At 48.9% G+C, this 229,040-nt stretch overlaps 13 protein-coding genes across 21 annotated transcripts; 8 read left to right on the top strand and 5 right to left on the bottom strand.

Moving 5' to 3' along the window:
• The first annotated feature begins 5,687 nt into the window (after window positions 1–5,687).
• ANKRD52 (ankyrin repeat domain 52) lies at window positions 5,688–21,198 on the top strand. Its single transcript, XM_044228422.1, has 28 exons — window positions 5,688–5,779; window positions 6,107–6,190; window positions 6,663–6,741; window positions 6,942–7,012; window positions 8,291–8,491; window positions 9,035–9,122; window positions 9,265–9,407; window positions 9,706–9,918; window positions 10,172–10,250; window positions 10,556–10,670; window positions 10,795–10,877; window positions 10,984–11,101; window positions 11,307–11,375; window positions 11,558–11,698; window positions 11,775–11,855; window positions 13,246–13,357; window positions 13,550–13,621; window positions 13,912–14,113; window positions 14,380–14,467; window positions 14,544–14,661; window positions 15,261–15,480; window positions 15,685–15,772; window positions 15,880–15,963; window positions 16,074–16,219; window positions 16,439–16,521; window positions 16,734–16,816; window positions 17,000–17,091; window positions 17,523–21,198. Exons 1-28 carry the CDS (start codon window positions 5,753–5,755, stop codon window positions 17,771–17,773), a joined length of 3,231 nt encoding a protein of 1,076 aa, XP_044084357.1. The 5' UTR covers window positions 5,688–5,752; the 3' UTR covers window positions 17,774–21,198.
• A 2,018-nt stretch (window positions 21,199–23,216) lies between these two features.
• On the bottom strand, window positions 23,217–29,477 carry SLC39A5 (solute carrier family 39 member 5). Of its 4 annotated transcripts, none has more exons than XM_044228424.1 (12): window positions 29,398–29,477; window positions 28,626–28,693; window positions 27,970–28,324; window positions 26,879–27,062; window positions 25,703–25,865; window positions 25,356–25,525; window positions 25,012–25,152; window positions 24,544–24,640; window positions 24,298–24,468; window positions 24,096–24,176; window positions 23,761–23,951; window positions 23,217–23,469 (listed from the first exon to the last, which is right to left on the bottom strand). In XM_044228424.1, the coding sequence occupies exons 3-12, from the start codon at window positions 28,251–28,253 to the stop codon at window positions 23,326–23,328; spliced, it is 1,626 nt and encodes a 541-aa protein (XP_044084359.1). In that variant the 5' UTR covers window positions 28,254–28,324; window positions 28,626–28,693; window positions 29,398–29,477; the 3' UTR covers window positions 23,217–23,325. The 4 variants fall into 4 exon arrangements, with proteins under 4 accessions (XP_044084359.1, XP_044084361.1, XP_044084362.1 ...); XM_044228426.1 differs by having other exon boundaries at window positions 23,851–23,951; XM_044228427.1 differs by lacking the exon at window positions 23,761–23,951.
• A 182-nt stretch (window positions 29,478–29,659) lies between these two features.
• NABP2 (nucleic acid binding protein 2) lies at window positions 29,660–34,004 on the bottom strand. Of its 2 annotated transcripts, none has more exons than XM_044228420.1 (7): window positions 33,705–34,004; window positions 33,525–33,626; window positions 33,033–33,171; window positions 32,828–32,899; window positions 32,571–32,652; window positions 32,403–32,466; window positions 29,660–30,222 (listed from the first exon to the last, which is right to left on the bottom strand). In XM_044228420.1, the coding sequence occupies exons 2-7, from the start codon at window positions 33,601–33,603 to the stop codon at window positions 30,023–30,025; spliced, it is 636 nt and encodes a 211-aa protein (XP_044084355.1). In that variant the 5' UTR covers window positions 33,604–33,626; window positions 33,705–34,004; the 3' UTR covers window positions 29,660–30,022. The 2 variants fall into 2 exon arrangements, with proteins under 2 accessions (XP_044084355.1, XP_044084356.1); XM_044228421.1 differs by having other exon boundaries at window positions 33,525–33,614.
• Window positions 34,005–38,622: 4,618 nt separating this feature from the next.
• LOC122891019 (translation initiation factor IF-2-like) lies at window positions 38,623–44,202 on the bottom strand. The gene is made up of 3 exons (XM_044226411.1): window positions 44,091–44,202; window positions 43,753–43,975; window positions 38,623–39,184 (listed from the first exon to the last, which is right to left on the bottom strand). Exons 1-3 carry the CDS (start codon window positions 44,200–44,202, stop codon window positions 38,788–38,790), a joined length of 732 nt encoding a protein of 243 aa, XP_044082346.1. The 3' UTR covers window positions 38,623–38,787.
• An 8,334-nt stretch (window positions 44,203–52,536) lies between these two features.
• Window positions 52,537–53,553, top strand: LOC122891287 (sperm mitochondrial-associated cysteine-rich protein-like). The gene has a single exon (XM_044226832.1). The coding sequence runs from the start codon at window positions 53,053–53,055 to the stop codon at window positions 53,551–53,553; it is 501 nt and encodes a 166-aa protein (XP_044082767.1). The 5' UTR covers window positions 52,537–53,052.
• A 6,524-nt stretch (window positions 53,554–60,077) lies between these two features.
• MFSD5 (major facilitator superfamily domain containing 5) lies at window positions 60,078–62,437 on the top strand. The gene is made up of 2 exons (XM_044226433.1): window positions 60,078–60,232; window positions 60,825–62,437. Exon 2 carries the CDS (start codon window positions 60,843–60,845, stop codon window positions 62,193–62,195), a length of 1,353 nt encoding a protein of 450 aa, XP_044082368.1. The 5' UTR covers window positions 60,078–60,232; window positions 60,825–60,842; the 3' UTR covers window positions 62,196–62,437.
• Window positions 62,438–68,403: 5,966 nt separating this feature from the next.
• On the top strand, window positions 68,404–92,706 carry ESPL1 (extra spindle pole bodies like 1, separase). 2 transcript variants are annotated; one of them, XM_044226893.1, is made up of 31 exons: window positions 68,404–68,526; window positions 69,027–69,119; window positions 69,286–70,344; window positions 70,632–70,736; window positions 70,897–71,017; window positions 74,485–74,621; window positions 75,524–75,717; window positions 76,232–76,471; window positions 76,693–76,837; window positions 76,935–77,073; window positions 77,277–77,416; window positions 79,661–79,795; window positions 81,560–81,679; window positions 82,166–82,337; window positions 82,743–82,871; window positions 83,005–83,161; window positions 83,665–83,774; window positions 85,211–86,202; window positions 86,619–86,955; window positions 87,167–87,328; window positions 87,981–88,194; window positions 88,296–88,486; window positions 89,247–89,374; window positions 89,510–89,632; window positions 90,555–90,710; window positions 90,820–90,990; window positions 91,116–91,220; window positions 91,384–91,499; window positions 91,667–91,750; window positions 91,918–92,082; window positions 92,343–92,706. In XM_044226893.1, the coding sequence occupies exons 2-31, from the start codon at window positions 69,039–69,041 to the stop codon at window positions 92,542–92,544; spliced, it is 6,330 nt and encodes a 2,109-aa protein (XP_044082828.1). In that variant the 5' UTR covers window positions 68,404–68,526; window positions 69,027–69,038; the 3' UTR covers window positions 92,545–92,706. The 2 variants fall into 2 exon arrangements, with proteins under 2 accessions (XP_044082828.1, XP_044082827.1); XM_044226892.1 differs by having other exon boundaries at window positions 68,404–68,538.
• Window positions 92,707–93,694: 988 nt separating this feature from the next.
• Window positions 93,695–97,280, top strand: PFDN5 (prefoldin subunit 5). Its single transcript, XM_044229110.1, has 6 exons — window positions 93,695–93,816; window positions 94,021–94,123; window positions 94,414–94,445; window positions 95,386–95,460; window positions 95,578–95,683; window positions 97,074–97,280. Exons 1-6 carry the CDS (start codon window positions 93,745–93,747, stop codon window positions 97,148–97,150), a joined length of 465 nt encoding a protein of 154 aa, XP_044085045.1. The 5' UTR covers window positions 93,695–93,744; the 3' UTR covers window positions 97,151–97,280.
• A 79-nt stretch (window positions 97,281–97,359) lies between these two features.
• Window positions 97,360–104,368, top strand: MYG1 (MYG1 exonuclease). Its single transcript, XM_044229109.1, has 7 exons — window positions 97,360–97,790; window positions 97,933–98,045; window positions 101,266–101,425; window positions 103,291–103,443; window positions 103,589–103,711; window positions 103,826–104,007; window positions 104,152–104,368. The coding sequence occupies exons 1-7, from the start codon at window positions 97,569–97,571 to the stop codon at window positions 104,348–104,350; spliced, it is 1,152 nt and encodes a 383-aa protein (XP_044085044.1). The 5' UTR covers window positions 97,360–97,568; the 3' UTR covers window positions 104,351–104,368.
• Window positions 104,369–104,644: 276 nt separating this feature from the next.
• Window positions 104,645–119,854, bottom strand: AAAS (aladin WD repeat nucleoporin). 3 transcript variants are annotated; one of them, XM_044229107.1, is made up of 16 exons: window positions 119,752–119,854; window positions 118,814–118,941; window positions 115,616–115,671; window positions 115,208–115,299; window positions 114,964–115,010; window positions 114,632–114,730; window positions 114,212–114,355; window positions 106,854–106,974; window positions 106,385–106,509; window positions 106,127–106,187; window positions 105,903–105,993; window positions 105,620–105,713; window positions 105,440–105,507; window positions 105,218–105,299; window positions 105,033–105,117; window positions 104,645–104,898 (listed from the first exon to the last, which is right to left on the bottom strand). In XM_044229107.1, the coding sequence occupies exons 3-16, from the start codon at window positions 115,662–115,664 to the stop codon at window positions 104,674–104,676; spliced, it is 1,383 nt and encodes a 460-aa protein (XP_044085042.1). In that variant the 5' UTR covers window positions 115,665–115,671; window positions 118,814–118,941; window positions 119,752–119,854; the 3' UTR covers window positions 104,645–104,673. The 3 variants fall into 3 exon arrangements, with proteins under 3 accessions (XP_044085042.1, XP_044085040.1, XP_044085041.1); XM_044229105.1 differs by having other exon boundaries at window positions 119,590–119,850; XM_044229106.1 differs by lacking the exon at window positions 119,752–119,854 and adding an exon at window positions 119,445–119,574.
• Window positions 119,855–125,614: 5,760 nt separating this feature from the next.
• Window positions 125,615–132,642, bottom strand: SP7 (Sp7 transcription factor). Its single transcript, XM_044228475.1, has 4 exons — window positions 132,452–132,642; window positions 131,946–132,188; window positions 131,420–131,447; window positions 125,615–126,889 (listed from the first exon to the last, which is right to left on the bottom strand). Exons 1-4 carry the CDS (start codon window positions 132,640–132,642, stop codon window positions 125,615–125,617), a joined length of 1,737 nt encoding a protein of 578 aa, XP_044084410.1.
• Window positions 132,643–171,448: 38,806 nt separating this feature from the next.
• On the top strand, window positions 171,449–214,201 carry SP1 (Sp1 transcription factor). Its single transcript, XM_044228883.1, has 6 exons — window positions 171,449–171,550; window positions 172,607–172,761; window positions 173,080–174,595; window positions 207,682–207,850; window positions 210,573–210,772; window positions 212,115–214,201. The coding sequence occupies exons 1-6, from the start codon at window positions 171,544–171,546 to the stop codon at window positions 212,426–212,428; spliced, it is 2,361 nt and encodes a 786-aa protein (XP_044084818.1). The 5' UTR covers window positions 171,449–171,543; the 3' UTR covers window positions 212,429–214,201.
• An 8,691-nt stretch (window positions 214,202–222,892) lies between these two features.
• AMHR2 (anti-Mullerian hormone receptor type 2) lies at window positions 222,893–228,767 on the top strand. 2 transcript variants are annotated; one of them, XM_044227300.1, is made up of 11 exons: window positions 222,893–223,094; window positions 223,390–223,572; window positions 223,815–224,006; window positions 224,273–224,344; window positions 224,531–224,655; window positions 224,770–225,000; window positions 226,563–226,677; window positions 226,820–226,992; window positions 227,195–227,342; window positions 227,509–227,645; window positions 228,558–228,767. In XM_044227300.1, the coding sequence occupies exons 1-11, from the start codon at window positions 223,022–223,024 to the stop codon at window positions 228,765–228,767; spliced, it is 1,659 nt and encodes a 552-aa protein (XP_044083235.1). In that variant the 5' UTR covers window positions 222,893–223,021. The 2 variants fall into 2 exon arrangements, with proteins under 2 accessions (XP_044083235.1, XP_044083236.1); XM_044227301.1 differs by lacking the exons at window positions 227,195–227,342; window positions 227,509–227,645.
• The last annotated feature ends 273 nt before the right edge of the window (window positions 228,768–229,040 follow it).

The raw sequence follows: 229,040 nt of genomic DNA, 5'->3' as shown, positions 1-229,040 counted from the left end.
TCTTTTGATATTGATAGAAAGAAGGGGGGAGGGGAAGAAAAATATTTAATTTTAGGGGAGAAAACCCTCTTTGTCGGGAAGTGTGCACCTGAAGGGTGCGACCTCAGGGCGGGAACCCAGGCAAAGAAATATCACTGTACTGCTTTCCATCCTGATACAAGTAGGGAAAACAATGCTCCTGATAAAAGTGGGAAAAACAAAAGGAAAATAAAAAGAGGGAGATTGGATCTAGATGGGTGCAAAAGTAATTGAAATTCTCCACACATTTTAAGAATGGCGCTGCCTAAGGTGCCTGGGCAATTCTGTTGGAAGAGGGTCTGCCCTCCTCTTAGGTCATGATCCCAGGGTCCTGGGATAGAGACCCTCCAGGAGTCAGACTACCTGCTGAGCAGGGAGTGTGCTTTTCCCTCTACCCCTGTGTGTGATCCCTCTCTATCTCTCAAGTAAATAAATAAAATCTTATTTTTTAAAAAAGATTTTATTTATTTATTTGTCAGAGAGAGAAAGAGAGAGAGCACGCACAAGCAGACAGAGGTGGAGAGAGAAGCAGGCTCCCTGTGGAGGAAGGAACCTGATGTGGGACTCGATCCCAGGATCGTGGGATCATGACCTGAACTGAATATAGCAGCTTAACCGACTGAGACAACCAGGCATCCTGAAAATCTTATTTTTTAAAAGACTTTATTTTTATTTTATTCATTAGAAACAGAGAGGCCGTGGGAGAAGCAGCCTCCCTGAGGCTGGCTGCTGAGCCGGGAGCCTGATGGATCCCCCTAGGACTCCATCCTAGGACCCTGGGATCATGACCTGAGCCCAAGGCAGATGTTTAACTGACTAGGCCACCCAGGCTTGCCAAACAAATAAAATATTTTTTTAAGATTTTATTTGACAGAGATCACAAGTAGGCAGAGAGACAGGCAGAGAGAGGGGAGGAGGCAGACTCCTGGCTGAGCAGAGAGCCCGATGTGGGGCTTGATCCTAGGACCCTGGGACCATGACCTGAGCCAAAGGCAGAGGCTTTAACCCACTAAGCCACCCAGGCGCCCCTAAACAAATAAAATCTTTAAAAAAAAGAAAAAAAGAAAAGAAAAGAATGGTGGTGCTTGGTTATGAACCCTTTCTCTGTTTTTGTTCTAAACCTTTGGTCACATTTCCACACTCAGGAAAGTTTTGTCTAAAATAATGTGTAGAAAGGGGAAGAAGGATGAAGTAATTAAAGACTATGTCTCATTTGGGGTCTAACTGATGTGGAAGAGAGACAGCTTCTCTAGAAACAGGGGCCTGGAAACAGAAATCCTCCATCTCCCCACTAATGAGATTGGCATTAATTTTGGGATTTCCATTGGATATGGATTAATTTTTTTTAAGATTTTATTTTTTAGGGATGCCTGGGTGGCTCAGTTGGTTAAGCCTCTGCCTTCTGCTCAGGTCATGATCCCAGGGTTGTGGGATTGAGTCCCACATCAGCCTCCCTGCTCAGCGGGTAGCCTGCTTCTCCCTCTGCCTGCTGCTCCCCTGCTGGTGCGCGCTCTCTCTCTCTCTCTCTGACAAATAAATAAAGTATTTTTTTAAAAAAAGATTTTATTTATTTTTTTAAAAGATTTTTTATTTATTTATTTGACAGACAGAGATCACAAGTAGGCAGAGGCAGGCTGAGAGAGGAGAAAGCAGAATCCCCGCAGAGCAGAGAGCCTGATGCGGGGCTCGATCCCAGGACCCTGAGACCATGACCCGAGCCAAAGGCAGAGGCCTAACCCACTGAGCCACCCAGGTGCCCCAAAAAGATTTTATTTTTTAAAGTAATCTCTACACTGAACCTGGGGCTCGAACTCACAACCCTGAATCCTCCATCAACTGAACCAGTCAGGTGGCCCTGGATTGCTTTTAAATTTTGAGCCTATTTTATTTGAGAGAGAGAGCACCGAATCCTAACCACTAGACCACCAGGGAAGTTGAGCCTATTTTATTTGAATGCCAAAGACCAAGAACCCTCCCTTGAACTCTGGCTTACATTTAACATTTTTTTTTAAAGATTTTATTTATTTGACAGAGAGAAATCACAAGTAGATGGAGAGGCAGGCAGAGAGAGAGAGGGAAACAGGCTCCCTGCTGAGCAGAGAGCCCGATGCGGGACTCGATCCCAGGACCCTGAGATCATGACCCAAGCCGAAGGCAGCGGCTTAACCCACTGAGCCACCCAGGCGCCCCTTACATTTAACATTTTTAAGGAAGGCGTTTTATGGAGAACGCTTGGGTGGTTAAGCATCTGCTTCAGAATCAAGTCCTTGCTGGGCTCCTTGCTCAGTGGGGAGACTGCTCCCCACTCTGCCTGCCACTCTCCCCTGCTTGTGCTTGCATTCTCTCTCTCTGACAAATAAATAAAATCTTTAAAAAAAATTTTTTTTAAAAGGAAGGCATTTTCATCCTTATTTTATATTTATATTATATATACATGAAGCCCCAAATTGGAGAATGATCTTACCTCTTTTTCTCTCCTAACGTTTCTTCTTTTTCCCTCAGCACCCCTACCCCCACCACCAGGATACAGTCAGTATCACTTTCCAGTTCAAAGATGGTAATCTGGAGCCACTCTCAGTGGGCATGTGACCTTGAGGAACAGATTTACTCTTTCCAGCCTTGCTTTCTTGTCCAGACCCACTCCCTCTGACTAAGGGCTTACACATGTGAGACAGCTGCTTAGAGTGAGGAGAAAGGTTCTGGCTGGATAAAAGACAGAAATTAACCGGGATACATGACTGAACTGTGACCTCATTAACACTATGCCTTAACCGAGTTAACTGCTGCAGAATCCCCAAGGTACAATAGGCCTGCCGAGCCAATTTGCTTGTTGTCCCCCTACTAATTAGATTAGCTAATTACTGCCATTTAAACTTTCCTAGTTCATTCCTCGTACTTGAACAACCAATTTCCTTCCATTTCCCTGTCACTCTACATCAATAACTTCCTTCAGGTACTAACCCAAAATACATCTACTCGAGGAAGACCATCTTTCGACTGAACCCATCCCTGAAAATTACTCCAAACACACGATGCCATGTAAAATAGCATGTATCCTATATTCTCTAGTAGTTTCGTATGTATATGTATGCTCTTCAAAGTTCCACAAAAATAGACACTATTACTTCTAAGTTTCTACTTCCAAGCCAGTTAGTATAGTGCTGTACTGTGCATTCTATAATGGTTGAGTCCTCAATCAGCATTTGTTAAAAGAATGAAAACTGAGGCTTAAAAATAGGCAGATATCTGCCTAGAGTTATCCAAATGTGAATTCAGTAGTTGAATCATAGGACTGTCTTCTTAGAAGGGCTTTGCAACTACTCCCAGCCTAAATACCACTCCCACCACCCCACCCCTTTGCCTCTCCCTGAACCTTGGAAGTATCTGTATTACCTACATTATATCCCTTTTTTCCCCTACTGAGAAATCCTCTTTCTGTGCTCTGAATAATATTAAAAATAACTCCTTAGCTCTTCCTTCTTCTTCCAGCTGCCCAAAGTACCCGGCTGGTAACCTCACTTGTTCACCTCTACTCCCACACCAGAACCAGGCACGTGACCTCAGCTCAACCCCTGACTCCAATTCCTCAGGTTACCAGGAGCTATTTCAGGCAATGAAGGCCATGTAGTCCGCTCCTCCCCATCCTCTGGGTCATATCCTAGCTCAGCCCTTCCTGGAAGGTCCAGTAGTCAAGTCAACATGTCCTAACACCCATATCCATCTGATCCCCAGCTTCCTTTAGTTTCTACTTCTTCAGCCTCATCTTTCTCCTCCTCATCAAATGTTAAGTGTCTGTTCCTGCTCTGTTAAAGCTACAAAGAATAATGTATATGCTTGCCTTTGGAGAGCTCAAAATCCTTTTTTCATAGAAAACAAAACAAAAAAACCCAAAGTAATGCATAGTCCCGTGTTGGAAGACTGCCTAAGGAGTTTAAAATCCATTCTGAAATGTTGGACACTTGTATGTCAAACATGTAAGGTGAGGGGCGCCCGGGTGGCTCAGTCATTGAGTGTCTGCCTTCAGCTCAGGTTGTGATTTCAGAGTCCTGGGATCCAGCCCTGCATCAGGTTCCCTGCTCAGCAGGCAGCCTGCCTCTTCCTCTCCCACTCCCCCCACTTGTGTTCATTCTCTCACTGGGTCTCTCTCTGTCAAATAAATAAATAAAATCTTTAAAAAAAAAAACAAAAAACAAAAAACATTAAGGTGAAATGAGCCACAAAGGTAGGCAGTTTAAACCTGACCGCTACAGGGTGCCTGGGTGGTTCAGTCTGTTGGACATCTGCCATGTTCAAAAATTATTAAAGATATGTAGTGGGGCGCCTGGGTGGCTCAGTGGGCTAAAGCCTCTGCCTTCGGCTCAGGTCATCATCAGGTCATGATCCCAGGGTCCTGGGTTCGAGCCCCACATCGGGCTCTCTGCTCAGCAGGGAGCCTGCTTCCCTTCCTCTCTCTCTACCTGCCTCTCTGCCTACTTGTGATCTCTGTCTGTCAAATAAATAAATAAAAATCTTAAAAAAAAAAAAAAAGATATGTAGTGATGGGTATTTTCCCCTCTCATTCCTCATTCCCTGTTCCCTAGTTTCTCTCTCCAGGAATAATCACAGATATCAGTGTCTTGTGTATCTTTCTGGTGGGAATCAAGACACCAAAGGCAACGAAGGGCATAGATTGTTAGAGAGCAAAGAAGAGCTTTTATTATATCTGTACCTTGATAGGGGGCCAACTTGCTATACTTCTTCCTAAATGTGTTCCCTCTTAGAACACTCATAGTGAGTTGCTGAGCTCTAAGGATCCTGGATCACCTTTTATCAACTCCAGCAATTTTTCGATATCCAGTTTTCTTCCCTCTTCCTTTTCTGGGCTGGGATGACCTCCATCTAGATCTTGCCTGATTGGCTGCTCTCTGGCCTCGCCAATGGAGAAGGGAAAGCACCCCACCCTTTTCTGGGGAGAAGCCATTGAGCCTCTTAAAGTGTAGCCATCCTACCACCTTAACCTGGCCATGAAGTTAATTAGTAATTCGGGAAGTGCCCCTTGTGTCGGCCTTGGAGGCCTTCTTCAGCTGCCAGCTGTCCCAGCCTCTCTGTGGGGATTTTCTGCAGCTGGAGAATCTTTTTTGGGATTTCTCTCAGCAGTTTGAGCACTTTCGCTATTTCCTGTCTACCCAACTCATGTCACCGCCAGTGGAGATACACGCCTTCCTTCTCTCTGGGGCTATTGCCATATACAACCCCCGGGTCTCCACGCCCCTGTTTCCCCAAGTGTGTGGCGGATTTGGGGGTATGTAATCGCAGACGGGAGGAATTAGCTCCGGCGGAGGCATTGTGGTGGGCTGGGTGGTGGGAGGCCCCGCAGGGCCAAGGCCCGCGTTGTCGCTTGGGGTCTTGTGAGAAACTCGCCGAGCCTCCAGACTGGAGCAGAGAGCACGGCGCAGCAGGCTTGGGGAGCCGGGGAACCAGCGCGCGAGGTGGGGGGCGCCGGGGCCGTTCCGGGCGCCAGGACAGGGCGGAGGGCGCCAGGCCTGGGGCCGCCAGCGCGGCTAGAGCGCCGCGGCCCGGCCCAGGACGGCCGCCAGGGAGCGCTGCGGGCTCCCGCTCGCCCGCCCCCCGGTAGGCGGGGCCGCGCTCTCCCCGCAGCCGCCGCCGCAGCCGCCGCCTGGGCCGCCCCGTGTCCCCGGTGGAGCCGCCGCCGCCGCCGCCGGGAGCTCGATGCGGACGGAGCCCGGGCCGGGCCATGGGGATCCTCAGCATCACGGACCAGGTCAGCCCTCCTGTTCTTGCCCGCTTCCTCCTTCCAGGGTCCGGCGCCGCCGCCACGCGAGCCCGGGGATGTGCGGCCTAGGCTGGGCCCGAGCCCCGGGCTCCCGCTGCTCCCGCCCCGCCCCACGCCGTGCTCCCCTCAACCGAGCCGGTGTCCTTGGGGGTCTGGCGACCGGCCAACATGCCGCGGGAGTGTCCTCTGCAGCCAGGACCCCAGAGCGGAGCCCCTCCAGCGACGCCCCTCATCAAGCCAGGTGTCCCCCCTCCCCGCCCCCCACCGCTGGTTCCGTTCCGGCCCGCTTTCTCTGAACGCCGGTTCTTCCTGCAGCCGCCCCTGGTCCAGGCCATCTTTAGCCGAGATGTGGAGGAAGTGCGTTCCCTCCTCTCGCAGAAGGAGAACATCAATGTACTGGTGAGCTGGGATCAGGGAGGATGGGGAGCCAGTAATCTGGGCCCTGGTGTTCTGGACCCCTCCCAACCAGTGGGGCGGCTCCGTGGCTCCTTGGCTTGGAAGAGGCCACAGCTCTTTCTACCCAGGGATGGGCGCCTGCTCTACATTTGGAGATGGAGAGCAGGTCAGGCTTGAAGCATAGAACAGTGGAGCTGAGGATGCCCAGAAACGGTGTTCTTTTCTGAACCATCAGTATCTGCAGCGCCCCCACCCCTCCTGGAAGAAGGAGCCTGCCTTACAGCCCCCTTGGCCCTGACCCCCTGACTCCCTGACTCCACCCTCCCTAGGTGCTTGTTTTGACCTAGGATAGGGATTTAGGAGCCTGCAGAACCTAGGGGAAGAGGTGGGGAAAGGCCTGGAGCTCTAAGACTTGGGTTGGGGTCCTTGATAGTTCACCCTCCGGCACAGCTGCTGCTCTTTTCTGCCTTCCCAGGACCAAGAGAGGCGGACCCCATTGCATGCTGCTGCCTATGTAGGCGATGTCCCCATCCTCCAGTTGCTACTGATGTCAGGTGAAAGTGGGGAGCTGGAAGGTGTGGCACCTAGGGAGGGGACCTGAGGGAAGAGCCTCCCCCCGCCCATCCAAGAATTGTTCTCTGGTACTTGTTCTGGGAGAGGCTTCATCTCTATCCATATTCCTTAGCCTGATTACTGGCTTCCTTTCCTACTTGCTGTCCACTTCCCACCAAAAGAGGAAATTATATCCCCACAGGTGCTAATGTCAATGCTAAGGACACACTGTGGCTGACCCCTCTTCATCGTGCTGCTGCTTCCCGAAATGAGGTATTGGCCTCCTCTGCCCTTTCACCCTTTCAGAGAGGATGAGTTGGTTAAAGGTAGAAGTAAAGGATCGGAGAGCCTCAGCTGTCTGCTTACAAGCTGGTCTACCCCTAGGTCAGGAGACTAGACCTTGGCCCCTCCTTCCTACCCCTAGAACTGGCTGGTAAGGGGGGCTGAATGTTGCCAGCTGATGTGACGTCAGGGGAGAGCTTAACACTGGGCTGGCAGACTGCAGGGGGCCCTGCTGCCAGGCCTGAGTGACTCATCCTTCCCTGGGGGGCCACCTTGGAGTCTGATACCCCTCTGGGCACTGAGATTTCTTACCTTGTGATGGAGGGATTGAGGGTAGTGATCTGTTGCATCCCTGCCTCTCAAGCAGCATGAAAGTTGACAGCACAGAGGTCAAATGTGCCTCATCAATTGGGTCCAGCAACCCTGAAGAGAACGGGTGGCGTGTGGGGGAGGGGGTAAGGAGACCTCTCCCTTGGTTCCATGGTCAGTTCCCTGGCTCCAACTACCAGGGGAGAGACTAAGACCAAAGGGAATGGGGGACCAATGGGAATGCGGTGGGTTGTGATTAAGAGGGACCCTTTAGCCTAAGTTTTAGAGAGGAACCGGCATCTGTTTGCTTACTGAGGTAACGGAAATTATTTTGGTGCCTGTGGAAGGACTGAAGGAGGGTATTTGGGGCAGCGTAGCAGGAGTGTGTATTTTTTCTAGTGAAAAGTGTGAGGGATTGGGATTCTCTGTATATATGGATTTGCTTGGTCGTAGCTATATGTGTGGGTGAAGATTTTCAGGGTCTGGGTTAGGGAGTGATACCAGGTGGCTTGAGGAAGAGGAGGGGACTTCAGCAAGGTAGGGAAGATTTTAAACTCTCAGAAGATGGAGGGTGCCTGGCTGGCTCAGTGGGTTAAAGCCTCTGCCCTCGGCTCAGGTCATGATCCCAGGGTCCTGGGATCGAGCCCCGCATCTGGCTGTCTGCTCAGCGGGGAGCCTCTTCCTCCCCTCTCTCTCTGCCTGCCTCTCTGCCTACTTGTGATCTCTGTCAAATAAATAAATAAAATCTTAAAAAAAAAAAAAAAAAAGATCCAGAAGATGGGAAGTAGAGGTTGAGAGGCTACGTATGTTGGAAAAATGAGAAGAGACTCTGTGCTGGGGGATGAGGGTTATGGGGGGATTCCATGGGGCCACATGTGCCATGCTGATCTGTTCTTCCCTCCATTTGTTTTACCTTCTACTTCCCCTCTCTCTTCTCTCCTATCCCCTGCTCCTTTACAGAAGGTGCTGGGACTGCTGCTGGCACATTCAGCAGATGTGAATGCCCGGGACAAGCTGTGGCAAACACCACTGCATGTGGCTGCTGCCAACCGGGCCACGAAGTGTGCTGAGGCTCTGGCACCCCTGTTGAGTAGCCTCAACGTGGCCGACAGGAGTGGGCGCAGTGCCCTGCACCATGCAGTGCATAGTGGGCATCTGGAGGTAAGGACTGCTCCAATCCATACCCAGCTGAGCCCCGTCCCATTCTGTCCCGGCCCTCCCTTCCCTTCCCACCCCACTTACCTTCCTCTGCTTCTGGGCCATCAGGTCTGGGGAACAGCAGCCTGGATAGACACTTGGGCTTGAGCACCAAATGAATGGTTGGGTTAGATTGAAATTCTTGACTTGGATTTAAGTCCAAGGTAAACTCTCTAAAGTTGGATGGAAAATGTTTATATACATGCCTCTTTCTGAAAAGTGAGTGTCCCTGTTTTTCGAAATGTTTTAGAAGATTTTTCAGAAGAATTTAAGAACCGGCAGATCATAGGAAGACACTCCCTCAAATTTCCCTCAAACTTCCAAATATGTATGGGCTCTCCTTCTTAGTATCTGCTTCCTCTGTTCCCTTTAGTTCTCCAGATTGTTCTGTTCAAGAACAAAGACATTTGGCTGCCTCAGCCTTTTCAGGAACTGAGGCTTCTGCCCTTAGGTACATTGAAAGCATGAACCTGGCTCTGAGCAGGTGTCTTTCATATCCTCATACAGACGGTGAACCTGCTCCTGAACAAGGGAGCCAGCCTGAATGTCTGTGACAAAAAGGAGCGGCAGCCTCTGCACTGGGCAGCTTTTCTGGGTGAGAAAGGGTTCATGGAAAGAGGAGGAATTTGACATTTAGGATTGCTAAGGCAGGGATGGGGATTGCAGCCTTTGGAGAGAGGCACTTGGGGGTCTTAGTTCACCCTCCACACCCTTGAGAGCCTCCCCTTTCTTTCTAGGGCATTTGGAGGTCCTAAAACTGCTGGTGGCACGGGGAGCGGACCTCAGCTGTAAGGACCGCAAGGGCTATGGGCTGCTCCACACAGCTGCGGCCAGCGGCCAGATTGAAGTGGTGAAGTACCTGCTCCGGATGGGGGCTGAGGTCAGGGTGCTGAGCCCGGGAGGCTGGGTGCTAAGGACAGGGAGTTGGGCGTCAGAGTCTGTGTGTAGAGACGTAAGGTGCTGGGATTGTTGGAGTGGTTGGGGGAGGTCAGCAGGATACAGTGAAATGCAGTGAATAGCGCTTGCTGTAAGGAATAGGCTCGGTCTTTTGAGTCAGGACCCTGAGGTGTCTTGGGAGGTTGTTGGAATTCTGGGGTTCTCTAGGCTATCTGTGCTGGCTTCCATTTTATTTAAACTGATACTTCCCTGTGCCCTTATCTGTACCCCTGGAAATCCAGATCGACGAGCCCAACGCTTTTGGAAACACAGCTTTGCACATCGCCTGCTACCTGGGCCAGGATGCTGTGGCCATTGAGCTGGTGAATGCAGGAGCCAATGTCAACCAGCCGAATGACAAGGGCTTCACGCCACTGCACGTGGCTGCAGTCTCTACCAATGGCGCTCTCTGCTTGGAGCTGTTGGTCAATAATGGGGCTGATGTCAACTACCAGGTGCCTGAAGGGATGATGCCATAGCCTGGCTCTGGGAGTGCTGGGAGAGGAATCTGGCTCTGGGGGTCCTGACCATATCTTCCCCTGTGAATCGTCACTTGCCTCCTAGGTTGATCAGACCTTGCCAGGAGAGTGTGGGCTGAGCAGATGTCCACAAGACTAGTCCATCCTCAGAGATGTGTCCTTTTGAAAGGGGAATGGGGCCTTCTCAGTGCCTTGTGCTGAAAACAAAAAAATTGCCATATTTTCACAGAGCAAGGAAGGGAAAAGTCCTCTGCACATGGCTGCCATCCATGGTCGTTTCACCCGCTCCCAGATCCTCATCCAGAATGGTATGAACTTGGGAGACTTTGTGCTCTCTTCTCCCACTTCCCCAGAGAACTCATCCCTAGAAACCCCTTTGTTTCTTCATTCCACCTCCCACACCCCCTTCCAGCCAGGATGAGCACCTGGAGCTCTGAGCAAGGCATCTGTGGAAATGGCCCTGGTCTGCCTGCCCTTAAGGCTTACAAACAAGCTAACACCTGTGGAAGGCTTGGCCTGGGACACGGCATGCACCAAGCACTCACATGGTAGCTTGGTGGTGTGAGTGGCCTGGAGCCTAAGGTCAGCCTGAGTTTGTGTGCTTCCTTCTCAGGCAGCGAGATTGATTGTGCCGACAAATTTGGGAACACGCCACTGCACGTGGCTGCTCGCTATGGACACGAGCTGCTCATCAGCACCCTCATGACCAATGGCGCGGATACCGCCCGGTGAGTTGGGGTCCTTTAGATCTGTACAGGCTTCTCCTGGGCTAGTGGGAGGGGACCTACAGAAAGGAGGTCTATAACCAGTCTCTCCTGGACCTAAGGACCGAGTCCCTCAATTTCTCCCCAGGCGCGGCATTCACGACATGTTCCCTCTGCACTTAGCTGTTCTCTTTGGATTCTCTGACTGTTGTCGTAAGCTTCTTTCCTCAGGTATGTGCTGACTGGTTGGGGGGTTGGGCAGGTGTGTAGGTGGGTGCAGGCCTCTCCCTCTAGTCAGGGCCCTCAGATGGGATCCGTGGCTGTTCCGGCCCTGCAGGTCAGCTGTATAGCATTGTATCTTCACTCAGCAATGAGCACGTGCTTTCAGCTGGGTTTGACATCAATACGCCTGACAACCTTGGCCGCACCTGTCTTCATGCTGCTGCTTCTGGAGGGTGAGTTCTCTTCTGTCTCCCAGGCACTGAGATCTGGGCAAGGGTGTGGGCCCTTCTCTGCTGCCCAGATGTGTCCCCCGTCACAGTGCGAGCAGTCACAGCAGAAAGAACTGTCTGCGGCGCCATCCTTTCTCAGCCTCTCCCTGTGCCTGTGGCTTCTCTGTGAGCCTCTCGCTCTCTTAACCCTCATCCTCTTTCCTTTTAGGAACGTTGAATGTCTTAATTTGCTGTTGAGCAGTGGAGCTGACTTGAGGAGGAGAGACAAATTTGGAAGGTGTGTCGATACGCAGCAGTAGATGTGGGGAATGTCAGCTAAGAGAGACGGACGATGGAGGGAGTGGTAGGGGCTTGGAGACTAAGTGGGGAGAGTACTACAGAGCAGCTGCAGGCTGCTCCTCTGGTTGCCTTTGGGTCTGCCCTCGGCTCTTTCACCCACCTTCCCTGCCTTCTCCACAGGACCCCACTGCACTACGCAGCCGCCAACGGCAGCTACCAGTGTGCAGTCACGCTGGTGACGGCTGGTGCGGGCGTCAATGAGGCCGACTGTAAAGGCTGCTCTCCGCTCCACTATGCCGCTGCCTCTGACACCTACCGGAGGTGAGAGTCCCACTTTGGCCTTCTCAGCTCCACTCGTCTCCCTGAGCCTCCCCTGACTTCACTATCTGTACCCCAGAGCGGAACCTCACTCATCTTCCAGCCACGATGCTGAAGAGGACGAGCCACTGAAGGAGTCCCGCAGGAAGGAGGCCTTCTTGTGAGTAGTTGAGCAGAGCCCCTGGATGTGCTGTCCCAGTGGCCTTGGCTGTGGCCCAGCTGCACTCCCACCCACTCTGGACCCAGCCACCTCACTTCCGCTGCTGGCAGCTGGGCCGCCTGCAGTACGTTGGGTGCACTCTGAACCCAGTCCTAGACTAAGTATTGTGGGTACAAACCAAAGTAGGAGACCTAGTTCCTTCCCTCAGGGAATGGGTGGTCTTCCTGAGAGAATCATATGAGCTAAACACACCAAATCACTTATCTATTCCGGAAGAATTGAGGATTTACTTATTAGGTACTAAGTACTGTGATAGGTACAAGGATAAAAGATGAATTACTCTTGGGGTGCCTGGGTGGTTCAGTCAGTTAAGCATCCGACTTGATTTTGGCTCAGGTCAGGATCTCAAGGTTATGAGATTGAGCCCCCGTTGGACTCCGAGCAGGGCTTAGAGCCTGCTTGAGAATCTCTCTCTCCCTCTCCCACTGCTCCTTCCTGCATCTTACTCTCCAAAACAAACAAACAAACAAAAAATCCTCAAATTTCTACCCTTTGAAAACGAATAAGCTGTTGGGAAATAAAAATGAAAGGGCATTTACACATTCTAATGTTAGATATGAACAATAGGGAGAATAGTGCAGCGCATGTGGAAACTCCAGACTATTTTTATAGTCTTTCTGTAAATCTATGAGTGTTCTGAAATGAAAGGGTTGTTTTTCTTTAAAGAAGGATACTCCAATCCAAGAAACTCAACTGTGCGACTTTTGACAACTTAACTTCTCCGTGCCTCAATTTCCTTAACTATGGTAGGAATAAGAATAAGACCATGAGAGCATGATGCACACTAAGCGATTTCATACATTTGAAGTGCTTAGAACAGTGCTTGACATGTAGAAAGTGCTGATTATTATTATTGCTGCTAGTACTTCTAAGCTGATCCTCTAAGAAGGGTGCCAAGGGAGTACAGAGGAAGAGGCACCTCACTGGGAAGGTTGGGGAAGGCCTCACAAAGGGGAGGAGGCTAGGAGCAAGCTTGGGATGAGTAGGACTTCTTCAGAGAGGTTGGAAGGAGAAGGCATTCCAGACAGGAGGTCAGCGTGTGTGGAGGTGGGTGGAAAGTATTGGTAACTAATAACTATGCTCTAGGTTCTCCAGGAGAGTGTTCCAGGGATAAAGGAAGGCACCGAAGCCAGAGTAGGGCTGATGTGAAAGAGGTGGTGGGTCTGGAGCCAGGGTCGAATGGGCAGGAGTTGGCCTCTGTGGAGCAGAGGACGGGTGTTGGGCAGCTTGGCCTGGAGGGGCTCCCTTGCCCCTCTCCTCTGCACTTTGCACAACTGGGCCCTCCCCTGCTGGGCCTGTCCCTGCCTCACAGTGTGCCCCTGTCCCCCAGCTGTCTGGAGTTCTTACTGGATAACGGTGCAGACCCCTCCCTGCGGGACAGGCAGGGCTACACAGCTGTGCACTATGCAGCCGCCTACGGCAACAGACAGAACCTCGAACTGGTATGTGCGGGGTCTGGCGAGGGGTAGAGGAGAGGGGCAGGGCACACCATCATCTTTGTGGATTCTGAAACTGAGGGGTGGTTGACTCAGATGTGGTCTCTAGGCCAGGGCCTTCGGGGGTCACTGTGGGGGTGGAGGGATAACATCTTAGAAATTCAAGAACCTCTGCCCCTACTTTCCTGTCCATTGCAGCTCTTAGAAATGTCCTTTAACTGCCTGGAGGATGTGGAGAGCACCATTCCAGTCAGCCCTTTGCACTTAGCTGTGAGTCTGCAGTCCTTTCCCCCTGTCTTCTTTGTCCCTCCCTGCCCCAGACCCACACACAGGCATGAGCACTTGGGAATCTGTCCTAGCTTCTGCCTTCTTGTGGGGATGTGGCAAGCAGGCAGTGGTCTGGGGAGGGCTGGGCATGGTACAAATCGAGAGTCTGAGGGGCCCAAGCTCGTGGCGGGGACTGCTGCCTGGAGTTTCCCCATGGGGCCCAAGAGCAGAGTGGGGACAGTGTCCCGAGCTGTATCCATCGGTTACCCGCACCCCCCCACTGCCCCACCCAGGCCTACAACGGTCACTGTGAAGCCCTGAAGACACTGGCCGAGACGCTGGTGAATCTGGATGTAAGGGACCACAAGGGCCGGACCGCGCTCTTCCTGGCCACCGAGCGGGGCTCCACCGAGTGTGTGGAGGTACTTACGGCCCACGGCGCCTCCGCACTTGTCAGGGAGCGCAGACGCAAGTGGACGCCCCTGCACGCTGCTGGTGAGGACGCCGTTCAGGTGCTTCCATCCCCTTGCTGGAGGTCATGGAGACGGGTCCCAGACCCTTCCTGAACGGGCCTAGGGTTGGGAGTGGAGCAGGGCGAGGAGAATGGAAACTTCAAGTTCTGATTCGTGGCTTCCTGTTCCCCTAAGACTTCGGCCTGCCTCTCCAGGTCTTCCCTTAATCTCCACCCTTGAGTCCTTTCTGCTCGACCTGGCTGCCTCCTTCCCCTTGACTGTGCCTTGACCCAGACCCTTTTCTCCTAGCTGCCTCTGGCCACACTGACTCCCTGCACTTGCTGATCGACAGTGGGGAACGAGCTGACATCACAGATGTCATGGATGCCTATGGACAGTGAGTGTGGGCCAGGGGCAGGGTGCAGCTTTTCATGTCCCTACGGGCCCTCACCTTTCTCCTGCCCCCTCTGTAGAACCCCACTGATGCTGGCCATCATGAATGGCCATGTGGATTGTGTCCATCTGCTGCTAGAGAAAGGATCCACAGCTGATGCTGCTGACCTCCGGGGCCGCACCGCCCTCCACCGTGGGGTGAGTGACCTCCTGGGTGGGGCTGCTCACTGACAGTCCTGGACTTGGGAACACAGGACCCATCAGCAGTAGGACAGCAGACTGTCTAGCAGGTGGGCCAGTATTTTGTGCCCAGAGTCTTAATTGGGCCTTACTGTGTTTGCTCCAGGAGGAGTACCTGACATTCGTAGCAGGTCTCCCCGATTCCCTTGTTTTGTTATCTCATACAGCCACATGCTTGCTACCCAGTCCATGCCCCAGGAACCCCAGCCCTGGTGCTGGGCCCCTGGCTAATGATGCCACCATCTCAGGCCTTCTCCACCATCAGTTGGCCTAAAGCTGTCTCCTCCTCAACCCAGGGGATGCTTCGATCCCTTCATCTTCCAACACTGCCATTTGTCCCCTACTCCAGAGTGCCAGAATTAACTCTTGCCATTCTGCTTGTCTGTTGGCATAGAGAGGAGGGAGGCAGGAGATGCTGACACCTAACATTTAGAGTTGGCGCAAAGACAACGATGGGCATCCTAGAAGTGGTTCTCATTCCGGGGCGAGCTCTGGCGACTGGCTGTGAGGCAGGGAATGGCCCTGTGCCCTCCCTCACACCGTTATGTCGCCCACAGGCAGTGACCGGCTGTGAGGACTGCCTGGCCGCCCTGCTGGACCACGACGCGTTTGTGCTGTGCCGAGACTTCAAGGGCCGCACCCCCATTCACCTGGCCTCAGCCTGCGGCCACACCGCCGTGCTACGGACACTGCTGCAGGCTGCCCTTTCCACAGACCCCCTGGATGCTGGCGTGGATTACAGTGGATACTCGCCCATGCACTGGGCCTCCTACACTGGTGCGGGCCTGCGGTCTTGGCGGGTGCGGGAGTCGGGGTACAGCATGGGGGAGGGCAGAACAGAACAGAGACTGAGGCCCTGTGGAGTTGAGGGAGGGACCCAGGTTAAGCTGCATCTGGAAGTGGGATGTCCCAAGATGGCACCGGACAGAGGTGGTCTTCGTCCCTCTCCACCCTCCACTGCTCTTCCTTTCTCCTGCTCAGGACATGAAGATTGTCTGGAGTTGTTACTTGAACACAGCCCGTTTTCATACCTGGAGGGAAACCCCTTCACTCCTTTGCACTGTGCAGTGTAAGTCCTTTCCTGCACCTCCACCCTGCTCGGGGGTCTGGGACTGGGGCTTAGGACAAGCATTCCGTTTTCCTTGTCCTTCCTACTGACCCTTCCTCCTCCCCCAGAATTAATAACCAGGACAGCACCACAGAGATGCTGCTGGGAGCTCTGGGTGCCAAGATTGTGAACAGCCGAGATGCCAAAGGACGGTGAGTGGTGGAAGGCTTAGAGAAAAGGCTCGATTGCCTCTGGCCTCTTTCTGCTCAGGCGAACGAGCTTTCCCTTTTCTCTCTGCCCTGACACCCCCCACTCCCCGCAGGACCCCTCTTCACGCCGCTGCCTTCGCGGACAACATATCTGGGCTCCGGATGCTCCTGCAGCATCAAGCCGAGGTGAACGCCACTGACCACACCGGCCGCACCGCGCTCATGACGGCGGCCGAGAACGGCCAGACCGCTGCTGTGGGTGTGTAGGGGCTGTGTGTGGGAGGGGGAGCTCTCCTTGTGTTTCTGCAAGATGGGGCAGCCCTGCCTGTGTCATGCCTCAGGAAGCAGGAGGCATGTCTCTGGGTAGTTCATTCTCTGCAGATGGCATGCAGAGTGGATGCAGATGGGAGGACCAGGAGCCGGGAGGGCTCCTGCTCCGGAGAAAAGGCGTCAGTTCTCTGCCCTCTTTCTCTTGCAGAATTTCTGCTGTATCGAGGGAAGGCAGACCTTACTGTGCTGGATGAGAACAAGAACACTGCCCTCCACTTGGCTTGTAGCAAGGTATGGCCTGGATCAGGGATGGCGAGGGCTATGTAAGGGGCAGGGCTTGACGAGGGGCAGGGGGGGGGTTAGTGGGAGAGTCGGCCCACCTCGGGGGCAGACTGGAACGGCCATCAGGATTGTCCAGCCTGCATAGCTCTTTGTCCTCCCACTACCCAACTCCTGCTCTGCAGCCTGCCTGCTTCCACTCCATCTCTGTTCCTCTCCCTCAGGGCCATGAGAAATGTGCCCTCATGATCCTGGCAGAAACCCAAGACCTTGGCCTTATCAATGCTACCAACAGTGCGCTGCAGATGTGAGTGCCCGGGGAAGGGGGCTCCTGGCTGGGGGAGGCAGGTGGGTGAAGAAAGAGCCACCCGCCTTCCAGGGGCTCTCTGGAACTCCCGGTATTTGTTCAGCACTCGGGATACTCTGGCTGGATGAGGAAGGGCAGCATGGTACCCTACTGATTTCTTGCTCCTTTTTCCTTTCTTCCAAGGCCACTCCACATTGCTGCCCGGAACGGTCTTGCTTCTGTGGTGCAGGCCCTGCTGAGTCGTGGGGCCACAGTGCTGGCTGTGGATGAAGAAGGTGAGTGGGGTCCCGAGCCCCCCGCCTCTCCTGGGTTTGGGGTCAAGGACACTCTTCAGGAGGTGACTTCTTAACCTTAACCTATAAACTGGGGTGTCTTTTTTCCCCCAGGGGAACTCTTCAGAGCAGGGACGCAATACCAATATGCTAGAGTCTCTGAGGGCAGTCTGACAAAACTAGGCAGACCCAGCACTGTCCTCAGGAAGACCTCCCACACACCTCAGCCTCCCAGCCTTGTGTCCCCCCACCTTGACAGTCTGCCTGTCAGCCCCCCGGACCCTCATTGGCCTTGAATTCTGATGGTTCTGGGTGCTTGCCTGCCTTGGCTCCCCTCCACAGATGAGAGCAGGAGAGCTCAGGGCCTGGGGGAAGATGGGTGAGGCTCTGGGGCTGCAGGACCCAGGCCTCAGTTCTCCCCCTCTGCCCTGCAGGTCACACCCCAGCGCTGGCCTGCGCCCCCAACAAAGATGTGGCAGACTGCCTGGCCTTGATCCTCTCCACCATGAAGCCTTTCCCACCCAAGGACGCCGTCAGTCCTTTCAGCTTCAGCCTGCTCAAGAACTGCGGCATCGCAGCAGCCAAGACGGTGGGTGGCTGCGGCGCCCTGCCCCACGGGGCCTCCTGCCCCTACAGCCAGGAGCGGCACGGCGCCATTGGCTTAGATGGCTGCTACTCGGAGTAGCCCCCCTTCGGTGTCCCTCCCCCTGCCGGTGGCTTGATATCTTATTCTATTTATTTAGAAAAAGTCTATACATTTAGGGCACTTTAAAGGAGAACACGACTGGGTGGGGGGGACAGAATGGGGGGAAGAAGCACTGGGGAGCAGCTGCTCACCCCTTTGCCACACCATCCTGGCCTGGCAGGGGTCTGGGACCGACAGGGAGCACCCCAGGCCCTTGGCACCCCCAGGGCAACCCCTTCTGCCAAGTGTCCCCAAATGATTGCTAAATGCCTGGCTACCCTCTCTTTTACCCCATCTCTCGGTTTCCCCTTTCTGCTGCCAACTCCCCCTTCCCTTCCCTTCCCTCTGTCTCTCCTCTCTGGGTCCCCCTGCCCCTACTGCCAGGCAGATCCCTCCTCCTCTTCCATACCCATCACTGCCTCCCTGCTCGGCTGGCCCCTCCACCCCCGCAGCAGTGAGAAGCCTTAATTTCTGGTACTGTGTGAGCACTCTGGGGGTGTCCCCCTCCCCCTTCAGGGGCAGCTAGTGGATGAGGGGGGAGGGTATTTAGCACTGGGGCCTGGAGCTTTTCCCCATTTCTGTACCCTGTCACCCCTAAAGTTCAAATGCAAAACACTTGAAGCAGCAACTACTGTACCTGGGCCCCAATCCTGCACTCTCCCCTGGCTCCTCATATGCAAATCAAGGGCTGGCTCTGCCCCCACAGCCTGCTCCTCCTTGACTCCCTGCCTCGCTGGCCTGGCCCCCTAACCACGCACTTTAACCTTGCTTCTTTCTTTTCACTTCTTTTGGGAGGGCAGAGCCTGTGGCCATTCCCGCCCTGGCTCCCCCTCCCTTAACTTTGAGGCTTGTCATGAATTTTTAAGTAAGCATTTTATCCTTTAGGGAAAGAAACAAATTAATTTCCTGCCCATTTCAAAACCACAGCCCTAGTATGTCCTGTGTGTTTCAGGCATGTGTTTGCATGTGTGGGGAGGAAAGGACCCTGTTCTTCCTCCTGTGCCCCCCAAACCCCATAGTTCCTCTGTGCCCGCACCTTCCGTTATGTCCAAGAGTACCCACCGCCCCCAGTCACTCCTGATCTGAAGCCAAAGATGGTGGGAGGGGCAGGGCAGACTAGGGACCGTGGCGACTCGGGACCGGCTTCCCCTCCAGTGTGAGGATGAAGCTCTGATCTAGGGAGCGATAAATACCTGCTGAGGCTTGGTCCCTGCCCTCCTGGCCTTGGGGAGAGATGGGATTGAGCGAGGGGCCGCACTGAGAAGATTCCCAAAAGTCGCACCCCAAAAGCCAAACTGGGCCGGAGTGAGGAGGGGGCAGTTTTCTCTCTAAATGTAGCATTGAATTTGGCCCTGGTCCCTTCCAACGCCCTGTCCATCCATCTCCCAGCTAAGCCTCCTGGACAGTTGGACCCACTCCTACAGCCCAGTGTTCCCTTCCTCACACTCAATACCTCAGCCAGGGGCCAAGACACAGAACTTGAATAGAGGTCATGCCCCCTCCACTCCCACAGTGCACCCTTGCCCAGTTTGGCTGCCATCAGTATTGTCCCCTGAGAACTGGACAGGCTTCGTTTACACAGTACAGGGTTCCCCACTCCCGCCCCACCGCCACCCAGGGGATCCCTCAGTTTCCTTCCCCCACCCACGCTTGCTTTGTTCACAACCTCACCCACTTTTCAGTCGTGTCCCCTGCAAGTCTTGCTGCCCTCGCCAAGGGGGTCCTGAGGGGAGAGGGGGGCATCCCAGGGACCCCTCCCTCCCTAGCAGATACCCTTAACCATACCTCATGCTGGTTCCCTGAAGCCTGGGGTGTTTGTCCAAGTCCTTATTCTTTTTGTCATGGTCTCTATTCCCTCTCTCTGTGTCTTGCTTCCCCCAAACCTCAGTTCCTAAACCATTTCAAAGCTTCCAAATGACCATTATTGGTGAGAAGGATTGTGCAGCTTTTAGTTTTTAGTTTTGTTTTCAAAGCCAAAGGGCCTTGCGACGCCCCTCTTGCCCACCTCCCTTTCACACCCTGCCCTCCCCAATACGACAATCAATGTGACCTCTCTTAAGGGCTGCAGCCCCCCACCCCCAACCCTGCTGGTTCTGCAAAGCTTGCCCCTAACTTCAACTCTCTCTCCTCAAATCTTCCCATTCCACCCCCTCCCTCTCATTTTGGTGCTGGGAATTAGGTGACTGGGGGGGGGGGATAGGGGGGCAGGGAGTGGGCAGAGAGATGGGCCCTCCAGAGAAGACTCTGGGGGTATCAGTGGGGTATCAGTCGTGTTCTCCTTTATCAATGTTTGGCGACGACAGGAAGAATCTGAGTATTTATCAGGAGCCCCATTGTTTTGCTAGATGAGATTTCTGGCTGCTTCCTCTTCCCCCCCCCCGCTGCCCCTTCAGCACACCGTCAGCAGTGCTCGGGCAGGTCGTGGGGAGTCCCCTGCCCCTCCTCGTGCGGCTGTGAGGGGGCAGGTCGTGGGGAGTCCCCTGCCCCTCCTCGCACGGCTGTGAGGAGGCAGGCGTGGAGGATGAGCAGCCCCCTCTCCTTATGCCAAAGGAAATCCCACACCCCACCCCGGGCTCCCCAGCCCCTAGTGTTTTTTGAAGTGTTTTGACCATTCTCATGGCCACTGCATATTTATTTTAATGTTAAGATTTTTTTTTTTAAACCTCTTTGACTTAAACGGGTGTGGAGAAGTAAAACAGGCAGAATGCCCCCCAATCTTAAGGGGGTAGGGTGGGGAGGAAACAGCTCCTTCCCTTCGCCCTCCCTCTTCCCTCCCCCTCTCCCCACCGCAGCTCTAAAGCACTTGCTTCAAGTAATAAGCACTTTTGAGAAAAGGCCTATTTTAAGTGAGGACCCTGGGAGCAGCCCCAGGTCCCAGCAAAGGAGACAGAGCGAGGGCTACATAGGAGACAGGGAAACAGGCTTGTGAATCAGAGGGCGAGTTGAAAAGAGCCAGTTTTTAGTTTCTGATTTTTGGGGAGATGTTTCTGATTGGGCGGTGGCTTTGGTAGGGTTGTGTACTATCCTTCAGAAAAACAAATGGCACAAACTGTGGGTCCCAGGATGGGCCAACAGACCCGGGTCACTGCCACTGTCCAACTGAGACTGACGGGCCACCTCCCCCGCCGTGGCCCCCTGAGCCATAGGACTGCTGAAAACCACTGAATGTACAGCCCAGGTTGGGGTGGGGAGCAGCCCCTGGGGGAGGGGGCTTCTCCTTCTGTTTGGTGCTGTGGGGGGTGGGAGAGATGAGATGAGGGACTGCCACCCCACTTAGACATGTGTTTCTTGGGGTGGAGGGGCTGAGGAGGGCCTACCTCCCTCTCCAACCCCAGCATGGCCCCTCTTCCTTCCTCATCCCTATCCGTTTTGACTGTAAGTCCAGCTCACCTTTGCCTTCAATATGTAACCAAAGGAAAACTCAATACTGTTTCCACCGCTGTCTGCCCACCCGAGCACCTTCTTACTCCCCGAACCTAGAAGGGGAGGAGAGGCTGGGGGCGGGGTGGGGGGCGTGGGGCCAGAGTGAATGGTTCTGCAGCTGTATCCCTGGAAGCCTCCACTGGGGTCTTGGAAGGGGCCCCGCGAGCTGAGGGCAGGGCCTGGCTGGTGGGCCTGGGAGCAGGCCTGCTCCATCTGTGCACAGGAGTGTTTCTTCCTCTGAATGACTCCAGTGACTGCGCTCCAGCAGGGAGGCCCCTTCCTCCTTCCCTCTCTGCCATTCCTCCCCCTCTCCCCACACCCCGTGTTCATCCCCACCTCCCTTCCCACCGCAAAGGAAAATAGCCTTACAGACCCTAGCCCAGAAGCCCTCCTCCTGGGGCAAACCAGTATAGGGGCCCCATCCCGCCTAGTTTGAACCCTACCTTTTAAGAAGGAGGGATAAGGAGCAAAGCAGCCCCTTCCCCTCTAATTGTGGTGGCTCCAGGCCTCCGTGACCTTGACCCAGGTCGGGCAAGGGCGGAGGCAAGGAATCTTTGAGGACCAAGCCCAGTGGTCTGGGAAGAGGGAGGTGGAGAGGGAAGGGCCTGACTTGGGGACTCCCTCCTCCCGACCCAACCCTAGAGAAGCGACCAAATCCCAGAGATGGGAGGAAGCTGGGGTGGGGAGGGTCTGTTCTATGAATTACTTGAAGGTACTGACTCCGAGGCTGCTGTTGCCCACTTAGGTGTGAGGGGGACACTGTCACTGCATTTGGGAGGGCAGAGGGTGGCGGGTGACGAGAGCATCTGCCCTTGGCCCTCGCTCGCTCCTGCTAGGCCCTTTCCCTGGGGAGCCTGGCTTTGCCCCCCAGGGAAGACGGGGAGAGCCTTCCCCTCCCATCTCCATCCCTCACTCTGGGCACCCTCTCCAATTGCACTAAAGTAGCTGTTGTGCCAGTCTTATCCCCACACCAGGGTGGGGGTCTCTGCTTCCAGTCCTTTCTCCCCCGACTGCCTCCGCTCCTGTCCCGGACAATCTCCTTGTTCCCCTGTATTCCTGGATAGCTCAGCTTTGTATGTGTGTGTTTCGGGGGGTGGGGGTGGGTTCCGGCTGGAGTGGGTTTGGTAGGGATTTGGGAAGGGCTGGGGCAAGATGGAGGACAGAGTCTCCTACCCCCTTCCTCAACTCCAAGCCACAGAAGCCTGGGAGGGAGGGTGCCTACTCTCGCTGCCACGTGTCTTGCAGATGTGCCAAAATGGGGGTGGGGGGAGGGGAGGGGAGGGGAGGGTGCCTGGCAGAGTGGCCCCCAGGGTGGCTCTCTCAAAGCAATACAGTTCCTCCGGCCTGGGGGACGGCAAGACAGGGGAGAGGGTTGGGTTGGGGACCTGGGGGTTCCCTGTGTACAGCTGTGTATATTCAGGGGTGTTCTCTGTCTGGTACCCGCCGTGGGCGTCTCTGTGTGTGTGAACCCCCCTCCCCCGTGCCCTGCATGACCTGTGATGCTGCAGACACCACCATCCTGTGTGCAGGGGTGTGTTGGGGGCACCGAGGGGCATGTTCCATGTCCTGTCACCCCTCCACCCCGTGACCCATGTACTCGGTTGTAGGAAGTAAAGAGAACTGAGCACAATTCACTGGATTCTAGTTGAATCTTTCTCTAAGCAATTTTCCCGTTCCCGCCCTTGTACCCTGTCCCAGATCCGCCTGTGGTGCTAGTGTTGGGGTCGGGGGTGTTTAATGCTGGTGGGCAGCAATAAAGGGCAGGTCTGCCCAGATGCCTGTATCCCCAGGGTGCTGAGGGCAGCAGGAAAAAGTGGGGACCTTGCGGTGCATTTGCCCCACCCCTCCCCCTCCCCCCTGGGCTAAAGCACAATGCTCTCCCTGCAGATGGACGCACCCTGTCCCCTCCAGGCCCTGCTCCTGTCCTTTTGCCCCGCCCCCACCTGCTTTGAGCCCTCCTCCCACCACATCCTGGTTTTCTATGCTGTTTTGGTGCAAGTACAACTGTCGTAGTCATGGCTTTGGGATGGGTTCTGTTTATTAAAATCCTGTTGCTCCTACTGGCCCTGTGTCCCGCCTCCATTCCTGTGGTTGGGGGGAAGGAAGGGCAACCTTTCCGCTGGTCCCCTTCAGCCATCAGAGACAGGGGGCCGCAGCTGCTCCTCCAGCAGGGCTATGGTGACCATGAGGCCGCCCCCCAGCAGCAGCCCCATACCCTGCAGTAGCACATGGAGCATAGGGAGGGGCTCGGGAGGTCGAAGCAGGGCTGGTAGCTGAAAGAAAGGAAGAACATCAGGATCCTGGCCTGGTCTCTACCCCCCACCCCGAAGCAGGAGAGGGAGGTGTTGGAAAGTACCGGAAAGTACCGGCAGTCCCTCCAAACTCCTCCAGGCCCTTGTTTCTCAGGCTCCACCGGACCTAGGGTCCAGCACCCTTTCAGGTGGCTGAGGCCAGGGGGATAGGGGACAGTGGAGGTGGAGGGACTAGGGACCGGCACCCCCCTCCCTGCCAAGCCCACCTCCCTGCTGCCCTTGCTTTTCTCTGCACCGCCCCACACCTCTCACCATGTCCACAAGGGCCACATAGAGGAAGACCCCAGCAGTGACCCCAAACACCCAGGGAGTGAGGGGGACAGGGCCCAAACTGAGCCCCACCCCCAGGGCTGCACCCCCTAGTCCCAGAGCTCCAGACACCAGGCTCAGCAGCAGCAGCCGCCGGAAGGACAGGCCTGCCTGGAGCAGCATTGCGAAGTCACCTGTGGGGACGGGGGTGGTGTGGGAATAAGCCAGGGCTGCCCCTCAGCCTCGTCACCTGCCAGGCTCCCAGCTTCCCCCTCTCCCCCTCTCGGAGGCCTCTCCTTTGTGGAGTCCACCCCACCCCACTTCACTGCCATTCCTACCCAGTTCATGGGGGAGCTCGTGGCAGAAGACGGCCAGGGTGGTGCTGAGGCCACTGGAGAAGCCATCGGAGAAGGCAGCACCTGGGATTGGCAGGGTTGGAGTCATCAGTCTGGGGAACAGCACAGCCACCGGGCCTCCTCTCCCCTAGTTCCTGGGTGCCCTCTCCTGGGCTCTGCCTCCCTCCTTCCCCTCCCCTCGCACCTATGGCCAGCCCATCAGTGAGGTTGTGCAGACCGTCTCCCAGGAGGACCATCCACGTGATGTGGGCACCACCGCCACCCTGGTGCCCATGACTGTGGCCTTGGTGCCCAGCGGGGGCTGGGGCCGGTAGGGGCTGGCTGGCTTGCTCACTGCGGCCCTGAGCTTCTGGCTCTGCAGGAAGGACAAGGGCAGTGCGGGTGGCTGCAGGTGAGAGCGGGGAGCCTGCTCTTCATTTTCTCTGCTTACCTGGAGCTGCCTGTAGGGACTGAAGGGCCATCCCACTGCCATCCTCCAGGTCCAGGGTCGGTACCCTGAGATCCTTTCTTTTTTGCCTGCAGCATCTCTGAAATGGGAGGGTATCCCTCCTGGTGGGGGAGGCGGCAGAGCCAGGGGCTAAGGAGAGGCCGGGCTGCTCACTGGGAAAATGATACCTGGGCTCACCTCTAGCACTTGGGGGTGTTTTTTTGGCCTCTCCACTCTCTTTCAGGGTTGGCACCTCCCTGTTTCTTGTTGACTTTAACTTGGGAGAGGAGGGGCCCTTTGGCCAGAAATCCTGGGTTTGTGCTGAGGGGCCCCAACCCACCCCATTAGCTGTCAGGTCCTGCACCCTCAGGCAAATGTCAAGAGCTCCAGGAGCACCCTCGGCGCCTCACCTGGCTGGTGTTGGCCAGAATTCTGGGTTTGGTGGAAGGAGGAGAAAAGAGTATCACTCACTGGCCTGAGCCCTCGACGCCGCAAAAGCCCTAGCATGTTTTCCAGCACAAAGAGCAGGAGGAGACCTCCAAGTACTGACAGTCCCGGTCCCAGGTCCTCCTCTGGTTGTCCGCTAGGTCCAGCATGCTGCCCCCCTTGTGCCTGCCAGAGAGGGGGGTCAGGGCAGACCCCAGAAGCCGGTGCACCTACAACATCTCCCTCTCGTGTGAGGGAGGCTGCAAGCCTTCATTCATTTTCTATCAGAAGACAGCTGTGGGCTGCAGCCTGGGGCTGGGGAGTGGAGTGTGGGAGCTGACAGGAAGGGGGAGGGAAGCCCTTGGGTACCTGGAGGGGGCTTCACGTACATGTGGCAGCAGGTGGAGCAGCGCGTCCCCACAAAGTGTGCCCACGGCCAGGGCCCCCAGGAAGCCTAGCAGGGGCCGCAACAGACGTGGTCCCAGGAGCCGCAGCAGGAGCAGGGAGAGGGGGGCAGGGAGGCTGAGCAGCAGGACTGCCAGGGCACTATGAACCAGGGCTAGGGAGAATCAGGGACTGAAGTTAGGCTAGGGGTAGAGGGAGGGCCTCAGAAGCAAGGTGGGGCAGGGATACCCTGCAAGGGGAGGCAGCACCCCCAGTGAACCCCCTTGCTTGGCTAAGGGGCCACTCTGTGCCAGGATTCAAGGAGCCCTGCCACCCACTCTCACTCACTGACCAGACAGAAGATCCCCTGGGGGAGTTGGGGTTGGGGTCTGGACGCAGACACGACTGTCGATCTGATAAAGCAGAGCTGGACACAGCAGAGCAAACTGATGAGGGGTCAGAGGAGCAGCGGGGCTCAGGCCAAAATTGACCAGCAGCTGGGAGCCATTCAGACACTAGGGGAGTTGAGTTGGAGGTCACACACTGGGGCACCGCTGAGAACGGTGACTCAGATCTTTAATGTCTGTCCTTCCATTGCATGGACTCCTGGGTCTCTCCAGGGTCCCCTTTGCTCACACCGGCAGGTGCATCAGGGAGTAGGGATAGTTCTGTATGATCAGTATGTGTTAACTATTAGTGAATATCCAGTCCAGTGCAGATGTTCAATTCAGTACAGATTGGGTGCTAATAAATAATGCCACCATCTCCCTCCCTCCCAAGCCCCTGATGACTTCGTTGATTTGGTGATGGAGTTGGTTGGATGGCTAGAGCCCTCTGTTGCAGAATCTTAGGAGGGCAAGAACTTGAAATGCCATCCAACCTTCCTTGCAACAGCCCTGTCACATGTTCATACAGCCTTGGCTTGAATGCCCCCTATGATAGGGTGCTCACCCTCACCAGGCCTGCTTCAGAGTTAGCTTTCGCTGCCCTCTGGTGTGTGTAAAACAAGCTCACTTTCTGACTGAAGACAGCCTTCCTCTCCCTGCAGGTTTCCTCTCCAGAGAGCCAGCCCCAAATTCTACCCTGGGCTGTTTCTCTGGATTCTCTGCTTTGCCAGTGTGGTCCCTAAGCCAGGTCTGGGAGATTTTGGTGTGGGCTCATGTGTGCTGAGCCCAGAGGAACCGTATTTCACTATTGGAATAACATACCCTAAGATCACACCTGGATTGGTTTTTTTTTTTAATTAACTGTATTATATTACTCTTAAGGGGCACCTGGGTGGCTCAGTCTGTTAAGTGTCTGCCTTTGGCTCAGGTTATGATCCTAGAGTCCTGGGATCAAGCCCTGCGTAGGGTTCCTTGCTCACCGGTGAGTCTGCTTCTCTCTCCCCCTGCCCCTGCTCTCTGTCTCTTGTGCACGCACTCTCTCTAATAAATAAGTAAAATCTTTTTAAAAATAACTCTTTAAACCTTTTAGGCCATCTAAAGCCCATGGTCCTTACCCTGTACCTAGAGATCACCAGACTTACATCCTCATTCAGATGGTCAGCCAGTGAATGGTCCAACAACAGAAGCCTGTGAAAGAGGTCCAGGCCCGAGGGTGCTGGCCCACGGGGGGATGCTGGGACCTTTGGCTTCTCTGGGTCACCCCATCCCGAGGGACCCAGAGGCAGCCCTGCCCAGACATCCACACTCAGCTCAGGGTCCTGTGATCTGGAACGGATGAGATAGCAAGTCAGACTAGCTCATGTTCTTTAAGAAACTGCCCTTCAGGGGTGCCTGGGTGGTGTAGTTTGTTAAGCATTGGACTCTTGGTTTCAGCTCAGGTCATGGATCTCAGTGTCACGAAATCGAGCTCTGAAATCAAGCCCTTAGTTGGGCTCTGAGCTCAGCGTGGAGTCTACTTAAGACTCTCTCTGCCCCCTCCCCCAGTTCTCTGTCTCTCAAATAAATAAATAAATCTTTAAAAAAGAAGAAAGAGGGGTGCCTGGGTGGCTCAATGGGTTAAGCCTCTGCCTTTGGCTCAGGTCATGATCTCAAGGTCCTGGGATCGAGCCCCGCATCAGGCTCTCTGCTCAGCAGGGAGCTTGCTTTCCCCTCTCTCTCTGTTTGCCTCTCTGCCCACTTGTGATCTGTGTCTCTCTCTGTCAAATAAATAAATAAAATCTTTAAAAAATTTTTTTAAAAAGGAAGAAAGACACTCCCCCTTGAGGATCATAGGGTGCTTAAGGGGAAAACGAGGGTACAGCCACTAGCTGGAGTTCCTGGGACCCAGAAGCCGTGGAATGTCAGTTCTAGGAGGATCTGAGAATTGTTGATTTATAGGAGGCCCCCACCTCACATCTGAAAATGCTACAGATTGGGAACCAAGTCAGCCTGGAGACACTGAGCACTGGGACTAAGAGCAAGGAGTTGAAGGACCCAGGATTTGGAAGAGGGGAGAATTAAAAGGTAGTAGAGGCAAAGGGGACCATGAAGGAATACAGAGAGTCAGATTTTGAAAAATTTGTAATTCCAGGAATCTGATTTTAGGAAGCCAGAGCTAGGCAACTGGAGACTGATGCAAGCCCTGGGAAGAGCGGGGGATGTGGCATTTTGGGGTGGGGGAAGGGGTTAGTACCTGTGCGTGGAATTGTCTCCAGCTGGAGGTGCAACCCGACCAGCTGGAGGCCCATGGTGTCCCAACCGAAGGGCCTGAACTCGGCCTAGCCCCAGGCTGTGGAGAAGCCGTGCTAGGCCCCCCGAGGTCAGTGTCCCGTTCTCTCCATACAGGCCGAACAGCTGGGCCAGGTAATGGTTCTGCTCCTGCTCAGCAGGGCCCAGGTTGGGGGCTGAGCCCCCTACCCAGCCCAAGGTCATCCACATACACAGGCCAGCCACCAGATAACTCCTTGGGGGCCCCATTATTGGGGAGAATGGGCTAGAGGCTCTGCTTCGGGCTTCTATTCCCCTTGGAACATCCTGAGGACTGTGACCTGGAAGAATGAGGAGGAAAGGCCTGGGCTTCTGCTCTGCTGTCCAGCTCAGGCCTGGGGATTCCTCACTCCCTGTACCGTCCTGCCTAGAACCTAGCTGCAGCCCCCATTCTAGCCTCCTTTCTCCCTCTCCATTGCCTCCTTCTGGAGCAGCCTCTTATTTGCCAATTCCCAGAACACCTTTCTTGACCCAGAGCGCCTGCTTCACCTGATCCAGAGCTGACGGCCCATCCTGTCCCCAAAACCCCACCCTTCAATCCTGCCCCACCTCTCCATCTCCCCTCAAACCACAGGGCCTCACCCTCGTTAGCAGTGTGAGAGCCGTCACCTCTGGTCCTGGGCAGGCCTTACTGTGGACGTTAAATGTTCCTGAGTCGGGAAGGGGAGCGGGCCTCAGCCTCCAGGCGGTCAGGTGGAATCGAGGCCACGTCAGATGGAAGGCTGGGATGGACACCCCCCCTCCCGACTCCTAGCCCACCTGCCTTGGGGCGGGGTCTGGGAGGGGAGGAGCCAGTGTGGGAAGGCTCACGTCAGAGAGGAGTTAATGGTTCACTGGTCTCTGGGGTGGGGGTCAAAGGTCAGTCTTAGCTGGGCCCCCGAGTAGGGAGGGGCCACCCTCTGCCCCTGGAAAAGCCACGTGGCTAAGAAAAACCCGAGCCTGGCATTTTCTTCTAAATAATTCACCCCACTAACCCCCTTGGTACCATTTCAGCTTTTCCCCCTACATATCCTCTCACCACACCCCACCTTACATCTGGTACTGGGAGTCCTTCATTTCCAACCCCATTCCCCACATTCCCTGGGAAAGTGGGATCCGGGTGTTCCTTGGCTGCTAAGGGGGTAAAGAGGCAGATAAGTGCAACCCCAGGGGCATGGGGAAGAAAGCATACTTAGCAACTCCTTGTCCCAGCAGAGTAAAAGCCAGAGCTCTGGGAATCAGTTATCAAGAAGGGGGACGCTCTGGTGGAAAGAGGGAAGAAATAACTGGGCTCCCCTCAGATGTCTGACCTGGCTTAAGATCAGGGGAGCAGTCTGATTAGGGCAATTGCCTAGGGGGTTAAGGTTGGCGTTACCTGACAGCAGGATTGGAAGGAGGCCCAGAAGAAGGGGGACACAGCCTTCTTGGTTCCAGCTGTGGGGGGGGTAAGCAGGCAGGCGGGCAAGGGTCACCTGCAGGGGGGGGCAGGGGAGGGAACTACCTTAAAGGGGCAGGCCCGCTTTGCCTAGACCTCCTTACCTGTAACCTGTCTTCCTCCCACCTCCTAGGGATAGCCCATTTTGCCAAAGATCTGACTGCTAACCTCTTCATTTTCCCACAAAGAACAAAGGAGTCAGTACAGAGTGGTAACGTTTATTAGGAAGGAGGGATTCAATTTGTCTTCCACATCACACATACCAGAAACAGACTGTGACTTGTTTCTAAGAGGAAGGAGGGTGGGCAGGGGGCCTTGAATCCCAGGTGATAGGCTCGATCCCAGGACCTTGAGATCATGACCTGAGCCAAAGCTGGGCAAGGCAGGGAGTATGGGCTTAGGGTGGGTAAGTCCGCTGCTCATCACACCCCTCTAGTGAAAGTTAGTGGCTAAAATACTACTACCTACCCACCCCACCCCACCAAAGCCAGCACCCTAGAAGAAGGCTGGGTGCTCAAGACGCTGGGGTTCTGGTGGGTGGTGGGAAGGGAGGAAGAAAGTCTTGCTATCTCTTGCTGCTCCTCCGGGTTTCTTTGCCGTTACTGACAGGGCTGCTGGAGGGGCCAGGAGGGCCGGCAGGTGTGTGGTTGGGCTGGCTTCGGGTAATTCGGGTGCTGGGGGGATGCGAGGGTGTGTGAGGGGGGTGTGGGCCACCACCAGGACCTGGTGGGGCACTCAGTCCATTCCCGTTCTGGTTCTCGGAGGCTAGCAGTGGGAGAAGGGGAAGAAATACAGGAATTAGAGAACTAAGGAGAGCGGTGTGTCCCCGAGGCCCTGCTGCAGGTCCCAGAGAGGAACCCAGTCTTCATCAAGCACAGCTATGCACTCCTGCCCGATAGGACCAAGCAAGTGGAGGTTGTATGAATGGAGCCCCAGAGAAGTTGCTATGTGAGCCCCAGTGTGATATTTTTCTCTTTTATTCGTCTATGTATCAGGGAGGTCAGACCCAGAATTCGCTGTTTAGTTCTAGATTCAACGACCTCTGACAAGAATGCCCCTTTATCAAAAGTCTTTGTAAAACCAGAGAAGCACGGGTAGGGAAAGGGCCCGAAGTTTCTGTGTTAAAATATGAGAAGAATCTTAAAAATAAATAAAAGTGGTGGGTATCACAAAATATAGCTAAGGGTGAGCAAAACAATTATTATTCACTCCCCCCCAAATAATAAGTAACATTTTTGTGGGTAGCTTACATGTCTGATGGGAGCCAGGTGTGTGAGATGATTTCCCTGAGCGCCTGCAAAAGTGCATCTTACTAACCTTGCCACACCCACAGTGTGACTCTATGTTCCAATATCTCCTTCATAAACTACAGGCTCCTAAAGGCAGGCGCTGTGTTTTATTCCTGGCTTTCTCCTCTAGACATGCTTGTTAAGTGAAGACACAGGCCCGCCTCTCATATGTAGAGGGCACGATGACCCCTAATTGGGACAAAAGTCATAGGCTAGCGGTTCTCCAACCATATCCTTGCTGAGACCCGGTTGCTCCACACCAAGACAGCCGAAACAGAAAAATATAATGCCTTTTGCTCAATACACAAAAAATGTTAGAAGAGGATATAGAAAGCTTTTCTGTTAAGTTTTTATGCCATCCACATTTTTTTGTTTTTTTGTTAAGCCTTTTTTACCTGTCAGGTCACAAGTGAATAAACATCTGGCAGGTATGTATGAGGGGCCAAGAGGCTAACATGTATCTTATTTAAAATACTTTTTACAAATTACAGAGTTAGGGAGACCTGGAAATAAATAACAGTCATATTTCCCATTGAAAACATGGACGCTGGGACGCCTGGGTGGCTCAGTTGGTTAAGTGTCAGGCCTTCAGCTCAGGTTGTAATTCCCAGGGTCCTGGGATTGAGTCCCACATTGGACTTCTTGATGGCAGGAAGCCTGCTTTTCCCCCTGCCTGCTGCCCCCTACCTTGCCCTTCCCACCCCCCCCACCTCTGCTGCCGGCTTGTGCTCTCTCCCTCTGCCCTCTGATAAAGAAAGAAAATCTTTAAAAAAAAAAAGAAAAGAAAGAAAGAAAACATGGATGCTGATTTTTGTGGTGGAATTAAATGTTATTTCACGATGTGTCCAAGGAACCCCCTGACCCTGGTGGTTCTGACGAAAACAATTCTGAGAACTATATCAACTGGGGATATAGGCACAGACTGAGGAAGGGCAGAAGCAACCCCGAAGCCTCGTGTCATACGCAGAAACCTAAGGCACCGATCAGAGGTAAGAGAGAGCCAAATCCCAGGGAGTGCTGGGTCAGCTGGGAAAGGACCCAGATGGAGAAAAAGAGCAGTAAAAATCCAGTTCCTAAGGAAAAGTGAAGGGATGAAGGAGATGATGTTGGTGAGTGATTCTAATCAAAAGCAAGAAATGAAAAAGCAGGGCTTGAAGTATAGGAGATGAAAGAATCTTAACACTGAGGTCCGAGGCGTACAAGAAAGGTCTTTAGTTTCAAGAAGAGTGATGACCCTAAAAGGAAACTCCTTGGTGCTCTAAAGCTGTACAGTGTGGACTCCATGTTAAGTCCTCTGCATCCATGTCAGAACGGTGGAATGAACTGAAAGGGCAAGGGGAAAAGGGCAAGGACCCGCCAAAGAAGCAGAAAGAAACAAGCTCCAAGGAAGGAGTGCAATATTTGCTGAGATACTGTTCTCACTGATGTCCCTGACTGTTAGTGGCACAAGAGTCCCAGAGCTCTAGCAGTGACAGAAACAGGTCCCCAAATCTTTTCCCCACAAGGACTTGCAAAAGAACTGGGAGGAAGGACTGGCTGGAAGGGAACACACTGAGAGAAAAGAAATTGGGAAAAGGGATGAAGGCAGTTCATCTTTCCAGGCTGGGGAGAGAAGAGGAGCTAAAAGAACCAGCGTCTGGGAGGAAAGAGGTGTACCTGGAGAAACGGCAGGGGGTCCGGTGGTAGGCTGGGGGGCCGGAGGGCTGCTATCGTTCTGCACCTGAAAGTACAAATTAAATACTCAGACCTTGCCCTCCACCCCCGCCCCCCATGCTCCTGGGACTGACATGCCCTCCTTCCCTGCCTCAAGGCCATGGAACTCACCGCCTTGTTGGGTGCCTGCTGGGCGCTGTACTCTGGGTTTGGCTCACTGAAGTTAGGAACCTCAGAATATACCATACAGAATCTGCAAGGGGAGAAATTGACTAAAGCCTCGGACCTAGTCTCTGGGCCACTGCTGGAGGCCTCAGAAAGGTCCAGATATGCAACATGGACTCTATAACCATATGCTGCCTCCATGCAAAGCTTAAACTTACCCCCCTGACCTGGTGCTTCTACATCTCAATCCCCAAGACACTTACTCTCCAATCTTCTGAAGATCACCCCCACGTCCAGTGTATAGTGTCAGACAACCTTTGAACACTGAAGCATACCTGTGAGGGCACAAAAAAGTAAGATTCGGAATACTCATAAGAGTTACAAGGGCTGTTAACTCTTAACTCCCCCCCCCACCCCCCTGCCTTAGCTGTTACTGCCTGTGGATAACCAGGAGTAACCAGGAATTACCCTTTGGTGAGCCGAATTATGTCTCCAGGCTGGATCAGGTTACCCACGTCGTCCCAGACAGAGATATTGATGCTGCCTGTTTTGTCTGCCACTTTGCAGGTCCGAACCTCGTGCCCGTCCTTTGTTTTGGTCACTCGACCTGCAGGGAACACATAAATGGTGGGGCGGGTGGGAGGAATAGATGATCAGAGGGATGAGATCTAGATACTGGTGGGGTGAGGGGGGTAGTGGAGGGACAGTACCATGGAGAGGGGCGCTAGTGGAAAGAGGCCCGAGTGGTGCTGGAGGCTTGGATCTGGAGAGTTCCATCTACCCTACACGCAACTAACTCTCCAGGCCAGGATCTAGGAGAGGTTAGGTGTGAGCAATTTCTTGGGGTGCGCCCTGACATCCCAGTAGCTAGTTAAGTGCGGAGATGATGTTCCCCCCCTCCGGCCCCTCCCCCCAACCCAGAGAGACAGCGCAGGGCGTCCACCATCCCAGAATAGCCACCTGTCTCCAGCACAATGAAGATGAGGTTCAGATTCTTGAGCCCGGGCTTGATATCCTTCACGAAGGTCTCCGTCGTCATGCTGTCCGAGCCTTCGCACCACACTAGAAGGAGTAAAGGGGAATGAAGGCTCAAGGCTTGGAGACTTCGCCCCCATGCTCCACTTCCCAAGGCCTACCTACCACACTAGGCTGGGGTCAGGCAGCCGCAAATCCTCTAATTCTTCTAAAAGTTTAGAAACGAACTTCCCCAAGAGCCTCCAACTTCAAGATCAGAATTTGAGGGTCTCTGGATAAGCTGCTTCGAGGCCGGAAGGCCCCGTCCCGGGATGCTCTTTCAGTCTCAATCCCCGACGTCGGGGAGCTGACGGAGACGGGGTAGGGAAACTGGTGCAGATCCAAGGAATGCAACCTTACTCGCCAAACCTTCCCGAACCCTCATCCGGACAACCCAGGACTGGGTCCATCCCCTCCTCCCCCCAGCCACCGCCGCCCACCACCCACCCAGCCAGCGGGCCGGACCGCTCACGCCGCAGAGCCGCCCGCAGGGGGAGCCACAGGCCCCGCTGCCGCCGGATGCAGCCCGATGGAACGCGGGAGTGAGAACATTCCCGGAAGTTTCCGGCTGGCCTCCCTCCGGCCAATCAGCACTGACCCGACGCGCCCCGCCCCGCCGCCGGCCCCCCACTCAGCCAATCGGGACCCAAGATTCACGCGCCGCGAAAGGGGCGTATTTTACGTATTAAAGGAGCCCCGCAGATGGTTGGCGCCTCAGGAAAGATTGGCCAGCAGGGGGCGCCTGGGGTCCAATTTTTCTTACTTGACTGAAAGACTATGCTTAGTCTCCATGACTTTATTTCTAAAACGTGGCCCTGGAAAAAGTACCAGGGGTTTTGGAATACGGTGGACAAAAGTCTGAAACAGGCTCAGCACTTCACTTATTTTATCGACAGTTCTTAAATATGCAATGCCGGTTTGCAGACAAGAAAACGTAAGTTATATAAAAAGCAGTGCTTAGCACATAGCAGGCACAGTTTTTTCTCCCACTGCTATAACCCTCATCTTTATTCCTGACTTGGGGTCCCCATCTTTAATGCGCTACATAGCCTGCTTCGTCAGGGTTTTGGAAAAAGTAGCATTCACACCAGAGGCTGACTCACCCTTTTTGGAAGAATGGAACCCAGGGCACAGAGAACAGCATTTACATTAGTCCCTTTCAGAGTGCACAACCATTTGTTTACCGACTATCCATAACAAATACTATTTAAGATTTTCTTTTAAATTTATTTGAGAGAGAGAGAGGGATCACAAGTAGGCAGAGAGGCAGGCAGAGGGAGAGGAGGAAGCAGGCTACCCGCCAAGCAGAGTCCGATGAGGGGCTCAATCGGAGGACCCTGAGATTATGACCTGGGCCGAAGGCAGAGGCTTAACCCACTGAGCCACCCAGGCGCCCCCTTAACAAATACTATTTAATATCAGATTAGCCTAACGGGTCATGTAATTGTAATGTCTTGGCTTGATTATTTCCTTACCTTCTGGAGCGCTTTAGGCTCCGCTTTGACTTTCCTCGGATCCCAGGTTCTCTCCCCCCAACACCCCCAACTACGGTATTGTATCCTAAGGAAATCAGAGCATAACATAGGAAGAGGGACATCTTATCTCCCCTTCCCTTAGGTGTTTCATGGAACTCTAGTCGTGTCCGGAGAGCCAACGTAGATACAGCAGGAGGGCGGCTAGCAGAGAGGCAGGCAACCCGTTGGGCACCCCCCCACTAACAGGGCCATTAGCACTCAGGGTCTTGCATGGGCACCCCTCCCGAGCCTCTACCACCCCAGCAATGATGAGTTTGGCCAACGAGGGACTGTGGAGGGAGGAACAGCTTACTGCTATGCACCCCTCCTTTCCCCCCTCCTGCCACCTTCTGGATAGAGCTGGAGGATAAGTGGCTCCGAATTCCTCATGCTAAATTCTCCTTTTCTTCCAAAACCTTCCCTCAAAAAGGTGAAGAGGGGGCATTTCAAAGGAAGAAGCCCCACCCTGAGGGTAAGTCCTAACTTTGGAGTCCCACCTGAAGGACAATGGGGAGAGGGGGTCTCTGGAGGGGGCAACAGAAGAGAGAAGAGAGGTGTGAATGAGGGATGGGGCCCAAAGCCGGGGTGTAAAGAAGGAGCCGGGCAGGATGGGGGCTGGGACTGGGTAGGGGGCCAGGAGAGGGGGGTGCAGCCTGGGCCCCAGTGGCGGCGGCTTGCCCAGCCCCCCCCCCCCCCCCCCCCCCCCCCCCCCCCCGCCAGAGAGGTTTCCTGTTGCAATCAAAGCCCCGTTTGTGTAGGCCTGGAGCTGGAGCCCGAGCCTGAGCAGTGGAGACCAGGGAGGGGAGGGGAAGGAGGCAGTGGGTTGGGGTTTTTTCCTGGAGGAGGCCTTGCCCGCCGCCTGCCCGCCACCCTTACCCGCCTGTTCTGCTGGCCTCCTCTCCCAGCGTCTGGGTTCTCTCTGTGTCTGTGCCTTTTGGCCCGTGTAGTTCTCTGTCACCTCGCTTAGGTCCCTGAGTCTGTCTTTTTTCAGTTTCTTTTAAGTAGAACTCTTTTTCTTCCTGTGCCAGCCTGCCCTCAGTTTCTCCATGTGACTTAGTGCAGTGCAGCCTGGGCTCCTTGCCCCAGGAACACTGTCACCAAGTTCAGAGGATAAACAGGGCTAGGTCCTCTACACCACAGACATCTCCTCAAGCAGGGAAGAGGGCAAGGCTTCCCTTCCCTCCCATCCCACTCTGTTCCCTGTAGTCTTGACAAAGCAAATAGAACACATTAGTGTTCATGAACACAGAGATACAGAGAGACGCAGACCCCAGGGTTTCATACACCCGTGTGAGCACTACACTGGGACAAGCGTGTGCGCGCGCACACACACACACACACACCCCTCTGCTTTTCCATGCACACAGGCCTGTGCTTGCCTCCACAGCACATGCCCCCCTCCCTTCCCCCTCCCCCTCCCACTTCTGAGATGCCTGCCTTACCCACTCAGGCCCCTGGAGAACCCCAAGAGGTGGAGCAAGATTTCCCTTCTCAATGTGGATGTCTCTAAGGTGCTAGGGACCCAGCAGTAGGATCCAGGAGGCAGCCTCAGGGAGAAGTTCCAGACTCCTTCATGCACCACCCTCCCTCCCATAGACTAAGAGAGAGAGAGGGCGAAGAGAGAGACACAGACTCAAGGTGAGTGTGACTTTGGCATCCTACTTAGGCCTCCAACCCCTCTCCACTGGGTGGCCCTAGGCAAAAAGGGACAATGGGGCAGAGAAATGAGAGACTATGCCCTTTCACCCCTCAGCTGCTCTCCCACTTTGTGAGGTCTCCCAGACCCCAGAATCCCTTCCTCTCCCCTTTGCCTCCCTCTCATTTGCCACTGGGCCCTGCATGCCCCACTCCCATGCAGGCTGTCTGGACCCAAGCCTTCCCCTCCTCTCCACCCCACCAGCACCTCTCTGCCCAGGCCTGTCCCCCCCCACCCCCCTGCTGCCAGCCACACCCTCCCCAACTACCTGCCCTGATTTTGGCTCCTCCCCTTGGATTTCTCCTTTCAGTCCCCCTCCCCCCTTTCAGTGCAGCCTTGCTGGGATAGAGCCCAGTGTGACCCATCCCCTTGCTTTGACCTCGCTTTGATCCCTGACCTTGATCTCAGTGTGTCCAGGGCACAGGAGAACTTCCTTGGGGACTTGGCCATGCTCTCAGCATTCCCCCACTACCATTCTTTTTCTCCTCTCCCTCCTTACTCCTTGCTCCCTTAGTGGCCTCTCCCAGAACCTAGGGAAACCAAGTCCCAAGGCACTGAGTTGTAGGATTCTCAGTTCTCTGTGTGATGGGTGGTTTCTTCCTCCCTCCTCAGGCCCTGGGACAGATTCATGGGGTGTAAATGAGGCAGGGGAAGCCCAGCTGAGGTTTCCAAAAAGGGGGCTTTGTGCTCTCTTGTTCACCTGTATACCACCCAAATATCCCCTTTTGGTCTACAGACGTGCCACCAGCAGGCCTCAGCAACCAGACACACCGTCAACAGCCCTATTAAATGTGGCCTCCTCACACTGATTCTGTTGTGTGCACTGGAATCTATGTATGAGCAGAGAGTCTCGAGGACAGGCTGTGCCTAGACAACTGTATATGGTCTACACACACGTGTGCACTCACACTCACAAACACACACATTCACACACCTTCTCCAGATGAGCACACTCTTTCCACTATAGCTGCCAGCCCATCTAGACACCCCTTCACACAAACACACAACCCTCCATGTGCACCCCTCCTGAAGGCAGGGCCCTTTCTCTCCCACCTCTCTCTCCCTGACCTTGCGGGGCTATAAAGGATGTCTTTATCTTTCTGTCTTTTTTTTTTTTTTTTCTTCTCCGTCTCTGGACCTCTGGTTTTCTGCCCTTCTCTGTGCCTCTCCTTCCATCACTGCCCCTTCTTTCCAGGTGAGGGTTCTCTACACCTGCTCACATGCGGCCCCTTTACCCCCCCCCTCCCTGGCAGAACACAGCCACCCAGCCCTCCAGCCCCTGGGCACCCACGCCTGTCATGGCTTGGTCAAGAAGACCCACTACGAAGTGGGAGGCAAGAGGATCCAGAAGGAAGAGGAGAGGCCTGACGCTTGTCTGCTGTCAGCACTCAAAGGCTTATCCCAAAGAGGGCAGGCCTGAGGGACAAGTAGGGATCTGCACAGCATGTGGGCACCACGCCAGAGCTAGAGGGAGGGGAGGAGTCCAGAACCCACATGGCTGGAGGAGAGGATGCTTCTGGAACACCCCCTTACCTCCCTGGATTACTTATGGTATAAGGGCCACCTTCTCTGCAGCTGTTTCCACCATCCCCACCACCAAGAGGAGAGTTCCCTGACCCCACACATCTTTGGGCACCTGGCACTATTTCATTTCCTTTCTGTGCTGTCTGCCTCTAAGCTGCCTCACCAGCTTCACCCCTTGATCACAGTCAGCTGATTGGCCTTCCAGACTCCTCCACCCACAAGCTGTTCCCCCACTGTACCCACCACAGCGAGCCTCACACTTCCCCAGACACACCCCTGGCTGCCCATAAAAAATATTCTCCACCACCAGTTGACTCAGGAGGCAACATTCTAGGCTTTGGGGGCAGGAGAACTCTCATTTGCAAACAATGTCATTTGTTGCACATCCAAACCCCCTCCCACAACCCCTGTCCCCTACTCCTTTAGATCAAACCCCCAACCCTGCCCGCCTTGCTAACTGGGGTGCCAATGTTTTCTAGCTCCCACCTCTAAATGTCCTCCAGTTTCCCCCTGCCCTCATCCCCCAAGGTCCCTGAGACTCACACAGAGAGGCCATCTCCTTGGGGAGGTCAGGCTGGCCCAGGCCCCGGAAGCTAGGACTCAGCATCTCGAAAGGTGGAGACCCCCTGAGAGCCCCTGGGAAGGCGAAGGGGAAGCCAGCCCCGGGGTAGCCAGATCCAGGCCCCAGGCCACCAGCTGCAAAGAGTCGTTCCTTATTGGTGGCCATCGCTGTGGTGAGGGAGGCTGAGTCCCCTGGGGTCTGCAATGGGCGGGGGAGGTCTTCAGCCACAGCCCCCGCCCATGCCCACTGCCCCAGCCTGGGAGGCTCCGTGCCCGCCCTTCCTGGCCTGCCCACTGGGTCTCCAAGAGTCCTGGGGAGAAAGAGAGGAAAAGGAAGGATAAGAGAATGATCACCAGAAGGTTCCAAGCCCCCTGGCCCTCTCTCACTTGGAGCCTTTTCCCTCCATGCTTCTAAGGTTTGCACCACCCTAGCTCTACCCCAGTGTAGAAGGCAGGGCAGGATCTTATGCAGGTTGAGGAAAAAAATTCTCCAGGGAAGGGTAAACTAGTTCAGGTCTTAGGAATCCCGGCAGAGAGGACCCCTAAGCTGACACGTGACTGTGAAGCTCAAGAGCGAGCCCTAGACCCTTGATTTAACCTTCACATCAATCCTGGGAGGTAGGAATTAGGATTCCCATTTCATAGAGGAGGAAACTGAAGTTGAGTCACTGGCCTAAGATCACGAGGCTGTAAGTGGTAGAGCCAGGATTCAAACCCTCCTGTTGTGAGTTCAAGCCCCATGTTGGGTATAGAGCTTATTTTAAAAAATTTAAAAGAATAAAAAGAATTGGGGGCGCCTGGGTGGCTCAGTGGGTTAAAGCCTCTGCCTTCGGCTCAGGTCATGATCCCAGGGTCCTGGGATCGAGCCCCACATCGGGCTCTCTGCTCAGCGGAGAGCCTGCTTCCTCCTCTCTCTGCCTGCTTCTCTGCCTACTTGTAATCTCTCTCTGTCAAATAAATAAATAAAATCTTTAAAAAAAAAAAAAGAATAAAAAGAATTGGGCTCTCTGCTCAGCAGGGAGCATGCTTCCTCCTCTCTCTGCTTGCCTCTCCACTTACTTGTGATCTCTCTGTCAAATAAATTTTTAAAATCTTTAAAAAAAAAAAAAAAAGAAGAAGAAGAAGAAAGACTAAAACTAAACTCTCTACCACTCTGGGGAAAGCAAACACATTTCTGTTGTAAGTTTGGGGCCCTACATCTCTCTGGAAAGGAGTAGTGGTCCAGTGATTAGGAACCCTGATTCTGGAGCTGGGCTACCAGCATTGATCCCCACTACTCACTAGCTGGACTTTGAGTATGTTACTTAATCTCCCCTTGCTGAATTTTAGTTTCCTCATTTGTCAGTTAGGAATAATAGGGCCTACTTCATAAGGTTGTTGTAAGGATTAAATGACTTTACATATGTAAAGCGCTTAGAATAATCTAGGGCACATATTAAATACCATGTGTCTCATGTCATTTCTCTTTGTACCTTCTCTTCCTTCATACCTCTCTTGTATTTAGCATTTCCTTCTGTCCCCATCTTCCTCAATACTCCCTCTTCCAGTTCCCCCTCTCCCAGTTTGATCTCTATCTCCATTATCCCTCACTCCTTAACCTGTCTTGCCTACTCTCCTTCAAAACCACAGATGTTGATGGAAGCCCCACTGAGTGCTAGGTATGAGGCCAGGGAGCAGCTCCTTTCCTTGTCCTCACCTTACTTTACTTCCCCAACTCCTTTTCTCTGTCTTCTCTGAGCCTTCTCCTTCTAGGAAGCCCTCCCTACATCCTCCCCTCCCTCAAGTGTGGCCGGGGGCCCCAGTAGATGTTTAACCTGAGCCCAGGGGAGGGACAAAGGAAGGAAGGAGAGAGGAAATGGGAATCCAAGGACTGGGCAGGTAGGTGGTTTCTCTCCTGCTGCTCTGACAAAGGAAAGTTTGATTTTCCCAGGAGCCCCAGAATTGCCCACTCTAGGGGAGTTAGGGGGAAGGAGAGTCACCCAGCCTGGGTACCTCCTCTACCAGCCAGAACCATAATGGATTGTGGTGCAGAAAGACTGAGAATGAAACACATACAGATCATGGGGTGGGCAGGCCCAGAGGTAGGTGATAGGCATTTCTGCATCTCTTTTCATCAGTCTTTGCTTCTAGGACCAGTATCTCTACATCTTTGTACCTCTGCTTCCCTCCCTTCCTTCCCTCCCTTCCTTCCTTCCTTCTCTCCTTCCTTTCTTCCTTCCTTCCTTCCCTTCTTTCTTTTCTATCTCTCATCTACCTTGGCCTTCAAACTCCTGAGGGCAAACTCTCTTGTGGAAGTTACAGAAACTTAGACCCTAACACCACCACCCTTCACTCACTCCTGATGCAAGAAGCAACCCTTGCTCCTCAAGAAGCATCACCCATATCCCCAGTGCCCTCAGACTCCTCAGCCCAGTGTCTCCCCAGGCCTAAAAGGCTGACCCCCAAACCCCTAGGGTCCTCCTCCTTTTCCTTCCCCTATTCCCTCAAGTCCTCATCCCTGCTTAAGCCCAGGTGGAGCCAGGAGTCCGGGCCCCAGAGGCCCCTGGGCCATAGCTCAACAGGCTGGGCCACATTCCAGGTGGATTAACCCCTAGGATGCCAAGGGTGAGAAGCTACAAGAGCCCCCCCATCTTCTTCAGACTGCCTTCCACTGGGCCCCAGCTCTGGCTCCAGCACTCACTGTCCTTGCTTCTCACTTACGGGTGGGAAACGGAGACCTGAGTGTGGGGCAGGAGGACGTCGGTGTCCCAGAGAGGGATGCTCAGACTCCTGGTCCTTACTGAGGAATGAAGCTGTAATGAGGGAAGGATACCCCAGCTCACCTTGGGCTTCCACCTATTTTGCCTCAGAGAAGGGACTTGAGAGTTGCGTGGAGAGGGGAAGGACACAGAGAATCATCCATTTCTGAGCCCTGGTTCCTCTGCCCTGGCTGGGAAGGGAAGGGAACCAGAGGGTCTTAGGTTCTGGGTGGAGGAAGGGACCAAGGGACTGAGGACAGTGGTACAGAGAGTAAAAGGAAATCCTGCACTAGGGACCCAGAAGCGTTGGTTCTTTGGGGAACCTGTGGAAGGAAGAGAACCCTTCTCTCTTCCCAAGATGCCACCTCAGATGGAGGCGGGGCTGACTAGGGTACCGGGGGCCCTTACAAAGCTGCTTCTCTTAGGGCTGAGGTGGAGTTGAGGGAGGGCATGGATGAAGGGGGCTGCCGGATGAGGGGGAGCAAGTCTCCCTGCCGCCCTGCCCGCTCTAGAGCTCGGAACAAAGCTGCTCTTGTCGGCTGCTCTCCACCCGCTGCCCCCCTCCCCCCTGTATAAACACGACCACCTTTTTCCATGACCCCATCCCCAGCCTGGGCAGAGAACCCAGGCATCCTCTGCTCTAGCCTGGGCCCCCAGCCTGCTCCCCAGGAGGCAGCGGTGGCCTGGGTTTCCCTGGCCCTGTGCCACCCTTGGGGGAGTCCAGACCCTTGAGTCTCCACCTCTCATCCCCAGGTGCCCTCCCTCCACCTCACTGGCCCCAGGGAGGGGCAGTGCCCAGGAGGCAGGCAGGCGGGCAATGCCAGTGGAATGTGTGTGGGCAATGGAGGGCACGGGCAGGGTGGGGCAGAGGGGGGAACTGGAGGTGCCAGTTAGGTGGCTTTCTGAGCCAGGGATGGGGGTGTGCCGGGGTGGGGGGGGGTGTGCCCTGTCCTGCCTACCAGGCTTTAAGCTACAGTGTGCATGTGTGTGTACGGGAGCATGTGTGTGGGGTGTGTGTGTGTGTGTGTGTGTATGTGTGTCTATTTGGGATACCCATGCTCCAGGCACCCTGCACGTACTACCTCGTGCCCCCCACCCCTTTCCTCTCTCTTCTTGCCTCAAGGATATGGGACACTGCCTGTGGTCCTCAACCCAAACTCGGCATCAGAAGAGTGATATTAAGGGCAGGAGCCTCAGACCTGAGGTCTGGAATTGCACCTATCCTGCACATGGGCCTGGAAGGGGCACAGTCATCTCAGCTTTTCCCCCTACAGACCCCTCCTTAGCCTCCCCTGCCCCCCCCCCCCCAGCCAAGCACAAGTACTCTTACCCTCTGGCCACCTGCAAAGCTGCCCTCCTACATACTGGGTCAGGTTGAGGGGACTGGGCTGTCACTGCTGAAGACAGAAAGGCATGTCAATGGGGCTCCCAGACTAGGACTCCTAGGTCCCTGGCCCAGTCTTGCTGCTCTTCCTTTGTTCCCTTTGGGCTCCCCTCCTGAATACTCCTGAGTAGCCCCCATCCTTGGCTGGAGGGAGCAAAGACTCACAGCCTGCTTTGGGACAAGTGACAGGGAATATAGAAGTGCAGTTTAAGGAACCTTCTCAGACTCCTATCCTATCCACTTGTCTCTGCAAACTCCAGGACCCAAAAGGCTCGGAGCACTTGCCTCTGGATGTCTCCTTGCCCTTTGGATGTCCCAGCTGGGCCATTCCACTAGGAAAGGAGGAACCTGGACCAGTTTGGACCAGAAGTTCACCCGTCAGACTCTCCTGGGGAAGCCTGAGGGAGGGCTAGGGAGGTCCTTCCACACAGAAGGGAACCCTGTCTTCCCTCGCGCTCCAAAGCGCAAAAGTAGGCTAGAAACCCCCTGGCTGAAGACTGTTCCCCAAGCGCTCTCCCCAAATGAAGTCTCGCTGAAGCCCAACCCAGCCCCAGTCGGTCTAAATCTTCCCTATTCCCTCCCGCATCGGGGCTGACCCCCAAGCTGGGCAGGAAGCCCCTCCAGGGCTGCGGACTGCCAGAGCAGCGGAGGCAGGGACTGAGCGGCGTAGCTGCCCTGCGCTCCCGCCCCCAGCCCACCTCGGCGGGGACCCAGGCGTCCGCGGGCGGCGGCGAGCCTGCTTCCCCGCCTGACTCACCTGGAGGGGAGGGAGGGGGAAGGGAGGCCGGAGACGCCCCGAGGTCCCGGCGTCGGGCGGTCGCGGGGATGCGGCGTCGCAGTGTCAGGGGCTCGCTGCAATGGGGGGCTTTGGGGGGGCACGGGCTCTAGGCTGGGACTGTCCCGGGGCCTCTCCGAGCCCGCCCGCCCACGTGACCGCCCCAAAATATCCGACACATTTTCTCCCAAACCGCACACTGACTCTGCAGGCGGGGACACGGAAAATATTTTCTTTCTTTTTCTCCCTCCCCACCCCCCCACCTCCCTCCCAGCCTGGCTCCCTCCTCCCCCTCCCGCCCTCGCTCCTCCCTCCCCTGCCGCCTGCCCCTGCCCGGCTCCCTCCTCGGTGCCCTGGGGCTGGGGGGCGGGAGTGGGTGGGAGGGGGGTTGGGCGGGGCAGCCCCGGACGCCTGGGTCTCTGCCCCTCCCATTTGCTGGGCTTCCGTGGCTCCATCCCCAGGAGGCTGGGCAAGGCTGGCAGAAGAGGTCAGTGTCCTGGGCCCATGATGCCACCCTTTCTCTCTGGCACTTTTCCCCTTCCTGCCATTTAGGGGGACTGGTTGGGTTCTCTGGCCCGGCTGTGTGGTTCAGTGAAGCCAATGTCTGCTACCTCCCGAAGGGAGACGATGGGAGCTTTATCTCCCGGGGTGGAGTGATGGGGCTGCGGGGTACGAAGCAAATGCCACTGTCTTTACCCTTTGCTCAGCCTTCACCTGCAGGTCAAGGTAGTCTCTACTTCCCCTAGCCTATCCCAGGTCGTCTTTTGGTGCCAGGAGCAAACTGGTTTACCTAGTGGGATTTTGGGCGGCGGGGGCTGCTGAGGCACGGGAGGGGTTCTGGAAGACCTCCTCCTCTCACCCTGCCTTGAGTAAGCCCAGGATTTAGGGTCCCTGGGTCCCTGGCTGCCAATGTTGTCCCCACCTTGGATCTGGAAAGGGAGAGATTGGTGAGGAGGGCAGGAGGAACTGTAGCTGGGAGTGGGAGGAGCCTGGGGCTGGGTGTGAGGGAAAAAGCCTAAGCAGAGGGTGTGTGTCGGCCTTAACCAGCGCCTGCTTGCCTGGTAGATGCGCCACGAATGTTGTTGACTCTGTGTGTGTGTGTGTGTGTGTGTGTGTGTGTGTGTGTGTCTGACTTCAGCATGACCACCAAAGAGTCTCAGGCCAACAGTGGGAACCCAGGGGTTTGTCTCCATTCTACTGCAGACAGAGTGAGAGAAAAGGAGGGGTCTGAAATCCAGGCTCTGTGCATGGACCCCAAACACTTCCATAGGCACGAGGGGTGGGAGTGAGAAAGGAGAGAAGGGGAGCAGTAATAGGGGCTGAGCTGGGCTGGAGGGACGCACCCGAAGGATCCTCCCCCAGCAACAGTCCCTGGGTGGCCAGCACTGGGGACGTGGGCTCCTGATCACATCATCACATTTTCCATACAGAAATTGCTCTGTCCTCACTGCCACCCCGGGGGACAGGTGTCCTTCCTCCTAGGAAAGGCCACTTTTGGTAGCCAGAGGGGGAAAGAAGGGGCGTGCTGTGGCTCTCTCAGGAGAACAGGAGACGTCAATGGGGGGGCAGACAAGGCCCTCCCTTTCACTCCAGGGGTGGAAAGAACTGGGAATAGGTACTCCAGGGTCCCGTCCCCAGGTGGCCTGGCTGCTGTTGACTTTGCTTGGTTACCCTGGGAGCAGCACTCAGCAGCGTGGGAGGGGCGAGTGTCAGGGAGTTGGACCCAGGCATCCAGGCTGGGGTGGGATGGCGCCGGCCTGTGTGGCAGGGATACTGCCAGGAGGCTACGGAGTTAACCCCTCCTGTCCTGATGCTGGCGGCTGTCTGAAGAAGGGCGGGCCCAAGTGCGGTTTGTGAATGTGGCCCCAATTCCCCCTCCCTGTCCCAACACATCTGTACTTGGTTTACAGTGAATGAGTCTCCTGTCCTCATGACCTGGCAAGGGCACCGCTCCCTCCTTGGCCCTTGGCCGGGCATCCTCACACAGAACCAGGCACCACCCCCATGACACTCTTCCTGCTGGGAATCTCCTCTCCCAACTCTTCCCCATTCTCCCTCTTAAAGGGGCTCAGAGGCTGGTCCCAGAGGCCAAGAGCTAGGGCTCTAGAACTGTGCAGCTGGGGTAGCAGCTGGGGACCAGGAAGCTAAAGGGGGCAGGGGGTACCAAACCCTTGTGGTGGCCTGGAAAGGGTCAGCATGTCTAAAATTCCATCTCATCTATCTCTGCCCTTCTCTTTGTTTTGGTTTGTCTGTCTGTCTGCCTCTGTCTTTGTCTCTGGTGGTGTTTGTCCATCCATCCGCCTTTGGTAACTGTGGCTCCTCCCTTCGGGTGGCCTGCTCCGTCCCCAGCCAAGGACTGCAGCCAGGGGGCGATGCCCGGGAAGACCCGCCCTGTGCCGGCCCCTCCCCTCGGGATTGCCGCGCCTCCGCCCCCGCCCCTCCCTGGGACCCAATGACTGGGGTCTGTTTGGAAGTCAAAACAAAAAGCCAGCAGACTGGGGATCAGGGAAGTGGAGCATTGTGAGGGGTTCGGATTCTTCTTCTCTCCGTCTTGCAATGGAACCAGGGTTCCGTCCAGGGATTTCAGCAGGAGACTTGGGAAGAGGGCCTCCTACTCTGGAAGCTGGTTTCTTCTTCCCTTCTGTTTCAAGCCTTTACTGTTTGTGGTTGCTCCACCGGGTCACCCTGGCAACTTGAAGACATTATTTCTTGGGCGCCTCAGGACCAGGCTTCCTTTGCTTCCCTCATCACAAAGACCAAAAGGAGAGATACTGAGGACAGGACATCCGACCCACCTGCCCTGACTGTTCTTGTTTGCCCCACCTCTTATTGTCATCCTCCCCTCCCCCCACCACCATGAGGACACTGAATGGGTAATTATCCCATGCCCACACTTGTGCTGGGGAGAACATCCTATGCCTCACTCAGAGGTGGCTGGCAGATGTCTGCAGGAGGTGGGGGAGCTATGTTACAGCCCCCAAGGACATCATTAAGGCACGGAAGTGCCATTGGAGCTTGGAGGCCAGGGCACCCAGGGAGAGTGTGATGAAAACATGTTTTGTACAACACGTGTCTTCTCTTTTCCCTTCCTCCCCTCTTTTCCCACCTCCTCCCTCAGACCTGCCCCGTGCCAAGGCTGGTGCCAGCCTTGTCCTGAGTGCTTGCTCAATTCCACCTCTCTTACCAGGCCTCCTCTCCTGCTTGCCAGTTTGTCGGCTTTCCTGGTGAATGACTTTGTGTGTGGAAGGCCCTTCCTGGCCCCCAGTGCTACCCAGATCGCCAGGAATAAGGCCTTGATTTTGAAACACAAGACTGGGGGACTAGCCTAAACAACTCTAGGAGTTTCTTCCCTGAACATGTATCCTTCGTTAATTTAAGAAATCTTCTTTAAGTACCCACTGTGTGCCAAGCACTCTACTAGACCCTGGGAATACCCAGAGATGGTTCCTGCCGCCGCGGGCTCAAAATCTGGTGAAGGAGTCAGATGTTTACCAAATAATCTGCAAAATTGCAAGTAATAAGTAGTGCGCAGAGGCATAAGGCACAATGAGAGGGGTAATAGGGGGACCTCCCCCCAGCTGAGGAGATCAGGAAAGGCTTCTAGGAAAAACTGACGAGTGGAGAGAAAGGAAGGCAACAAAAGAATATGTGCAAAGGGCCTGAAACAGGATACTGGCTCCCAGCCACCCTCTCCCCCGGGGAAAGAAGAGGGTCCCTCCACTCTTGTTCCCCACCTGGATTTTGATACAGTACAAGGGAGAGATGATAAGCACCTCCTAAAAGCCAAAGTGGGGCCCCGGGGACACCTGGTAACTCCTTGATTTCCTCCTCCGGAAATTTCTCCTCCTTGATTTTCCTTTCCCGGAAAGGGAAATAGAGGCACAGATAGGGAAGAGGAAACCACAGGCTTAGGCCTCAGATTATACACAGAATACAAGGCCCCACATTGCTGGCAGATCCCCCAGGGTAAGGGATTCCTGTGTTTGCCTAGCTGGAGCCTCACCAAACAGAAAAGCCTTTTCCTCCAAGCTGTTCTGCCATGCACCCTTCCCCCTCCCTGATCCAGCCCTGACCTGTCCCACTCCCAGGAATGAGTAGCAGGTCTAGTTGTCCATGTGAGGGGAGAGCTCCCGGGGTCTGTCAGTGGTCGTGTGGGCGGGTGTAGCAGTGTTTTATACAGACCCTCAATCCAGGAGTTAGAGGGTTCTCTCTGCTCTGTCCACTGGGGGGCTTCCAGTTCCTCTTGGCTAGACACCAAGGTGCCAAGGTTCTTCCTTTCTGAGGATAAGGAATTGAAGGCCCATTGGAGGAGGGAGCAGGCTCCTTTGTGGCCCTGCCTCTTCTGGAGCTGGCAAAGAGGTAATGGGACCAATGGGCTTAAATTCCAGCCCTACTCTGACCCACTTTCCTTTCTGTGCCCACATTCCCTGGAGCCAGAGTGTTGGGTGGGGCCGAACTGGCACCCCCGCACCCACACCCGGGACTTCCCCGCGATGGAAACTCCCAGAACCCTGGTGTCCTATCTCCACGGCCAACTCCCACCAACTACCTGGGATCAGTTCAGCTTCCGTTGGATCCCCCTGTCTGCCAGCTCTCCACCAGACTACAGATCCACCTGAGCTCCAGGGGCCTTGGCCAAAGATGTTGTCCCACTCTCTGGGGCTATTTTTGATATCTGGCTGCTTCTAGTAGCTTGATATCTAGTAGCTTCCTTTGAAGAAAAGGTGTGGGGCTGGGGCCAGGGAGTTGGGAAGCTATCCTTTGTTGAGCACCTACTGTGTTCCAGGCACTGTGCTAGGCATGTGCCTTAACCCACACCGCAGTCCGGAGAGGTGGCAGATATGATCCCATGTTATCATTTCACGGAAGAGGGAGCTGAGAATCAGAGAAGTTAAGCAGCTTGCCCAGATTGCACAGTTAGGAAGTGGCAAAGCTAAAATGGGAACCCAGGTCCTGGTGGTCCTGAGCGCTCTTTTTTTTTTTTTTCTTTTAAAGATTTTATTTATTTATTTGACAGAGATCACAAGTAGTCAGAGAGTCAGGCAGGGAGAGAGAGGAGGAAGCAGGCTCTCTGTGGAGTAGAGATTCCGACGTGGGACTTGATCCCAGGACCCTCCTCTTCCGCAGCTGCCCCTCTCTCCATGGGATGGGAGACTTGGGAAATTCAATGCAATCCAGTTCAGCAAACACTTATCACCTGCTTTGTTCAAGGCACTGATAGGTACCAGAAATACAGGGAAAGTCGCTGTGCTTAAGATCTGGTGGAAAAGATAGATACATGGGCTAGAAAGTATCTAACTTCTGCATCTTGATCTGAACGAGGTGGCATGGACCAGAGGGAAAAAAAGTGATACTTTATTTTCTCTTTCTAGGCAGAATATATAAATACATTACGAACAGGGTACAGATAAACTGGAACAAACCAAAAACCTATTTAACTGCCGTCCAAGTCAAGAAATATTATTTCCTGGGTGCCTGGGTGGCTCAGTTGTAAGCGTCTGCCTTTGGCTCAGGTCATGATCCCAGAGTCCTGGGATCCAGCCCGGCATTGGGCTCCTCACTCCGTGGCAAGCCTGCTTCTCCCTCTCCCACTCCCCATGCTTGTGTTCCCTCTCTCTCTGTCTCTCTCTGTGCCAGGTAAATAAGTAAAATCTTTAAAAAAGGATAAAGAAATAGTATTTCCTGCACTCCAGAAGTTCCCTGTATCCCATAATTTCTTTATTTTGTTTTAAGATTTTACTTAGTTATTTGACACAGAGAGAGAGAGATCACAAGCAGGTAGAGAGGCAGGCAGAGGGGGAGGGGAAGCAGGCTCCCTGCTGAGCAGAGAGCCCAATAGGATGCTGGGCTTGGTCCCAGGACCTAAGACCTTGAGGAGAGCCAAAGGCAGAGGCTCAACCCACAGAGCCACCCAGGCACCCCTCTTCCCATAATTTCTTTCCTCCCCTCAGAAGTAACTAACCACTATCCTGACTTTTGTGATAATCATTTCCTTGCATTTTTTAAAAGATTTTAATTAATTAATTAATTATCTTTTGAGAGAGAGAGAGCAGGGAGAGGGGCAGAGGGACAAGTGGACTCCCCACTGATCAGGTTGCCTGGCATGGGGGCATGGGGCTTGATCCCAGGACCCTGAGACCATGACCCCAGCCAAAGTCAGATGCCTAGCAACTGAGCCACCCAGGGGTCCCTTCCCTGTTTTCCCTTATAGTTTTAGCACCTATGTATGCATCCCTAAACAATATTGCTTAATCTTGTCTGTTTTTGAGGTTTATGTAAATGAAATGACACTGTATTACTCTTTTGTGTCTTCTTTTGTTCAACTTCCTGTTTATGAGACATATCCAAGTTGTTGCACATAACTCCCTTTTTATTATTACATAGTACTCAGTTGCATAAATATATCACTATTTATGTTTTTATCCTACTGTTAGTAGATGTTTGAGTTGTTTTCAGTATGCCCATCATAACTAACATGGCTAAGAACATTTTTATTTTTTTTAAAGATTTTATTTATTTATTTGACAGACAGAGATCACGTAGGTAGAGAGGCAGGCATAGAGAGAAGGGGGGAAGCAGGCTCCCTGCTGAGCAGAGAGCCTGATGTGGGGCTTGATCCCAGGACCCTGAGATCATGACCTGAGTTGAAGGCAGAGGCTTAACCCACTTAGCCACCCACGCATCCCTGCCTAAGAACATTCTTGCACGTGTTTTCCAGGGCATACATGCAAGAGTTCTTCCAGGCTATAAAACTAAGAGTCCTGGGGGACACCTGGTGGCTCAATTTGTTAAGCGTCTGCCTTTGGCTCAGGTCATGATCCCAGGATCCTGGGATCAAGTCCCACATCCAGCTCCTGGCTCAGCAGAGAGCTTGCTTCTCCCTCCTACTCTGCCTGCTGCTCTCCCTGCTTGTACGCTCCCTCTCTGTTAAATGAATGAATAAAACCTTAAAAAAAAAATCTTAAAAAAAAAAAACAACTAAGAGTCCTGGGGCACTGGCTGTCTCAAGTAGTAGAGCATACAACTCTTGATCTCAGGGTCGTGAGTTCAAGCCCCACATTGGGTGTAGAACTTACTTGAAAAGCCAAACTGGGATACCTGGGTGGCTCAGTCAGTTAAGTGTCTGCCTTCCACTCAGGTCATGATCCTGGAGTCCTGGGATCAAGCCCCACATTAGGCTTCCTGCTCAGTGGGTAGCCTGTTTCCCCCTTTCCCTCTGCTTGCTGCAATGCTTACTTGTGCTCTCTCACTCTCGCTCTCTCTGTGTCAAATAAATAAATAAATAAATAAATAAAATCTTTAAAAAAGAAAAAAGCCAAACCAAACCTTAGAGTCAAAGTGTTCCTACAGGCAATCTCTATTAGATAATGCCCAGCTGTTTTCCAAAGTGGTTACACCAAATACACAGGAAGAACGTTCTAATCAGGGGTCAGGAGTGAGACCAAGAAGACCCATACACTTTCTTGCCTAAAACCCTCCTTGGTTTCCCTTTTACTGGAGTAAGATCCAAGCCCCTGCGGGGGTTCCCAGGGCCTTGTGTGTTGGGGGCCCTGCCCTGTTCCCTACCTGTGCCATTAGGACTCTCCCCTTTACCCCCAGTCCCACCAGGGTTGCCACCTCTGCCCCACCCCCATCCTTCTGTTGAATGTTCTTCCACTAGATCTCTCCATGGCTCTCTCCCTCATTTCCTTCAAGTCTTTGCTAAAATATCCCTTCTTGGTGACACTTTCCTTGACCACTTAATTTAATTTAATTTTTTAAAAGATTTTATTTATTTGACAGAGAGAGAAAGAGATCACAAGTCTGGAGAGGGGAAGAGGGAGAAGGAGACTCCCCGCTGAGCAGGGAGCTTGATGCGATATAGGGCTCCATCCCAGAGAACTCTGGGATCATGACCTGAGCCAAAGGCAGATGCTTAACTGACTGAGCCACCAGGCAACGCAGACCACCAAATTTGATACTGCAACTTCCCACATTCCTTATCTCCTCCTCAGTTTTGTTTTTCTCCATAGCCCAGCCACCTGGGATGCATTCATCCTCAGATAGCTCCCCCTTGATCTGCTGGGCTTTACAGATTGTATCTCCCCAAAACTTTTTTTTTTTTTAAGATTTTATTTATTTATCGGACAGTGAGAGAGGGAACATAAGCAGGGGGAGTGGGAGAGGGAGAAGCAGGCTTTCCATCAAGCAGGGAGCCCAATTCGGGGCTTGATCCCAGGACCATAGGATCATGACCTGGGTCGAAGGTAGACGCCCAACAACTGAGCCACCTAGGCGCCCCTCCCCCCAAACTTTTAAGTGCTGTCATACCTGCCAGTTTGGGGGTTGACTAGTTGCTCCTGCCGATGGACCCATCTCTCTGAGCCCCTTGTTATCAGGGCACCCTGGCTTTCCCACAGCTATTCTCATGCTCTGAAATCAGCTCCTGTATTTGTTTATTTACTGGTTTGGTTTTGGTCCCCACCCTGCCCCACCCCTCACTTTCACCGGAGCTTTGTGAAAGAGTTAACTTAGCTGTCTTACTCACTACCTGCTACACGATAAGTCCTCAATAATACAGTCTTCCAGAGACAGCCGGGCACCCCACCCCCACACCTGGGATTTGCCCTGGCTGGAAATCCCCAGAACCTAAGCATCCTCCCTTCACTGCCAGCTCCCGCCAACATCTCTGGCTCAGTGTCTCAGACAGGCCTACTGCAGAGGCTGCTGCTGCTGCTGCTGCTGCTGCTGCTGCTTCCCTAAATCCCCTGGGAACTGTCTGGGAGTTGGAAGCAGCTGGTCTGGCTGTTGGGCCAGTGGCCATCAGGGCCAGAGCAGCACATCGGGCAGGGGTCCTTACCCAGGCAGGTGTCAAGTCCCCGAGTGTCCGGAGCTCAAAAAAAAAAACATTTTGATTGAATAAAGGGGAAGACTTCAGAGATGGGAGAACCTCACCAGGCAGAGAAGAGAAAAAGAGCACTGGAGCAGAGCAAAAGGAACAGTGGAAACAAAGGACTGGAGGCATGAAAGCAAGAGTGTCAGATTCAAGGCGTTCTGCGTTCTGAGCTGGGACTGGCCGGAGAGTTTTCCGTGGAGGGTAGCAACCTAGCAAAGCATCCCTGGGCAGGCCTTGAAGGGGAGGGCTGGCTGGGGAGGTCTGAGCTCCAAGAAGGATCAGCAAAGGCTCAGCGAGTCTTAGATTTTTAATCCTGCCCCCACCCCTGCCTCTTTTAGTCTGCCCCTCCTACTTCACCCCTGCCTTTCCCTTTACCCAGCCCCCAGCCTGGCCACTCCTGCAGCTAAATGGACTTCTCTCTCGGCCTACGCTTGGGACCTCGGAACAAGAAGCCCACCCACCAACAGCCCCCTCCACCCTCCGGGCACGGCCCACCAGCAGCAGCCTCTCCTTGCCTGTCCTGTCCCCCTTCTGCCTGTTTTTGCCCCTGCCCTAGCTGTCCTCCTCCCACCTGCTCCTGCACCGCCTATCCCTCCTATGCAGCCCCCTGCCCCTTCTGTCCAAGCCTCCCAGGCCCACCCTGTACTTGCTCCTGCTCTCCCTGCCCTGCCTGCCCTCCCTTGAATTGTCCATACAGCTCCTGCAGCCTGTGCACTGGTCCGCACTTGACTTGCGGCCACGGCTCACCTTGCCCAAATTACCCTTGCTCCAAAGGCCAAGCAGCCTGTCCCAGCTCCTGCCTGGGCTGCAGTGACAACTGTGGCTGTGGCCGAGGGGCTCCTCCAGGCTCCACTGGCCGCTGCTTCAGGGGACAACGCAGCTCTCAGAGGCACTGTCTGATAGTCTAGCTGGGCTATTGCCCGCCTTGAGAGATTTTCAGGCTCCTGGAGCCCTTTGGCCAACTGCTTCCTCTGGGCGGAGGCAGACGTTCTGGAGTGAGGATAGGGATCAGCTAAACACCTTCACCCAGGCAGGTAGAGGCAGAAGGCTGCTCAGAGACCCCGCTCAGTACCTGAGAGCGGTGCATCCACTTTGATGTTAGTTTCTGGGTATGCTCCCCTGGTTCCAGAACATCCTCTTCTGCCACTTCTGGAATGGAAATCGTGCTTCCCAGAGCTTCCGTCGTGGCCACTGAAGGTGAGCAAGTTGGCTGTTCTCTTCCTCTAGTCAACCTCTGCTGGAGATCCTTCTTGGCTCATTGTCTCTGTAGTTTTTGTGGATAAGGTGCATTCCTCCTCCAGAGGCAGGAGGGGATTCTTGGTCCAGGGGACACTTCTTGCCCCCTGGACCTCCGCCCATCTCCCTGACTGACGCAAAAGTCTCTGGATCCCTTACCTCCCACCGTGAATGGGGCAAAGAAGGTCAATGGCTCTAGGACCAGAAGAGAATGCTGAGCAGAGGGTTCCTGGCTCTTCCCTCCCCTTGGATCTCATGACATCCTTCTTGGTACTTTGCTTCTAGGAACCTGGCATTCTCTGCCTGGATGTCTTGTCTTTCAAATCTTTGAGTACTCACGCAGTCTCTTGACCTCAATCCTCCATCAATAATCGCATCTGCTACATCCATGCTCATCTGGCATGGGATAAGGGAAGCTGGGAACCCTGGACTCAGGCTCCCAGTGATCCCATCCACATAGCTAGTCAGAATCCCAGGTCCCTGGGGGTGCGGATGGGAGTTTGGAGAAGCAACCAAGAGGTATCTGCCGCAGGCCTGGGCCCTAACCTGAGAGCCCCTAAGCTCCTCTCCACATTCCTCAAGTCCTCTGACACTAGTCTGTTTCAGTGTTCTTTTTTTTTTTTAAGATTTATTTTTTTGACAGAGAGCACAAGGATGGGTAACAGCAGGCAAAGGGAGAGGAAGAAGCAGACTCTCTGCTGAGCAGGGAGCCTGACACGGGGCTTGATCCCAGGACCCTGGGATCATGACCTTAGCTGAAGGCAGAGGCTCAACTGACTGAGCCACCCAAGTGACCCCCCCTTATTTTTAAGATTTTATTTTGTTTCACAGGGCACCTGGGTGGCTCAGTCGGTTAAGCCTCTGCCTTTGGCTCTGGTCATGATCCCAGGGTCCTAGGATCAAGCCCCATGTGGGGCTTCCGGCTCAGTGAAGAGTCAGCTTCTCCCTCTCCCTCTGCCACTCCCCATGGTTGTGCTCACGCGCTCGCTCGCTCTCTCTCTGTCAAATAAATAAAAATTTTAAAAAAGATTTTATTTCGTTTCAGTATTCTCTTTCTCAGCCTCCTTTTCTGGGACCCTTTGTTCTTTCCTTTCTATCTCTGTTTAGCCTTCTGTTTACCTTTCCTCTGTCTGTCTATATCACTCCCTCCATTTCTACTTCCTTCTTTCTGTCACTGGGCCATTCTGCTTTCACCTAACTTTGTCTCTACATCAGTTTTCCCCGTTCTCTATCCCTCTATTTCGCTCTCCATTTCCCCATCTAATTAATTCATTAATTTTAAAGATTTTTTTTTAATTTGACAGAGAGAGAGAGCACAAGCAGGGAAAGTGGCAGGCAGAGGGAGAGGGAAAACCAGGCTCCCTGCTGAACAAGGAGCCTGATGTGTGACTCAGTCCCAGGACCCTGGGATCATGACCTGAGCTGAAAGCAGATGCTTAACCGACTGAGCCACCCAGGCACCCTTCTCCATCTAATTTAAAGTTTACTTAACATATATGTCTTTTTCTTTCCCCCTTCCCTGTCTCGCCCAACTCAGGATGCCGAAGTCAAGAGTTGAATGCCCCGCTCTGTTTTTCTATCCTATTCTGCTTCTGGTACATTTCATTCTCCATGTCTTTCACTTCTATTTCCCTTTCTGTCCTTGTCTCCCTCCCTGTCTTCCGGGTCTAGCTGTTTTTTGTTTTGTTTTGTTTTGTTTTTTACTTCCTTTTTTAAAAAAGATTTTATTTATTTGACAGAGAGACCACAAGGCAGAGAGTTAGAGAGGCAGGTAGAGAGGAACAGGGAGTGGGGGAAACAGGCCCCCTGCTGAGCAGAGAGCCCAATGTGGAGCTTGATCCGGGGACACTAGGATCATGACCTGAGCTGAAGGCAGAGGCTTAACCCACTGAGCCACTCAGGCGCCCCTTTTTTTTTTTTTTACTTCTTATCTCTTTTTCTGCCTCTCCATATTTGCCTTCTCTCTCCCTAGGTCCTACAGGTACCTACACACCGTGCCTGCGTCATGCCTCTCTCATTGCTGCATGAGGTCCAGGACAGTGAATCCTCCAATGTCTGTCTGTCCCACACATGTCCCAAGCACAGGTGTGGGTAAGGGCTGGACACAGCTACCAGAATAGTCCTTTCTTTTCCCATCCATGATCCAGGCAATCTATCCCTACTCAGCTTTAAGCTCAAACTTTTTAAAAATGATGCTTCTTTCACCTTATTTTTTTAAAAGATTTTATTTATCTGACAGAGAGAGACACAGCAAGAGAGGGAACACAAGCAGGGGAGTGGGAGAGAGAGAAGCAAGCTTCCTACTGAGCAGGGAGCCTGATGCAGGGCTCCATCCCAGAACCCTGGGATCATGACCTGAGCCAAAGGCAGCTGCTTAACAACTGAGCCACCCAGGTGCCCCTTCTTCCAACTTCTTATTCTGAAAATCAGCAATCATAAAGGAGAAGAACTGGGGACACCTGGCCCACTTAGTCTGTGGAGTATGCAACTCTTGATCTTGGGGTTGTAGGTTCAAGTCCCACATTAGGTATAGAGGTTACTTTTATAAAAGTCTTTGGGGGAAAAAAAAAGAATGAAGCATTTACGCTGCCTGTCCTATATAAACTATATTTCAGGGTAGCCAAATAGTTCCAAGTGGTGGAGAAAACTTCTCATTTACTAAAGAATTCCAGCTAATATAAAAGAAATATGGAATTAGAAAAATCATTTTGCAACCCTTAATGAAATAATGGATCAAAGCAAGAATTATGAATGGATGAAACCAAAGGTGACAGTTGATGGGGAGCTTTATAATGGAAGAATCAATCTGTCACCACCCGACTCCACTGATAGGTCTTACCATCACTAAAAGGGGCACAACCACCCACCGTCTAACTCCAGATGTGATGTAATCTGAAGCCCTCAGCACCACCCGTGAAAGACTCTTGCCAAACAAAGGAACAAACACACAAAAAAACTGAATGTGATTCATATCAAACCTCTAGAACTAACTTCCATTCAACAGGAAATATCAGGGATGGAGGAACAACTTAAATGACACAACGAAGAAGTGAGAAGTCACATCCAGAATGTGGAATCTTTTCAATGAAATCTGACCCAACTTCTTCAACTACTGAATGGCTGGGGGGGGAGAGATAATAATAATAAATAATAATAATAATAAAAGGACAACTATTATATGGAACACATGGACACTGTTTGGTTCCTGATTTGGACAACCCAACAGTAAAAAGACCATTTTAGAGTTGGAGTCTTTTAATTATGGATTGTATATTTACAATGCCAAGAAATCAGTATTGATTTTGTTAGATGTAAAATGGCTTTGGAGTTAGGTTATGCAAGGAAAGGGCCTTATTTCCTGGAGATACATGTTGAGGTATGAGTGAAGTGAACAGATTTAACTGTTGGATGAGTGTTACCAGCTAATATGGGCCGGCACTTTTTAGACTCATTTATCTGGATTCACTTACTTTTAGATATTTTGGCAAATAAAAAAGGACAGAAAGAAGGGAGAAGAAGGAACAAAGTGAAAAAATTAATATTATTGAATTAACCATATAGAGGTTCATAGAACTATACTCTCTACCTTTGTGTATGTTTGAACATTTTCATAATAAAAGTTTTAATGATGCTCTTCTGGTGAGCAGGGTTCCTAGTTTTCCCAGAGCATCCTCCTACCTTCCTTGAAAACCAGAACTCCTCAATACACAGACCTCAGCCCTCCTTTCTCTCTACTAGAAACATGTCCTAGAAATGGGCTATGCTCACAGGATGGTTTTTATTCCCTCTAGTCCTCTGCTGGCATATTTCTCATGTTAGGACCTTTCCCAGCTCTGCTTCTCAGTTCTGAGGGGACAGGGGAGACTTAAGACTAAATGATTTTTAATAGGTCCCACAATGTGCAAAAATAATCCAAAATAATGTAATCTAGCTGTAAGTCTCTCTCTGCCAGGTGCTTCTGAGCAAAATGTAGCTCAGCAATGGGGGAAAACTGGCCTCCCTCCTGGAGAACAGAAAGCCAGGAATGTAAAGCCGTCCTGTTCCACTTCTGCCTTCATTCAGGATGACCTCCACCCTATGTTCTCACTCACTGAATGACCTTGGGGAAATGGTTTTTGAGTCTTTGTGTTTCTAGACGAATGCATGGGAATGACTATTCCTTTCTACTCTGTAGGATTTGCCAGTTAGGAATAAAGGCACTCTAGAACTTGCAGGATATAAATCTTGGCTGTTTACTTTGTCATAAGAAAGTATTTCTTGGAGTGATTCAATCTGTTAAGCATTGGACTCTTGATCTCAGTGTCATGAGTCCAAGCCCCGTGTTGGGCTCCACACTGGGCGTGGAGCTTACTTTCAAAAAAACAACAACAAACTATTTCTCAAAATATAATCCCAGGCTCTCCCACCTCTACCCTCCAAGTCTTAGTATAGTATATCACCTGTGCAAATGAGTGAACTCATTTGATCTTCTCAGAAACCACATGAATGTGGAACTGGAAAGATCTGGGTCCCAGTTCTAACTCTGCCTCTTACCATGAGATTCTGGGCCTATTATCTAAGCTTTCCAACTATCAAGGATAATAGTACCTACCTTATGGGTTGTTGTGATAGGACATAATTAATCTATAGCAGATGGCCCAGGAAATCTTAAAACAGAGTTTAGATGCATATAAGTAACTGTTTGATGAGTGTTACCAGCTAATATGGGCCAGCGCTTTTTAGACTAATTTATATGGATTCCCTTACTCATTTATTCATCAAATATTTATTGCATGATTTTTACTTACCAATAACTTTATTATTATTATTATTTTTTAAATCTCTGCACCCATCATGGGGCTGGTATCTGCCTTCCCCCATCAAGAGTCAGGTGCCTTCCAACTAAGTGAGCCATGCAGTGCCCCCCAAATACTGTTTTAAGTACTGGGAATACAAGTGAACAAATAGATAAAAATCTGTAGGGAGAAGAGATAGTACGTAAGTAAAATATATAGTGTGCCAGATGGTGTTAAGTACTATGGAGAAGATGCAGCAAAGGGAATAGAGGCTAGAAGGACAGTAGGGAAATAACTAGTGGAGGTGGTGCTGCTGCTGTTTTAAACAGGATGGCCGAGGAAGGCCTCTCTGAGAAGGTGACATTTGAACAGAAAACTGTTGTGGGTATTTGGAAAAGAAATGAAACCTTTCAAGGCGCAGTATGCAAAGGGCTGGGAGATAGCCAATACAGATGGAGTAGAGAGTCTGGAGGCAGAACTGTAGATCAGGTCAGAGAAGTAGCGGAGGAACAGGGGACAGAGGGTTTTGTAGGTTATTATAAAGACTTTGGCTTTTATGCTTAGTGAGATGGAAAGCCATTGGAGATACTACTAAGGCTGGAGTACAGGGAAAATAACCTCTCCAAGGTAACACAGCTGGTGGTGGTAAAAGTGGGCATTCAGGAACAGGGCTGAACTTTATTAGCCTTTTTTTTTTTTTTAAAGATTTTATTTATTTATTTGACAGAGAGAGACCACAAGTAGGCAGAGTGGGGGGGGCGGGGACAGGCCCCTTGCTGAGCAGAGAGCCCCATGCGGGCTCCATCCCAGGACCCTGGGATCATGAGCCCAGCGGAAGGCAGAGGCTTAACCCGCTGAGCCACCCAGGCGCCCCTTTTTTAGACTTTTTTACTTGGGCACTGCTCTCCTGTGACAGCAGGCAAAGGAACTGGGACATGAGGAAGTCGAAGAAGTCGTGTGGCTTGTCCAAGGCCACGCCGTGGTAAGTGGCAGGGGTGGGATTTGAGCCTCAGCCCGTCCTCATGCCGGGAGTCCAAGTCCTTAACACCACACTGCCTCCCTCAGGTGTCTGGGCCATCCTGACGTCGGGCCTGAAGATCACTACAGTGAGAGAGGAGGAAAACCGCGGAGCCGGCTTGGCTTAGGGCAGCGGTGTTCCTTCGGATGCTCCAGCCAACGAGTCTGCGGGACTGCGGGCATTCTCTCTGTTGCGGAGGGAGAGAGAGAAAATGGGTCTTTATTTCGGGGCAGCCCCGCAGGTACCCGGGAGTCGAAGGAGCGGGTGTCCCGGGAAGGCAGCGGACGAGGCCAGTTTACCGCAGGCTCGGCTACTTGGGGGCCAGTCTTGGGAGCTACGGGGCGGAGAAGGGGCGGAGCTTAAACGCCTCACCCCGTCACGTGACGGGGCCATCATGGCGGCGGCCAGAGGCCTACCCGGCTCCCGGAAGCAGGCTGTGAGGGGCGGGCGCGCTGCTGGAACCCGAACCCGAGTAGGAGCCGGAGGTAGAGTGGGTAGGGCGGCCGGGCGGCCTGGAGCCGGACGTGTCCGGGGCGTCCCCGCAAACCGGGGCAGCAGGTGAGACGGGGTCTGGGCGAGGTGCGAGCAGGTGTGGCGGCGCTGGGCTGGGGCTAGGGGGCGCCGGGGGATGCCTATGACCCGGAGGAGCGGGAATCCGAGATGCACGCGCGTGACCCTGAAGCAACTCAGGAGGCCTGCGCGGGCGGGAGGGATGCCCTCGACAAATGGAAAGACTTTGAGGCCAAAAACGAGCTCTCCAGAGAGATTGGGGGTAATAGAAGTATGCAAAAGGTGTAGTGGAAGAGGACAGCACCCCTTAATTTGTGGAGCAGGGATTATGGGATTAGTGTATTAGAGGGACTCACTCTTCGCTATGCCAGGCAAGGGTGGGGCGAATACTCAATCTTCTCCGCTCTCCTCTTACCCCTCCCTGCCCCACAGTGTCCTAGGAGACCTACTCTGGCGGGCCACTCCTCCCACCCACCCGACTGGTCCCTCCGGTCTGAGCTCTAGGGGAGTGGAGTTGAGGGGTGGGGAAATGCAGTTGAGGGGGTGGGTGGGTGAAGCTGACTTCTGCTTAGACACCCAGACCCTTGACACGTGCTACTTGGGCAATGGATGTGATTACGAGCCCCCCTTCCTTCTCTAGGTCGTCCGGGGGCCCGCCATGCTGGTGACCGCCTATCTTGCTTTTGTGGTCCTCCTGGCCTCCTGCCTGGGGTTGGAACTGTCAAGATGCCGGGCAAAGCCCCCTGGAAGGGCCTGCAGCAACCCCTCCTTCCTTCGGTTTCAACTGGACTTCTATCAGGTCTACTTCCTGGCCCTGGCGGCTGACTGGCTCCAGGCCCCCTACCTCTATAAACTCTATCAGCATTACCACTTCCTGGAGGGTCAGATTGCCATCCTCTATGTCTGTGGCCTTGCCTCCACAGTCCTTTTTGGACTGGTGGCCTCCTCCCTTGTGGATTGGCTGGGTCGCAAGAAGTCTTGTGTCCTCTTCTCCCTCACTTACTCTCTGTGCTGCTTAACCAAACTCTCCTGGGATTACTTTGTGCTGCTGATGGGCCGAGCACTGGGTGGGCTGTCTACGGCCCTGCTCTTCTCGGCCTTTGAGGCCTGGTACATCCACGAACACATGGAGCGTCATGACTTCCCAGCTGAGTGGATCCCAGCTACCTTTGCCCGAGCTGCCTTCTGGAACCATGTGCTGGCTGTAGTAGCAGGTGTGGCAGCTGAAGCTGTGACCTGCTGGATGGGACTGGGGCCAGTAGCGCCCTTCGTGGCCGCCATCCCTCTCTTGGCTCTGGCTGGGGCCTTGGCCCTTCATAACTGGGGAGAGAACTATGATCGGCAGCGTGCCTTTTCAAGGACTTGTGCTGGAGGCCTCCGCTGCCTCCTGTCGGACCGCCGCGTGCTGCTGCTAGGTACCATACAGGCCCTTTTCGAGAGTGTTATCTTCATCTTTGTCTTCCTCTGGACGCCTGTGCTGGACCCACATGGGGCTCCACTGGGCATTGTCTTCTCCAGTTTCATGGCCGCCAGCCTGCTTGGCTCTTCGCTGTACCGCATCGCTACCTCCAAGAGGTACCACCTTCAGCCCATGCACCTACTGTCCCTTGCTGTCCTCATCGTTGTCTTCTCCCTTTTCATGTTGACTTTCTCCACCAGCCCAGGCCAGGAGAGTCCAGTGGAGTCCTTCATAGCCTTTCTACTTATTGAATTGGCCTGTGGGCTCTACTTTCCCAGCATGAGCTTCCTGCGGAGAAAGGTGATCCCAGAGACAGAGCAAGCTGGCGTACTCAACTGGTTCCGGGTTCCCCTGCACTTACTGGCCTGCCTGGGGCTCCTGGTTCTCCATGACAGCGATCACAAAACGGGCACTCGGAACATGTTCAGCATCTGCTCTGCCGTCATGGTGATGGCTCTGCTGGCAGTGGTGGGGCTCTTCACCGTGGTCAGGCACAATGCCGAGCTGCGGGTGCCCTCACCCACAGGGGAGCCCTATGCCCCTGAGCTCTAACCCTGTTCCAGAACAAGGGGGCTGGGAAGGACTCTTGGATCCCACCTCTCCAGGGTTGTACAGATCCCTTCGTGACTGACTTTGCAACTCTCTGGCCCCTCAGCCTGCCCTGGGGCCCCTCCTGCCAGTGCTTTGAGTTGGAGAGCACGTGGGGGATGATGGCCTAGACAGAAGAGGCCAAACATTGCCTCTGTGTTACTCCCTCTCCCCTTTCCACTTAAAAATAAACACTTTTAATCGATTGTTGATGTGATTCACTCATCCTCACCTGCACCCACTTCCATAATTCCTGGTGAGTAGGAATCTGCGGAGTTCGAGGATAGAGGCGGGCTCACCTGCAGAAGGCATTTGTATTTCTAGTCCTGTGAAGACTGTCTCCAGCTTAAACTGAGAGCTGTAGCCTCTTAGCAGAAATGAGTGGGAAGTGCCTGAGGCTCTGAGGTCTTCTAGATCTTGTCACCCTGGGAACAGGTATTGTCTCTAGTTGCCCAGCAAGACCCTTGCTCCACATCCAGAGTGAGACAGTCTCTGGAGCATGTAGGGTGAATGCCCACGCCACTGCACAGACATTCCAGGGTCTCGAGTTGCTTCTGTGACCACTGGGTGGGGCAGATCTGGGACCTGCCTGCAGAAACGAGCTTGCAGCTCAGCATGTGTATGCTACCTGCCTTCTGCCTTTTTCCAGCACCACCTGGGGCTACCAGGTCCTGTGTCCCGTATCCTTGCATGAAACCTAAGCAAAGGGCTAGCAAGGGGAGAGAACAGCGAATGGCTGAGGGACTGGGACACCCTGTCTGTACCTGATTCTTCCCCACCCAGCCTCAATGAGGGTGAGGAAGCCATCAGGGCAGGAAACAGTACCAGTTCTGTGGGCCCCTCCCTGCCTCACCTGATTTTATCTCCCTTTCCTCCTCCCACCAAAACCCAGGCTTCTCAGGGAAAGTGGAGCCAGCCTTAAGAAAGGTGGGGATAAAGGGAGGGTAGGCTCAGTGGTATGTCCTGGAATGTGCTTGAGCTGGAGATGGGGGGACCCACCCATTTTTGGAAAGGGTTTGGTGCTATTTCCCTGGGTCCCAAGCTACTTTCCAGACAGGAGGATGCAAGATGTACCAGGACCTGCAAGTTCCAACCTGTGTAGAGAGATAACATCAACTAGGGCTACAGGAATGCAGCGTGGATGTGCTTCTGCAGGGGAAAATGGGGGAGGAATGAGTGGGGGGCTCAGGTCCCTATTCAGTGAAGGGGGAAAAAAGGGGTCCCCCACCCAGACTGCAGGGAATAGAAGTTGAGGTTAAGTACAGAAAAACAGATACATTTTCCTTCCCCCATCTTGAGGCTGAGACAGAGTCCTCTTGCAAAATTCCACTTCCTCTTTCTGCCCTATTGAGCTGAACGTAGATATATTTTATAGTTATTTGTAGACTCTCCATCTCTCTCTGCCACAGTGCTGTCTCCTTGAGGACCGGAGCAAGTTATGTCTTGTTTGCCTTTGTCTATCTATACAGACACGCAGTGGGTGCTCTGCTGAGGCTGTGGTCAGTACATATCTGGAGAGGAGAGACTAGCTCACACCTTGCATTTCAAGAGCTGCCCATTTGGGAAGTCTACTAGACTAGAGTCCAGAACCTAGTTAGTGATTTGGTCTTTGGGATGACAGTAATTATTTACTAATGGAAGCATGAGGGAGCCCCCACATTCCTAGGCAATAAGGAAATAGAAGAGACAGACTAATGAGGTTCCTTTAATTTTGTCTCTGCTGAGCTTTCCGCAAAGAGGTAGGTGGTGGGTAGAGTGGGAAGGACTCTCTCTCATCAGAGGCACAGGGAATTAAGAGCTCCAAGGCATCTTTGATATTGTCCATTCAGCCTTAAATATATTTTTATTAAGCGTACGCTGTATGCCATGCAGTGTATTTCTAGGTGCTGGTAAACTTCTTTTATAAAGAACATGTAGCAAGTGAATGGCAAAGCCAAAGGTAAACTGGGCTTCTTGCTGCCTGCCTAGTGCCCCTTCTATGACAGGTATTACCTGTGTTCCCTGGGTCTTTGCCGACCTGCCCTCCCCCACACAGCCTCGCTCCCTCATCCCAAGCTCCATCCTGGGAGAAGGGCAAGAGACTGGGAGTGTTTGGCCTCCGCTATCTGGTCCACTTTTTGGTATCTGCCCTTATGGGTCAAAGGAGAGATTGATTCACCGGGCGCACTGCTTATGATGCTGTTCTGGGAGGCCGTACAGGCAAGTGGTTAAGAGCATGAAACCAGAGCCCAAACACCTGGGTTCAAGTTTGTGCCTTAATTTCCTCATCTGTAAAGCAGGGATGATAATACAGTCTCTACCCCCATAGGGCTCTTTTGAGGATTAAAAGCATTATTGTATTTAAGTGCTTAGAACAGCACTTGGCCCACAGTGTAAGCACCACATAAGTGTTTGCTTTTATATTTTATTTAAAAACTTTTTCAGTCCAGCTGAGGCTAACCAGATCTGGTTAGAAGAATGAATGGATGGACCTGTCATGAGGTATAGAACTTTCCAACTCATCCCAGTTGCTGGGTGATTCCCAGAAGTGTTTATCCTTGGTCCTGGCCCAGATAGAAGTATCAAGCTATTTGGGAGGCCTTCTGCTCTGGGGTATGTGAGCAGCTGAGTAGGGTGTCAGTATGTTCCACTTGAACTCATTTCCTCTTCCTCAAGTGGGAAGGTCAGCTTGGTGTCAGACTTGATACACACCACCATCTTTCACTAAGAGGCTCCTAATATTCTGACTTCCCATCCAGCTGGACACATGATTATTTGATTTGGAACTTTTAAGTGATCCTGAGGAGAGCAGAAACATCCCAAGGAACCAGGAGCCAATGGACAAGAAGGCAGGAGGATTGGGTCATGAGGACGGCACTGGGTTCTGAGGCCTGGAGGACTATCTCTTCCTGGAAATTCAGTCCCTGCTCAGGAAGAGGAGGGGCTTTTCCCAGCTAATGGCCATGGCTCTTTGGCTAGGTCTAGATTCTGTTCCCCATCACTGTTTCCCTGACCCCAACCCTGTGGTTCTCTCTGTCCATTTTATTATTTTCTGCCACCATTTCCTCACAGAACCACAGAATAGAATTATAAAACAAACAAAAATTTGTCTTGCTTGGGATTAGATCTAATGTTATAAAGATACTTCATGGGGCACTTAGGTGGCTCAGTTGGTTAAGCAATAGCCTTTGGCTCAGCTCATGATCCCGGGGTCCCGGGACTCGAGTCTGCTCGGGCTCCCTGCTCAGTGGGGAGTCTGCTTCTCCCTCTCCCTCTACCACATCCCCCTGTTTGTGCTTTCTCTCACTCTGTCAAATAAATAAAAATAAAATCTTTAAAAATACTTCACATTTGCGTTAAAATTTTTTAATATTTAATTTATTTATTTGATAGAGAGAGACAGAGATAGTGACAGAGAACACTAGTGGGAGGAGAGGGTGAAGCAGACTCCCCACAGATCGGGAGCCCAATGCAGGGCTCGAAGTTCCGTAAATATTAAGAGATTAATACTTAAATATTAATCTTAAGTATTAATCCAGGACCCCAGGATCACAACCTGAGCCAAAGGCAACTGCTTAACCGACTGAGCCACCCAGGCGCCTCACTTAAAAATTTTTTTTACAGGGGTGCCTGGGTGGTTTAGTGGGTTAAAGCCTCTGCCTTTGGCTCAGGTCATGATCCCAGGGTCCTGGGATCGAGCCCCACATCGGGCTTTCTGCTCAGTAGGGAGCCTGCTTCCCTTCCTCTCTCTCTCTGCCTGCCTCTCTGCCTACTTGTGATCTCTGTCTGTCAAATAAATAAATAAAATATTTTAAAAAAATGTTCGGAGTCTAATCCATAGACTTAATATTAGGATTTTTTGTTTTGTTTTGTTTTCAGTAAACTCTGTGTCCAACATGGGGCTCAAACTCATGACCCCAAGATCAAGAGTCCCATGCTATACTGACTGAGGCAGCCAGGTACCCCAGTTGGTTGTTTTGTTTTTGTTTTTATTTTTTTAAAAATTTTTAAAAGATTTTATTTATTTATTTGACAGACAGAGATCACTAGCAGGCAGAGAGATAGGCAGAGAGAGAGGGGAAAGCAGGCTCCCTGCTGAGCAGAGAGCCCGATGTGGGGCTCGATCCCAGGACCTTGGGATCATAACCTGAGCCAAAAGCAGAGGTTTTAACCCACTGAGCCACCCAGGTGCCCCATTGTTTTTGTTTTTAAATAAAAATTGAATATTGTGCACCTGGGTGGCACAGTCATTTAAGTGTATGACTCTTGGTTTCAGCTCAGTTCAATCTCAGTGTCGTGAGATAAAGTCTTGTGTTGGGTTCCACGCTCAGTGCAGAGCCTGCTTAACACTCTACCCCTCTCTCGGCCCCTCCCCCAACATGTGTGTGCTTTCTCTCTCTCTCTCTCTCCCTCTAACAAATAAATCTTTTTTGAAAATTGAATCAAAGTGTTGAATCATTCTCTTCTGCAACTTTTTTTTTTTAACAGAACAGTATATCTCATTTTTCTCTCTTTAAAACAGCTGACATCCTCAGGAAGCCTATACAGTTATTCATGTATCTCTGACACCTTTGTATGTCGGTACATACAAGACATAGTTTTTAATGGCTGCAAAGCACTGTTAGAACCTTTGGAAAGCCTTTCAAGGCTATTCTATTTGAGGACAGCAGAATCCCTGGGAAGCAGTGAGGCTTGATGTTACTATCCTCATTTGACAGATAATATATGGAACGGGTACTAGAATCCAGCCTCTCTGTCCAACCTCAAATTCAAAGTTCTTTCCACTTTCCTGTGCTCTTTATAAGCTTGGGTTTCAGGTGAGGGACTGAATTTTATGACTCAGGTTCATACTGGTCAGCATGTATCAATCTCTTATACTTAAGGAACTTCCTACTTTTTGTAAGAAGTATTAGAGGAATAAAAAAGGATAAATTCTCTGCCTTTAAGGAGTTTAGAATCAAGTAGATGTAATAAATACATAGGAAAAAAGTCCTAGAACACTCACTACACAACGTGTAAATAAGCACCAACTGCTAAGGTGTAAGCAGAAGAAATGAGTAGTGTGAAAATTAATGTGTTTATTCATAATTCACAAAGACCTCTGTTTGGTCCCTTACCCTACAAAAATTATGTATGTAATGTTTATAACATACATTTGCACTGGCACTAGTATTATCATTCCAGCATTGAGATTCTTTGGTGATGTTCTTGTTCTTGTCTTTATTTTTTAAAATAATCTTCTCTGCTCCATTCTGAGCTCCTAAAAGAGGTTGATGATGATGAAGAAAGACGATGATTGGGGTGCCCACTGGCTCAGTCAAAAGATCATGTCACTCTTGATATTGGTGTCCTGAGTTCAAGTGCCACATTGGGTGTAGGATTACATGAATAAATAAATAAATAAATAGGAAGGAAGGAAGGAAAAGAAAGGGAGGAGGGAGGGAGGGATAAAGATGAATTATCCAATAGAATTCAGGAAAAAGTGAACTGAAAGACCTGAATTTTTGAACTGAATTCTTTGGCGGAGGAAGAAAAGAAACAGCGCTAACTGAATCTGCACGTTTGGGGAAATAGTACTTACAAACGTAGGTCATTAAGCACTGTGAAATATTCCAGTGAATGAGTTTTCCTGGTTCTTCCTCCCTCCCCTCTACCCTCCATCCCCCATCAAGAGCGCTAGACCCTCCGTCTTCCTTATATGATCCAGTTGATAGAGCTGATATAAAGAGCAAGGCTGGAAGGCAGAGAGCTAGAAGTCGCCGTGGTACTCCTGTCAGTACCCTCAGAAATTTATATTTTTAAAAAATTCCAGGAAAGGCTACGCCCTATTTTCCCAGTAACCCAAAATGCGTGAATTCCAAGCAAGTTCTTTTTGTCGTCTTGCCTAGTTCTCTTCTCTTGAAATTTAAACTTTCTGAGCGCTGAAGATAAAGAAGAGCCTTAAGAAGGTACAGGGCTGGCCCTCCCGATAGCTACTAAGCGACGGATAGGTGAGATCTCTGGCTTGGCCAGAAAAAGTGGGGAAACCCCCACCCCCAAGAGGCCTTAACGCCCAAGCAGCACGACCCCGCCCCCAGCATCACGTGACAGGGCCGCACAGCGGGTAAACTACAACTCCCACAGCGCCGCGCGGCACGCCGGCGTTACAAAGCTCTCGCTGATTGGTGATTGGACATATTTGAAAGGCGGGGGCTGGCGCGGAAAACGAAGGTTGCATCTTGGATCCTTGCGGAGTACTCATACTGTCGACTGAGTCCTGGACCTGGGAAGGAAGCGACCTCTGGGGCAATAAGGCCTGAGGGACTCGTAAACGTGTGTACGTGCCAAGGTGAGGTGGGGAGGGTCTCCGGCGCTGACTTGAGGGAAAGGCGGAGGCGGCTCTGCGAGAGAAAGTTGGGAGAACTCAGGACGTCTTGGTGGGCGCAGAACTCGGTGGAGGCCTCAGGTGTGCGGCGTTGGGGTGGTGGGATGGGTAGTGAAACCTGGGATCAACCCGGAGGAAGGAAAGGCGGAAGCGTCAGTTTATAACGGGAGCCCACTGTCCTGGCATGGTGTTTTTTTTCCCCGAGAGGATTTTTCCTTTTTTTTCTTTTTTTTAAAGTAACCTTCACACCCATGGTGGGACTTTCCAAGTCACGACCCCCGAGGTAAAGAATCATATGTTCCACCAACTGAGCTGTCAGGCGGCCCCTCCCGATAGGATTTCTGATGGGATTCTTTGGCCCCCTTGTGCAGCCTTCAAGCCCTTCTCCTGTCCTCCACTTAACTCCATTTAGAATCTTCTCCGCCTTCTCTAATCCTTCTCCTTTCTCCCAGCCCTCCAACGCCATGAGGAGCTTCAAAGGAATCAACTTTGGGACCTTGCTAAGCAACCCGAAGGAGGCTGAAGAATTGCTGCCTGACTTCAAGGTAGGGGTGCTGTCTAGTTCGGATACACCTGGCTTCTCAAGATGAGCTGTTTTGGTTTTGTCTTATTTAAGAGATAGGTTAATAGGAGATCCTCTCCTGAGCAACCTCATTTCTAGTTTTCTTTCCCTATCTTGGTAGTCCCAATCATATCTTCCTCTCCTCTTAGGAGTTCCTGTCCAAGCTTCCAACTGGTTCACCTGGCTGCCGATCTGATGCCGAGAGGAGACAAGCTTGTGATGCCATCTTGAGGGCTTGCAACCAGCAGCTGATGGCCAAGCTGGCTTGCCCTCAGCACCTGGGGAGCCTGCTGGAACTGGCAGAGTTGGCTTGCAATGGCTACTTGGTGTTCACCCCTCAGCGCTCACCTCTCTACCTGGAACGAATTCTCTTCATCTTTCTGCGGAACATTGCCACACAGGGAATCCCAGACGCCACACTCCGATTCGCTCAGCCCCTCCATGCCTGTTTGGTGCAGTGCTCCCGCCAAGCTGCTCCCCAGGACTACGAGGCTGTGGCTCTGGGCAGCTTTTCTCTGCTTTGGAAGGTGGCAGAAGCCCTGGAGGAGCGGCAAGCTGCACTCTCAGCTCGGCTGAAGGCCTTGAGCTTTCTAGTGCTCTTAGAGGATGAAAGTACCCCTTGTGAGGTTCCCCACTTTGCTTCTCCAACAGCTTGTCGAGTGGTGGCTGCCCATCAGCTATTCGATGCCACTGGGCATGGTCTGAGTGAAGCAGATGCTGATTTCCTCGGTGACCTGCTCTCCAGGCATGTGATCAAAGCCTTGGTGGGCGAGGGAGCATGTTCTCCTGGTGCTCTTTCTCCCCAGAGGGCCCTCTGTCTCTTGGAACTCACCCTGGAACACTGCCGTCGCCTCTGCTGGAGCTGCCACCATACCAGGGCCACCAGGGTAGTGGAGAAGGCCCATGATTACCTAAGGAACACCAGTCTGACCACCAGCCTCCAGTTATGCCAGCTTGGAGTTCAACTGCTACAGATTGGGGAGGGAGGATCTCAGGCACTGGCCAAGCTTCTGATCAAGGCATCGGCTCTCCTGAACGACAGTGTGGAGGCCCCGTCACCCCCACTGCGGGCTTTGTATGACAGCTGCCAGTTCTTCCTCTCTGGCCTGGAGCGAGGCATCAAGAGGCGCTACAGACCTGATGCTGTTCTGGGCCTCTTTGCTTTTCTCAGAGGCTACTTCTCCCTCCTCCGGCAGCTGCAGGATGGCGTGAGTTAAAGACCTAGAGGTAGGGTGGGAATGTGGTTCTGCAGACTGGCAGTCTAAGGTCTTCGGTAATATCTGAAAGCCCTAGCTCCCTCCTTGGTAAGTCACTTTCTGGATTATGCCTAGCCCACCCACCAGCAGCCTAGTCTACGCTGGGAGGGCAGTGGCCCTTCTTATATTCCTCTTTTCTACTCCCTGAGCTGAGTCTGCTCTCTGGGACACTGGGTCAGTCTTCAGCTTGGAGCTCACACTTTACCTCAGCTGCTCAAACCAACGCCTTTCTTCCTCAGGTCTGTGGGGACGCCTCCCAGCAGCAGCAGTCTTTAGTTCAGATGCATTTTCAGGGACTTCACCTCTACACTGCGGTGGTTTATGACTTTGCACAAGGCTGTCAGGTACAGTCTGAGAATCCAAACTCCTGGACAGGTCCTGGGGTCTGGGGTTGCTTGTCTGCTTGGTAGACCTTTGAGATGGCTTTGGGCTTGGGGTGGGGTAGATGTCAGCTTAGACCCAACTCTTTCTCCTCTCATCTGCAAACCCTTGTTGTCCCTTCAGGTAGCTGATAGGGCCGACCTGGCCCAGCTAGTGGAAAGTTGCAAATCTACTGTGGTCTGGATGCTGGAGGCCTTACAGGGCCTGTCAGGCCAAGAGCTGACTGACTATCTGGGCATGACCGGTTAGTACCTGGGGTCCCAAGGCAGGGGGGGGATGGTCATCACTCACTAGGCCAACACAGGGCACTTGCTGGATGGTTCTGACTATCGTGGGGTTCCTTATGACTTAAGGAGGACTGAAAAAAAAATGTAAGCCCAAGTGAGCCTATGTTTAACAGCAGTAGAGAAGTAATGAGGCTAACTTATAATAGCGGATGTAAGTTTTTCCCCATTGACTTTGAAATATGATTTGGTGTTTCTTTCATGAAAATGTTTATACAAAAAAAAAAAGAGAGAGAAAATGTTTATACCTGATATGCAACTTTATGACCTTTCTTCTGTTTAAAAAAAAATTTTTTTTTTTTAAAGATTTTATTTGGGATGCCTGGGTGGCTCAGTGGATTAAGCCTCTGCCTTCGGCTCAGGTCATGATCCCAGGATCCTGGGATCGAGCCCCACATCAGGCTCTTGCTCAGCGGGGAGCCTCCTTCCCCCTCTCTCTCTGCCTACTTGTGATCTCTGTCTGTCAAATAAATAAATAAAATCTTTTTTTTTTTTTTAAGATTTTATTTATTTATTTGACAGACAGAGATCACAAGTAGGCAGAGAGGCAGGCAAAGAGAGAGGAAGGGAAGCAGGCTCCCTCCTGAGCAGAGAGCCCAATGCGGGGCTCAATCCCAGCACCCTGGGGTCACGACCCGAGCTGAAGGCAAAGGCTTTAACCCACTGAGCCACCCAGGCGCTCCTCTTCTGTTTAAATTTTAAAAAACGTTTGTAACTTATTATTTTTTTTAAGAACCACGTAAAAATGCTTTAAAAATTAAATGGCACAAGAAGGCCTGTAGTTGAAAGTCCCTTTCCGGGACGCCTGGGTGGCGCAGTTGGTTGGACGACTGCCTTCGGCTCAGGGCGTGATCCTGGAGTCCCGGGATCAAGTCCCACATCGGGCTCCCAGCTCCATGGGGAGTCTGCTTCGCTCTCTGACCTTCTCCTCGCTCATGCTCTCTCTCACTGTCTCTCTCTCTCAAATAAATAAATAAAATCTTTAAAAAAAAAAAAAAAAAAAAAAAAAAAAAAAAGAAAGTCCCTTTCCCACTCCTAATTCTGGTTACCAAGTTCCCCTCCACAGAGGTAACAAATATTAATTTTTTTAGGTGTCGTTTTAGAGATACCATGTATATGTAAAACAATTCGCGTATTTCTCCTCACCCTTTTGACTGAAATGTACAGACAAAAGTACTAAGATCATAAATATATGGTTTGATGGATTTTTTACAAAGTGAACATTCTTTGTAACCAACATTTAGGTCAAGTAAGAACAAGACTGGGACGCCTGAGTGGCTCAGTGGGTTAAGCCCAGGGTCTGGGATCGAGTCCCACATCGGGCTCCTTGCTCGGCAGGGAGCCTGCTTCTCCCTCTGCCTCTGCCTGCCTCTCTGTCTGCCTGTGCTCACTCGCTCTCTCTCCCTCTGTCTCTGACAAATAAATAAATAAATATCTTTAAAAAAAAAAAAGTAAGAACAAGACTTAGGGGCACCTGGGTGGCTCAGTGGATTAAAGCCTCTGCCTTCAGCTCAGGTCATGATCTCAGGGTCCTGGGATCGAGCCCCGCATCGGGCTCTCTGCTCAGCAGGGAGCCTATTTCCTCCTCCTTCTCTGCCTGCCTCTCTGTCTACTTATGATCTCTGTCTGTCAAATAAATAAATAAATAAATAAAATCTTTAAAAAAAAAAAAAGTAAGAACAAGACTTAGACCCCGGGAAGTCTGTCCTTCTGCCCCCCTTTTTGTGACCACCCCCGCCAACAGCACAGGTTAGTTTTGTCTATTTTTGTATTTTTTTTAAACATTTTATTTCTTTATTTGAGAGAGTTAGTGAGAGAGAGCACAAGTGGATGGAGAAGCAGACTTCCCGTGGAGCAGGGAGCCAGATGCTGGGCTCCATTCTAGGACTCCAGGATTATGACCTGAGCCACCCAGCTGTTCCTATTTTTGTATTTTATTATGTTTCCCCCTCATTTTACAAAAACCATGGCCTTTAAGTTATTCAAACCCAGTGAGTTCTGTCATTGGAAGATTTTGGAGAACTTTTCATATTCATACATTCAGTGGTTGAACCTACCCACTGAGATGAAAATATGATTAGGAGTCACGAAAACTACTAGAATGAAAATTCTTCCCAGAATATTAAAGACTGAATTTTTTCCCAACCATCCATGTTGACAGCCAAGAAGCTGTATAAACTCAAATCTAGGAAAATTTTATTCATTCAACAAATATCTGTTGAGTACCTACCATGTACTAAGCACTGTCCTGAGTACTTGGGTTTATCAGTAAACAAAACAAAGATCCCTCCTCATCGAGCCATATTCCAGTTGGGGGAGAATGATAATAAGCAATAGGATAATTGAATTATCAATATGTTGGGAAATGATAAGAAATATGGGGGGAAAGGAAGAGTACAGCAGGATAAGAAAGGGAATTAGGAGTGCAGGGTGGGTGAGCTGGCAAGTTACCATTTAAAATAAGGTGGTCACAGGGTCCCTGGGTGGCACAGTGGGTTAATCATCTAACTCCTGGTTTTGGCTCAGGTCCTGGTCTCACGGTCATGAGATTGAGCCCCATGTCGGGCTCCACGCTCAGTGCAGTCTGCTTGAGATTCTCTCCTCACTCTGCCCCTTCCACTCATGCTTTTTCTCTCTCTACAATAAATAAATAAATAAATCTTTTTAAAAAATCAGATAGGGGGGTGCCTGGGTGGCTCAGTGGGTTAAGCCTCTGACTTCTGCTTGGGTCATGATCCCAGGGTCCTGGGATCTAGCCCCACATGGGGCTCTCTGCTTGGCAGGGAGCCTGCTTCCCCTTCTCCCTCTGCCTGTCTCTCTGCCTACTTGTGATCTATCTCCCTCTGTGTCAAATAAATAAATAAATAATCTTTTAAAAATTATTTAAAAAAAATAGGGTAGTCAGAATAGGCCTCACTGAGAGGGTGACATGAACAAAACTTGGAGGATATGATGAAGTTGGCCATGTAGACGCCTGGGAAAGGACATCCCTGGCAGAAAAAATAGCCAGTGCCAAAGCCCTAAGGCAGGAGCTGTTCTGGTGTGTGCAAGGAATAGCAAGGAGCCTACTAGGGTGGCTTCCGTGGAAGGAGGTAAGGGACAGGCCAGAGTGTTTCCCCAAAATTGCTGCCCTTTGGGGCAAGATAAATACAAAAATTGGTATGTGAATTGAGATAGGCCCTGTGTTGGGCCCTTTTAATAAATAAGCACCCAGGCTGGTGTGGGTTTGCCTTACCAGAACGGACCTCATGGGCCTACTTGGAGCAGGAAGGCTAGAGCTGCCCCTTTCTCATCCCCCAGCAAGAGGGGTTCCTCTTTGATCTGGAAGCTGCTGAGCCGACCCCAGGTTGAGCTCCTCTCTACCATCTCTCCAACAGAAAAGCCAGTGAGAACTCTTCGGCTGCTAACTGTTCTCTCTCTTCCGCAGCCTCTTACACCAGTAACTTGGCCTATAGCTTCTACAGTCATAAGCTGTACGCCGAGGCCTGTGCCATCTCTGAGCCCTTCTGTCAGCACCTGGGCTTGGCGAAGCCAGCCACCTATCCCAAGGTGCCTCCTGAGAAGGTACGAGGGCAGGAAGGGCTGTTAATGTTGGTGACCTGAGCGACATGAAAGAGCCTGGACAGGGCATTGTCTTGTAGTAGGGACCAGTACTTGGGGCAGTGTTCCCCACTTGTACTGTTATTAATTGTACTGTTATTAATTTCTTTGCATTGTCCTACCTTTTATATTTAGCCATGTCCCAGGCTGGTGGTTCTCAACCTGGTTTCACACTAGAATCACTTGAAATTTTTCAGAGTTCCCTTGTGAGGTCCTTTAAGTAGCCAGAGTGAGACCACTGCTGGGATACCCACGAAATGATGGGTTGACTGGGATTGGTAGGTGCCATAGGGGGTGGAGGGCCTTGGGTTTCATCCTGAGTGAGGCTGAGGAGCCTCTCAAGGGTGGAAGGGAAGGCGTGATACCAGATTGGCAGTTGGAGTTTCTCCGGCATCACTGTGGTGAATGAACAGAGTGCAAGGACGATGCTGGGCCCCCGCACCCCTCTAGCGGCCCAGGCAGGGAAGGGTGGGTATCTGACCAAAGCAGCTTCCTGAGGGATGGGGAGATGTGGATGGGTACAAGAAGTCCAGGAGTAATCTGGCAAGTGACTGGCTGTGAGGGAGGGAGAGAAGTCAACAGTAGCCTGGCATTTCTGACCGAGGAGAAGGCGCTGACTTGCTGGGAGAGGGCTTACAGCAGAGGTGCAGGGCTTCAGGGCTGTGGACAGAAGTATGTGGCGGGTGTGGATTGAAGCTTCTGGTTGGGAGTCCTGGACATTTAGGGCTTGGGTGTCTTCTGCCTCTGGGCTGGGGCTGGGGCCCGAGGCCCACCTTGTGGTGTGTGTACCAGTGTGGGCACATACCCACTGTTAAAGACTCATGGGTCCCTCGCCGCAGTTTGGTCTGTTTGCTTTCTCTGGCCAGTTGCACCGGTGCTTCCGGCTACATGGAGAGAGTTTGAAGAAACTGGGTAAACAGGCCCAGGGCTGCAAGATGGTAAGTTTGTGGCTGACAGCCCTGCAGCCCTGTGGCTCCCAGCACATGGCTGAGCCAGTCACCTTCTGGGTTCGGGTCAAGATGGACGCAGCCAAAGCAGGAGACAAGGAGCTGCAGCTGAGGTGAGTGGGTGGGGGAGAGAGGCAACTGTGTTTGCTCCCTGGCTAAGGATGGCAGTTGGTATACATGGTTTCGGTCAGCCTTCCATCTGAAAAGGCACTGACTCCTGCTGTCAGTGTTACTTGTCAGGTGCCTACTATAGGCCAGCAGCTATGCTGGGTACTAGGGAAGCAGGGGCGACAGGCAGCGCTCTTTCTTTCAGGACTGGAAACTTTTTTTTCTTTTTAATATTTTATTTATTTATTTGAGAGAGAGAGAGCACAAGAGAGGAGAAGGTCAGAGGGAGAAGCAGACTCCCCATGGAGCTGGGAGCCAGATGTGGGACTTGATCCCAGGACTTTGGGATCATGACCTGAGCCACAGGCAGTTGCTTAACCAGCTGAGCCACCCAGGCACCCTCAGGACTGAAAACTTAGCAAATCTCTCTGCAAGCCAAGGCTGGGGCTCCTTGGTATGGGGCAGAGGGTCCATGTGTCATGGGCTCCCTGACCTGGTGCTGGGCCTGCTTTCTCTCAGGACTCTTCGAGACAGCCTGAGTGGCTGGGACCCGGAGACCCTGGTCTTCCTGCTGAGGGAGGAGCTGCAGGCCTATAAGGCTGTGCGAGCAAACACGGGGCAGGAGCGGTTCAATGTCATCTGTGACCTGTTGGAACTGAGCCCTGAGGAGACACCAGTGGGGGCCTGGGCTCGAGCCACCCACCTGGTGGAACTCGCTCAGGTGCTCTGCTACCACGACTTTGCCCAGCAGACCAACTGGTGAGGAAGAGTAGTTGGGGATGCCACTCCTGCTCCTTGCCCTAGGTCCTCTGACCCTCTTCAGAGGCTGTTTCCCTCGCTGTGTCCCTGAGCATCCCCTGCAGTTTGTGGCCGCAGGAGCTCCATCAGAGGGTGGGGCCGGCTGTCCTACAGAAGGCCCTTCTCAGGATGCTGGGCAGCTACCTGTCGTGGGCCCAGCTTCTGTGCCCTTCTCCCTCCAGCTCGGCCCTGGATGCTGTCCAGGAAGCCCTGCAGCTTCTGGAGTCTGTGAGGCCTGAGCCCCAGGCCAAGGATCAGCTTCTGGATGATAAGGCCCAGGCCCTGCTATGGCTCTACATCTGTACTCTGGAGGCCAAGATGCAGGAAGTAAGTGTGTATGCAGAACTTGGTCCAGGGAGAATGTGCCTCAGGCTCACACTGAGCGGACGCCTGCCCTGTTCTTTATCCTCATCTCCCCATCCAGGGTATGGAGCGGGATCGGAGAGCCCAGGCCCCTAATCACCTGGAGGAATTTGAAGTCAATGACCTGAACTATGAAGATAAACTTCAGGAAGATCGCTTCCTGTACAGTAACATCGCCTTCAACCTCGCGGCCGACGCTGGTAAGGGCTGGGAATGCAGTGTGGGGGGATAGGGTCTCCCCGATGGCTTCCCCGGAGCAGAATGGGGACCCAGAGTGCGGGAGAGGTGGGTCCATAGAGTGGGAGGGTGGGCACAGAGGGAAGAGGGTGGACTGAAGAAGGCTGCATTCTCCCCAGATAGCCCATGCTGAGAGAATGGCTGGTCCCTTTCTTCTGACTTCTAGCTCAGTCCAAATGCCTGGACCAAGCCCTGGCCCTTTGGAAGGAGGTGCTTACTAAGACACAGGCGCCTGCCGTCCGGTGTCTCCAGCAGACAGTGACCTCCCTACAGACCCTAGCAGCCCTCTATCAGCTGTCGGCAAAGGTAACCAGGCAGGGCGCTAATGTGGCCCAGAAGCCTAGCTCCTTCCCCTTCTTTGGCCTGCGAATCTGCTGAAAAGCCATGGAACACGGTGCGGGCTCTACCACCAGCCTCCCTAAGTTGAAATCCAAGCTCCATCCTTTATTAGTAACTCACCTTGGCAAGTGATTTAACTTCCTAAGCCCAGTTTCCTTATCTCTAAAACAAGGACAATAATAGTACTATACCATGGCGTCGTCTGCACTCAGTGAGATGACATGTGTTGTGCCTGAGCCAAATCGTCAAGTGTCAGCAATAACTATTGTTAATTCTTAGATAGTTTGAGACCTGTATGCTCAGAAACATACAGAGACACCAAGAGGCCCAGTTTTATACTTTTACTTCCTGACGCTCCTTGCTGGCCGCCACATTAGAGAACATCCGAAAAAGGACATGACACATAAAGGACCTTTGTTCCTGCAGCCATTAGGCCATATTTCTAGTATGAGGACTGGGGGAAGCTGTCTCAGTCCTGGACCTGAGTGTTTGCTCTATGGCATTCCTGTAATGGGAACTCAGACAAGCAGCTGAGCCCATGTCAGTCATAGTCTCTTAGGCTGTCATCATCTAGAAAATTCAGGGTAGAGACCCTAGGAAGATTAAATGAGTTGATGCACATGAACCTCTTTTTTTTGACAATTTGATATTTTTATTATGACTCTACTTTTAAAGTTTCTTTTTTTTCTTTTAAAGATTTTATTTACTTGGTAGAGACACAGCGAGAGAGGGAACACAAGCAGGGGGAGTGGGAGAGGGAGAAGCAGGCTTCCTGCCAAGCAGGGGGCTCGATCCCAGGACCCTGGTATCATGACCCATGCAAAAGGCAGAGCCCAACAACTGTGCCACCCAGGCGCCCTACTTTTGAAGTTTCGTTTCTGTTTTTTTTTCTCAAGTTTATTTTTTTTGTAATCACTATACCCAATGTGGGGCTCATATTCAGGACCCCAAGATCAAGAGTCCCATGTTCTTCCCACTGAGCAAGCTAGACACTCCTTCACATTTTTAATTTTTAAAATTTTTTTAAAATTTAAATTCAGTTAACTAACATACAGTGTATTATTAGTTTCAGAGGTAGAGTTTGATGATTCATCAGTTGTATACACCACCCAGTGCTCATTACATCACGTGCCTATCACCTGGTCCACATCCCCCCACGCTCCACCCCTTCTGCAACCTTCAGTTCGTTTCCTATAGTTAAAAGTCTCTTGTGGTTTGTCTCCCTCTCTGATTTCATCTTATCAAACTTGTTTTTTTTTTTTTTTTTAAGATTTTATTTATTTATTTGACAGAGAGAGACTACAAGTAGGCAGAGAGGCAGGCAGAGAGAGAGAGAGAGGAGGAAGCAGGCTCCCCGCTGAGCAGAGAGCCCGTTGCGGGACTCGATCCCAGGACCCTGAGATCATGACCCGAGCCGAAGGCAGCGGCTTAACCCACTGAGCCACCCAGGTGCCCTATCAAACTTGTTTTAACTGAAGTATAACAGACATAGAATACTATATTAGTTTCAGGGGCGCCTGGGTGGCTCAGTTGGTTAAGCGACTGCCTTCAGCTCAGGTCATGATCCCGGAGTCCCAGGATCGAGTCCCACATCGGGCTCCCAGCTCCATGGGAAGTTTGCTTCTCCCTCTGACCTTCTCCCCTCTCATGCTCTCTCTCACTCTCTCACTCTCAAATAAATAAATAAAATCTTTAAAAAAATAAAAAAGAATACTCTATTAGTTTCAGGGGCACAACATAGTAGTTTGGGAATGCCACACCTTACTCAGTCCTCACCACGATGAGCGTAATGACCATACAACGTTATCACATTATTGACTATTCCCTACACCATATTTTTCATCCCCGCAACTTTCTTTTTTTATAACTGGAAGTTTGTACCTCTTGATCCTCTTCACCCATCCTGCCCATCCCCCACCCCAGGTAAACCTCTCAGCACGGACCCTAGCCCAGAGTAAGCTTCCAGTAAATCCTAGCCATTGATGCTCCCTGGCACCTATGTTTTCAGACAGGAGGGTAGATGGTAGGCTCCCTCGCTGCTGTCTTCTCCCATTCCTTGAGGGTGGCTGGCAGTTGCTCTGTCTGGAGCCACACTCCATCTAGGCTCTGAGGTCAGACTGAGGTCTCCAAGGGCTGGGGAACCGAGGTCTGGTATGGTCTAGATGGAGGTTTGAGCAGGAGTGGGTAAACTTCCCGCTCCTTGATGACCAGCCCCTGCAGGCTCTGGAGGTCCTCCTGCTTGTACGGATTGTCTCCCAGAGACTGGAGGACCACGCGAAAGCCACTGCTGCCTCCTGCCACACCGCCCAGCTGCTGCTGACCCTTGGCTGTCCCCGCTATGCCCAGGTGAGTGCCCAGCCAGCCAAGCCTGGAGCTGCAGGGGAGAACCGGCCTTAGTGATGCATCTTTTCCCAAAGAAGATAAGATACCAAATGGGCATCTTCCCTGCCTTCAACCACCACACCCTGCTGGAGGATCGTAAAGTGTGGAGTGGTTGGGAGGCATCTGTGGGAAGAGGAAGCGCCTTTCCTTCTCATTGCAAAACCATTGTTCGCTAAGTCTTACAGATCCTGCCCCAGGAATAGGCCGCTAATCCTGTATTTTCCCACCACTTGCCCTGGTCGCCATTTCTCTGCTTGCTTAGGACTATGCTGACACCCAGCTGGTTTCCCTGCCCCCCCAGCTTCTCCCTTCTGCACTTTGTCTCCTAAACTTCTGCTAACATGATCTTTCTGGATCTGGTCTGTCTTTCTTTCTGCATCAGGATTTCACTGTTTTCTCCATTACCTGAAGGATGCTGTTTTAAACTCCTTGCTTGGTATCACACATCTTCTATATTCTAGCTCACTTTTCCTCACTACCACCACCCCCCACTGGAAATTAATATCTATCCACATGAGTTACTTTACAGTGTTGTACATGCCTCCTGTCTTTGGTTGTCTTAGTCCTTCCACCCTAAGTATACTTTCCCTACTCCCTTTTTTTTTTATTCAGCCATCTTCTACTTTCTTTTCAAGGCCTAGTTCAACTGTCCCCTCCTTCATGGAATATTTTATATGTCTTCTTCTTCAAGGGCAGAATCCCTTACACTCCCTGGGTCCCCATACCACTAATGACATCGTGTCCTGATTACAAAAGGTGGGCCTGCATCCCTATTGCACTGCAGGGTATTGGATTGAAAGTCCTACTTACTCCTTTTTTTTTTTTTTTTTTTAATTTAAAAAGAATTTTTTTAGTGGTGGAAGTGGCAGAGGGAGAGAGAATCTTAAGCAGGTTCCACACCCAGTGAGGGGCCCAATGCGGGTCTTGATCTCAAGATCCTGAGATCATGACCTGAGATGAAATCAAGAGTAGGATGCTTAACTGACTGAGCCATCCAGGTGCCCCTTTAATTTTTATTTTTAATTTTTTTAAAGATTTTATTTATTTATTTGACAGAGAGAGAGATCACAAGTAGGCAGAGAGGCAGGCAGAGAGCCCGATGCGGGACTCGATCCCAGGACCCTGAGATCATGACCTGAGCCAAAGACAGAGGCTTTAACCCACTGAACCACCCAGGCACCCCTAATTTTTTATTTTTAAGTAATGTCTCGTGGGGCTCGAACTCGCAACCCCCAGATCAAGAGTTGTACACTCCACCTACTGAGCCAGCCAGGCGTCCCAAGTCCTGCTTACTTCTTATTCAGCTATGTCTTTCTAGCATAGTGGTTAACCAAAAGATACTAACTGAACATTTTAGTGAATGAATAACTCTTTTTTTTTAAGATTTCATTTATTTATTTGACAGGGAGATAGATCACAAGTAGGCAGAGAGACAGGTAGAGGGGGAGGGGGAAGCAGGCTCCCCAATGAGCAGAGAACCTGATGCAGGCCTCAATCCCAGGACTCTGAGATCATGACCTGAGCCAAAGGCAGAAGCTTAACCCACTGAACCACCCAGGCGCCCCTGAATGAATCACTCTTATGTAGAGTATAATATTTGAAATAATTTCCTATTCCATCGCATGTGTTCTGCATCTCACTTGCAAGTGCTTTAACCCACTTTAATTTGAAAAGCCTGGCTGCCTCTCTTTATCAGCATGCTCACACACCCTATGATTGTTTCCTTAGCTACACCTTGAAGAGGCAGACTCAAGCCTGAAACTTCTCGATCACACCACTGACACGTACCTGCTCCTTTCGCTGACCTGTGACCTACTTCGAAGTCAACTCTACTGTGTTCACCAGAAGGTATTTCTCAGTTTCTTAATCCCCAAAGTCCCCAGGTATTGGAAGGATTTTTGGAGATTTCCCTGGAGCTAGAAAGAATATTCCTGACCTAGAGAAGCAGTGCTGTTTCCTAGCCTTGCCTTCTCCAATGAAATGTCACCAGTGCTCTTCTAGAAAAGGAGAAGAGAACGTCCTTCCCATTCTTTCCCAGTCTCCTCAGTCACACTATCTAGTCCTGTGACTGGAAACCAGGATGACAATGACCTTGGGAAGACACTGGAGCCCTAGAGTAGAAATCAACTAGGATGCCTAAGACCTGAGTTTTCTCACAAACCAACTGTGTGAACTTGGCCAAGTTTTATGTCCTGTCAGGCTACAGTTTTCTCCACATCTTTGATCATTCTCAAAAGCCAGGCCTGGCCCAGAGGATCTGCAGGGGCATTTTAAGTTCTGAATTGCTGACCTGAATTCACTCATCACTCTCCTCTGGCCCTCCTCATCTCCCAGGTGACTGAGGGTGCCTCTCTGTTGCTGTCTGTGCTTCGGGACCCTACCCTCCAGAGGTCATCCAAGGCCTGGTATTTGCTGCGTGTCCAGGCCCTGCAGCTGGTGGCATTCTACCTTAGCCTCTCGTCAGACAGCCTCTCAGCCTCCCTGAGGCAGCAGCTCTGTGCCCAAGGTGAAAAAATAGAGGGGATGATGGCCCTTTGTGATCCCCTTTGGTGGCCTGCCCATTCTCAGCTCTTCTCAAGCCCTTGTCCCCTCTGGTGTTCCACCTGTGTGAACTAGCCTACCCAGAGGTTGCCTGGGGTAGGCCTAGGGTAGCATATGAGTTTCTGTTTGCCTGTTCCCTGACTGACCGCTCTGTACCTGACTAGAATGCTGTTCTGACAAGGATTCTGAGGCCCTGTGTGGTCTGAGGGAAAGAGTTCTGTGACTGAGTCCCTCTGCTGCCTTAGGCACAGAAGGAGGAGTGGCAGCAGGCTTGGCATGTGGTAACTTAGAAGGTGAAAGTGGTAACAGTTGCTGCTGCCTCATCTCCCTTCTTGTTCCCCCACCCCCCACCACCCCTTCCCCCCAACAGGCTGGCAGACACCAGAGATTGCCCTCATCGACTCCCATAAGCTCCTCCGAAGCATTATCCTCCTCCTCATGGGCAGTGATGTGCTCTCGATTCAGAAGGCAGCTGTGGAGACGCCATTTCTGGACTCTGGTGAGTCTGAGGCAGAGAGTGAGGCCCCGTGGGCAGGAGCAGGCTAGATGGAGGGACGTTCTGCCAGTTTTGCTTCCAGAGGAGTCGGGCTGCAACTGAGTGACGACGGCCTTGTCTCTCTCCTTTGCGGCAGGTGAAAATCTGGTACAAAAATGGCAGGTTCTGACAGAGGTGCTGAGCTGCTCAGAGAAGCTGGTCTCCCACCTGGGCCGTCTGGGCAGTGTGAGCGAAGCCAAGGCTTTTTGCTTGGAGGCCCTGAAACTCACGACGAAGCTGCAGCTGCCACGTCAGTGAGTACAGGCGGGAGGAGGCCAAGTCCAGAGCCCAGGTGCCTGCACGCTGGGCCTTGGACTTCCAGACTCTTCCACATGTTAATGTGTTCTGTTTGGACGGGTTGGGAGAGTACGTTCCATGGTAAGGAAGTGGGACGTGCTGAGTTAACCAAGGCTAGACATTTTTATTTCCTATAAGATTTCTTAGGTCTTTCAGTGTGCTCATAAGCATTATAACTCAACAAAAGAGAGATCCAGTGTACGTGTCTCCCTAAATCCCTTTGCCCACAAAATCCTTTTTTTGTTTCCCTTGGGAAATCCTGTCCTTGTATGCAAGGATGACTTGGGATGCAAAAGCAGTATAGAGGGTTTTCCTCAGGGAGCCTCAAATTCAGCTGGAGGCAGGAGAGGCCTTTCAGAGGCTAGGAGACTGCCAGGGCTGTGCCTGCCAGAGAGGCCAAAAGACAGACCCTGGGAAAACAAAGGCTTACACACTGGTTGTCATCTCTTCCCCCAACAAGGTGTACCCTGTTCCTGGTGCTGAAAGCGGAACTGGAGCTGGCACGAAATGACATTGACCTCTGCCAGTCAGACCTGCAGCAAGTTCTGTTCCTGCTCGAGTCTTGCACAGGTGAGCCGCCATGCCCCCACCCCACCCCCTGCACCCATAGGTGGTGGCGAGACGGGCCCACACACTGCAACACGCCTTTGTATGTTTTAGTGTGGTGCCCTTCGAAATCGGAGTCTTACTTCCGGTTCTCTGGGCAAAGCTCCTTCTATATCACTCAGATCACTGGTTTCCCTCTTTCAGATGACTTGTCCACAACTAACCCTACCTGCCTCTAGTTTTCAGTGCTAATACATTTTGGCTACTTGCACTTACTTAGTTTTCAATTTTTCAAATTTTTTACTTTTAAGTGGGTTCTACACCCATCTTGGGGCTCGAACTCACAACCACAAGATTAAGAGTCTCATGCTACACTGACTGAGCAAGCCAGGTGCTGCTACCTATTTAAATTTAATTCACATAAAATTTAAAATTCATTTCCCTGTCACTGGCCACATTTCGTATGCTCAGTAGCCACGTGGGGCTAGTGGCTACTCTGTTGGACAGCACTAATGTAGAGGCCTCGGGAGAGCTTAAGTTAATAGTAAAATAGTCTATGGAATATTTTTTCTTTCTTTCTTTCTTTTTTTTTAAGATTTTATTTATTTATTTGACAGAGATCACAAGTAGTTAGATAAGCAGACAGAGAGAGAGGAAGGGAAGCAGGCTCCCTGCTGAGCAGAGAGTCCGATTCGGGGCTCCATCCCAGGACCCCTGGATCATGACCTGAGCTGAAGGCAGAGGCTCCAACCCACTGAGCCACCCAGGCGCCCCTGGAACATTTTTTCTTTCTTTTTTTTTTTTTTTTTTAAAGATTTTATTTATTTATTTGACAGAGAGAGATCACAAGTAGGCAGAGAGGCAGGCAGAGAAAGAGAGGAGGAAGCAGGCTCCCTGCTGAGCAGAGAGCTTGATGCGGCACTCGATCCCAGGACCCTGAGATCATGACCTGAGCCGAAGGCAGTGGCTTAACCCACTGAGCCACCCAGGCGCCCTGGAACATTTTTTCTTATCAGCCACTTTTACCTCTAGTATTTCATGGACCCACAGAAAACCTGGAAAGTCAGGTGGTCACATAGATTTTCTTTCATTTGTAAAATGAGGAAGTCGGGAAATTCAGTGTTTGGGGCCAGATTATGGGCCTAGCTAGGGGCAGGAGCCAGGACTGAGACACAGACCTCCTGGTGCCGGCCTGCTGTTCTGAGCCATGCAGCCATCTCAGCTGCAGATATGGGGGCTTTATGGGTTGTGTTAATCTTCCTTGGAATGGGAAGAAAACATTAGGGATTTTATCGAAAAAATAACAAGCTGTGTTAATAGTTAGTATGTTCATACATTAATACATACAAGTAGTAAGTCAGTCAGTAACACCTATATGAGGGAGTTGGGCCCGGGGATAGATCAGGAAGTACTCGGCAGCACCTCTCCCAGTTTTGTAATTCTGGTTGCACTCTCCCCAGAGTTTGGTGGACCAGCCCAGGGCCTGGACTCTGTGAAGAAGTTCCATCTGCAGAAGGGCAAGCAGAGGACCCGGGTCCATCGTCCACGGGAGCTTCCAGAAGAGGAGCCCTTCCTAAGAGGCCCGGCTCTGGAGTTGGTAGCCACTGTACCCAAGGAGCCTGGCCCTATAGCCCCTTCCACTAACTCTTCCCCTCAACTGAAAATGAAGCCCCAGCCCAGCCCCGGCTTCCTGACACACCTGCCCACCTGTGACTGCATGCTGTGTGCCAGCCCCATCCTCTCCGCAGTCTGTCTGCGCTGGGCATTGGTCACAGCAGGGGTGAGGCTGGCCACGGGCCATGAGGCCCAGGGTTTGGATCTGCTGCAGGTCGTGCTGGAGGGTTGCCCTGCAGCCACTGATCGCCTCACCCGAGCTCTACAAACTTCCTTGAATCACAAGGCGCACCCCTCCCCTGCCCCAAGGATCCTGGATGAGATCTTGGCTCAGGCCTACACACAGCTGGCCCTGGAGGGCCTGAGCCAGCCATCAAACAAGAGCCTGGGGAAGGTCCTGGAGTCAGGGCTGAAGTTTGTGGCAGCGCGGGTCCCCTACCTGGAGCCCTGGCGAGCCAGCCTGCTCTTGATTCGGGCCCTGGCAAAGCTGGCTGGCCTCGGTTCCTGCACTGCTCAACTCTTTGCAAGCTCCTGGGGCTGGCAGCCACCACCTGTAAAACCCTCCCCAGGCTCAGAGCCTTCAAAGCCTCGGAGCCAAAAACATTCTGGAAGAGGGCGTCAACGGGCAACCTCTTCTTCTACCCCATCCCTCCATAATACCTCTCTGAAAGGTCTGGAAGGTGGAGGGCTGCCCTGTACACCTAAGCCCCCAGGCCAGGTCAGGCCAGCAGGCCCTCGTGTCCCTTTCACTGTGTTTGAGGAAGTCCTCACTACAAAGCCTGAGGCTGAGGTTCCCAAGGCCCCGAGGGTACAACAGAGGGTCCAGACGCGCCTCAAGGTGAGATGGAACTGTGGCTGGGTGCTGGTGGTGTCAGGTGGGGTGGTTCTGGAGAGTTCTGCAGAGTAGGTGTCTGTGGAATGGCTTCCCAGGGCCTGCAGGGACCTTTAGCTCTACTGCAGCAGGATCCCTATGTCTTCCAGAGAGAGCCAGGTCTACCTTTGTTTCAGACAGAGGGAGTTGTCCTTAACACAGTGATTCCTTTCCCTTTTCATCCTTCCCCCTTCTCTTTTGTTCCCTCCTCTGTCTCCTTCTATACCCAAGAGTCCCTGCCTTTGATGGAGTGTGGTGGGTTTAAGGTGGAGAGGTTAATTTCTAATCTTCCCCCAAGGCCTCTGTGAATGTGCCTCTGCAGTGCCACCTGCTGGCAGATGTCTTGTCACTAACGCCTCCTTCCACTTTCCCACCCATCCCAGGTGAACTTCAGTGATGACAGTGACTTGGAAGACCCTGTCTCAGTTGAGGCACGGCTTGCAGAGGAGTCCAAGAGATGCAGCACTGCTTCCCGGGGCCGGGGCCGGGCGAGGAAAGGCTCAGGCTCGAAGACTGTTTCTGTGGCAGCCCCAGATAGTGGCTCCAGGCGACCTGGCTTCGGTGGCCGGAGCCGGAGGGCCAAGAAAGTGACATCAGTACATTGTGAGGAGCTGGGCTCTGAGATCATGAGGACCATCCCGGAGGAGGAAATGACTGACGACGAGATGGAAATGAGCTTTGAGATCCTCAGGGGCTCTGACGAGGAAGACTCCACCTCTGGTATTAGGGTAACGGTGGGAGGGAGAAGCTGCATGCGTTTTTGGGGGGTTGCCCCAGGACCAAAGCACAAAAAATAACGGGGGCCAAAGATAGTACAGAAATAAAGCTTTTTTTTTTTTTTTTTTTTTCCTGGCTCTGGGACTGGATTCTAGAAAGAACAAAGGGAATGGCAGAAGGAAGGAACCTTAAAAAAATCATGTTGTCTCCTCAGGTGGGAAGGCACCAGCTCCAGGACCTGGTACTGCCATAGGAGAATGTGAAGTGTTGAGACGTGATTCCAGCAAAGAGGAGCTGCCCATCCCATGCCCAGACAAGGAGAGAGACAAGGACCTTGGTCCTCGGCTCCGACTCCCCTCAGCCCCTGCATCCATTGGTGAATATGCTGACCACTTGGGTCTGCTCACTTGGAGAGGGCGAGGCTAGATCTCTCTCTCTCTCTCTCTTTTTTTTTTTTTCTATAAGGATTTTATTTATTTGAGAGCAAGAGAGAGCATGAGTAGAGGGGATGGGCAGAGGGAAAGGGAGAAGTAGACTCCCTGTTGACCAGAGAGCTCAATGCGGGGCCCCATCCAAGGACCCCGAGATCATGACCCTGAGATGACCATGACCTGAGCCGAAGGCAGACACCCAACTGACTGAGTCACCCAGGAGCCCAGCCTCTTGGTTTCTTGATATTGATGCCCTCCTAGCCTGTCCATCATTTTGTCTTTGGATCCCCACCTAGATCTGGTCACCTTTGAACCAAGGTTAAGATTCCCAGCACTCTCTCCACTAGCTGTGTGCAAGTCACTCAGCCTCTCTGAGCTTCTGTTTGCTTATCTGTAAAACAGGGTTTGGGAGGATGCAGTGAGTTGATGTAAGTTGCGTAAGTCCCACTTGGCACATTGCTCTTCGTAAATGATAGCTTTTATTTTCCAAGTGGGAGAGGAGGTTCAGGCCTTGGAAACCTGGAACTTTCGTGAAAAGTTCTACCAGCTAAGAAGTATGGGACTCATCCATAGCAAGTATCTTCCACCTTCCTCTAGGTCTGTCTACCCTGAATTCCATCTTGGACTTACTGACCACTGCTTTCCGTGGCGTTAGTCACTGCCCTCCTAGTGGGCTCTATGCTCACCTCTGCCGCTTCCTGGCTTTGTGCTTGGGCCAACGGGATCCCTATGCCACTGCCTGCCTTGTCACCGAGTCTGTGTCCATCACCTGTCGCCACCAGCTGCTCACCCACCTCCACAGGCAGCTCAGGTGAGTGGCCACAATCCCTGAGGCCCATGCTGGGGCAGACTGAAGGGAGAGTCTAGATTTTTAAAGGAGGGAGAACTCACCCCCACTTGCATTGTCCGCAGCAAGGCCCAGAAGCACCGGGGATCTCTCAAAATCGCAGACCAGCTGCAGAGGCTAAGCCTGCAGGAGAGACCTGGAGATGTCCCCCTGGCCCGCATCCAGCACCTCTTTTCCTTCCAGGCTGCAGGATCTGCTCCATTCCCTGAGCTGGAGAAGGAGAGTTTCCAGGAGCGCCTGGCTCTGATCCCCAGTGGTACAGTAGCAGGCTCCGGTGGCTCTTCTGTCCTTGTTTGCGTCTTCTCACTAAGGAGTTAGGTGGAGAACTTTAAGGCATTAGTTAACATAGATTTCTGTCACCTTTATGGAAGGACATGTCATACTTTTTCACTGAGTAGTCATTTTGTTACTCTCACCAAAGAGAACTACCCTAAATCTGGAAGTCTTTTTTTTTTCCTTTTTTTTTTGAAGATTTTATTTATTTATCTGAGAGAGTCAGAGATAGCCACAGAGAGCACAAGTGGAGGTGGGGATGGGAGAAGCAGGCTCTGAGCTGAGCAGGGAGCCCAATGAGGAACTTGATCCTAGGACAGATCCTGGGATTATGAACTCCCTTCAGCAGATGCATAACTATCTGAGCCACCCAGGCGCCCCCCTGCCCTTTTTAAAATTTAAACCTCAACTTTGAGTTACTAGCAGGTTCAGTGTCTTTCCTTAGGGGTAGGTTCAGGTGTCCGGAGACTCACTATGCTAACATGAAGCCCGTTAATGGATGATTTGAGTGCCTCCCTCTGTGTAGGAACTTCTGTTTCTGTCAGGGCCACAAAGAAGTACAAGATGTGTTCTCTGTCCACAGGGTGCTGTTAGGGCAAGGGAGAGCACCTTGAACTCTAGTGAGAAGATAAGATTTCTTGGAGCTGGAGTTGTCCTGAGTGATAGATGGGAACTGAGTGTAGAAGACAGACAGGAATTCCTTGTAAGAGCTGAAATGATGCTGGGTATGCTCTGTGTGTCAGGAGTGACCGTGTGTGTGTTGGCTCTGGCCACGCTCCAGCCTGGAACTGTGGGCGACACCCTCCTGCTGACCCGGCTGGAAAAAGGCAGTCCCCCAGTCACTGTGCAGATCCCCACTGCCCAGAACAAGGTAGGTTTGTTGGGCCAGCAAGCAAAGTTGGGCTTGGGTAGGCCTCTGGTGAAGCTACTCTGATTCTGGGGCTGGGGGATGGAGAAATGGTGAGTGTGTGGACTGGCAGAAAGCTCACAGTCCCATCTCCCAAAGCTTCCTCTGAGTTCAGCCCTGAAAGAGTTTGACGCCATCCAGAAGGAGCAGAAAGAGAACAGCAGCTGTACCGACAAGCGAGAGTGGTGGACAGGACGGCTAGAACTGGACCATAGGATGGAGGTGTGTGTCCCCGGGATGGGGTAGGGTCAGGCCTGCCCTGGGAGTGACCCTGGGGTATCAGTGTCTTCTCTTTCACGGGTCGCAGGCCAGTGCTGTGTGTTACCTCAAATCCTTTCAGGAAGTATAGGAGTAAAAAACTTTTTAATATTTTAAGAAAATAATTTTTAATTAAAAAAATTTTTTTTTAAGTTGATGTTACCTGGGGTGCCTGGGTGGCTCAGTTTGTTAAGCCCCTGCCTTCAGCTCAGGTCATGATCCCAGGGTCCTGGGATGGAGCCCCACATCAGGCTGTCTGCTGAGCAGGGAGCCTGCTTCCCCCTCTCTCTCTGCCTACTTGTGATCTCTGTCTGTCAAATAAATAAATAAAATCTTAAAAAAAAAAAATGATGTCCCCTGGGGAAGACTTTCAACAAGAGCCAAAAACCTGAAGATGTTATGGCAACAGAATGTGTAAAGATACATACAAGGAAAGGGACTTAAGCCCAAGAATCGGCTTCCTGCGTTTAGCTTTCATCACCCACCTATTTGTATTTGTCAAAACATAGTGATATGTACTAAATCATCTTACAGTCTCAGCAAATGAAAAATGTTTCTAGCTTATTGCCTTTTTTTTTTTTTAAGAGAGGAATAGAAAGAGGAGGGGGAAGGGAGAAGGAGAGAGAGAGAGAGAGAGAATCTGAAGAAAGCTTCAGGCCTAGCACAGAGCCTGACATGGGGCTCCATCGCCTGAAATCAAGAGTCAGATGCTTAACCCACTGAGCCATCGAGACATCCCTCTAGCTTATTGCCTTTTTAACTGGCAGGAAGATATATAAGGCAAATACATTAGAAAACCCATTTCCCCATGTCCAAAATGTTGGTGCCTGTGGGCGAGAAACTCAGCTCCCCTCTCTGACTGAAGGTTCTGTTCTTCCTTATTCAGGTTCTCATCACTTCCCTAGAGAAACATGTGTTGGGCTGCTGGCGGGGACTGTTGCTGCCATCCAGTGAGGACCCTGGCCCTGCCCAGGAGGCCTCCCGCCTCCAACAGCTGCTGCAGGAATGTGGTTGGAAATATCCCGACCCAACTCTGCTGAAAGTGAGTTGAGAAATCAGGGAAAGGGGAGGAAGTTGGACTTAATTCTTTCCTCTGGCCACTGAGTGGAGATGGGAGCTCTGGCCCTCATCGACCGCTCTTGCCCTTCTAGATCGTGCTAAGTGGCACCAGTACCCTCACTGCTCAGGACATTCAGACCCTGGCCTATGGGCTGTGTCCAGCGAGGCCAGAACAAGCCCAGGAGCTTCTGAGTGAGGCAGCAGCACATCTGCAGGGTCAGATAGTCCCAAGCAATAGGCACCTTGTCTTAGTGCTGGACAAGGTAAGGAGCTAGGGGCTGGAGGGGCGGTGTCTGGTGGGCGGTAGGCACCAACTCACCCCCATGCCCCTTCTGACGCTCATGTATGCCTGGATGGGGACAGTAAGCCCAGTGTGCTTTTTGCCCAGGACCTGCAAAAGCTGCCTTGGGAGAACATGCCCAGCCTCCGAGCACTGCCTGTCACTCGGCTGCCCTCCTTCCGCTTCCTGCTCAGCTACTCCATCACTAAAGAGGTGGGGTTCAGGGACTGGGGAATGGTTGTTGATTGGTGGAGATCTGGAAGACAAGAGAGGGTCTCGGGGGGACTGATGGCTTCTTCGTGGAAAGGGGTTTGGAGTTTGTGGAAGCTTGGGCCCTCTGGCCAGACCAGGATCCTGATCACCAGTATCTTCTCAGTCTGGGGCCTCATCGGTGCTAAGCCAAGGGGTAGATCCACGCAATACCTTCTATGTCCTGAACCCGCACAATAACTTGTCCAGCACAGAAGAGCAATTTCGAGCCCATTTTAGCAGGTCAGTGGGGTAAAAGTAAGAAAGGGGTGGGGGAGGGTAGAGACCACAGAAGAGGTTAACATGTCCTTTCCTGCAGAATCAAATGGTGTGACCCACCTTCTCCCTAGGATTTCCTCTGCCCTCTTTGCCAGCTGACCCCAGTTCTTAATCCTACCTTCTCCCTGCAGTGAAGCTGGCTGGAAAGGAGTGGTTGGGGAAGTGCCAACTCCAGAACAAGCGCAGGCAGCATTGACGGAACATGATTTATATATGTGAGTGCTTTAGGCGGTGAGGTGGGGAGATGGACGGGCCTGAAAGAGGGCATCACCATAGTTTGCTTTGGGGCTTTAAAGCCACTGGCTGACTCAGGACAGCCCTGGAGACATGGCAGAGGCCAGGTGCTGCTAGGTCAGACTCCTCTCACGTCCCTCTGCCTTAGCTATGCAGGGCACGGGGCTGGAGCCCGCTTCCTGGATGGACAGGCCGTCCTCCGGCTGAGCTGCCGGGCGGTGGCCTTGCTCTTCGGCTGCAGCAGCGCAGCCCTGGCTGTGCATGGAAGGCTGGAAGGGGCTGGCATCGTGCTCAAGTATATCATGGCTGGCTGGTGAGTCCTGAGTGCCCATCCTTGCTCCCACCCAGGTTCTTTCCCCCGCCCATTTTGTTCTACAACTTCCTCCTCTTCTAGTTCCATGGCATGCCTGGGTCGTTAATCTTTGTCCTCTTCTGCCCCACCTCCTGGAACCATGGACCAGGGCACTTCCCTCTGGCTCATTTCTCTTTCCTCACCCACTCCTGCCAGTCATGTCTGCCTATGCATTCTGTTTTAAAGCTCTCACTTTGTAGTTCTTCCTTCTCTTTTCCCAGTCCCCTGTTTCTGGGTAACCTCTGGGATGTGACTGACCGTGACATCGACCGGTACACAGAGGCCCTGCTACAGGGCTGGCTTGGAGCAGGCCCAGGAGCCCCCCTTCTCTACTACGTCAACCAGGCCCGCCAGGCTCCCCGACTGAAGTACCTTATTGGGGCCGCACCTGTGGCATATGGCTTGCCTGTCTGCCTGCGATGACCCCTTAAAGCTGTCCTAGCGCCAATGGAAGCCATTTGACTGTTCTACCTCCTATTGGATTTAACCCTTAGGATAAATATTTTAAGTGATTTTTCCCAGTGTTTTATATGAAGGCTTTCCCTTTGATTTAACCTTAATATAATAAAGATGTACTTAAACCTATTTTGTGTGGTTCATCTGAGAACATCTGAAGACAATTATTGCCTCCTCCCACTATGTGGTACTATAAAGTGGTGAGAAGAGCTTGCAGAGTTCAAGTGCTCTCTCTCTAATAAAATTTTTTTTAACTTTTTTTTTTTGAAATTTTATTTATTTATTTGATACAGATCACAGGTAGGCAGAGAGGCAGGCTGGGGTCAGCAGGGGCGGGGGGCAGGGGGGAGCCAACTCCTGCTGAGCAAAGAGCCCGATGCGGGGCTCCCAGAACCCTGAGATCATGACCTGAGCCAAAGGCAGAGGCTTAACCCACTGAGCCACACAGGCACCCCTCTCTAATAAAATCTTTAAAAAAAAAAAAAAAAAAAAAGGCCACTGTTCTCTCCCCACATATGCCTGTTAAACCCCTCAGGGTCGTGAACTTTAGCAGCAGATTCTGTTGTTTATGTATGGTTTTTCTCTCCCCAACCAGACTGTTAAATTCCTTGGAAGCACATTATCTTACACTCTCGTGTTATCCCTCACATCTAACACACAGTAAAACAGTTTTGATTAATAAGCCTTGTGTCGTACTTGACTGATAACGTGACTCCTTATCGTTTTCTCCACCACCAGACTTTTCCGCTGTGTGATCGCAAAGCAGCACGTTCACGATGCTACGGACCCGTGAATTTCACAGGCTTTTTCCTTGCCTGTGGTTCATTAGGACTATACCATCCGCACAGGGTAGCATACATCACTTTGCAATATTGTGGTTATGAACTGGGTATTTCTAAGATTCTTAAGCTCCCTGAGGGTAGGAGTCCTGTTTGCTCCAATTTGACTATGGTAGGTGTGGGAGGTTTTGTAAAAATAATGTGCTGCTTTCGCCAAAACAATGTAAGTCTCCCAAAAGCTCCAGCTCTTCCTTCCCTTCCCGGGCGGGGGAACCATAGAGACGTCCGGCGCAGCGAGACCTCCTGGCTCAGCCACTGAGATGCGCAGAGGGCGGCTAGAGCGTTGCTCGTCGAGCCAGCTTCCGCTCCGTTAGTCCTCCTTCCCAACATGGCGCAGTCAGTTAACATCAGCGAGCTGAACCTGCCGCAGCTAGAAATGCTCAAGAACCAGCTGGACCAGGTGGGGACGGGCGGCAGAGAGACCCCATTCCCGACTCACATGTCTTCCGCCCACGCGTCCTCCCTCGCCTCCCATTTCTCCCCTCTTTGGGAGGCTTCCCCTCTCCTCCGAAACTCCCATCTCATCCCAGGACCAGCCCCCTCCCCGGCAGTGCCTCCCTCTCTCTCCAGCCCCGACACTGACCCTATTTCCCGTCCTCTGTAGGAGGTGGAGTTCCTGTCCACGTCTATTGCCCAGCTCAAGGTGGTACAGACCAAGTATGTGGAAGCCAAGGACTGTCTGAACGTGCTGAACAAGAACAACGAGGGTATGGGGTAGGCGCGTGAAGGCAACCTGGGGGATGTGGTGAGCCGGCTACTCTCGTCCAGACTTCTAATCCAATTGCCCTTATCTGAGATGAGAAACCAAACCTTTACATATTGTCTACCGCTACATGAGCCCTTTCATGTTGTCCATCTAGAGTTGAAATGTACAAGACATTCCTCTGCTGTTGTCCTCTGTTTCCGTTCTTAAGATCTCTCTTACTATCTCTGCCATATTGGAACTCCCTTTAACGTCTTAACCTTCCCCAGATGTTTGTCTTAATTGCTTTCACAGGGAAAGAATTACTCGTCCCACTGACGAGTTCTGTATCCTTTCCACAGAAACTGCTACGTTGCTCTCTCCTTTTCTCTCTCACCCTTTTCCTGGGGGTGGGGAAGGATGGGATTACTTTTGATTACTACAGAGTGTTCCCATGTTTCTGAGAATACTCTTATATACTTTTTGTACCTCTCTCTGTCTGGGGCCAACATGCAGCTAATGCCTTGTGAGCACAAAGCGATTATGTAGAATTGAGGTGTGATTATTTCCCTTTGCGGTTTGGGAATATCCTCTAATACAAAGACAAAACAGGTGGGTTTAGACTTTTACTAATAACTTAGAAGACCTAAACGATGGAAGAATAGTAAGATACAGAAACAAGGGGGCTCTGTTTATGAATCTTCAGTTTTGGCTTAACTGTGACACTTATTTCTAAACTATTGTTCCCAAGAAGCCTGGATTTTGGCTACCCGTTCAATGTTTCACTTGAATTAAGTTATTGCCATAGGGCATCTGTAAGCTGTAGTCTGAGAGCTCACAGGCTGAAAAAGAAATACAGAAGTAGTGTAGTAGGGGTTGGCCAAATAGTGGGCATTAAATTCATCAGGAATTAGCTAGTGATTTCATGATTGGGGATGTTGATGGAAAGTGAAATCGGGTGTTCACTTTTACTACTCTACAGCAGTGGGAAAATATCAATGTATCTAGTCCTTCTGGAGGGGCTCGTGGGAAAAACTGTAAGAACTGCTTGGAGGATGGGAGATGAGATCAGAGAAAGAGAGTGTTCTGGCATATTGCCATTGTCTCCATAAGGAGCCAACTTCTCTGTCCCTTCCCATTTAGAGTGTACAGGTATGGTTCAAAGGCCTCCAGATTCTTCAGTCCTTGTGGGTTGTAGGTTTTTAGAAAAGAAAGCCAAGCAGGCTAGCTGACAGGGAATCATGACACTCCTGCTGGGCTAGTTTTCCCTTAATCCTTGCTTCTCAGATGTATGTCCCTGGGAAGCTACATGATGTGGAACATGTACTCATCGATGTGGGAACAGGCTACTATGTAGAAAAGGTGAGTGGAAAGCAATCACGTGGATGCCCATCTGAGCAGGGAAAGGAAGTTTAGGGGAAGACCTAGAGTACAGCATAGGGTCTCCTCTTAGCCCTTCATTTACCTCTGAATTTTCAGACAGCTGATGATGCCAAGGACTTTTTCAAGAGAAAGATAGACTTCCTTACCAAGCAAATGGAGAAAATCCAGCCAGCTCTGCAGGAGAAGCATGCCATGAAACAGGGTAAGGTTGGTCTAGGGCTCCTCTTCACCCTTTCTACCTCCATGATAAAGAACATGGAGTCCAGTATCAACTGAGGGTGTCCTCTTTGCTAGATTAAAATCATGTGTTTCTCTTTGGTGTCTAGATGGATTCTCTAGATTCTGTGCATTACATACCCAGTATTTGTAGATTGCTGGGTTGGGTGCTTGAGAAATTTAGAGGATGGAAATAATCTTTGTTCTTGGGGTGTCCTATCTAATGGGGATGGAATGGGGGAGATGATATATGTAAATGAACACAGAGGAAAGAAATACAACCCTAAGTACTAGTCATTGTGGCCCTGGCTACACATGAGAATAACCAGGAGGTTTAAAAAGGAAGCCCAAGTCCAATCCAAACCAATTAAATCAACCTGGGGATGGGGGTGGGGAAATTCCAGGGAGTCAGTGTTTTTTTTAAAAACTCCCCAGGTAGGGGCACCTGGGTGGCTCAGTGGGTTAAAGCCTCTGCCTTCGGCTCAGGTCATAATCCCAGGATCCTGGGATCGAGTCCCACATCGGGCTCTCTGCTCAGCAGGGAGCCTGCTCCTCCTCTCTCTGCCTGACTCTCTGCCTACTTGTGATCTCTGTCAAATAAGTAAATAAAATCTTTTAAAAAAAAAAACTCCCCAGGTAAGGGTGCCTGGGTGGCTTAGTGGGTTGGGCCTGTGCCTTCAGCTCAGGTCATGATCCCAGGGTCCTGGGATAGAGCCCCACTGCCCACCCCCCACTCTCCTCACCCCGCCTACCTCTCTGCCTACTTGTGATCTCCGTCAAACAAATAAAATATTTAGGAAAACAAAAACAAAAAACCTCCCCAGGCCTTTCTGTTACACAGTCAGGATTGAAATCACTGTTCTGAAGGCAAAAATCTATCCAGAGTTATGTTTGACACATTTAATACTGTATTTTGTTCATTTTTATGTCTCAGTGGTTATCATATTTCCTGACACTTTCACACTATCATATTTCATGACACACACTTCCTGTGTGTACATGTGAGTGTGTCCCACAGTGGATCAGTGTTAAAAGTTCTGGTTTTGTTTTGTCTTTTAATTATTTCAGAGTGAGAGTGCATGAGCAGGGTGAGGGGAGGGGTAGAGGAAAAGAGAATCTCAAGCGATTCCAGAATCTCAAGCAGAACAGGGAGCCCAAGGTGGGGCCCCATCTCAAGACTCTGAGATCACGACCAACCTGTGCCTAAACCGAGCCCGAAGCTCAACCGACTACACCACCCAGGCGCCCCCACTGTGTTAAAAGTTTTATTAACTGTCCTTGGTTGTCTACCTGTCTTTAAATGTTTTTTCACATTTCCTGAATTGGGTTCTCCCCCAAACTTCAGACCAGGATCTGACTCTTCTTTTTTCCCACAGCTGTCATGGAGATGATGAGCCAGAAGATTCAGCAGCTCACAGCCCTGGGGGCAACTCAGGCTACTGCCAAGGCCTGAGAGCTTATTTCAGAAATGGGGCAGAGGGACCCTGCTTCGGGAGTTTGGGACTTTGTGGGCGTGGCTTCCTGAGGCCCGGGAAGAGACCGGTCTCGTGTTTCATGCTAATAAATGTGCCTGTTGGGCAGAATGTTGGTCTTTTCTTGCATTAAGCAAAGGACTGGTGAGGTGGGAGGGCGGTGGTGGAGATGCTGTGCCCCTCCCCAGAGCCTGCTTAGTAGGGGTGATGTCTTGCTGAACCTGGAGGCTCCATTCTGGGCCTTTGGAAGAGCTGGAGCAAGCCGGCGGAGCGCTCTCCTCCGCCTGCCGATTGTCGTGGGAACGGCCGCCTGACGGAAGTGAGGCTGCGTGGGCGCTTCCTCTTCCGGGTCGACGACCCACCTTACCCCCCCCCCACACACACACCCTGGGAGGCTGCATGGTCCGCCGCTTCGCGCGCGTTCTTCTACCTCTGCTGCTGCGGCCGCCGCCACCTCCGCGGGCCCAGCCGGGTGTGACGGTCAGCCTGGAGTCCGCCCCGCCATCCAAGCGACCCCGCGGCAGCCTTATGGCGCCTCCCCGAATCGGAACGCACAACGGCACTTTCCACTGCGATGAGGCCCTGGCGTGCGCATTGCTGCGCCTCCTGCCCGAGTACAGAGTACGATCCGGTCCCGGGAAACTGACCCCGGGGCCCGGGCTGGCCGCATCTGAGCACCCCTCCGTACACTCCCCTGGAAACCTAACGTTCATTCTCTGTCTGCACGACCCTGGCCGCCCCCTCAATACTGTGTCCCCTACAGGATGCAGAGATTGTGCGGACCCGGGACCCCGAAAAACTGGCTTCTTGTGACATCGTGGTGGATGTGGGTGGCGAATACGATCCTCAGAGACACCGGTATGACCATCACCAGAGGTGAGTTCACGTATAGCATTTCTTTAGCTCCTTTGACTTCAACGGTCCTCTGTGCTCCAAGGCGGCCATCCACTGCGGAGATCCGTGCCCGCGAAGGGGACCCGCCTCCTCCTTGAAAACCAAGTCCTGAGTCCCATGGGACTGCAGCCTGCCAGCTCTCCCCCTGCTCTGCGTCCATCCACCTGACCTTGGGCCTCCCTGGCTTCCAGGCGGTCCTCACAAGCCTCCCTGCTGGCCGTGCGCCTTCCTTGGCTCAGTCAAGCTTTTCTCCCACTAGCCCTGTCCTCACCCCAGTTAGTACCCCAGCTCAGATTAGTCCTTTCATGTGCCCTTGCTGCCCCACTTCAGACTGCTGGGTTCACATGGCGACGGTGCTTGGTGACCACTCAGATGTACGTGGTCTTCTACTTCATTTATACTGCTAGGTGGGAAATCTTTCTTTTCCAAGGGTGGCCCATTATCCACGGTACCATTTCAGCCCTCTTCCTCTCCCCTCAGGCCCCTGCCACATCAAACTCCCACATGCAACCTCCTCTTGAAAGGAACGAGCCTTTCCTGCGTGCATATCTTCAGATTGCCATTCCCAAGCACCCTCAGCTTCCTCCCTCCAGTTCAGGAAACATTGTTCCCTTCTGTTCACCCCTTTTGAGGTCTCCTCTGGGGGTTCACACCACCGTTCTTCCCCAGTGTTTGCTTTTCTTTCTTTTCTTTCTGATTTTATGTATTATTTGAGAGAGAGAGAGAAAGAGCTTGAGTAGTAGGAGAGGGAGAAGCAGGCTCCCTGCTCAGCGAGCTATCTGGGAGCAGAAGGCTGACACAACCCACTGACCCACCCAGCCGCCTCCTTCACACACCCTCCCATTGTTTCTACTGGAAATCTAAGGGATGAATAACAAAACCCTCCCTCATACACACCACACTGATTAAAATGGTGATCTAATAGAGAGTATGAAGATGTTTTATTTTAATTCTTCTTAAGTACTTTCCTCCCTTTCCCTCTTTTTCTTAAGTGTACATATGATGTTCTTAAATGATACTGTGGGGGAACCCTCCTGGTATTTATAGCCTCATATCTTACCCTCCCTTCTCAGCCTCTCTTCAGAAACAGAGCTGACCCTGATTCCACATCCCCTCCAGTTCATCCCATTCATTCATTCAGCTGGTCCTCTCCCAATCTCTCCACTGGAAATGCTCATGGAAAGGGCTCCAGTGATCTCAGCACCAAACTCAGATGGCTGGCGGAGGGTCTCACATTAACGGACCACTTTGTGGCACGTAACAATATTGACTGATTCCTTTTTCCTGATGATTTTATATACGTTTTTGAACTGTGCAATATTTGATACATAATGTATTTAACACTTTTGGAATATGAAACATGTAACAAATACCCGTAGGCCAATCTCCCAACCTCTGACTAGAACAGTACTATTACTTCTGTGTTGTACGCAAGCACTTCTTCCCTATCCCGGTTCCTTCTCCCCAGAAGTAAGCAGTATCCTTAATTCTGTGTTCTCATACCCATCCTACTGTATAGTTTAGCACATACGTCTTTTCCATCAACAATTTAGTTTAGCTGCTTTTAACTTTTTTCTGGGGGCTTACTGTGTCTTACTGTCTTTATATCTTGTGAGCATTTTATAAATATTTTTTGTATCTACTCAGTATGTAATAACACCAAAGCAAAAAATAAGCTCTCTAGCTGATTCTGATAGGCTGATATTTAGAAATTACAACTGTAGTTTCTCCTTCCCTAAGAACTGTCGTACCTTTTCCCTGTTCTCTGTGCCGCTGTGAATTCAGATTTCTACTTTCCTCTCTCCCCTGCACCACTACAAGAGACCTTACATTTGTTCTGCATGCTGACTGGCACAGTGCTCTCACATGAACTTGTCTGCTGGAAATCTCTCAGTGGCTTCCACTACCTACAGATAAAGTCCGAACTCCAAACTATGGTGGACAAGGCCTGCCATGATCTGGCCCTTGCTTACCCTTCTAGCTTTATTTTTTTGCTGCTTCTCACACTCAAGCTGCCTTTCTTGAAGTTCCATGTAGAGATCTGTCTTTTAGCCATTTTAAGAGATGTTGTTCCATCTACCGGGAATACCTTTTGTCCTTGACCTTTTGTCTGGCTGGCAAACACCTAATCCATCTTTTAGAAATTACCTGAAGTGTCTCCTCCCTCCTGTCCCCCTTTCTCTTGTTCATAACCTAGCTAGAACATTCACCTGGTTGTTATGGGCTTGTCTACCTATAGTAGATGAACTTGAAGGTAGGGCCATTGTCTTAGGGTTTGGTTTTGTTTTTAAGATTTTTTTTTTTTTAAGATTTTATTTATTTATCAGAGAGAAAGAGGGGGAGAGAGCGAGCACAGGCAGACAGAATGGCAGGCAGAGGCAGAGGGAGAAGCAGGCTCCCTGCTGAGCAAGGAGCCCGATGTGGGACTCGATCCCAGGACACTGGGATCATGACCTGAGTGGAAGGCAGCTGCTTAATCAACTGAGCCACCCAGGCATCCCTTGTTTTTAAGATTTTTTTTATTTACTTAGGGGTGCCTGGGTGGCTCAGTGGGTTAAGCTGCTGCCTTTGGCTCAGGTCATGGTCTCAGGGTCCTGGGACCGAGTCTCGCATCAGGCTCCCTACTCAGCAGGGAGTCTGCTTCCCTCTCCCTCTCTCTCTGCCTGTCTCTCTGCCTACTTGTGATCTCTCTCTGTCAAATAAATAAATAAAATCTTTTTTAAAAGGAAAGAAAGATTATTTATTTATTTATTTATTTGATAGCACAAGCAGAGGGGAGCAGCAGGCAGAGGGAGAGGGGAGAAGCAGACTCCCCGCTGAGAGGGAGCCCGATGCGGGGCTCCATCCCAGGACCCTGGGATCATGACCTGAGCCGAAGGCAGACACTTAACCAGCTGAGCCACCCAGGTGCCCCTGTCTTAGGGTTTTTTTTTTTTAATCCCTAATGTGTAAAACACAAAGCCTGTCATGTAGTAAGCACCGAATTAACCATTGTCAAATGAAAGCATTAACAGAGACTCCAAGCTGAGATCCATGTTGAACCCCAAGGAAAAGCTGAAGTCCCACAGCTGAGTACCCTCCTCCCCACTCCTGAGTGTTCTCCAGCCTCTCTCATGCCTACATGTACACGCACACACTGTGGGCTAACTGGTGGGCTAACTGGGGCAGCTCTGCCTCAGCCCTACCTCCCTGTGCTCCTCAGATCTTTCACAGAGACCATGAGCTCCCTCTCTCCTGGAAAGCCGTGGCAGACCAAGCTGAGCAGTGCGGGACTCATCTATCTGCACTTCGGGCACAAGCTGCTGGCCCAGTTGTTGGGCACCAGTGAAGAGGACAGCATGGTGGGCACCATCTATGACAAGGTGGGGACCCAGGGACAGAGATGACCCATAAGTGCGTTTCCACCACCTGGGAATGGAACTGAACGCAGGACTGGACCTCAGATCAGGACTTCTGGCCCATTGCTGGCCCAGCACCTTCTCCTTCGGTCAGGCTCATCTTCTCACAGGGGATGGCTGATCTCTCTCACCTCTATCCCAGGGTAGTTGTGAGAAGTGGGTGAGGTTCAGGGAAGGGCTTTGAAAACCATAGAGTAGAGTTTCCTAGTCCTTTCCTTGACCTGACATGCATAAAAAACGATTACTGAGCAACGTGGTAATAGAGGAGGCTGCCTGTGTGGAAAAACATATAGCTTAGAGGTTCTGGGTGTCTGAAGATAGAGGGAAGCGTATCTGGGACACATGAATTGGGAAGATCAGCTGGGATAGGTTGGATTATGAAAGTATCCTCGGGTTCTACCAGCATCCCCTGTGAGCAGCTCAGCACGCTCCTGCGAGGGAAGGAATGGGGCGAGTGGCTGTGGCACACCTGTCAGGTCAGGGACTCAGGACGAACCTACCTGACCCTGTTCCTGTGATGTTCACCAGTCAAGCTTCAGGTTCCATCAACTCTGGTTTTTGCAGAAGCCACTGAGTTCGGTTCTGTCTTAGCTTGCCTATCTTCTGCCCCTATGTCATGGCATTAGTATGATCCAGAGAAGTGACGAAATACAAATGGTTGAATTGGAGCGTTTGGAATATTGTTTTTAGACTGCCTGGATCCATTTCCCCATCTGCTCAGGGGCTTCCTTTTTTCTTTTTTTTTTTAGACTTTCACTTTTTGAGAGAGAGTACATGAATGGGGGGAGCAGCAGAGGAAGAGGGAGAGCAGACTCCCTGCTAAGCAGGGAAGCCAATGTGAGGCTCGATTGAGCTGAAGGCAGGCACTTAACCCACTTAAAGGGTGGACTGAGCCACCCCTGCCCCCTGCTGAGGGGCTTCTAAGCAACTGAAGTAAATTATACCGAGTTTCAGTTGAACATCAGGTTGGGGTCCACACCAAGAGAGGCTGAGCATAAAGGAGTTTCTTTTTCAGCTCTCCCCCAGAGGAGCATTCCACTGCATACCACAGATGTGTTGATGTTGTAAGCCTATGTGCAGAGCAGTTTTGCTGTAAGCATTGATATTATACCATACCGGTTCTGCCCCTAGCCTTTTTAAGATTTGTCAGAGAGAGAGAGAGGCAGGCTCCTTGCTGAGCAGGGAGCCTAATGAATCAGGGATCCCAGGACCCTGGGATCATGACCTGAGCCAAAGGCAGAGGCCCAACTGACAGAACTACCCAGGCGTCCCTGCCCCCAGACTCTTGAGGCACTGTCCTGCCCTTCCTGTGACCTCAGGAGATGCAGCACCTGTTCCCACCACAGGGCACGTCATGGGCTTCCTTGGGACCACATCCCAGCTTTGATGTCTCGTCCAGCACTCACTCTCCCACCTCCCATGTTTTGCCAGACCCTTGAGTACCTCATTTACCAGGACACTGAATAGCCGGCCCAGCCTACCTGGAAACTTACCCTCTCTCAGCGCCGGGATCCACCCCCAGAGGCCCTCGTGAACTTGAGACCTTCCTTATTCTGAAGTCCGAAACCCCGCCTCACACACTGCTGGCCTTGACTCAGGCTTTGTGCAGTAGCGGAGGGGGCGCTGGGTTAGAAGTCAGGTGATCTGAATGCCTGCCCCAGCATAATCAGATCCAACCTGAAGCCGATGAGCTCCCTGGTTCCACCTTTCTTCACCCAGTGAATGTTGGGAGACCCTCACAGGCCTCTTATGGAAATTAAATTAATGAAATCTGTAAAACTTGATGTAAATGGAATCCTCAAGATCATTTACTCCTGGTGCTGCCCTAGATGTATGAGAACTTCGTGGAGGAGGTGGATGCGGTGGACAATGGGATCTCGCAGTGGGAAGAGGGAGAGCCCAGGTATGTGCTGACTACCACACTGAGTGCCAGGGTTGCTCGACTTAATCCGACCTGGAACCAGCCTGACCAAGACACTGAGGTAAGGAGAGCCCCCAAGGAAGACCATGAGGCGTGTAAAACCATCGGGGGAGGAAATGAGAGTGGTTGCCTCCTCCAATCCTAGTGAAGTCAAAAGTTGGGGCCAATACCATGGTTCTGATTCCCACCATTCCCTCAATTCCCAGGCCGGGTTCAAGCGTGCCATGGACCTAGTCCGAGAGGAGTTTCTGCAGAGACTAGACTTCTACCAACACAGCTGGCTGCCAGCCCGGGCCTTGGTGGAAGAAGCCCTGGCCCGGCGATTCCAGGTACAGGCCTGGGAGGAGGCACTGTGGCTCGTCGTTTAGGGACTGCTAGTGGGCTGCTGGTCAGCAGGGGCTCCTGCTTCCACCCCACATCTCCCAGCCCTACCTCCCTTCCAGGTGGACCCAAGTGGGGAGATAGTAGAACTGGCAAAAGGTGGATGCCCCTGGAAGGAGCACCTCTATCACCTGGAATCTGGGCTGTCCCCACCGGGCACCATCGCCTTTGTTATCTACACTGACCAGGCTGGACAGTGGCGGGTACAGTGTGTGCCCAAGGAGCCCCATTCATTCCAGAGCCGGTAAGGCCCTAGAGGACCATCCTCAGACCTTCGGGCCTGTTTCAGCCCTATCAGAGGGGGCCGCTAACCTTGGCCTTCTTCTGTGCTCTGCTCCTCAAGACCTCCATTTGCTCCCAGCAGCTTCCTCTTTCTGTTCACTCATAGGCTGCCCCTGCCAGAGCCATGGCGGGGTCTTCGGGATGAGGCCCTGGACCAGGTCAGTGGGATTCCTGGCTGCATCTTTGTTCACACCAGCGGCTTCATTGGTGGGCACCACACCCGAGAAGGTGCCTTGAGCATGGCTCGGGCCACCCTGGCCCAGCGCCCAGTAACTAAACCTCCCACAAATTCCCTAGACCAATAAAACATCCTCTATCTCGTACTGACCAAGTCATCACCCCATTTTTGTCCTGCACCATTCTGGGAACTTGCTGAAACTTGGGGAAAGTGAAATGTCCATTATATGCCAAAGCCTGTGGTAGGTATTTTCTCAGCTTTGCTTTCCAACATCACCTGAAAACCACCCAGTTCCTAGGGTCAGATAAGTTGCCCAAATTCATAAAAAGTAACACAGCCCTATCTTAACCCAAAGTCCATGCCTTTTTTTTCTTCACTAGACACTAGTGCAACTCCCTGGAGAAAAGGTCTTATAACGGAGTGGAAGACAACAAAAGAGACTTTTTATTATTAGAAGTGGGAGTGAGGAGAGTGGGACTGGGTAGGCGGTGGCCCTGGGAGAGGGTCCCACGGGGCAGAGGTTGGGGATGTCTCAGTAAAGAGGGGCAAATCATGAGTAGAGCCTCCACCCCCAGCTGGGGGCTCCTGGGTTCGGCCAAGCACCGGGCTAAAACGTGGAAACTGGGCATTAACAAAGTACAGAGGGATGTGGGCAATTCGGCCGGTGGACCAGCACTGCAGAGAAGGAAAGAAAAATCAATCACAGCCAGAGCCTAGGCCCAAAGACCACATGGCAGGGCCACGCAGCAGCCACAGAGCTCAGTTCCTCCACCCTGCTCCCCAAAAGCCCAGCAGCCCGGCCTACTCACCACACTGAGCAGAGCCCCTTTGTTGAAGGAAGGATGGAAAGTGATGAGCTGCGCCTGGGCCCCTGGCTCCCCCTGGATAATGCCACTAGGGGGAGAAGGTGAGCAGGCAAATGGAGACGGCAAGTGAAGTAAGATGTGGGCTGGCTAGTAGGGAGTTCGGACCAGATGGCCAATGTGGCACTTACCAAGGAAGCAGCTCAAACACGGGGCTGTTTCGAGTGCGAAAAAGGAGGATGACTGGTTTACCATCCTGGACCCGTGGATTTCCTATGAGAAATGGATGGGATAGGAAGGCACCCTGGAAGCAGAATCCCAAGGCAAGGCAGAGAACTGTAGCCAGGACACGGAAACCCTCCATGAATGGGAAGAGGGCTGTGGCCTGAGCAAAGTCCTTTCCCAACTCTTACCTTTCATGAGCACAGCTAGACGCTCCCCACTGGGGTCCCAGACCATGGAGTGAGCCTCTCCCCCAAGTCTACAAGTCAGAAGAGTTAGCTGGGAAGCCTCAGCATGGTCCCTCCCACCTTTTCACTCCTTACCCGCTCCCCCCAAATCCCGCCCCCCCCAGCCCCAGCCATTCAGCTCACCTTTCCTCTCCATCTGGTGTCTGTACTGTTGTCTCAGACAGATCAGCCACAATGGTGGCTGACTTGGCACCTCCAACGTGCCCCTTTCCCTCCCCTGCAAGAAGGGCAGAGGCTCTGAAGTACAGGAAGCGGGCCTCTCACTGGTCCTCTACCTCACATCCATTGTAAGCATCAACACCTCTCAATCTTCCCTTTATCCTTCACAGTAGCCTATTCTGGAGGGTTCCTGCCTCCCTCTGACTACCCCAGATTTCTGCCTCCTGAGCTGCTTCCCCTGACTCACCGCAACGTTCTGGGAATGATAAGGAGTAAATGAGTGGTTCCCCCAATACAGTGAACAGCAGCCGGTTTCCATCTGGGCTCCAGCAGCCAGTCTGGGGTCAGGGAGCAAAAGGCAGGGGACCACTGGTCAGCAGGGGAATGCAGGAAGAAAAGCAGAGGATGTGGGGAGACACGCTTGGGGCACCTGGGACCCGCCTCCCCAGCTGAGTCACGGTCTCCTCTCACCTGACACCGCCCCGATAGAGTAGGCCACCTCTCGCAAGTCCACATCTGGGCCTCCCAGACCCTATGCCGGAGAGAGGCGGGTCACAACTCAGGACCTCTAGGTTCCAAAACCTGGACTTCCCTCCCTTTGCCAGTCCCGGTGCCAGGTCAGAGAATGGGAACGGAACAGAAGGTTCTGTCTGCTGAAGGTCCAGGAGCCAAGTGCCTTTCTCTAGGTCAGCCTTGCCCTCCCCCTCCCTCTGCCCTCCTCCCACTCACCGAAAGACAGCTGAAGGAGTGGTAGCCAGGACTTTGCTGCCATCTGGGGACCAGAGCAGATTGGTAACCCCACCTCCCCGAAACCAGGGAAGGGGAACACAGGTCTCTGTTGAGACATCCCATACCTAGGACAAAGGGGTCGGGAGTGAGAGAGGAAGCTGCAACATCCCCATCCTGTCACACAGGCTGCCTTTACAGTACAAAGACACAAAAAGGAGATGAAGCAGGAGAGGGACTGTTAAAAAAGGAGGTTATAGGTTTACATGTACAGTTGACAGCAAGCAGGATTTTACATCTGAGGAATCTGAATGGTACTGCTCCTTCCCTGAGTAAGTTTAACACTAACACTAAATGGACAATTAGTTCTCTCCACCCCACAGGGTATCTTCCACCCCCAGGTAAAGAATGCTCTTGCCTCAAGTCTGAGGAGGGGCTGAGATGACCGCAAGAGGGGTGGGGACCAACTCACCAGAATAGCAGCATCCACGGGTGATGCTGAGAGCAGCCGTCCCCCACTGGGCGCCCAGGCCAAGCTGGTGACAGGTGTGTGCCCAGGGTGAGACAGCACTTGGGCACAACCTGAGGAAGGTCTGCAGGTGGGAAACAGGGTATAAAGTCAGAAGGCAGCAAGAACACCCCCATGTCTCTGTTTCCTTACCTCCTCACAAAACTTCCATATCTCGATGACCCCTCAAATCCAGGTTAGGGGAAATGAGTAAGGGTCATGGAAGTTAAGGAGGGGGTTAAAAAAAGGAAGAAAGGGCACAATCACCACCATTAGGTCCATAGATGAAAATGAGTACAAGGGAGGAAGCTTTCACTGTAGGCCTCAAGGAGACACACACTTCCGAACAGCAAGGCTAGATGGTGCCAAGCCAGGGAGCAGTCCCACTCTGCCCCAGACCAGAGCCCTCTCCCCGAAGGACCATCCAGCCTGGGGCCTGGGACCCTCTGTGATGTTATCTCAGGGTTCCAATCTCTTTTCCAGAGTTATCTGCTTTTCTGCAGAACTCACCCTGTGCTGCAAACCCTATCTTTCTATTTCCCTGTCCGAATTACTCGCTCTCCCTCTGCATGGTTTTCTACTTGTCACAAAGATGCAGCATGGGGATCGTCGTCCACCACAAGGTTGGGAACTTCTGACAGCACCCATGTCTCCGTCAGTGCTGTACCCCCAGGGCCACATCCTTGGCCTGCCAGGTACATGCCACTGCCTGAATGAAGGCCATCCTCTTCCTTTTCCACCAAACAGTAAGTACCTCTAGTGCCAACAGGAGCTCAGACTGCTGATCTACAACTTTTTCTTGAACTTGACAATAAATCATAGTTCTCTTTTGAGGTCCGTTCACAGAGATCCAGCTCATTGTTTTCAGTGGCTGCCCTGTCTCCACGCCCCTGAACTGATTAACCAGAACTAATTCAGTCGTGCCTCCACAGATGGACATTTCAGCTATTTGTAATGTTTTATTGTTTCAAACAATGCTGCAGGAAATACTCTATATCCTTATGTATTCGTGTTACTATGTGTTCAGAACTTGGGGGTATAAAAGGCTTGCACTTTTATTCCTTTAAAGATTTTATTTATTTGTGAGAGAGAACACATGCATGAGAAGGGGGAGCAGCAGACAGAGGGAGAAGCAGGCTCCTTGCAGGGAACCCAATGCAGGACTCCATTCCAGGACACTGGGATCACGGCCCCAAGCCTAAAGCAGATGCTTGGCCAACTAAGCCACCCAGGCGTCCGTAGGCTTGCACTTTTAAAAACATAAATATGCCAACAACAAATTATTTTCTGACAAGTTTGTATCACAATACAGTCTTCTCACCAAGAAAAAAAGCACCCACTTTCCTGGTCCTGCTAGTACTGGATATTATCAAGCATTTTGGGGCACCTGGGTGGCTCAACCCACTGAGCCACTGCCTTCGGCTTGGGTCATGGTCTCCGGGTCCTGGGATCGAGCCCCATATTGGGCTCTTTGCTCAGTGGGGAACCTGCTTCTCTCTCTCTCTGCCTGCCTCTCTGCCTACCTGTGATCCTTCTTTGTCAAATAAATAAAATCTTTAAAAAAAATTTTTTTAAGTAATAAAAAGAACCATTAAAATTTTAATAATAGCATTCTGAATGACTAAAAATTATTATGTATTTTTTTTGGGGGGGGTTAAGAATTTATTTATTTATTTGAGCTAGAACAAGAGTGAGAACACAAGCAGGGGGAGCAGCAGGCAGAGGGAGAAGCAGGTTCTCCAGCAAGCAGGAAGCCCAACAAGGGGCCCGATCCCAGGACTTTAGGATCATGACCTGAGCTGAAGGCAGCTTCTTACTCAACTGAGCCACCCAGGCACTCCAATATTATGTATTTAAAAAAAAAAAAAAAATTCTGTATTTTCTTCTAGTCCTTTTATTTTTACCTTTAGTTCTTTTGTCTGCTTGGAATTTATTTGTATAGAAAAAGTGTGAAGCAAGGACTACCTTAATTATTTCCTAAATGGACAGCCAATTATCCCAACCTTTATTATTTCCTAAATGGATGGCCAATTATCCCAACACTACTAAAATTTTTTTAAAAAATCTAAACTTGGGGCACCTGGGTGGCTCAGTGGATTAAGCCACTGCCTTCGGCTCAGGTCATGATCCAAGGGTCCTGGGATCGAGTCCCGCATCGGGCTCTCTGCTCAGCAGGGAGCCTGCTTCCCTCTCTCTCTCGCTGCCTGCCTCTCAGCCTACTTGTGATTTCTCTCTGTCAAATAGATAAATAAAATCTTTAAAAAAAAAAAAAAATCTAAACTTCATTGCAATGAAAAGCCACATTTCTCATATATTAAATTCTCATATATTCTTAGATTTGTTCCTGAATGTTACACAGCTATGCTGATCTGTTTGTCTATCCTCATGCCAATTATTTTGCATTACTGTAACTTCCTAAGATATTTAATACTTGGTAGGGCAAATCTCCCCTTTATATTCTTCCTATTCAAAATTCTCTTGGCAATTGTTCCACATTTACTCTTTAATAAAAACTCTGATTATCATTTTGCCCAGTTCAGAAAAACAAAACGCAGCAAAATTCTGGTTCCAAGTCCACTTAATTGGACATTTCTAGGATGATACACCTTCCTGTCCAGGCATAGTGTGTCTCTCCATTTAGTCAGCTCTTGCTTAATGTTCTTCCACAACTTCCTCCAAATGTCTAGTAGGTTAAATAAATTTAACGATTCATTCCCAGTGATTTTGGTAACTGCACACATTGTAAGCAGAATATTTTTTCCATTTCAATTTCTCAGTGATGACTATAGGTATAAAAGGAAACTATTACACTTTTGGTTTCCTGGATCTAGTCACCTTACTACATTTAATTAGATCAAATAGGTTTTCTTAGCGGTCACTTGTTTTATCTAGATATGAAATCATATCTTCAAAGAAGAATAATTTTCCCTTTGTTTTCAAGACTTCACCTTTTTTCTTGTCTGACTGCACTCACTAGACTCTCCAAAAATAATGTTGATTAATAACAGTGATAATGGCAAAAAAATAAAAAATAAAAAACCAGTGATAAAGGCTGGCTCAGTAGGTAGATCATGCAATGCTTGATCTTGGGGTTGTGAGTTCAAGTCCCGTATTGAACACAAGATTACTTAAAAAAAAAAATCTTTTTTTTTTAAGATTTTATTTATTTATTTGACAGATACAAATCACAAGAAGGCAGAGAAGCAGGCAGAGAGAGAGAGAGAGAGAGAGAGAAGGAAGCAGGCTCCCTGCTGAGCAGAGAGCCCGATGTGGGGCTGGATCCCTGAACCCTGGAATCACGGCTGAGTCAAAGGCAGAGGCTTTAACCCACTGAGCCACCCAGGTGCCACTAAAAAAATAAAATCTTAAATAAAAATAAAAAGAGGAGGGTGCCTGGGTGGCTCAGTGGGTTAAACCTCTGCCTTCAGCTTAGGTCATGATCTCAGAGTTCTGGGATCAAGCCCCGCATCAGGCTCTCTGCTCAGCAGGGTTCCCTCCTCCCTCTCTGCCTGCCCCTCGGCCTACTTGTGATCTCTCTGTCAAATAAATAAATAAACAAATTAAAAAAAATAAAATAAAGGGGCACCTAGGTGGCTCAGTGGGTTAAGCCTCTGCCTTCATCTCAGGTCGTGATCCTGGGGTCCTGGGATCGAGCCCTGCATCAGGCTCTCTGCTCCACGGGGAGCCTGCTTCCTCCTCTCTGCCTGCCTACTTGTGATCTCTCTCTCTGTCAAATAAATAAATAAAATCTTTAAATAGTAAATAAATAAATAAAATAAAAAGGGAGCACCTAGGTAGCTCAGTCATTAAGCATCTGCCTTCCTCTAGGGTCATGATCCCAGGGTCCTGGGATCCAGCCCTGTGTCGGGGGGGGGGGGTCCCTGCTCAGCGGGAGGCCTGCTTCTCCCTCTCCCACTCCCCCTGCCTGTGTTACCTCTCTCGCTGTGTCTGTCAAACAAATAACCAAAATCTTTTAGAAATATAAATAAAAATAGGGGTACCTAGGTGGCTCAGTGTGGTTAAGCCTCTGCCTTAGGCTCAGATCATGATGCCAGGGTCCCAAGACTGAGCCACGCATCAGGTTCCCTGCTCAGCGGGGAGTCTGCTTTCCCCTCTCCCTCTGCTGCTCCCCCTGCTTGTGTTCTCTCTCTCTGTCAAATAAATAAATCAAATATTTAAAAATAAAATACTGTCTTTCTGATACTACTTATTGCCAGGTTTAGGTTTTAGGGTTGAGCTTTAAAAAAATAAACCGGGATGCATTCTGGGACAGGAGGAGGACATCAATGGAAAAACTGGTGAATGAGGCGCCTGGGTGGCTCAGTGGGTTAAAGCCTCTGCCTTCGGCTCAGGTCATGATCCCAGGGTCCTGGGATCAAACCCCCATAGAGCTCTCTGCTCCGCAGGGAGCCTGCTTCCTCCCCTCTCTCTCCGCTTGCCTCTCTGCCTACTTGTGATCTCTGCCAAATAAATAAATAAAATCTTTAAAAAAAAAAAAAAGAAAAGAAAAACTGGTGAAATCTGAAGAAAGTCTGAGTTTAGTTAAGAACGTATAAACATCAGTTTCTTAGTGTTGACAACTGTCACATGGTAACATAAGAAGTTAACAGTGGGTGAAACAGGGGTGCCTAGGTGGCTCAGCTGGTTAAGTGTCTGCCTTCAGCTCAGGTCATGACCCCAGGATCCTGGGATTGAGTCCTGCATCGGGCTCTGGGCTCAGTGGGAGTCTGCTTTTCCCTCTCCCTCTGCCCCTGGGTTCATGTGCCTGCATGCTCGCTCTCTCTCGTTCACGCTCTCTCAAGTGAATATATTTTTAAAAATCTAAAAAAAAAATGGTGAAACTGGGTGATGGATATTCAAAACTCTCTGTACTATCTTTGCAGCTATTCTAAAAATCTAAAATTATGCCAATATAAAGTTTATTAAAAGAAAAAAAAAATCAGGAGCCTGATTTCTAAAAATTTCTAAATTCTCCTGTGATCTGGTCTAATTCAAATAACGTGGAGGGGAGCCTGGATCAGTCAGTCAGTAGAGCATGTGACTATAATCTCAGGGGTCATGAGTTCAAGCCCCACTATGGGCTGGGCATGGAGCCTACGTCAAAAACAAACAAACAGAGATGCCTGGGTAGCTCGGTCAGTTAAGAGTCTGCCTTTGGCTCAGGTCACGATCCCAGGGTCCTGGGATCAATTCCCGCATTGGGCTCCCTGCTCAGAAGGGAGCCTTCTTCTCCCTCTACTCCCTCTTCTTGTGCTCTCTCTGACACAAAAATTAATAAAATCTTAAAAAATAAAAAACACATACATACAACATGGAGGTTATCTTTTCTTTTAAATCAGATAGAACTTCCATAAAACCATGTATGCATGGCATTTTATTTTTTTTTTTTTAATGACAGAGCTCATCTGTTTTAATTTCTTACATAATCCACTCTGGTTACAAATTTTGGTAGAGAATCAAATATTTACTTTAGGGCACCTGGGTGGCTCAGTTGGTGGTAAACTGCCTTCGGCTCAGGTCATGATCCTGAAGCCCGGGACTGAGTCCCACAACAGGCTCCCTGCTCGGCGGGGAGTCTCCTTCTCCCTCGGACCCTCCCCACTCTTTTGCACTTTCTCTCTCTGTCTCATTCTCTAAAATAAATAAAATCCTTAAAAAAAATTTTCCTTTAGATTTTCAATGTGATGGTCTAACTTATACATGATATTTTGTAATAATTCTTCTAATTTCTTCCATATCTTCCATATTCCTTGCCATTCTTAAAAATACTATACTCTGGGGGCGCCTGGGTGGCTCAGTGGATTAAGCCGCTGCCTTCGGCTCAGGTCATGATCCCAGTGTCCTGGGATCGAGCCCCGCATCGGGCTCTCTGCTCAGCAGGGAGCCTGCTTCCCCTTCTATCTCTGCCTGACTCTCTGCCTACTTGTGATCTCTCTCTCTGTCAAATAAATAAATAAAATCTTTAAAAAAAAAAAAAATACTATACTCTGATTTTCTCTTTTACCCTAATAAGGCTGGCCATAAGGTTTTCTTCTTTACTCATAATTTAAAGGACCAGTTTCTGGGGTGCCTGGGTGGCTAAGTCATTGAGCGTCTGCCTTCAGCTTGGGTCATGGTCCTGGGGTCCTTGGATCGAGCCCCACATCGGACTCCCTTTTCAGTGAAGAGCCTGCTTCTCCCACTGCTTGTATTCCCTCTCTTGCTGTCTCTCCCAATGGATAAAATCTTTGAAAAGTAAAATAAAATAAAAATAAAGGACCAGGGGTGCCTGGGTGGCTCAGTGGGTTAAGATTCTGCCTTCAGCTCAGGTCATGGTCCCAGGGTCCTGGGATCGAGCCCCGCATCGGGCTCTCTGCTCAGCAGAGAGCCTGCTTCCCCCTCTCTCTCTGCCTGCCTCTCTGCCTACTTGTGATCTCTCTCACTCTGTCAAATAAATAAATAAAATCTTTAAAAATAATAAATAGTAGGGACGCCTGGGTGGCTCAGTTGGTTGGACGACTGCCTTCGGCTCAGGGCGTGATCCTGGAGTCCCGGGATCGAGTCCCGCATCAGGCTCCCAGCTCCGCGGGGAGTCTGCTTCGCTCTCTGACCTTCTCCTCGCTCGTGCTCTCTCTCACTGTCTCTCTCTCTCAAGTAAATAAATAAAATCTTTAAAAAAAAAAATAATAATAATAATAATAAATAGTAAAGGACCAGTTTCTTTTTTTTTTTTTTTTAAAGATTTTATTTATTTATTTGACAGACAGAGATTACAAATAGGCAGAGAGGCAGGCAGAGAGAGAGGAGGAAGCAGGCTCCCTGCTGAGCAGAGAGCCCGATGCGGGGCTCGATCCCAGGACCCTGGGATCATGACCTGAGCTGAAGGCAGAGGCTTTAACCCACTGAGCCACCCAGGCGCCCCAAAGGACCAGTTTCTGATTTAATATTTACTTAGTTTTCATGAGGATTCTTTTTCCAATTTCCTTGATTTCAACCTATGCCTATATAAATTCCCACCCCTACTGCCTTTAAACCTACATCTGACAGTCCTCTGGAAAAAGCAGTCTTTCTACTCCATGATCATATATATATATATATATATATATATATATATATATACATATATATATATACACTCCCCACAATTCCAGAAGCTCCTAGTTCTGCCCCTTTCTCTAGAGTCCAGCATTCTCAGCAGCTCAACATTGACTGTAGGTCTGCTTCTCCCACCGCCCTGGAAAGTGCTTTGAAGATAAAGAACTTCCAGACCTCCTCACCACCCCTCACTGCTAATATGGGCACAAGCCTCCGGCCAAGGGAAGACAGAGGCTGCTAGGACTCACCGGGTAGACAGAGAGGTGGGGTCCAGGGTCCAGATGAGAATGCAGGTCTGGCAGGCCACAGCCAGGACAGAGGCACTAAGGGGCTTCCAGGCCAGGGCCGCCACGTTTCGCTGCAGCCGGTGCTTCAGGGACGGGACTGTAGTGCTGTGGTGAAAGTTACGGGACTGAATCAAAGCAGGAACACTACAGCTCAGGGAACCAGAGTTCAGTTGAGGAGGGAAAGGCAAGAAAAGGAAGCTGACCACCCAGAGCACAGGGGTATCATGGGACAGAAGGATAAGCTAAAGATTAGATCTGGAAACAGGAAACATTAGAGAGTTCAGGCCCAGGAACCTACAGGAGCCCTGGAACCAAGTTGGAGAAGGAGACTGGCTTACGGAGACCGAAGAGTTGGAGCCCACCCAGTAGGAGTCCACGTACCTGCTGGCATTATACACACGGATCGAGTCATCTAGCAGGGCCACTGCGAACTTGTTGGTGTGGGGGTGCCAGGCAAAGACCCGCAAGCAGCAGCTGGACCTGGGCCAGAGAGAGCATGAGGGGCCTGAACCCATCCCCCAGCCCAGAGGCTCAGATTCCCTTTCACGTGAGGACATTACTATTTTTCACCTTTTTTGGGGGGGACGGGGGATAAGAATGTGGGTAATAGGAAAGGGGTGGAAGGGGTATGTGGCTTGACTTCCCTCTCCCACTGAGAAGTTCCAAGGTTCAGGATTTCTTTCCCACAAAAGCCTCAGAGATTGTACACTCACCAGTTTGTGACTTGGGCAAATTCAGCAATCAGATCTTCACTCCTGAGCTATGAGAACAAAGTGGACAGAGGATGCTCTGGGACAAAAGAAGCTTATTCCCTCAACTTCCCACAGGAGAGCTGGACTATTCCCACCCTCTGCAGTCTTTCTTCCCACCCCACCCTGAACTTAAGGGATGGAAAGTGGAAGAGGGCAGGAATAGGGGAGCAGCAGCCAGAGGGCCAGGGGAAGAAGCCCGACTTACCGACAGATGGGGGAACAGGGACCCATGGAGGGAGGAGGCCCATCGACAGAGTGCCAGGGCCCAGCTGGACGCCGTCTTCACCCACTCAAACACTGTGGGGTTGAGGAAGCAGCTCTGATTAAACCATTCACAGGGCTGTCACTGGGCACCCTTGGATAAGGAATGAGCAAGGAAAGGACAAGCATTCCCCAGGGTCTTCCACCCAACCCATACTTGGGACACCCACTCAGGATATGTGACATAGGCAGAGAGGAGAAAAGACGACGGCACCAGAATAGACAACCGGGACAGGAAAAAGAATGCTAAAGGGAAGGGGACTGGGCCAAGAGGTATTGGGATGGATTGGGAAGAATATGAGAGGAGATGCCAACCATAAAACCAGAGAAGTCAGGAGGGAAAAGTATTTACCTTCCTCCTCTGAGTTCGCAATTTCATTCAGCACCCCAGAAAGGCCCATATCACGCCTGAGGAGAGGAAGCTGGGAGTCAGATTACTCTGACCCCTTTGGTCTCCCTCTACAAGTTATACTCATTCAGTAACTTACTAAAAATAAGAGCACTCAGGGGTGCCTGGCTGGCTCAGTTGGTGGAGTGTGTGACTCTTAACCTCTGGGTTCTGAGTTCAGGCCCCACAGGGTGTAGAGATCACTTAAAAATAAAATCTTCAGGGACGCCTGGGTGGCTCAGTCAATTAAGCAGCTGCCTTTGGCTTGAGTCATGATCCCAGCATCCTGGAATCGAGACCCACAACGGGCTCCTTGCTCAGCGGGAAGCCTGCTTCTCCCTCTGCCTCTGCCTGCCACTCTGCCTGTGCTCTCTCTTCCTCTCTCTCTCTGAAAAATAAATTAATAAATAAAATCCTTAAAAAAAAAATAAGTGAATAAAATCTTTGGGGTGCCTGGGTGGTTCAGCCTGTTAACTACCTGACTCTTGATTTCAGTTCAGGTCTTGATCTCAGGGTCATGAGTTCAAGCCCCTTAAATGGGCTCCATGCTGGGTGTGAAGCCTACTTAAAATAATACAACATAACAAAAGTCTTAAAAAAAGGGGGGGGGGCGCCTGGGTGGCTCAGTGGGTTAAGCCTCTGCCTTCAACTCAGGTCATGATCCCCGGGTCCTGGGATCGAGCCTCGCATCGGGCTCTCTGCTCAGCAGGGAGCCTGTTTCCCTCTCTCTCTCTGCCTACTCGTGATCTCTCTCTGTCAAATAAATAAATAAAAATCTTTAAAAATAAAAAAAAAATTAAAAAAAAAGAAGCACTCACATTTAATGAGTGCCAAGTATGTGCCATGCACTTTATTTACTATCCTTTCATTTACTTATCACACGAATCTGAATGGCATTCTGCTCATTTTACCAACAAGGCAACTAGCCTCAGAGATCTTTCAGGGCTTGGTGAGCAGGTCAGGAGATGAAGGCCTTCCCTAAGACCATGAATGGAAAGCCATTGGAAGATTTTTTTTTTTTTTCCCAAGTAATCTCTATACCCAACATGGGTTCAAACTCACGACCCTGAGATCAACCGTCATGCTGTACTGATTGAGCTAGCCAGGTGCCCCACCATGGAATGATTTTAAGCAGAGGAATAAACTGACCACACCAGTATTTTAAATATTTATTTATTTGAGGGAGAAAGAGAGCGAGAGAAGCAAGCAAGCCCGGGCATGTGCGTTGTCAGTTGGGGGAGGGACAGAAAGAGAAAACCTTCAAGCAGACTCTCCACTGACCACAGAGCCTGAAGCGGACTCCATCTCACGACCTGAGCAGAAACCCAGAGTTGGACACTCAACCAGCTGAGCCACCCAGGTGTGCCCCCCCACCCCCCACACACATTGGCATTTTAGAAAGATCAGTCTGGCTACAAATTAGAGGAGCACAAAAATGGAGAGGAGAAGACAGGTTAAGAGGCTACTTCAGGAATCTGGGGAAAAGGCCAAAGTGCCCTGAACCAACAGGGCTGGAGAAAGCAGACAGATTTGAGAGGCTGAAGAAGTAGAATGAACGGGGCACCTGGTGGCTCAGTGGGTTAAGCCGCTGCCTTCGGCTCAGGTCATGATCTCAGGGTCCTGGGATCGAGTCCTGCATTGGGCTCTCTACTCGGCAGGGAGTCTGCTTCCCTCTCTCTCTCTCTCTCTGCCCTCCTCTCTGTCTACTTGTGATCTCTCTCTCTGTCAAATAAATAAATAAATAAAATCTTTAAAAAAAAAAAAGTAGAATGAACAGAATTTGAGGGCTAACTAGACATTAGTAAGAGTAACACCAAGGGAAATGCCTACATAATAATTACAGAAGCTAATACTGCCCATGGTTTGCCAAGGCCGGCCCAGAAGCTTTGCATGTATTATCTAAACCAGCCGCTATCACAACTCTACAAAATAGCTATTGTTAACAACCGCATTTTTAGATCAGAGAAGAGAGGCATGAAGAGGTTGATATTATCAATATGACCTCAGTAGGAAGTAGCAGCATCAGGATTCAACCTGTCTGCCTCAGAACCTACACTCAAGCCACCTGCTCCCAAATGAGTAGTAAGGCCATTCCTTGAGACGAACAACACAAGGTAGAAGCAGGTTTGGAAAGAAAAATGAAGAGACTGGCTTTGAACATACTGAGTGAGTGAAAGCTTGAAGAAGAGCCAAGTGAGGGTACCTGGCAGACAAGGGAACACCCAGGTCTGAACGTTTGAGTCCAGCCCAGGAAACCACCCCTCCCTTCAGGGACATCAGAAAGAGGTGGGACAGAAGAGGCAGAGAACCAGCGCCTGAAGAGGTAGGCAGTGGGAAAGAGCCTGGGGCTGAATAACTTATCAAACAATAAATGGCTGTTTAACTTCACTCACACAAAGATGTCCAAATTAAATGGTACTATGATAACAAATTAAATGGTATTATGACAACAAATACCTAAATCTGGTAGCATGTGTGGGACTGTAAATATGTAGAATTTCAATGGAGGACTATTTGGCAACAGCTCACAAAATTACAAATGGACATACCCTTTGAAGCCTCCTACTAGATTTGTAGGAATTTATCCTACACATGACAGTGATAATAACTAACCCTTGAAGGTCTTAATATGTGCCAGGCACTGTTCTGAGTGCTTTATATCCATTAATTCATTTCATCATCACTACAACCTTGTAAAATCAGTCCCGTTTTACAGATGGGGAAAGTGAGGGACCAAGTGATTAAGTAACTTTCCCAAGATCACACAGTTATAGAGGTTATAGAGTGACACAGCCAGGAATGGAATCCAGGCAGTACAGCTCCACTCCTAAACGTGCTAAATGAATGACCTAAATATGAGATTATTCACTGCAACATTATCCCTAACCTTGCTGAGCTTCAGATAAAGGCTCAGAAAGTGCTAAAGACACGAAAAGGGGGTAGGGAGTAGGCTCACTTAAACCAGAAAGCAAGGCAAATCACTGGAGTTGAAATGAACTTCTGTCAACTTAGGTTTTCCAATAAGGACTGATAATTTGTTATAATGAATGATATACAGGACTGAGCTAGACAGAGCCTGGGAGCCCAAGGCAGGGGGAAGGTGACCCCAGCTTCTCCAGGATCTGCAGACCATGGTCCAGGAGACCCTTTGCCACGTCTCACCATATGTTGATGCATCTCTTCCACACTTGCTCCCGGTGATGGATGAAGGCAGTTCTTGTGCCATGGTCCAGCCTCCCAGGGGTCTTCAGGGGATCCTTCGTCAGGTTCAGGACAGGAAGATTGATCCACTACAGGCCAGAAGTGAGAGGTGTGACAATGAATCAGTCTCTTCCCCAGATCTCTGTTGAACTCCTTGCCATCTCCAAACCGCAGCTGGGCTAGGAGTAAGAGGCTCCGGAGACCTGTTTCCCATCCCACAAACCTAATCCTTGTGGGAAAGTGAAACAGAGCTTAACTCCCTTATCTGTAAAACCGGCATAGTTCATACAGTTGCTGTGACTATTAGATCTTATAACATGTGTGAGGCACACATGATTTAGTCTCTTTCTTACATAGCAAACACTCAATAAATAGTTGTTTCTCTCCCTTTTCTTTCCCAGGAACTCCGTGGTAAAAAAACACTCCAGGTTGTGCCTTCCCAGCTCTCCCAGATACTGTCCTCAACTTTTCAATAGTTCTCCTACACCCTCATATCCCTTGAATTCTCCCTCATTCTCTCCATTCCCTCTAGGGCCGCCCCACAGCTCAACATCCCTCACCCTCCAATCCCAACCCTAAAATACACTCCAACCCTTCTAGTCTCAAGTCTGGGCCAGGCTGCTTCCATGGCCAGGCGGAGGACCGCAACCCCCGCCCGGCTGTGGGGCCTCAGGTCCCGCATTTTGCCGGGCCCCGCCCCCATGCCTGTCGGTCCCCTCCCTCCTCGCTCCGGCCACCTGGCCCCGGAAGTCGGGAGGCGGACTCTCATAGCTATTGCCTGTCGCCAACTCGTTATTGTGCTCGTATAGGGTGACTTGACCCCTAGGCGGCGGCGGAGGGAACAATCCCAGGGAGCACATCTTGCCGGTCTCGAGGACGTCTGGAATCGGTGAACTCACGGATCGCGCTTCCCTAACTCTTAGTTCCCGGGCTAGATTCGGATCCGTACGGGTAGCCGTGTGGGACAAACGGCGCTGCAAAATTCAACGGAAGTGAGGGGAAGAGTAACGCAGAACACGAACGCGTGCGCAGTCCCGGGACAGACTTCCAGAGCGTCCTCGCGCGCCGCTTGGTGGCCGGAGGGGGAGCGGCGCGAGCTTGTCCGCGGAGTCAGCCCCTAGTTAAGGGTCAGAGTGGGTGTGTGTGTGTGTGTGTGTGTGTGTGTGTGTGTGGTGTCAGGGTGGGCGTGTGTTTGTGTGTGTTTTCCGTGAGACTGTGTGTGTGTGTGTTTTCCGTGAGACTGTGTGTGTGTTTTCCGTGAGACTGTGTGTGTGTGTGTGTGTATTTTCCGTGAGATTGTGTGTGTGTGTGTTTTCCGTGAGACTGCTTCCCCCCCAATTCCGAATTCCGTAAGACAGTTTCCCACTAACCCTCTAAATGCTTGGAAAGCCCAAAATTAGCCACGTTCAAGGAAGTATCTAATTAAACCCTCCCAGGACTGTGGATCATCCGGAGGAAAACTCGGACTGTCTGGGGCAGCTGGCTGGGAGGCTGAGGGAAAAGCCTCCAGGAGGAATAAAGTCAGGAGAGACCTTGGGAGTGAGAGGGATGTGCCAACCAAAACCTCAGGCCCCAGGGGTTACCGGTGGAGGGCGAGTGAGTTGGGAAAACAGTGACGTTTCCCGAGCACCTATTATAAAGTACTTGTATAATCTGTTTTTTTCTTAAATATTTTACACATTTATTCATGAGAGACAGAGGGAGAAGCAGGCTCCCTTCTGAACAAGGAGCTCTAGGTGGGACTCCCATCCCAAGACCTGAGCAGAAGGCAGAGGCTTAACCCACTGAGCCACTCAGGCACCCCAAGGGTTTGTATAATCTTTACAACAGCCCCATGAGGGGTGTACTGTTCTAGCACCATGAGGAAAGTGACACACAGAGATTATACCAAAACCAGGCATTCTGATTTAAGAATAAAAATGAGATTGGGGCTCTGGGCTGGCTCAGTCCGTGGAGCCTGCGACTCTTGATCTGGGAGTGCCAAGTTTCAGCCCCATGCTGGGTGTAGAGTTTACTTAAAAAATAAATAAAATATATTTTTTAGTAAAGAAGAAAAAGAGGGGCTCCCGGGTGGCTCAGTCAGTTAATTGTCTTGCCTTGGGGTCAGGTCATGATCCCAGAGTCCTGGGACCAGCCCCACCTCTGCCTCCCTGCCCAGCAGGGAGTCTGGTTGTCTCTCTCCTTCTGCCCCCACCTCTGGCTTGTGTTCATGCTCTGTCTCTCTCTTTTAAATATTAAAGAAGAAAAGTGAGATTGATTTTATTCTGATTCCAAAGGATGGAACTAGATTGCAGAATAGAGACTCCTCTTTAAGCTGTGTGATTTGGGAAAGTGTTTGAATTCTTCGGGCCTCAGCTTTGTCACTTTTGCAGTGTCCTAATTATTTCCCATGGTTGTTTCCCATACTAAATAATGGAAATGAAGCCATTTAATAAATTTTAAGTACTAAACAGTTGATTAGCCCTAACTCTGCCATGAACTAAGTGACTTTGGGCTTTGGTTTGTTCATTTAATAAGGGTTGATGGGCAATTCAAACGATCACGCTCTGGGGACATAGAAATGTATAAAGCATAGTCCCCACTCCCAAGAGTTGCCCTAGTTGGAAAATCTAGGGGGCATTCTAAGTTTAGCATTCTTGGGCTCTGTCTGCTCTTCCTTTCTACATGAAAAGTTGTCCCCAAGAGAGTTACCCCAGGGTCAGAAAACAAGAAGACTTTTCTGCAAATGCCTTTAACACAGAGAAAACCATAGGTCTCCTCTACGCTAGTACTTCCCAAATGTTAGTGAACACAGACACACAGGAGTATCTTGATAAAATGCAGATTCTGGGGTGGAACTCTTAAACAAACTATTTCCAAAACGCCCCCAGGTGATACTGCACAGGCCAAATTTTGAGCAGCCCCAGTTTAATTTTCTAGGTTAGTTCTCTGTTGTCTGAAAAGTCACAGAAAACTTAAAGAGCCTAGAGTAAAAACAGGGTCGTTTGGGGAAACTTGCTGAAAAAAAAGGTCTACTTGATAGGGGGAGGTAGGGGTGCCTGGGTGACTCAGTGGGTCAAAGTTTCTGCCTTGGGATTGAGCCCTACGTCAGGCTCTCTGCCTAGCAAGAAGCCTGCTTCCCCCTCTCTCTCTGCCTGCTTGTGATCTGTCTCTCTCTGTCAAATAAATAAAATCTTTATTAAAAAAAAAAAAGAAAGAAAGAGGGGCGCCTGGGTGGCTCAGTGGGTTAAAGCCTCTGCCTTCTGCTCAGGTCATGATCCCAGGGTTCTGGGATCGAGCCCCGCGTCGGGCTCTCTGCTCCGCAGGGAACCTGCTTTCTCCCCTCTCTCTCTCTGCCTGCCTCTCTGCCTACTTGTGATTTCTCTCTGTCAAATAAATAAAATCTTAAAAAAAAAAAAAAAGAAAAAGAAAGGGGGAGGCAGTGCAGGCTTTAAAGGAGGAGAGCGAGACCCCGACTCTCACAGATTAGTGAAGAGCACTGAGAACCCACCCACAAAGTTTTTGTACTCAATCATGCCACCATCCAACCTCAGATACCCGCCAAGAAATCACTTCGGACCGGGCATGCGACTTGCACCTCCCTTCAGTGAAGCCTGATTTCTACTAACAGGTTGTGTTGTAATTACGGGTTTCAGTGCCTGCCACTCACTCTGTAATATGAACTGGGGAGGAGGAACAGTGCGCTGTGTATTCATATTCGCCCCCCACCCAGCCTCCCCCATACTTAACGTTTGTTCAGTGTTTTCAGGGTTCGCAGATTTCTTGGGAGGCCGACATCCAGGCCCAGCGCACTTCCCACTTAGTTCACCAGGGGGCGTGATGGCCCAAGCGACGCAGTGACTGTGACCCACCGCCCCCAGAGACCCAGAGCTTTCAGCGGGCGGTCTCCACTCCCCGAGTCGGGGCGGGGGGCACCCTACGACCTGGGCGGGAAACCGAGGCAGCACCGGGCCCTGCCCGAGTCTCCTAAAGGGGTCCCTGACTTTGGGAGGCGGGAGGCGCCGCCAGAGTCTGGGCGCCCGGAGCTCGGCCTGCGGAGGCCCGGCGCCCCGGCTCAGGGCCGGTAACCAGGCGCACATGGCCCGCCCGGCCCTGTTTGTCCTGGCAGCGCGCCGCCGCTATTTGAGGCGGTTTTTATCTCCCAGAAACCAGCAAAACCCCAAGCGGAGTCTAGGGAAGATGAAAGGGGCCGAGGGGCCGGGAGGGGAGGGCCGCGAGGCCGCGGCGGGCGGGGGCTGGCACCGGACAGGCGGGGACCGGGTGGCAAGAGGGCCAGGCCCTGGGGGATCCCGAGGAGCCTTCCCGGCGGGGGCCGGAATGGGGGGGCGGGAGCCCGGGACCCCTGCCCCCCAGCGCCGGGCGCACGTCTCTTGCGCCGCCGCTCGGGACCCCAGCCCGCGGGAGGAGCCCTGGAACGCGGCCCTCTTCAAAGCGCCTTTGAAGCGGCGCGCCCCGCGGGAGGGCAGGAGGTTTCGCACCTGGCTGGGGCGGCCGGGGCGGCCGCGGCGGTAGGCTGAGGAGGGGGCTGACCGCCCGAGCCAGCCCGCAGCGTCTTCCGCGCCGGCCGGGGGAACGGTCGTGGGGGGCGCTGCCCGTGCGCCCCCTCACCCCGCGGGGGAGCCCGGGAGCGGGGGCCGCACAAAGCCCTATTGTGGCTCCGGGCTGGCCGCCACAGAGTGGCTTTTGTTCGTCCGCTAACTCGGCGGCGGGCACGGCTGATTGCAGGCCGGGGGCAGGGGGCGGTTACGTGCCAGGCTGGGGGCCGCCCGCCGGGACCCGCTCGGGGCCGCGCGGTAGTCCGCGCCGTCACTGCGGGGCCCTACCCCGGCCGGGGTCGGGAAGCAAAGACCGGGAGAGAGCCGGGGAAGGAGCCTCCTCTCCGCCTTCCCAGCTCGACGGGGAGCTCTGGGCGTTTGAACACTGACTGACCTCAGCCCGAGGGCCTGGCCGACCGAGGGTTCTGCCGCAGGCACAGTGTGCCAACGTGCAGGATAGGATGCCCGTGGGGAGTCTCCAATTTGCCAAGGAAAAATCCTGTGGCTCACTCTTCTTCCTTCCTCTTTCTCTTTTCTCACCAGGACAAAATTTAAAATCGAAATTTTTATTAAATAATAATAATAATAATAAACAAAAAGACTCCATGAGGGCATGATCCTTTCCCTTCCACAATTTTACCCTCTCCCCAAGCTCCAGCGGCTTTAACCCTTTAACTTGGGGTCTTGAGGGAGCAGGAGATAGGAAAGGAGGATCCGAAGTCACAGGAAAGGCATTCAAAGGCACGAAGCGGCTTTAAAAGTCACCAGAGTTGGATTTGGGAGCATTGGAAGTCCCTGGTTGGGGGCCTGGGGATGCAATCGCCCAAATCAAATTGGGGACCTCTGTCCTCCTAGCTCTATAAATTCTTCTTTCTCGTGGTTTCTAGGCACCAGCCTAGCAGTGCCTTGTAAAAATAGGCACTCAATAAATACTTGATTTATTTGAATGTGATCCCAGAGAAAGCCTTCCCCACCTATTCTCCAGGACAGGCATCTTCAAACCAGTGTGGTCTTCCTGTTAGGTGGGCTTCCCCAAAGAGCATGTCTAGGATGGCAGCTGCAAGCTCTCCGTAACCATGGCAACAAGGGATTAGCCTGATGGGGTCACGGTGTCATGGGAGGGGCAGTGGAAGAACCTGCTCTGGGGTCAAGGGAGCTGGGGTACATTCCAGTCCTCCCCTCCATAGGACTTGAGGTTTCACAGCTTCTGGCTGGGGCTGGGAATATCGGGGATTCCCTAATTGAGAGACAGACACCCCATCAACTCTTTAACAGAGATCGAGCTAACCAACCCTATTAGCAGAGATTCTATTAAAAGAGAAACCCCATTAACTGAGACCCTGATGATAGAAAATCTATTAACAAGATCTCCGCTAACACTTTTTCTATACCGAGATACACTTAGCTTAAATTTTCCATAGCAGAAATGGACCTCCTTCCCTCCCCAGCTCACTCTACCTGACCTGTCATCATAACTTAGATAAATAGAATTATTATTATTAGTATTCATTTCTCTTGGAACATAGGGGTTAAATATACAAGCCTGGGGGCAGCCTCCCTGACCCTGGGGTCACCCCATTTTTGGGATCAGATCCCCACTGGTCTGCCCCCCTCTTGGCACCCTGCTCCCTGCCAGGTCACTAACCCCAATCCCCCTAACTCTGGTCCCTAATGAAGAGGCCACCAGGGGGCAATAAATTATCATCATCATCATTATCATTATGTTTGTAAAAAAACAAAAACAAAAAAACGTTCTGGAGCATGGAAAGCAAGTGGAAGAAGAAGCTGGGATGACTGGAGCCTGGAAGCTAAGCAATAGTGGTAAATAAGCTTGGGAAGCAGGAAGGATGCTTGTCAAGGAATTAGTGAGCTGGAGAAACAAAGTGTCAGGAGCCCAGATGGAAGGAAAATGAGATGGGGTGGTAAGAGCAGAGGAGAGGGAAGCTGTGTGCAGGGGTGAGGGAAGATCTTAGGAAGCCAGAGGGCAGAAACCAGGCACAAGGTGAGGGCCTGAGATGAGAGTCTGTGGAACAGGCTCACGGCAAAGGGAGGGGTGAGCTGCGGAGGCATGCCGGGAGACACCCAGGCCTAAAACGGGCCAGGGGAGAGCTGGCAAGAGCCCCAGGGGCAGCATGCATGGGGCTAAGGGGGTGAGGGGCAAGCAGTGGTCCACGAGGCCAGGGAAGGCCGGCAAGGCAGCCCTGGGCCTGGAGCCCCTCCACCCCGCTCAGATCTCCAGCAAATTGCTCTGCTCTGGGCTGCCTTCAGGGGCTTTCTCTGGGGGTGCTGGGGAGGCTGAAGGTCGGGGCGTCTGACTGGCCTCCTCTTCCCCTGCACTGCGGCCCTCCCCCAGTTCCTTGGGGCCGCTGGCAGGGGGTCCCGGGCCTGGCTCGCCATGGGTACGTTGGTGTTTGCTCAGGTGGTCACTCCGGGTAAAGCGCTTGGAGCAGAGCAGACAGGTGAACTTCTTCTCCCGGGTGTGGGTGCGCACGTGGCGCTCCAGCTCATCCGAACGGGTGAAGCGCTTGCCGCAGAAGAGCCAGTTGCAGACGAAGGGCCGCTCGCCCGTGTGCCAGCGCAGGTGCGCCTTCAGGTGCGACGCCTTGCCGTACACCTTGCCGCAGCCGGGAATGTGGCAGCTGTGGATGGGCTTCTTCCGCAGCCCAGCGGCTGCCGCCCCCAGGCGCTCAAGCTCCTGGCAGTTGGGGCAGTCGCAGGAGGAGCGCCCCGCTCCACCGCCTCCGTATCCGCCACTGCCCCCAGTGCCGGCCCCCCGGGGGGTCTTGGCCCCACCGCTCCCCTCCAGCTGCCCGCTGTTGCTCACTGCCTTGGGTTTATAGACGTCTTGGGGCAAGACATGCTGGGGCCCTGGCTGCAGGAGGTGAGGAGCCGGGTAGGGAGCTGGATTAAGGGGGGCGAAGTCGGACGGGTAGGTGGGCAGCTGGGGGTTCAGTGGAGGCTGAGCCGGACCTGTGGGCAGTGTCCCTTGCAGCCCATCACCCTGGCCCTGCCCACCACCTAGCCAGTTGCTCCCAGGGTGCATGTCCCACCAAGGAGTAGGAGCGTTGCCTGGGCCCGGTGAGATGCCTGCGTGGATGCCTGCCTTGTACCAGGAGCCGTAGGGGTGTGCCATGTCCAGAGAGGTGTAGACACTGGGCAGGCAGTCAGAAGAGCTGTGGCCCTTGGGCACTAGTAGCCCAGGGTCCTGGGTGCCTGTGGGCCCAGGGAACGAATGGGAAAAAGGAGGGTAGTCATTGGCATAGCCCGAGGTGGGCGCAGGAGGACTGCCTGCAGGTGGGAGGAGCCCATTAGTGCTTGTAAAGGGGGCTGGGTAGGCATCCCCCATGGTTTTCGGGGCTGAAAGGTCACTGCCCACAGGGTATGGCTTCTTGGCGCCTGCTTTGCCCAGTGTCGCTGAGTCCCGCAGAGGGCTGGTGCCACCAAATTTGCTGCAAGCTGCCGTCAGCATGGCCAGGGGACTGGAGCCATAGTGAGCTTCCTCCTGCAGACAGAGGGAAGCACGGCTTAGGGGGAGAGGAGGAGAAGTGCAGAAAGAAGGGCAAAACTCTAGAGACGTGGAGAGTAGAACCAAGGGGTCCAAGAAGAGTTGAAGAGGATGGGAGGTAGAGGAGGACAGGCCGGTGAACACTGGGTCCCAGGACAGAGCTCATGGGGAGGAGAGCGGTCCCAACTACAGCCTAGCAACCCAGTCCAGGGCAGAGTTCACTGTGGAGTTGCTGGGGTGCCGGAGGAGGGGGGCAGCTGAGAGGAACAGGAGATGCTTCCTAAATAACCGCGAGAAGAGCCGGGAATGGATGTAGGACCTAGGTGAGGTGAGAATTAGGGGTGCTATCCCTGGAAGTGGGTTCAGAGCAGAGGCCATGGTCAGAGACTTGGAGAGGAAAGATGCAGCTCAAAGAGTAACATGGGAAGAAAATTAGAGGACCGCAGTTGTCCCCACTCCAGATTTGCTCAGCTTTATCCCATATTCCACTCCTGTTTCAGCTCTTGACTAAGGCTGCGAGTGGCCTGGTCTCCGTGAGGCCAGAGCCTCATGTCCCTGGTAAGGAATCTCTTGGCAGGGATTGTAGGCTGGGGAGCAAGAGGGAGTGACACGGAGACACTGGGACATTGAGAGGGAACAGAGCTGCCGCCAAGCCAGGACTGTGGCTGAGGCAAGAATGTCTTTCAAGCGGGCAGTGGGCACCTCCTGCTTCATGGAGCCTGCTGGTACCCCTTTGGTACCCCTATGAGCCTGAAGTCCTCATACCCCTCCAGGCTCAGGAATTGGGATGGCTAAGATATTGGCTCCCGGCCATACCCCACCATGTCCAGCGTCCCCTAACATGTAGCCTACACACATAGCTGGTCTCTCTTCACCCTTCCAGCACCATGTGTGGAGGAAGATACATAGATGTGGGGCATGGGGCTCTTTGAGAAGCACAAAAAGCCCTTAATTCCCATCGTGCTGCTGCTACAAGGCCAAACCACCCTGAGATGCCCATCCCTTGGGAGCACATGGTGCCCCTCCCTGGGTGAGCCTCAAGACACACCAGGAGGCGATAACTTCCAGAATCCCTGGCTGGTACAGACCTCCATCACTGAGAATCCCACCCAAAAAGATGCCCTCAAAAGCTGACCCCATACAGTTCCCTGACTGGGGCTCTTGAAAGCTAATATAACTGGTGCCTTCCCAGTAAAGCTGAAAAAGAACCCAAGCATGCGAGACCTGCCTGGTCCCTCTGAGCATGCAGCAGCGCGCGCGCGCGCGTGTGTGTGTGTGTGTGTGTGTGTGTCTGTGTGTGTGTGTGTCTGTGTGTATGAACAAACCTACAGCTACATCTGGAGTTCTAAGGTTGTGGCAAGGGGCGTCTGCCCTCATCATTCCTTCACTGCTCCCCAAGGGCGAACTGGCTGCTCCCTGGCCCAGTCACCTCTTTCTGAGGTCCTGTCGACCCCACAGACTCCCAAATTTGAGCCAACAAACCTTCCTGAAATTCAGCTATGGGAAAAGCCGTGGGTCCTCCCTAGCCAAAGTTTCCCTGGAGCCTCTGGTCTCCCAAGCAGAGGGTAAGCTGAGGCAGGGTAGCTGGTGGGGCAGGACTTAAAGCCTAATGGGAAGGTAAAACCACGAAATGCGAAGGAGAGAGGCAGAGAGCAAAGGACCCTTGCACAGGGTGAGGCACAGAGGAAAAAGCCCCAGGGGTGGGGGAGGGGAACAGAGGGGAAAACTGGCATTAAGGGGCAGAAATGGGCAGAAACCCAAAAGAGCAGAAAGGTGAAAAAACAAAGGGAACGGAGAGAGAGGAAAGCAGAATAAACAAAGAGGTGATGGAGAGAGCCTGGGCTAGGAAGGCAGAGGAAAACAGAGAGGGAGAGAGAGAAGGAAGAAAACAGAAGAGGGGGAGGAGGAGGACGATGAAGACAGATCTCCTACCTAAGAGAAAACCACCATGATGCTGGGCCCCAGAAAACCCCCAGACCAGGCCACTCCTCCCTCATTCTCCCCCTGACCGCTTCTCCCCCTCGGCCCAGCCCGGCTCCGTTGGTTTCCCTGCGGTTGGTTTATTTTTAAAAACGCCGACGCCGTCCCCCCCGCCCGGCCCTCACACTGTGGCCACAGGGGCCTCAGCCAAGCCCAGGGACCCCACCCAGCTGGGGAAAGGGAAGGAGGGGTGAAAGAAGGCAAGCAGCCCCAGGCCAACAGGAGACCCCGGCCCTGGAATGGAGGCCCCCAGGGCCCCTGAATGCAGAGAAGGGGGAGCAAGACCAGACCCACTCAGACAGGTTCTGGAGGCCAAGAACTGAGCACCTGGCTAGGTTCACCACAGCCTCAGTTTCTTTCTCCTGCTGCTTGTGTGCTCCTGACAGGCTCCTACCTATGCGCCCCCATACCTGATCGCATGTCTTCCTTTCCCAGGGGCCCAGGAGTCCCTCCTTCCAGTTGTTTTTCCTCCTACCTCCACCTCACCTTCCGTTGAAACAATAAAAGCGCGCTGAAAGTACTGAGGCATCTCCAGAGAAAGAACAGGAACTGTCCCAGCTCTCTCACTCGTTCGGGCAGCCTGGCCAGGGAAGGCGGCCCCCTTTCTCCAGGGAGCTCACAGTGCCCAGCTGACCTCCTGCTGAAGCTCACTGTACACCCGAGGGCCTACTGGCCCTCCACTCTGGCCACCCAAGTTCCCGGGTGCCGGTTCTCCACTTTCTGCCTCCGCCCGCGTTGTTCGTTGTTGGGTCCTCCCCACTTCCAGTTCTCCATCCCTACCTGGCCCTCACCCCCATGCCTTTGTGTTGGGTGGGGGGCATCTCCAGCTCACCAGCAGTGAGGGTCATGAAGGCCCAGATGCCAGGACACACTCCTCTTGCCAAGTCTACCCCAATCCTGTGCCTTTCCAACAGGCCTCCAGGCCAGCCCCTCCCCCAGGCCCCAGTGCCACGCTGGCAACTCTGGCACGGTGCCCACGCCCACTGACATTGCCCCTGCCCTGGATGGCCCTGGAATGTCCCTGTGCCTTGGTCCTGAAGCTTCCTGAAGACCAACCTCAGGGTTTCAATGGTGGCTCAGTATAGAGTCTGATGGGGGGTGGCAGAGCAATGTGCCCTCAGTGCAGCAGGAGGCAGAGCTCCATGCCTGGGACCCCCAAATGGACACAGAGCAGTGACGAGGGCCATCGTGTCCACCCCCACTGCCTTGCCTGCCATTCCTTCAGACTCAGTCACAAACTCACCAGCTTTCCACATACACACCAGTCCACGCTTGGACCAACAGATGCTCAGAAGGCCCAGCTGCTCCACAGACACACACGCCTATGCCCTCACAAAGCCAGCCATGCATGCCTTATGTCCTAACACTTCCACCCAGGCCAGTGAGCACAGGTGCCAAAAGATGCCCACTCCGTCTCACACACACCCCTCCTACAGGCCAAGTGAGTTGGCTTCCCGTTTGGCCCATCACCCCCTGGGACATGAGCTAGGGCCCTGGGAGCAGAGATAGGGTGTTCTGAGGGGCTCCTGAAGCTGGAAGACCTGTAGGGAGGGCTCTCTGACTCCAAATTCCTGTGGAAGGACCCAGAAAGCAGGAAAGAGATGATGACAGAGAAACAGAGTCAGAGACTCAGAAGCAAGGAGAACTCAGGATGTACTAAGTGGCTCTGAGTGGCTCTGAGTCCTTCCTTTCCAACTATGCACCTGGAATCCACCAGAACCCCTGGTAGAGTCAATGATTTCTTCAAACCCCCAAACCTGACCTCCACGGTACCCTAGATCCCTCCATCCCCAGTGCCAAAAGCAAGGGATGCTGGGGTCCCAGCCTGTAGGGGAAGTGGCCCAGGCCTCCCTGGAGCCTCCCACTCCCAAAATAGAGCTGAGTTTGTCTTTGGCTGAAAGCTAAATATTTGTGAGCCGGGCAGGCGGCCTCAGACCCTGGCCCTCCTCCTGGGTTCCCTCTCAGGCCGGGCCCAGTGCCTTGGTCAGCCCCCCCACGCGCATGGGGCCGCCCTTCTCCCCTCTCTCAGAGCTCACCTCTTCCTCTACACACACTGGCCCAGAGGCCCAGCCCCTGCCCACCTACAAACCAGACCAGTTGCAGCTCAAGCTCAGGCTAGGAGACGGAACCCCCAAGGTACTCGGAGCCCATTGTAGCCCAGTGCCCACTCCACGATCCCTCTCACTCTCTCCCCTGGTCTGCCATGGCTGGCCTCTCTCCCAGCCCTCCTCTTCCTCCTCTCTCTATCCCTGTCCACTCCTCAGGGTTGGCGTGCAGGGCGGACCTCAGAGGTCTGTGCCTTCTTCTGACCTGGCCCCTCTCATCTTCCTTTTACTGCTCTCTGACCCCTGGCCCCACTCTCTCCAACCCTACCTCCTGCCCTCTGCTCCCCCCTCTGAGCCCTGTCCTCTCTCTTCATCAGAGGGACCCTAGAAGTGACAAGCACCCCAGCCACTGTCTGTGTGAGTTGGGGGGGGTGGAGTGGGCAGGGATTAGGGCCATTAGGACTGTCGCTGCTCTCCTGGTGGGGGAGGTGGGGGCAGTTACCTCAAGCAGGGAGGACGCCATCCTGAGGCTGGGGAACGGGTCCCAAGGAGCCAGGCAGATGGAGAGAGCCAGCCGAGCCGGGGAGAAAGAGAGGGAGAGGGAGAGGGAGGGAGAATGGGAGAATGGGAGAGAAGAGATCTAAAGTTAGAAGGGACTGGGGGGTGGGGGGTGGGGGGGCTGCTCTCTGTCTGTAGGGATCCACCCTCTAATTACAGCTTTCCCAGCGGAGAAGGCTCCGGATCCAATGAGCAGGGCGAGAGAGGGAGGCAGAGGGTCCAAATTTCCTGCTCCATTTGCTGAGCTCCCCAAAGAAGGGATCTGGGCGGGAGAGGAGGAACAGGGCTCCAGGGAAGGGGTGGAAGCAGGAGGAGGGTAGGGCCATGGGCAAGTTGTCAGGGTGTCCTGGGGAGTGCTGAGGGGGAGGGTTGAAGGGACGGTGGGCCCAGGTGTCCCACACCCCGCCCTGCCCCCGGCAATCCCCAAGCCATCCGGGGAACCCCTCCCGGGGCTCCCCAGTGTCATGTACCTGGGGGCTCTGGGGCTGGGTGTCCTGGGTCTCTCCTCCCTGGAGGTCTGGCAGTGGGAGTGTGGGCAAGGGGTGGCCTCAGGGCCCCTCGAGGGCTGCACTCCTCTCCCAGGCCAGCTCCACTCCTGTTCCCACTCGGGCTGCGATCCTACAGTCCTACTCTGACTCCAGAGTCCTGGCTGCCGCCGCCGCCGCCGCCGCCGCCGCCGCCGCTCTCCTACTGCTGCTGAGGCCGCCGCGCCGCTGAGGGAAGGAACAGGAGGGAAAAGGAACAAACCCCAAACCACTAATTAGAGATCCAGGGGGGGGGGATGGGGGACTGGGGACGACACTCACACAGAGAGACTGGAACACACTGACATACACACTCATGGACAAACACAGGATGATCAACGCACACGTCTGCACACACGGCGCTGCCCACACGGCCACGGCCGCTGTCACGAATGGACACAGACAAGCTCACACACACATGAGCACAGTGACATGGCTGGAGGGGCACACACCCCCGACCCTGGAGCTGACCGCAGAGACGCTTGCTTCTCCAGTCACCCACCTCTAGATCAGGAGAACAGTGTGTATGTCCCTGTGTGTGTGTGTGTGTGTGTGTGTGTGTGTGTGTGCATGCATGCGGTGAGAGACAGGAGGGAGGCTGTGCTCCGGGTGGAGGCTTCAGCTGCCTAACTTTTAGGGTCATTGAGGTAGGTTGAAGAGCAAGGCCTGGAAGAGGGACGGAGAATGGGAGGAGGGCTTGGCACAGGCTCAGGGGTTCCCCAGTCTTCTTTCCAATGCCTCAGTTTCACTCCTAGAAAGTAGTACCTGGGCCTACCTCCCTTTGTGGGGCTGAACCTGGATCTTCTGATTCGAGAAAAATTGAAGGTGCAGGAGGGAGGGCGGAAGTGGAAGGTCATTGGATCTAGTCATCCTGCCCGAGCCTAGGCCCTTTGGATTAACTCCCAAAAAGATAAGCCCTGGTCTCCCTTATTCCTTGCCAGTTACCATCCCTCGGCTCCTCTTGGCCACACATCAAATCTCCATCCTTTGCTGGATAGTTCTAAGTGGTCTTGCTCTCCTGGGAGGGAGCCCCCAGTTCCCTTTATGATTGCCATGCATCAGTGCCCTCTTGCAGCAGGCAGAACTGAAGTTAGAGCTGCAGCAGGACTTCCCAAAAGTGACTTCTCATTGAAACGGAGAAGAAAAGAAGGAAGGTCAACTAGATTGGGAGAGGGAGACCCAAAAAGTTTATGAACTGAAATCTGGGTCCTAAGGTCAGTTTCTGTGAAAGAGGAGCCCAGGTCACCAGTGAGGGATGTCTCTCCCACAGAGGAGCCCAGCCAGCTGCAGCTGCTTTGGAAGTTACTCCCCAACGTAACCCTCAGCCCCTCCTAGCCCTGTCCATCAGAGGAAAGGAGACCTGTCCTTCCTTACTTCCCTCACTTCCCACTCAGTTCCCTCACTTTCTCCCCTTGCGTGCCTACCTCCCTGCTACTTTGGTCTCGATGATAATGATGAAAAGGTGGGGAGGAAGGATGAGCAACCTGGAGGTCCAGGGAGGGTTAAGTGCCCTTTAACCTGCTGGCAGGATGAAATTTCAGGACCAGTCATTTGGACTCCAGCCCCATGATGTGAATTCCCCCAAGGAATCCTGTGGGCCCAGCATTTGAGGAAAGGGTTAGGGAACCAGGGTGACTGGCTGACAAATGGAAAATAAGGAAAAAAAAAACAAAACAAAAAACTCAGAAAGACCCAGAGATACACAGAACAAATAAAACAATCAAGAGACTCAGAAGAGATGCTGTGGGACATAAAAAGAAAAAGAGACAAGAGGGCCACAGTAGACCAGGTGCTGCTTGGCTTTAAAAACACCAGAGAGAGTTGAGGGGGAAAAAAGGAAAAGGAAAAGAAACAGGCCCAGAGGAACAAAGATAGAGACAATGGCTTGGAAGGACAGGACAGAGAAAATAGCCTGAGGCCTGCCCAGGTCTGGAGGAGGCAGAGGGTTAAGCGGCAGGGCAGGTGGGGGGTGGGGATGGAGTATAAATAGCGCATAATTGTGTCCGATGATTACACACGGGCCACCCCACCCGTCTGCCCAAGAGGAAGTGCCCGTGGTGGGGTGTCCCGGTGACCTCCCAGTCTCCCCCTGGTGGGGGCATCCAAGGCTGAGGTGGCAGATGGATTTCTGGGGCCCCCCACTCAGAAGCTAGGAGAAAGGGGAAGCTTTGGAGAAATTACTACACAGCCGGCAGAAAAGCCTGAGAATAGTTAGATCAGGCAAGCAACTGAGGCAGAGGAGAAAAGTGGAGACTCCAGAATAGAGAAGAGGGGGCAGGTGAGAGAAGGGATTGGAGCTCAGCTTAGATTGGGGAAGAAAGGAAGAGACTGGATAGAAAACAAGGCAGGATGAATGGAGGTGCAGGGTTGGGGAGAGGAGGTGGGGGGGCACAGAAGGTCAACCTTCTCCACTTCCCTTGGGGGCCTTATCCCTAATCCTACCCGGGAAGAAGCAAGGTCCCCAGAAATATGCGAGCCAAGCGTCCCTGATGTGTTACCCCCAAAAGGCTAGTGCCTAGACACGAAGCCCCCTCCCAAAGGTCAGTGCCAAAGCCAGGCAGAGAGGTTGCCTGAAGCCCCCAGCTGCCTCCCTTGGGACCCTGGGTCCTGACTTCTTCCACACCCTTTTTTTTTTTTTTTTTCCACACCCTTTTTAAAGATAGTCCTACTGCCCAGCTGAGGACCCGGTGTTCCTGGGTTCAGACCCCCACAACCCATTCCCAGTGCCCCCAGGGGCTAGGGGCAGAAACTGGGATCACTGACCAAGGACCTGCCTCCACCCTTGCAGGCCTCCCTCAGCCCAGCCTCCCAGGGGGTGGGGCAGCCCAGGCAGAGGCGCCATGTGGCAGGGGCGGGTAGAGGCTGCGGCTCTGGTCCTTCCAGTATAAACCCCCTAGGCATCTGGTTTCTATCCACCACCCCCCACCACCCTGGGGGCCCCTCAGCCTCCGCCCATGGCCACCCAGATGCTGAGCTCTGAGATGGACGCCCCTGAAGGAAGGGGTGGGATGATGACTCTCTGATCTCTCAACCCCAGGACTGGGCTGAGCCACAGGGACCGCTCCCTTCACTCCCTCCCCTAGAAGGATCAGGGTGGGATTTCTAGGTTAGAAGGGTTGACTCTGGAACCTGCTTCGGTTCTCTCTAATGGTTTGGGATCTTTTGGGAAGTTCGGGGGGCGGGATGGGGTGAGCTAGAGACCAGTGAAAACTGGCCAGGGTGGGAAGGTTCTAGCCCCCTTCTCCTCAGGGAAGCTGCCGTCTTCCACACCCACGACCCTCCTCCCACCCTCCTAGGCCGGGCTCCTGCTGATAGCCCTATACCAAAGGGACTCCTAACCCTTTCCTGTTGTTGTTATAGAAAGTTTGGCTACCTTAGAATCACCAGTGAACAACCATCAAAGCCCTGAAATAGAGATGGACACACACTCTAATACATACCTAAAGGTGACACACTTTGAGAGACACTCTTGCGCATGCACTGAATTATGAATATATATATTTTTTGACCCTTGAATAATGCACGGGCTGGGGTGCCAGTCCCCTCACAGTTGAAGATCAGATTATAACTTTTGATCCTCCAAAACTTAACTACTAACAGCCTACCGTTGACTGGAAACCTTACATAACATAGTTATACATAACATAATGTATAACATAAGCCTTACATAGCATGGTCGGTTAATGCGTATTTTGTACGTCCTATTATGTACTGTATTCTTACAATAAAATAAGCTAGAGAAAAGATGTTATTAAGAAAACCATCAGCGGGACGCCTGGGTGGCTCAGTTGGTTAAGCAGCTGCCTTCGGCTCAGGTCATGATCCCAGCGTCGTGGGATCGAGTCCCACATCAGGCTCCTTGCTCAGCAGGGAGCCTGCTTCTCCCTCTGCCTCTGCCTGCCATTTTGTCTGCCTGTGCTCGCTCTCTCCCCGCCCCTTTCTCTGATAAATAAATAAAATCTTAAAAAAAAAGAAAAGAAAACCATCAGAAAGAGAAATAGGGGCGCCTGGGTGGCTCAGTGGGTTAAGCTGCTGCCTTCAGCTCAGGTCATGATCTCAGGGTCCTGGGATCGAGTCCCACATCGGGCTCTCTGCTCAGCAGGGAGCCTGCTTTTTCCTCTCTCTCTCTGCCTACCGCTCTGCTTACTTGTAATCTCTCTCTGTCAAATAAATAAATAAAATCTTTAAAAATAATAATAATAATAATAATAAAAGAAAGAAAGAGAAATAGGAGGCGCCTGGGTGGCTCAGTCAGTTAAGCGTCTGCCTTCAGCTCAGATCATGATCCCAGGGTGCTGGGATCAAGCCCCGCATCAGGCTCCCTGCTCTGCCAGAAGCCTGTTTCTCTCTCTCCAACTCCCCCTGCTTGTGTTCCCTCTCTCCCTCTGTGTCTCTCCCTGGCAAATAAATAAATAAAATCCTGGGGCGCCTGGGTGGCTCAGTGGATTAGGCCTCTGCCTTCGGCTCAGGTCATGATCCCAGAGTCCTGGGATCCAGTCCTGCATTGGGCTCTCTGCTCAGTGGAGAGCCTGCTTCCCCCTCTTTCTCTGCCTACTTGTGATCTCTATCAAATAAATAAATAAAATCTTAAAAAAAAAAATAAAGTAAATTAAAAATAAATAAATAAAATATTTTTTAAAAAGAGAGAGGAAATACATTTTGGGGGCACCTGGGTGGCTCAGTGGGTTAAGCCTCTGTCTTCGGCTCAGGTCATGATCTCAGGGTCCTGGGATCCAGCCCCACATTGGGCGCTCTGCTCAGCAGGGAGCCTGCTTCCCCCTCTCTTTCTGCCTGCTGCTCTGTCTACTTGTGATCCCTCTCTCTGTCAAATAAATAAATGAAATCTTTTAAAAAAGAAAATATATTTTCGTATTGTCCTGTTAAAAAATTGGTGTGTAAGTGTACCCCCTAGTTCTAACCCATGTTGCTCAAGGGTCAGCTGAATCAGTCAGCAGGCACACACACTGATACACACTGATTTTATATAAATATAAATATATAAATATATACATATATTTTTTCCAATGGAAATGTATGTTTATACCAAGGTACTTGGCCTAACCCCTAATCACAAGAAGGCTCACAGCAGAATGCACGCATGCAAACAGACTCACAGTCCCCTCAAATACCCTCCCAGCCGGGGATGCACACAGACTCCCCTCAGTACACACGTTTATGCACATGGCAGACATCGCACACACACGCGGGGCCTAGCGTCACAACTGTACAGCTCTAAAGGCCCCTGAAGTCTCCCAGAGGGGATTTAGGAACCCCTCTTCCCACAGGAATCTGGGGAAAAGGGTGATGTGGAGGGCACTGCCAGTCCCACAAACTGCTGCTTGCAACTCCTGCCAGTGTAGCAACCTCTAGTGTACCCTTGGGGGGACTGAAAGATCCTTTACTCCCCGTATCCTCCAGAGCTGAGATGCCCCAGCGAACTCCCTGGCCCTGGGGAACCCTGGCATCCCCACCCCCACCCAGACCCCCCCTGCTCTGCGGCCCCGCTGACTCATCCCTCCCTCTGTGGAGCTCCCCAACCACAGGGGCCTGGAAGAGAAGCTTGGAAAGTTGCGCTCATGTCCCGGGCCCCTGGTCTGGCCACTGCCCGCACCCCCCCTCCCCCAAGCACCCAGGCCCAGCCCTTGTCTCCAGGAGAGACACCAGTGACAGAGAACACAGAGGGAACAGGAAGGAAGAAGGCACAGAGAGACAGGGAAACTGGAAGACAAAAGGAGACACTGGGGGGAGGAAACAGATGGTGGAGAGAGAGATAAGAGGCTCTGGGAGACAGCCTCCAATCTGGTAGGGCCCTCCAAAAGCAATGGAGCTGGTGACCAGGGAAACTTGCTCCTTAGGTTGGGGGATATTGGGACAGGGCCACTGCCCTGTTCTTTGATGGAGCATTCCGAGCCTAGGCTCAGAGTGCCTGGGGAAGAGGATCCAATTCTAGGAGACAAAGCTGAGAACACAGGGCAAAAGGGAAGCTTTCAAGATGCCGGCAAACTCTGCACAGAGCTTGGAAGAGGGGCTCCCCTCCCCAACACATATGTATATACATTTACATGTTATATGCCTACTGCAACTCCCTCACTCTCTGCTGGTTCTCCCCATCCCTTCTTCCAGCACCAAGGCTGCAAGGCAGGACTCCAGGTGCTAGTCCTGGCTCCCATCTGCTCTGAGCCTTGGCTTTCCTAGTTGACATTTGAGTCCTGAGATAATACAGCAATTCCAGGCAAGGCTGATCAGAATCAGAAAGAGACAATCTGGGGCACAGGGCTGGCTCTGTCAGAATAGCGGGAGACTCTTGATGTCCGGGTCCTAAGTTCGAGCCCCACTCTGGGTATAGAGATTACTTGAATAAATGCAACTTTTTAAAAAATTTTTTTAAAAAAGTAAAGAGAAGTGCTATTAGAAGGGAAGGAGCAAGAATAGCAGGGATGCTATTCGTATTAGCAGTTGGTTAAGCAGCTGCCTTCGGCTCAGGTCATGATCCCAGCGTCCTGGGATCGAGTCCCACATCGGGCTCCTTGCCCCGCAGGGAGCCTGCTTCTCCCTCTGCCTCTGCCTGCCATTCTGTCTGCCTGTGCTCGCTCGCTCTCCCTCTCTCTCTCTCTGAAAAATAAATAAAATCTTAAAAAAAAAAAAAGAATAGGGATGCCTGGGTGGCTCAGCGGGTTGAGCCGGTGCCTTCGGCTTGGGTCATGATCTCAGGGTCCTGGGATCGAGTCCCGCATCGGGCTCTCTGCTCAGCGGGGGGCCTGCTCCCCTTCCTCTCTCTCTGCCTGCCTCTCTGCCTACTTGTGATCTCTCTTTGTCAAATAAATAAATAAAATTAAAAAAAAAAAAAAGAATAGCAGGAGACAAAAAGGAGGGAAAGGGAAGACTTGAGACCTGATTCTGGAACAAGGGAACCTGCCTTGGGTGGGTGTCTCACATGGGTAGCATTGAATTAAGACTCTGGTCATCTCGGGGACATGGCCCTTTGTAAAACTATATAACCTGGAGTCTAATACATGAAATATTTAATGTCTGAATAAAGAGAACTTGGGGTGAGCCCTGATCACGTCTTCTATCCTTAGGCATGAACAACCCAAGGGAATGGTTCTTCAAAACCCTGGACACACATTTCCCTCATTTTCTCTGACCTGCTCCTATTCTTCTTGGAAGCACAGTTTTTTGAGATGCAGACTGGACCCGAGGAACATTCTTTCATTCCACAAAGTCTCAGTGAGCACCTAGCACAGTGAGCTAGGCTCAGGCACACAACTGTGAACAACAGACCTAGCCTTTGCCTCACAAACCAGTGACTAACATAAAGAGTGGGAAGTATCTGGAGACCGTAATTACTAGATGTTACTGGAAACCAAAGAGTGAATCTAATCCAGTGTTTGGGGAATCAAGGAAAGCTTCCTGGAAGAAGCAGTGACTAGATCAAGAAACTGAAGTGGCCAGGTGAAGAGAGGAAGAGTGTTCATAGGCATGGAGAAGTGTGTATACAAAGGCCTAGAGGTCTGGGAGATTAATGACACTTTTGAAATGCTCAGAGTTGAGTGTGACTGAGCACAGAGTGGAGACTGGTGGAGAAGATCTAATTGGTTATGCTAAGCATCTGAACCTGATCCTAAGGGCAACATAGGAGAATATTCCTATATTAGAAAGATAATTAGAAAGATAGCCCCAGCCACAGAGAGTAGATGGGAATAGGGGCTTAGAGCCAAGCAGTTCTGGATAAATCAGTCGTTTACTATGGTGTAAGCTTGGCCAGGCAATAGAACCTCTGATGCCTTCGATTCTTCTTTAGAAAGGGGAAACAGAATAATACAGCCACCTCCCAGTGTTGTTGCAAGGATTAGGAATAATACATGTGGAACTCTGACCGCAGCATCTGGTGCTTAGTAGTCGTTGCATAAACGGTGCCTATGAGTATTGTCAGAGTTTGGAGGGGGGCAACGTTAGAGGCAAGGAGAGCAGGGTGTGGCAGCAGTCCAAGCCAGAGGTGCGATATGGCCTGGAGCGGCAGAGGGGATGCCCAGGAGCAAAGGGAAAGGTGATACTGAGAAGGCGGTGGAGGCTGCATGGACGTGAGAAGTTTGGGGGTGTGTGGAGAGCAGTCAAGAATGACTTCCCTTGACACGTGGGTTTGTGCGTGCCTATGCACACGGGACGCGCAGGCATTCTAGACGTACCTATTCAGTTCTGAGAATGGCCCTTGACAGCCCCTGGATCCGGCCAACAGAGTGAGGACTGGCCTCCAGCCTCGCAGGAGGACTTCCCAGTCCCCCGGCACACACTGCCCTAATCCCTCCTTAACTATGGCCTTTCCTCTCTTGCACCCGTTCCTGCCTCTCCCCACCAGCCTTCCTTCCCTACAAAGACGCTGTCTGTAAATTCAGAGTCGGTTTAGGCCACCCTTCCCCATCCTTCCTTTTTCCCCTGCCCGGGTGAAGGAGAGTCCTTAGGACTCAGCGACCACCACCTCCCCACACGCCCTCAATCGGACGCCCCCTCTCCCCCCGATCTCAAAGCACTGCTCATCCCTTCCTGCGTGCGGAGATTTGAGGCCAGGTGAGCCGCCAAGCGAAGGCGGGACTGGGGGGTCTCGGCCCCAGCCCCAGATGCCGCGGGAATGCTTGCCCCCAGACGGACGGATCGTGAGGTCTGAGGACATGGGGAGAGCACTCTCCAGTCTCGGTCGGGCCCGGGGCCGCCGAGGCCGTGGCCGCCCTGGCGTGCCTCAGTGTCCCCGCGCGGCCGGGAGGAGGAGGGGCGGGCCGGCCGGGGGGCGGGGCGCGGGCGGGGTCGGCCGGGCCGCGCGCCCGGGCAGGAGGCAGCTGCATATCTGCGGTCCCGACCACAATTGCTGGGAGTCGCGTCCCGGAGACTGGCGGCGCTGACTCTGCCCGCTGCGGCCGCCGCGCCGATTAGAGCCCGAGAGGGAGCGCCAACCCGGGGGAGGGGGAGAAGGCAGCGGCGGCGCTCCGTGTACCCCTGTCCCCTCAGCCGCAGCCAGCGCCCCCAGCTGCCCAGCCCAGCCCTTTCTCTGCGGCCCGAAACCACGGTGGGAGTCCTGCCTCCCTAGCCCTGGTTTTCTCGAGACCTGGATCCCGGGCGTCCTCCTCTGGGCCCTGCAGTGCCGGAGGTCCGGACGGGGCTAACAGGCCGCTGGCCCTAGGCTGCCAGCCTCTCTCCCTCACCCCCACATCCACGCAAAGAGGAGTCTGACTCTCAGGGTTCCCCGTCTCCATGTCTCCCGCTACCCTCCCTCCCCGCCCAAGCATTCTCTAGGCAAAAGTAGCTCCCAGCGAAGAGGGGGGTCAGACTCGAGAGGACAGGCATCCAGGGGCCAGAGCACCCCCTGCTGGCTGGCCCGAAGCCCCTGCCCCTCCCCCTCCAGCTGTGACCTCCAGCTGTGGTGGTTGGGAAGAGCTGGCCTCTTTGATCTGGGAGCGTGGCCACCCCCTCCAGGCGCCCCATTAACCTCCATTATCCCAATTAGGCAGCCCTCCCAGTCCTGGATGCAAGCTTCAAAGCCCCCTCACAGGGGAGAAGAGGGGGCCGAATTCTATGCCTCTCTCGGCGCCCCCCCCACGCCGCCACTGCTTTCAGACAAGACCCAAGTGTCCCCGTCCCCAGCTTGGGTACATGCTAGCAGAGTCGGAAAAGGAACCCAAGAGCCACCCAGATCCCAATCCCTAAACTTCACAGAAAGAGAAGCAGATAAGAAAAGGAAACTTCTTTTGCTGGCTCTCCCATTTTCCTGCATTAAATGATTTAGGTAGCAGCATCCAGGTTCCTGACTAACCTGAGCTTCCCATCAGCTTATCCTGCTTTATCCCATGGAGAGGGGAGCCAAGAGCCAGCACCCACCCCCTCCTTAATCCTATCTCAACACTCCCTTCCCCCTCCCTCCTGGAACAATTTCCGCTGGGGGAGCCAGAGCAGGGCCCGCACAGTGGCCGCTTCCTGGAACATTTTCCTGCATCCGAAACCGCGACTCTCTCCCCAGGGACCGGCTGATCAAGGCCAGATGGGAGCAGGGATGGAGGAGGAGGGGAGCGAGCCAGGCCCTCACCATCACCCCCTCCCAACCCATGCACTCCACGGGGAGCCCCTGCCCTGACACACAGACGCACACAACACATGCCACAGTAACACACCCATGGCAACCCATGCATTCATGGCGACACTTCATGAACCCACTAGGGCCAGGTTTTAGAGGGAGACATGCAAAGTCGTATAAATAATTCCACAAACACCTAGGCAAACCTTCTCTATCTACATAGTCCCTTACCCCTCTAAAGTCTCCCCAGGCACTGGGTTTTCCTTGCCAGCTGAGGAGACCTTAAGAATCCAAGAATATGGGGTAGGACAGCAGAGAGACTTTAGCTAAGAGAGGGTAAGGAGACAAACAGACACACCTAAGACTGCCTGTGCCCTGCCAGAAAACACCTACCACTCCGTTCCACTTCTGGATGGTTCTCAAAACCTGGGGACCAGGGTGAAGGAAATCTGGGATGCTCGCTCTTGGTGCTGGCCTCAGAGCACTTTCTAGTTGCTTACAAATTATTCTTAGAGAAAAAACGTATGGTGTCCAGTGGGCTCATTCAGCCAAAGGACAAAGAGAGGGCAAGAATAGGCTGCTCCGGGGAGCTCTGGGAACCTGGGGACCTGTGGTCTCACTGGTGACAGCCCACTCTTCACTGCTCCCCCAGATCCCTTCTATCTCAGAGGGTAGTGAAAAGAAGAATGTGGGTGTTGTGCCTTCTCTTCTGCCCACTGCCTTTCAAACACAGAGGCCTAATTCTTTCTTCTTTCTTTCCTTCTTTCTCTCTTTCTTTCTTTTTCAGGGAGTTATTCTTACATCTGGAAATCTGGAATATTTGTCTTTTGCTGGGAAGGGTACAGATTTGAACATGGATACGATAGAAGACAGAGCATTGGAAAAGCTGAAGGTAGAGTAGTCTGCTCTTTTTCTGGAACATCTCACTGGTTTAGAAATATTTGGCTATTTTTATGTATGTGTTTCTTTTTTTTTTTTAAGATTTTATTTATTTATTTATTTATTTAAGATTTTATTTATTTATTTATTGACAGAGATCACAAGTAGGCTGAGAGGGAGGTGGGGTTGGGGCGGAGAGATCAGGCTCCTTGCTGAGTAGAGAGCCCAACGCGGGGCTCCATCCCAGGAACCCGAGACCATGACAAGAGCCAAAGGCAGAGGCTTTAACCCACTGAGCCACCCAGGCGCCCTATTTATTTCTTTTTAAGTAGGCTCCACACCCAACATGGGGCTCAAACTCATGACCCCAAGATCAAGAATCTCATGCTCTACTGACTGAGCCAGCCAAATGCCCTGAGAAGAAATATTTAAAATTGTAAAGTTCTGGAGAATCTAGGATACAAGGTCACCATAGAGAAATAAGGAAATTTGATAATAATTCTAAGAAGAACCAAAGCTAATCAGCCTGACCAAAAATCACTGTGTTCTTTCTTTGGTCTTGTTACCTAGTCAGAAGGCATAGCCTCCTCTTTCTCAAGCCCACCTGGTAAGGTAAGGGGATGACTCAAGCCATCTTTACTCACCTGCTTGATGATTTCCTTCTCTAACTACCTGGAAGGCCTTGATTTATTTAATTTTTTAACAATTTTATTTATTTCTCAGGGAGAAAGAGAGAGCACAGCAGGGGGAGTGGCAGGCAGAAGGAGAAGCAGGCTCTCCTGCTGAGCAGGAAGCCCATGGGGGACTTGGTCCCAGGACCTTAACCAATTGAGCCACCTATGCGTCCCATGGAAGTCCTTTATTCAGTGTAACCATCATCTTCTATCTTTCCATTTAGCCTGTGACTCCCTGCTATAGTTCCAGTAGAAAAGCCTATTTTTTAAAGATTTTATTTTATTTTTTTAAAGTTTTTTTTGTTTATTTGACAGAGAGAGAGATCACAAGTAGACAGAGAGGCAGGAAGGTTGGGGGGGGTAGCAGGCTCCCTACTGAGCAGAGAGCCCTATGCGAGGCTTGATCCCAGGACCCTGAGATCATGACCTGTGCCAAAGGCAGAGGCTTAACCCACTGAGCCACTCAGGTGCCCTATTCTATTTTTTTTTAAGATTTTTTTTTTTTATTCATTTGAGAGAGAGAGCATGAGCAGAGGGAAAGGAAGAAGCAGACTCCCTGCTGAATGGGGAGCCCTGACAGGGGACTCAATCCCAGGACCCCAGGATCAAGATGGGAGTCCAAGGTAGATGCTCAACCAACTGCACCACCCAGGGGCCCCTAAAGATTTTTTTTTAAAAAGATTTTATTTATTTATTTGACAGAAAAAGATCACAAGCAGGCAGAGAGGCAGGCAGAGGGAGAGGAAGAAGCAGGCTCCCCACTGAGCAGAGAGCCCAATGAGGGGTTCAATCCCAGGACTCTGAGATCATGACCTGCGACCCTCTAAAGATTTTATTTTTTATTTTATTTTTTAAAGATTTTATTTATTTATTTGACAGAGAGAAATCACAAGTAGATGGAGAGGCAGGCAGAGAGAGAGAGGGAAGCAGGCTCCCTGCTGAGCAGAGAGCCCGATGCGGGACTCGATCCCAGGACCCTGAGATCATGACCTGAGCCGAAGGCAGCGGCTCAACCCACTGAGCCACCCAGGCGCCCCTAAAGATTTTATTTTTAAGTATTCTCTACACCCAAGGTGGGGCTCGAATTCACAGCCTGTAAGATTGAGAGTCATGCTTCACCTACTGAGCCAGCAAGGTGCCCTGAAAGGCTCACTCTTATAAAATAACAATACACCTGCCCTCAAGTAGCCCATAGGCTGAAGTTGGGAAGATTGTCTCTTCCAAAATATGGTCCATGGTATGCTACACAGAAGTAACTTAGTACTTAGTGCCCGGGACAGCAAAGCAAACAAACAAAGCAAATTTTGAGACAGGGGTGCCTGGGAGGCTCAGTTATTAAGTGTCTGCTTCAGCTCAGGTCATGATCCCAGGGACCTGGAATCGAGACCCGCCCGCATCAGGCTCCCTTTCCCCCCGGGGAAGTCTGCTTTTCCCTCTGCCACTCCCCCTGCATGTGTTCTCTCTTTCTTTTTTTTTTTTTTAAAGGTTTTATTTATTTATTTGACAGAGAGAGAGCACAAGCAGGCAAAGAGGCAGGCAGAGAGAGAGGAGGAAGCAGGCTCCCTGCTGAGCAGAGAGCCCGATGCGGGCCTCGATCCCAGGACCCTGAGATCATGACCTGAGCCGAAGGCAGCGGCTTAACCCACTGAGCCACCCAGGCGCCCTGTGTTCTCTCTTTCACTGTCTCTCTCTCTCTGTCAAATAAATAAATAAAATCTTTTAAAAAATCTTTTTTTTTTTTAAAGATTTTATTTATTTATTTATTTGACAGAGAGAAATCACAAGTAGATGGAGAGGCAGGCAGAGAGAGAGAGAGAGGGAAGCAGGCTCCCTGCTGAGCAGAGAGCCCAATGCGGGACTCGATCCCAGGACCCTGAGATCATGACCTGAGCCGAAGGCAGCGGCTTAACCCACTGAGCCACCCAGGCGCCCTTAAAAAATCTTTTTGAGACAAGTAATTTGTGTTACATATTTTAAAAAATAAAAGCATTAGGGGCGCCTGGGTGGCTCAGTGGGTTAAACCTCTGCCTTCAGATCAGGTCGTGATCCCAGAGTCCTGGGATTGAGCCCCACATTGGGCTCTCTGCTCAGCAATGAGCCTGCTTCCCCCTCTCTATCTCTGCCTGCCACTCTGCCTACTTGTGATCTCTTTCTCTCTGTGTCAAATAAATAAAAAAATCTTTAAAGAAAATAAAAGCATTAAAGTAGTCATCGTAAGAGAAATCAGAACTTTGCAGTACATCCTTACTTGTACTTATTTTACTTTTAGTATTGTTTCCGTCTTGAAACACTTACGGTGGAGGTATACACCACAATCTTTTCGGACCTTAGGATCTTTAAGGCTTATAACTTCATCCAACTCAGTTCTGTGTGTTGACATAGCAGGAATGTTGATGTGTGCTGTGAAGAAGAAGGGATTCCAGAGAAAGCAAAACCCCTGGAGGAAAGGGAAGTGTGCAAAAGCTTCTAGACTTTTTCAGGCAAGACCTTTCTTAGATCTGCAAAGAAAATTGAGCAAGGCTCCTTGATACCACCAGGTGGCAAGAGTGAGCTGCTCGACAACTCCACCTAGTCCCTGGCTGGGCTTGTTGGGGGCAGAAGGTTGACACATTTTTGTTCCCGAGGTGGGTGGGGTGGGGTATGGCAGAGCTACCAAAGCTGAGGCGAGGGCTGGGGTGGGAAGAACTCTCAGAAGCTTATGGTAGTGATTCTCCTCCTTCCCCTGGTCTTGGCTCACAGAGGACAAAGCACTTGTCAAAGGTCTAAGGGTGTCCTGACTCCCAGGCCAGCATCCGGCAAAAGTCTATTTCCTGCCCCACCTACCTGCCTGCCTGCCTTTCACAGATATTGAGCATCTAAGCATCTAATATGCACCAGGTATATGCTAGAAGTGTCCCATGTAGCATTTAGCAAGAAGTGCAATTTAGTAGAAGAGAACCGGGCAAATAGCTATGCTCCTATGACACTGGGAGGCAATTCGAGTAGTGATTAAGCGCACCCATTTGAAGTCAGGCAGACTACGGTGTGAACTCAAGCTCACTTGCTAGTTGTATAAACTCAGCCTCAGTCTCCTTGTCTGTAGAATGGAAGCATATGACCCTTGCAGAAGACCAACAAGATGATGTATAAAATTCATGCCTAAAAACACTTTTTAAGTACAATAAGTAAAATTCATTGCCCACTGTGTAGGTGGTGTAAGTGCTGAATGCTAGGGGAGCAGCACTCCGGTCAGACTTGAGGAGACTTCCTAGAGAACATTCAGTGTTGCAGAAATTTGAAGGATAAGTAGAAGGTACTTAGGAGAAGGAGGAGAGGTGGTTAAGTGGGGGGGGGGGGAGTTGGAGGAAGGTGAACAGGGAGGAGTAGGCAGACAACTTTGGGGAGCATGGATGTGCACCCCTGGTTCACCAGCAACAGGGACAAGAAAAAGGCTAGCTTCCCACGTTTGAGGCTGGCATTGTCCAGACTCTCTCCACCAATCAACATACATTTAGTGAGAACCTACTACGAGTCTCTTTCAAAGGCTGTAAGAGATAACGAAGATAGGGGTGCCTGGGTGGTTCAGTGGTTTAAGCCTCTGCCTTCAGCTCAGGTCATGATCTCAGGGTCCTGGGATCGAGCCCCACATTGGGCTCTCTGCTCAGCGGGGAGCCTGCTTCCCCCTCTCTCTCTGCCTGCCTCTCTGCCTACTTGTGATCTCTCTCTGTCTGTCAAATAAATAAATAAAAATCTTAAAAAAAAAAAAAAAGAGATAACGAAGATAAAAGAAAAATATGAAAGCCTGATCTTTATGGCTCCTGGCTGGCTCAGTCGGTAGAGCATGTGACTTTTGATCTTGAGATTGTGACTGGAAGCCCCATGTTGGGTGTAGACATTACTTAAAAATAAAATCTTAAAAAAAAAAAGTCTGTCCTTTATTCTCATATGCTTTTAGAAACTGGGAAGAAGAAAGGGTAGGAACACCCAAACCCTTTAATCTGAACCTTGCTAGCCTGATCTCCTTGCCTCCAGCATTCTTACTAGTGGTCCCTTTTCTCTCAATGTATTAACACCCTGCCTGGGTACTGTCCAATGAGTGGGCGGCCCATTCCCTACCACCCGCATTTTTTTTTTAAGATTCTATATATTTATTTGACAGACAGAGATCAGAAGTAGGCAGAGAGGCAGGCAGAGAGAGAGAGAGGGAGGCAGGCTCCCTGCTGAGCAGAGAGCCCGATGTGGGGCTCAATCCCAGGACCCCAGGATCATGACCTGAGCCGAAGGCAGAGGCTTAACCCACTGAGCCACTCAGGCGCCCCTACCACCCACATTTTTACACCACTCGAGAATGGCTAAAATAAACGTGAACCCTACCTCTGAGGGGAAGAAACATATTAAGAGACAGTCTATGTTTTTTTTTTAAAGATTTTATTTATTTATTTGACAGACAGAGAATACAAGTAGGCAGAGAGGCAGGCAGAGAGAGGGGGGAAGCAGGCTTCCTGCCGAATAGAGAGCCCGATGTGGGACTTGATCCCAGGACCCCTGAGATCATGACCTGAGCCGAAGGCAGAGGCTTAACCCACTGAGCCACCCAGGAGCCCCAAGAGACAGTCTATTGATCAAACCAACATTTCTATAGTTCTCTCTCTCTCTTTTTTTTTAAATTTTTATTTATTTGACAGAAAGAGACACAGCAAGAGAGGGAACACAAGCTGGGGGGAGTGGGAGAGGGAGAAGCAGGGTTCCTGCTGAGCAGGGAGCCTGATGCAGGGCTCAGTTCCAGGACTCTGGGATCATGACCTGAGCCGAAGGCAGATGATAATGACTGACCCACCCAGGTGCCCCATCTCTATGGTTCTTTATAAGCTACACCGGCGTTTCCCCTGTGTCAACTCCTTTGGTCCTTACAAGCGCCTAATGGACTAGGCAGCATCCTTAGGCCTTCTTATGAAGGAAAGAGACATATGGAGCTGAAAAATGACTTGATTCCTTTGTCATCCTAAGAAATTAATGCTTTATCCTAAGGAAATTGGAGTTATTGAAGGCTGTGGAACTGGGAAGTGAAATGGCCAGATTTTTATTTAAAAATAAACAAAAAAATCCTCTTAAAAAAATGGGGGGATTGGTACACCTGGGTGGCTCAGTTGGTTAAGTGACTGTCTTCAGGTCATGATCTTGGATTCTTAGGATGGAGCCCCACAAAGGGCTCCCTGCTCATCAGGGAGTCTGCTTCTCCCTCTGCCCCTCACCCAGCTCCTGCTCTCTGTCTCTCTCTCTCTTTTGCTCTCTCTCCCAAATAAATAAAATAAAACCAAAACAAAATTTTTTTAAAATCCTTAGGTAGGTTAACAATCGTGATTTCCTATTTGGTTCAGGAGTTCACAGGCTGAACTAAGTTTCCTTTATGTGTTCACTCTAACACTGTGCAATTTCTATTTTCAAACTATCTAAACAATTCATCACAGTCTAGTGAGATTGAGACTTTTGTACCTCACTCTTCTGCTTCCAGTCTTTTAGTGGTTCCCCTTACCCCAAGATAAAGTTCAGAGTTCTCTCTTTTTTTTTTTTTTTAAAGATTTATTTATTTAGAGGCTCCTGGATGTCTGCCTTCTGCTTAGGTCATGACCCCAGGGTCTTGGGATCGAGCCCCATATCAGGCTCGTTGCTCAGCGGGGAGCCTACTTCTTCCTCTCCAGCTCCTCCTGCTTGTGTTCCCTGTCTCACCATCTCTCTCTGTCACAAATATATAAAATCTTTTTTAAAATGTATGTATTTATTTGAGAGAGAGTGGTTAGGGGCAGAGGGAGACCTTCAAGCAGACTCCCCTCTGAACGCAGAACCCCACAGGGGGCTCAGTCCCACAACTCTGAGGTCACGACCTGAGCTGAAACCAAGAGTTGGATGCTTAACCTACTATGCCACCCAGGAGCTCCTGAAGTTGAGTCTTTAATGAGTCCTACAATTCCTCCCAGTCCTGGCTTACCTTTGATTCATTCATCCATTCAACCTTTACCAAGTGTCTATTATGAGCCAGGCATTCTAGCAGTCAGTGGAAACTGAGGCAAATTAAGAACAGCAGTCTTTGTTCCTGAGAAGCTTACGATCTTTTAGGGAAACAAAAGTTGAATGAGTAATTACAGGGTTTGTTATATGGGACCTAAGGCTCTTTCAGGAGTTGGGTGAAGGAAGGATTCTCTGAGGACACGACAGTTAAACTGAGTCCAGAAGGATGAGAGGGAAGTTAGGTGGGGGTGGAGAGAGACAGGAGGGTTCCAGGCAAAAGGACTCTGGTTTGAGGAAGATCATGACACACTGGAAGAACACGTATAGGCAAGGGAGGAGGAGACTGTGGCTGAACTTGCAGACTAGATGACTCAGAGCCTTGAAGGCCAAGTTAAGGTAGGAGCACTTTATTCCCAGGGTTCTGGAAAGCCTTGAAAAGATTTAAGCAGGAGAGTGTAATATAAACAAATGAGAGTTTTCATACCCTTTTTTTAAAAAAGTCATTTCTACACCAAACAGGGGCTCAAATTCATAACTCTGAGAGTCACACGGTCTTCTGACTGAGTCAGGCCGGCAACGAAAGAGCTGAGAGTATTTAAGAAGGATCTGGTAGGTGTTCTGGGCAGCACAGATTGGATTTGGGTGTTTCCAAATCTCATCAGCCTTGACAGGTAATACTTTGGGGTCTTTACCAATGGTAAATCTATCACGTATAAACTGTTGGTGTTCAATAAATGACTGGAATGTGACCCTATTTACAAATTTCTAGGGATAGCAGAATTCCTCACTGCTGTTGGGTCATTCAATAAACATTATTGGGGGACTATTTTTCTGCCCAGTACAGGTCCAGGTGCTGGGGATATGAATATAAATGAGACCTTACTCAATGTACAAAAAAGAGAAATAAATTGGATCCATAAAAAATTTTATCTCGGGACGCCTGGGTGGCTCAGTTGGTTGAGCAGCTGCCTTCGGCTCAGGTCATGATCCCAGCGTCCTGGGATCAAGTCCCGCATCGGGCTCCTTGCTCAGCAGGGAGTCTGCTTCTCCCTCTGCCTCTGCCTGCCATTCTGTCTGCCTGTGCTCACTCTCTATCCTTCTCTCTCTCTCTCTGACAAATAAATAAATAAAATTAAAAAAAAAAAAAACTTAAAAAAAAATTTTATCTCATAGTATAACAACAGAGTCAAAAGGCAACTGACAAGAAAATAGTTTCAATTTCTTTAAATGATTAGTATATTGTATTTATGTATATTTAAAAGTGTAAAATAGCGATGCCTGGGTAGGTCCGTCATTAAACATATACCTTTGGCTTGGTCATGATCCCAGGGTCCTGGGCCAAGCCCCACATCAGGCTCTCTGCTTGGTGGGGAGCCTGCTTCTTCCTCTCCCTCTGCTGCTCCCCCTGCTTGTGTGCTCTCTCTCTTGCTGTCTCTTGGTCAAATAAATAAATAATAGAAGTGTAACAGCAGGGGCGCCTGGGTGGTTCAGTGGGTTAAGCCTCTGCCTTTGGCTGAGGGCCTGATCTCAGGGTCTTGGGATCCAGCCCTGAGGGCTCTCTGCTCACTGGGGAGCCTGCTTTCTTCTCTCTCTGCCTGCCTCTCTGCCTACTTGTGATCTCTCTTTCTCTGTCAAATAAATAAAATAAAATCTTAAAAAAAAAAAAGTGTAGGGGCGCCTGGGTGGCTCGGTGGGTTGGGCCGCTGCCTTCAGCTCGGGTCATGATCTCGGGGTCCTGGGATCGAGTCCCGCATCGGGCTCCCTGCTTGGCGGGGAGCCTGCTTCCTCCTCTCTCTCTCTCTCTGCCTGCCTCTCTGCCTACTTGTGATCTCTGTCTGTCAAATAAATGAATAAAATCTTAAAAAAAATTTAAAAAAAAAGTGTAACAGCAGCTTTGGAAAACGGTTTGGCAGTTTCTTATATAGTTAAACATATATTTACCATAAGACCCAGCCATTCCAATCCTAGGTATTTACCGAAGAGAAATAAAAACATATCTACACAGACTCTTACATGGGATTCATAGAAGCTTTATTCATAAAATCAAAATATAGGAAATACCTCAAACATCCATGAAAAGGTGAGTGGAGGGGCACCTGGGTGGCTCAGTGGGTTAAGCCTCCGCCTTCGGCTCAGGTCATGATCTCGGGGTCCTGGGATCAAGCCCCGCGTCGGGCTCTCTGCTTGGCGGGGAGCCTCCTTCTCTCTGCCTGCTTCTCTGCCTGCTTGTGATCTCTCTCTCTGTGTCAAATAAATAAATAAAATATTTTTTAAAAAAAAGGGGGTGTGTGTTAAAGCCTCTGCCTTCGGCTCAGGTCATGATCCCAGGATCCTGAGATAGAGCCCCACATGGGGCTCTCTGCTCAGCAGGGAGCCTGCCCCCACCACCCGTCTCTCTGCCTGCCTCTCTGCCTACTTATGATCTCTGTCTGTCAAATAAATAATAAACAAAATCTTTAAAAAAACAACAAAAAAAAAAGGTGAGAGGATGAAGGGCGACTGCCTGCCTCAGTCACTGAAACCAGTGACTCTTGATCTCCCGCATTGTAAGTTCGAGCCCCTCACTAGGCATAGAGATTTATTGATTTATTTATTTATTAAGATTTAATTTATTTATTTAGGAGAGAGAGTGAGAGTGAGCATGAGTGGGGGGAGAGGCAGAGGGAGAAGGAGACTCCCTGCTGAGCAGGGAGCCTGATGTGGGGATTGAGACCAGGACCCCCAGGATCATGCCCTGAGCCAAAGGCAGATGCTTAACTGACACAGCCACCCAGGTGCCCCATAAATGAATCTTTTTATTTTATTTTTTTTAAGATTTACTTTTTTGGGGCACTTGGGTGGTTCGATGGGTTAAAGCCTCTTCTTTCGGCAGAGATCATGATCTCTCTATCTCTCTATCTGCCTGCCTCTCTGCCTACTTGTGATCTCTGCCTGTCAAATAAATAAATAAAATCTTAAAAAAAAGAAAGATTGGGGCGCCTGGGTGGCTCAGTGGGTTAAGCCGCTGCCTTTGGCTCAGGTCATGATCTCAGAGTCCTGGGATCAAGTCCCACATGGGGCTCTCTGCTCAGCAAGGAGCCTGCTTCCTCCTCTCTCTCTCTCTCTCTCTCTGCCTGCCTCTCTGCCTACTTGTGATCTCTGCCTGTCAAATAAATAAATAAAATCTTTAAAAAAAAAAAAAAAGAAAGATTTTACTTTTTTTTTTTTTTTTAAAGATTTTATTTATTTATTTGACAGAGAGAGATCACAAGCAGGCTGAGAGGCAGGCAGAGAGAGAGGAGGAAGCAGGCTCCCTGCTGAGCAGAGAGCCCGATGTGGGCCTCGATCCCAGGACCCTGAGATCATGACCTGAGCCGAAGGCAGCGGCTTAACCCACTGAGCCACCCAGGCGCCCAGATTTTACTTTTTTATCTGAGAGAAATGAAAGTGAGAGGGACAAGCAGGAGTGAGGGGAGGAGCAGAGGGAGAGAGAGAGGCAGACTCCCCACTAAGCAGGGAGCCTGACTCAGGACTCAATTCCAGGACCCTGGGATCATGACTTGAGCCAAAGGCAGGCACTTAAGAAACTGAACCACCCCGCTCCCTTAAATAAATCTTTAAAAAAAAAAAAAAAAGTGAAAAGGGGCGCCTGGGTGGCTCAGTTGGTTAAGTGTCTGCCTTCTGCTCAGGTCATGATCCCGGAGTCCTAGGATCAAGTTCCCCATCGAGCTCCCTGCTCATCAAGGGAGCCTGCTTCCCCTCTGCCTGCTGCTCCCCCATTCATGCTCTCTTTTTCTCTGACAAATTAATAATCTTTTTAAAAAATAAATTAAATTAAAAAAAAATTTAGGGCGCCTGGGTGGCTCTGTGGGTTAAGCCGCTGCCTTCGGCTCAGGTCATGATCTCAGAGTCCTGGAATCGAGTCCCGCATCGGGCTCTCTGCTCAGCAGGGAGCCTGCTTCCCTCTCTCTCTCTCTGCCTGTCTCTCCATCTACTTGTGATTTCTCTCTGTCAAATAAATAAATAAAATCTTTAAAAAAAATTTTTTTTTAATGTGAATGAATGAACAAATTGTGATATATTCATAGAATGTAATACTATGAAGGAATACTGGGGAACAAGCTATTCATATACCCAGCAATATGTAAGAATCTCAAAGCCGTTATGTTGAGTGAAAGAAGCTAGAGCAAGAAAAAAAAAAATGCATACTGTACAAGTCTATTTCTGTGAAACTCTAGAAAAGACAAAACTAATAGTTTTCTAGAATCATATCTAGAATGACATCTAATCAGAAGGCACATCATTGGCTGTTTGTGGATTGAGGTAGGGGAGTGTTGGCAGGAATTGGAACAATGGGGCACAGGGAACCTTTTGAAGCAGTGTTCTATATCCCGATTATTGTGGTGGCTACGTGGTGCTATCATCTGTCTAAGCTTAACAAAATATATATTTCAAATGGGTGCATTTTACTGTATAAAATTATACCTCACTGCAGTTGATTTTATCTCAAAAACCAAAACAGAACAAAAGACAATTGACAGACTAAAAATATTTGACATATTTTAACAAAGAATTTCTCTGGTTTCTTAAGTTTTTTGTTTGTTTGTTTTTAAGATTTTATTTGGGGCGCCTGGATGGCTCAGTGAGTTAAAGCCTCTGCCTTCGGCTCAGGTCATGATCCCAGGGTCCTGGGATCAAACCCCGAATCAGGCTCTCTGCTCAGCAGGGGGCCTGCTTCCTCCCCTCTCTCTGCCTGCCTCTCTGCCTACTTGTGATCTCTGTCTGTCACATAAATAAGTAAAATCTTAAAAAAAAAAAAAAAGATTTTATTTATTTGACAGAGACAGTGTGAGCACAATCATGGAGAGAGTCAGGCAGCATGAGAGGGAGAAGCAGGCTCCCCACACAGCAGGAAGCCGGATGAGGGATTCCATTCCAGGACACCAGGATCATGACCTGAGCCAAAGGCAGATAACTGAGCCACCCAGGTGACCCTTGTTTCTTAAGTTTTTAATTCCTTCATTAACATACAGTGTTATATTCGTTTCAGGTGTACAATGTAGCGATTCAATAATTCCACACATCACTTGGTGCTCATTACAGCAAGTACAGGCCTTAATCCCCATCCCCTGTTTCACCCATTCCCTCCACCTTCAGGTAACCACATTTGTTCTCTATAATTAAGAGTCTTGTTTTTTGTTGTTTTTTTTTAATTTGTCTTTCTCTCTTTTGAAACCCTTTGCTCTTTTGTTTTGTTTTAAATTCCACCTAGGAATGAAATCCTGTGGTATTTGTCTTTCTCTGACTTATTCCACTTAGCATTATGCTCTCCAGATCCACCCATGTCCTTGCAAATGGATTTTCTTAAGACTTGATTTTTTTTTTTAAGATTATATTTATTTATTTGACAGGCAGAGATCACAAGTAGGTAGAGAGGCAGGCAGAGAGAGAGAGAGGAGGAAGCAGGCTCCCTGCTGAGCAGAGAGCCCGATGCGGGACTCGATCCCAGGACCCTGAGATCATGACCTGAGCTGAAGGCAGAGGCTTAACCCACTGAGCCACCCAGGCGCCCAAGACTTGATTTTTTTAAGTAATCTCTATACCCAATGTGGGACTTGAACTCAAAACCCTGAGATCAAGAGAGATCAAGAGTCGCATGCTTCACTGACATGTATGTGTATATATATACATGTATGTGTGCACATAATTTTTTTTGTATTTTTTTTTAAGTAGGCTCCCTGCCCAATATGGGACTTGAACTCACAACCCAAGACCAAGGGTCACATCTTCTTCTGACTGAGCCAGCCAGGAATCCCTCGTTGCAAGTAGATTTTAACAAAGAATTGATATCTAATGTACATAAATAAATTTTTTTTTTAAGATTTTGTTTATTTATTTGACAGACAGATATCACAAGCAGGCAGAGAGAGAGAGAGGAGGAAGCAGGCTCCCTGCTAAGTAGAGAGCCCGACTCGGGGCTCGATCCCAGGACGCTGGGATCATGACCTGAGCTGAAGGCAGAGGCTTTAACCCACTGAGCCACCCAGGCACCCCCATAAAGAACTTCTTTAAGTCAAACATTTCAGTAGAAAAATGGACAAAGCAAATAAAAGGAGAGAAAAAAATACAAATGGACAATAACAGAAGAGACAATTGTCCTTATAAATTTTGGTAAATCAGGAAAAAATAAATAGATTATGGAAGTACCGGACTCACAATTTTTAAAATTGGTGAGAATTTGGGAAACAATCACTTTCACAGTGCAGGTATGAATGTAACAGGAAATATTTGGGGGAGTTTTTTTTTTTTTTTAAGATTTTATTTATTTATTTGACAGAGAAAGAGAGATCACAAGTAGGGAAAAAGCTAGGCAGAGAGAGAGAAAGGAAGCAGGCTCTCTACCCAGCAGAGAGCCCAATGCGGGGCTTGATTCCAGGACCCTGAGATCATGACCCAAGTCGAAGGCAGAGGCTTAACCCACTGAGCCACCTAAGGGCCCCCTGAGGAGATATTTTGGCAGCATATCAAAATTTTCTATGTGCAGGGGCGCCTGGGTGGCTCAGTGGGTTAAGGGGCTGCCTTTGGCTCAGGTCATTATCTCAGGGTCCTGGGATCGAGTCCCGCATCGGGCTCTCTGTTCAGCAGGGAGCCTGCTTCCCTCTCTCTCTCTGCCTGCCTCTCCATCTACTTGTGATTTCTCTCTGTCAAATAAATACATAAAAAATCTTAAAAAAATTTTTTTTCTATATGCGTAATCTTGACTGGACAATTCTACTTATGGGATCTATACTGATCATATGTATCGAGTGCATAGTGTTATGCTGGGATTCTGACTATAGCTCAACTATTCTATGGCATAAATACTTTTTTTTTTTACGATTGATTTATTTGAGAGAGTGAGAGCACATGTGAGGGAGCGGGGCAAGGCCAGAGGGAGAGGGAGAGAAGCAAACTCCCCACTGAGCGTGGAGCCCAATTTGGGGCTCTATCTCATGAGATCAGGACCTGAGCTGAAATCAGGAATCTGACGCCCAACCGACAGAGCCACCCAGGAGCCCTGGAGTAAATACTCCTGTTTCTGCATTTTACAAATGAAGGTCATGCAACTAGTAAGTGACAGAGTCAGGAATCACAACTATGGTGTCTCTCCAGAATCTGTGCCCTTAAGCATTCTGCTATGCCTTTCCCCAGTCTCTCCTAAATGCCATATGTAGGCACATATACGTATGAAGATATTTGCTGTGGGAGAGTTTGAAAAATCAAGAACTGCTGGTACCTGGGTGGCTCAGTCGGTTAAGAATCTGCCTTCAGCCCAAGTCATGATCTCAGGTTCCAGGGATCAAGTTCCTCATCAGGATCCCTGCTCAGGGGTGCCTGGGTGGCTCAGTAGATTAAAGCATCTGCCTTCGGCTCAGGTCATGATCTCAGGGTCCTGGGATGGAGCCCCACATGAGGCTCTCTGCTCAGCAGGGAGCCTGCTTCTCCCTCTCTCTCTGCCTGCCTCTCTGCCTACTTGTGATCTCTGTCTTTAAAATAAATAAATAAAATATTAAAGAAAAAAGAGAGATAAAGACAACAAAAAGAATTAAAAAAAGAATGAGATAAACTAACATGAAAAGATCTTTATCGGATTTTGTTAAGTAAAAAAAAAGCAAGCTGTAGAATAATACTACCTATTTACGTTAAAAATACCAATAATGAAGAGATATGTGTGAACAAAGTAAGTATGCTCAAAAGAGCAGAGGACTTTTTCTATTTTATTCACTGTTGTGTCTTCATTGTCATAACAGAATGGTGCCTGGCGCATAGTAGATATGGGGTAAATATCTGTTGGAAGTATCTAAATATATGTAAATGCTTAGAATAGGGACTGAAAAGCTCCAAACCAAACTATGACCTGGTGAAGGTGTTTCCCTACTTTGGGAAAAGAGAGAAAAGCGTGTGCAGGATACATCAGTGAAGGGAGGTGTTGTGTACTCCCCCAAACTTCTGGCTGTTTGAACCTTACAAAAAGAGATGATGTTTGGTGTTACTCAAGTGAAGTAAAACAAAATCCAAACAGATTAAGGTGGGTGGAAGGATGGGTCAGTTGGTGGGCGGTGAGGGGCATCTGGCTGGCACAGTTGGTAGAGCATTTGACCTCTTGATCTCCGGGTCATAAGTTCAAGCCCCACTTTGGGCACGGAGCCCACTTTAAAAAAATTAAATAGGGGATTAAGGACTACACTTGTGATGAGCACCAGGTGTTGCGTGGAAGTGTTGAATCACATCTTGTGCACCAGAAACTAATATTACATCGTACGTTAACTATTTTTTTTTTAAAGATTCTATTTATTTATTTGACAGACAGAGATCACAAGCAGGCAGAGAGAGAGGAGATAGCAGACTCCCTACGGAGCAGAGAGCCCGACGTGGGTCTCGATCCCAAGACCCTGGGATCATGACCCGAGCTTAAGGCAAGGCCTCAACCCAATGAGCCACCCAGGCGCCCCCGTTAACTATTTTTTTTTTTTAAAGATTTTATTTATTTATTTGACACAGAGAGAGATCACAAGTAGGCAGAGAGGCAGGCAGAGAGAGGAGGAAGCAGGCTCCCCGCGGAGCAGAGAGCCCGATGCGGGGCTCGATCCCAGGACCCTGGGATCATGACCTGAGCCGAAGGCAGAGGCTTTAACCCACTGAGCCACCCAGGCGCCCCCGTTAACTATTTTTTTAAAACTTTTTTAAGATATAGGGGCACCTGGGTGGCTCAGTCAGTTAAGCGTCTGCCTTCTGCTCAGGTCATGATCCTGGGATCCTGGGATTGAGTCCTACATGGGGCTCCCTAGTGTGGGGAGTCTGCTTCTCTCTCCCGCTCTGCCTGCCATTCCCCCTATTCCTGCTCTTTCTGTTTCTGACAAATAAACAAAATCTCAAAAAAAAAAAAAATTTAGGTAATCTCTTTACCCACTTGGTGCTCAAACTTACAACCCCAAGATCAAGAGTCACATACTCTACCAACTGAGTGAGCCTGGGCCAACAAATTGGAATTTAAATTAAAAATTTTTAAATGTTCTTTTTCACACACATACACAAATCCAAACAGATTAAAACAACAATAACAACAACCACAATGAAAGCAAAATTGTCTTGCCACATTTTCATTTATTTCTCTTCAACCCTTCCAGATAAGTAATAATAGCCTCACTTTATAGATGAGGCAACCAAGGCTCAGCCTGGTTAAGCAATTCGCCTCATGTTGACCAGGTATTAAGCCTGAATGTGAACTCTGACCTGTAGCTTCAACAACCGAGGTTCACTTCTCTCCACTATGTTTATAAATGTACAAACAAATAAAATGTGGAAGGCTGCAAGGGGGGAGACAGCACATGTTGCAATGGGGTACGTGGAGAACCATGGACAGTTCTAGGGAGAAAAGGGATATTTATTTCTGGAAAGGGTTCCAGAGATGAAGTTTGATTACAGACTTGAGAAGTGAGTTCCTGGGGCCCCTGGGTGTCTCAGTGGATTAAGCCTCTGCCTTCGGCTCAGGTCAAGATCTCAGGGTCCTGGGATCAAGCACCGCATCGGGTTCTCTGCTCAGGAGGGAGCCTTCCCCCTCTCTCTCTCTGCCTGCCTCTCTGCCTGTTTGTGATCTCTCTTTCTGTGTCAAATAAAAAAATAAAATCTTTAAAAGGAAAAAGAAGAAAGGTGAGTTCCTGAAGTACTATGGGGGAAGGGCACTCCAGGCACATACCTGTGTGTCCATTAAGGGGATGTCGCAGAGGAAACCCACTTGGCCTATTTTGTGAAGGGTAAACAGTTGAGTGGACATGGCTGGAGCTTTACTTACATCTCCAGGTGAAAGGTGAGGCCTAACAGGGTACCTGTATAGCACAGTTGGTTAAGTGGTAAGCATCTGTCTTCGGCTAGGGCCATGACCCTGGGATCCTGGGATTGAGCCCCAGAGTCCAGGGCTCCCTGCTCAGCAGGGAGTCTGCTTCTCCCTCTGCCCTTCCCCCCATTCTCTCTCTCTCTCTCAGATAAATAATAATAAAGAGAAAGGTAGGAGTTCTCTCTTGATAAGACTCACTGGGGACCCTGGAACCTATTTTGAAGATCAACCTGGAGAAGAGGAATCCATTCTCGACAGTAACCACACCAGTTAGGCAGTGGGTGGAGATGCCTAATAAGGCAGTGATAATAAGGTAGTGACTAGGGACATGGAGAGAGAGGATGGGATGAATCTGACAGGTATTTACAGACAGGACTGGCAGGGTTAATGGCTGATTACTGCTGTGAGGGGAATGGGCAGGAGTCTGAAGAGAGAAGTTTGTTGGAGAGAAACCTGGGCATCAGACCCCTTAAAAAGGGATCGCTTGTGTATATATTTCCTTCACTGCACTAACATACAGTATTATAATTAGCTGGGTATGAGTTGGCCTCCTCTACTAAGCCACAAGTTCCTTGAGGGAGGACCACGTCTTGTTTATCTCATCTCCTGCAGAGTCTAGCCCCATCTCTTACATGGGGAATGTTTGACACTGAATGAAAGAGCACAGGGGAGAGATTGGCTTTGGTCTCGGATGAGTTGGGGGAGATGGAATAGTGGGAGATTAAAAAAAAAAAAAAATCACACAGGTTGAGGGGCGCCTGGGTGGTTCAGTGGGATAAAGCCTCTGCCTTCGGCTCTGGTCATGATCCCAGAGTCCTGGGATCAAGCCCCACATCGGGCTCTCTGCTCAGCAGGGAGCCTGCTTCCCCCCCCCCCCCCGGCCCCGCCTGCCTCTCTGCCTATTTGTGATCTCTGTCAGATAAATAAATAAAATCTTTAAAAAAAAAAAAATCACACAGGTTGAGAGGCAGGAAGTTCCCCCGCCTTCTGTCTCCCTCCTCAGCCTTGGTCAGAAGCCAGCCCCAGGGGAGATTGCCCAATTTTCCCTGAGTCCTTTCCTGGCTGGTCAAGAAATGGGTGGCTTGGGGAGTGGGGGAGATTGTCTCCCCGCAAGTCGGCTACCACCACCCAGAAAGTGATTCTAAAAAGACTCTGCGAAGGAAGCCTCAGACTTCTACTTCTGTCCTCTAAACCACCAAATCTTGAGCTGTGTGGCAAGAGGTGGCATGTCATTGGCACTGTGCCATAAGCTGATGTGGCAAAGGGAAAAGAGGAGAGAATAGGTGAGAAGACGCGTACTCCAGCAGAAAGAAAATGGGCCTGATACTGGGTATGCAAAAGGCGAAAGCACTCAATGGGTATTTTAACTATTAGGATTATTTAATTAAAAAATGTTAGTCGCGGGATGCCTGGGTGGCTCAGTTGGTTAAGCGGCTGCCTTCGGCTCAGGTCATGATCCCGGTGTTCTGGGATCGAGTCCCACATCGGGCTCCTTGCTCAGCGGGGAGCCTGCTTCTCCCTCTGCCTCTGCCTGCCATTCTGTCTGCCTGTGCTCGTTCTCTCCCCCTCCCTCTCTCTGATAAATAAATAAAAATCTTTAAATTAAAAAAAAAATGTTAGTTGCTTATATTATTTAAAAGTGATTTAAATCAGGGGCGTCTGGGTGGCTCAGTGGGTTAAAACCTCTGCCTTTGGCTCAGGTCCTGGTCCCAGGGTCCTGGGATCGAGCCCTGGGTGGGGCTCTCTGCTCAGCAGGGTGCCTACTTCCCTTCCCCTCTCTCTGACTGCCTCTCTGCCTACTTGTGATCTCTGTCTGTTAAGTAAAGAAATAAAATCTTAAAAAAAAAAAAAGTGATTTAAATCAGAATAGATGGAAATAGGCTCCCTGCTGAGCAGAGAACCCGGAAGTGGGGCTCCATCCCAGGACCCTGAGATCATGACCCAAGCCCAAGGCAGAGGCCTAACCCACTGAGCCACCCAGGCGCCCCCCAATTATTCCTTTTTAAAAGTATTCTAAGATAATCTACAGGCATGAGGGGCACTTGGCTGGCGTAGCCCGCAGAGTATGTGACTTGATCTCAGGATCGTTGAGTTTGAGCCCCACGTGGGGAGTAGTGTTTACTCAAATAAAAAATAAAAAAATAATTTATAGACATGACATTAAACCCTTAAATATTTCACTATACTTTGCTAATAATGACATGTCCTTATATAATCCCAACACTATTATCATGCCCCCAAATTAACAATCATTCCTTTAATATCATGTAATACCCAGTCCTCAGTCCTCAGTCACACTTTCCCAACTGTCCCCAGTACGTCTTTTTACAAGTGAATTGTTCAAAATAGGATCATATTGCATGTGACTCTTTTGCCTCTTAAGTCTCTTTTAAGCAACAACAGCCCTTCCTCCTCTTTTTCCATGCCCTTGACTTGTTGAATAAACAGTCAATTGCCCTGTAGAATGTCCTACCTTTGGGATTTTTCTTATTTGTTTGTGTTTCCCCTTACCTTATTCTGCCAGCCCCCATATTTTCTGCAAGCCAGTGATTAGATGTAAAGACTCCTTTAGATTCAGGCTCAATGTTTTTGGAAAGACTACTTGTTAGGTGATGCAGTGTTCTCCATATTACATTACATCAGGCACACATAATGCTCATGTCGGGGGTGGTCTGACTCAGTGTTTTTGAAGGTGGGAGGAGGCTGAGCCTGAGGGGACCTAGGCAGTCAATCCCCTGTGGACTGGGAAGCGAGCTCTGGCTGAGCCCCAGCCTGCAGGGCTGCTGGTGTGTACCAGCAACGAGTGGGCTGAGTTTTGGGGGGAGGCACTGAGAAAAGCATCAGCTTGAAGCTGGCAGCTTGGATTGGCTCAGTCTTAGAGCAGGATTGAGCAGAGTTCTGGGACACAGGCAGATACCACATAGGCAGCCTCCCTTAGTCCTGCAGGTAGAGACTAAGTAGGCAAAATTCCCCAGGATTGGGGCTGGAACCATTCCAGGACCTGTTCATGCTGTCCTGCACTCTCCACTGCAGAGAGCAAGAAACTTTCCTCTAGCTCTGGGCCCGTTGGTGATGGGCCTGGTAATGCTGTGGCTCAGAAAAATTCCTGACTCTACTAGCTCAGTTTTTCTTGTTCCCTGGCTTCCAGGTCCTGCCTTACAGTACTTTTTTTTTTTCTTGCTTTTAAGCTTTAGAGTGTCAGTGCTTGAAAGAAGCTTGTGCAGCATCTATGCTAGCCCGTCACTGAAGAAATTCCATTCTTCCTTAGAAATAGCTGCATGTTAGATGGTGAAACCATAAGTTACAGTTTATTTCCCCAGACTTCAATCATTCCCACTCCACCTGCATAATTTTTAACATTATCAGGTTCCCCTTGTTCCATAGTATACCATTAATTTATTCTTTATCATAACAACACCCCCTCTGAAATGATAGGTTTGGTAATGTTGTTGTTTCTTCCTAAAATTAATCAGAAGAGGGGCACCTGGGTGGCTCAGTCTTTAAGCAGCTGCCTTCAGCTCAGGTCATGATCCCAGGGTGCTGGGCATGGGCCATGTGGTAGTCCCTGCTCAGGAGGGGGCCTGTTTCTCCCTCTGCCCGCTGCTCCCTCTGCTTGTGCTCTCTGTCAAATAAATAAATAAAATCTTAAGAAAATAAAATTAATTACAAGAGCACACAAAGAAATGTTCACATTCCACCAGTTAATAAGTACATCACATTTTGGGAAATGCCACAGAAGTAGAATTGTTGTCAGTTTCATTCTGCTTTGGACCTTGGTTGGGCACATTTCTCAAGTCCTGAATGTATTTCCTAATCAATAAGAAGGAAGTAACTATACTCTGTATAGGCGTTAGTCACCAGTTTTGTTGCGAGTGACTGAAGGCAAGTTCTTCCCGGGAGGTTCCCAGGGACCTTTGTCCAGGCACGTCCGAGCTCCTGCGGTGGTGGGGGAGGGGAAAGCAGAAAACAGGCCCGCCTTGGTAAAGATTACCTCTCCGCTGAGCTGGAGAGCTTCACGGTGGTGGTGGGAAAACCCCTGCTGGAGGCAAAAGTCTGGGAAGCTCCCGCCCTCTCCCACCTTGCACTCTCCACCGTCTCCCTTGGCCACTTCAAGAAGGAATGAACATGGTGTTCCAGAGCCCTGTCCCCACAGAAACCACCCACTAGCCCTGGGGACAGTCCAAACTTCCGGAAGAAGAGACGAGAAGTTAGATGTCACGCCTCGGCCTCTACGAACTTCAGCTGGCTTCCCGGGTCGGGGGAGGGAGGGCAAAGCAGGAAGGAGGGGTTTGCGGTTGGGGAGAACCAGAGGGTCCACCCCTCTCCGGAAACTTGGGGGTGGAGAGGCCCTGCCCAGCTCACACGAGACAGCCAGCTCCCGGCTGGGCCTGGGAGACCTGCAAACCCCACCCCATTCCTCTGGGCACCTCGTGGCCCAGGCGGGTTTGTTTATGAATCCAGCTCCCTCCTCCCACAGCCCGGCCCTCCGCCCGCCCTCAGGGTGGCCCTAGTTGCACGGGAGGGGGAAACTGGGCCGCCTACCCCCCTACTCCTCCCCTTCCTTCCTCCAGCCTCTCCTGTGGATGAGCGGGGAGGCCAGGTCCTTTCCCCAGTCCTGCTGTGTCTGTCCTGTTAGGGCCATTTTCCTTAATGGGAATGGAAACCTGCGGGTGGTGTAACTCTCCCAGCTCTGGCCTCTGGTGAGGACTCAGGACTGTTTGTCCCAGGAGAGGAAGCTGTTGCATTTTTGGTTAAAAGAGGAACTTTACTCCTCTTAACAATGCTAAACTGCAGGGCAGGACCCCAGTCACTCTTGGGGTGTAACAGTCTGGGTGGGGGTGACTGGTGGGTAAACTGGCATTAGGTACTGGCATACTTCCAGGTCTGGTGAGCTGAGGTCCCTGAGGTGTCCAAAGTGTTTGTGTATTTTAGGGGAGGCAAATGTTTTGATAATGCGTTTATTTCAAGCTGGAGTCCACAGGGGACAGATTTAAATGTGCAGAAGAGCTGTCTCCTTGCTCAGTTTGGGGTCTAGGCTTCTTTCTAAGCCGTCCTTGCCTGCCTTCTCTAGCTCTCTAGAATGCGGATAGATTGTGGAATTTAGTCTCAGACCTTCCTCTTCCTCTTCCCCACCACCTCAGACCACCTCTGCTTTTGTTTGTCCAATTGTTGTCAAGCTCTGGAGACCATCAGCTGGGTTTAAAGTCAGGCCCGTCATCTTGCAGCCCTCAGAAAAGAGAGTATTCGAGAAGTTTGGGCCAGACTTCAACTCCAACAATAACTAAGTTGTGTTGTTGACCATGCCCCCCAACTCTCCAGAATTTTCATTTCCCCCACCCTCAGCCCTTCTTCCCCCTCCAGGCCTTTAAGTTCACCAGAGCCACAGACAGATTGCCAGACTGAACAGAGGCCTTCCTAGTACAAGGTACAGAATAGGCAGGGATGAACCACAGTGCTGCTCAGATACAGAAATAAAGACATAGCAAAGGACAGAATAAATCTTTTTTTTTTTTTTAAGATTTTATTTATTTGACAGAGAGACAGAGATCACAGGTAGGCAGAATGGCAGGCAGAGGGAGAGCTCGGAGAAGCAGGCTCTCAGCTGAGAAGGGAGCCCGACGTAGGGTTCAGTCCCAGGACCCTAGAGTCATGACTGGAGCCTAAGGCAGCCAGTTAACCGACTGAGCCACCCAGTGCCCCCAGAATGAATCCTTTTTTTTTCTTATTAAGATTTTATTTATTTATTTGAGAGAGAGAGCATGAGAGAGGGGAGAAGGTCAGAGGGAGAAGCAGACTTCCTGCAGAGCTGGGAGCCTGATGTGGAACTCCATCCCTGGACTCTGGGATCGCGATCTGAGCCAAAGGCAGTGGCTTAACCAACTGAGCCACCCGGGTGCCCCCAGAATGAATTTTTTTTTTTTTTTTTTGTCAAAGATTTTATTTATTTGACAGAGATCACAAGTAGGTGGAGAGGCAGGCAGAGAGAGGGGGCTGGGGAAGCAGGCTCCCTGCTGAGGAGAGAGCCCAATGCGGGGTTCAATCCTAGGGCCCAGGACCTGGGACCCGAGATCATGACCTGAGCTGAAAGCAGAGTCTTAACCCACTGAGCCACCCAGGCGCCCCGAGAATGAATCCTTTTAAATAATGATAATAATAAAGAATATCTGTAATCATTCCTGGATTTCTCATCAACAGGTTCTGGGCTTCCCAAATAGAAACCAGGCTTAACATAGTCCTTTTCTTAGTTTTTTGCTTTTCCAGGGCCCTAAAAAGACTGAGGGATGTGCGTGATGATCCACCCAACTTCTCCAATCACCACTGCACTTCAGATGACCCTAGATAGCGTGATGTGAAAACCCTAGGCTTGTTTTCTTGTTCAGAGAGAAACTTTCTTGCGTCGAAGACTGTTGATGCCTTATTATCTTATCAGGGACTTTCTCTTACTTTTTCTTTCCTGACCTCCTTTATCCTGGAGTAGGCAGAATAGGTAAAATAGAATAGAATAGAACAGAATAGAGTAGAATAATATGGGGGCTCCTGGGTGGCTCAGTCGGTTAAACATCAGAGCCTTGGTTTTAGCTTAGGTCAGTATCTCAGGGTTGAGGGATTGTGGGATGGAGAAGCTATGTAGGGCTCCATGCTGGGCATGGAGGCTGCTTGAGACACACCACCCCCCACCCCAACTCGTGCATGTGCACACGCATGGTCTCTCTCTCTCAAAAAGATTTTATTTACGTATTTGACAGACACAGCTCACAAGTAGGCAGAGGGGCAGGCAGAGAGAGAGAGGTGGAAGCAGGCTCCCTGCTGAGCAGAGAGCCCAATGCGGGGCTCAATCCCAGGACCCTGGGACCATGACTGGAGCGAAAGGCAGAGGCTTTAACCCACTGAACCACCCAGGCGCTCTTCTCTCTTTAAAAAAAAAAAAAAAAAAAAAAAAAAATTAGTCTGTTTTGTATTTATTTTTTCGAATATTTTACTTATTTATTTTACAGAGAGGGCACAAGCAGGGGGAGCTGCAGGCAGAGGGAGAGAGAGAAGCAGGCTCCCCGCCAAACAAGGATCCCGACATGGAGCTTGACATGGGGCTCCATCCCAGGACCCCGGGATCCCGACCCAAGTCAAAGGCAGATGCTCACCAACTGAGCCACCCAGGTGCCCCAAGTCTGTTTTGTATTTAACAGCTGTAGTTGAAAGCTAACTGAGAAGGAAGTTTACAATGATGGTGTAAAAGGAAGGTTTTGAAATATCTGCATATTTTATTTTGTAAAATGTTCCCAGTTACCAGATTGGTAAGTGGAAACTTTTTTTCAAGTTTTTTTTTTTAGTAATTTCTACACCCAACAAGGGGCTGGAACTCACTACACCTAGATTAAGAGTCAGGCCTTTCCAACTGGGCCAGCCAGGTGTGCCAAGTGAGAAATTGATGAAAACAAGAGTGGCTTCAAAGTCAAGAAGAATGATTTAATTTATAAAAGGCAAGCAACTGAAGCCAGAGAGTCAGTCTTTGGCCTTGTATTTTCTGGAGATCTGTTTAAGATTGGGGGGACTAGACTTCTTTCGCTTAAATGTTTGTTTACTGGGTGTCAATTATATGCTATGCTAGGCCCTGAGGATACAAAGCAAAAAAGCATCACCCAGGCCCTCAGAATGCTTTAGTTGGAGGAGATTGGATATTTACAAACCTCTAATGGAGGTATGTTAAAAGAACATAGTGGACAGAGTATTCAATCTGGGGGAGTTAGGAAAAGACTTCAGAGAAGTCGTTCTTATCAAAGCTAAGAGGAAGAGTTCGGTACCCCAGAAGGAGGGTAAGCTGAGTAAACTGTGGTTCTGAACTATGGAGACCAAGAAAGAATGCTTTGGAGGAAGAGCCCAACAAAGAACAAAGTGAAAGGTAAGAGTGCAATGGACAGTAATGGAAGATGAGCCTGAATAAGTGAGGGGTAGACCACCAAGAATCCCGACAGCCACTCTGGAGTGTGAACACTCCAGTGCTTGTACTATTGATTTTGAAGTAAAACATCTCTCAAATGACCCATGTTGCTTTGTAAACACTCTCATTAGGAATTATTTAAATGATTTCACAAATGGTTATGTAGACAGACACTGGCATGTGTGGGATTTGAGAAACCTTGAAATAAGTTATGCATTTTTTAAAAATTTATCTTAGTTTTGTTTAAAGAAATTTTGTTCAGGTTTTCACAGATGAATTGAACAGGATGGGTCATGCCCATTTGCTCTCTTATCAGAAAGCAATCAGAAATCAAAAAAGAGACCTTTTTCTCAATACCTAGGAATCAAACTCTAATTCCCATTTCAGGGATAAACTAGCTTGGAACCATGGGAAAAAACACAAGCTTTGGAACTAAACAGAACTGTCATAATTTAACTTAAGTATTTGAGCCTCGGTTTTCTCATCTGTAAAAGGGAATGGGAGCTTAAATTAACTGAAAACATTAAGTTAGACAACACATATATACATAAAACATTCAGAGGAGGGCTCTATGTTAGCTCCTACCCCACCTCACCCCACCCGCCCCTGCAACTTTAGGTGTGGTCTTTTGCTGAATACGTGAAACAGCTGTTAGAATCTCCAGAAGTTTGGTTTACAAAGATGAGTAATGCAGTTTCTAACATCCCGGAAGTTTCAGTTTCTTCCCTTCTGGAAGTTTCTGCTTTACAGTTTCATCCCTTATTTTTCCCTTTTTTTTTAGGTTTTTCTTTTTTTTTTAAGATTTTAAAAATTTGACAGAAACACAGCAAGAGAGGGAACACCAGCAGAGGGAATGAAACAGGGAGAGGCAGGTTTCCTGTGGAGCAGGGAGCCAGATGCAGGGCTCAGTGTGGGGCTCGAAACAAGGACCCTGTGATCATGACCTGAACTGAAATCAGCTGCTTGACAACTGAGCCACCCAGACGCCCCATCCTTTACTGTTTCTTAAACTTTGGTTTAGGGACTAATCACTTGAAGGAATTAGTTAAAAAGTTAATATTTTCCAACCTCACCCCAGAGAATCCGATTTACTAGGTCTGACATGGAGACTAGGAATCTACCTTTTTCAAATTTATTTATGTATTATGTAATTATCTATGTATTTATTTGATAGATTTTCATTTTTTCTATTTTTATACATGAGGAAGCCCAGAGAAGGGCATTTTGGCAGCTCAGTTAAGGGTCTGCCTTTTGCTCAGGTCATGATCCCAGTGTCCTGGGATCAAGCCCCAGGCCCCACGTGGGACTCCCGGCTCTGGGGGAAGCCTGCTTCTCCTTCCCGAACTCCCCCTGCTTGTGTTCCTCTCTGGGTGTTTCTGTCAAATAAATAAAACCTTAAAAAGGTGTGTGGGGGGGAAGCCCAGAGAAGTTATTATTATTTTTTTAAGATTTTACTATTTGAGGGGTGTCTGGGTAGCTCAGTCGCTAAGCATCTGCCTTCGGCTGGGGTCATGGTCCTGGGATCTAGTCCCACACCAGGCTCCCGGTTCTGCGGGAGGCCCACTTTTCCCTTTCCCACTCCCCCTGCTTGTGTTCTCTCTCTCATGTCTCTCTCTCCGTGTCAAATTAAAAAAATCTTAAAAAAAAAAAAAAGGATTTTATTTATTTGAGAGAAAGACAGCACATGAACAGGGTGGGGGGTGAGAGGCCAAGAGGAAGAGGAAGAGGAAGAAGCCGACTCCCCAAGGAGGAGGGGACCTCTGTGGAGGAGGAGGGGCTGGATCCCAGAATCCTGGGATCATAACCTCAGCCAGAGGCGGCCGCTAAACCAACTGAGCCACCCAGGAGCCCCAGAATCTACCTTTTTAAACAAAGCAGCCAAGGGTTTGAATAGAGACTATCTGACATTATATTTTGGGAAACTTTGATCTAGGGAGAGATGCTATTGTAATGTAATGTTTTATATAAATGTATACAAGAGGATAATGCCATTTGAGCTGTCACAGAAGTTAGATTTAGTAGTTTTCAGTAGCTAAAAAGGAACAATACAAAACATTTAAAAATACTTATGTAATTATTTCTTTTATTAAACCCATTTTTTAAAAAAAGATTTATTTATTTGACAGAGAGAGACCACAAGTAGGCAGAGAGAGAGGAGGAAGCAGGCTCCCCGCAGAGCAGAGAGCCTGATGTGGGGCTCAATCCCAGGACCGGGACCATGACCCGAGCCGAAGGCAGAGGCTTTAATCCACTGAGCCACCCAGGCGCCCCTAAAACCATTTTTATAAAATGGTTATATATCAGGCCTGCTTTATTCAAGAATCTATGGAAGGCTTTTTGTGGGACTGCTCTGGGCTGGAATCTGGCACCATAACTTATTAGCTTTGTGACTTTGGGCCAGTTATTTAGCAGCCTAAATTTCTTATAAAATACAGAACTTCTCTGGTACCAGTATTTTCTTTATGAGCATGACACAAGGAACGCAGAACGCTTAACTGACTTAACGCACCTAACACAGTAGGCATTCCACAATCACTTACTTTCTTCAGGGTCTATGCAAAGCCGCAGAGGCCAGTTTCAGGGGGATTTAGACTTTAAAACATAACATGTCACGAAGTGCTGTATAGTAAATTGTAAATAACTTATGACAACACGTAAAATAGCAGGGGCTACAGAGAATGACCTCCGTGTCATTGACAAGTTACCCAGGCTGCCTCCACCAAAAGCAGGAAAAAGGAGCGGTGGAATGAGAGGCCAGCAATTCTAGTGCCTGGAGGAAAATGTCCTTTAACTTTGTAGTTACAAAAGCAGGAACTCCTTATCTTGCCATCCTGCTTTACGCTTAGACGGTATTTACAATGAAGGGGAGAAACAGGAAGTGGCTTATAGGACACTGACGCTGGGAGGCTCTCCAGTGTATTTGAGCCTCAAAGACCAGCCCATGAAAAGTTAACCCTGCAAAAATTATGTAGTTAGCAGCTTTATCTGGGAGAAGTTAATAAAATGGCGTTTGCTGGTCTGACAAAGCCCTTGCGAATTGTCAGTTAACTGCGAGCGTAGCGCCAGATTTCGTCGAGCACGCACCCACAGGGCATACACCCACATTCAGAGGCATCCGCTCGCCGGTCGGCCCACCCCGGGAAGGGTGAGACTTGAGTAGTACTTTTAAGAACGGTTAAGTGAAGGCTCGAACGAGCCCTGTTGGCGAGGTAGAACTGCGGACCGACTGTCTTGGCCTTGACACTTGCTGAGCAGCAAGGATCCACCGAAGCGTGCCACCTATTCACTATAAAGACGTCCCCTGAGGAGGGCCAAGATGGCGACGAACTCCTCTTGGCACGGCCCTGCTCCCTCCCCCAGGACGGGAGGCTCTAGTAACGCCCATTGGCCAAGTTGGAGGCGGTGCCTACCTTCCTTCGCCGCCTCATTGGACTGAGTGACTGAGGGAGACGCCAATTCTCCTCTGCCCACTCCAAAATCCCGCCCCCAGAGCTCATTAGGCGTTTAATTGGCTTTTCATTCACGTCAATCTGCGTCCTAGCATGTCTTTTTTCAGTGTTAATCCAATCATAACTTTCCTGGCTGCCCGCCTGATTTCTGATTGGTTTTGGTCAGCTTCATCCTATCCCATTTCTGCCTACTTCTTAACACCTCCCAAAAAGGACTGTGCCCAGGCATGTCCAGGGTTCTGGTTGGTCGTTGTTCTGTCATTCCAGTCAAAGTTCTTCCTATCCCTACCGGTCAGGGATCCCGCCTGGCGGTTGACTGGCTTACTTCCAAGCCTATCATCACTAACTCCCGCCCACCCTCGCTTCCTGCGTCTTTCATTGGTTTTTAAAACGGAGAGGGTGGCCTCCTTGGGCGGACACCGGGCACGCAATTTTGTCTTACACGCCTTAGCGAGCAAGCGAGTCTTGTCATTGGATAACCTACCCGTCTTTCTTCTGCAAGTCCCTCCTTTCTCCCTCCCTCATTGGGCGGGGCAGCAGCGAAGGGGCGGAGCCTAGGCTGGGCTTGTGGCGCGCTGCTCCCTCCTCCTTACCCCCCCCCTCCCTGTCCGGTCCGGGTTCGCTTGCCTCGTCAGCGTCCGCGTTTTTCCCGGCCCCCCCCAACCCCCCCGGACAGGACCCCCTTGAGCTCGTCCCTCAGCTGCCACCATGAGCGGTAAGGATGAGTCCACTCCAAGCTTAGGGGTGGGAGGGGAATGAGGGGGCGCGCGCGAGGGCCGACCGGGCGGTCCCCGCCGTGAGGGGGGGCGGGCGGGAGGCGGCGGCGGCGGCCTTGGTCCCGCCCGGGGCGGAGGGAAGGGAGGGAGAAGGGGCAGTGGCGGGGCCTGCGAGAAAGAGGGGGATGGGCCGCCCGCCCCGGGGGAGGGGGCAGCGTGGCCTCGCCCGCCCCCTGCCCGCCCCGGCCACGGGGGACGGGCCTTACCCCCCACTATTCGGCCGCCCGCCTGAGGCTCCTCCCGCCGGGGGCTGGAGCCGCGGGGGCGGCCCGAACAGTGCAGGCCCCGCCCGGGCCAACCGCCTCCCTGGTCCGCCCTCTGGTCGCCGCCTGCCCCAAGGCCCTCCCCTCCCCCCGTAGATTTCCCCTCCCCCCCCCGTCCCGCCCTTTCCACGCCCCTCACCCCGAAACCGCCCTTTCCCTGTAGGGCCCGCCCTCTGTCCGCCCCGAAACCTCCAGATTCCTAAGCCCTGGACCCCTTTAGTCCTTTGGCAGTATTCACAAATGTTTTCCCACTCACACTTTTTATTTGTTCTTTTTTCTTTGCCCCTCTTCTGCTCTGGGTGCTTTTTACACTTGAAGTTTTCTCTTTCTCCATATCCTTTGACCCTAATTTTAGCAAGCTTTACATCCACCCACATGTTGTTTTTTGCCTTACCTATCCTCGTTTTTCTCCCCAGGATACTTTTTTGTATTTTGAAACTCTTTGAACATGTCCACTGCCCCTTACATTTCCTATGTGAAAAGTACATTTTTAATGTTTTCTGGGTTTAATTTTGTGCAAGGGAGAATTGAGGCCCGGTTTTAGTGCTACTAAGCCTAGTTTGTGTTCTGTATGCCCTACAACTGCCCTTTATCCAATTCACTTTTTTTTTTTTTTTTTTTACATTAGTACCTTTCATCTTTCTGTATCTTTTTCGTTATAGTGTCCCTTACTCTTCCTCACCTCACCCTTTTCCTTCCCCTAACTTTAAGTTGTCTTTTAATTCCTTTTAGACCAAGATCACTCCATGGATGAAATGACAGCTGTGGTGAAGATTGAAAAAGGAGTTGGTGGCAATAATGGGGGCAGTGGTAATGGTGGTGGTGCCTTTTCTCAGGCTCGAAGCAGCAGCACAGGCAGTAGCAGCAGTGGAGGAGGAGGAGGGCAGGTAAGTGATGATCAGGACAGAGTGGGGGAGATGTTAAGAGAATGTGAATATTTTTAGATGGTTGTCTTTTCACAGAAACATTTTTAGGAAAGAGCTAAGCCATTTTATAGCTAGGAAAGTTAACATAGTGAAACAAAAGACTGGGAGATCCCCAAAGATGAGGATTTCAGGAGTATAAATAGGTCCCCTTTTCCTTCCTTCCTTTTTCCCCCTTTTTGTGTGCACTGTTTTGCTGTTTATTTGTTTTATACTGCCCCCTGGGCTGGCAGCTGGGTATCACTAAACTAACTCCTCTCCTCTCCCTTATTTTCTGGCCAGGAATCCCAGCCATCCCCTCTGGCTCTGCTGGCAGCAACTTGCAGCAGAATTGAGTCACCCAATGAAAACAGCAACAACTCCCAGGGCCCAAGCCAGTCAGGGGGCACAGGTGAGCTTGACCTCACAGCCACACAACTCTCACAGGGTGCCAATGGCTGGCAGATCATCTCTTCCTCCTCTGGGGCTACCCCTACCTCAAAGGAACAGAGTGGCAGCAGTACCAATGGCAGCAATGGCAGTGAGTCTTCCAAGAATCGCACAGTCTCTGGTGGGCAGTATGTTGTGGCTGCCACTTCCAACTTACAGAACCAGCAGGTCCTGACAGGATTACCTGGAGTGATGCCTAATATTCAGTATCAAGTAATCCCACAGTTCCAAACCGTTGATGGGCAACAGCTGCAGTTCGCAGCCACTGGGGCCCAAGTGCAGCAGGATGGTTCTGGTCAGATACAGATCATACCAGGTGCAAACCAACAGATCATCACAAATCGTGGAAGTGGAGGCAACATCATTGCTGCTATGCCAAACCTACTCCAGCAGGCTGTCCCCCTCCAAGGCCTGGCTAATAACGTACTCTCAGGACAGACTCAGTATGTGACTAACGTACCAGTGGCCCTGAATGGGAATATCACCTTGCTACCTGTCAACAGCGTTTCTGCAGCTACCTTGACTCCTAGCTCTCAGGCAGTCACTATCAGCAGTTCTGGGTCCCAGGAGGGTGGCTCACAGCCTGCCACCTCAGGGACTGCCATCAGTTCTGCCAGTTTGGTATCATCACAAGCCAGTTCCAGCTCCTTTTTCACCAATGCCAATAGCTATTCAACAACTACAACCACCAGCAACATGGGAATTATGAACTTTACCACCAGCGGATCAGCAGGGACCAACTCTCAAGGGCAGACACCCCAGAGGGTCAGTGGGCTACAGGGGTCTGATGCTCTAAACATCCAGCAGAACCAGACATCTGGAGGCTCTCTGCAAACAAGTCAGCAAAAAGAGGGAGAGCAAAACCAGCAGACGCAGCAACAGCAACAAATTCTTATCCAGCCTCAGCTAGTTCAAGGGGGACAGGCTCTCCAGGCCCTTCAAGCAGCACCATTGTCAGGGCAGACCTTTACAACCCAAGCTATCTCCCAGGAAACCCTCCAGAATCTCCAGCTTCAGGCTGTTCCAAACTCTGGCCCCATCATCATCCGGACACCAACAGTGGGGCCCAATGGACAGGTCAGTTGGCAGACTCTTCAGCTGCAGAATCTCCAAGTTCAGAACCCACAGGCCCAGACAATCACCTTGGCCCCAATGCAGGGTGTTTCCTTGGGGCAGACCAGCAGCAGCAATACCACCCTTACACCCATTGCCTCAGCCGCCTCCATCCCTACCGGCACCGTCACTGTGAATGCTGCTCAGCTCTCCTCCATGCCTGGCCTCCAGACCATTAACCTCAGTGCATTGGGTGCTTCAGGGATCCAGGTGCACCAGCTTCCAAGCCTGCCCTTGGCTATAGCAAATGCCCCAGGTAAGGCTTTCAGTCTTTTGCATTCATTTCCAGAGTTAACTGAAATTGTTGAGTCTAAGGAAGGAAATAGAGATTTTTGTGGGTAACAGTTTCTAGAAGGCACGTTGATCAGAGAAATAGAATGATTCTATTTAAGTCATTTGGAACCGACTTAACGGAAACTTTTTTTTCAGTTAATCTTACGAGAAAGGAGCATTTCTGGGCAGTGTCTTTAGGGTCACTGTACTTCCAGGGCTTTTGGTGCTACAGAACAAGGGTCAGCAAACTTTGTTCTGTAAAGGTCCAGATAGTAAATATTTTAGGCCTTGTGGACCACGTAGTATTCTTTTTTGTTTTTCTTTTACAACCCTTTAAAAAGTAAAACCAGGGCAGGCGCCTGGGTGGCTCAGTGGGTTGAGCTGTTGCCTTCGGCTCAGGTCATGATCTCAGGGTCCTGGGATGGAGTCCCGCATCGGGTTCTCTGCTGAGCAGGGAGCCTGCTTCACTCTCTCTCCCTCTCTCTGCCTGCCTCTCTGCCTCCTTGTGATTTCTGCCTGTCAAATAAATAAATAAATAAATAAATAAATAAATAAAATCTTTTAAAAAAAAAAGTAAAACCAGGGCACCTGGGTGGCTCAGTGGGTTAAGCCTCTGTCTTTGGCTTAGGTCATGATCTCAGGGTCCTGGGAACAAGCCCCGCATCAGGCTCTGCTCAGCAGGGAGCCTGCTTTCCTTCATCTCTCTGCCTGCCTCTCTACTTGTGATCTCTCTGTCAAATAAATAAATAAAATCAAAGAAGCATTCTTATCTCAAGGGCTTTATTTGGCCTCTTGGCCCACCAGCATTGTAGAATGAGACTTGATTATAAACTTGATCTGTTTGTAGAATTACAAGAAACACTTGATTAAGTAATCAAGTGTTTCTTATGAACTGTAGCTCTTTAAGAGGGAAAAGTGATAAAGTGGATTCCAGAAGGATTCTTTCTTTCTTTCTTTCTTTTTTTTTTTTTTTAAGATTTGTTTATTTAGGGGCACCTTGGTGGCTCAGTGGGTTAAGCCTCTCCCTTTGGCTTACCTCATGATCTCAGGGTCCTGGGATCCACCCCTCATCGGGCTCTGCTCAGCAGGGAGCCTGCTTCCCCCTTCTCTCTCTGCCTGCCTCTCTGCCTACTTGTGATCTCTCTCTCTGTCAAATAAATAAATAAAATCTTAAAAAAAAAAAAAAAGATTTGTTTATTTGACACCCAGAGAGACCACACACAAGCCCAGGAGAGGCACAGGGAGAGGGAGAAGCAGGCTCCCTGCTCAAGGAGCCCTATGTGGGGCTTGATCCCAGAACCCTGGGATCATGACTTGAGCCAAAAAAGGATGCTGTTTTTTTTTTTTTTTTAAAGATTTTATTTATTTATTTGACAGAGAGACCATAGGTAGGCAGAGGGCAGACAGAGAGAGAGATGGGGAAGCAGGCTCTCCACTGAGCAGAGAGCCCCTTGTGGAACTCCATCCCAGGACCCTGAGATCATGACCTGAAGGCAGATGCTTAACCAGCTGAGCCACCCAGGCACCTCTCTAGAAGCATTTTCAACAAAAAAGTTCATACTTAATTTTTAGTTAGCCAGAATATCCTACTCTACTCTCTGATTAATTTTCAGTTAGCTAGAATATCCTACTCTCTGAGCAAGCTGATTAATTAAGGTTTAATTTTTTAAACTTCTGGTTACCTTAAAAGTAGAATCCATCTGCCTTCTCTTACACTAATGTGTATTTTCAGTAAGTTTCTTGGGTGATTCTGGTACTTCCTAGCTAGGAGAACCACTTACCAGACTGCTTTGAAAGTAGCGTATTAAGAAGGGATGGGAGAGAAAAGGAGAAGGCCTGAAACGGAGTGGGGAGGTGGAGCTGAGAGGAATTAGGAATAAGGAGAGCATTGAAGGGAAAGAGTCCTCGGGGAAGAGGTATGTATTGGAACGTATGTTTAATCAGTGGACCACAGTACTCAGTTATTCATTTCGAATAGTGTTTCACTGTTGGTTAGAGATAAAAAAAGTGAAAAAAGTGAAAGTCTATTTAGAATTTATTTTAAATTCTGTGGTGATGCAGCTAATCTTTAATAAAGCACAAGAAGAGGATACTATAGAATTTTTTTTAAGACTTATTTATCTGAAGAGGGAGGGGCAGAGGGAGAGGGAATCCAAGCCGACTTCACGCTCAGAGTCAATACTGGGCTCAGTCTCATAACTCTGAGATCAGACCTGAGCCAAAAATCAAGAATTTGATTCTTGATCAAATTGATCAGTGTGCCACCCAAGATACTATAGATTTTTATATTTAGGCATGATATAAAAAATTATGATGGAAATAATTTAATATCACTGGGTTTAGTTTTATTGGAATGTATGTGGGTTTGTGAACTGGTTACTTTTACTATAGAGTTATCATTTCATTTATGACTGGCTCTTACATAAAAGAGGGTAACAAATAAATAAGCGTATTTCCTGTCTCCTGCAGTTTTGGAAAATGGTGGCCGGGAGGTCTGCTCGAGTTCCCTAACTTTATTACTTTTTTTTTTTTTTTAAAGATTTTATTTATTAGAACTCGAGAGAGAGATCATGAGTGGGGGTGAGGGGTAGAGGGAGAAGAAGACTTCCCACCAAGCTGGGAGCCCGATGCCGGACTCGATCTCAAAACGCTAGGATCATGACCTGAGCTGAAGCCAGTTGCTTAACCTGAGCCGTCCAGGCACCCACTTTCTTACATTCTTGAGGTGTGTTTAAGATGACTACATTTTGAGTCTTAACAAGACAACGGTTTTCTTAATGCATCGGAGACCTTGGAATAGAAAGTCTGAGCTGGAGGGGACCTAAGAGGTCATCTAGTAAAACTGCCTTATTTTCTAGATGAGGAAGGGCATGGAGTTACAGAGAAGCAATTAAGTAAGTGGTGAGACTGCATACAGTCAGAGCTAGGGCTTGTACTTAGTTCCCCTAATGTAAGACTTACCTATTAGTTTTAACTTAGGATGTTAAAAAAATCCTTTAGAGTATTAAAAATGTTTTAGAAAAGATATCTTTGTTTCTTTGAAATTTAATGCTCTAGAGCTGGCAGATGTTTCATAGGCTAAAAATTATAGCTGTAGAAGTGGGAGAAGTTAATGAAAACTGAACAACACCCTGAAAATTAGACACTTGCTACACTAGCATGTTTGTTTTCTCTTTACTCTTAGTTTGTTGTATCCAATAGCTTTGCTCTTCCTCAAAGGAAGGCAGAGCTGGGGGATAGTTTCATTTAGTAATAATTTGGATCCTTGCAAATTTCTAAAAAGTTTCAGAGCTTAGGCTTTAGAGAAACGTTATGAGGCATTCTCATTGCTAAATCATGCTCTGGAGAAGTCTGCCATTTAATATGTTTTAAGATAGGGCTACCTGGCTATTGATGGTCTCAGATCTCAAGAAAATGCGTGCCTTTCTGTGAAGTAGCTGCAGCTTGACATTCGCTAATGAGAGAATGAGTCTCTGAAAGGCCTTTTTGTCAGATTTGGGATTGGTTGCCTCATTAATAGTGGTTTCCGAAGATAAAAGTTTCCTCCTTTTTGGTTAGTCATACTTGTGCAGCATTTTTCCCCCCTTCAATTGGTCAACTTTATCCTCAGTGAAAGATAATAAAATAATTTCCTAGAAGCTTTAGTGCTGCTCTGCTGTTGTCTGGCTGCTAAACAAATGTTTCATTTTACCCCTTTTTCTGGTATGTAGTAGTTTTACTGGAAAAATTCAATGTCTTGACAGTATAATGTAGTAGAAAGAGCCTTGGATGTGAAATCATCTATAGATAAGTGGATAGATACATAGCACTCTACAAACTGAGACATTATTACATGGTTGTGGAAGACTGCAACTTTACAGGAGAGCTTAAGAAATTGTTTAAGCTCTCCTGTTGACTTGCAGTGTTTATTTCTGTTTGCTGAATACACAGGCAAAGGCACACACAAACTTAGCACCAAAGTAAGCCAGCCATCTCTGTGTTTTTTATGGCTCAGCCCCTGGTGGGTGGTTGTGCGGAAGGGACCACCCAGTAAACTGAGTTTAGTTTCCAGACAGTGAAATGATCTATGGGCTCTGAGGTTGGGTGGTTTTTGGTTTTTTTTTTTCCCCATTAGCTTTTTTGTAGTTTTTTGTTTTTAAATCGACACTGTTTCCCAGTTAAAGCTCCCTTTCCTCTCATTTTGTAGTTAACACTCTCACAGATCTTGTTTTTTTCCAGTTTAAAGTTTCAGGTTTTTTCTCAGACACTGCTGTGTCCTGAAAACTCTTCCACCAGGTTGAGGAGGGCCAGCTTTGAAAGAGGTTTGTATGACTTCGTGGGAGTTCTGCCTAATAAAGAGTTCAGGGCTAGTCTTTGGCAGGAGAATAAAACATATTTCCTTGATGGCTATAATTCAGTCAAGAAGCAAACTTCAGGCACTAAAAATAAAAATTTCACATCTGCTTGGTTTTATCCAGGTCAGGAAAATGTGTTCTCTTAGAAGTTAAGTTGAATGTGATACCAGAGTTCGTTTGCCAACAGTGTTGCTAAACTTGGGGTCAGATTGCTGAGAACTAATTTATTAAAAAGTTGTATTTTAGACTAGGGTATTCAAACACTAGTTACAAGTAGGTTTAGATAATTTAAATGTGTTCAGAATTATTCTTTTGCAAAAATCATTTGAGAGAATTTTCTCTTAAAATAATATACTTTATCAAATACATAATGTCAATGTTTCTACATCGTTGGCCTTTTTAATCTAATACTTGTTTCTGAAGGTGATATTAGTGTTTTTAACTGATTTCAATTTTAGTAGAAAAGGTCTCCTTTAAAACCAAGGTCCCTTCGTTGATTTGAAACAACTGAGAAGATAGTCCTTGGACTTTTTCAGTTGTTCCTATTTATTCATTCTGGTGGCTTTCTGTAAATGACGTCATTGTTAAATCACGTTGCATTGTGTAATGTGGCCATTTCAGTTCTTAATTAAATAACAGGAGCACAAGGGTGCCTAGTGTTTCAGTTTCAGTAAAGTTTAGTATCTGTTTTGTTCTTATATCTTCCATTTTTTTAACTGTTCCACTTTGTAAAGTAGCATGTAATTGTTGCCACTAATAATTTAGTTCTACTCATTCCTTGCTTCTAATTGTTTTGTTTTGACATTCCTTGAAAATGTTTTGGGATGTAAGATGAACTTCTGTAGTAAAGCTTTATTACATAATGCTTTGTAAGTTACTTATTGGATGTCTCTAAACATTAATAGATAATACAAGTTGAAAAAAATTTTTAAGATTTTACTTATTTATGGTCAGATCGAGTGGGAGAGTGCACACAAGCAGAGAGAGCAGCAGGCAGAGGGAGAAGCAGACTCCCTGCTGAGCAGGGAGCCTGATGCAGGACTCCATCCCAGGACCCTGGGATCATGACCCAAGCTGAAGGCATACATTTAAACCGCTGAACCACCCAGGCGTCCCTAGTTGAAATTTTCTACTTTGCTATTTGTTTTTCATATTTCTTATGGGTGTGTCACAATAGTGCTATTCCCTTTCTCTAATATACAGCTTTATTATTCAGGACCTGGTGTGCTGAAGTGTTATTTTAAGGTGTATATGCTCACATTATGACTATATTGTTAATACTATGCTAGGCTTTAAGAATTGTTTCTCTTAGAAGAGACTGAAAAAGTTTCTGTAGACAGAATTTCTTCAGAATTGATTGCAAATCTGGGCTACTTGAATTTGCATTTTTCTCCAGTGTTTTTTAAACTGGAGTTTTTTAAACTCCAGTGTTTTAAAGTTTTTTAAACTCAGTGTTTTTAAACGGCTTATGGAAACTGGGCAGTATTACTTGTTTGACAAGTTTGGATGTGCCAATCTAATTTACTATGAATCTTTCTAACTCTGTATCTATGTGCAAAATAGATAACTTAATTTTGAAGGAGTTAAGATATATCTGTGCCAAAATAAAGACTTTACCGTAAGAGATGAGGGAACTAAGTTAAAAATCTGTACATCTCCAGGGGTGCCTAGGTGGCTCAGTGGGTTAAGCTGCTCCCTTTGGCTCAGGTCATGATCTCAGGGTCCTGGGATCTGGGATCAAGCCCCACGTCAGGCTCTCTGCTCAGCAGGGAGCCTGTTTCCCACTCTCGCTCTGCCTCCCTCTCTGCCTGCTTGAGATCTGTCAAATAAATAATTAAAAAAAAATCTTTTTTTTTTTTGACAGACAGAGATCACAAGTAGGCAGAGAGGCAGGTAGAGGGAGAGGGAGGGAGAAGCAGGCTTCCTGCTGAGCAGAGAGCCCAATTTGGGGCTCAATCCCAGGACCCTGGGATCATGACCTGAGCTGAAGGCAGAGGCTTTAACCCACTGAGCCACCCAGGTGCCCTAAATAAAAATCTTTTAAAAAATATCTATACATCTCTGAAAGCTTATAAGAAATCTTTTTTTTTTTTTTTTTTAAAGATTTTTGTTCATTTATTTGACAGAGAAGAGAGACAGCGAGAGAGGGAACACAAGTTAGGAGAGTGGGAGAGGGAGAATCAGGCTTCCTGCTGAGCAGGGAGTCTGATGTGGGGCTTGATCCCAGGACCCTGGGATCATGACCTGAGCCGAAGGCAGATGCTTAACGACTGAGCCACCCAGGTGCCCAAGAAATCTTTTTATAGGAAAGAAAATACTTGCTGCAAATAATCTGAAAAAGGTTAAATGCTATTGAGATGGATCATTTCTTCATATTGAAGAACTCAATATGTTCTTTATTGAATTGATCCTGTTTGATGGTTTAAAAGTTAAAACTCTTTGCAGACATAATACAATTAAATGAGACTATCAATGGTAATAGCAACTAAACTAAAGGTTGCTGGAGCTGGAGACCCTCATCCTCTCCAATACCCCCATTTTGACAGAACCTAAGGACTAGAAAGATTCAATGACTTGCAGAGGTCACTGACAAAATTTATAGAGTAACAGATCTTTTGGCTTTAGATCAATTTCCTTTTCCACTGTATTACACTATTTTCATTTTCTTTTTCTTTCCTTCTTCCTTCCTTCCTTCATTTTTAATATTTAGGTAATCTCTACACCCATTGTGGGGTTTGAACTCATAGCCTGAGGCCAAGAGTCGTGTACTCTACCGACTGAGCCAACCAGGCACCCCTATTTTCCTTTTTTTCTTTTTTCCCGCTATTTTCTCTTACAGGACTTCTTCCAATTAGCAATAATCGTGCCTCGGATAAACCTCACTGGCTACGATAATGCCACTTCCAAGTAGAAAAACGGCTTTGGGTTTTTTTTTTAACCCGGGCTCAGTGTTACTAACATTTGTAACCTAGGACAGATATTAGGAAAAAAGAACCATGGTTAATTAACAGCTTCTATATAAACTTTGTTATGAATCTTAATTTGTTATAATCAGATTAGTTAATTTGAATTTATTTGATCTGTAATTAAATGAAATATAAATAAAGTGATGTGATCAAAACATAAGAAAGGAGGATCAAGATGGCAAAAGAGAAATCAAATGTGAAGAAATCAAAAGAGAAAATGTGAAAATCAGCTGGGTCATATTGAGGTGTGTTAGTGTAGAAGGGTATTACTCTCCCCACCCCCCCTTATTATAGTTAAGATGATATGATGTGTTTTCCTTGACTGTACCTCTTACTGTTTTTTCCCTGATATGCTTGAGACATTTTCCTTTTTTTTTTTTTTTTTTTTAAAGATTTTATTTATTTATTTGACAGAGAGAAATCACAAGTAGATGGAGAGGCAGGCAGAGAGAGAGAGAGAAGCAGGCTCCCTGCTGAGCAGAGAGCCCGAAGTGGGACTCGATCCCAGGACTCTGACATCATGACCTGAGCCGAAGGCAGCGGCTTAACCCACTGAGCCATCCAGGCGCCCCCTTGAGACATTTTCATACCAAATGTTTATTGTTCCTCATCTGTTGTTTTCCATGCTATCAGGAAATTTCCTTTCAGTGCCTGCCTTCTCTACCCACCACGTTTCTTTCTTTCCTTTTTTTTTTCTTCTAAATTTTATTTATTTATTTGAGATATAAAGAGAGAGAGCGCACAAGGGGGAGCAGAGGGAGAGGGAGAAGCAGACTTCCTGCTATGTGGGGAGCACAACGTGGGGCTCGATCCCAGGACCCTGGGACTACGACCCGAACCGAAAGCAGACGATTAACCAACTGAACAACCCAAGCATCCCTACCCATCACATTTCTGATTTGGAAGAAACATATTATCCTGACATGCTTTCTTGGGGATACAGTTGGGGATACTGTTTAACACCCCTTGAGAGACTATATTAAGGGCCCAATTTTGTCTAGGCTTGATACAGACAATGCATACCATTCCTTTTTTTTATACATAATATTTCTTATGGTCCTGTGTGGTATCTGGAAGTACTGTGCTTAGAATTATTTGGCAGTTTCTTGCACTCATGAAAAACTGTATTTTAATTTTATACAGACTATTTGTCTTAAAGAAGGTAAAAAGCTCTTAATTCTGAAAACTGTATTTGGGAATTTTCCATATTATCAAGAACTTCTTTGTTTGGTTTGGTGTTCTCTTAACAAACAAATCTTTAAACAAAACCAATCTTGTTGGCATTATCATGTTTTGAATGGCCTCCTTGTTTAGCCTTAAATGCTGTTAAGAAATCCAGTAATACTCATGATTCAGTTAACTCACATGTACATTTACAGGCGTATACTTAGTAATATAAGTATATAAATATTATATAAGTAAATAATATATATTATATAATAAAATTATATATAATAAATAAGTTACTATATTAAGTATAGTAATATAAGTACATAAGTATAAGTAATATAAGTATAAGCAATAATATATTGCCCCCAGCAGGCTTAAGAGTTAGATATAAAAGTGTAACAGTGGAGGGGAGAAGTATAATAATGAAAATGGGTTCCAATTTTTGATGCCTTATTCATAGGCAAATTTAGCAAAATTTATTGAGCATTTATTAAGTGTCAGATGTGCTTGGGTCTCAGAATTCGCTGAAACAGATAATGGTCCTTCCCTTCATGGTATTCAAGTTGCTCTTGTGTTATAGTTATATACACTTACTGCACTTCAGAGGAGACGAGTTTTCACACTAATTTTCATAGTCAGCTAATACTGAGTTGCAGAAAATACAAGAAATAATAGGGCCATGCTATTTTGGATTTTAGTTTTTTCCTACTGTGTTATATATTACCAGGTTATTTATTTTTAATTAAAACCCTGTCATGGGGCGCCTGGGTGGCTCAGTGGGTTAAAGCCTCTGCCTTCGGCTCAGGTCATGATCCCAGGGTCCTGGGATCCAGCCCCACATCGGGCTCTCTGCTCGGCAGGGAGCCTGCTTCCTCCTCTCCCTCTGCCTGCTTCTCTGCCTACTTGTGATCTCTGTCTGTCAAATAAATAAATAAATAATCTTAAAAAAAAATACCTGTCATGTCCTTTAATATTTTATTAACTATTCGTACTTCTACTTATAATTTTGATTCAAGTTTTAAAAGCAGATATGTGGAAAGGGGGAAGAGAATTGCACAAATATTTTCATGTATTTAATGATAATGGTATTTTTGTTCATTATTAAATCCCTAGCATTTACATTTTTTTTCGAGATTTTATTTTATTTTACTTGACAGAGATCACAGGTAGGCAGAGAGGCACGCAGAGAGAGAGAGAGAGAGGAGGAAGCAGTCTCCCTGCTGAGCAGAGAGCCTGATGCAGGGCTTGATCTCAGGACTGTGGGATCATGACCTGAGCTGAAGGCAGAAGCTTTAACCCACTGAGCCACACACGTGCCCCACATTTACATATTTTTAGGGAAAAATTATTTTAAACTAAAGAATATGCAAAATGGTATAGTTGTTTTTTAAATAGTAATAATTATTTTTTAAAGATTTTATTTTTTTGAGAGAGAACATGAGAGGGGAAGAGGCTCAGAGGGAGAAGCAGATTCCCTGCTGAGCAGGGAGTCCGATGTTAGACTCCATCCCAGGACTCCAGAATCATGACCTGAGCTGAAGGCAGTTGTTTAATCACTGAGCCAGCTAGGCACCCTAAATAATTATTATTATTTATTTATTTATTTTTAAATTTTTGACAGAGATCACAAGTAAGCAGAGAGGCAGGCACAGAGAGAGGAGGAAGCAGGCTCCCTGCTGAGCAGAGAGCCCTATAGACCCTGGGATCATGACCTGAGCTGTAGGCAGAGGCTTTAACCCACTGAGCCACCCAGGCGCCCCTAAATAATTATTTTTATTTTTATTTTATTTATTTATTTATTTATAAAAGATTTTATTTATTTATTTGACAGAGAGAGATCACAAGTAGGCAGAGAGGCAGGCAGAGAGAGAGGATGAAGCAGGCTCCCTGCTGAGCAGAGACTCGGGACTCCATCCCAGGACCCTGAGATCATGACCTGAGCCGAAGGCAGAGGCTTAACCCACTGAGCCACCCAGGCACCCCAAATAATTATTTTTAAAAGTGATAAAATACATGTAACATAAAATTTACCATCTTAACCATTATTTATTTGAGAGAGTAAGAGAGGGGCCATGAGCAGGGCTGGAGTCAGGGGAGAGGCAAAGAGAGAGGAGAAGCAGATTTCCCGGTCTGTCCCAGGACCCTGATACCATGGCCTGAATCAAAGATGCTTAACCTTCAGGATACCTGGGTGGCTCACTTGGTTAAGCAGCTGCCTTCGGCTCAGGTCGTGATCCCAGCATCCTGGGATCAAGTCCCACATTGGGCTCCTTGCACGGCAGGGAGCCTGCTTCTCCCTCTGTCTCTGCCTGCCATTGTCTGCCTGTGCTTGCTTGCTCTCCCTCTCTCTCTCTGACAAATAAATAAAATCTTAAAAAAAAAAAAGATGCTTAACCTGCTGAGCCACCCAGATGCCCTCATCTTAACCCCCCCTTTTTTTTTTAAAGAAATTTTTCTTAAGATTGTATTTATTTATTTGACAGATCACAAGTAGGCAGAGAGGCAGGCAGAGAGAGAGAGGGAGAAGCAGGCTCCCTCCTGAGCAGAGCCTGATGCGGGGCTTGATCCCAGGACCCTGAGATCATGACTTGAGTCAAAGGCAGAGGCTTTAAGCCACTGAGCCTCCTGGGCGCCCCTCTTTTTTTTTTTTTTCCTTTTTAAAGATTATTTATTTGACAGAGGGCGAGAGCTGGAACACAAGCAGGGAGAGTGGGAGAGGGAAAGCAGGCTTCCTGCCGAGCAGGGAGCCTGATACGGGGCTGGATCCCAGGATCATGACATGAGCTGAAGGCAGAGGCTTAACAACTGAGCTACTCAGGTGTCCCACCATTATTCTTTCTATTTCTTTGAGTTTGACTATTAACTTGACTACTTTGTCGTGTAAGGAGGATTGTAGAGTACTTGTCTTTTTGCGGCTGGTTTATTTTACATAACATAATGTCATCAAATTTCACGCATATTGTAGCATATGACAGGATTTTCTTGTAAGGCTGAATAATATTCCACTGTATGTATATATATATAGACCACATTGTCTTTATCTCTTCATGTATGATGGACATTTGTGTTGCTTCTACCTCTTGGCTATTGAGAATAGTGCTGCTGTGAACTTGGGTGTATAGCTGTCTCTTTGAGATTCTGCTTTCAATTCTTTTGGATAGATACCCAGAAGTAGAATTGCTGGATCATATGGTAATTCTATTTTTAATTTAAAAACATTTATTTTTTATAACTTTCTTTTTAGCTTCTTTAAAGAAACTTTAATTTTATTTACTTATTAATTTTTTAAGATTTTATTTTATTAGAGAGCACAAGCATGATTTGGGCACAGGGAGAGGGAGAAGTAGACTCCCTGCTGAACAGGGAGCACGATATGGGGCTTGATCCCAGGACCCTGAGATGATGACCTTAACTGAAGGCAAATACTTAACTGATTGAACCACCCAGATGCTCCAGAAACTTTTTTTTGCACTATTTTTATAGCCAGAACTACATTTAATTTAATTTATTTATTTGACAGAGACACAGCGAGAAAGGGAACATAAGCAGGGGGAGTGAGAGAGGGAGAAGCAGGGCTCCCACGGAGCAGGGAGCCTGATTCTGGGCTGGATCCCAGGACCCTGGGATCATGACCCAAGCCGAAGGCAGCTGCTTAACAGCTGAGCCACCCAGGCTCCCCTATAGTCAGAACTACATTTTAAACTTTTCTGACTGAGCACTTTTCTCATAAGATTATGTCCAAATTTCCTAACCTAATGGAGCAAGATGATTAATACATTATAGTTGATATCCAGTGCTTTTACATTATTTAAATCTTGGGTATTTATAGAGTAAGTTGCTTGAAATGGAGCTGGAGGGTTGAGGCTTGAGATAGGAATTATTGCTATTTAGAATTGCACAAGAAAAATTGTCATGATATACAATGTGTTTGAGTATGCTTTTAAAGATAAGTCATTCTTCTTAGGTAACTGGTAGTTGCTTACTGCCTTGTTTTTTTTTTTTTTTTTTTAAAGATTTTATTTATTTATTTGACAGAGAGAGAGAGAGACAGAGATCACAAGCAGGCAGAGGCAGAGAGAGAAGCAGGCTCCCCGCTGAGCAAGGAGCCCGATGCGGGGCTCGATCCCAGGACCCTGAGATCCTCTCTCTGTCTGCCTCTCTGCCTACTTGTGATTTCTGTCAAATAAATAAATAAAATCTTAAAAAAACTAAGTTGAATTTCAGAAAGCTAGCAATTTATTCTGCCATTAATACTAGTCTTTGCCAGTATGAGATTATTGCTTTAAGGGGCATTATTTGAATATTAGGGACATAAATATACTTTATTTATATTTACATTTTTTCTTACGTAAATTGCCTGTTTTTATTTTGAACTTATTTTTTTTTATTTTTTAAATTAGGCTCTACATCCAACTTGGAACCTAATGCAGGGCTTGACTCAGAGCCTGAGCTCAAGAGCTGAGATGAATAGTCAGATTCTTAACCAACTGAGCCAGGCAGGCAGCCCAGCCTGTATTTATTTTATTGTGTTTCTGGTTCTTTTAATAAATCTTCCTTTAGAAAAGTTTTAATATTTTCCCTCGTTACTACTTAACATTTTTTCCCTAGGGTGCCTGAGTGGCTCATGTCTGCTTTTGGCTCAGGTTGTCATCCCAGCATCCTGTGATTGAGCCCTGCATTGCATCAGGTTCTCTGCTCAAGGGGGAGCCTGCTTCTCCCTTTCCTTCTGGGTGCTGCCCCATCTGCTTGTGTTCTTTCTCCAACCTACCCCCCTTTCAGATAAATAAAATCTTAAAATTTTTCCCCCTGATTTAGTCTCTTATTCTTCCAGGTAAATTTGATACATTTTGTCAGGTTCCCCCAATAAAATCCCTCTGAGATTTTTATTTTGACTCATTATACTTTCATTTTTTTCTTATTGGTCCTACACATTTCTTGCTGTTTAAGCTTAGTATTTTCTAGTTTTTGTAACTATTGTGAATAGGACCTTTTCTTCCATTTTATTTTATTGTTATTTTAAGATGTTATTTTTTTCTTTCCTTTTTTTTTTTTTTTTTTAAGAGAAAGAGTGTGTTTGCACAGGTGGGTGGTGTCAGGGGAGGTAAGGGGGAGAGGGAGAGAGAATCTCAGGCATGGAGCTCAACACAGGGCTCAATCTGGGACCCTGAGGTCATGCCCTGAGCCGAAATCAAAGAGTCGGACACTCAGCCAACTGCGCCACCCAGGTCACCCCCATTTTATTTTTATTTGTATATATGAAAGCTATTAACTTACGGGCATTGATTGTATAATGGCTATCTCACTGTAATCTTAATGCTTTCAATATTTTTGGTGATTTTCTTTAAGTTTCCAAGTATTCGGTCATATCATCTACAAAAAAACAATTTTTTGTAAGATTTTATTTATTTATTTGATAGACATCACAATTAGGCAGAGAGGCAGGCAGAGAGAGAGGGGGAATCCGGCTCCCTGCTGAGCAGAGAGCCAGGTGCCAGGCTCGATCCCAGAACCCTGGGATCATGACCTGAGCCAAAGGCAGAGGCTTTAACCCACTGAGCCACCCCGGCGCCCCAATCTATAAGTAATTTTACCTACTCCTTTCTAATATTTATCCCTTATTTCATTCTTGTCTTGCTAAGTAATAGTGTTAATAGTAAGGAACCTTATTTTATTTATCACTTTTTTTTTAAAGATTTTATTTATTTATATTGACAGCAAAAGCAGGGGATGCAGCAGACAGAGGGAGAGGGAGAAGCAGCCCCTTGTTGAGCAGGGGGATCCCAGGACGCTGGGATCATGACCTGAGCCAAAGGCAGATGCGCAACCGACTGAGCCACCCAGGAGCCCCTCACTTTTTTTTTTTTTTTTTTTAAGAGTTGTTTATTTTAGAGAGAGAGACTATGGGGAGGGGCGGGGGCAGAGGGAGAGGGAGGAGAGAAACAGAATCCCTGCTGAGCATGGAGCCCAGACCAGATGCTCCATCTCTCAACCCTAAGATCATAACCTGAGCCAGAATTGAGAGTTGGGCCATAAACTGAGCCAGCCTGGCACCCCTATATCTCACTTTTAAAGTGGCGATTTTAATTTTAATTACTATGTAATAGCCTGTCAAGTTGTTTGCCACAATTTCTTATTTCTCTTTTGTCTGATATTTTGGTAGTTTCAGATATTCCTGTATTTTAAATAGAGAATATAATAGACCATACAGAATCATTTACTTAGAATACATCCTTAGAAATGAAACACAAGATGAGATCAGGAGGGAGACAAACCATAAGAGACTCTTAATCTCACAAAACAAACTGACGGTTGCTGGGAGGAGGGGAAGTATGGAGAGGGTGGTTGGGTTATGGACATTGGGGAGGGTATGTGAAATGGTGAGTGCTGTGAAGTGTGTAAGCCTGACAATTCATAGACCTGTACTCCTGGGGCTAATACATTATATGTTAATAGAAATAATAAATTTGTTATCTCAAAAAAAAATACATCCTTAGGAGTTGGTTTGCTGATTCCTTCATTACATAATCAATATTAAAAGAACAGAAAACATAACATTTAAAATATATTAGATAAAATTTGTCCAGGGACGCCTGGGTGGCTCAGTTGGTTGGGCAGCTGCCTTCGGCTCTGGTCATGATCCCGGCGTCCTGGGATCGAGTCCCACATCCGGCTCCTTGCTCGGCGGGGAGCCTGCTTCTCCCTCTGCCTCTGCCTGCCATTCTGTCTGCCTGTGCTCGCTCTCTCTCCCTCTCTCTCTCTGACAAATAAATAAAATCTTTAAAAAAAAAAATTGTCTGAATTTTACATTGCCATATTAAGTAGAAGGTGAAAGAAACTAGTATGGGGAAAGAAGTATGTAAATGCATAGATGAGCACTTGTATACTATCATTAAGTAGCATTTCTTTCTTTCTTTTTATTTTTTAAAGATTTGTTTGTTTTTTAGAAAGAGAGCACATGAGAGCAGGGGGAGGGGATGGGGGGCCAGAGGGAGAGAATCTCAAGCGGACTTCCCACTGAGCACAGAGTCCTTTGCAGAGGGGCTCAGTCCCATGACCCTGAAACCACGATCTGAGCCAAAACCTAGTCAGAGGCTCACCTGAGTAAGCCACCCAGGCGTCCCCATAGAGTAGCATTTTTGTCTTACATCTTTTTGTGATATTGTTGTTGGCAGTTTAAAGATACGTTTTTGCAACACTAGTATAAATGAGAGTATCTGCTTTTAGTACTTGTCTAGTAATCTAGATAAATTAAGACAAGGTAAGGTCTAGCTCTTACATTATAAAGTGACTTTAGAGTTTATGTTTAGGGAGGGGTTAAAATATTAGCCCATAGTATATCAGATTATATAATTATACTATGGGCATTACTCATGCATAAACTTTGAGGAGCCTATCATTAAGAGGTACCCAACATGTAAGTGCTATTTACCTGGCCACTTTCAGGAATCTCAGAATGGTGTCGATCTGAAGAGTTACTTTTTTAGTTCAGATTTTTTTTAAAAAAAGATTTATTTATTTATTTGAGAGAGAGACAGTGAGAGAGAACATGAGCGAGGAGAAGGTCAGAGGGAGAAGCAGACTCCCCATGGAGCTGGGAGCCTGATATGGGACTCGATCCTGGGACTCCAGGATCATGACCTGAGCCGAAGGCAGTGGTCCAACCAACTGAGCCACCCAGGCGCCCCTAGTTCAGATTTTTATATATAATGTAGCTATTATGATTATAAATAGGTAAAGTTTGTGCATATGAATATTGAGAAGATGAAAAAGTGATGATTTGTTGGGATGGTAGGATTTGGGATGTTTCCCCTCTTTTTGGTTTCCATTACTTTTTAAAAAATATTTAAGTAATTTCTTATACCGCGTGTGGGACTCAAACTCACAACCCCAAGATCAGGAGTCACATGCTCCTCCAGCTCAGCCAGGCAGGCACCCCTTGTTTCCATTACTCTTACTAGTACTCTAAATATTTTAAAAAATCTTACTCACAAAATATGATAGATGGCTATATTCCTTTTTCATCAGGCCCTACTAAAGAAATTGATCTGGTCTTACTGGTGAGATCGTCTCTAGGATACCTGAGTTTAAAGTACTTTTTTTTTTTTTTTAAAGATTTCATTTATTTATTTGACAGAGAGATCACAAGTAGGCAGAGAGGCAGGCAGAGAGAGAGAGAGGAGGAAGCAGGCTCCCTGCTGAGCAGAGAGCCCAATGCGGGACTCGATCCCAGGACCCAGAGATCATGACCTGAGCCGAAGGCAGCGGCTTAACCCACTGAGCCACCCAGGCGCCCTAAAGTACTTATTTTTGGGGCGCCTAGGTGGCTCAGATGTTAAGCATCTGCCTTTAGCTCAGGTCATGATCACAGGGTCCTGGGATCAAGCCCCACACTGGGCTCCCTGCTGGGCAGAAAACCTGCTTCTCCATCTCCCTCTCCCACTCCCCCACTTGTGTTCCCCTTTCTCGCTGTGTCTCTTTTTGTCAAATAAATAAAATCTTTTAAAAAATTAAATAAAAAAATAAAGTGCTTATTTTCCCTGTGATCATCTCTACTTTCCTTCAGCATTTTTTCATCGTTTTTATCATCACACAGCATCTCATTACTGTATTTTATCCAGAAAATTCCCTGAAAACATGAAGCTTAATTGGTACTATTTCTCCTTTCAGGACAGTATTGTGTATTCAGAATGGTTGTGTCTGCATTATTAATCAGCTCTAAACTATTTTTAATGGGAGTGAAATATCATTTGAATGCTTGTTATGATTATCCTTTTTCAGTGTTAAATCCAGCGGTTAGAAGCAAAATATTAAATTACTGTGTGTTTTATTTTTTTGTTTCACAGTTTTTTATTGGTGCTATTTTAGAGATATTGATGATTAAATTTGGTACTACAGTTGTCCTAGATAAGTTCAGAATAACATACTGTGAGTAGTAAGAGTACATATATAGATACAAGGGGAAAACATTAAAAGTCAAATTCAGCTCTTTTATTTTACTAATATACAGTGATTTATTAAGTCCCTCCCATGTGTTCAGTGTAATGCTAAAGGTATGCTTTATATTAATTTTATTAGTCCAGTATAATCATATCTTTTTTCCTGATATGGAAAATAAGGCTCAAAGAGGTTACTCTGCTTGTAAGTGGTGAAACTAGGGTTCAATCTAGGTTTGTCCAACTGTACCACTATAGTGTACTCCAGTGTATTTAATGGTTCTGATTAATTTTAATAATCAGAAGCTCCTAGTAATTTTAAAATGTCTGTTAACGGATATGAACAGACCCTAAAGTCGGTCAAAAGGACCTAATTTGAAAACCAGCAAGCTTGGGGGCATCTGGGTGGCTCAGTTAAGTGTCCGAGTTGATCTTAGTTCAGGTCTTTATTTTATTTTATTTATTATATTTGACACAGAGAGAGAGCACGAGCTGGGGGATCAGCGATCAGAGATAAAGCAGACTCCCTACTTGGCAGGAGTCTGCTTGTGCGTGGGGGTTGAACTCACAACCCTGAGACCAAGACCTGAGCTAAGATCTAAGATCTGGGGTGCCTGGGTGACCCAGTGGGTTGTGTCACCTTTGGCTGAGGTCATGATCCCAGAGTCCTGGGATTGAGCCCACATCGGGCCCCCTGTTCGATGGGGAGCCTGGTTCTCCCTCTGCCTGCTGCTTGCCCTGCTTGTTTTCTGTCTCTCTGATAAATAAATAAAATCTTTTCCCCAGGAAGTTACCACTATGGTAAAAGTTGGGTGAAAAGATAAAATCCTTACTCATTTCTTGGTCTTAAAAAATAGTTTTCACTATGGAATAATGTTGGCAGAATTGGGAAGTAGGTGAAAATCTTGGAATTTAGAAGAATTTCAGGTTACTAATAATTAAAATTTGAGATCTTTTAGTTTTTTTGGACACAAAAATAGGGAAATCTGTACCTTTGGATTCATGACAGATAACGTAAGACTGGAGTTTTTAGTAAAGAAACTTTACCAAAGCTGAAAAAAAAATCTGGTTTTGATAGACATTTGAATTACACTTCCTCAAATGTTCCCATTTGTAATTTGTGGACTGCTTTTCCCCCTTTTTTTCTTCTAACCTCTTTGCTGGGAAGGTGGACTTTAAAAACTGCTATCTATCGCTTAGTTGCAGCGACACCTACTGATAAGAATCCTTGACATCACTGTGTTGATTGCCTCAAACTTGAAGAAAACTACCCATTTACTGAGATGTTAAATCTGTAAAACATTGTTAGTAATAAAAGGGTGAGATGCACAGGCTGATTTTTTCTTTTCTTTTCTTTTTCTTTTTTTTTTTGCTTTGTCTGTGTGTTGTTTTTTTTTGTTTTGTTTTTAAGATTTTACTTGAGAGAAAGTTGGAGCAGGGGGAGGGGCAAAAGGGTGAAGGAGAAGCAGACTCCCCATTGTACAGGGAGCCCAACGTGGGGCTCAGGGGCTCGATCCCAGGACCCTGAGATCATGACCCATGCTGAAGGGAGACACTTAATGTACTGAGCCACCCAGGCGCCCCTGTGTGTTTTTAATGATAACAGTTAAATGATCATGGGGCACCTGGGTGGCTCAGTCCTTAAGCGTCTTCCTTTGGTTCAGGTCATGATCCCAGGGTTTTGGGATGGAGTTCCGAATTAGGCTCCCCACTCAGTGGGAAGCCTGCTTCTCCCTCTCCCACTCCCCCTGCTTGTGTTCCCTCTCTCGCTGTGTGTCTTTCTCTGTCTGATAAATAAAATCTTTTAAAAAAAAGTTATAAAAGTTAAATGATCATATTGTAGAAAATATGAGAAACAGAAAGGAGAAAAAACTTGTAACTACTCTCCATCACAGGCAGCAATTTTGGTGTGTTTTCTTCTACTTTATTTAAATTTTAATGTACTTATTTCTTTACTGTAAGATTTTATTTATTAATTGTCAGAGAGAGAGGGTGTGGGCGGGAGCATAAGCAGGAGGCAGAGGGAGAAGCAGACCCCCTGCAGGGAGCCTGATGTTGGACTCAATCCCAGGACCTTGGAATCATGACCTGAGCTGAAGGCAGATGCTTAACCAACTGAGCCACCCAAGCGCCCCAATGTATTTATTTTTTAACCATAGCTTTATTCTTGGCATGCATGTAATTTGTTCCTTGGTTGGTTCACGAATATGGCATAAGCATTTTTTCCAAGCTGTTATACTTTAGTTAACTATAAATTTTACTGACTGCCTTGTATTCCATCAGGTTACTTAACAGTTTCCTCATTGTACCCATTTTAATCAATTTCTTATATTGCTGTTTTAAGTAATTTGTTGGTTATCTGTTCAAATGACTTTTTCCATATTTGGATTTTTTTCAGTTAGGAATGTTTTTATAGGCTGACCTTTTCCTAAAGGTTAAGTTTTTGTGTTTTTGTCTACTAGTGAGGTTGAAGTTTTTCCTTCTGCTTGTTTATAAGTAGTATTAGTTGATTTGTCTACTGGCACTATAATGATATTCTTAGGAAGTTGCCTGGGCAATTTTTTAAAAATAAAGAATTTCATTGTTTTTTAAAATTTAAGGGGTGCCTGGGTAACTCAGTTGGTTAAGTGGCCAGCTCTTCATTTAAAAAAAATTTTTTTTTTTTTAAAGATTTTACTCATTTGTCAGAGAGAAACCAGCCAGAGAGGGAACACAAAGAGGGGGATGGATGGGAGAGGGAGAAGCAGGGTTGCCCCAGCGCAGGGGATCGTGAGACCTGAGTGCAGGTGCCCCAAGTGGCCAACTCTTGATTTCAGCTCAGGTCATGATCACAGGGCCGTGGGATTGAGCCCTGTTTTGGGCTAGGCTGGGTGTGGTGCCTGTGTAAGATTCTCTCTCCCTCTCCTGCTCCCCACTCCCACCTCCCCCAAAATAAAAATAAATAAAATTTGTTGAAAATAACTTCCTCAAGCTCTTTTTTGCTTCTTTGTAATATAGAAGTTTTTCATTTTTATGTCAAGTGAACTTATCTTTTGTGATTTCTTTAATGAATTTTAAAATAATATAGAAATATCTTTTCAAAGTTTAATAATTTTCTTTTCTTCACATTTATTATTTATTTATTTATTTTTAAAGTAATCTATCCCGACTGAACCAGCTAGGCGCCCCTTCTTTTCTTTACATTTAAGTGTGTATGTTTGTGTTTTTAACTCCCCTCCCTTTATTTTTCTTTTTTTTCTTTTTTCTTTTTTTTTAAAGATTTTATTTGTTTATTTGACAGACAGAGATCACAAGTAGAGAGGCAGGCAGACAGAGAGAGAGGGAAGCAGGCTCCCTGCTGAGCAGAGAGCCCGATGCGGGACTCGATCCCAGGACCCTGAGATCATGACCTGAGCCGAAGGCAGCGGCTTAACCCACTGAGCCACCCAGGCGTCCCCCTCCCTTTATTTTTCATGCTTTATATTTCGGGGAAAAATATGAAGAAGACAACCTCTCATTTAAAGAAACCAGCGTTAATGTGTCAGTACTTCATTCTTTTTTTTTATTGCCAAATACTATTTCATTTTGTAAATATACCACATTTTGTTTATCCATTCATCAAGTTGATACACACTTGGCTTGTTTTACTTTTTGGCATTATGAATAATGCTCTTTTGAACATTTATATAGAAGTTTTTATATGGACATGTGTTTTTATTTTTTCTTTGTTATATACCTACAAGTGGAGCTACTGGGTTAGATTCAATTTTAATGAGTTTCTTTGTATCTTTGAAAGATCTTAAAAATACAGTCATCTCATCTGCTAAGGATCCATTCATCCTCCAGTGGATGTCTGAAACTGTGGATAGTACGGAATCCTAAATATACTGTTTTTTTCCTATACATGCATATCTATGATAAAGCCTAATTTATAAGTTGGGGACTGTAAGAGGTTAACAACAACAATAATAAAATAGGACAATTATAATAATATATCAAAGTTATGAATGTGGTCTCTGTCACAATATCTTATTGTAAAAAATACATCTTAATTGTACTGTATTCAGTACAATACTTACTGTATTGTACCCTTTCTGTGATGTGTAAGATGACAAAATGTCTACATGATAAGATGAAGTAAAGTGAATGATGTAAGCATTGTGACGTAGTGTTGGCGATAGTTGACCCTCTCACAATAATGTCAGGTGGATCATCTGCCTCTGACCGTGATTGACTGTGGGTAACTGAAACCACAGAAAGACAGTCTGCAGATAAGGAGAGATGACTATTTGTTGCTTCTCTTTTGTTCATGTACCTAACAGTCTTGCTGTTTCATTTATGTCCCAGAAACTGAAGTTCCCTGTACTCAGCCATTAAATTCTGACTGTTTTACTCCAAAATACGTTTTATTCATGCTTTTCTCTTCATTGGAAGAGAACTATACTTGATTTTTGTTTTGTTTTGTTTTGTTTTGCTTTTGTTGTTGTTAAGTACACTCCACACTCAGTGTGGAGCTTGAACTTAACGACCCTGAGATCAGGAGTCTCATGCTCTACCAGCTGAGCCAGCTAGGCACCCCTCACAGCCTACTTTAGACCTTTTTTTTTTATCTTTTACCATTATTGAGTGGAGTAGCCCAGACCATTCTACTTTTTTCTTTTTCCTAATACTCCTCCTTGGGCGCCTGGGTGGTTCAGTGGATTAAGCCTCTGCTTTCGGCTCAGGTCGTGATGTCAGGGTCCTGGGATCGAGTCCCACATTGGGCGCTCTGCTTGGCAGGGAGCCTGCTTCCTCCTCTCTCTGCCTGCCTCTCTGCCTAGTTGAGATCTCTTTCTGTCAAATAAATAAAATCTTTAAAAAAACAACAAAAAAAACCCTAATACTCCTCCTTCCAACTCTTATGCTCCTTTTATCAGAGCATGTCATTAGCACTTTATTTTATAAACTATAAGGCAGATATTATAGTTGATTTAATTTTATATCTTCCCAGTAAGGTAAAACCTCTGTAATGGCCATGATCCCATCCAGCCATCCCCAGAGTTTAATACAGTATCTGGCACATGTTCTTTTTTTTTTTTTTTTAAGATTTTATTTATTTATTTGACATCACAAGCAGGCAGAGAAGCAGGCAGAGGAGAGGGGGAAACAGGCTCCCGCTGAGCAGAGAGCCTGATGCGGGACTTGATCTCAGGACCCTGCTATCATGACCTGAGCCGAAGGCAGAGACTTTAACCTCTGGCACATGTTCTTATTCTTGGACGTATACTTACTGGGTAAAAAGAATAGTCACTTTTTTTTTTTTTTTTAAAAAGATTTATTTATTTATTTATTTTAGAGCGCATGAGAGAGAGAGCTTTGTTTTTTTAGTTTTTAAATTTGTTTAATGAACATGTAATGTATTATTAGCACCAGGGGTACAGGTCTGTGAATTGCCAGGTTTACACACTTCACAGCACTCACCATAGCACATACCCTCCCCAGTGTCCATAACCTCAGAGAGTGAGAGATTTATTTTTTTTTTGAGATTGTATTTATTTATTTGACAGAGATCACAAGCAGGCAGAGAGAGAGGGGAGGGGTAAGCAGGCTCCCTGCTGAGCAGAGCCTGATGCTGGCCGGGATCCCAGGAACTTGCAATCATGACCTGAGCTGAAGGCAGAGGCTTTAACCCACTGAGCCACCCAGGCGCCCCAAGAGTGAGAGATTTAAAAAAAAAATTTTTTTTCCATTTAGAAAAAATTTTAAGTTCAGTCAATTAACATATAATGTATTACTGGTTTCAGAGGTAGAGGTCAGTGATTCGTCAGTCTTACGTAATACCCACTGCTCATCACATCACTTGTTCTCCTTAGTGTCCAGGCAGAGGGATTCTTAAGCAGATTCTGCACTGAGCATAGAACCCAGCTTGGGGCCCCATCTCATAACCCTGAGATCACAACCTGAGCTGAAACCAAGAGTCATTTCTAGGGATTCCTGGGTGGCTCAGTTGGTAAAGCAGCTTCCTTCGGCTCAGGTCATGATCCCAGCGTCCTGGGATCGACTCCCACATTGGGCTCCATGCTCGGCGGGGAGCCTGCTTCTCCCTCTGCCTCTGCTGCCACTCGGCCTGCCTGTGCTCACTCTCTACCTCTCTCTCTCTGTCTGGCAAATAAATAAATAAAATATTGGAAAAAAATCATTTCTACAGCATACTTTTAGGGAGGACACTATAGGGATAAGCCCTAAAGAAAGTTTGTATATTGCAAAGCCTATAAATTATCTGTATATGTGTATGTGTGTAATAAGCAGTAATAATTCTGTAATTAGGAAAGATTTAATGTGGAAAAAATGAGCTTAGAAGCAAGGCTATATGGATTTGTATCGAGCACAAATTACTAATGAATTAGCAAGGGCTTGTGTTCTGGAACAGGAAGAAGTAAGTTTCTGGTATCTGTTCTTTATTCTTGTGTGGTTTAATTTAATATAAAAGTAGTAGAATTTTTTGTTAGATGCTTATCCACTTACTGTTCTGGGAGCTGGACAAAAAAAAATTAAAGGCTCTTATCAGTTTGACACACAATAAATAGTGACACAAAGTACTGGTAGGATATACTGAGGTATGTGTAGACTGTATAGTTAAGAAAAACCATAGGCTTAGCGTGGTCATGACGTACTTTTAAAAAAAAATAATTTTGGGGTGCCTGGGTGCCTTAATGAGCCTCTGACTCTTGATTTCGACTCGGTCATGATCTCAGGGTGTCATCAGGCTCTGCTCTGGGTGTGGAGCCTGCCTCAGATCTCACTCCCCTCCCCCCACCTGAGCACATACACTCTTTCTCTGTCTCTCAAATAAATAAGTCAGTCTTTAAAAAATAATAATAAATTTTTAGGAAGTGCATATTTAACTTTATATACCAGAAAACCTATTACAGTGTCTTAACCAGGTGTGTGGGTGCTTATTGTTTTTATGTAACATGGAATCTAAAAGTAGTGAGTCCAAAGTTCGCGTGGCAGCTCAGGGTAACAGTAGGAACCCTGGCTGTGTTTACTTTTGCCTTAGTGTGGGACAGTTGCCATGCTTGCAAGGCAGCTGCACCACCTTTGGGCATTGTGACCTCTTTCCAGACAGGATAAAGGAGGGAAAGGTGAAGCTTGATAAAGGTGGAAGCAAGCTGAGTTTTTCCCATTTAAAGAGGTTTCCTCAAAGTCTTACGTAATGGCAATTTTGTTTTACATCTGATTGGCTAAGACCTTGTCACGTGGCTACTTCTTATCTGCAGGGGTATTTAGGAAGGAGAATATTTGTAACCTGGCACTATGTTAGACTGAAAAAAATCAGGTGGCTTTAAGGCAAAAGAGGAAGAGAATGAAAACTGGGAACAAGTAGTCGTATCTACTTTGAGTACTGTAGCCTAATGCACATGCATACATATACCACTGAAACAACCACAAAAAGAGAATGAGGATTTCACCTAAATTATTTTGTTTATTTATTTATTTTTAAAAGTAATCTCTATGCCCAGTATGGGGCTCCCAACTCACTCATGACCCTGAGATCAAGAGTCGCATGTTCTTCCTGCTGAGCCACCTGTGCATCCTGAAGTAAAATACTTGAAATTCAAATTAGAGGGGCCTTTTGATGGGTCAGTCAGTTGAATATTCGACTCTTGAATTGGGCTCAGGTGGTGATATTGGTCAGGGTCCTGGGATTGAGCTCTGCAGAGGGCGCCTTGCTTGGTAGGGAGGCTTCTCAAGATTCTCGCTCCCTTCCCGTCCACCCTACACTCGCTCTTTCTTTCTCAAATAAATAAATATATTCAAGGAGATTGGAGCATTTGGCTGACTCAGTTGGTAGGGCATGTGACCTTTGATCTTGGGGTCATGATTCAAGCCCCATGTTGGGCATGGCACCTACTTAATTCATTATTTAGTTAATTAATTCAAATTAGAAGAATCTCAAAAGTTAGGTGATTAGATAAAAGGAGAATTTGAAAAGAGAAGTGACAGACCTCAGGAAAAAATTAGAAATAAGAGAAAAACTTATTTCAGAAATAAAGGTGAAACTAAAAGGAACACATAAATGAAGAAGTGCAACAAGTAATGACTCAATAAAATAAAAAGTAAAGCAAAATTAATTTTTTAACAAAGGTAGAAAGAGAGAAGCTTTTAAAAATCAAAAAAGAGGGCACCTGGGTGGCTCAGTGGGCTAATAAGCCTCTGCCTTCAGCTCAGGTCATGGTCTCAGGGTTCTGGAATCGAGCCCAGCATCGCACTCTCTGCTCAGCGGGGAGCCTGCTTCCCTCTCTCTCTCTGCCTGCCTCTCTGCCTACTTGTGATCTCTCTCTGTTAAATAAATAAAATCTTTAAAAAATAAAAGTTAAAAAGGTAAAAGGAATTGAGAAAAAAATGCTATACTAATAGGCAAAGAGGGGCATGTGAGTGGCTCACTGTTGGTTAAGCATCTTCCTCAAATCATGATCCCAGTGTCCTGAGATCAAGTCCGGCTTCTCTCTCTGCCTGTAGCTCCCCCTGCTTGTGCACTCATGTGCACGCGCGCAGTCTCTCTCTCTCTCTCTCTTAAAAATAAATAAGTAATATCTTAAAAGGAAAAAAGAAAAACTTAACATTCATATGAACAAAGTCCCCAAGGAAGAAAACAGTCAAAGCCATGGGACGGAAAGAAAACTTTGTGAAAGTATATCTGGGTAAATTTGATTCAGAATTGCCAGTACAGAGAGACAGTTCAGTAAAACTGATGGACTTTAAGGGCAAAAAAAAATCATTCAGGCATCCTAGTAAAAAAGACCTAATCACTTAAAAAGGAAGGAAAATTGTCACTAGCCTTTTTTTTTTTTTTTTAAAGATTTTATTTATTTATTTGACCGAGAGACCGACAGCGAGAGAGGGAACACGGGGGAGTAGGAGAGGGAGAAGCAGGCACCCCGCTGAGCAGAGAGCCCGATGTGGGACCTTGATCCCAGGACACTGGGGTCATGACCAGAGCTGAAGGCAGACACTTTACGACTGAGCCACCCAGGTGCCCTTGGACTTATTTTTAAGATTTACTTACTTTTTAGAGAGAGATTGGAAGGGCAGAAGAAGAGGGAGAAGCAGACTTCCCGCTGAGCCCAGAGCCTGACATGGGGTTAGATCCGAGGACCCTGAGATCATGGCTTGAAAGTCAACTACTTAATTGACTGAACCATCAGGTGCCCCTTACACTAGATTTACTGATAGCATGTTTAGTGTCAGAATGCAGTGGATTAACATTTAAGAAAAGCAAGGAAATCAAACATGAACCAAGAATTTTATATTCAGGGCGCCTGGGTGGCTCAGTCATTGGGTGTCTGCCTTCAGCTCAGGTCATGATCCCAGCGTCCTGGGATTGAGCCCTCTGTTGGGCTTCCTGCTCAGAGGGGAGCCGCCTTCCCCCTCTCCAGCTCCCCTCTGCTTGTGTTTCCTCTCTTACTGTCTCTCTCTCTCAAATAAATAGGTAAAATCTTTAAAGAAAAAAGAAGAATTTTGTATCCAGATAAAGACTCCTAAGTATAAGAACCACAGACAGTTCATTAAAGATTTATCTGAAAGAGAGAGAGAGAATGGATGGGGGCGGGGGGGGCAGAGGGAGAGAGAATCTCAAGAAAACTCCCTGCTGAGCGCAGAACCTGATGCGCTCTATCTCACAGTCCCGAGATCATGATCGGAGCCAAAATAAAGAGTTGGATGCTTAACTGACTGAGCCACCTGGGCACCTCATACCACAGATAGTTTAACACTAACCTGTAAGAATTGAAGAAAAAGTGTTCAGGGGCGCCTGGGTGACTCAGTGGGTTAAAAGCCTCTGCCTTCAGCTCAGGTCATGATCGCAGGGTCCTGGAATTGAGCCCCGCATCAGGCTCTCTGCTTGGCAGGGAGCCTGCTTCCCCCTCTATCTCTGCTTGCCTCTCTGCCTACTTGTGATCTCTCTCTGTGTCAAATAAATAAATAAAATCTTAAAAAAAAAAAAACAAAAACAGTGTTCATGTCATCTGTATGGAATCTACTAGAGCTTCAAATAACTAAAATACCTACAGAACCAAACTGTGGTATCTTATTTCTCTTCCATTAAGAGCAACTAGGAATATTAGGAATACTTGAAGAAATAGCTGATTTTATGTCTAGAGTAGGAAATTAGTATTAAATGTGGGATATTTTGTCAAAGGACACAGGAGTCAACTTGGTAAGTTACTGTGACCAAGTGTAAGATAGTTTGAGTATCTATAAGAACGATAACCACAAGGGATTGAAACATCAAATAAGTTTAAATCCTGAGTTCATATTGATGCAAAAAGGACTGACTGCAGAGGGGTATGAGGGAACTATTTGAGATGGTAGAAATATTTTATATCTTGATTGTATAAAATGGTCACACTACTTCTGTATACGTTTAACTGAACCATAGTTTCTCAACCTTAGCAACATCAATATTTTGAACCAAGGAATTCTTCGTTTAGGAGGAGGAGCAGGTTGTCTTGTACATTGTAGAATGTTTAGCAGCAGTGGATGCTAAACGTGACAATCAAAAATGTCTTCATATGTTGTCAGATATCTCCTGGGAAGCACAGTGGCCCTGGTTGAGAACCCTGGTCTAAACTTACTAAAAGGATGAATTTTTACTGTGTGTTAATTACATCTTAGTAAACTTGATTTTTTAAAAAAAATTTTTATTAACATATAATGTATTATTAGCCCCAGGGGTATAGGTCTGTGAATTGCCAGGTTTACACACTTCACAGCACTCCATAGCACATACCTTCCCCAGTGTCCATAACCCAACCACCCTCTCCCTACCGCACTAATTTTTTAAGTTTATTTATGTAAGTAATCTCTGCACCCAGTGGGCTCAGACTCAGGACACTGAGATCAAGAGTTACATGCTCTTGATTACAACTCAGTTACAAATGAGCCTGGCAGGCTCCCCAACAAACCTGATTTTAAAAGGAAGAGTCCTTAAAAAAAAAAAAAAGGAAGCGTTCTTAGTCATTCTTTAAGGATTCTAGGAAGCTATTTTAAAAACTAGTAATTGACAGACTCAGGCATTTATTTCGTCTCTTATGTTAAACTATATCTCAAGCATAACTAAGTAGTCAAGATAAGGATGAATTTGGAGCCCATCTTATAAGTATTTTTTGGTATTATTATATTTTACCACTTACAGTTGTCAGCTTCTCTGCCATTAAAAATAAAATTTTTCTGGGGCGCCTGGGTGGCTCAGTGGGTTAAGCCGCTGCCTTCGGCTCAGGTCATGATCTCAGGGTCCTGGGACCGAGTCCCGCATCAGGCTCCATGCTCAGCAGGGAGCCTGCTTCCTCCTCTCTCTCTCTGCCTGCCTCTCTGCCTATTTGTGATCTCTCTCTGTCAAATAAAAAAATAAAATAAAATAAAATAAAATTTTTCTTTTTCTCTGATTTGCTACATATGATTCACTTGCATTGGGAAGCCAGATTAATAAAATTATTTTCTGAAAAATAAATGACAGTATATTAGAATTATCTATTTCTGTTTTATTTCTTGATTTAGGGGTGTATTCTGGTATCCCTCATGCTTAAATGATTTGTTACCAATATTCTGTTTGAATGTGGCTGAACACACGTACACTTTCTGCACTGAGATTAAATTCTTTGGATTAATTTTGCTGTGCAAAATGAAACATGTTCAGAAAACTCAGTGTGTGCTTAATATAGGTATTGTTTTGAATATCAGTCATACTGTGTTAATACTTACTGAATTAAAGAACACAGTGTTCTCAAAATCATTCCAGAGACCAGATGAATAGAGAAGTATATGGGAACTACCCTTTTGAAAATTATTGAGTTTCTTATTTCATCTTATTTTAGTATTGCCCAAGTTTATTCTCAGAGAAGAATAGGGTATTTGACTTAACATGGTGGTCTCCTTAAAAGTTCATGACTTCAGCACACTTCTTCACTTTGAAGAAACTGAAAAAGTGTGTTAACTACCATAGCTATTTCAATAACTGATGCTAGAGGCAACCACTGGGTTGGGCGAGACTGTCATTAAACTGTGCCTTTGGTTTACTTGTTATTTTCATCATGGAAAGGAAAATCTTTAATTTATTTCATTGCTTAACCAATCCCACATTTTAAGATAAAACTGTCCTTTTCCCAAAACTGTTATTAAAAGAGGCTGGAAAAAAAAAAAGAGGCTGAAAACAGATTCTGGTCTGATGTTGATGTTTTGTTGGCATTTCATCCCTCTTTTTGTTAAATGAAACTCATTTAACCCCATTTCCAGTTTTCATATTTAAAAAAGTCCTTTGAAATCATACTAGAGATTGAGGAAGATTATTAGGTTTGACTGTCCATTTTATAAGAATTTGAAAGAGGCTTAGAGATGTGATTTTATAGCATACTAATACCTCAATATTTCTTTGTTTCCCTTTTTACTGACTCATACCATGTTCTAAATGTTACACTTATGTTTCAATAAAATGGAGAACAGTTTTCTTCTTTCCAGTTGCAGCAAGGGAGAACTTTGGGGTTTAATGAATTGGTTTTCTGATTTTAATGGAATAAGGTTTGTTTAGAAAGTGGATCAAAGATAATTTGATAATTTGCTTGTGTGGACCATGGTTTTGCTTACTGTTTCTGAAGACCTATTGTAGATAATAATTGGATCTATAGTTTCATAATTTTTCTTCTGAAGTTAATTTTTGATAGATAACAACTGGTGATACTGAATAGCATTCTGTCACCTGCTGAGCTTTTTGGGCCTATTTTCTTTTCTTTTTTTTTTTTAGATTTTTTTATTTATCAGAGAGAGAGGGGGAGAGAGCAAGCACAGGCAGACAGAATGGCAGGCAGAGGCAGAGGGAGAAGCAGGCTCCCCGCTGAGCAAGGAGCCGGATGTGGGACTCGATCCCAGGACGCTGGGATCATGACCTGAGCCGAAGGCAGCTGCTTAACCAACTGAGCCACCCAGGCGTCCCTGGGCCTATTTTCTTTTCTTTTAAGATTTTATTTATTTATTCGACAGGGAGATCACAAGTAGGCAGAGAGAGGAGGAAGCAGGCTCCCCGCTGAGCAGAGAGCCCAAAGCAGGGCTTGATCCTAGGACCCTGAGATCACGACCTGAGCCAAAGGCAGGGGTTTAACCCACTGAGCCACCCAGGTGCCCTTGGGCCTATTTCAAGAGGAGAAATTATCCATCCCCATTATGGGGAGTTTCCATTCAGTTTCACATGTAGCTTTTAAGGCAACTTGATTAAATAAAATAGCAGTGTATATCTTACTCCGTGATTTCTCACTATGGTTTGCCCACAAAATGATTTCCTAATGAAATTGACTAAACTGTGTTAAATGTTGGGACAGATACCATGCTAAGCACATTACAGTATTATTTCATTTGTTTTTCACAATAACTTTATGAAATTGATAATATTTCATCCCAGTTTTTGCCAGGGAAGAAACTGATAATTAGAGAAGTTTTACTGGCTCTCTGTCAGAAAGCTAATCAAGTGGATGTGCAGGGACTCATATCTGTCCTACTCCAAAATCTGTTCCTAACCCTGTACTCCAGTCCTTCCAGTTGAGCTCTGCCAGTACCATGAAAATCTCAAAACATTCCTATTTATTTTAATTTCATAGGCTTGTCCTTAGAAGTGGTAGAGTGAGGGGCACCTGGATGGTACAGTTGGTTAAACACTGGACTCTTGGTTTCCTCTTGGATCATGATCTCAGGGTCCTAAGATTGAGCCCCACCTTGGGCTTCCATGCTCAGGAGGGAGTCTGCTTAAGACTTTCTCTCCCTCTTCCTCTCCCCATCCCTAGTAAAATCTTAGGGATGCCTCGGTGGCTCAGTCCGTTAAGCATACCGCTCTTGGCTTCTCCCTCTGCCTGTCACTCCCCCTCCTTGTGCGCTTGCTCTCTCTCTCTGATAAATCTTTAAAAATAAATAATGACATACATACATACATAGAAGTGGTAAAGTGAGAAAGAAATCATGAGGAGAGTTTATTATTAGGCATAGTAACTCAAAATTTATGTTGCTGCACTGAAGAGTGGAGAATAGGTACCGAAGTAAAACCAAGAGCTGAGATTTGTAGATACTGTTTGTTTCTTTATACAATAGATAAAAACAAAGCAGGACAATTTAAAATCTCCATTTATAGGAATCTTAACTGTGGATAGTCATTAATTTTTTTACAAGTGTTTTCACAGATGAATACGTACTGTTAGTTGATGCTTTGAGGTTATGTCACCTCTTCCTTTGAAACATTACTTTTGTCCATTGGCCTAGAGAAGTGTTTGAAAATGTTAAGTGTGGCCTGTTAGTGCTTCATAAAATAAGTATACTGCATCGTGACCGTCTTCTGTAACAGCACATACCTTTATCTCATTCTTTTTCATGGGTGTATAGTGTTCAATTGCATAAGTTTATCATAATTTACTTAATTACTCTGTGTATACCATTTGTTTTTACTTTTTATAAAGTTATAGAAAATATTTTTGTCACATATTTTTGTATACTCATGAGTACGACATTGCTTATTCAAAGTGGAATTACTTTGAAGATACACATTTAAATTTTTTTTTAATGTAATTTTATTTTTTTAAGTAAGCTCTGTGTCCAGCATAGAACTTGAACACACGACCTTGAGATCAAGAGTCACAAGCTCCACCGAGCCAGCCGGGAGCCCCTAAATTTTTAATAATATTGCCAGATTGGACTTCAAAATGTACTGATTTATCACCACCTATATATAAAAGTGCCTATTTCCTGGGACACCTGGGTGGCTTAGTCTGTTAAGCATCTGTCTTTGGCTCAGGTTATGATCCTGGGGTTCTAGGATTGAGTCCCGCATTGGGCTCCTTGCTCAGCGAGGGGCTTGCTTCTCCCTCTGCCTGCCTCTTCCCCACCGCCTGCCTCTTACCCGCCTCCGCTTGTATCCTCTCTTTCTCTGATGAATGAATAAAATCTTTTTTTAAAAATGCCTATTTTGGGTGCCTGGGTAGCTCAGTCGCTAAGCATCTGCCTTGGGCTCGGGTCATGATCCCAGGGTCCTGGGATCAAGCCCCACATCGGGCTCCCAGCTTGGCGGGAGGCCTGCTTCTCCCTCTCCTATTCCCACTGCTTGTGTTCCCTCTCTTGCTGTTTTTCTCCCTGTCAAATAAATAAATAAAATTTTTTTAAAAATGCATATTTCCCCATGTCCTTACTAATGCTATGCATTGTTATTATTAGAGTTTATACTTTCCATGTTTTTTTGTTTGTTTTAACTTTTGTGATCTATAGATGAAAAGCTACAAAAGTCCTCTTAGAGTTGCATTTTATTTTTTATTTTTATTTTTATTTTTTTAATTATTTATTTGACAGACAGAGATCACAAGTACACAGAGAGGCAGGCAGAGAGAAGGAGGGGAAGCAGGCTCTCCGCCGAGCAGAGAACCCGATGTGGGGCTCGATCCCAGGACCTTGGGATCATGACCTGAGCTGAAGGCAGAGGCTTTAATCCACTGAGCCACCCAGGCGCCCCTTTATTTTTATTTTTTAAAGATTTTATTTATTTGAGATTTAAGGATGGATGGCACTATCAGTAAATGTGGCTTCAAAGCTGTGACAAAATGGTGCTATAAATGTAAAATGTCACTGAATTGACCACAGCTTGATGGTCTTCTCTACCTTGATCCCTTTTTCTCTTAATTTAAGGTGATCATGGAGCTCAGCTTGGCCTCCATGGGGCTGGTGGTGATGGAATACATGATGACACAGCAGGTGGAGAAGAAGGGGAAAACAGCCCAGATCCACAGCCCCAAGCTGGTCGGAGGACCCGGCGGGAAGCATGCACCTGCCCCTATTGTAAAGACAGTGAAGGAAGGTAAGTTGACCCAGTCAGCCCAGTCTCTTAAGAGTATAAAGGAGAAAAATTAATGGATTTGGAGGTAAGCAAAAGAGGGTTAATTTTTTTAACATTTAGGACTTGGCAGTGTTGCAGAGGAACCAGAGATAGTACAATACATTTGATTTGATTGGGTTATATTACAGGATTTGGGTTCCAGTTCTGATCCTTTCATCTACTCTAAGACCTTGGGCCTTAATAGGTGCCTGCCTTTTCCAAAGATAAGGCTAAAATCACATGGAGCCAACTGGTCAGATGATTGTTACCATATGTCTGTTTAGAGATGGTTTAACAAGGTTGCTTATAAAATAGTCTTGGAAAGAAAAAGAAACATACTTACTATAATGATTTTTTTATAGTGATTGTGTGAGAATGGTAAGAGTTTACAGAGTTTTATTTTCCCTCACAATAGACAGAAATGTTTACTCCAGATAGAAAATTCTTCCATCAAAAAGTCTAATGTGTCATACAGAACAAAGTTTTGGCAAATTTTTCTTAATAGTAAAATATTTAGTTTTATTCAGTATTATCTCTGGAAATTTCCACATTATATTCTTTTTCTTTAATTTACCACTTTTGAAAGAAAATAGAAAGCCATACAGATTTTTTTAATGCCTTTGGAAAAAAGTCTGTTTAAGTTTTGTCCCAACAAAATAAGCACAAAGATCCAAAAAGATACAAAAATAAGAAGAGCACCAAAACTAAATATAATTTGAGTCCTTTTTAGGTTAACCCTACATTACAGGAAAAATCTGGATCAGAAATACTGAGGGGTACTTGACTGGCTCAGTCAGTGGAGCATGTGATTCCTGATCTTTGGTTTGTAAGTTCGAGCCCCATGTTGAGTGTAGAGATTACTTAAAAATAATAAAATCTTAAAAAAAAAAAAATAACAGCAAACCACTGAGTACAATAGAGTTTTCATCTAATAAAACCTAAAGTGGATTTAAATTTTCAAAGGAAGCTCTCTGATTTCCACCTAAGTGTGATTTCATTTTTGTTATGGTTTTTTTCCCCTCTGCTGTTAAAACCCAAGAAAAGTCCCTCTTAGAAATTTCCCCAGTGGCCACTAATGGATCACACATGGAACAAATTGGTTTGGCAAAAACATTTCAGAGCTGATTCCAGGGAGGAGCTTAGGAACTGCTTCATATAGGGGATATATGTATATAATTTTTTTTTTTTTTTACATTTCCTCTTTTTTTTTTTTTTAAACATACCTTGAATTAGGGTTTTTATTCCTCTGATTTAACTTTTATCCAGCCCATCTTCCTCTACTCTGAAGTCCCTGATAGTGCTCCAGCTTTTCAGCTTCTAATTAATCTTCTAATCTTCATCATTTGGCTCTTGACATTTATTTTAGGAAATAGGTTCATAGTTGTAAAGTATCATGATTCTTTAAAGTTCTCCACCAGGTGTTTAAATGGAGAGACCTTTTGGTCCTTAAGTACGTCCCCAGCCAAAAAATGTACCATATTCACTGTTCCCATGGAAAATGCTTATGTTGAGATTTAAACTTTGTGAAAAATACAAGAAAGTGCCTCACAGACTTTACAAGTCTTGAGAGCAATTAATCTCTTCACATGTCAAACATCAGAAGGATTAAGGAATAGAAAAACAGGAAAGAGTAAATATCTGGTAGAGAGAAAACTTAAAACTTGAATTTGGGGTATTAAGAATCAGAATCAACTAAAGATTTATCTTTTTACTTTATTTTATTTACTTATTTAGAGAATGTGAGTGGGGGTAAGGGTAGGGAGAGGGAGAATTTCAAGCAGACTCCACGCTGAGTGCAGAGCCCAGTGTGGGACTTCATTTAACTACCCCAAGATCATAACCAGAACCTAAATCAAAGTCAGATGCTTAACCAACTGAGCCACTCAGGCACCCCTAAAGATTTATCCTTTTTTTTTTTTTTTGATTTTTTTAAAGATTTTTATTTATTTTATTTATTTGACAGAGAGAGAGAGAGAGAGAGAGAGAGAGAGAGAAGCAGGCTCCCTGCCGAGCAGAAAGCCCGATGCGGGACTCGATCCCAGGACCCTGAGATCACGACCCGAGTCGAAGGCAGCGGCTTAACCCACTGAGCCACCCAGGCACCCTAAAGATTTATCTTTTTTATTTATTTATTTATTTATTTATTTTTAAACTTTTTTTTTTTTTTTAAGATTTTATTTATTATTTATTTGACAGAGAGAGATCACAAGTAGGCAGAGAGGCAGGCAGATAGGCAGAGAGGCAGGCAGAGAGAGAGAGAGAGGAGGAAGCAGGCTCCCTGCCGAGCAGAGAGCCCGATGCGGGACTCGATCCCAGGACCCTGAGATCATGACCTGAGCCGAAGGCAGCGGCTTAACCCACTGAGCCACCCAGGCACCCCCAAAGATTTATCTTTTGATACTAAAAAGAAGTCTTCTCTTCTTTCTTTTCTTTTCTTTTTCTTCTTTCTTTCTTTCTTTTTTTTTTTTTTTAAGTAAACTCTACCCCCAACACGAGAATCAAGTTTGTGACCCCAGGATCAAGTGTTGCATCCTCTACTGACTGAGCCAGCCAGGTGCCCCAAGAGAAGCCTTTTTTTTTTTTTTTTTTTTTTAAATAAAAATTTGGGTTAGTTTTGAGTGGGTCAGGTAATAACTGCTGACACTGGGGTTCTTTAATTTTTGTCTCTGGAATGCATGATGAATAGTTGTGTTCTTATTTTTAGGGGCTCTGGGGATCCTGGCAAAAAGAAACAGCACATTTGCCACATCCAAGGCTGTGGCAAAGTATATGGCAAGACCTCACACCTACGGGCACACTTGCGCTGGCATACAGGCGAGAGGCCATTCATGTGTACCTGGTCATACTGTGGGAAACGCTTTACACGTTCGGATGAGTTACAGAGACACAAACGTACACACACAGGTGAGGAGCAGCCTGGGGAAGAGAGAAATGGTTATAGAATAGAAAACACAGAATGTTTATCTATGAAATAATTAAATTTCTGGACAACTTAAGTTTGAAAGTGAAGGGGTAGAACATAAATGGAATTGGAGTTAATCTGGAAAAATTTTCAGAAGGGAGGGGCTAGGTTTTTAGTGGGTTTTTTTTTTTTTTTTAAGATTTTTTTTTAATTAATTATTTATTTATTTGATAGAGAGAGATTACAAGTAGGCAGAGAGGCAGGCAGAGAGAGAGAGGAGGAAGCAGGCTCCCTGCTGAGCAGAGAGCCCGATGCGGGACTCGATCCCAGGACCCTGAGATCATGACCTGAGCCGAAGGCAGCGGCTTAACCCACTGAGCCACCCGGGCGCCCTAAGATTTTATTTATTTGACAGACAGAGATTACAAGTAGACAGAGGCAGGCAGAGAGAGAGGGAGAAGCAGGCTCCCTGCTGAGCAGAGAGCCCGATGCAGGGCTGGATCCCAGGACCCTGGGATCATGAGCTGAGCCGAAGGCAGAGGGTTTAACCCACTGAGCCACCCAGGTACCCCTCAGTGGGATTTTTAAAGGAAGATCATGGCCCTTTATTATTCTTAGTCTCAGTCCTGCCTTACTTTTCGGCTATAGTCCTTCCTTTCTTTTTTTTTTTTTTTTTTTTTTTTTTAAGATTTTATTTATTTGACAGAGATCACAAGTAGGCAGAGAGGCATGCAGAGAAGAGAGTGGGGGAAGTAGGCTCCCCACTGAGCAGAGAGCCCAACATGGAGCGTAATCCCAGGACCCTGAGATCATGACCTGAGCCAAAGGCAGAGGCCTAACCCTCTGAGCCAAAGGCGGAGGCCTAACCCTCTGAGCCACCCAGGCACTTCTCTTTTTTTTTTTTTTTTTTTTAAGTTTTTATTTGACAGTTTATTAAATTTATTTTTATTTGACAGTTTATTTATTGAGTTTTATTTGACAGATCACAAGTAGGCAGAGAGACAGGCAGAGAGAGGGGGAAAGCAGGCTCCCTGCTGAATAGAGAGCCCGCCTGATGTGGGGCTTGATCCCAGGACCCTGAGATCATGACCTGAGCTGAAGGTAGAGGCTTAACCCATTGAGCCACCCAGGCGCGCCTAGTCCTTCCTTTCTGAGTAATCTTTGAGCTTTACTTATTTTTCTCCCCCCACAAAGAACAAGATACTCAATAGATTTTTCTTGTTTTTATTACCTAAGAGTGCCTGATACTCTGTTTAATGTAGTTTGAAAACAGTGAATTGAACAAGTAAGTACCCTGCTTCCTAAGATGTCTGTTTCTTATCTTCTTTCTCTTCTTTTACTAAGGTGAGAAGAAATTTGCCTGTCCTGAGTGTCCCAAGCGCTTCATGAGGAGTGACCACCTGTCAAAGCATATCAAGACCCACCAGAATAAGAAGGGAGGCCCGGGTGTATCCCTGAGCGTGGGCACTTTGCCCCTGGACAGTGGGGCAGGTTCAGAAGGCAGCGGCACTGCCACCCCTTCAGCCCTTATTACCACCAATATGGTAGCCATGGAGGCCATCTGTCCAGAGGGTATTGCCCGTCTTGCCAACAGTGGCATCAACGTCATGCAGGTGGCGGATCTGCAGTCCATTAATATCAGTGGCAATGGCTTCTGAGATGAGGCACCCAGGGCCAGAGACGTATGGGCCATACCCATCAACCCTGGGATGCAAGGTAGCATGGGTCCAAGAGACATGTGGGAGAGAGAGCCATGAGGCATTAAAATGCATGGTGGTGGGAAGAATTGGGGGAGGGATACAAGAGAAGAGATGGGGTCTTGGCACCCACCTGTATCATCAGTACCTCCTTAAAGTGGGAAACATTAGTGAAAATTCTGTTGGTGCCACCCTTTGATGAGCATTTGTTTGACCCCAACCAGTTTCTTAGACTTCTTACCCAAGCCTCCCCTTCCTGCGTTTCCCTTCTCAGCTCCCCCATGATGGATCCCCCCCTTTCCTAAAGCCATCATGCCTTGATAAATATATATGATCATTGAAATACTTTTTAACAAAAAACAGATTCTATATTATATATATATTATATATATATATATAAAAGATATATAGAGATGCATTTGCAGGGGTTGGCTGGGAGGAGGAAGGAGACCATTCTGTGACCAAAATACCTTGGTCATTTTTTTATATTGCCTTATTTCCCTATGGCTGAGCCTTGTTGTGACACATCAAGCTTTTCTATAGATGTTGTCTTGGCTTCCCACCAGATTAAGCATTCATATGCTCTGCTTTTAGTTTATATATACATACATAATGTTTTTCCTTCCTTAATTTTGTCTTTTTATTTGGGATCAGCTTCTTGCACTCCTTTCTTGACTCAACCTTTCTGTCTCCCTTTCTCTCACCTGATCACTTTATGTTTTGGTTTTGGTAATGATCCCTGGATGAGGCACTTCTGTCAGTCTTTTAAGGTCCTTGGTCCCAGCAGCGGAATGGAGAGCCTTGAAGCCCAGGCTGATGCTTGAGGTAGCTGTGGAGAGAGTGTTCAAAATACTACTGACGCAGGCACCCTCTTGGCGCTGGAGAGTTCAAGGCATCTCTCCTTATTAGCTGCTCTGAGCATCAAGAGTCTTTCTATGGAGTTGTACAAGAGACCCTTTAAAGGTTATAATCTGGGATCAGTTTGTATAAACTGTCACAAAGTGGTCAAGAAACAGGTAGGGGCTTTCAGTAGGAAAATGTTGTGCCCAGAAGTGGAAGTGACTCATGGAGTGGTCCAGTTCAGGAGTTAGTGGAGTATCTGGACTTTTGTACAGCTGTCTTCCAAAGTAGCTCTAAGCTTTTTATGGGTTTTTGAGTTCACATTCTGAAAGGAAATGCACTTCCTCTTTTGAACATCCCCCGTAGTTTCTTTTTCATGTTATTAAGGACCTTCAGCCAATGAATCTGTTCCGGGTTTCCATTCTGCAAAACTCCAGAGCATGCACAAGTGGCAAGGCAGTGGTTCTCTTGATCTTTTCCCTTAACTCTTCCTTGGGTGGTTCCTAAGGGAAAAGGAAGCACATGATCATGGGAATGATAGCCCAGAACAAAAAAAAAAATCTTGTCTTACCACTGTGGTTTATAGGAGAGATCGGGAGACACCATCCTGCTTTCTCCATGGCCTGATTCCTGAAGAGACTGATCCAAAAATTATAGCGGCAGGGAACTCTTAGTGCATTTGGCACTGAGATTTAAATGCAACCAGAGTTGTCCTCAAGGCCCAGCCATTAAAACGTTGCCTCTCTTGACCTTCTGGTATCTTGTCGGAGAGCTTTTCACTGTGAGGAAGTATGGAAATGGCTGTGTGTATGTGTGTAATCTGTTAGGTTGGGGATAGGTTTTCTGTTAGCCTATACTAAAAGAGACCTGCAATAAAAAATTGCCCTGATCTGATAGAAAATGAAGTGTTTGTGTATGACTGTGTGTGAATGTGTGTTTGTGCCTGTATATATCTACACACAGATGAGAAATTATATTTGAAATTGTTGGAAAATCAAATTCAGCTCAAAAATGCCTTTCAGGCCCATTACCTAGAAATCTGTCTTAAAACCTGGGTATGTTCCTGAGGTCATTTCTTTGCTTATGCTAAATTAGTAATAATTAATGATGGGGGATATTCAACTGCACTTTTGAAGAAAAAACTATTTTTGTGTTTGAAAGTGAAACCAACATCCAGATCTATACCAGAGTCCTAGTTTCTTTCATAAATCTTTTTACCTTGATTACAAATAGATGATGCTATGATTCTACTATATATTTTATATCAAATCTATCCAAATTAGGGTCTGGGTAATTTTGTGTTGTTTAACTTGAAATATAATTACTGTTGATACTCTAAACAGTAGTTCGCTCCATTTGGTCCTTTATCTGCAGACTTAATACACTCAGGAACTATTGCAAGGAACTTTCCCCAGATCAAATTCTGTTAACACTGTAGTAAAAGTCATCCATGTCCAGCCACTTATCACACACCCTTTATTCCCACTGAAAGGCAGAACTCAGAACCTGTTATTTTATGTCTATAATCATGTACATAGGCATCTTTTGGAGGAAAGGGGCAGGATAACTCACCAGAGTGTGCAGTATTTTGCTAGAGCATTTCAAGGAATGGAATCTTCCCCAGTATGAAATTAATTTGATACAAACTAGCTTAATGATGCTGAGGACTACAGGTGTTTAGAAGGTTATTTGATGATTTTCTCTGGGATGGGATGCTGGTTTACCCTCAACCCCGTTCACGAGCATTGCTGTAAGTGAATTCATAGTCCGTTCTTTCCACTTACCTACCCTCTTTCCTTATCTCCAAGGAAGCTCCAGATCCAGTATCTTGTTTGGCACCCAAACTGAAGCAGCTTCTGCTCTTGTCTCCCAGCAGCAGTGAGCCGCTCAGTCTTTTCCACAGGGAGTTAGGAACCAACATTCCTTGAGTCATGAGCTTATTGCTGAAAATCCCTTTCCCTGAACATTTGGCCAGCAGAAATTAATGTAACTGACAGGCATATTGATTCTAAAGTTTTTTTCATGAGTTGCTTTTTTATTTAAAATTTTTAAATGACCAAACCTTTGGGGCAGGGGATGCCCAGAGGAGTGGTAATAGTAAAACCCTGATTCCCTTGTCCATTCAGGTTGCCCATATACATTCATCTGTGTACCATTTAACTGTCTCATTTTTAAACCAGAGCAGTAACAACCCACACCAGCTTCCTTCAGGGACCTCCCAGCTAGCACCCTGTTTGTGGGTGCTGTGCAGAATGCAATTTAATGGATATTTCTCAGCCTGATTCAGAATAAACAGAACCCTTGATCTAGAAAGTATAGACTGAAGTGTGGGGTAAAGATTATGATTGGGGGAGGGTTAGAGACAAAAGCTGTAAATTACTATGGCTGATTGATTTATTTCTACTATATACATATATATATATATTTTTTGCTTTTGTATATCCTATATAGGAAACTAAGCATTGTATTTTTTTAACAAATCTGAGAAAGCACTATGAACTGCAGATGTTTGACTTTCAGAATATATTTTGTATTGTTAATATCTTCACATTGTGTGAATACTGGAAGCTGCAGATCTTTGCTAGGACGCAATAAATTTATATACTTTTTGAGGGGTTCCTCGGGGGGGTGTTAATCAGGCCCCTGTTATGCTTTGGGGGAGTCCTGGTGCTACTTACTTAGACTTTTCATTCAATTGTAAGTACCCTGATGCCTTTTGGACCTCAGGATCAGAGCAAACAACTTTTAAGATCCTGGTACCAAGGAAATGCGGATAGTCTAGCTGCCTCAAGTAAGGGGCTCTTAGCATAGCTCTCCTTCCCCCTCTTCAAAGCTGGGTAGCCTCTCGGGGTGGAGAAGAGAAATGTGAAATCTCAGAGTTTCATCTCCCTTAAAAGAGAGCCAGTAAGTTATATGCAAGGATGAAAGGTGGCAGCAGTGGTTTTGGGGAAAGGGAGGAGGATATGGCACTCTTCCAGTCCCGGAAAACATTGCTTTTGGAACTTCTGATAAAACATGGGCAGGTTATTACTTTTGTTTGGGAGCCTGTGTTCTCTCTGGTGCCTCTCTTGGCTCTCCTCCTGGGGTACAGACCTCTTCTGGGAGGATGAGCAGACCAGCTTTGAGGTTGACATGTTTCTTTTCTTTGTCTGCCTTCCCTAAACACCAGCCCACAGGAGGACATTAAGCAGCCTTAAGCTTAAATTCCTACTCCCTCTTCCCAATTTGGCTTACTTCCCTTAGAGTAAGGGCTAGGAAGGGATAAAAAAGGGGAGTCCCTGGCTTCATTCCTCTCCTAGGTCTTTTCCAGTTTGATTTCCCCAAATCTAGAAAGATTTCCTCTGCCACGTTCATTTGAGAGAAATGAGTACATTGTCCTGTTTTCCTTTTTCCTTATCAAACAGCCCCAGCCTGCCTTCTCCCTTTTAAGTGGGAAGAGGTGTGGTGATCTGTTCCCTCAACTCCCTTCAGTATCCAGAAAAAAAACAAAAACATAACAAATGGGGTTAAGCTGGGGCTGCAAGTGAGGACTCTGTTGATACCTCTCCTGGGATGTGTGTTTTCCTCTCTCTCACCTTCAGGAATTACACTGTGCCTTCTCCACAAAGGGACATGGGCTTTGTCTACCCAGCCCTACACTTTCCCAGCAACTGCTCTTGAACAGCGTGGACAAGGGCAGGCCTTCACCTTTTTCTCCCAGTGGCATCCCATAGCCCTTACCTGGAGTCTAGGGCACAAAGACTTAGGGGAAGATGGGAGAAATATGCTGAGATTGACCTGAGGAGACCCTTTGTACACACACCAATGGCAGCTGCCCCAGAGCCTGCTTCCTCTTAACCCAGTCTGTCATCCTCTGGGAGGGAGGGGCAGCGCTCCAGTCTCTGGTGCCTAAAACAGGTTTATTTCTCTTTTTCAACACTGGCGATAACCAGTCTTCATACCACGGTGGCCTTTTTAAACCTCTTAATAGTTTCATGCTGTGTTTGTTGTTGATTCCAATCCAGTTATCACCAGGGCTGTGTGGGGAAATACTTTTAAATGCTCTCTCCTCGTTCTTGCTCTTTTTTCTGCCCCCCCGCCCATCTTGTGTATGTATGATGCTAATCTCTTGTCTTTAAGTTTCTTCTGCTCTTTTGTATCTTCCTTTCTTGTCTCTCCCCCTACCTTTTGTCTCTGGGTATTTTGGGGCTTTTTTTTTTTTTTTTTTTTTTTTGTACAAAGATTAGTTTCAATGTAGTCTGTAGCTCCTTTGTAAACCAATTAAAAAAGTTTTTTTAATAAAAAGCCATGTCTCTGGTGTGTTGACAGGGTGGGAATGGGGAGAATATGGTTATGGCTTCATATACTGTACCCAAGAAAGTTTTCCAGGTATATGGTTGTGCTACCATACATGTTAATCAGTGCAATTATCCTATACTTAACTCCCAGGCAAACAATTTCATGACCAGATCCGTGTGCATTGAGGACATAGAAATGTGGAGGACCAAAAGGAACAGGGCAGGTCCAACCTCTTAAAAAAATAATAATAATAATAAGCTTTTAGTTTGGAATGCTTTTAGATTTAAAGAAAAGCTACAAAGATGGTACAGAGAGATTCCATATACTTTACTCAATTTTTTCCATTTTAACATACTATTGGGGTATGTTGTCAAATCTCCAAAACTGATGCTGGTATAATACATTAGCTAACTGCCAGGCTCTGTGTTTCACCAGTTTTCCACTGATGTCCTTCCATTCCAAGATCCATTCTGGGATGCTACATTGCATTTCATTGATATGCCTCCCCAGACTCCTCTGGTCTGTGACAATTTCTTAGCCTTTTCTTATTTTTCATGACCTTGACAGTCTAGGAGTATTGACCAAGTATCTTGTAGAATATCCCCCAATCTGAATTTGTCTGATGTTTCCCTCATTCTGAGACTGAGCTTCCAGGTTTTTGGAAAAAATACCACACAGGTGAAATGGTGTGAAATGCCTTTCTCTTTACATCCTCTCGGATGCCATGAGAGCCACATGACATCACCAGTGCTAACCATCACCCTGGTTAAGGTAGAGTGTTTGCCAGCTTTCACCACAGTGTTTCCCTATTCTTGGGAAGCAAGTCAGTAAGTCTAGTACACCCTTAATGGAGTTGGTGGGAATTAAGTTTCCCTTCCTAAGGGAAGTAAGTAACTATATGGAGTATTTGTAATTCTCTGAGGAAACTGTCTCTTCTCCCTGCATTAATTTATTTTAGTATATACTCATGTGTTTTATATTTAGATTGTACATTATTTTCATTGCTCAAATCACCCCAGCTTTGGGCACTGGAAGCCCTTCCAGGTTGGCTCCTGTGTCTCTGATATATCTATATCCTTTTCCTTTTTTGAGCACTTTTCAAAGAATTTTCCAATACACAAGATCTGAATCATCTTGTGTATTGGAAGACTTCCCTTGTATTTTCCCAGCTCCAGCCCTAGAATCATCCATTTCTCCAAGGAGCCTTAGTTCTTTTTATTGGAGAATGATATTCAAAAACTAAGATCTGGTCCTGACATATTTTATATTCGGTTAATACCAGCCTGTGTCTAACATGATCGAATCTGGATTATGGCCCCATCTGAAACTGAAATTGAAGTTACTTTGACAGTCTTTCCAATTTCCCATCAGCCTATGGCTTCACTTCCCTCCCTACCTGTCCAAGAATCCTTAGTCACTCCTTTATACTGTGGCTACCAGCATCCCCAACTACTTGGCTCATTTGACTCCCGTTGCTTTTCAATCACTTAGCCATGGGTGAACTCAGCCATCGGATTTCCTGTTTAGCCATTAGCAATGTATCATTTTAACATTTGACTTTATTGAGGGAGTATTTTTTTGGTTTGAGGTTTGGGTTTTGGGGCTTTTTTTGGGGGGGATGTAGCCCTAAATGGGCCTTTAATAGCAGTATCATCTAGTCATTCAGTAAACATTTATTGGGCCCTTGTCCTAGGTACTGAGCTAGGTTGAGGATAAAAAGTAAGGCAGCTCCTGCCACCACATACTTCATGGTCTGGTGAGTGAGAGATCATGAATTGTAGGTTTCCCAGTCCTGACCCCACTTTGTAATAGATGCTTTACTTCCTATTTCATGGAGAGAACGTAAGCATGAATTTCCTCAAACTTCCCTCTCTTATTTTTTTTAAAGATTTTATTTATTTATTTGACAGAGAGAGATCACAAGTAGGCAGAGAGGAAGGCAGAGAGAGAGAGGAGGAAGCGGGCTCCCTGCTGAGCAGAGAGCCCGATGCGGGACTCGATCCCAGGAGCCTGGGATCATGACCTGAGCCAAAGGCAGAGGCTTTAACCCACTGAGCCACCCAGGCACCCATCAAACTTCCCTCTCTTATAAGCAGCCATATACTTACCAATTTACCTCCTTATCTTTTCTTGGGAGAGAAAGTTTGCGTTTGCAAGGTCAGCCTACTACCTGTGCTCTTAACCTCATTTCCTCGTTTTGATAGTATTTTCCCCTTCCATCTTCAGTTTCTCCTGGGTTCCCTTTTATCATCCTATAAGCATGTTAAAATTCTCCCCCTGTCCCTCTGCTTCCACTTCAAGCTTCAGCTCCAGTTCTTTTCATTTCCAAAGTTAGTCAAAGTAGTTGATTAATTTTTCTCTTCTTTTAATGAGCCCCTCAGGCCACTTTGTTCAGCACCTATCATGTACAAAATTGTTTCTTACGGACATCAGCAATCTGGTTGCCAGCTCTGGCGGTCTTTCAGTCATTTGCCTCTTAGACCTCTTGCAACCATGTGCATCTTAGAGCTTTGTTCCCTTGGAGTGTAAGACTGATTGTCCTGATTCTCCTTCATAGTCACGTCTTCCTCTGTCCCTTAAATATTGGTGTCCCTGTCTTGTGTCTTTACCCTTACTCTACCTTTCAACCCCTTAAACGAGTTGGATCCACTCTTTAGGTATCCCAAATTTTAAGCCCTGCCTTTTCTCTCAACCTGACAGACTGCTTACAGGACATTTTTATCTGATGTCCCACAGATAACTCAAAATCAACATGTAAGAAGGGGAAATGATTCTTTGTGTTCCTCATCTCACTTAACAGTAGTAATACTGTTACTTGATCATTTATACTTGAAACCTTAGAACCATCTTTTAATTCTCAGTTTGAAATAACCACATTTAAAAATAAAATCTTAAAAAAATACCCACATTCATTTGATTACCAATCAATATATCTCAACTTTTTCCTTTTTTATTTCCACTGTCCTAGTACTCACCATAGCTATGGCTCAGATCTCATAATCTCCCTACTTCTAGTCTCCCCAAACCCTAGTCATCCATCTTCCACATTGCCACCAAACCCCTCCCTAAAATCTTTTGCTTTCAGGAAAAGTCTAGTCTCCTTGATAAAGACCTGAAAACCTTTCCAATCTGGTCCCAGTCTTTTCTTTCTCAGAAAAGACAGGCTGAGACTTAATATTTTCTGAGTTGAATGAATAAAGAACTCATCTTAGCCCTGTAGACAGGGGCGGTCAAAGGTAACTTACTGGGCCACTGCAGACTTGAATCAGGATCCTGATGAGGAAAGATCCTTGTGTATGTGGAATCCAGGGAGACTGTTTCAATGCTGAGGTCCTTTCTCAGGACCTTCCTAATCCCTCAGCATTCAAATTATTACCCCTTCTATCACCACCTCACTCCATAAACCTGCCTGGGATGTTTCTGTCTTTGAGAGGAGTCATCATCCAAGATTTTGGGTGAGGAGGCGGCCTTCCTGCCTCATCCTTATTTTGTTCCCCCCTGGAGGAGGTAGTCTCCTAAAACACTCCAGACACAAGAAGTTATTTGACCTTCAAGTCCCCACCTGCTCTCCAGCCCCCCAAACTTATCTGATCTGGGAGCAGGAAAATAGCTGTAACGAAGTCCAACATTCCATCTCACTGACAGGGTTCTGCAGACTCCCAGAAGGTCCTGGGGAGGGATGGGCAGCTGTCCATCTGCCTCTGGCCCTGGTCATTCCTCCGGTTGCTCCTTCACAACTATCAGAGCTTTTACTCTCTCCTTCGTTTCTGCAGGCTTCCCAGGAGAACGGCTCCAGAATTAGAGAGTTAATACCTGTACCCTCAATCCTGGTCTAAGCCAGACTATTCCCAGAAAGGGTTTCTAGGCAACCACCAGGGGGACAGAAGGCTAGGAGAATGGAACCCATCCCCTCTGACTCAGATTCTCAAGGGAGCCAGCTGCTCCCAGGTATGGAAATGATTACCTATTAATGTAATGTCTTACCCTGGGGAAGAGTCTGGTGCAGTTAGACTCCTGTCTCCCATTACAGCACAAGTTATAAACTTCTTCCATCTCTGTGCGGACATTCACGCTGCACACCCTGGGCTCTGCCTTCACATTATACAGTCCCCACCACTTAATAAATACAGGAGATGGACTATGGACATCAGTCATCAGAGGAGGCTGAAGCACCCTTAGTTTCTCCTATGTCTGCTGACCTCTGGTGGCGGTAGTTTGAACTGTTTCCTCCCTTTCTAGTTCATAGCGGGCTGGCAGGTAATGATGTTTATTTTCTCAACAATGTAAATTCTAACATTCAATTATTGTATCAAATGGAAATATTTTTTTAAAGATTTTATTTATTTATCAGAGAGATAGAGAGAACACAAGCAGGGGAGCAGCAGGCAGAGGGAGAAGCAGGCTCCCCACCAAGGAGGGAGCCCAATGCGGGACTCCATCCGAGGACCAGGATCATGACCTGACCTGAAAGCAGACACTTAACCAACTGAGCCACCCAGGAATCCCTGGAAATATTTTTTATTGCTGAGTTTTTTGTTTGTTTGCAGGCATCATAGACTAATGTGAAGAGTAGGGCCTGGGCTTGGACTCAGACTTACCTAGGTTCAAATCCTAGCTCTGCTATTTCCTAGCAGATTGACCTTGGGCAAGTTACCTAAGCTCAACTTTCTTACCTGTACAGTGAAAATAATAATAAATAGCTCAATGGGAGAATAACATGAGTTGATTGTAAAATGCATAGCCCTAGCTATGCCCTAGCACATAGGTGCTCAACAGAAGTGTTGTGGGTTTTGGGTTTGATTTTGTTTTGTTTTTACCTTCTCTGTTTTTTTTTTTCAGTATTTGACTCAATATGATTTTTCAAATTTTGGTAACATAAAATTTTACCATTATACCCATTTCCAATGTGACTCTTTAAAACTATGAGAAATTTTATATAACTTTTTTCTGATTCTGAAGTTTGGAAACTGAGGTCAACTTTAGTCTGTGAAGCCTCTCTTTGCCCAGAGAGCTGCACGTCTGAGCCCTGAAAAGAAGGAATCTTGGGCACAGTTGAATCCCTCAGTTGACCTCACTCTGGTTTCCAGCCTAGAAGGGCTGACAGGATCCAGCACTTTCTTCCAGGGTCAGCAAAGGGCAGAGGCCTGAAGTTAGGCATCACAGGGTTCTCAGCTGGGCCTCTAAGACCCCCTCCTCCCACTTTGCAGAGAAAGGAGGCGGCTGCAGAGAAGAGGATATGAGCTCCGTTCTCTGCTCCTCCCTCTCCTTGCTTTTCCCCACACCCATCTTCTCCCCCACAGCAGCCATCTCCCTCACAGAGACTGGGAAGAGGGAGGAGGGCAGGGTTGGGCACTGAGGGATCAGAAGCCCTACAGCGCCCTATATCTGAAGGAAGCTCTGGCCAGGGCAGCTGTGCTGGTTCATGCTCACTGCCTCATGCTGCTTGTCCCCTCCAGCATGATGCTGGGGACTCTGGGCCTTTGCGTACTATTTCCCACATCTGTGCGAGGTAAGTGTCGGGGGTGGGGGTTTTTTCACTCACCCACTGAGGGAAAGGGGGACTTGAAGCAGCAGCCACCCCTCTGGAAGAGTGAGTGGGGTGGGTGAGTGAGGGCAAAAAGTAGAGCCATGTGTCCCCATGGTGAGGTCAGGTTCCAGACCTCTGCTGACCCTGTTTCCTCTTATGGCATTACCATGCTGGCCCTGGGATATGAAACATGTTTTGTCTCTCCTTTTGGCTGCTGCTTTTGCCCCTGCATTCACTACTATCTTGAACCTTCCCCTCTCCCCACCCTGGGCCACAGCACTCCCAAGCAGGCGGACCTGTGTGTTCTTTGAGGCCCCTGGAGTGCGGGGAAGCACAAAGACACTGGGGAAGCTGCTAGATGCAGGACCAGGGCCCCCCAGGGTTATCCGCTGCCTCTACAGCCGCTGCTGTTTTGGGATCTGGAACCTGACCCAAGACCGGGCACAGGCGGAGATGCAAGGTGAATGGCAAAGTATACAGCAGGTGGAAGCTAGGGTGGGAGTCAGGTACATCCTGGGGTGGGGGTGATGGCAGCGGGAGAGGAGGAGAAATGGAATATGCAGAGGGAAAGAAAAGCCCGAATGAGATGGAGGGGATGCCTCTGATAGAGAAGGGGGTTATCCTCTGTTTCCAGACTCTGTTATGCTCGCTCGCCCTCTCTCTCTCTCTCTTTCTCTCCTCTTCTAATCCCACCCCAATCAGGATGCCGAGACAGTGATGAGCCAGACTGTGAGTCCCCGCACTGTGACCTGAGCCCCCGAGCCCACCCCAGCCCCAGGTCAACCCTCTTCACCTGCTCGTGCGGCACTGACTTCTGCAATGCCAATTATAGTCATCTGCCTCCTCCAGGGAGCCCTGGGACTCCTGGCTCCCAGGGTCGTCCCACCGTCCCAGGTAGCCATGCAGTGTGCTGGGGTCTGTTAGGGGCTGGGGCCCAGGTTAGGGTGAGAGGTAGAACCAGGGCCAGTTCTCACTCTACCCCCATCCCAAGTTTTCTTCCTCCTGGCCTTGAGAAGTTGGTTGCCCTGGTGACTGGGAGATAAGGGGCTTGTGACCAAGGTGGGGGTGGGTCCAGAAGCAAGTTCTCTAAGGAGGGGGAAAGGAGTGGAGTGGATTTGGGGCAGGGCTCATCCAGGCTGCATTCTTGCTTTAATGTCTAGGCGAGTCCATCTGGATGGCGCTGGTGCTGCTGGGACTATTCCTGTTCCTCCTGCTGGGCAGCAGCATCCTGGGTACTAATCTACTTCATCCATCCCTTGTCACCCCTGGTCACTGCCCCAAAGCTCTTGGCCCTTTCCAGCTTCCCCTGATCCCATGGTTCTAAGATCTCTACAGCCTGAGCCCATTACCTCCCACAAAGCCCCTTTCTCAATCTCCATGCCTGTGTGCCCTGACCCAAGGGCTCTTTTCTGCCCCAGCCCTGCTACAGCGAAAGTCCTGCAGAGTGCAGGGTGGGTCAGCGCCAGAGCCAGAGCCAGAGCCGGAATCAGGCAGGGACTGGAGTGCTGAGCTGCCCGAGCTGCCTGAGCTGTGTTTCTCTCAGGTGCCCAGGGAGTGGTGGGGACAGGTCCTCTGGTCCCTCCTGGAGGGAGTGCTGGGGAGGAAGACTGGTCCTGATGCGAGCTGAGGCTCGCACCCAGCACTGTGTTTCCACCAGGTCATCTGGGAAGGAGGTCATACAGTGGTGTGGGCTGGGCAGCTGCAAGGTAAACTGGTAGCCATCAAGGCCTTCTCCCGGAGGGCTGTGGCCCAGTTCCAAGCCGAGAGAGCGTTGTATGAGCTGCCAGGCCTACAGCACGACCACGTTGTCCGCTTCATCACCGCCAGCAGAGGGGGCCCTGGGCCCCTGCCCTGTGGGCCCCTGCTGGTACTGGAACTGCACCCAAAGGTGAGGACAGAGGGGCGTCTGTGTGTCTCTGCCTGTGTGTGTATAGGGGTGCCGGGCTGGGGGACAGCAGGGGCCAGTTTGCGCTTATTCTTCTGCTTCAGATTTCCTCTTATCTAGAACATGAAAAATGATTTTTTTTGTTTTCTTGTTTTTTTTTAATTAGTCAAGAAATACTTGCTAATATTTTTTACTCATGAAACATAGAGAAAGAGAAATCAAAGCCACTCATATTCCCAACCTTTTTTTTTTTTTTAAAGATTTTATTTATTTATTTGACAGAGAGAAATCACAAGTAGACAGAGAGGCAGGCAGAGAGAGAGAGAGGGAAGCAGGCTCCCTGCTGAGCAGAGAGCCCGATGCGGGACTCGATCCCAGGACCCTGAGATCATGACCCGAGCCGAAGGCAGCGGCTCAACCCACTGAGCCACCCAGGCGCCCCATATTCCCAACCTTAAGGAAAACCAACGTTAAAGAAATATCTCAAGGCACAGCCCTCCAAAGCCATTTACACACTCGTCCAACGAGTACTTATGAGCCTTATGAACTGTATGCCTAACCTCTTGGGCTAAGACAAACAGCCTCGTCCCCGCCTTTGTAGATTTGAGAGAGTAGTGGGGGAGACAGTAGCGAATCAGGTAAACACAAAAATAAGCGTCAAATGTCAAGTGTGCTAAGTGCTGAGAGAGGAGGTACTGTGAGAGAAGAACAAGGGGATGTGTCTCGAGGGAATGATCATGAACAGGAAGGACGAGGAGGACAAGGTAGGCAGGGACCAGGCTGCCCCATCCCTATGGACCATCTAAGGACTAGGGACTTTATTAGCCCCTGTAGTCCTCTCCCTCTGAAATCCTGAATTCAGAGAAGTCTGCTCTTTGACCATGTGCCTTAATGCCTAGTTCAACAACGTCTGCTTTCCTGAGTTGGTTGGTTGGTTGGTTGGTTGGTTGAACCTCCCTGGCACACTGAAGTCATGTGTGTGGAATGAGGGACATAAATGCTCCTTCCCTTCCCGGTTTCCCACTTGCTCCCCTCCTTTCACTCTCCTTCCCAGAGGCTCTTGGAGGAGTGGATGCCTAACACCGCAGGCCAGGTGGTTCCTGGGCAATACCACTCCTGGGCTCGCCCTGTCTCTTCCGCTTCTGTTGGTGTCTCAGGTCCCTAGGCCGGATAAGGTGGTGACTCGTGAGTGACCCTAGAGTCAGACTGCTGGGGTTCCAGCTCTACTTGCTTCTCACCAAGTGACTTCCAGCAAGTTTACTTCATTTTCTTTCAAGCTCCTCGTCTATCAGAGGAGTGACAGGCCCCTGTCTCCTAGGGTTGTGAGGATTGCAGGAGGCCTGGCACAGTAAGCACTCAGACACTTAACTAGGGCTACTGGTTTCCCGTCAGTTTGACAGAGGCACTTTCTCATTCCTCCCCTGCCTCTTGTCTCAGCCTGGATGGATCAGCATGTCCATCTGCTGGGAGAGGTAGGGGGAGGTCTGTAGACTGATCTCTGCTGCCCAGGGCAGATCGGCCACCTCCAGCTTATGTGTCCTCCTTTTCTCTCTGCTGTTCCCCAGGGTTCTCTGTGCCACTACTTGACCCAGCACACCAGTGACTGGGGAAGTTCCATGCGGATGGCACTGTCTCTGGCGCAGGGCCTGGCATTCCTCCATGAGGAGCGCTGGCAGGATGGTGGGTGAGCTGGAAGGAGGAAGCCATGGAATCAGGACCACACCGCTGTGCTTCTGATTCTCCCTTAGCTTGGAGGGGAAGAAGTGGGTCCAAAGAGAAAGGAAGAGGACCCATGCCCCTTCAACCTTGGCTTCTCTCACAGGCCAATATAAACCACCGATCGCCCACCGAGATCTGAGCAGCCAGAATGTGCTCATTCGGGAGGATGGGTCATGTGCCATTGGAGACCTGGGCCTCGCCTTGGTGCTCCCTGGCCTCTCCCAGCCTCCCACCTGGGCCCCTACTCAACCCCGAGGCCCCGCTGCCATCATGGAGGTGAGTACTCTGGATGACGGTGAGGCCCGGGATGACGGCAGTGTTGCTGATGAAGGCACGCTCTTTGCTGGGGCAATGGAACAGCAGTACTTCTGACGTTTAGGACGTTGCTGACTCTAGCTGGGGGGATACTGCATGGACCAGTGTTGTGGCAAGGCTTGCCAGGGAGATGACTCTTGGCCCTCCACGTCTTTCTCTCCAGGCTGGCACCCAGAGGTACATGGCGCCAGAGCTCTTGGACAAGACTCTGGACCTACAGGACTGGGGCATGGCCCTCCGACAAGCCGATGTGTACTCTCTGGCTCTGCTCCTCTGGGAGATCCTGAGCCGCTGCCCAGATCTGTGGCCGGGTAAGGATGGGTATGACCGTTCCCCCTTTTCCCCCCATAACTAACCCACCCATTCTAGATGCACCTACCTCCTGATGCAGGAAGTTCTGCCCTTCTCCCTCTTGGACTTTCCATGAGGAGGCACCCCAGGACTAGTTGACATCTAGCCCTATGTGCCTTTCCTCAGATAGCAGACCACCACCCTTCCAGCTAGCCTATGAGGCAGAACTGGGTAGCACTCCCAGCACCTGTGAGCTGTGGACCTTGGCGGTAGAGGAGAGAAGGCGGCCCTGCGTCCCACCCAGCTGGCACGGCTTCACCACAGTAAGAACCCACCTGCTAGTGGGCTGGGGACCTGGAGAGTGTGGACCAACCCATCTGCTCCTCTGTCCTCTCATCTATCCCCACTCCTGTCTCCTGTTCAGCTGGAGCTGGGCAGATTTGCTCTATACCTTGGCTCATCCCTTCTGCCATAAGTCTCACAGCCCATTCCTGAAACAGACACCTTCCTCCTGCTCACACTTGCCTGGTCTGTCTCTCTTCCTCTCCACCAGTCCTCTCTCTCAGTCCCCTCCTCCAGGAAGGCCTCCTTAGCTTCGCTTCTGCCTGAGCTCTGCTCCCAAGATGGCTCCTCTCCTGGTACAATGGAGCCCAACGTTCAATCCAGTAATTCCTTGCCCTGTCCCACACATTCGTGTTTCCACCATGACCCACTAAAAGCCAGTCCTGGGGCGCCTGGGTGGCTCAGTGGGTTAAGCCACTGCCTTCAGCTCAGGTCATGATCTCAGGGTCCTGGGATCGAGTCCCGCATCGGGCTCTCTGCTCTGCAGGGAGCCTGCTTCCTCCTCTCTCTCTCTCTGCCTGCCTCTCTGCCTACTTGTAATCTCTGTCTGTCAAATAAATAAATAAAATCTTTAAAAAAAAAAAAATAAATAAAAGCCAGTCCTGGGTGTAAAGGGTTAAAAAGGTGGCCAAACAGTGAAATATCGGGGTCTGTATAATTAGTTTCCTAGCCGGAAGCCCCTTTCCCTGCTACCTGATCTGTAATTTCCACAGCACAAGTATCTTTGGGGTTAACCATTGTTTGCCTAAGACCCTGGTCACCTGAAAGGAAGAGGAGTAATTTCCCATCAACATGTGAAGTCATTAACCTGCACTAGCTCCTCAGAGGAAAATGTGGACCCTCTGAGGGCCACTGAGGATCCCAGGATTAAGCCTCCTTCCTGTTCTTCCCAGGACCCTGGCGGCCTGAGAGAGCTGCTGGAGGACTGTTGGGATGCGGACCCAGAAGCAAGGCTGACGGCAGCGTGTGTCCAACAGCGTCTGGCCGCCCTAGCCTATCCTCAGGAGGCCCGCCCCTTCCCAGAGAGCTGTGCCCAAGGCAGTCCACCTCTCTGCCCAGAAGACTGCCTCTCAGGCCCTCCCCATGGCCATCCCCCCTTGTAGGCCTCAGTAGAACGTCTGCTACTTCAGCCTCCAGCAAGGCCTTTGTTCCGGGGATCCTCCCACACTGTGTCTCACCTGTAAATGTGCAGCTTATGTATAATCTCTGTACGTGCAAACATAAATCTGGTGCTCTGATGCCTGACTGCTGTGCCTCACCAGGGCCTTTCCAACCTGCCGGTTGCCTAGATCGTTCTCTGGGCGTCCAGTATAGGGCAGTCCCGATTGGGGCCTGAGGGGTGGGTGTGCATAGGAAAGAGATAAAGTCAGCTTTAT

This window comes from Neovison vison, chromosome 12 (assembly GCF_020171115.1).
Source record: "Neovison vison isolate M4711 chromosome 12, ASM_NN_V1, whole genome shotgun sequence".
Lineage (NCBI taxonomy): Eukaryota > Metazoa > Chordata > Mammalia > Carnivora > Mustelidae > Neogale > Neogale vison.
Note: the sequence above shows the minus strand (reverse complement) of the source record. Positions and strands in the feature narration are given on the sequence as shown.

What these genes read in the sequence shown, in the direction of transcription:
- ANKRD52 (XM_044228422.1), top strand. Translation starts at nt 5,753, where the DNA reads ATGGGGATCCTCAGCATCACGGACCAG. An exon ending in GCACTGGGCCTCCTACACTG is followed by an intron (nt 15,481 to 15,684) that starts GTGCGGGCCTGC and finishes TCTCCTGCTCAG; the next exon opens with GACATGAAGATTGTCTGGAG. An exon ending in CGGCCAGACCGCTGCTGTGG is followed by an intron (nt 16,220 to 16,438) that starts GTGTGTAGGGGC and finishes TTTCTCTTGCAG; the next exon opens with AATTTCTGCTGTATCGAGGG.
- SLC39A5 (XM_044228424.1), bottom strand. Translation starts at nt 28,253, where the DNA reads ATGGGGCCCCCAAGGAGTTATCTGGTGGCTGGCCTGTGTATGTGGATG. An exon ending in GGAGACAATTCCACGCACAG is followed by an intron (nt 27,063 to 27,969) that starts GTACTAACCCCT and finishes CATCCGTTCCAG; the next exon opens with ATCACAGGACCCTGAGCTGA. An exon ending in ATGTGGCCCTTGTGGACATG is followed by an intron (nt 23,470 to 23,760) that starts GTGAGAGGTGTG and finishes CCTTTCTTTCAG; the next exon opens with CTACCAGCCCTGCTTCGACC.
- NABP2 (XM_044228420.1), bottom strand. Translation starts at nt 33,603, where the DNA reads ATGACGACGGAGACCTTCGTGAAGGATATCAAGCCCGGGCTCAAGAAT. An exon ending in ATAATTCGGCTCACCAAAGG is followed by an intron (nt 32,900 to 33,032) that starts GTAATTCCTGGT and finishes GTGCCCTCACAG; the next exon opens with GTATGCTTCAGTGTTCAAAG. An exon ending in GATCTTCAGAAGATTGGAGA is followed by an intron (nt 32,653 to 32,827) that starts GTAAGTGTCTTG and finishes CTCCCCTTGCAG; the next exon opens with ATTCTGTATGGTATATTCTG.
- LOC122891019 (XM_044226411.1), bottom strand. Translation starts at nt 44,202, where the DNA reads ATGGGAGGGGCAGAGACCCAGGCGTCCGGGGCTGCCCCGCCCAACCCC. An exon ending in GAGCCGGGCAGGGGCAGGCG is followed by an intron (nt 43,976 to 44,090) that starts GCAGGGGAGGGA and finishes CCCCGCCTGCAG; the next exon opens with AGTCAGTGTGCGGTTTGGGA. An exon ending in TCCCCCTCCCTCCCCTCCAG is followed by an intron (nt 39,185 to 43,752) that starts GTGAGTCAGGCG and finishes CTTTCTCCCCAG; the next exon opens with GACTCTTGGAGACCCAGTGG.
- LOC122891287 (XM_044226832.1), top strand. Translation starts at nt 53,053, where the DNA reads ATGGACTTCTCTCTCGGCCTACGCTTGGGACCTCGGAACAAGAAGCCC.
- MFSD5 (XM_044226433.1), top strand. Translation starts at nt 60,843, where the DNA reads ATGCTGGTGACCGCCTATCTTGCTTTTGTGGTCCTCCTGGCCTCCTGC.
- ESPL1 (XM_044226893.1), top strand. Translation starts at nt 69,039, where the DNA reads ATGAGGAGCTTCAAAGGAATCAACTTTGGGACCTTGCTAAGCAACCCG. An exon ending in GACAAGGAGCTGCAGCTGAG is followed by an intron (nt 75,718 to 76,231) that starts GTGAGTGGGTGG and finishes GCTTTCTCTCAG; the next exon opens with GACTCTTCGAGACAGCCTGA. An exon ending in GCAGCAGCTCTGTGCCCAAG is followed by an intron (nt 82,338 to 82,742) that starts GTGAAAAAATAG and finishes TCCCCCCAACAG; the next exon opens with GCTGGCAGACACCAGAGATT.
- PFDN5 (XM_044229110.1), top strand. Translation starts at nt 93,745, where the DNA reads ATGGCGCAGTCAGTTAACATCAGCGAGCTGAACCTGCCGCAGCTAGAA. An exon ending in TCAAGAACCAGCTGGACCAG is followed by an intron (nt 93,817 to 94,020) that starts GTGGGGACGGGC and finishes CGTCCTCTGTAG; the next exon opens with GAGGTGGAGTTCCTGTCCAC. An exon ending in GCTGAACAAGAACAACGAGG is followed by an intron (nt 94,124 to 94,413) that starts GTATGGGGTAGG and finishes TTGCTTTCACAG; the next exon opens with GGAAAGAATTACTCGTCCCA.
- MYG1 (XM_044229109.1), top strand. Translation starts at nt 97,569, where the DNA reads ATGGTCCGCCGCTTCGCGCGCGTTCTTCTACCTCTGCTGCTGCGGCCG. An exon ending in AGCCTGACCAAGACACTGAG is followed by an intron (nt 103,444 to 103,588) that starts GTAAGGAGAGCC and finishes CTCAATTCCCAG; the next exon opens with GCCGGGTTCAAGCGTGCCAT. An exon ending in CCCTGGCCCGGCGATTCCAG is followed by an intron (nt 103,712 to 103,825) that starts GTACAGGCCTGG and finishes CCTCCCTTCCAG; the next exon opens with GTGGACCCAAGTGGGGAGAT.
- AAAS (XM_044229105.1), bottom strand. Translation starts at nt 119,712, where the DNA reads ATGTGCTCCCTGGGATTGTTCCCTCCGCCGCCGCCTAGGGGTCAAGTC. An exon ending in CTCTATCGGGGCGGTGTCAG is followed by an intron (nt 105,994 to 106,126) that starts GTGAGAGGAGAC and finishes CCCTGACCCCAG; the next exon opens with ACTGGCTGCTGGAGCCCAGA. An exon ending in GTGTTTGAGCTGCTTCCTTG is followed by an intron (nt 105,118 to 105,217) that starts GTAAGTGCCACA and finishes TTCTCCCCCTAG; the next exon opens with TGGCATTATCCAGGGGGAGC.
- SP7 (XM_044228475.1), bottom strand. Translation starts at nt 132,642, where the DNA reads ATGACCCTAAAAGTTAGGCAGCTGAAGCCTCCACCCGGAGCACAGCCT. An exon ending in GGTCAGCTCCAGGGTCGGGG is followed by an intron (nt 132,189 to 132,451) that starts GTGTGTGCCCCT and finishes TCCTTCCCTCAG; the next exon opens with CGGCGCGGCGGCCTCAGCAG. An exon ending in TGGCGTCCTCCCTGCTTGAG is followed by an intron (nt 126,890 to 131,419) that starts GTAACTGCCCCC and finishes CTCTGTCTGCAG; the next exon opens with GAGGAAGCTCACTATGGCTC.
- SP1 (XM_044228883.1), top strand. An exon ending in GTGGAGGAGGAGGAGGGCAG is followed by an intron (nt 172,762 to 173,079) that starts GTAAGTGATGAT and finishes TTTTCTGGCCAG; the next exon opens with GAATCCCAGCCATCCCCTCT. An exon ending in TGTAAAGACAGTGAAGGAAG is followed by an intron (nt 207,851 to 210,572) that starts GTAAGTTGACCC and finishes TCTTATTTTTAG; the next exon opens with GGGCTCTGGGGATCCTGGCA.
- AMHR2 (XM_044227300.1), top strand. Translation starts at nt 223,022, where the DNA reads ATGCTGCTTGTCCCCTCCAGCATGATGCTGGGGACTCTGGGCCTTTGC. An exon ending in GGCACAGGCGGAGATGCAAG is followed by an intron (nt 223,573 to 223,814) that starts GTGAATGGCAAA and finishes CACCCCAATCAG; the next exon opens with GATGCCGAGACAGTGATGAG. An exon ending in TACTGGAACTGCACCCAAAG is followed by an intron (nt 225,001 to 226,562) that starts GTGAGGACAGAG and finishes GCTGTTCCCCAG; the next exon opens with GGTTCTCTGTGCCACTACTT.